This window comes from Myotis myotis, unplaced genomic scaffold, assembly GCF_014108235.1.
Source record: "Myotis myotis isolate mMyoMyo1 unplaced genomic scaffold, mMyoMyo1.p scaffold_m19_p_3, whole genome shotgun sequence".
Lineage (NCBI taxonomy): Eukaryota > Metazoa > Chordata > Mammalia > Chiroptera > Vespertilionidae > Myotis > Myotis myotis.
In genome coordinates, this window is record NW_023416335.1 from 9,075,168 (window position 1) to 9,363,525 (window position 288,358).

Genomic DNA, 288,358 nt, shown 5'->3' on the forward strand with positions numbered 1-288,358 from the left:
ACATAGTAAGGTCGTCAGAAAATATCAGGGCCAATAGCTAGATATTTTGGAAGTTCAAAGAGCAAAGACATGTAACCAAAGACCAGGTTTTATTTTTATTATTACATTTTTATTGTCTAAAGTTTTACATATGTCTCCTTTTCCCCCAACTGACCCCCCCACCCTCGAGCCATTCCCACCCTGGGCAAGCCCCCACCACCCCAGTGTCTGTATCCATTGGCTATGCTAATATGCATGCATACAAGTCCTTTGGTTGCTCTCTAATGCCTCCCCCACCTACCCTGCCATTTGTCTCTAGATCAATCTGTTCTTGTTCATCAAATTATGTTGATCATTATACCCCACATATGAGTGAGATCATGTGATGTTTATCTTTCTCTAACTGGCTTATTTCAAAGTCCAGGTTTTAAGAGTGAGAATCACTGAAGTATATTTAAGAAAGAGATTTTTAAAAGTTCCTCTGGAAATTTTTGCTGACTACCTCTAGTTGTAGGGGCTATCAATAAGCTTCAAGAGGTTTTTGTGCACCTCCTTAATGGGCATGTAAAATTGTGCGTGTGTGTGTGTGTGTGTGTGTGTGTGTGTGTGTGTGTGAGAGAGAGAGAGAGAGAGAGAGAGAGAGAGAGAGAGAGAGAGAGAGAGAGGCAGAGGCAGAGAGATGAGAGCGCACATTATTTTTTCCAGAGAAAACATTTCATAGCTTCAGTAGATTTTCAAAGGAGTCTCCCAAACAACTAAAACCACAAAGTTTTCAAGGATCTCCTGGAAGCTAAGGGTATGAGTGACCTTTAAATCATGGTATCTGAAGGAGAAATCTGTGTAAGAAAAGAAGTTTACTACCTCGCATTGGTGAAGACCAATAGCAACCTCAGATGAGGGAAATTTAACTGCCAGTCAAGCTAATGTGTGACACTGAAGTGTTGTTTGTGGTGAAAATGTATATTTTGCTCACATTTAATCTACATTTCTGAACTTATCTGCATTCTATTGAAGGCGATTAAATTAGAGAAAATTACCTAAATGTTGAAAGAGAGATTGGGCACCATAAAATACTGTTGTGTGCTAAACAAATACATCTATAAAAAAGACAAGAAAGTATTTCAGTAAGCTTAGTTAGCAATAAAGAAGTAGACAAAACTCGAATGCAATCAGCTGCCATTAGGTGATGAGATGTCTTATAGTGGGGAATATGGTTAAATTTACAAATTCCCATTATAAAATGACATTGAATATTTCTATTTTATAGATTCAATTTACATAACAGCACTGCAAAATGTCCATCTCTCTTAAAACTTCAGCTAAATTTTCCTCCAATGTAATATATCTGAATGGAGATTTCAACAAAATCAATGTATATGACATAAATTAATTCTCAGATCTCATCATATTACTAAATTGTTTTTTCATCATGAAACTGGCCCAATATATATGTAAATTGTTTCCAACATACGTATTATACATTTTAAAGCATTGAATATTGTGCCGAGTTCCTGAAGTAGTTACTGATATAAGAAAAAGATTTTATAGATTAAGTTAATTAAATATGTATTTTCAGAAAAGTAAAAGAAAAAAATGTGCACATGACATAATTAATTGTATCAATTGAACCATTAATTTACAATAAACACTCATATTTGTGTATGCCACACTGTAAATGCATAACTGGCTTATATTATTACTAGTGGCCCCAGTGCACGGATTCGTGCACTGGTGGGGTCTCTCAGCCTGGCTTGCAGGGATCAGGCTGAAACCGGCTCTCCAACAACCCTGAGGGGCCCCAAATTGCGAGGGGGCAGTTCTTGGGTGATGCAACCTGGAATCAGGCTCCCTCCTCTCTGGTTCCAGGTGCATCACCCAAGAATCGCAACTGCCAAGTCACTGCAGCTCAGCAGCTCCTGTGTTGAGCATCTGCCCCTTGGTAGTCAGTGTGCTTCATAGCTACTGGTTGGAGCATCTGCCCCCTGGTGGTCATTGTGTGTCATAGCTACTCGTCAGACGGTTGAACGGTTGGACAATCACTTAGGCTTTTATATATATAGGTGATGGTACTCTAAAGGTTTAAAAGAGAGAATATTTTTAAAAAGTGTACTTCACATCTGTGACATAACTGGCCTGAATTGAAATTACACAGGAAATTTGGAAAAATACAAAACAGTTGAGACTAATTTCTCAATTATTTTGAAGGCCCATGTGGTTAGATAAAAATAAACATTTCCAACTAGAGCACACTGATGATTTAAGTTTGTTTATCCCTTATTTTTCCCTATTGTGTCTCACTAAGGTGTATTCCTTCCCACTATTTAGAAATAAATGGAAATAATGCTAAATAGATTTTTATTTAAAAACCAGCAAAATTATTTTATTATTATTTTATTCTGGTTTTATCACACTGAAATTTAAATGAAGGGAAAATTGAAAAAGAAATAAAGATAATTGATATAAATAGCAGAGAAGAGTAGAAAACAAGAAGACTGCTTTAGGCTACTAATTAAAAGAGACAAGATAATTTGCAATCGGTGTGGATTCAAGAATAAAGTGAAAAGAATACAATGAATTATCCTTGATGAAAATTAAGACTGCTCTTAGTGGTAATTTTTATATTAGAATGTAAGTATGACTCTAATTAAAACAATACCCACAGTTGTCAAGTAGAAATATGCCTGTGAAATTAGCATATTAACAAGACTCATATTTTTTCCAAAATGTTCTTGTGTCATTATTCTCGAACACACTTAATAGTATTTGGACACTATTAGAAATAGTGTAGGAATTTCATTGCAAAGGCTATTTAAAGTCTTTTGTAAAAGCACACAATTTCCATAAGACTAGATAAAACTTCTTTTCATATTTTACTAATGCTCAATTTTAAACACATGTAATTTACTAGCCCATGCAATGTGGTTGGTGTTTTTCTTTCGAACTTAACCCAAGAGGCTGTAATGCAGACAGCTCCAATGAGTAATACGATGGTGGTTTGTGCTATCAGATGTCAGAGAGAGATTCTTGGGGGATAAGAACTAACAGTGTAAAGTACTGGCTCTCAATATTATTTTTGGTATCTGCTCTAATAACTCACAAAATCCCTGTGAAATAACAGCTGTTGTTATTATTATTACCATTTTACGCATAGTAAGCTGAGGCTAAGAGAGGCTACACACATATATAACATTTCCAAGTTGGCAAAATTGGTACATAGCCATAATGGCAAGTGGTATTTAAACAGCAAAACTGGCAAACTAAAGAAACAATAGAGTCTTTTGGTTTTCTCTCAGGTAGCACAATAACTGGTTGAGCAAAACATTAACTAGCTAAATATCTAACTCATTGATCACTTAAAGACACTACAGTAATTAGAGCAGAACGTTTAATAATATTTTAAAAATTATATCTTCCCATTATGTATGCTATAAATTATTAGAACAAATTTGGAAACAAAGAAAAAAGGATAAAGACACACACACAATCTTAAAATAATCCAAAGAAAGCTTCTCAATATTTTAATGCCATTCCTTTCAGCATGTTCTGTATTTCTTTTCATTCTCTCTCTCTTTTTTTTTTTCTGTTTTTAGTTAGTTTTTTGTTTTGTGTTCTTATTTTACATATTTGTGATCACGATATATGGTCAATTTTTACTTAATTACATATTTCATCCTGTTTCCAACTTATTTTAAGCCCTTTATAAGCATACATTTAATACATTATAAAAGTTATTGAGTAAATATGCAATAATTTATTTAACAGTTGAGGCAAATTTCATTTTTAATGGCTTCTAAAGTTTTGCTAATATAAACAACAGCATCTTGAGCTGAACATCTTGAGCTATGATTTTTTTTTACATTATACTGCTTTTTTAGGATACATTTTTCAGATATTAAATCACTGGATTAAAACATACCTTTAGTGTTTTTGATAGACTTAGTTAAATGGCTTTTTAAAAAGCATAGCCAACTTACATTAAATAGATATAAATTAAAATGCCTATATTACCTTAGCCTGGGAGCAATGTTCACATTAAAGTACTATTTCATTTCTTTGGTCACTAGTGATACTGGGTATTTGTTTCACATGTTCATTTTTCTGTTTCACTTCAACTTTTCAATTATCTTATGTGCTTTTTTATTGATATTCCCTAACCACATATTTGACAAATTATCCAGGTGGTTAATTGCTTGGTACACAATCTGAAGATGTTTGTGTTCATCAAGTTCTTAGGTGTGACCACGTCTTATTCAACATTCAGTTGACTATTTTTCTCCCCTACATTATACAATTAGATTGTCAAGACCGGCCTATTTTGTGTGTGGTCCTATACAAGGTGTAAGGGTTTAAAGGTGAATAAATTTAATTCTCAGCAAACATCTTAAAGCGATAACTGCTATCATTGGACATAAATGCCTCCTCTGAGTGCTGGTGTGAAATAGTTAATCAGGGAATCAGCATAGAAGCTTATTCTATATTGTTTCTCTTTTTCTCCCATCAATACTGTCAGGAGAGGATATTGAAGAAAAACACAGGAGATAACAGAGTTCAGGATTCTCAGCCAGTGATAAGATGTTTTGCATGATATTCAGTACAGGGAAACAAGTACTCCACCTAGGTCAGTGGGAAGCATTCACAGAACTTGCACAGTTACTGTTGAAAACAAAAATAGCCAGGGCAGTTTTATATTTAAAACAATAATTTATTTCTCCTATGTCTGAACTTCAACTACAAAGAAAATGAGAGGTCTGTGGCTGTGTATCATCTCTCAGGCTTGAAGACCAGTGCTTTCTACCTCAACAGGTTGGCTTTAGAGTACAGACCCATCTGGCACAGGATGGGAATAAAGATCACCACTAGAGACTAGAAGCAGTGGTTCTCAACCTTCTGGCCCTTTAAATACAGTTCCTCATGTTGTGACCCAACCATAAAATTATTTTCGTTGCTACTTCATAACTGTAATGTTGCTACTGTTATGAATCATAATGTAAATATCTGATATGCAGGATGATCTTAGGCGACTCCTGTGAAAGGGTTGTTCGACTGCCAAAGGGGTCGTGACCCATAGGTTGAGAACCGCTGGACTAGAGTGATGTTGGAAGATGAAGATTTAGAATAAACTCTGACAAATAGATATGTGAAGTAGCTAATTCTTGCTAAGGAGTGGATGGTGTTTAATATCACAACAGAAAAAATGGTTTACATAATTTCTCTCTCTAACTTTCATATATATGTACTAGAGGCCCGGTGCACAAAAATTTGTGCACTCTTGGGGGAGGGGGGCCCCTCAGCCAAGCCTGTGCCCTCTCGCAGTCTGGGACCCTTCAGGAGATAACGACCTGCTGGCTTAGGCCTGCTCCCGGATGGCAGAGGGCAGGCTCAATCCCTAGGTGCAGCCCCTGGTCGGGCTCAGAGCAGGGCCGATTGGGGAGTTGGGGCGCCGCCCCCTGTCATGCACAGAGCAGGGTGATTGGGAGGTTGTGATGCCACCCTCAGTCACTCTCAGGGTAGGGCCGATTTGGGGGTTGGGGCACCGTCCCCTGTCACACTCAAGGCAGGGTCGATGGGGAGGTTGTGGCGCCACCCCCTGTCACGCACAGAGCAGGGCCAATCAGGGGGTTGGGGCACTGCCCCCTGTCACTCACAGAGCAGGGCCCATCAGGGGGTTGGGGCGCCGCCATTGTCACACTCAGGGCAGGGCCGATGGGGAGGTTATGGCTCTACCCTGTCACACACAGAGCAGGGCCTGTGGGGGGGGGAGGGGTTGGGGCTCCGCACCTTGTAGCACACACCCAGCCGCAGGGCAATCAGGGGGTTGGGGAGCTCCCCCCTATCAGGCACAGAGCAGGGCTGATCAGGGGGTTGGGGCGCCTTCCCCTGTCATGAACAGAGCAGGGTGGATAGGGAGGTTGTGGCCTAGCCCCCTGTCACACACAGAGCCACAGGGCAATCAGGGGGTTTGGGCGCTGCCCCCTGTCACGCTGATCCCGGTGCCGGGAGGCCTTGCGGCTCCGCTGATCTCGGTGCTGGGAGGCATATTACCCTTTTACTATATAGGGTAGAGGCCTGGTGCATGGGTGGGTGCCGGCTGGTTTTCCCTGAAGGGTGTCCTGGATCAGGGTGGGGGTCCCCACTGGGGTGCCTGGCTAGCCTGGGTGAGGGGATGATGGCTGTTTGCAGCTGGTCACACATCCTTCAGGGTGGGGGTCCCCACTGGGATGCCTGGCCAATCTGGGTGAGAGGCTGAGGGCTGTTTTCAGGCTGGGGGTGACTGAAGCTCCCAACTGCTCCTTTTTTTCTTTTTTTTCTTTTTTATTCTGGGCCAGCTTTAGCTTTGAGGCTTGGCTCCAGCTCTTAGGCCTCCGCTGCTAAAAGTAGGTTTCTGGCCTTTGCTTACAATGTTGTGATCCTGCTGGCTGAAGCCCGGCGACTAAAGCAGGTTTCTGGGGTTTTGTTTAGCTTCTATATTTGTTACATAGTTGCTTAGAGTTGCAGCTCAGAGGCCTGCAGTGGCAGGCGGGGAACGTTGGAGTCCTCCGTCACTGAAGCAAGCAAGCCTCATGTTAGTTTCAAGCTGCCTGGCTGCTGGCCGCCATCTTGGCTGGCAGTTAATTTGCATATTGCCCTGATTAGCCAATGGGAAGGGTAGCGGCCGTATGCCAATTACCATGTTTCTCTTTTATTAGATAGGATATATATATATATATATATATATATATATATATATATATATATATATACTAGAGGACCGATGCACAAAATTCATCCAAGGAATTTGGCCCTTGCAGCCGCAGTGGCTGCCTTGGCCCTCACAGTCCCGGCTTCATCTGGAAGGTCATCCGGAAGGATGTCCGGAAGGTCGTTTGGCTGTCTGGTCTAATTAGCATATTACGCTTTTATTATTATAGATCTATGAAAAAAACATAGCATCAGAAAAGTGCTTTAGAAAAGATATATTCAGCAATGAAGGAAAGTTCTGAATTGGTGAAAAACTTTGAGAAGGCAGTTAATAGCATCAAAGCAAAGAAAATGTTTTTAGCAACTAGTTTCTAACTCTCTGACTCAGATTATAAGATATATTGATCTCAGTTTATCTTGTAAGAGTATTTTAAAGAAAGAAGCAGTAACATTTTGAAACAAACAATGAAAACAGATTAAAAATTTTAAAATTATACGTCTCCTTTCATCCCATCCTTTGTGAGAATGAGAATTCAAAGTACAGAGAGAAAAGTTCAGGGTCAGAATTGAGACTAAGGATGCACTAGATGGCCAGTATAAGGTATTAGCTGTATCTTCTATTAGAAAAAGAATTTACAGCGGCCCATGGCTTCCTAACCGGAGATTATGTTCCTCTCTGTACCTTGCAGCTAGCAGAGACCATGCAGAGAAGTTCACTCAATGAATAGATGTAAGTAAGGGTGCCGGGTCCACGCTTCCTGCAGGGAAACCCTGGCGGCCAGGTAAACCTAGGGTCTGTTTAAGTCGGTGGTGCTGCTCTGAGTAGCTCGGGTCCCTAGTTGCCTTCAGAGGGTAGAGCTGCTCTATCAGCCTGAACTGGTTAGACCAAAGGCCAGCAAACTTGTCTTGTGAAGGTTATTGCTGTTTCCCAACAGCCCTGTAGATCCTGATGTTTTGTCTTTGCTCCTACTTTCTCCCTGGAAAACCTCTCCACTCTCTCTCAGTCTATCTCTCCCTCTCTTCTTTCCTGTTTATTCCACCCATCTCAAATGTATCTTGTTTCTAAAGAGTACCTTGATACGCTTTATTGAGTATGCCCTCCTCAATATCCCATAGGCCCTTATTTATTGTTATTTTTTAAAATATATTTTTCTTGATTTCAGAGAGGAAGCAAGAGGGAGAGGGAGATAGAAACATCAATGATGAGAGAGAATCAATGATTGGCTGTCTCCTGCATGCCCCCTACTGGGGATCAAGTCCACAACCTGGGCATGTGCCCTTGACTGGAATTGAACCCAGGACCCTTCAATTCGTAGGCCGATGCTCTATCCCCTAGCCAAACCAGCTAGGGACTATAGGCCATTTTTTAGACCTCTGCTGAGGTTTATCCTGTTTGGTATATATTATATTTACTGTGATATTTTCTTATCTGTACCCTACATGGTAAGTTCCTCATATGTAATCATTATTTCTTATTCACTTTAATCTCTATCTTCTCATATTACTATAGTGAACATAGTCTATGCCAAATCAACACATTAAAAAAAAAAGGAACAATAACTCTTAAGCTGCTACCGTGCTTTCAGTTTAAAAAAATCTGCATTTGCTCCATGAAAGAATGCTTTGGGGAAAAGAAAAGACATGCATGAATTTGCATGTGATTAATCACATGTCACTCTTTGCTTTTAAATTTTCTTCTAAGTAAGAAAAAAAAGGAGCAGTGTATAAGTCTGAGAGCTCTATAGGGCCCCCCAAGGGCACAGAAAAGGAGGGAAAGTGATTAAAGAGGAAGTCTTTAGGGATAGAATGGGCCCAGGCGAGGAGTAGTTACCGCGGATGACTAACACTGTGGGAACAGGAGAAAGAGCTTGTTGTAGGGCGGAGGGAGGAAGACAGAATTTAGAAGGTGAACATCTCAAGGTCATATGTGAACATGTGAAATATGGAAGGAGAAAATGATACATCTTAAAAATACTGTGTGAACATACAGTATGTAAAGTTGGTAAAAGTATGCAATTAGCTTCCTGACTAAAGGAAGCTGCTATTGAACACTGTGATGTACTGGAAATATGGTGGAAATATATGCTACAGCTTTCTGGGCTTTAGATGTAAAGCAGATTGCTGTGCAAAATTCTGTCCAATCTGCTTTACAACCAACCCCCAGAATGTAGGCCTGTTGTCAGGTTTATATATGCCTAATGATTTCTCATTTCCTCACCTATGGGAAAGCTCATCAGTGAGTAAATCGGTAGAAGAAATGAACACTATTTGAATATCGCATTTTGGGAAATTGAAGGAGCTGCTGTAAACATGACACAGGCCCACAGAAATCACCATGACTAGGGATACCACGATCAGAGGGCCATTTCTTGTGCCAAAAGAGAGCCAGGATCGTAGGCAATTCTTACAAGTAGGACAACTCTCAAGAGTGGAATTGAGCCTCTTCAAAGATATCCTTCATGTGAAAACTGCAAGGCCATCAGTGAAGAGAGCCATCCATCCCTCCTTTCCCTTTGAAATGAATTCTCACTCCCCACACTCCCGAAGCCCCTTTTTATTCTGGGAAGTGAGGATAACCCCTAAGTTTTTCCACTAGGTTCTTCCTGGATATTCCATATTTATTTTAAGAGGGAATTAGATAATACCCGAGAATGTTCTTTGCAAAGTGTCAATTAAAATTTTAAAGGCAAGTTTTAAAAAATACCAATTTTCAGGCTCCTGGGGTCTAGAATATGTTCACCAAGAGGATCAATAATCATCTTTTCATCTTTTCTTGAAAATAGTTGGGACAATTGGGATAATTTTCTTTATCAAACATTCATTTAGCATGGACCTCCTCATTTCAACTACCCATTGCCTCTTTTCAACTGTGGGCCTTGTTTTCATTGCACACTCTCCCATTTTTAAATCACTAATGAGTCATTTTTCTCTCTGACCTAATTTTCAGTTTTTCCTCCAACTACTTTTACTGTTGTTGTAATTCAGTTTTACTATGAGCTCTACTCTATTTAATATGCATTTTATCCCAAATAATGAACCCTCTCCTTTAAGAAACAAAATACTATTGGGTTCAGGAAAGAAGGAATAATTACTGATAGAGAAGATTGTGAGTTATTTGCTTCAATCATTGCAGAAGATGTATTTCATTTATTTTTATATCAACGCCCTCACACTCATTCTATAACACTTCCTTTCTCTGATGTAACAGACATCCTAATTGTTCCCTTATGACTTCTTTGGTGTCCTGTCTAGATCTCCGAAATAGAAGTTCTTTTTTCATATGATTCCTTGATAATGCCTCTCAACTCTTACTGTGAAGGTCTCCCTATCCTGACAGATGACTTCCTTGAGTGGGATTGTATTAGTCAGGTGGTCAAGAGAAACAGAACCATTAGGAAAGCTAATAGAAGAGATAGATAGATGATAGATGATAGATGATAGATAGATAGTAGATAGGTAAGGGATTGACTTACGTGGTTATGGAGATAGAGAAGTCCCTGTCTACAGTTGGGTTCAGAAAAACCAGTGATGTAGTTTAGCCTGAGTTTGAAGGCCTCAGAACCAGGGGACTTAATGATGTAATTCCCAGTCCAAGAGCAGAAGACTGATGTTCCAGCTCAACCATTCAGGCATAGACAGTAACCTCTCTTCCTTTGCTTTTTGTCTTATTCAGGACTTCACAGATTGGATGATGTCCACCCACACCGGGGATAGCCATCTGCTTTACTCAGTCTACTAATTCAAATTCCAATCTCATCTGTAAACACCCTCACAGATATACCCAGAAATAATGGTTAGTTAAATATCTGGACACCCTGTGATCTAGGCCAGTTGATACATAAACGTAACCATCACAGAGATTTTTCCAGGATGAGTCAAGCCTAGCTGCACAATATCTAGTTGACTCACAGAAGCAGTCCAGCTTGCTCTTATTCCTACTAGATCTTCCCCACCTTCAGTACTTTGTCAGTATTCGGTCACTAGTTATAGCTTCATATAAGCTTTGAAACTATGGGGGATGCAGGCAAAGCTCTCTAGTGCTCTCTACTTATTATGTGGAGTGATCCCACAAGTTTTGGTAGTTTAGCACCCATGGTCCGGAGTGAGATTGAAATTTCTCCTCATGCAGACAAGCCCAGTCTCCACCAGGGACATATATTTAACTTGACTTTTTGGGGGGTATTTTTAAGGAGTAAATGAAATATACATATTCACTCATTCATTCACTAAAACGAATAACCACTTACTACTCAGGTTCTGAGATTATGGAGACGAAAGAAGAGTTGATTTACTCCAAGTATTTACAGTGGCATGGATGAAATAGACAAAAAATTATAATAAAATGTAATATATTAAAGACATACAATATAAACAAACAAACAAAACAGAAACGAAGTCATAGATACAGAGAACAAACTGATGGTTGCCAGAGGGGAGGGGGTTTGAGAAGCTAGGTAAAAATAGTGAGGGAGGGGGTTTGAGAAGCTAGGTAAAAATACTACAAATTGGTAGTTACAGAATAGACACAGGGGTACAGCACAGGTAATAAAGTCAATAAAATTGTAATAACTATGTATGGTACCAGATGGATACTTGAAATATCAGGGGACAACTTTGTAAAGTATATGATTGTCTAACCACTGTGCTGAAACTAATATAAAATTATATTGAATGTAACCACAATTTAAAAAATAAAATTATAAATATAAAAAAGACACAGGTATGTATATGTGAGATAACCTTTTTTTGGATACCTATTGCATACCAGGGCCTATGCACACATATAATATTTTATTTTCCATAACTACTTCTGAGTTATACCTTATTATTCCCTTTTTTCCCCAATGAGAAAACTGAGGCTCTGTGACATTAAACCTCTTGCAAAATTAATACATTGTTCAGGCTTAAGTTTATCTGGTTACACAGCAAACACCCTTTACTTTATGGTATATTACAAAGAACCACAGCCTTCCCTCTCTGTGGTGGAGAGCACCCCTAAACTGATTAAGGCCCATAAGTGAGAACCAAACAGTAATAATAATAACTTTACCTACTATTTTTGGCACACCAATGTTGTACCAATCATTATGCTGGCTTTTTACAAAAATAACTCATTTTATTTTGAAAATATCTCTGAGATATTAGCATTATCATTTCTATTTTTCATAATGGGACAATACTTCTCAAGTTCAAGTTACTTGCTCAAGTCTTATAAATAAGAGGCAGAGTTAGGGTTTGATATTAGTTCTGATGATTACAATTTATGCTTATAACAGTTTTTTAAAAAATGGTTCTTCAGGGATCTGTTTTGGCATTAAGATGGACCGGATGAATAGAATCTGTGTGATGACAAGTAGACAATAGCTTGTAGAAATTTTAAACCATACTGCATTTCAACGCTAAAGTCTGGAAACTTTTTTTTTCCTGGATCCATATGGATTCCTGGGCTTTCAGTGTCCCTAAAGATATGTTTTATATCCTATACATTGTCAGAATAATCCAGACAATATTCACCACTAATCAACTGGTGTGGAAAATCCAACTGCTCCCCATGGGGAAGTATGCAGCACTGGTTCAGATGAATATTATCAACAAGGACCTCTAAGGTCCCTCATGTTCCTGTTTCTTCAACCAAAATTCATTCATCCATGGAACAATCTGTTCCTAAATTTGCAAACAGCTGTCCAGTAATAAACTCACTAAAATGAATAATATTCTGAAACAATTGCATGCAGTTTCACAAATGCTCCTATTGTCATTCTTCTCATCTCAGTGGTATTTAGGAGCTGTTAAGGCAGTGAAAGGGGAAAATCACATTTTAAAAATAAATGTGAACATGGTGACTTACATTTCAAGGGTCTAATCACCCTTTGAGCTCTTAAAACATCTATTTGTCTTTCTAATTTAGATTGTGTGTCTCTTGAGCTCCGAGCACATATTCTTTATGCCTGGTACAGAGCCAGGCCCATCAGTGTTAAGCAAACAATTAATCTTCATAATGATAGCTTGCAGAGGTGGTCCTGAAATCATTGAAGGGCACCTTGACGTCCTAGAGAAGTCTGCTTTGAAAGTAATATATGTGTATGGCAGATGACAACTATAGATTAAGGAAAATAATTTCACCTTTTAGATCCACAGATTCCTGATCTAGAAAATAAAGGTTGTTGTACTAAATGGTCAGATATTGGACTAGATATTCATGAAGGTAACCCATATGTAATCTTTTAAATCTGAACATTCTGTTAAGTTTTATACAATCACTCTATTTTTCTGGGTTCTATTCACTTTCCATTCAGGTGTGTGCTATACACTGGAATCTCATTAGATCCAAATCCTAATATATAAAAACCCAAGGTCCGTAAGATCCAAAATGAACAAAGGCTCGACTGACTGCCACCGCTGCAGGCGTCATGACCCAGCACTGACTGCCTTAGGGGCACTGCGGATCAGGCCTGAAGAGAGGCCTGGAGAGAAAAGCAGGGTCTGATTCATAGCCTCCGTGGCAGCTGTTGATTGGCACTTGCCTCTCCCTTTCCCTCCGGCCTAGCCAGCAGCTGTACCTCTTTCTCTCGGCCTCCCCTGGGGCTGCTGGTCAGCCCCGCCCCTCTGATCAGGCCCATTGATAGGGCCAGAGATGCTGACTGGCATAGAAACTGACCAATCAGAACCAAATCTGGGTGAAGTGTGAGGAGCCAATGGCTGCCTAGGAGGTAGACCTTTTGATGCTGACTGGCATAGAAACCGACCAATCAGAACCTAATCTGCATGAACTGTGAAGGCAGAACCTAAGGTGGGGGCTGAGGAGGAGTTTTAAGGGCAACAGCTGTTTGGTGTAAGGTGTAAGAAAGCAGTTCAATTTTTTAATGACCGGTTTGGCAGTATAGTGCATATGGCTGGCTATCAGTCCAGATATAGGGATTATGTATTTTTGCCTGCCAAGAGCATCTCCTCCTGATAAAAAAGGCTTACCCCCCCCCCATTTAAATAATCCTAATCTGTCTATACTACTAAAAGGGTAATATGCTAATTAGACCGGGTCAACTGGCCATCTTCCGGACGTCCTACTTCCTTCCAGACAAAGCCATGGTGGGGGGGGGGGGGGGCTGAGGCAGAGGCTGTTAGAGGCAATCAGGCCAGTAGGGAAGGGCTCTTGGGGGTGAGATCAGGCCAGCAGGGGAGGGCAGTTGGGACAAGATCAGGTAGGTAGGGGAGGGCAGTTGGGAGCGAGAGCAGACTGGCAGGGGAGGGCAGTTGGGGGTGAGATCAGGCCGGCAGGGGAGGGCAGTTAGGGGAAATCAGGCAGGCAGGCAAAGGCAGTTAGGGGTAATCAGGCAGGCAGGCAGAGAGGTTAGGGGAGATCAGACAGGCAGACAGAGGCAGTTAGGGGTAATCAGGCAGGCAGGTAGGTGAGTGGTTAGGAGCCAGCAATCCCAGATTGCTAGAGGGATGTCTGACTGCTGGTTCAGGTGGGATCAGGCCTGAACCAGTGGTCAGACATCCCCGAAGGGGCCCCTGATTGGAGAGGATGCAGGCTGGGCTGAGGGTATCCTCCATCCCCCACCCCCCATGCATGAATTTCGTGCACTGGGCCACTAGTGTCTTTATTTGGTGTGCCTTTATTGTTCATTTCATTTTACTAGATTAGATACTGAAGAGCAAATATACTTTCCTACAAAATGGTACCACCGTCCTAGTTTGCATGCGTCACTCACAGTTTGGTCCCTATTTACTAATAGCACACAAAGCACAATTTATATATTTGGGAGGGTATAGTAGAAGGAAGAGGGGCTTGGGGTTCAAGCCTGGCCATCCTCATTTATAATATACATATAGTGCACCTGTGTTACCGAACTTGTTAAAATGTAGTGTGAAAGTATAAAGTATACACATAAATGTACCATTTAATGAGCATGGGGAGAAATATTTGAGCTCTCTAAGCTCAATTCTTTTACCTACACAATAAGGATACTAATAACGACCTCTAGGATTTTATGAGAATTAATGTATATAAATTGCCTGACATGGAGGAAGTACATAATAAAAGTTAATTTCCTTTGTTCCCTCTTCCATTTTCTTTGTATTCTTTCAGATAGCAGTCTTTTTTAGTCTGTGCAAATCTTCATATCATTTACAACACCCCCCCCCCGCCCCCCGCCCAAGACTAGACCTGATCCAGTGGTTCTGTTGTCATACATTTGGAAGTGGGATTAACATGGTTATGCCTATAGAGAACCCATATTTGCAGAATTATTTACACCCACACTCATACCCTGCAATTAGCCTCCGTTCTGCCTGAAATCACCTTTGAACGAAGACATTAAGTACCCCTACTGAAATGCAAGGATGATACCAAGGGTGAGTGAACCAATGAGTCTGAAGAGGTGATAGAGCCATTCTCCTTGGAGAAATATCTGGTTGGGGGAAGAACATTGTTTCAAGCTTCTGATATAATCCTGGTGAGAGATACTGTCAGAGTGAGTCATCATCAATTAAAGTGTGAAGAGCAACATTATAGTAGCCATAATTAAAGCAGTGCGTATTTATGTATATAATTTTTGTATGAAATAATAGTATGTTCCAAGGCAATGGGTTAACTCAAGTCCCTTCAACCCATACCTAAGCTTGCCTACTATGTCTAAGGCACGAGGATTGGTGTTACAAGACTAATTCAGTCTGAATAGTACTGACTGAGACAACATTAAGAGGAGAAATTCTGGGGATGGGGTAGAGAGGATAGGAATAGCCTTGCAATGGACAATCTGTTCAGACAGGCCAACATGAGGGCAGAATTCCAGGAGGTAGGTAGCATCTGAAAGTGAGAAGCAGTCTACACATAAAGAATACAGGTGATCTAAAGGTAAACATTACTAAATCCATAGTATTCGTTAGTCCAACCTTGGTCCAGATTCATGGCTCATGTGCTTTTTCAGAGGTAGGGAACATAATATAGTGGAAGGATGACAGGATCAGGAGTAAAGAATCTCTTTGATAAATCCTAACTCAAACATTTGCAAGATATGTGGCCTTGTGCAACTCCCTTAACCTGTCTGAGCATTAGTTTCTTAGCTGCAAAATGGCGTTAATAATTCTTATTCTGTTTCACAGAACGGAGTTGTGAGAACAAAAGAAAACCACCCATAAATTAGAATGCTTTGAAAATGATAGGCTGTTTAAATAGCACCCATTGTTGTAGATGTTCTTAATGTTAACATCGAAGAGCTCTCTCTGGAATCCTACAGACAGTTAAAGGCTGCCACCATTTTCCTCCTTACCCTCAGAAACAAGAGAAATGCAAAGGCAGGGGAAATGCTGGTGATAACTTAGGTCTTATTTTCTGTATCACTGAATGCTAGAAATAATTAGTGATTCTCTCTAATAAAAAATATTACTTGAACACCCAATGAAGGAGATTAACAGAAAATGCCTTTGACTTTTTCACCAGTAAAACACGTGTCCGTTATGACTGGACCTTAATATTTTGCTCATTCATTAAAGAGAACATAGACCTTCAAATATAACATTTATTGAATATTCATTGTAAAAATACGGCACTGACTTAGACACTGTGTGGGATGGGAGTGGGGTGAGGGGGCAGAGGGGTCTGGTAGGTAAAAAGGATGCCTATGAACTTTCTAGTGTTTCAGTTAAGCTTGTTATAATTCCAAGCCAGACATTTGTTATGTGGCACAGATGCTCTTAGGTCCTGGAAGTAGTTTCCCCCCATAAAGATCGCTGCCATCCTGACTGGGTTAAGAAATCATTGAAAGAGCGTCTACCAGGATCATTTCTGCCAGTAACTCAAGTGAGAAATGAAGGACTCTGAGAGGCAAGATGTCAAGGAAGCTGAAGCATCTTTTTTACTAGTAGAGTAAGTGAATTTATACCTCTGCATACCCAGGGATAAATATTCTCCCTTTTTTTCTGTTTTCCTGTCAATAATAGAATGCTGTGCTGTTTCCTTCCATTTCCTCTTTTGTCTACACCAGACAGAAGAAGGGAATGGAAGGAAATGTACATCAAAGTGGTTACAGGGAAGATGAAAAAAAGATACTTATTGAGTTTGAGCTTGCTTAAACACCAATGAGCTGCATTAGGGAATGTGTAGAGGGAACAGGAGGACAGACAGTAAGAAGGACATCTGAAGATACAGGTAGTAGAGAGGACACAGGGAAAGAGAAGACTCATCAAATAAGATCAAAAGACTAGGAACCAAAATGATCAGGACCAAACACGAGTCATTTTGTTGGACAATTCAGAGCTCATTCGTGTCTGGAGTGAAATAATTTTATTATTTCCCTGTGAATGGTACAGATCTCTGATTAGGTTTTCTCTGAAAGAAATGGAAGTGATGAGACTGTAATTCATAGAAAAGTCTGTACAGACAAGGTCTGTACAGATAAGGCAAAATGGTGAAGTATTTAGTGTGTGTCCTTTGTGACCAGTCCTCTTTTTTTTTTTTGCAATCTTTTATGTACTTCGACAACATCTCAGATTTTTCATGCTCTTTCTCTCTCTTTCATAGAATCTATTGTAAAGAAATTGTTTTTTGTTTTTTTTTTCTCCTGAGGCCAGGGGTGGGGCAGAAGACAGATGAATAAATCTCATGTTAGATTTCCGTGTAGCAGTACCATTGGTGAAATAAAACATTATCTTCTAAAGGAATATCTGATTGAGAGGGAAAATTGTGTAGTAAAGATAAGAATTTTGAATTTGCCTTTGAGCAATGTGATTTCCTTGAGGCTTTTTTTTTTAATTGCAGAAAATGGAAGTAAAATCACTTTCTCATAGACATATTTTAAGAATTACATCAAAGAAAATTTTATACTAGAAATTATTTACTATATTATCATCATTATTACTCCCCAGCTCATTTTGGCTATAAGCACTCAACTATAACGTGCATATTCATAGTTCCTCACTCAGTTTCTGAGTGAATTTGGACTTTCAGACCTAACAGTGCAGAATGTGGAATTGTTAAAAGATTGATCTCCATTGTGTCTGAAAGGAGCCCCATTAAAATACAGCCACCTCTTAATATGCACCTGATTTTACCATTTAGGGGTATCCTCTGATATGTGCCTGATTTTACCATTTAGAGAAGAGATAGGGGTAGGAGTGTCCCTAAATCTTGCTGGTTACCTCCCCCCTCCCCCCAAGTGAGGTTTTCTATCAAGGGAATTGTACATACAAAGACTTATACAACTCAATGAGATAACAAGTACCAATTTATTTCTGGCTGAACAAATATTCAATAGACACTTTGGAAGACTTTCAGCATTTGAGAACCCGGCTTTGGCCAGGAGGCCTAAGTGAGGATTCTAGATTCATGTCACTCCTTAAATCTAAAATGCTGGACTGAGGAGGTCAATTCTAGCTTGATCTCCAGTCTTAGTCAGAGAAGCTGGAAAACAATGAAGTAGGGGAAGCATTCCCAGGTCATTAAAGAGCAGCTCCTACTTGACAATTCATCCTTGAGAGGCAGTGTCAGAGTCTGGTAGGGTCTAATATCCCACGGACTCATGAACTAGGAAGACATCAGGGGAGACCTGTCTCTTTAATGCCCAGTTATGCATCTATCAGCAAAAGTGGCCCAATGAATGATCACACTGAAAGTGAATTTTTTCTAGAGGCAGAAGGTATAGATGGAATGTATGGAAGGACAGACAGTGGCAGAAACATGTGACAGGAATTGTCTCTTTTATAAAAGCAGTAGAAAATTTGAAATAGTCTGTCTCAAAATCTAAGTGGATCATTAAAAAAAAAAAAAAAAAAGAGTCAGGCTCTACACCAAAATTACTGTATAATGAAAGTTCTATCACTTTGACCCCATAACCCAGACAAGAATTTCCCTGAGTTCCCACCAATTCTAAAAAAATAAAATTATACATTTAATAAAAATAGATCTGAACAAAATAAAGAAAATTATGAATAGAAACCACATGTGTGAGGAGTTATTAGTAATGGGAAATGAATAACAATGCATTTTTTTCTGTGCTAGATGGCATCAAGTCACAAAAAACCAATAACAATATAATATAAAATAAACAGATGCAACAAATTAAAGCAACAGAGAGAATCCCATTAGATTGTCATTTGATGTATGGAAGGCAGTGTTGTTTATAAAAATATAAGAGATTACATTCTGGTATATATTATACATTTTAAATTATTATAATTATTATTGCATTGGTAAATAGTATTCACAGTAATCTCTAATTTTGGAGTCACCAACATATCCTTTTATTTGTATCTCTTACTTTAACAAAATATGATCAACCTATCAATTTACTCAAAGAAATATTCGTGCAATTAGCATTTTGGAATTGACTTTGAATCTTTATAAGGTTATATTCTCACTTTCCAAAAGAAAAAGTATTTCTACTATATATTCTACTAAATAGAGAGATGTCTGTTGAGAAAATAAATCTCCCATAGGCATGGTTTAATTTCGAATGTCAAATACCCAGACCAAATCCTAGCTGGTATTAGGAAAAATCACATCATACAAGGAATCAGCACTAACAACGGAATAAGGGTTCTGAAGGCCATTCTCAAGGCAAGAGCAGCATTGTTGAGGGGCAGTCTCAAAGGATGGCTGATTTCAAAAAGCAGTGAAGTCTCTGCTTCAAGTGCAAGACAGAGCACAGGGCAAGGCTGATTGTCACGTTCTAAGTGTAATCAGGGGGAGGGAAAAGTGAAAGAGCTTTTTAAGAGTTGAAGAAAAAGACCTTAAGACAGAATCAATGGAGATTAGAGCTTTTGCTTCATGGCTGTATCTGCTTTCATTCACACACATTCATGACGGAAATGAATGACGGTTACTTAGTGAGATGAAAGTGGCTAATTTTCCCATTAGTAGGAAATACTGCTCAGTGTGCAAATATGAAAATATCCACTGCTTGACTCTTTCAATTCACTCTGCTAACATGTCAGGTTTCTGTTTTGATCTTTTAAGATTTTGTTATCAATGTGAGCCACTAGCATCTAGGCATCTAGGTCAGTTCTGTTGAATTATTATTCCAATGGATTCATTCAACAAATATGCAGTGAGTACTCCTCATACATTTTACAAATATTTGTAATGACACAGCAGGGAATCAGCAGATAAAGTCCATGTCCTCCTGATGTTTATATACTAGCAGATAGGAGGGAAAAACTCAACTAATGAAGTGAACATCCATTTGTTATTGAACTTATAGGTGAGGGTTCCCAATGGCTGTGGAATCAGATGGGTCTTTCTGAGATTGAAGTATGGATCAGAGAATAAGAACAGAGAGAAAGAGGTTTTTTAAATTACTCGGTACAAGACACTGAATTAAACACTGTAGTAGATACAGTTATAAATATTTCTGTAGTTAACGAAGCTTACACTTTAAGTACACTTTATTACGTTTTAAGTAATAACGATAACTTACTGAATATTCATTATGTGCTAGGTATTACCTTAAGAACCTTGCTTATATTAAATCCTTTAAATCTTAACTACTTTATGAGGTAGTTACTTTTATTAACCCTTTACAGGTGAGGAAGCAAAGGAACAGAGGTGTCAAGTATCTTCCACAGATCTCTAAACTAGCAAGCAGCAGGCCTAGGTTATGAACATAAGCTGTCTGACTCTAAATCCTGCTCTCTTAATAAGAACTGTAATCTAAGAAAAAGCAACACATGTGAGTGCAAATATGCACATGACTTTATTGCAAAGAGTGATAAGTATTATAAGAGATTTCTATATGGGAGCTCAGCAGAACCACTAGGGTGTGTCACAGATCAAAAACCATTACCTTGCCCAGCAAGCATGGCTCAATGGTTGAGCATTGACCTATGAGCTGGGAGGTCAAAGTTGGTTTCCTGGTCAGGCCATATGCCCGGGTTGCGGGCTTGATCCCCAGTTGGGGGTGTACAGGAGGCATCTGACCAATGATTCTCTCTCATCATTGATGTTTCTATCTCTCTCTCTCCCTCTCTGAAATCAATAAATATACATATAACCCAACCCCCCCCCCCCCAAAAAAAAAGAACAACAACACAAAACAAAAAAAACAGATTGCCTTAGTCTATCCTTTCTAGGCTTTCTCTCTAATGTACTCTCTATAGGTAGACAATGCTAGTCTTCCCTTGAAATGAGGTGTTTCTCTTTGTTTAAAAAAAGACCCATGGCCTCTTGGCACCCACCATGGAGTCTTAAAAAGAACGGTTAAAAGCTCATGTTTCTCCTAGGAGAAGGCCATCCCTCTTTCTACACAAGATTAGGCTGCAAGAAGTCCTGCTGGTTGGACCAACGCTATTGTTAAAATCAGCTCTGATCTATGGACAAGGGGAACATTACTGCTTGGCATCTCGAAGTGATGCTGCAATGGATTCTGTATCGCTAAAATTTAGGCAGGCTTGCATCATCATGACTCAAAAGTTTAACTTTGACTGCAAAGGGCAATGAGAAGATCTTCTAATACAATTTTCAATTATAGTAAAATGTTTGACCAATCACTATCTTCAAACACTTTATGCCTCTAGAAACAGGTTATTTGGTGAAATCTAATCTCACTGGAAAGTTCTTATGCTCTATACCAAATTGAAACTAATTTAACTAAACCATCTATGCCACACATTAATATTAAGCAATTACATTAAATGGAAGCACTGTGAATATGTTAATTGCTTTCATTAAAAAACTGATTTCCTTAATTACTTTCTAAGCAAATATTCTTTACTCAGCTATTTAAGTATTTGCAATTCTCAAATTCAATAGGTAATGGGGGTGTTGATTTATATTAAATACACATTTTTAAACATCCATTTTGCATTGCAAGTTGAAAAATGTATTTACAAATCCAGAATTGAATATAATTTTAGGAGACTAGACTATTTTGATTTGAATAATGTTATAAATTTTACTGGATAAAAGTAATGTCTCTCATTTTTCATTCTTGAATACCTCAGGCTTCTGATACCCACTTTTCCTATTCCAAAGGAAAGGTCTCTCTCTTCTCATCATTGATGTAAACTATTGTTCAGATTTCCATGGCTTCCATCTTGCTAAGCACTAAGGTAGCCCTTTAAGTTCCTGGAGAAGGAAGGCTTAGAATATATATAGATTTTCCCCCTTATCTCCACAGTTTTTCAGTGTATGTGACTCTGATTTCACAAAATGTATTGATTTTCTTCAAAAGGGGATTCAGTGGGTTCATGAAATATAACACAAAACGTTTTCATGAATGCTCTTAGGCTTAAACATGAAAGTGTTAATTGTTCAGGATTTTTAATACAAAGCTATTTTTAGGTTCACTGCTGAACACTGTTTAACACCTAAGTGTGCAAAACATGGCTTTGGAGTCACATGGAAGAATAGAAGGGGGAGAATAAGAATCATTTAAAATAAACAATGAGGTCCAATATTACACACAAACATAGTGTTCCCCCCTTCTCTATAAAGGTCAATTCAGAAAAAAATGTTGGTAGATTGTATTCTTAAGTTTTATTTCTTCAAATTTTTCTTAACTGTTGTTGCCTGGGACTAGTTTTATTTTAAACAGATTTATTAGCCCAGCCAGTGTGGCTCAGTGGTTGACTGTCCACCTATGAACCAGGAGGTCATGGTTGGGGCACATGCACAGGTTGTGGGCTTGATCCCCTGTAGGGGATGTACAGAAGGCAGCCAGACAATGATTCTCTCTCTGTTGATCAATGTTTCTATCTTCCTCTCCCTCTCCCTTCCTCTCTGAAATCAATAAAATATATTTTAGAAAAAAACACACAGCTTTATTGATGTATAATTGACACCCCCTAAATCAAACTCATGAAGCCATCACTACAATCAAGATAATGAACCTACCCACTAACCCAAAAGTATCCTTTTGTCTCTGGTATTCTCTCACACTTGATCTTTCCTGCCACCTCCCTTTACATGCATAGTATGTACTAATTTTGTCTCACTTCCCTCATTCAGAATAAATATTTTGAGATTTATTCATACTATAGATAATTTAAAAAATTGTTTTGTGGTATTTCATTGATTGATATATCACAGTTTTTATCCATTCACTGATGGATGAATATTTGGGTTGTTTCCAGTTTTTGGTTATTACAAATAAAGCTGCTTTGAACATTCATATATAAGTCTTTCTGTAGACATGAATTTTAATTTCCCTTGAGCAATACTTAGGAATGGAACAGCTGGACCATATGGTAGGAACACATCAAACTTTCTAAGAAACTGACAAAAGGTTTTCCGAAGTAGCAGTGCCTTCTACGTTCCCACTGACAGTGTCTGAGAATTGCAGTTGTTCCATATCCTCTCCAACACTTGCAGTCCTTTTTTAAAATTAGCCATGCTAATAAGAGTGTAATGGTAGCTCATTGTGAGTTTAATAGGCCTTTCTCTAGTAACCAAATATATTTATCAATTTTCATGCATTTTTTGGTCATTCTTACATATTCTTTGATAAAGTGCATATCAAAACTTTTGATTAGGATTTCAATTATTTTATTATTATTGAAATTTGGGAGTTCTTCATAGATTCTGAGTACAAATACTTCATAAAATATGTCATTTTCAAAATATTTCCAGTCTGCGGTTTATAGTTTAATTTTCTTAAGTGTCTTTTGAAGAGCAGGGATTTATAATTTTGAGGTATACCTATTTTGAGTTAATATATGTATATTGTATAAGTTATGAATCTAAGGTCATTTTTGGCATGTAATTATTTAATAGTTCTAGCATCATTTGTTTTAAAAATTCCTTTAGTCACTGAATTAGCCTTACAACTTTGTAAAAAGTAGGGTGTCTACATATGTGTGGGCCTATTCCTGGACTATATTTTTATTCTGTTTATTTGTCTATTTTAATATTAATATTACACTGTCTTCAATACTGTAGTTTTATAATAAATTTTGAAATAACTAAGTATGAATCATCTGGCTTTATTCTAATTTTTCAAATATATTTTGGGTATTCTCATTTTTTATATTTTCAAATAAATTTTAGAATGCATTTGTCAATTTCTTAAAAAATACCTATGTCATTTTGACTAGAATAATGCTAAATCTATAAATATATCTGGTGAGTTTGATATCTTACTAATGTTGAGCCTTCTGAACCTTAAACAAAAGCATATTTCTTTCTTTATTTAGTTTGTTCTGTGACTATGTAATTTTGTTCTTGTTTCAAGCCAGTGGTCAGGTTCTGCTGTTTTCCTTTACTTAAGAAAATATTTATATCTGGCTAGGGATGGTGCCATTTGGGGTCCTGAAAATATCAAGGGGAACACTGTCTGACCACTAGGCTATGCACCTAAAATCGGTACAAAATAAAGTTTAAAGAAAACAAAAGATTTATGTCTCAGAGTAGAAGCAAAGTTGGTTGTGCCTGTCTGTTTCAGAAGTTTAAGACTGATTAAGGTTTCAGCTTCGTGTCCTGCAAGAGGACAGAGAGAGATCATTGAAAAACAGTGCTAGAAGTCATATTTAACAGAGGCTTCAAAGGAGAGGTATAGTGGGGTTATGGAGAAGGCAGGGACCTGTTTTCAAAATGGTCATCATCAGTACTCCTTGTATCCAAGAAGTGCACTTTTGACCACTTGGTGCTGTTAGGGACACTACTTTAAAGGCCTGGGCATTCTCACTTCCCAAAGATGTATAGAAATGGCAGAGCTGGCAGCCTTTGGGAATTGCGAAGGCTGAGACAATAAACACCTCAGTCTTAATTAGTGTGAACTGATGTGTGAGAATGAGAAGGGACTCCCTAATGCTCAGAACATTCCTCTTAAGAATGAACTAGAATTTCCCACCAGCTTTTCAGTATGGAGACTTAAAGCTAGATCAAATTAATTTAAAGAAAACAAAGAAATGAAATTTCTTTTGTACTTCTGAGTTTCAATACTGAAACTGATATACAATATATTATAAGAATTGATACTACATTGTATGGTTTCTCTATGTGTTCTTCTGGAAATCGTGTTATACAATGTAGGCCTGTAATATGTGCTGGCTTGGGGCAGTGGGCTGGAGAGCTGGCATGAAATACTGTAGATGTGCAGCTTTTATGCATATCTCCAAACTGAATATGTTGTCTCAGAACATTTTCTCTTCAATTTGTTAAAGATATGTCAACCCACAGCCTTCAGTGTTTGCCCCTCTCTTAGGCAAGGGGTGAGCTAGGTTCACTGTGACCATGATTTTGCTTTGTTTTTTGGTGTGTGTGTGTGTGTGTATGTACTACCAAGGACTCAATTTTACTTGAAAACAGATATTTTTACACCCCCCACCAACACCGAATTTCCTTTCCTGGGAGCAGCCAAAGCCATATACTAGTATATAGTAAAAGTTTAAATGTAATTTATAAAACTCCACCCCTCTCATTTCTCATACTATGGTTTTTGTTCTCATATCTGGTTATTTGTTCCAGGTGTTCTTTCTTCTTCTAAGCCTGAATTAATATCAGTTAGAAATGCTTGGCCAACACTCTTAATTGGTTTTCTACTATATTTGAGCTCTGCCTTACAGATGAGCAAAGTCCTCTCTCATTTCCCTCATTTACAAAGTAACAATTGAATGGTGAATGAGTTTAATGAGGTTGATTTACATTTCTATGCATCTTAATTTTGCTATCTACAAAATAGAAAAGCAGAGAGGTTTCTGAAAAGGGACTAACAACTACATCTCCAAGCTATCAGAACTGCTTGTCCCTGAGGCAGACTTTGCTTAATTAATTTCACCAAGATTAACAGTGTCAAATTTGAACCCAGGCCTTTCTTATTCGTGTACATTACATTATATTCATTACCTAGTATTTCCTTTTGTTATTATCATAGGATGCCAAGGACTATATCAATTGAGATTTACTTCTGAGGTGTAACTACGGATAGAATAATGATGTTACTGCTTTTCAATCATTGTATTAACTTGATACAAGATTGATATATCCTTCCAAGTTGACCATTTTCTGAACAGAAATTATAAAGAACTATCTTCCAAGAAATTCTATCCAAAACTTTGATTAAAACAAGCATGATGACAAGATGAATTTTATACAAATAAAACTGAGGACTCAAAAAGGATGACACACAACAAAACGATGTATGAAATACTGTAGATGTGCAGCTTTTATGCATATCTCCAAATTTCTACTCTCTAAAACCCCACCTTCTTTCCCCCTAATTAACATCCAGGTGGCAAATAAAGCTAAGCAGAGACAACTTAAAGGTTCCCTACTGTGATTGCTCCTGCTTGAATGAAGGATAAAATCAAGTACAAAATTCAGTCTCTTTCACTTTCTTCCCCAATTTTTTAATGACAGGTGTGTGGGAAAGTCCACATAGACAGGCCTTTGAGTAACTTGAAAGTTCTGTTATCAATTTTTTATCAAGAGGGAACAATATTTTCTTGTAGCCAATAAATTGATCTGGGATTCTAATCATCTCACTTGAAACAGTGGATACTTACAATAATAAATACTTTTTTTTGGTCTAAGTGTAAAGACTTAAAAACACACACACACATGACTTTATTAAACACATTTTTGGAGGGACTTGTGTTTTATAGAACAGGAATAAAAAAGCAATCAACCCTGTGTTTCGAACCAGTTGCCTTGAATACCAATCTATGGTTTTGAAAGCTTTGAACGATGAAAGCTGTGATGCATACCTGTAACTGATGGATGGTTTGCATTAACTACAGCTCTTTCAAATGATGCTCCTAAATAACCTTCTAGTTATAACAGAGGCACCTGCAAAAAAAGCAGGAATTTCACATTCAATCAGAGCACAGGAGGAGAAAATTCTTCTGTATAATGGAAATAATAACCTTGACAGGCCCGATCTTATAATATGATGAGCTCGTGAAACCCACAATCATAGAGTACCTTTAATTTCATAACATCTGGCAGAAGAATGGTCACTCCAATCTCTAAGTGGCCTGTTAATCATCTCATTTTGTATTTACATTCATATAGTAGGCATCGTTACATGAGTGAACCTTAATTTTAGGTAATTTGTAGGTGCAGTTCTTTACAAAGTATTATAACAAAATTTCTAAAATTGTTATTCAAAGTTCTATCCTATTGCTCAGTTAGATTCCATTTAGTTGCAAAATACATGTCAAGTTGAAAGCTGTGAAATTAGTTTTTTAGTCAGTATTATAAATTATATGCCAGAAATATAGGGTCACTTTCCCTAGTCATAGCCGTGTTCAAGTGCCAAGTTAACTTTTTGAAAGCACATTTTTTAGAGGATATATAGAAATCAATACACTGCAGCAGGGCCCAAGAAACCTACAATATTGATGCATTCCTGGTATACTCAGTGATTTCCATACAGGGTGGGCCACACAGAAGACAGACTTCACAAGGAGTCAAAACCAGATCTGAGTCCTAGCTTTGCTATTTTCATTTAAAAAATCTTGGGTGATATTTAGTGTACTAGAACCTTATTTTTTATGTACAAAATAATGATAATGCATAACATAAAAGGCTATAAGGAGAATACACCGATATAATGTACAACAAACAACTGCAGGGTATACAAGACTCACTTCTCTGCTTTACTTCATTCCAGAAAAGAACACTCAGCATCTGAGGACACAGACTGGATCGCGATTGGTAGTGAGGAACTCCTGTGTTACAATGCTCAGCCACCTGATGGTTTTACCCAGCGAGGAAGCAGGAGTGGCTTTGCTAGGGCTCGGGCCAGTTTTCACCATCATGGGCTCAAACGCGCTCCTTTTAGCTAGGTAATCAGTTCTCCTCCAGGATGGAGTATGTGTACATTTGAATTGCTCTGTTTTAATTACAATTAATTTAGACCTCAGGCATTTAAGATAAAGGTTTAATGACCAGCCCAGCTGATGAAAGTTCTCTGCAATGGAGTTTGCCAGCCAATGCTCAGATAACAATAACTTCTGTTCCTTGGTTCCATTGGGCTCTTTTCTTTTCTTTTCTTTTTTTTCTTTCTTTCTCTTTTCTTTTCTTTTCTTTTCTTTTCTTCTTCCTCTTCTTTCTCTTCCTCTTCCTCTTCCTCTTCCTCTTCCTCTTCCTCTTCTTCTTTTTTTTTTTTTACATAAATATGCTTTAGGGACTTGTGGAGAGAGGTGATTCCTGGATCCCCTAATACTATATTATTACTTTGAAAAAAGTCTCAACCCTGCTGGCCATCCTGAGGCTTTATCAGCCCTTCTTTGGATAGGCCTGCTCCACACTTCTTGCCCTGACCGGTGGCAGAGTTCTTAAGCTTGTGTGCCTGCTTTCTATCCTGCAGAGCCTGGTCCTTCTGCTTTCCCAAGGCTGGGCTCTCCCAGGCCCCGGTGCAGGCCAGCTTTGTGCGCATGCTCACTAACCCTTGCACTTGATCTTGCTGCCAGTGGGAGGCGCCCTCAGACAGGCGGGCACGTGGTGGCGGGGCTGTGTGGGTGAGGCCTGTGGGCCAGCGGAGGGGGCCTGCAGGCCAGGTGTCCCCAGTGGCTCATGAGGATCCACGACCTCTGGCTCCATCCGTTCCAGCCCAGGCTGCTGCTCTCGCAGCGCGCAGTCCGCCCTGTCCCGTTGCATACCTCACCTCTCAGCACCTGGGTGAGGTCACAGCGAAATGGGCCTCTAGCGTCCGTCCGTCCGTCACAGCCAGGGAGCTGGGCGCTCACTCAAATGCTCTCACCTGTCTCTACAGGAGAAATCATGGCCCGAGAAGAGCTCCGGACCCTCATACCTTGGGATAGAGATGATGCGGAAATCAAATTGGTCCTCCTACCTCTCCAGTGGGTCCAACTTGGATTATTATTATTTTTTTTTTTCTGCCAGCTGTGTTGGAACTTGTCCTTTGGACTCTTGGCTGTCCACGGAGCTCGCCGGGCAGTGGGCGATTGTCTCATTCGGTGTCTCCCAGGGCTCTTGGCCTGCAGCTGGTTCACAGGCCACGCCAGAGTCCACAGCTGGAACCAAGGTCTGTATGCCTGTTGCCTGGAGCATGGTGGTGGCACTCCTCCAGGGTCCCTTGGTTTTGGGTGTTAATGACAGAACCAAAGCCAAATGGATACAGAGTCGGTTCCAAATCTGCAGTTGGGATGGTGTTCATGGAGTCAGCTGCCTGGGTGTGAGCCCGCCTTCCCCTAAGGCAGCGGTTCTCAACCTGTGGGTCGCGACCCCTTTGGCGGTCGAATGACCCTTTCACAGGGGTCGCCTAAGACCATCCTGCATATCAGATATTTACATTATGATTCATAACAGTAGCAACATTACAGTTATGAAGTAGCAACGAAAATAATTTTATGGTTGGATCACAACATGAGGAACTGTATTTAAAGGGCCAGAAGGTTGAGAACCACTGCCTAAGAGTTCTCCTAGTTCTTGGACAACACCCAGTTATCACAATGTCCTACCGGGGTGTCCCAGCTCCCACAAAGAAAAACACTTCTGTCTGTGCATGCATGCCAGGCTGCTGTTAAGGGGAACATCTGTTTCAGTGATCTTGCTGAGTCACTCCCCCACTACTTCATTTTTATGTACTGGTTTGTAAAACGATTCCTTAGTAAGTATCACTGTTATAGGAATGGGTAGCCATGTCATCAAATAGTGTCCCTATAAAACAGTAGTGTATACAAATAATGTAATGTAGCCTCAAAATCAGAGATTTTTAAACTCTAAATTTCCATAATTTCCATGATTAAGAGTTTGTATGTTTGCTGTTTTACTGTAGTAAAATATCGCTGAGTAACATTTAATAGATTAAAAGGAGGAAGCCAAAATTTATTGTGGTGTAAATTTGTGCCCTTATATACTCTTTTTCGAAACTGTTTAATAACACATTGAAATAGAAAGTCTTCAGTGACTCTCTATATATAAAGAAAATGTACATAAATGTATGAATAAAAAAATAAATGGATGAATGAATTCTTAGGATCTATCTTGTGAGGTAAAAGACTAAGGGTAACTAAGCTGAATTCTCTTATTTTGGAGGCTATCTAAGCAACTAGTGTGCTGTCTGAAAGTGATTTAAACTATGTTCCTGTTTCAAAAGGCATCTGTTTTTACTTTATTATTATTTTTTGTGTCTGTTTTTAAATAACAAAAATATTTTGTTCAGATGGTCAAGTGGGATCTCTTCAATTCCGAACTGACCAGTCTTTGGTGAAATACTTCTCATTAATCTAATTGATTAATTAAATCCATGCTCAGGGAGCATTTTTCAACTAACACCTCCTAATTGTTTATCAATGTGTGTGATTTGCATTCTGCTTTATCTGTGAGCTGCTCTTGAGCTCTTTAAAGATAGCAAAAGAGAAGGGGGACATATTTTAGAAATGCTTGCCTCATATTGAAAAACGCTAGCCTTTTAGTCAAGGCTAGAATAGCAGCTGGCGAGTCACAGACTGAAATAGAATGCATGTCACCGCGTTTTGTTGTTTTTTGTTTGTTTGTTTTTGCCAGGGAACGCAGTGCCTCATTCATATATATTAACAAAGGCCTCTTGGTCATTCCAGCTGTTCCTGGAGCCCGCTTAAGTGTTTGCCCCTCCCTCTTGCTATTCATCTCATGCACTGTCTTTCACATCCTCAATAATACCTTCTCCTCTCGTTCTGTTCTCATCACAGCTTTTTCAAATTAACAATTTATAGTGTTTAAATTGAAAATGACAAATAATAGAAAAATTACATATCACCCCAGAACTATTGCAATCAAATATACCACTGGACTGTGGGTACTAATGTTCTCTTTGCAATTGGAAATCAAATTGGCTTTACATATGAATATTCTTGATATATCATTCTAAGAAATCATTCCATTGCTTACAAATAGCCCAACATTGACGTCAGCTCTTTGAATGTAACATAGCCTACGGTTCTGTCAGTACCCAGTTTGTGAATCAAAGTACCGCAGGGCCTTGCTTCTTGGACCAGTGGAGAGGCAGGTGGGAATGGCTTTCTAATTTCATGGGCTTATCAGCATTGCCAGTCACTGGAATGCAGTACTTTGTTTTTATTATTATTATTATTATTATTTACCAGTTTTCTTTCTTTTTTTTTTAATTTATTGCTTAAAGTATTACAAAGGGTATTACATATGTGTCCATTTTATCCCCCCGCCCTAGACAGTCCCCTAGCCTCCCCTATCCCCCAGTGTCTTATGTCCATTGGTTATGCTTATATGCATTGGAATGCAGTACTTTGTATTATAAAGTGGACATTTAATTCGTTAGGATATTTACCTCACCTGAATTTGAATCACTGTATTTGCTTTACTTAATTGGTGAAAAAATCATCTAGGTTTGTTCTTAAAACAATATTAAAAAAAGCATGTATTAGCATAACTGGCATTGTGTGAGGAGTTATGGAAGACACTGAAGAAATTCTTTTTTTTTTTTAGTATATTTTATTGATTTTTTACAGAGAGGAAGGGAGAGGGATAGAGAATTAGAAAGATCGATGAGAGAGAAACATCGATCAGCTGCCTGCTGCACACCCCCTTCTGGGGATGTGCCCACAACCAAGGTACATACCCTTGACCAGAGTCGAACCCGGGACCCCTCAGTCCGCAGGTCGACGCTCTGTCCACTGAGTCAAACCAGTCAGGGCAGAAATTATTTCTTTGTCTTGATGGAGATTATAATCTAGTTGGGAAGAAAAGATATGTAGCTGGAAAAATTGGAAATACATGCCAAAATGTACATTCACCTCATGATTTACCTTTCAGGAGTCACAATTTCAATCAAGATCTCTAAACCATGATGCAGGCCCTAAGTCCTGCTGACTATAGAGTATTACTTCCATGCTCTATCAGCATCACACAGTTGACATTCCAAAACTGAATGAATGACCTCCTCCTCTCAGAAACGTTCTTTTCCATTAAGAATAACAGCAATTTTTTTCAGGTGATCAGACATTCAAGTTTACTTTAACTCTTGTCTTCTTCCTTGTCAGGAAGCCTGACATTTCTTACTGTGCACTAAAGACATCTCTTGTCAATCTTGTGACCTCAACTATACCTCCTGTAGTAATTACATCCCGTTTCACACCTACTGAACTCAGTCACATGTCCTTAGTTAACACATGTAAGGCATTTAGTACGTGGCTTGGCACATGATAAGCACCATAAAGTTTGGCCTATTTTTTTATTATTATTATTATTATTATTATTATTATTATTATTACTACTACTATTGTTGCTGTCATATCATCACTAGTATCACTAGTATTATTGTTATATTTCTACTAGGTTGTCTCAGAGCAAAACAGATGCATGTAATTCAATCTTTTCATTCTCCTGTGTATTTTAATGTAGATTATTAGCTTTAATCCCAGAATTTATCAGACTTCTTTGTCTTATTTTCTATATGGAATCACTGTTGTTTACCAACATCTGTCAAATCTCTTGCATCCATTTCTTCTCTCCGTGTACAGTAAGTCCTCACTTGATGTCATTAATAGGGTCTGAGACTTTAAATGAAAAGTATAATGTAACCAGTTTACCATAGGCTAATTAATAGAAACAAGAGTTAAGTTCCTACAGCATCTCCTTAGCGTTATAACCAAGCAACGTTGAATGAAACATCATTATTTGAGGACTTGTCATGTACCATTTTTATCTCAGTTTATTTTATTTTATTTACATGTATTTTTATTGATTTCAGAGAGGAAGGGAGGGGGAGGGATGCCGGGGTCCAACCCCAGCAGGTCCAGGGGTCCCCAAAGGTGTGGATGGAGTCGGCGAAGAAGGAAGGACACGGAGACAGCGTTCAGTTGATCAGCAGCCTAGCCAGGATCTCTAGCCAGGATCTCCAGCCAAGTTCTGGTCTGGATCTCCAGGGAAGTTCTGCTCTTTATTGTCTTGTTACATCCGTATTTATCCCAGTTGATTTTAATCCTGTCAATTTCTATTACAAAGGTTAGGGTGTTTCTTATCTCCATTCCAGGGAGTAAAGATTATGTAGCTTAAGCATGATTGTTTGTAGTGATTAACTACCCGCCTGGCACTTAGTTAAGGAGTTTCATCCCCTCCCTGACTTCAGGAAAAAATTCCTACCTGGGGAAACAACCTTTCTAGGAGAGGCATCCCCTCCCTGACTTCAGGGAAAAATTCCTACCTGGGGAAACAACCTTTCTCGGAGAGGTGACCTTGGTTAAAACACACAGCACTAAGGGGAGCAAACATATTAAGAACAGTATGCTATATACGCCAGGTCCCTTGAAACATATGCTGTGCAGATGTTTCTTTCCTGCAGCGACTGTGTCAACCAGCAAGGATGGACCGGCTTCTGGCAGAGGGAGAGATAGGAACATCAATGATGAGAGAAAATAATTAATCTGTGGCCTCCTGCATGCCCCCTACTCAGAATTGAGCCTGCAACCTGGGCATCTGCCCTGACCGGGAATCCAATGGAGACCTCCTGGTTTATGGGTTGACTCTCAACCACTGAGCCCCACTGGCCATGCTTATCTCAGTTTATATACTCATTTCATTTTTATTGGATTCTGCGGTAGACCCTCAGCTTTCTCTGTGTCCTTTAATTCATCTTATGTATGGTAACCAAATAATGTTTTAAACCGTCATTCCATTTATGTTTCTTCCATTCTCAAAAACTTTCAACAATTTCTCATTGTCTATTGAATAAAGTTCACAATCCAGAATCTGACATTGAAGTCATTAATGTTCAATTTACAGATGGTATTTCTGGTCTTATCTACCATTTTCTCCTATAGTGCAACTAATCTGAATAGCATTTAATGCTCGTTCATTCAACAAGGGTATAGTGAAATCTTGCTATACAGCAGGTTTCATTTTAAGTGTCTTAGCACAGTGTGAATAAGACAGACCTGATCAGTGCTCTATAACACACATCACTACCTCTACTTCCACCTCAGAGATATTTCATTTATTCACCTGGGATAGATTCTATTTATCCAGATGTCATTGATCTGATATGAAACAGATATGCCTTCTTATTTATAGAGCATCCTGGTCATTCCGACTGAAAGCTCTCTTTTTCTTCTTCCTGACCACTGTATCTATTATATTTTTTCCATTGCATTCAGCATTTTCACTCTTGGTCTGCCTTCTGTTCAGTACTTAGGAAACAATGAAGGTTCCCTGAACCATGGACAAGCAATGTTGAAACTTTGAATAGCCTTTCTAAATCTGGCGGCTATTTTTTTCAACCACATGTGCCTTTCACACTTTTCCAACTCCCACGTGGAACCAGCTACTACTGACTCTACTGTTACAAAAACTTATTGTAAAAAATAATGCAGAAATGGACTTAAACTGGAGGCCACAGCAGACATGGGCTAGTGTAAGTGGATATACTATACCATTAAATTTTTTAGTTTTAAAATTTTCCTTACTTATATTTCTTCAAATAGAAGACTGGAAGAGATCTGTAAAAAGGTAAAGTTCAGCAATTGCCCCAAATTTTAAGCTAAGAAGGTGTATTATTGGAAATATCCATATAATTTGAAGGAAAAGTGGTATTTTCACTTGGATTATCTGTGGAATAGATTCTACTGTCCACTTTATGAAATATGTGCAGACACAGCTTATGTTGCAACCTTATTTTAACCACTCATCCTTTTAAAAAGTAATGTTTAGCATCACAAATATACTTTTTCTTTATTTCCACTCATATCCTATTACCACATACTTACGAATGTGCTGAAGAAGTACTTTCTAAAGAATACTGATTTGCAGAGCACAGGTTTTCTTTGTTCAAGGTTGTATGTGGTCTGAAGTAAAAATAGAATCCTTTTCAATGATTGAACTCAGTGGAGCTGAGCTTACTGTTCAGGGAATGTTTTAGTAGCCATTTCTCAATGGACATACACCACTTCCTTCTGATTAAAGTTATATATGAATTGGAAAGAAGGAGAGAAGCCCATGCCTCATCCTCATCCAAAGTGAGTTAAAACAAAAACAAATTTAAAAAGCCATGGGTATTGCTGTTGAAAAATTCTGTCTGTAAATATTATTTTTGAAATTATAGAGAATTCATTACTAATGAGCTATTCCAATATTTTCTTTTTAGCCAAATTTATCCTATATAATAAAAGGGTAATATGCAAATTGACCCTAACAGCAGAATGACTGGGAATGACTGGTCACTATGACACACACTGACCACCAGGGGGCAGATGCTCAATGCAGGAGATGCCCCCTGGTGGTCAGTGTGCTCCCACAGGAGGAGCTCCGCTCAGCCACAAGCCAGGCTGCCAGCTGCCAGCACAGCAGTGGTGGCGGGAGCCTCTCCTGCCTCCTCAGCAGCGCTAAAGATATCTGACTACATCTTAGGCCTGTTCCCCGCTGGCAAGTGGACATCCCCTGAGGGCTCCCAGGCTAACAGAGGGATGCCTGACTGCCAGCTTAGGCCCGATCCCCCCGGGGAGTGGGCCTAAGCCAGCAGGTGGACATCCCCTGAGGGGTCTCAGACTGTGAGAGGGCACAGGCCGGGCTGAGGGACCCCCCCCACCCCAGTGCACAGATTTTTGTGCACCAGGCCTCTAGTCTATTATAAGGTGAGCACTTATAATAGCCAATAATTTAAAATTGATTGCTGATTCCCTTTTCAATTGGTGGGTTTTGTGAAAGGTAGCAACATATTTGTAGTGCTTAAGGATCAGGTACTGCAGACAGACAATGGACTTGAGTCTCTAAGATTCCCCATTTGTATGGCCTTGGGTGGTTCCTTTACTTAGCCTTTTTCTTTCTTTCAAATATTTTTTATATTGATTTCAGAGAGAGGAAGGGAAAGGGAGAGAGAGATAGAAACATCAATGATGAGAGAGAATCATCGATTGGCTGCCTCCTGCATGCCTCCTACTGAGGATCGAACCTGTAACCCAGGCATGTGCCTTGACTGGGAATAGAACCGTAACCTCTTAGTTCATGAGTTGATGCTCAACCACTGAGCCACACCAGCTGGATGGTTCCTTTATTTATCCTTTTTCTAAGCCTGGAGTTCCTCCTTAGGAAAATAAGGATAATAATTCTAGTTATGTCAGAGTAAGTACTTTTTTAAATTTTAGCTGTTATTACTCATTAAGAAGGTATTTTCTCTTTGAAGGAAATCATATCTTTCAACAATCATTGTGAACGTCTCTATGTATGCTGATTTAATGCATCTTTTTCAATCAAAATATGTAACATATTTTTACCTTATTAATCTGACAGCTTTACTTAAATACACAACTATTGCTTCTACTCCCAGGCAACCAGTGAACAATGATGGTCATCCAACAATTAGAGAACATTTAAAAAAAAATACATTTTATTGATTTTTTACAGAGAGGAAGGGAGAAGGATAGAAAGTTAGAAACATCGATGAGAGAGAAACATCAATCAGCTGCCTCCTGCATACCCCCTCCTGGGAATGTGCCCACAACCAAGGTACATGCCCTTGACCGGAATCGAACCCTTTAATCCACAGGCCGACACCCTATCCACTGAGCCAAACAGGTCAGGGCTAGAGGACATTTTTTGTGTGTGTGTGTGTGAAAGAGAGAGAAGGAAAGATCGATTTGTTGTTTCACTCATTTATGCCTTCATTGGTGGATTCTTGTATGTGCCTAACCCAGGATTGAACCTGCAACCTTGCCGTATTGAGATGATGCTCTAACCAAGTGACCAGGCCAAGGTCTCTTAAATATATATTTTAATTGAGGTTATTTTTTTTAGAGCAACTTTAGGTTCACTGCAAAATTGAGTAGAAAGTACAGAGAGATCCCATAAACCCTCTCCCCACAAACACACAATTTTCCCCATTAATGGCTTATTATCGAAAGTGTAATGATATAGGGTTTCTTGCTGTTTTGTAATCCACTACCTAGTTCTTATTTTAATGTTTTTTTTCTAAGTTAATAGATGTTATTATATATGTCCTAGTTAAAAATATAAAAATAATTATATTATTAAATCTGTGAATAGATTCTGGAGTATTTGTTCTTCAGAGCAGTAACAGATATTCATCAAATCTAAAGAAAATCTGGATCATTAAAAAAAGTTTTAATTTCTGTATATATTGATCATACATTGGTATCTATGAACATAACTGGAAGTTTTGTATCAGATCATATTTCTATAATCTATGGCTTCTGGGATAAGTTAGAATATGAAATGTGGCTGATTATACAACAATGTTCATTTTTCATGGAAAAAGTGAATCTATAACTATGGTAGAATATATTTGATTAAGCAGAAAACACACTACAAATGAGAAAACAAAAACATCAACTGGCTCTGCAAATATATTTACATTTCAGCACACACAGAAATTCTCAACACACAAAGGCAGCTCTTATGGCCTACCACACATTCCTCCCGAGACAGGCTCTTGCCTCTTAGACCATCAGTTATTGCTACAGCTTTAGTGAGATCAAAAGGGCGAAGACTTAAACCCAGCCATCTCCTCTCACTTCTAAAAACACAGCTCAACTTCCAGTTCTCTGCTCTGTAACAAATGCCACCCACCTATTCTCTTGGGTCATACTTCTCTGACTAGTAGGGCCATCTCTCCACCGCTCCACCTTCCACCATAACTTCCACCTAACAATTTTACTCTCAGCAGCATAAGCCTTAGCGCCAATGTGTTGTGAACTTCAGCGCCCATCCCTCATAAAATTTGGCCTGAATCTGTCAGTGGATATAAAGATAGATTTCACATTTAAAACCAGCACAACCATTGGTTACAAAAATTTTCCAGAGTGAGGCTTTTTCAAAAGAATGTTTGAGAATTCCAACAAGAGTTCTTTAATTCTTTTCTTTCCCTTTTATGGTTTTTGGCAAGGGGTCCAGGTAGTTTTAAATATATATGTATTGAAATATCAAATATATATATTTTTAATTTTATTGTTTTGAGTTTCTTGAATATGACCTGTATTATTCTAGTGTTTGTGTATTAATTGTGATTTTTCTTGTGGCGTTAACACATGGTGTGTGTGTTATGTGTGTGTGTGCGTGTGTGTGTGCATAATGTTGTCCCAGAAAAGAAAAAACAAATTATTTTCACATAAAATATTCACATGTGTGTGCACATAAACACACATATAGTTGTATGATCATTATGGTGAATAAGCATGACTATAGTGTAGAGTGAAGGCGGAAAGCAAATTTATTCTTTCATCCCATTCCATTATTTCTTTTACTCTCTTCAATCAGCCGTTTCTCTTCTGTCCCTTGGATTTTTATTCACATGACTTTTCTGATTATTCATAGTTACCAAAAATTCCCCAGTCACTTTGAGACAGAGTCCCACTTCAATAACAATGGGATTCATTCCAGTGTAAAAACCAGTGCTGTGAGTTCCTCCCAAATGAAAGCTTTTCCTCTGTAACAGTTTGTTCTGCTTCAGGCCCTATAAGCCCATGGTAGGATGAAGAGGGCAAATCCCGTCCTTAATTTTCCCAATAAGCCCTTCTACTTTCTTACTCATGAAGCAGAGTTAGACTGGATGAGGAGGATAGGAGAGAGGTAAGATGTAGGAGAGGTCTTACAGCTCGTCATTTATCTGACCTGCTGTGAGTTTACTTTGTGCGCAGGTGTAACGCTTTCTCCCGTGGTTATGCTCATGGGTTTCCTGCATAGTCCCCTGCTTGGCCTGCTCAACAGCTCCCTCCACTCAGACCTTGCCTCTCATTCCACTGCTGTCTATGGCTGCCTTGTACTTCGGCAACAGAGGGTGCAGCTCCAGCTTCCGTCTGCCGAGAACATCTCACTCTTACAGAACCTTTTTGGGGCAGAATTTCTTTCAACTGGACAAGCTAGTTTACCAACACAATTTACACATCTAGGTGCTGGCGGATAGACAACTTTAACTGAACTCATGAAGCGTATGGTTTCTCCTTAAGTTCTTCCTCCAGAGGCCACATAGTCTCTCACTTGTAGACTGTCCTTTAAATATAGGGTGTCCCCCCAAAATGTATATATGCACTTTGAATAATTATAAAGACAGTGTTTATTAAAATATATTTCATTTCCCAAATTGAGCTATCAGCTGTTAAAGTGTGTTTACATTTTTGGGGGACACCCTGTATAAGGCACCAGGGGTCTTATTGAAACCCTTTTATTAAGCTAAGGGTGATGGAAAACAACCCTGCCCTTACAACTTTTCCAAAGAAATAGCTAATATCAAACTCATGGCCCCTTCAACTTGAATGTATTTTTTTAAATGTATTTTTATTGATTTCAGAGAGGAAAGGAGAGGGAGAGAGACAGAAACATCAATGATAAGAGAGAATCATTGATTGGCTGCCTCCTGCATGCTCTACACTGGGGATTGCCCTGACAGGGAATTGAACTGTGACCTCCTGGTTCATAGGTCAATGCTCAACCACTGAGCCATGCTGGCTGGCTTGAATGTATTTTCAAATTTAAGAAAGAGCTAAGTAAGAGGCAGCTAACAAGCCCTTCTTCCAGCCTCTATAGGCAGTCTAGCTCCTTACTTTGGATTGTGGGGAATAATTTATTGCTATTGTCTCAGAGCTTTAGTGGAAAATTAGACATAAAGTGTCCCATTTAAAGATCCTTTTACAATGCTGTCATTCACTTCCTTTACTGTTTTTTTTTTAAATCCATCTGTTAATTTCTGAGAATCTTTGACTTTGCTTATAATTTTGTCTTTTTTGTTATTTCTATTAGTTGTGCTTTATATATTTTCAAATCATACTGTTGAGTACATATGAGTTTATAATATTTTTAGGTACATGGCATATTGTAATTTTTTAAAAAAATCACTCTAAAATATTCCTTTGGACACTTTAAGTTTTCTCTCTTTCATGATTTTTCCAGCTCTATTGAGGTATTACTAACCAATAAAAAATTGTATATACTAGTATTTAAAGTGTACAATATGATGTCTACATAATTAAATTAGTACCTCAATCAAGATAATTTACATATTCATCATCTCACATAGTAACTATTTGTATGTGTGCATGTGTGATGAGAATACTTAATATCTACTCTCTTAGCAAATTTTAAGTATACAACACATTATTACTTACTATACCATGCTGTAATAGCTATAGGTACTCTAGATCTCTAGAACTTATTCAAATTATAACTGAAAGTTTCTACCCTTTGGCCAATCTTTCCACATCCCCCTCCCGCCATCACTCAGCCACTGTCAATCACTGTTCTACTCTCTGTTTCTCGAAGTTAGACTTTCTTAGTTTCGATGTATAAGGGTATTATATAGTATTTATTTTTCTCTGTCTTGCTTATTTTACTTCCATATTCATCCACATTATTATAATTGTCAGGATTAATTTTTAAAAAATATATTTTATTGATTTTTTACAGAGAGGAAAGGAGAGGGATAGAGAGTTAGAAACATTGATGAGAGAGAAACATCGATCAGCTGCCTCCTGCACACTCCCTACTGGGTAAGTGCCCACAACCAAGGTACATGCCCTTGACCGGAATCAAACCTGACACTCTATCCACTGAGCCAAACCAGTTAGGGCAGGATTAATTTTTAAAGCTGAATTATATATCTACATGTGTCTGTCTATCTACATCTATACCTGTGGATATGTCTACCACTTTCTTTATCCATTCCTTTGTTAATGAACACTTAGGTCACTTCTATATCTTGGCTATGTGAATAATGCTGCAATAAACATTGAAATGCAGATATCTCTTTGAGATACTGATTTCATTTTTTTTGAATATACATATATCCAGACATGGAATTCCTGAATCATATGGTAATTCGATTTTTTAATTTTTTTGAGGAGTAGCCACACTGTTTTTCATAGCAGCCATACCAATTTACATCCCCACCAAGAGTGTACAAGAGTTTCCTTTTCTCTATATTCTCACTGACCCTTGTTATCTCTTGTCTGTTTGATAATAGCCATCCTAACAAGAGTGAGGTGATATCTGATTGTAGTTATGATTTGTATTTCCCTGATGATCGTTGACATTGAATAACTTTTTATATATCTATTTACCATTTGTATGATTTCATTGGAGAAATAGTGATTAAAATCTGAATTGCATGGGTTCCTTCTATAGTTTGGATATGAACCCTTTATTAGGTAGGTGGTTTGTAAGCATTTCTCCCATTCCATAGACGTCTTTTCATTTTGGTGATTGTTTCTTTGCTGTGAGGGAGCTTTCTAGTTTGGTGTTGTACCACTTGCCTATTTTTGCTTTTGTTAACCTGTAATTTTGGTGTCATATCTCAAAAGTCATTGACAAAACCAATGCCAAGGAGCTTTTCCCCTATCTTTTATTCTAGGAGTTTTACAGCTTCAGATTTTTAAGTCTTAAATCTATTTTGAGTTAGTTTTTGTGTATGGTAAGGGTTCAATCCCATTCTTTTGTATGTGAAAATGTAGTTTTCCCAGCACCATTTATTGAAGAAACTATCCTTTTTCCATGTATTTTTGTTAAAGATTAATTGATTGTATATGCTTTGGTGAACATAGATGCTAAAATTCTCAACAAAATATTAGCAAGTTGGATCCAGCGATATATTAAAAAGGTCCTACACCATGACCAAGTGGGATTTATTCCAGGGATGTAAAGCTGGTACAAGACCCACAAATCAATAAATGTGATATATCACATAAACAAATTAAAAAACAAAAATCACACGATCATATTAGTAGATGCAGAAAAAGCATTCGACAAAATTCAACACCTATTTTTGATAAAAATTCTCAGCAAAGTGGGAATAGAGGGATCATACATCAACATAATAAAGGCCATATAAGACAAACCTACAGCCAATATCATACTCAATGGGCAAAAACTAAAACCATTTCCCCTACAAACAGGAACAGGACAGGGGTGTCCGCTTTCACCACTCTCATTCAATACTAGTGGCCCGGTGCATGAAATTCATGCACATTAAAAGGGAATTAATTAGAAGAAATATTTTAATATTGCTATTTGCCCTTTCTCTATAATATAAGTGTCAGAGATAAAAGAAAATTAGTAAAATGTATCTGAAAATCTCCCTCCTGTCAGAGTCTGGGGCACACTGTGGGACCCAGAGTCAAGTCCCCACCCACCCATGCGCACCTTGTAATGGCGTGAGACCCAGACCCGGCAGGTCCCACCCCCATCAAGCCCCTCCAGGCGGGGGGCATGGCCTCAGGCCCCCCAGCACAGCCTCAGGTACCCTGGGCCCAGCATGAGGGCTCAAGGGCATGATGACCATTTGCATATTAGCTCTTTATTATATAGGATAGTACAGGAAATGATTTATGTGATTTAAAAAAGAAGTAATCATCTAGGAAGTGTCACCAAACCATACAGTGGTATACTAGTACTTGAAAGAGGTCTCAACAAACTGATGATATAAATGCACCCTAATAGCAAGCAACATAAGAAAAAAAATGTGCTTTACTTGCATTATATAATTGTGGTAGTAATACTATTGTGGCACTGGAATGAGACAGTGCATGTTCTTAGAGAAAGTTTTGACTTTCATACTAGGATATTTGTTGTCATAGCCTACAAAAATAAGATATTTTATTTCTTTCTGCATGATCATTCTCATTACTATTGATATAATATGACCTTCTATTTCCTCTCTATTTCAAATATGAAAAATATTAATCATATCACCTACATATTAAAATTTATGAACATAATCACAATCTATTATTTTATTAGTTGTTTCAGTAAATGTGTCTTATCTTTTTAATTAAACCTCAGCTCTTTGAAGCAGAAACCCTATCTTGTATGATAGTTTATAAAAATTTTGGAGAGAAGATTGAGTGAATCATTCTTTCATAAAGCTATTCTAATATAAAAAAATTATAGCTTAATGAAAACAACATTAACTTGAAGTTTCTACACTAGAGTTCATCTGCCAAGTAGTGCTGTCTGGTCAACTTCAATTAGATCCGTGGGCTTAGGCAAAGCACCTACTTCTCTAGACTTTAGTTTACTCATTTTTAAATGGAGTGATTTGATCAGATTCTTTCTAAAGTTTTCTCACTTTTAAACTTATATTACTTAAAAAAAAGTCTATTTCAAAAAAGAGAATAGATCAAAATTCAAATTTGCTCAAATAAAAAGAGGATGAAGATAAGCATCACTTCAAGTCGGATTTATATAAAGCTCTAATAAATCTTTCTCTTTTTTTGAGTGTTTTATCCATATGTTTAAATTTACTGTGTACATATTAGATTATAAAATGATTCATTTCTAGGACAATTCAGTGCCTTAGGATATTTTCTTGGTAATATGACCATTGAAATTTGATTCTTAATAATGTATGTCATGTAAATACTTTTATAATATGATTTTAAAATTTCAGATAATTAATATTAGATGAATATAACAAGGCACTGAGAAATAAATCACATTTTGACCACTTTTTAACAAATACTTTTAAATCAGCTTTAGATATGGTTCCTTATAGCTTAGCCACCAAAATAATAAACACTGTATCAAATCTTTGTCTTCATAATGTGCACTCTTTTAAGAATTATCATTTTCTAGCAGCATTCTCAAAGAGCTACCAGACAGGCTATTAAAATTCAAACTATGGCAAATATACTCAGAATATAAAACAAACACAAATTATCACTGTTAATTTACATCTGTATGCACAACGAATTTATTTATTTTTCAAATAACTGATAGATTAGTGGAAACAATATTTAGCCTCTCATGATTCGAAGCAAAGGAAAATGTAATTTCAATCTCAGAAGAAAATATTTCCCAGATAGTCTTACTATCTAACATTTTGTGATGTCAAAAGACCTGTAATCTTATTTTGCTTCCTATTTGACATTATTTGGGGTTTATTTGAGGATTCTTTTATTGAAAAACTGCGGGTGGATGAGAAGAGCTTAACCAAAGAACATATATGCATAGCCCATGGACATAGACAATAGTGTGGTGAAGGTGGTGAGAGGTATTTAGGGTCTTGTTTAGATAGAGTTGGAGTCATGGAAGGTCTTCCTTAGGGAAAGACATGTGAACAGAAACTCAAATGAAGTAAAAGACCATTCATGTGGACATCCAGGTGACGTGCATTGTTGACCTCTGCAGGAAAAAGACTGTGAAAAGACTCCGAAGTGGGTCTAGGCATGTTGAATTCAAGTAACACAAAGAGGACAGTACAGCAGGCGCAGAGAAACAAGGGCATTTGGAGAGGTAGCCAGAGGCCATATTTTAAAAATTTTAGGTCCATGATTAGATTTGGTTCTAAGAGCAATGAGAGACCACTGGAGAGCTTTAAGGAAAGGAGTGACATAGTACTTTAAAAGACCCCTCTTATTGCTATAGGGGATCAAGGGTAGGAATGGGGAGAAATATTAGGATCAGATACCCATGAAACATATTTATGTATGTCTGGTTTTCTGGGATGCAAATGCCAAGCAGGACTAGGTGTTGTAATATCCATTTAAACAACTGAAGATAAAGGGCCAGGAGCAGAAGTGGGCAGGGAGAGTCTTCAGACTGCAGTGCTAATATGATACCTGTGAATGGAGAGGGAAGGCGTGACAGCCTCAGACCACAGCATGGGTCTGAGAAGGTATTGGCTAGCACAGTGGGAGTTTCCTAGTAGAAGTTGCTTTTAGAGGAATCCCATGTCAGCAGGAATTTCCCTGTTCTAGTCCCTTTCCCTTCCTACTGAGCCAGTTATTAGGAGAGCCTCGGGGAAAGGTGGTTTCATAGAGAGAAAAAGGTGGCAGCTGGATGCTGTCAATCACCCTGCTTCTTGAAGGGAGATCTAAGTGCATTTCCGTGGTATCCCAGTGTGGCTGCCTTGGACTAGGGTTGCAGTAGTGGGTGTGGGGAGATTTGATTAGAGTTCTAATATATTCTGAGGAGAGAAAGACCAATGGCTACTAAAGGATAGGATGTGAGGTATAAGAAATCATTAGCTTGAGATCCTGGATGAATGGTTATGATAATCCCTGAAATGGAAAAGATTTGGGGAACATGGGTTTCAAAGTCAGGGAAGGAGCAGGAGGTTGGACACATTAACATGTTTTGGACACGTTAAATTTGAGATGAGTATTATGCATCCAAGTGGAAGCATCCAAGTTACAATAGGCAGTTGAATACATTTCATTGGGTAAATGTTGGGCTGTGGTCATTAATTTAAGGGCATAGGTAGACAGATGGTTTATAGGATATAAAGGTTATCTGGGAGGTGAGAACAGTTGGAGATGAAAAGAGGGTAATACATGAGTCCTAGGTACTTTACAACATCTATAAACTGCATCTGACCTGTAAAATCTGCTTAACATAGATGAACTCCCTGGTCTCACTTGTACTTGAGAACCCATTGCCTTCATCTATTCAAGCATTTTGCTCAGGCAGTGTGCTCTTTCTCTCCTGGACCATAATTTTCTCTCTCTCTCTCTCTCTCTCTCTCTCTCTCTCTCTCTCTCTCTCTCTCTCAGTAGATGATTCCTGTAAGTATATAAACATGCGTAATATCACCCATCTTAAAACAAAAGAAAAAAGATAAGAAAAAAAGATTTAGCAATACATTAGATGTAGCCAGATTGGAGTACTAAGTGGTATATATTCAAATTGAGGACCTGACTCAGAGATCAAGCCATGCAGATAAAAAGGAGGAGGCAGATTGGAGAAATATCTTTGTAGAATTAGACGGGAAAGAAAGGACTTCCAGAAGGAGGGGCTGGGCCATTGTTTCGAATACTGATGAGAGTTTAAAAGGTTGACCTCAAATAAATCATTGAATTTAGCAGCATGGAGGTCAGTGGTGACAGTGACAAAAGTGGTTTCAGTGAAATGTTGGGAAAAATAAAACCTTATTGGTGAGAATAAAAGAGATCACGAGAAGAAAGGAGTGGGTATAGTGAGCATAGAAATGATTTTGAGGAAATCTGCTATAACAAGAAATGGGAATTGTGATTGTACTGCTAAGAGAGGTTTTTGTTTTAAGACGGGTGATATTACGCATGTTTATATATTTACAGGAATCATCTATTAGAGAGAGAGAGAGAAAATTATGGTCCAGGAGAGAAAGAGCACACTGCCTGAGCAAAATTCTTGAGTAGATGAAAGGGAATGGGTTCTCAAATACAAGTGAGACCAGGGAGTTCATCTATGTTAAGCAGATTTTACAGGTCAGATGCAGTTAAATTGGTTTACTTGGTAATGGGAATTTTTTGAAGTTCTTTTCTGATTACTTTAACATTTCTTAGTGAAATAAGGATCAAGGTCATTATTAGAGAATGAACTGTAAAGTAGGCATGTTGGAGGTTTAAGAAGAGAAGTTATGAAAAGCATTTAGGAAGGAGAGACAGTAAGTTGAATAAATAAATGTAATACTATCGTTGAATAATCCTGAGTGCCCACTTGAAGTTTATTTCCTTGCATTTAATCTGAGACCAGTCAGCTTGTTTAGTGCTTTTCTCTATTCATTTCCATTTCCTTGGGTGTTGATAAGGACTTGGCATAGGTTGTTTTTAATAACTGGTGTGGTTTTGCTAGGCAGTTTTGACATAGGAAAAGGGCAAGGGAATTGAGAACAGATGTGAAGGAGTGATTAAAATGATAGATATGAGATTTAAGCTGGGTTGTAAAAGAATTGAGAGCATGAAGGGTAGGATAAATGAAAAATGCTTCTGTGGGTTCAAAAAATTTAGAATAGGGGACAAAAATAGTGAGATAGATAGCAAGAGGATGTTGTTCATGGAGTCATATTCTTTATAGTAAGATTGCATAGGAGATGGATTGAGTTTGGAGTATGCAAAAAAGTCTAGGTTATGATCATAGGAGATCAAGAAGAGGGCTAGATTAGTGGGATTGGGAAGGATAAAGTCATTTTGGGGAGGGACAGTAAATTGAATAAATAAATCTAATAATATTGTTGAGAGTCATGGATATTGGTAAAATTATCTCCATGGATAGAGAGATCACTAAGAGTAGTTATGGTGAGAAAAACAAGCCAGAGACTGACTGATGAAGTGGATGATAAATGACTAAGAATTGTGACAGACTTTCTGTCTCATGTCCTAAACTTTGAAGAAATTGGAACTTTTTTTGGCAGGAACCAGGGAAATGGTCTTGAGGTACCCAGTAGTATATAGGATATGAGAGGAGAAAACAACCATCAACTGAGAATGTGTTGGTTTCCTAGGACTATGGTAGCAAATGATCACAAACTTGGTGGCTTAATACAACAGAGGTTTGTTCTCTCATAATTCTTGAGGACAGAAATCAAATTAGTATCACTGGCCCCAAATCAGGGTGTCTGTAGGGCCATCTTCTCTCCAGTGGCTCAGGGGAGAATCTTTTTCTTGCCTCTTTCATCATTTGGTGACTTCCAGCATTCCTTGGCTTGTGGCCACATCACTCCCAACTTTAAAGCCTTCAAATCTCACTCTGCCCATTTTTATATTGTTCTATTCTATGTATAGTAAAACCTCCCTCTGTCTCCCTCTTAAAAGCATACATGTGATTGCATTTAGCCACTTTTGGATACTACAGATAATTTCCTCACCTCAAAATCTTTAATATAACATCTGCAAATACTTTTTTCTTCTCTCCCCACCCCCCCATAGGTCGCGGTCACCTTCAAAAACAGATGAACAGCTACCTAAAGTTTGGCTTGAATTTTGAGACTGAGGCTGATGATGCCACACACAAAGTAAGAGGGCATGAAAACATTTACTACTTACAGAATTGAAGTTTGGGAAGACCAGGTATGAAATGGTCAGATATAAGGAAAGGAGACTGGCCCGCGTTTTTGCCATGGTTGAAGGTTAGGGTGAGGGTTGAGTGAAAGTTCCTGTGTGCAAGGGGATTGTGTGGTTTGACTCTCTCGCTAGCACCAAAGGAGGAGCATTCAGAGCTTTATCACCTTATCCAGGTATTGGCACAAATAGAAGAATGAGGGATGAGGTTTAAGAGCTGTCAGCGGTCAAACATCTGAAAATGAAATTGAGTCCTCAGAATACTGTGTGAGGTAATATTCACAGGTTCCAGGGTTTAGAATGTGGATAATTCAGGGGAGTGGTATGATTTTTCAGCCAACCACAGGGAATTCTGCAACATGTGCTCTGGGGCAGTCTACATTCAGGTACAATCAGAAATTGAAGGAAATGCTAAAGAAGTTAATGCTAGAGAGGATTTTTAACTAGTTGTCAAATGAGCCGAAGCCTATTTGCCTATTTTGTTGGTTTTGTTCACTGCTTTGTTCCCAATTTCTATAACAGTTTCTGTAACATAGTTGGCATTCAATAAGTGTTTTAAGAATGAATGAATGAAAAATAGACATCATTGCTAATAAACAGAACTCCTTGAAAAATAACAGTGCTTTTGCTATTATTTGGACTTCAAATTTAGGCATCTTCACAAAGTGCAGAAACATCACTAGTTTTAAATGCTGCATAGTGGAGGAAAGAAGGAAGGAGAAAATTTGGAGCTGGCAGATCACTTTGTGGAATTGGCTTAATATGCACACCTGTATATTGACCTGAATGAATGACCAGTGCTGAATCCACTCTATTGGCCAGATCTGGAATTCTGAAACAACACCCTGACCCCTACCTGACACAGCTGTGTCTCTCTCACCATCATCTGGCCCCATGTCTCCACCCACATGGTCTTCTGATCACTGCTCTGACTTCCTAAAGACTCTCAACAATTATTAGTATAATAAATATGTCCAACCAAAAGAAAAAAATATCCCCAGGGGTAGTGTGGAAAGAAAAAATATTTTAAAAAGCTATTTATAAGACATTAACTTGAGAGAGAGAGAAAGAGAGAGGGAGAGAGAGAGAGAGAGAGAGAGAGAGAGAGAGAGAGAGAGAGAGAGACTATAGCTACAGGGTACTGGACCCCTGAATAGTAAGGAGGAGAGAACGAGAGATGGGTAATCATAACAATCAGTCAAAATCAGAGATGTTTCTTGCAAATTCTCTTTTATCCTCTTGAGATTAATTAGCACAAAACATAGTCCCTATCTCTCCACATTTCCTCCCACTGGGCACTGATTTACCAAATGACTCATTTTTAAGCTGTTCCACTCGATTTCTTTCCTTTTCAGAAATATAAAGGAAATGCGAGCTCAATCGTCCTTAGCCAATCTTTTTAAACCACTCCTATACCTTGTAAGATGGCCCATCTTGATTCTTTTTTGTTCAATGAATGTAACAAACAACCACCTAGCAAACAAACACATCCTCTCAGATCTCCTTCCCCAAGCACTAAGGGAAAGGAAGAATTTCTTTCATTAGAAAGGATGGTTGCCTTGTCAGTGAGAAGGTAAGGTGTTCACCACATCTGTCTTGTTCTCCTGCCCTGCGTTTCATGACGCCACAGTTTGACTGTAAATCTGATGAAAGGGAGAAGACTCTAAAGTCAGAGAGACTTGCAGAGAGGTTTCAGTCACGTGGTCTGACATGAAGGTTCTGATCATTCTGGTTTTGTCCTGCCAGTGAGCAACCATCTTTCTCAGGTGAGTGCTTTAGTCCGTAGGGCAGGCCCTGCACCAGCCAGAGTAACCACAGAGACATCTCCTCTAGGGAATGCTTGCTCTTGGGGTCAGAGATTCTGGCACATCCTCCAGTTTCATAGCTCTGAGGCCATATCAACCTTCCCTCTCTATCAACCCCCATGATTCTGGGTCTTTCTCCTGGTTTGCATTGTTGCCTTTCCCTTTTCATGTTGGTCCGCACTCTGTTTGTGATTGGTTGGGGTTATCCAGTGCGGGGTCTTTGGCGTTGGGAGTGCCTGAGGTGATTCTGGGGCAACACTTTTCTGACACTTTGGATTCCAGGAGAGAAGGCTTGAGGTAAATGATGCCCCAGGGCTCCTGCAGAGAGGGAGTAGGATCGATCCCCTGCAGGCATCCGAGAAGGGTGATAGTCCTTGCGAGGTGACACTTTGTAGGCAGTGCTTACAAATATCTGCTCTTATATTATTGTGCAGTGAAACAGAGTCTCTACAGATGGTCATGTCACAGTATAAAATGATCTGCTTTTCCTGGTCTTCTATAGTGTACTTTGACCACTGGTTATGGACAAGGATTTTAGCTACTCTATTTCTAAACAACACTAGTCTTCTAGATCTAACTAACAATTTAATGGCGCCAATGACCATCAAAACAGAGAAAATTACACAGTAAGTCTGTCTGTCTTTTGTAAAGGGAATCATTTCCATTTCCTTGTGGTACTGAGCATAGACTTTTTCCCAGCACTTCTGTAACCATCTTTCACACAAGAGGGCGAACCAAGAATGCAAACAGCGTTTTGCTTTCAATGTCTTTGCTTTAACTGGGGGAACCCTTTTCATAGCATCGCTTTTTTGTTTGGAATGTTTATAGTACAGAGTGAACCGAGTAGGAAATACTAGCTTTCTAGAAAGAGGAGGAGTAAGCCTCATGATGGTGATGGGTGATTTGCACATTGAAAAGAAGTAGACACACAAGTACGCAGGAGAGGGGAAACTTTTATTATGCCTTGGGCCTCCATGAAGTGTTCATTTGGTGTATGCTAAAGTGTTTTCAAATAATACATTTCTGAAATAAAGATAAAGGTGGTATTAAAGAAAAATACATTCATTAAAAAGTAAAGAAATAAAATGTCACTTGATTCAACTGGATGCTTTAGGGGGAAATTGTATGATTAAATTGTACCAATGGAAGTTTGATTTAAAATTCTATTACCTACAATGAATGAACACTTCTAGGGCCCCAAGCTATATGATAGGAAAAAAACAACAAATGACAAAAGAAAGAAAACAACTAATTGTACCAAAATAAGTAAATGCATATATTATTGTCATTAGTTGTTGGGTGCCTTTTAACCTAGAAAGGAAGTAAACTTGATTGAAAAAGAATAGCTTTACAATAAGGTGTTAAGAGACTATAAATTTGAAGTTTGAATAGGTAGAATTAAACTGCTTAACTAAACCATCTTAATAACTTGGTATAAATGTCTATAAGTTCCTAAAATTCAAATTCTTACATAATAATTTGAATTTTATTTGTTCTTACTATAGTTTGTGGCTTGGTTGTTTGCCATGTATCTGTCTCTCTATCTATATCTGTATCTATATCTGTGTCCATATCTCTATCTATTATCTATCTATCTATCTATCTATCTATCTATCTATCTATCATCTATCTATCTATCATCTATCACTGAGGATCACAAAAGATAGCCCATATACATTTTTATTTTAATTTTTAAAAATATGTTATTATTGATTTCAGGAAGGTAGAGGGAGAGAGAAATAGAAACATCAATGATGAGAGAGATTCATTGATTGGATGCCTCCTGCATGCCCCCTACTAGAGATGGACCTGAAACCCGGGCTTGTGCCCTGACCAGGAATCAAACCTGGGATTTTTCAATCTGAAGGCCGATGCTCTATCCACTGAGCCAAACTGGCTAGGGCCATTTTTAAATTGCTTTCCTCTCCACTTTAAAATGTTTGCTTTCTTTGACAAGGCTCTCTTTTTACCCATCTTAGAGGAAGAGTTGTTTACCTTATAGTTCAAGAGTAATTCTTCCACCTATGGCTTCTGATCCTTCCCTCTTCACCACTGTGGAAACCTTGTGTAATTAATTATCTTCTCCTCTTCTTGCATCTTATCTTCACCCCCTTTACTGGTTGCTTTCTCTTTGTTGTTAAGTTTATTCAGGCCTCCAGATCCTAAAACTGTTTTGACCATCTCTCTCTTTTCTGCTTCACCACAAACTTCCTGATAAGCACTTTGCACTGTGTCCACTCTCTCACTGAGTCCCACAGGCGCCACATGTGGTCTGGCTTGCAACATCTATTGTCCCAAAACCAAGGTCATGGGCTCTATCCTCACCCCAAGTCAGTGACTTAGAACATGGTCCCTAGAGCCTCATGGACTAGATCGTGATCCTGGCTCCTACATTTATAATCTAGATGTACTGGGGCAATTTATTTGATCTTTCTTGCTTCTGTTATTTACACCTATGCACATAACTCCTATAACACAGTGGCCAGTAGGACCTCAATCCTGTGATCTAGCCTTACACTTCAAGTTGCCTTTGGGACATTGTTTTTCCTGAATATTTGAACCAATAGTAATTTACTTTCAACATGACTTTAACTGATCCCATCCTTTTTCCCTAAGGCTTTAGTCTCTATTCAAAAATCTGTTAGAGTTATTTCACCTTAAACACCATCAGCCCAAATTTTATCCTTGATTATAGTTGCCTCTAGACATTTTTGAATGTATGTCCATTTTAGTAAAAGTTTTTTGTACAGTCACCTCTAATGTATCTGCATGCATTTATACATTTCGTACATATTCTGTTGTCTCTCTGTGTTTGGACATTAGTAATTAATTTCATTTTGTAGGACAGCTTACACATATCTAAAGTTTCTCATGCTTTCTTCTACATCCCAATGGCCTCTTCACCCTCTTGAAGGATAATTAGGTTCTAAAGGGAAAAGGGAGGTAACCAGGTTGGCCTTTTTAATCACTCATTCTGTCCACAGCGTGGAGGATAATAGGGTTGGTGGAAAGAAGACTAATAACTAAGGTATTGCAATGGACCAAGCAAGAGAAAGTGAGGAGCTGACGCAGAGCAGCCATGGAGATGAAACGGAGAAGGTATATTTGAGAACTATTTAGCAGGTTGAATTGGCAAGACCTGCCCATTGGATGGGGGTGGTGAGAGGTGAGGGGAAAGAGGAGGAGACATAAACTGGTGCAAATTTTGTTTGAGTGACTCTAACAGTGGTAGTGTTTAATGAGACTGAGTCTTCAGGGGCTAAGCCAATTGGGGAGATAAGAAATTGAACTCATCTTTATATAGATTTGTTTTCTTTCAATTTACCCATAATCTTCCAAAATTTGTTGGTGTTTTTCTCTGCTATCCAACCTGTATTATTTTTCTTTCTTTCTTTTTTAAAAAATATATTTCATTGATTTTAGAGAGGAAGGGAGAGGAAGAGAGAGAAACATCAATGATGAGAGAGAATCATTGACTGGCTGCCTCCTGCATGCCCCCTACTGGGGATAGAGCCCGAAACCCAGGCATGTGCCCTTGACCGGAATTGAACCCGGGACCCTTGAATCCATAGGCCGACGCTCTATCCATTGAGCTAAACCAGTTAGGGCTTATTTTTCTTTCTTTCCCAAATCCCCATGTTTTGTCCCAATCTGTGCTACTTGGTAAATATTTTGTCCTGAGACTGAAATACAAAAGCCTCTTTTCCAATAAACTTCTTCGTTATTTATAATATATCTTTCCTTCTAATTTTATGGATGACTTCTTTTTTCTAATATATTTTAGGCAGTCCAGGCTGTTACTCTTTAGGAACAAATGATCTCATAGTTTCATAGAGGCTTACTATAAATAAAGTTTATTTCTTGCTCATGTAATTTGACTTCATTTCATGTACTTTTATCCCAATGTACATTTCAATTTGGGACTCAGACCAAAACTACCATTCAAGTGCAAGTGGTTTATTTTATTGCTGAGCCCAAGAGCATAAAAAAAAGTGAGACGGAAGAAAATAAAGGCCCAAAGGCTTCATTTTCAAGCAAGTTGTCACTATTGACAACCGGGATTTAATCTCCCTGTGGAACTCTAGGAGCCAGGGTAAACTATGCCCCTAAGTAGTCCCACCTAAGGCTCAAGGGAGTTGTGATATTTACATACCGATTTCTATCAGCTCTTGGCTGAGGCTGTATGTATGACTGTTTACTCTCCAGTATTTTAAGTCTGGAGTGAAGATGACCAAGATGGCTCAGAGTGAGAAAAATCCCTCATGTAAAAACATGTGTGTGCTGGCTCTTGCAAGTCAGAGATGTGGTAAGAATAAAGGCATAAGGCCCAGCCTGTGTGACTTATGAACCAGGAGGCCACGGTTCGATTCTCGGTCAGGGCACATGCCTGGGTTGTGGGCTCAATCCACAGCAGGGGGTGTTCAGGAGGCAGCTGATCAATGATTCTCTCTCATCAATGATGTTTTTTTCTCTCTCTCCCTCCCCCTTCCTCTCTGAAATCAATAAAAATATTTTTAAAAAGGATAAAGAGATATGGAGAAAAACCTGTTAAATCCATTAAGGAATAAACAAATAAATAGAACAAAACACTATTGAAATAAAATTTAATATTTTTACCACTATTTACTTCAAAATTTAGCTAACTCCTTCTCCCGTCATCTACTTGTAATAGTTAATATCAAAATTGCATAGCATACATTCATTTCAATTATATAGTTATAGTCATTAGAACACACCTTTATTTACTTATATATCTATACTACCCCCTACATCTATCCTTGATTTCCCTGAATGTGAAATCTGACTTACTCAAATGATATATTTTTTTACTTAAGATTTTTCTAAACTTCAATCAGAATCAATCACTCCCTGCTAGATAGAATTTTGCCCATACTTTCATTCTGTCATCTTATCATCTGATATTATAATTTATCATATGTTTCTTTTTCCTTTTTTTAAAATATATTTTATTGATTTTTTTACAGAGAGGAAGGGAGAGTGATAGAGAGTTAGAAACATCGATGAGAGAGCAACATTGATCAGCTACCTCCTGCACACCCCCTACTGGGGATGCGCCTGCAACCCAGGTACATGCCCTTGACCGGAATTGAACCTGGGACCCTTGAATCCACAGGCCAACGCTCTATCCACTGAGCCAAACTGGTTAGGGCTATCATCTGTTTCTTAAAACAACTGTGAATATCCTCAACATAGAAATTGTATCTTACTCATTTTTACTTATCCTACAATTGTTACTCAAAAAAGGTTTGCATACATAACGAGCAAATACTTAAATAGGCACAACTCTGATTCCCTTGCAATTATAAAGTTAATCTTGCTTTGTGAAAAGTAATAAATGCGTCACATTTAAATGTACTTTTAGAGGTATAGAGCATTACTATTATATATGTTAAGGAATGTGTAATTTTTATTGTATGAGAATTATTTTGAAATGATCCTTTAGGAGAAAATGAATTTTGGATTTCTAATAAATATTATAGCCATCCTTGGGCATATAGCATGGGTGCAATGAAAGGAATCATTTATTACTTTAAAGATTAAGAAGGTCTCATAAAGAAAAGTAAGGAGTAGCTCCTAACTTAAGAGCGTGCACTTCAAATTCTGGAACAGAGTTAACCATGTTATCACTTAACCTTTTATATGAATAACAAAATGACATACAGGAGAAGCTTGGACTATTTGTGCATAAAATACAAAAAAATAGTTCCTGTTTGCTATCTGCATTCTGTTAAAAGTTGTGTCTCTGCTCAATATATCGTGTGACAATATTCTTCTAAATTCTGAATAATGTAAAAAGCAAATTAAATGTATGTGCGGCAGCATTTTCCTTTGAAACAATTTGTCATAAAAGGAATTCCCCTGCCAAGTCTCAGGCCACCCGTAGGTTACACAGGGCATCTGAAACGTTAGTTTTTAATGCAGTCATTGGGGCTACATTGTCATAATTAAAGTTCTTAGGCAGTTTTGCCAACATCCAACACCACCTTCCATTTTTCCTCTTATAGCAAGTATTTATCATTTATAAAAAGGCATTTCAACCTTTCTTTTCTATGATACAGTTGGTCAAGGCCCATGGCTGAAACAGATTGCTTCCGGAATGTCCCGCAGTGGTCTTCGGGCAGCAGCCGAGCTATGCTGTTGACTTATTATTATTTTTTATTACTTCCTCGCTAGCTTTGCCCATCCTCAAGCAGAACAGCAGGTGCTGGTCTCAGTTTTGATGAATGAGGTGTGGTGCACAGACAGAGGAAAGGTGAATACCTTCCAAAGCCAGGCCTCTGAGAGTCCTACATTATTTATAAGGTTCTCTAGCGTGCTGCTGCAGTGGTCAGGGCCAGGTAGTAATATGGAGGCAAGAGCTCTTCAATCACACCCTCCCCCTCAACAGAAAACAGTTGGTGCTAACCCAGCACGATAATCCAAAAACAGGGTAGGAGGGTGAGGAAGAGTCTCCTTGTAGAATGGGAGTCTCTTATCCTTTACAGACCTTGAGAGTTGACTGCCAATTTCACAAACCTACACAGTAATAGCAATGCCATCTTAAATTCATCTAGTATTTTCTTTATAATATCCTAAAAATATCACCGGCACTTTGTAGATCTTTATAACAATAAGCAGAAAGTGGGCACACACTATCTGTATCTTCCAGATCCAAAAACCATCACCATTTTCTTGGGTCAAAAATATAAACTGAAAAATTTCAGTATGTAGGCAGTAGTCAAAATTTACCGATAGCATTAAAAAAAAAATACAGTCAGTGAGTATACCATTGGCTAAAAAATTGAAATTTAAAGGCTTCTCTAGTATCTAGAAGTTTTCTGATCCAAATATGCAAATAAATTTAAATAATCAAATTATTATTTAAATTTCCTAATATTTACAAATGTAATTCCTGTGTAAAACAAGTTAAATTATCAGTGTGCCCATGACATAATTTATATGGTATTTAGACTTTCCACTTGAGCAAGTGCAGGAAACAAATAAAATAATCATATGTTGATATAGATTTAAGGCAATTTTAAAATTGCTGGTAGCAGAGTTCAGTTTTAGGCATTGTATTGCTTTATGTTTAGACTCTACTTTAGAATGTTCATTTGACTGAAAGCGCATGTGGAAAATTAATCAATAAACATATAGTTTATTGCTTAATGGTTCCAATAACCATTAGGATTTAGGTTTTATTAGTTGTACAATATGTGTGCACAGGAAAGCTTAAACTTTTCTGCTAAAACAACTACAAGGAGTAGGAGTCCCTAGACGTCAGTGGCACACAAGCAGTTGTGTACACCCTAGTTACGCTGGAGATTGGGAGAGGGACCGAAGAGTCAAAGTTGTCTCTTCTTTATGGACCTCTCTCTGAAGTTCAAGTACTGGTGTGATCCAAGGGGCCTGAGACTGCCTCCTTCCTGGAGGAAAATCCTTCTGCAAACAGGAGTCTCAGCGACAGTTATGGCTCAAGGGTTGCCTGGGGCGCAATGCAGCCTCTGGCTTATTTGGGTGATAAAAGATAATTACATCAGTTTCTTGAGGGCAACGACCTTGTATTTGTCATTTGGAGAGGACACTGTCCTGGCATTTTTGTGGCTCTGAATAAATATTTGTTGAACAGCTAAATAAGCAAATGAATGCTTATCTACATGTTGCTTCTTTTTGAATATGCCCATATGTTGATTTTCTAGTTAATTCTCATAGATATTCTTGAACTTGCACATAAGTTGGTATTCTAAGCTTTAAAAATTCATATTTGTGATGTTATGGTCTTTTTAAATGGGGTTTAATAAAGTACTCTATTTTTTTTTTTTTTAGTTTAAAAAAATTAGGCCCTAAACATTTGATTTTTTTGATATTGGTCTATTTGCCTAAAAATTTAGCCTAGTGCAGTGATGGTCAACAAGGGGTTATGTTGCCACCGAGGGGACATTTAGCAATGTCTGGACACAGTTTTGGTTGACACAACTTGTGGAGAGGGTGCTTGCCACTGGCATCCAGTGGAGAGAGGCCAGGGATGCTGCTACACGCCCTACAGTGCACAGGACCGCCCTCCCCCTACAAGGACGTATCTGGCACCAAGAGTCTAGTGCTTTGGACTAGCAGCACCAGGATGCAGTCCAGGGAGTTAGGTGTGTTTGCTTCCTAGGGATGCTGTGACCACCACACACTTTGTGGCTTAAAACAACAGATGTCTATTTTCTCTCACTTCTTCAGACCACAGGTCTGAATCAGGTGTTGGCAGGGCCACATTCCTGTAGGGGAGAATCCTCCCTTGCCTCACTCAGCTTCCGTGGCTCCAGGTGTTTCTGGGCTCCCTAGGCTTGTGACTGCAGTAACTAAATCTTCTAGTTTGTTTTTGATGCTGTGACATCAGGGGCCTTGCTGACATGGGATAGGGACATTTGCATGTCCTTGAACTCGAAGGTTTTTCTAAGACTATGTAGTCCAGCCGACATGACCCATCCCTGCCTCAGGTACAGTTCCTCCATTGCCTGGAGCGCATGCACAGCCTGTCTTGGCTTTTTGCATGAAGTTAGTCTGCATGGTCTAGTCTAGAATGCCCCACTGATACTCAGCAGAAACCAGGCCTTCCTGTTGTCCTGTTTCCCAGTATTCCCAGACATATATTTTTATGTACAATATTGAAGAACAGATGCCTTAAAGAAAAAAGATTAGTGCTGAATATTGGGTTCTGATCTGGGAACTAGATCATATTCTACTGAAAGGTTGCATCTTCTGATACTTAGGACCCTAAGTGACATCTACAAATCCCAGTAGAGAGTGAAATAAACTTGAAGATGATCTTTTCCCAGATGGGCCATCATGATCATCAGGGCATCTAGAGAAGTCAAAGAGCAACGTGGAAGCAATTAGTTAGAAGGGTGTGCGTGTGTGTGCATGAGGGCTTGTCTGTGGCTAATTGAGCATTACATATGTCATTTCTTTTTTTTTTTTTTTTTTTTTTTTTTTTTTTGCTTAAAGTATTACAAAGGGTATTACATATGTGTCCATTTTATCCCCCCGCCCTAGACAGTCCCCTAGCCTCCCCTACCCCCCAATGTCTTATGTCCACTGGTTATGCTTATATGCATGCATACAAGTCCTTTAGTTGATCTCTTACCCCCCTACCTTCTGCCCCGCAACCCTCCCCGGCCTTCCTGCTGCAGTTTGACAATCTGTTTGAGGCAGCTCTGCCTCTGTATCTATTATTGTTCAAAAGTTTATAATGGTCTCTATTATCCATGAATGAGTGAGATCATGTGGTATTTTTCCTTCATTGACTGGCTTATTTCACTTAGCATAATGCTCTCCAGTTCCATCCATGACATTGCAAATGGTAAGAGTTCCTTCCTTTTTAGAGCAGCATAGTATTCCATCGTGTAGATGTACCACAGTTTTCTAATCCATTCATCTACTGATGGGCACTTAGGCTGTTTCCAGATCTTAGCTATGGTGAATTGTGCTGCTATGAACATAGGGGTGCATATATCCTTTCTGATTGGTGTTTCTGGTTTCTTGGGATATATTCCTAGAAGTGGGATCACAGGGTCAAATGGGAGTTCCATTTTCAGTTTTTTAAGGAAACTCCATACTGTCTTCCATAGTGGCTGCACCAGTCTGCATTCCCACCAGCAGTGCACAAGTGTTCCTTTTTCTCCACATCCTCTCCAGCACTTGTCGTTTGTTGATTTGTTGATGATAGCCAGTCTGACAGGTGTGAGATGGTACCTCATTGTTGTTTTGATTTGCATCTCTCGGATGATTAGTGACTTTGAGCATGTTTTCATATGTCTCTTGGCTTTCTGAATGTCCTCCTTTGAAAGGTGTCTATTTAGGTCCTTTGCCCATTTTTTGATTGGATTGTTTATCTTCCTTTTGTTAAGTTGTATGAGTTCCCTATAAATTTTGGAGATTAGGCCCTTATCAGATATGACATTGGCAAATATGTTTTCCCACACAGTGGGTTTTCTCGTTGTTTTGTTGATGGTTTCTTTTGCTGTGCAGAAGCTTTTTATTTTGATGTAGTCCCATTTGTTCATTTTCTCTTTAGTTTCAAGTGCCCTAGGAGCTGTATCAGTGAAGAAATTGCTTCGGCATATGTCTGAGATTTTGTTGCCTTTGTATTCTTCTAGAATTTTTATGGTTTCCTGTCGTACATTTAAGTCCTTTATCCATTTTGCATTTATTTTTGTGTATGGTGTAAGTTGGTGGTCTAGTTTCATTTTATTGCATATATCTGTCCAATTTTCCCAACACCATTTATTGAAGAGACTATCTTGGCTCCATTGTATGTTCTTGCCTCCTTTGTCAAATATTAATTGAGCATATTGGTTCGGGCCGATTTCTGGGCTCTCTATTCTATTCCATTGATCTATATGCCTATTCTTGTGCCAGTACCAGGCAGTTTTGAGAACAGTGGCTTTGTAATACATCTTGATATCTGGTATTGAGATCCCACCTACTTTGGTCTTTTTCAGGATTGCTGCAGCTATTCGGGGTCTTTTTTTATTCCAGATGAATTTTTGGAGAGTTCGTTCTAGATCTCTGAAGTATGCCGTTGGTATTTTAATGGCATATGTCATTTCTTAAAAAAGATTCCCATCTCTGTAAAAATTTCCCTGCTTCAGGATTGAAAGAGGTTTAAATCATTTCCTTTTAGGACATAGCCTGTACGAGGCATTTTTAAATAGAAATCCCATTTTTAAAACAACTCTTTATTTTTAGCTTCTCAAAGAAAATTCTGCTCTTTGTAATCTGATTAACTGATACTATTTTTGTTGTTGTTAAATCCTTATATTCATCTTTTCCATATCTATGTTTTTTTACTATATTTAAAATTTGAAAATATATTTACTTCAGATAACTAGATTTTCCTTACCAAGATGAATAGTTGCTGTGTTCCATGATCTGATTCAATGATTTTTGTTGATTTCTTTTAGGAGTCTTGGATATTTTCTATAGTTACCTATACCTAGTGTACACAGACCTGCTGAACTTGTCTGCTCAGTTATATATAGTTATATTTTTTCACAGTTGTTTGGTCACTGTGCCACATGTTTACCTCCCTGTCTTCTTTTAAGAGCTGGCTAGATGTTGGCTCTAGTATAAGATCTATTTTCTTTGAACTGCCACTGCTTCTCAGCTGCTCACACTTATCAGCCGGCCTGACTTATTGATCCCAGTGTTATCTGGAACTGTGTGCTTAGATCAGGTAAGTTGTAGTTAGAGTCCATCCATTATATTTCCAGGCCTTAACTTCTCAGTACAATCCCAGGTTAATCACGGTGGCAGATATCTGGATAGCACTTAGCCCTGAGGGCTTCTATAAGGGAAAATTCCAAACGGGCTTAGATTTGATGGCCAATAATTCAGAGCCAAATTTGTAAAAGGTTTAGATGTCATTTACAACCTCTCTAGGCACTGCAGTACTGGGATTGTAAATGGAGAAAGACTGCTCTCTGATGATACTCTTAAATAGTGGAGAGCTAAACAATGAACACCCAAATTCAGTGTCTCTTTGCCCTGGATAAAGGGTCAGACCTGCATAGTTGCAATTTACCTGATTCACCTGAGGTTCATTGATTCTGACATCTAATTAAGTTGATCGGCCACAAAAATCACTAAAGCAATTGTTTGCCAAACATCACTGGCAAAATGAACTTAGTTTATACGTGTGCTTTCCTTTATTCTTTACCATCCAGAAGCAGAAACAAATAAGGAAATAGGAAATGGAATATACTTTGAATTAGGAAACTGAACACAATTGTACGTCATAATTTGTATGTGTATAATAACCACTGTGCATTTGATTGTTGCTTACTTTGTGAGTATCCCTAATATTACTTTCCGGAGGCTTGCCATTTTATAGTTAATTCAATTTTGCCGATGTTTTCTTTCAACAAAACTTGCTATTCAATTTAATTACCTTTAAGAAAAGAAACGAAAAGTATCCCCTTTCAAATCACATAATGCTCATGTTAAAATCAATCTTTGTTAAAGCAAAATGTCATTTGAAAATTCAAGCAACATATAACTTGCAACCATTTGAGTAAAATAGCTTGAACAATGGATTTTTAGCTTGAGTATTTCAAGACTCATGCTTGTTCATGGTGGACTCTATGGGCAGACAGTCTTCTTGAGAGGAAAAGCCATGTTTTGTCCTATCTTCTGTACTCAAATTTTTTGTGTGTGATTGGCCTTGGTAAGTTTTTTTTTTCCCTTTGAAGGATTATATTCTTTCAAAACTGGCCTGTGTAACAGAGGTACACACACACACACACACGTGAACATGTAAATACATTGAACTCTTCTTTCCAAATTAGGTAATTTTAAAGTAGTTAATTCTGAAGAAACAAGTCAAAATGTATTAAATTAAAACGGTGTTCTGTAGTTTAAATATTATTTCTGTAGACTCACCCATCCTGACTCTCAAGCTTTTCTGTCTACCCTTCCTCCAGTTCTAACTCACACGCATGTTTACAGTAGGTTCCAGTCGGCCCGACTGCTGTCAGTTCCTAAACCACACCATGCCATCTCTCATCTCAGGAGGATGTGCTCCTCAGGGTTCCAGCATCACCTGAGGTAGGCCACATCGTTGAGGGAGGGGCTCTGTGGCTGGACAGGGAGTGTCTACTTTACCCTCCAAGCCTTCATAATGGAAACATGTAGACTCTGCTTTAAGTGCTTTCGATGTAAATCCTCATTCGGTCTTCACAACAGTATTGTGAACTTGGGAAATACATATTTTTTAACCGCGGAAACCTGTCCTAGGTCACACTACGAAGTGGAGGAATAGGGATTCTACCCAAGGACATTTGGATCTAGAATCTGTGCATTTAATTACTATGCTCTATGGATGGATACTAAACTGTTATCTCAGAACCTTAACATACAGACCCTCTAAATGATTGGATCTCATATCAGTTTCAACCAGATTAGGCATTTATTTTTTTCTATGCTGTTTTATGGATGTGGCCTTATGGAAGGATGAAGGAATTATAAAATGATAAAAAGGAATTCATTTCCTCTCAAATATATTTTCAGTATATAAACATATATAAATATAAGCATATATTTATAAACATATATTTATAAATATAAATATAAACATATATTTATATACTGAAAATATATTTGAGAGGAAATGAATTCCTTTTCAAAGGAATGGAGGGCAAAGGGAGATTTACATTTGTATGTGAAACACAGGTTATTCTTTTATTATTATTTATTAATCATTGTATTACTTATTACTATAAACTTCCTTTTGCCCATCCTTGTGTATGTACATATATATATATGCTTATTATGCAGAAAACATTTATAGAGGGAATTTATATGTATCTGTGTACACACACGCACATACACACTGAATTTCCCTTACCCACTAGAATACCTGTTTGTGTATTTGTTTGGGAAGAGGATAGTGAACAAGACTCCTAGAAGAAGACAGTTGTTAGCCTGGGCACCTGAGTCACCAAGTGTAACTCTATCCAATCAAAATTAAACTTCAGAGTGAATGTGAGTTCCCTGTTTTGTGTATAACATCTGGCAGGGTTCAACAATGCAATTTATTCCAAAAATATTTATTGAGCATCTATCATAGAATGGCATCCCCTTGGATATATAAGTAACATGTATTCTAATGTAGGGAAAACAGACAATAAACACAATATAAGATAAATTATGGAGAATTTCAGAAGGTGCTGAGTATTATTGGCAGAATATAGAAAAAGGTAAAGAGGATAGAAGTTATGGAGTTTGGGGTTGCAATTTCGAATAGGGTATCACTTTAAAAAATGTTTAGAGTGTTGCAAATGTATTCAATGATAGTACAGAATCTTGGATAATAACATAAATCTAGAATTAAAATAAATAGAAATAAATAAAGAAAGTGAAAATTTAAAATTAATATATTGGGCCAGGTTTGCTCAGTGGATAGAACATCAGACTGCGGACTGAAGGGTCCCAGGTTCGATTCAGGCCAAGGGCACATGCTTGGGTTGCAGGCTCAATCCCCAATGGGGGGCATGTAGGAGGCAGCTGATCGATGATTCTCTCTCATCATTGATGTTTCTATCTCTCTCTCCCTCTTCCTTCCTCTCTGAAATCAATAAAGAAATATATTTAAAAATTTTAACATATTGGGACTGTTTTGTGACTTTTAAGTTATAGCCAGGTCACTAGAATACCTTATTTTCATAAAGGGTCCTACTTTATTTTGTTTTCAAGGCTAAAGGATGTTTCAATCTTCAAAAGTACAGCTTAGCTCAGCAGGGATGAGAAAGCGATGCATCCAACTCTTGACAAACAGGATGGAGTGTTGAACAAACAGGCACCCGAGCCAGGGCTTTGGTTAAGGCGTGTCGTAGATTGATGGCAGCCATGGCTCAATCGTTCATGCCTCCCTGTACCCACACACTTGGTTGTGCCCGCTCATGCACATTAGAGGTCTGGGTATCTGATTGCTTTGAAAACTGTGACATTAGCAAATATGATTCACATGCAGACTTACGTGCTTGTGCATTCAGGTTTGTTTATTGCTGTGCTTAGAGCCTGGAGACCACTCAGCAAATAAGACAGTCAGCCCTCTGGAGGATGACAGACATTTACCCCCAACTCCCCAGATAACAGTGATTATCCACCAGGTATCTGAGAGGCCAGACTTTCTCAGCTGCCCACAAGCTAACCAAGGTTACCACAGATGCTCAGCTGAGTCTACCTGAGTCAAGAATGCCCAGCAAAGCCCAGCCCGAATTGTCTACTTGGAGAATAAAGAACTAAACAAATGGCTGTTGTGTTGTATTAAGCCAGTCAGGTTGAGCTTGTTTGTTACACAGTGTATTTAACCTTTTTAAGGCTGTCAGCCCATCATACGATACTTTATTCAAGATATTTAATCTTATTCATAGGAGTTTATCTTTTCCTCTATGGAAATGGTCTATAGAGGCCAATTAGTTGTTGTGTAAATAATATTATACATCATTATGAATACATTATTTGGTTACATTGTAGGTGATGGGCAAATACAATTGTTTTGAAGGCCTAGGAATATTTGTAAATTCTAAGTAGACATTTATCACATTTTCATTATTGTGTGTACGCACATTCGTCCGCATCACCTCCCAAATAGTCATCTGCTAAGTTCACGTCTATGGGATGCATATGTCAACTGAAAGAAACAAGGCCAGCCGTTACGCTTGATTATCCAGAAGCAAGACATAGTATGGAAACTGAAATTAGACACGCTTATTATAAAATGTGATGATTATTTCTGTTCCAGGACCAAATTGAATAAAATGCCTTCCTGGTCTGAATTGAATTTCAATTTGCTAAGGTTGGTGAGAGCCAACTCCTGCCCAGCAACGTTTGAATAGAAAGGCTTGCAAGGCCAACAGCCTATTCATTGCAGGTGATTAAAAAAATGTCAATAAATTACCTTTTACGACAGGAGACATTTCTGCTTTATATGCCAACAAAGAGTTGAAATGCCAGAAGCAGTTGAGGACTAAATTACTAAATACTTATTTTATCACATCAGAACGTTAATGCCAGTGCTTGATTACAGCAAGCAATCCAATTGCATGAATTTGGACTGCAAGGCAACCAGGCTTTTATAGTCATTAGCAAATGTTATTGATTCTGGAAAGTTACCACTAATAAAACTACACTCTTTTCTCAGTCCTTTTATATGGACACAGACAGATTATTTGATCAATGATATTGAGCAAAGGAAAAGCACTCATTGCCTCTAATTTCCTTTTCTTCCCTTCTGAATTGTACACTGGTCCTGGCAATAGTGAGTATATGTGGACCCCAGGTAAGCCCAAAGTGGGCTCCTCTGTGTACAACAGAAATTTCTTTATATATATATACATATATATATATATATATAATTTCTTTATATATATATAATTTTTATAATAAAATTACATATTATTGATAAAATATCAAGCAGAATCTAAAGTAAAAAATGACAATGAAATTAAGTTAATAAAAATTTTTAAATTTAGACAAAAGTATAATTTCTTGTGATTTGGCATTAACAAAATTGTCCATAAGTTACACAATTGTCAGTTATCAGCTACTTCAACTTCCATAAAAGTTAGTATTTCATCTGTAAAAGATCATAGCTCCATAATTTCCATAAAACAGTTTCAATAATAATTAATTTTAATCAAAGAATATTGTTCCACAGTTTACTGAATAAAATTTTCATAAAAATTAATGAGGAAATATTAGTTACTTTTTGTATTTTTTAGAAATTTGCTGTTAGCTATTTCATAATTCATAATTTGATGTTAGGTTATTCATAATTCCATTTAAACATTAGACTTACCTTGGTAATTTCCACAAAAATCCTCCTGGTATTTTGATTGAAATTGCCTTAAATATATAGATCAATTTGAGGGAAATTAGAACTTTAATTTCCCTCAGCAAAGTTTGTAGTTTCCAATGTGAGCATTTTTCACAGCTTTGGTTGAATTTATCTACAAATGTTATAATTTTATATGTCTTATCTGAGGTATAGTTAAAATCCGATTATTTGTTGCTAGTATTTATAAACATAATTGATTTTTTGTATATTGCTATTGTATCCTGTTAAATGAATCTTGTTAAATTCTCCTATTAGTTATAGTATGCTTTTTCTAGATTCCATAGTGCAAAGAAACATTTAAAATATATACTCTTTAGAAAATCAGTTAAGAAAATGAAAAGTCAAACCACCAACTGAAAGACAATATTTGCAATACATATATCTTACAAAAGACTCGTATCCCAAAGGCACAGAGCATTTTAAAACTAAATAATAATAATAATAATAATAATAATAATAATAATAATAGTGATAGTGATAGTAATAATAATTAGAAAAAGAACAATTTCAACGAGGCAAAAGATTGAGATACATCACAATATAAGATACACAAGCAGATGAAAAGCTCTTGATATTATTACTTATCAGAGAAATCAAATTAAAATCACAATGAGACATCAATACATACACTAAGTTGACTAAAATTAAAAATGCTAAGATAGCCCTAGTGGGTTTGGCTCAGTGGATAGAGCATCGGCCTGCGGACTGAAAGGTCCCAGGTTTGATTCCGGTTAAGGGCCCATGCCCGTGTTGTGGGCTCGATCCCCAGTGGGGGGGGGGTACGCAGGAGGCAGCCGATCAATGATTCTCTCTCATCATTGTTGTTTCTATCCCTCTCCCTCTCCCTTCCTCTCTGAAATCAATAAAAATATATTTAAAAGAAGTATTTAGGAAGAATCATCATGTCCAAGATATGAAAGAAGTTCACTTGTTTAAAAAAAAAAAAAAAGCTAAGGCAAGGATGTGCAGCAACCAGAGTTCTTATACATTGCTGATGGATTTGTAAAATAGTACAAGCACTTTGGAGACCTGTTCAGCAGTCTCTTACTCTTAAATATATACCCAAACAATATGAAAAGAAAAGTCTTAAAAAAATACTTATAGAGATTATCCCTGACTTACAATGTTTTGACTTATAATTTTTCAGTTTTCCTATGATGCAAAAGTGATCTGCATTCAGTAGAAACTCTACTTTGAATTTTCAATTTTGATTTTTCCCCAGCTAGCAACATGGGGTACCATGTTCTCTTGTCATTCTAGGCAGCGAGCCCAGGTCCCAGTGAGCACCAGATCATGAGGGTAAACACCAGTACTCTACAGTGTATTATTAAATGCAGTTTTGACTTATAATATTTTCAATTTATGATGAGTTTATCAGGAAATAATCCCGTCATAAGTCTAGGAGCATCTGTCTAGAAATGTTCGCAGCAGCATTATTTATAAAAGCCCCCAGTGGGAGATACCCTGATGTCCATCAAATCATGGACCTGACAAAACAAATACTGGTACATGCATACAATGAACACAGTAGTCCCCCCTTATCAGCAGGGAATATGTTGTGAGACCCCCTCCCCACCATGGATGCCTAAAACCATGGCTAGCACCAAAACCTCATATGCTGTACATTTGTCCTATAAATGCACACCTCTTCACTTAAAGGCAGCACTTTTCGGCTTCTCGTTGGCATCTCTGAGTTGCCAACATCACTACTCTTGTGTTCAGGAGCTATTATTAAGTAAAGTGAGGGTTCTTGAGCACGGGCACTGTGATGGCATGACAGCGGATCTCTTCATCTACATGGCTATTAAGTGACTCATGAGTGGGAGGCATCTACAGTGTGAAGACGCTGGAAAAAGGAATGAGTCGTGTCCTGGGTGGGGTGGCAGGAGATTTCATCCCACTACTCAGCACAGCACATAGTTGAAAACTTAAGAATTGTATTTTTTTTTCTGGAATATTCTAATTAATGATTTTGGACTGTGGTTGACTGTGGGTAACTGAAACTGGATAAGGGGTTGACTACTGTATTTAGCAATAAAAAGGGACTATTGATAGTTGCAACAACATGTATCTTATGTGGTTTTAGATAAGTCTATTCTAAGTAGATGGGCATTTTTATGTGTGTGTTTTTAAAAAATGATTTCCTATACAGTAAGACAGTCTTTGCTAGAATACTGGAAAATTGTCATTATGCTTATTTAAGTTTTCGATATAATTATATTTATTTTTAAATTACATGTTGGTGGTTTTAAAAGCAATGACTCTTGAGAAAGACTGGGTTTAAGTCTTGCCTCCTCTCTGAGACAACCATTTAATCTCTTTCTGCATAAGATTTGTATTTATAAAATCGAATGACAGTTTCTTGTTCAATGAATTGGTATCTATATATATAAAAGCTCAGTGACCAGAACAGCAGAACGACCAGAGCGACCAGCATGACCGGTGGCTATGATACGCACTGTGGCAGCCAACAGGCCTGATCTGGGCCCTGATTGGCCCTCACTTTCCCGATCTGGGGCGGGGCCAGCCAGCCAACTTCCCACAGCTCCCCCCCCCCCCCCGCCAGCCTGGCCCAATGGGGCCCCATCGAGGCAGGCCGGCTGGACCCCACCTGTGCATGAATTCGTGCACCGAGCCTCTATATTTAAATATCTTTCAAACATTGACAAGTACAAAATACTATATAAGGTGTGGCTACTAATATTATTGACCCTTCTGTATATCTCTTGCTTTTCCTATATTTCTTGTCTTCCTACCCTATCCCTTCTGGCTTCACAGGAAGTGATTAAAGTTTTTAATTTTCTTCTCCTTTACTGTTTGGAAGTTATGTCTTATATTATTTTAATAGTTGCCCTTACAATTTGAACATGTATACATAACTCCTAAAGTTAATAAAATCTTTGCTTTCTTCTCCCCAAATGCAAGGACCTTAAAATGCTTTACTTCTTAGATCCCCTCCCAGAGCACATTGCAATGGCTCTGTTTTTCAAATTTCTAGTTCATTCTCATAACCCAGAAATTAAACATTATATGTTTTATCGAGTCAAAGTATATTTAGGTGTGTCCTTATATTCCTTCTTCTCCCTTCCTTCATAGCTTTCAGACCTTCCTTCTGGGACCATTTCCCATCTTTTTGAAACAGAAGTCATTTTACTGAAGGCCATTTTAAGGTAAACTCTTCCAGTTTCTCTTCATTTGTCTTTATTGTGTTTTCAGTTTTGAAAAATACATTAGCTGTGCAAAAAAAAGCCTTGCTATTAGTTTGTGTCATTTATTTCACTTGTCTCGGCTGTCACCCTCAGCTTTTTTCTGTCTTACCCTTTTTCGCCTTCCTTTCTCCACTTGCATCTCTTTTCTTCAGTGCTCTCCCAGTTCCTGGTTTTTTCCCAATTCAATTACATATTACATGCACAACTAGTTAACCAACACATGTATATATTTTTTTCAGGAAGTCAAGGAACTCACATTGCACTAGGTGAGGTGTTTACTTTTTTTCTATTTCCATTGCTTCTTACTACAGAGTGGCACGGGATGCTTCTGTAATGTTGGAAACCTTAATAGAAAAATCCCTAGGGATAGCACTGCGTGATGCTTGAGACTGAAGGAAATTTATGTCATATTTGGGATGTAGAATTAGATTTCATTTAGATTTGATATAGTTGGGGTATTTTACTAACATCAAAAAAAAGATCATATTAAAATCAACAATCGTAATTTAATTGCTTTGTTAAAAGACAGAAAAATTATAATGTGTCACTGTCTAGTCATGTAAACTTGACAATTATAACCATTCTTTATTTTCTATTTAGCTTGCTCGGCCTCATGTTTACAAATACAAGCATATGTCTGAGAATCACCCTAGATTCCATTCTCCTCTTCACATGCAATGACTAGCCAACCCCTGAAGCAGTCGACTTTTATGATCGACCCTAAGGGCGAGAAATGGATTTGACTATCGGGGACTATATGACTAGCAGCTACAGAGAAAAACTTTTAACCATCTACATTTTACAAAGGCTCAAGTTCTCTTTGGGAGAAAAATGGTTTTCACTAGCAGATGCTAAGTAGGAAAATAGTGGGGATAGCATAGAGAGTGTGCTGACCTCAAATGGTTGGCTGAAGAACACCTGCCAAACACGGGCACACCTACTTCCTCAGTCAGCATCCTGGCTGCAGCATCTTTCACGGGCGCCTTGAGCGCTCTCCCGGCATGTTCTGTACCTTGTTCACCTTTGAATCCTTAAGCTGGCACCGTCCTTCAGGAGGAGAAGGTGCCCAGAGAAATATTTTTGAAAAGACTGAATACATTTTTAGACATTTTTATTGATTTGTTAATTAGAGGAGATTTCGAATCCATTGATTTACCTTGACTAAATGTGACTAATAGTAATGTTTATACAGCTTTTTAATGGAATCTGATTTGCAGATTAATGTACCACTGAGAAATGATGGTCATATTACTTTTCTAAGGAGGAAAATCTTTATTTTCATAAATGAGACCTTCAGTTTGTAATGCAATTAATGTATGATTGAAGCTTATGTATTTTTAAAACAAGGATTCATTTGAAACTTATCTTAATTTTGCTACAGTTTGTAACTGGAGCAATCATCAACGGATATAGTATGAATGACCTTACAAAATATAATTCCATGAAATAAAAATTCTTTTATTAAAATAAAATGAAGTCATAGATATATGATATTCTTATTTTAAAAAGGAAAAAAAAAACACCTATTAAAATCCACGGACCTAAAATGTAGTCTCTTAAATCATTTTAAAAAGCCTATTTTAATATGCTTTTGAAATATTTTATCTACCCACTATTTATTATTTTATGAAGATAACTTTGGAGAGAGTTTTCTTTTATGAAAATAACTCTGCAAAGAGTCATCTTTTTCTTCCTCTCAACATTTAAATTAGAAGCCACATCTTTATTGTGTTACATTCATTAGGTTGTGTTTATGAAATTAATCTATGAATAATATATGAATAGTATTTAAAAGCTATTACTAACAAAAATTGATAGATTTTTAGAGACTATCAGCATATAACAATGCTAATTAGTTTTTGTACTTTACATATTATCAGTTTGTAATTAGTTAAGTAGTAAATCTGCTAATACCTTTCCCAGAAATTCATTATTGCATAAGCATAGTTTAGATGTATTATTAAGATGTTGGACATGACAATTCCCAGTAGCTATTTAATTTATATTAATAATTACTTATATTCTAAGTGTGTTAAATCATTAGGGCTCCCAGTATATAATTTAATTATCTCATTCAACAAGTATTTATTGAATATTTATTATATGGCAGGCTCTGTTCTGAATATTGGGGGGAAAAACAGCAAAAAATGTTCAAATCCATATTCTCAAGGAGCTTATATTGTGAGGAAGGAAGCTTATATTGTAATATATATATTACAATGTTAGATTGTGATCACTTTTAAAAGAACAATAAAATAATATATGGGGATAGATGGTGAAAGTATAAAAATATGAGAGTGTTAAAGGAAAACCTTTCTAGGAAGATGGTGTTTGAGTAGACAATGAGAGTGAAGGCAAGAACCCCGCAGATATCTGGAGAGAGGTAGGCAGCATGTGGTAGGCAAGTCACAGTGGTTGGAGATGAGGGAGAAGCCAGGAAAGTTGCAGGGAGATGAGGTCAAAGAGGAGGCCAGACAGAGAAACACATGATAAGGCTTTCCTGGTTGTGGTCAGCTTGTTGGGTTTCATTTTAAATGTGATGAGAAGATCTTGAAGGATTATGAGCAGGGCAGCAACACACTCTGATTTACATTTTAAAAAAATCTTTATTGTTGAAAGTATTACATATGCTCCCCTTTCCCCCCCATTGACCTCTTCTAAACCCCTCCCCACTGCCCCAGGCCTTCACCAACCCTATTGTCTGTGTCCATGGGTGATGCATATATTCATCCAAGTTCTTTGGCTGATCTCTTCTCACCCAACCACCCTCTCCCACCTTCCCTCTGAGATTCCATAGTCTGTTCCATGCTTCTGTGTCTCTGGATCTATTTTGTTCATCAGTTTATTTTGTTCATTAGATTCCACATATGAGTGAGATTTACATTTTAAAAGGATCATTTTGGCTGCTTTATGGGGCAAAAAGTAGAAGCATGAAACCCAGATAAGAAGCTGTTAGAGTAGCCAGGCAAGAAATGGTGGTGTTATGGGAGGTGAAAAGTGCAGAGGTAGGATGTACATTGCAGAATAAAATATGTGAGAGAAGCACAGGCTATTGGAGAGACTGCAGAAATTCAATGTGGTTGTATATAGTGAGGGGGCACGGCAGAGTAACATGAGAGGAGATTACAGAAGTGGGCAAGGTCAGACTATAAGAGACCTTTTAGGACTTGGGACACAGTTTTGTTTTATTTTAAATACTTCCCATTAGCCATCGCTGAAGGATTCTAACTGCAGAATAACATAATCTGACTCACATTGCATAAAGCTTATTCTGCCTGGTGTGTGGGGAATAGGTCATACTGGGGGGAGTGTGGCCACCTGGGACCAATTTAGGAAGCTAGCGCCAGAGGCTAGACAAGAGCTGATGGCAGCGCGGGCCAGGATGGAGAGGAGGCAGTGGAGCTGGGAAGAGTGAGTCAGACAAGGGGTGCTTCTGAGTCAGAGCAGACAGGATAATTGGATATGAGAGGAGAGCAAATGGAAGAGGAAAGGAGTTCTGGTTCGGGTATGGTTATAGTAGTTCAGTAAATAATGAAACTATGGATATAAACTAATAGGTACATATATGCACTTTTAATACTCCTTCCTGTTCTGATTTGGGGCTTGGATTTAGGGGGTTGTGTTATACACATTACACTAAGCATGATTTTATCACTTAGTCTTTTAAGGCCTTGATGCAAAGCAGGCTTACATAATATTTTATTGAACCAAACTGGAGTGTTTTCTAGATATTGCTCTTACTTCTATGATATCTTATTTCCAATCCATTCTTCAGATAGCACTTCCACAATTTTTAAAGGAATTAAATCGTGCTTTTCTTCGAAACCCAAAAGTAGATCTTCACTGCTTTTAGCATAAGACCCCAAGACCACAGCAGAGCACACAAGGCCCTTCATCTCAGTTGCTTTATTTTACAGCTTTCTGACTCAACTTCCCCCCTTTCCTGCCACTCAGTATTGATGTACTGAGCTAATCATAGCTCCTCAACGTGACGCTTTTCTGGTTCGAAATGCCCTACTGTCCCTCTTATTACTTTCACATACTGTTGATTATGATAAGCTTCCTCTGAGAAGTTGCTCTAATTTCCCACCCTCCTCTGTGTACACGACACCATGAATGCTCCCCTGTCACAGCAGCTCTCATTGTCCTGTAATTGCGTATTAACTTTTATATTTCCCCTCTAAGAGAATGCATTTCTTAAAGCCAGAGATTTTGTTTTCCATAATTTTATTGTCAGGACATAGTTGAGTACATGATGCCTATCCCAGGACCTTGATAAGTACAACATTAAATGAATAAATGAAAATTATCGCACAGCAGAGAATAAAGTTCCTACAGAAAGTGTGTAGGATAAAAGGAGCACAAGGCCCGGGGAAGACCACTATTTAAGGGATGTGTAGGAACAAAAACATTAAGAAAAAGACAAAAAGAATGTTCATAAAGATACAAGAATAATTTGTAGCATATTGCATTACAGTGGTCCAGGAAAAATAGAATTTCAAGAAATGCATGATCAATAATATCAAGCCATATGAAAGTAAAGAATAATGACTATGACATGTTCAATAGACAGGGTGATTGGAAAGATATTGATGATTTTCTGAGGGCAGTTTCAGTGCAGTGGCGGATACAGAAACCAGATGACAGGGTGCTGCATAAAAGATAAAACAGAAGGGTTGATGACAGCACAGCTCTGCTGTGACGTGGCAAGAAACAGTCTGTGTTCTGCACTGTCTTCCTACTCACTACTCTATGGATGCTGAGTCCTGGGAACTAGTGTGTGTTTAGTGTCCTGAGTGCAAACAATGTTGTTTCTTTTAATATACAGGAAAATAGTGATGGATGATGCCAATTTGGATAAGCCTGCAGAAGACACAAGAGAAGGGAAGAGAGGTGGAAAAGCTCCGAAGCTGGGCGTTTCTCAAGCGAGGAAGTTTGAAAGACTGGATCCAAGTGAGGTGGGACGTGGGTGGGATGTTGCAGCGGATACCACAGCAGAGAGATGGGGAAGAGATACCGCAGTGGCCATGAGACTATGCCTCACAGATCTCCAACTACAGGGAGGGTTATTGACCTAGAGCTTGGCTGGTGAGCTCTGAGTTCTGTCTCAGATTGTGCTGTGGCCTCACCTCCCATGGGCTGCTCCCCACCAATGATTGAGGGGAGCAGGGATACTAAGGTAGCCTCTTCCTGGTGGAGACGAGCTCCCCAGGCCCACTTTGACCCAGGGACTTCCCAGTGGCCTTGCTGAACCTTTCTGAGATGAGACAGCAGTCTAGGATGATTCCTCTCAGCCTGTTCTGACTCCGTTTCTGTAGCTTGTGACTTACCTGTTTCCCACATATATTTCTACAAGAGATATTCAGTAAAATGTCTATTTCTCACTAATGCTCATGGAAGTAAGTTCTGTTTGTGGGGAGGGATAAAGTGAAAGGATGGGAACATCACAGGTTAAGGATAGAAGCTGCCCATAGAGTTGTATGTACTGGTCAGTCATGCAGCGATAGTAAGTTCCTCACGTGAATAAAACCATGACTATCAGGGTGAGGATTATTAGTACTGACGCTGTGATTATGGCATTCAGGAGTCTTACTTTATACCTCAAAAGAGATGAGTTTTTCTTGATGGTAAACCATCTTGAAAGGTAGAAGGCAGATAATAATTACATAGAAGTAAAACAAAATAGCTGTCTGAGATTCAGCTCAAAGTTCACAGGATATTAAAGCTATAAGGCTCCTTTGTGACCACTTACTGCCATCTCTTAATTATAAAGGTGAGAAATGAACAAAGTATTCTGACTTGCTCAAGGTGATGCAGACTCTAGGAACTGGGCCGTGGTGACCCCGTATCTGGCAGGCATCTGATGTTTAGTGCTCTTTTGAACATCCCAGTGAGAGAAACTGCATCCCAGTGAGATTCCACAGGACAAAGTGTGCAAAAAGAATAGATGTGGATGCAGGCACATAGAACTACATTCATACGTGTTCCCTTCGCTGATGATAACACCTGCTATCAATTCAGGGATAGCTGTGCCTTGTCCTTACTTTACACGGGCTTGGAAATTTCTCCCAAGATTCATAAGAGCTAAATAATACAATTCTATTTTTACAGATGATGAAAATGAAGCAAATAGAGAGTAAAATACCCAAGATTACATAGCTGCACCCACTTCTTCCAAACTCCAACCCTGACTATTAAATCTTAGGTCTCTTTTGAATCTTCATTTTGTATCTGAAGGCCCACCTAAACTGGCTTGAGATGCTTACTTGCATCTGCTTATTTTGTATATAATTTGTGTATCACAGATAAAAAAGTAACAGATGCATTTAATGGTGTTGAAAACATTTAAACAGGTGGGCCTCAAAATATGTGAAGTGAGCATATTGCTGTTGTTTATGATAGTTTCCTTCTTTCTATTTTTGCTGAAAATATCCAAGGCCTTTGGACACTCAAAAAATGAGCATTTGTTTTATTACATTTCTTAGTATAGTTTTTTAAGTGTCGTTTTCTGCAGTGACCAAAATACTAATTCTAAACAATGAAGGCAGGTGTTGTAAATCCTTGGGAAGATCTGGAATCTTGTTATATTGTCTTGCAAATAAGCTTTTTTTTTGTTCAAAACAAATATGAAAATTAGTTTTAAAACTTCATTTTAATATACACTTTTGATTTAAGTGTTATCAATGAATATTGGTACCCTTTTCTGACTGTCTTAATTTTCTTTCCTCTTCTTCATTTGCTGATATATTTTACTGAAGGCTTTACTGCTATCAAGAGAAAAAAGAGTGCAGTTATCCATGTGTGCAGAAATGTAGGGCCCTAGGCCAAGAAGCTAAGTAAACAAAACCTGTTTATTTTTTCTTCCTTCTTTGTTCCCTGGACTTCTTTAATTTTAAAATTCAATTTTTATTTTTCCCATTTTATGGTATAGTAAACTACATGTACATTCTGTAGCATGGTAGGTGAGAATTTCCTTATCCCACCCCTCCTCGTCTACCAGGACCTGTGTGTGTGTGTGTGTGTGTGTGTGTGTGTGTGTGTGTGTGTGTGTGTGTCCTCAGCCATAGATATCTAAGGTAATAAATACAATGTTTGAAAAATGAGGAAAGAACCAGAGAGATAATAATGGCTTGAGATTGTGTCATACATTATGGTCAATATGAACAAAAGGAAGTTCATTTGCTTGATGGGTCAGTACTTACACGTTTTGAAAGGAAAGGCAAATTGCTGTCATATTCTCATGACATTATGAAACTGAAAGACAGGCCTTCTGAGATGGAGAAAAAGAGAAACAAGTGAAACACTGTGATGAGAGCCAAGGGGCAAAAGGTACAGAGGAACGGTGAGGTATGAGAGAAAGGACGTGGGAGCCAGCCCAGTCGACTTGCTGTGGAATGACTGACAGCTTACTGCAGTACGGTGTCTTAGCCAGGTCAGGATGCTCTGACAGACTGCCACAGCCTAGGTGGCTTATAAACAGCAGACACTTATTTCTCACTGTCCTGGAGGCTGGAACGTCCAAGGTCAATGTGCCAGCATATTTGGTATCTGGGGAGAACGGGCCTCCTGGTTCATAGGTGGCTGTCTCCTCAACGGAACCTCATCTGGTGGAAGGGGTGAAGGAGCTCAGGGGGCTCCCGTTTATGAGGCGCTAATGCCTTTCATGCTGCACCCTCATGACCTCATCAGCTACCAAAAGCCCCACCTCCTAATACTATCATCCTGGAGGTGGACACAAGCATTCAGTCTCTTAGCATAAGGTAGATCCTTCTGTGAGAAACCCAGATTAAATGAAAAAAAAATTTACAATTTTTATAATGCTTCACATACTTCTTGGATGATGGAGTAAAAGAAGATATGGCAAGGAGCCATTGGGCCCTTCAGTTGCTTTAGAGTGGTTGACGTAGTCGGTGAACAGGAGTGGGAATCCAAGTGGCATGTGAGCATTCAGGGATAGAGAACAGTATCACAAGGAGAGAGAATGGGAGAGAGAGAGAGAGAGAGAGAGAGAGAGAGAGAGAGAGAGAGAGAGAGAGAGAGAGGCAATGACCACAAACATCGGAAAGCTCTAGCAGGTGGTATGAGGAGGAATCTTTGGGGAAGGGATATATGTGTCATCAGGCTTCTTATAGAGCTTTCCACTTATAGAACTTTCTATACAAAACACCTGGACAGATGTTTGTCTGCTGATGCTCTGCCCCAGCCCTTCCTTTCTAAGCTCTTGTCCGTATCACGGGGGCTGGATATCTGCAAACTACATTTTCAGGACTCTCCTTGCAGCAAATTTCTAGTAAGTCGCTCCCAATGGGAGGCACTGGAAAGAGATGGGGAATTGGAGGAAGGGCAGCCAATATTTGTAGCTGATGTTTTAACCTGGCAGTGACTTTGACCAGTGGCGAGCACGTGCAAGCCTGGGCTCCTGCTGAGGCAGCACAGCTCCCACAGCACCAGCAGCAGGGGCTGCCCCAGCAGCAGCATCGGACTTGTGGGCCAACCCCTGCTGTGTCAGGAGTGAGGCTCCTGGCTTTCTGTAGCAACAGACCTGGGAGGAACTCCAGCATCCAAAGAATAGCCATTTGGGACCGAGGTCACCCCATTTCCCTTTCATTTCTTTGGCCCCATGAATGGTCCTCACATCCTGAAATTGCTGACAGCAGTAAGTTTTGCAGTTGCCAATCTCTGGACGCCTCATCCCTTTCTGTTGTTGTTGTCCTCCTTTTTTGCTACTTTTTTGGTTACTTTTATATCTATTTTTTCTAATCCAATCTGTTGGAAATAGCTAGAGTTGCTTTTGTTTTCCTAATGGACATGAGTAGACATGGCAATGCATGGTACTCCTATGTTCTCATCTCAAAAATATTGCAGAAAAGTTGTATGCTATCCATTAAATGTTCAGCTGTTTCTACGAAAGTGGCAGTATGCAAAGACTAGTGCATGTGGGGGTCCTAGAATCTGTCAGCTTATATTTTTATTTTTCCAGTTTCCTTAGAGTCTATGAATAGTGAACATAAATAGTATTCGTTGATTAAGTAGTGATGCATTTTTATCTTGAAACTCGTTGTATTGCTTTCTTAGCGCAGGTTGCCTCTGTGGTAGAATGTACACATACAGAAAAGGCAGGTTGCTCTCGATGCCAAGTGATTTAAAGGTGTGAAACTATCTGCTCCAAGACATCGCTTAGGTTTAATAGCTGTGTATTCTGCAGTGAACAAAATATCTATAAACTATTACCATATTAAGTTATATCTACATATTACTAGCTTAAAGAACTATTATAAAATTTTTATTAAACCATACAACCAAAATAATTATGTGCCATCAGATAGCATTATCCTTTTTTTATTTATTAATGCTCACCCGAAGATATTTTTCCATTGATTTTTTTTTTAGAGAGAGTGGAAGAGAGAGGGAAAGACACAGAGAGAGAAACACATTGATTGGTTGCCTCCTGCAAGTGCCCTGACCAGGGCCCGAGACAGGGAGGAACCTGCAACCAAGGTACGTGCCTTTTGCCAGAATCGAGCCCTGGACCCTTTGGTCTGCAGTCTTGCGCTCTATCCACTGAGCAATCCGGCTAGGGCACATAGCATTATCTTTAATAAATATTATGATGGTGAGAGAAGGAGAGACAAGTCTCATCAGTGAAGAAAAGGGCTAAGAAAGTCTCAGTGAAGGGGAACTCTGTAGGCAAAGCTCCATGGAGTAACTGTCAGATGGGGCATGGGACGATCAGATCCCCAGCCTCACTGGAGAGGGGAGTGATGCCAGTTAAAGAGATGCCTAATATGGAGATATAGAACAGACTGTGGAATCTCAGAGGGAAGGCTGACGTGGGTGGGAAGAGATCAACCAAAGAACTTATATGCATATATGCATAAGCCATGAGCACAGACAATAGTGTGATGAAGGCCTGGGGCAGGGGGTGCAGGAGGGCTAGAAGAGGTCAGTGGGGGAGGAAGGGGGACCTATGTAATACTTTCAACAATAAAGATTTAATTAAAAAATAAGTGATACCTAAGATGCCCATTAACAACACTTCTTCATGTTAAAAATTTTTTATTTTTTATTTTATTTCAAAAAAGTTCTTGGCTCAATGGTTGAGCATCAACCTATGAACCTGGAGGTCACGGTTCAATTCCCAGTCAGGGCACATGCTCAGGTTGTGGGCTCAATCCCCAGTGTGGAATGTGTAGGAGGCAGCCAATCAATGACTCTCTCATCATGTTTCTATCTCTCTCTCCTTTTCCCTTCCTCTCTGAAATCAATAAAAATATATTTTAAAAAAAGAAAGTTCATGTTAAAATAACTATTTTATTTGGAGGAATAACATTGTTTTTATCAATTTATACATAAGAACTTTTCAGGTACAATAGTATTGAGCAGATTGCAGCTAGGAATCGGGCCAGCTGAGTCTTGAACAGGGAACTCAGAAAAGAAGAGGAGGGAAGAGAGGGGAAGAGGAAGCAGGGGAGGGAAACAGAGAGGGTCTGTCACTTGACTATCAGGGATGCTGCTAGATCACAAAATTGTGACTTGATTTCTGGGAGTGTACATGTCCATATGTAATCGATCTGTCCAATCTTCATAATGTGTCTGTTACCACTAATTAGAAATTTTCCTAGAGACTAGAATTAAGTGTGATTGTAAGGTGTGTGAGCATGTGCACATATGGGGAGGGTGCACTATATATGTATCCAGCTAGCAGATCATTTCCAGGTGGTCTGGCAGCAGTATACCCTGTGAACATAAGGAGGATCCTGGAACCATTTGCTTGGGCCATATGTGGGCTGCAATTGAACAAGGTTGTACATTTATTACAATGCAGGGTGCACAGAGTGGTTTAGCTTTATCTGTTCAGGGATGCACAGAGGTGGTAAAGGGCACATAGAAGTCATTCGGGGAGCCAGGAGGCAGCGTTGGGGACAGTGGGGACCCAGAAAAGATGAGGGGAGACTTTTGAAAGAGAGGACACTGGGAAAATGAAGGGAGATGATGGGGAAAACCAGGCCCCATCAGTTCATCTGTGTGACTCAGCACAGATGTGCATGCACGGAAAAGCAGGATAAAAGTTATTTTTCGGTGTTGATTCTGATGATGCTGATGATGATTTTGAATACAAACATACCATGATTATAATGATCTATCCTAAGATTATGTGGGGGGAAAAATCTCTGATGCTCTTCACCAATTGGAAGTTAAGAAAACTCAGTATATCCTCAGCCTATCTTTTTGTTGATTGAATGATTGGAAGGAAATCAGTATAAAATCTGTTTTTTTAAATCTTTCACAGCCTTGATAATATTTTAAATCTTACTTGAAGAAATTTTCATCCTAAATTGTATTCTAGTCTTCATGTACTCAAAGGGTTTCAAATATTAATGAAAATAAGACGCATAACTTGAAACATATGCATGGCATTTATTGTCTTATTTCTGAAAACAAACAAAAGGTCCTGAAAGAAAAGTAAACTTGAGAGTACATGTTGAGCTGCTCCATTGTTCCAGAGCCCTGTAGGAGGCCAGGCAGAGGGAAGGTGGAGGGAAGTGCTATGGCATGGGAAAGGGAGGAACATTCCCGAAGCCCAGAGAACCCTGACTGTCCACACATGCTGCTTTCTGCTAAGTTTGCTTTCTCCTGCCAAGTCCCTTCTCCCAGATCTGCATCTCTCTAATTAAAAGGGTAGGAGAGCATTCAGGTTGGTACCAGTCCATGCAGGGGGCAGGGATAACTAGCTTGCTTTGTTCCTAAACGTTCCAGGCCTTCCTACATCCTCACAGATGAATGGGGAAAAGCAGGGGCCACAGAGCATATCCCCTGTGTCTTCCCCTCCCTACCATCCCAGCTCACACCCAACACCTTTCTTAGTGGGTGCTGGCATGCACTCCTCTTGCCATTATCATTTTTATGCAAGTGCTGGGAGACATAAATGAGGAATTTCAGTGACACAACCCAGGAAGCAGGATTGCGTGAGGGGTGGAAAGCAGAGATAAGCAGTGTGAGTTATTTTGCCCTGAAAGACGGGCAGAGATTTCACCGGAGGGGGTCTTTTCTGTCATCGAGCCAACTTCCTCTCTCCATTGGCCGTGATCTCAGCTTTTCTCTGGGCACCATGTTCTACGGCATCTTGTGTTCTTAGAGAATAATCACCGTATTTGCCCACTTGAAAAACATTTCTGTCTCCACCTTGCTAAAAGTGAGGTTCAAGGTCAAGGACATTGGGACCCTTCGCTCCAGGGTGACTGCATTGTCCTCTCGACTGTGGATGAGCATGTCCATCCTCTACTGTCAGCACTTTTCCTTCTGCATTTCATGTGCCGAATATTTCTAGGAAGAGCAGAAAGGTCTTAGTCACCCTGACTCTGTGTGACCTGTGAGATGAAGGGCAACGGCCTGTGTAAAATATTAACATGCATTTCCTGTTTTATTTTTTGGTGTCTAAGCCCCAATCTTTTTCTCAGAATCAGTAGTACAACATCTCAAAAAGGCCTCGGAACTGCATTTGCCTGCCAAGGTACCTCGCAGAATATGTCTCCCATTTGTTATTCAGATCGTCCGTTCTATTTGCAATTGCTATTTACTGATTCCCATCTGTTAGAGGTTTTCCTCGTACCCAGTGGCGGTGGAAGCAGATTGTGAATGTAACCGAAAATGTTTCCTTGGCACACAGATGGAGTATTTGTTTTCATCGACAAGGTGTAACATTTATGAGATAAAAATGAATTTTTTGCCATCTCATTTATTTTCCTTCCATCTATTCAGGATATTTATTGGTGTCTAGGTGTCTATACAGTAACCTCAGGGAATTAAAGATGGAAAAACAACTCTTGGAAAGTCCATTGAAGCATGCTGACTAAAACTTTTAGGGAAATAGTAGATTTGGAGGGTGGAGATTTGGAGAATCAGATGGCAGTGGAAATTCATAGTGTGTTGTGTGCTGCTATAATGATCTATTTTTAGAAAATAAAGGAGTATTACTTTTAAAAAGCAATTTCCCTGTTCAGCAATGATAAATACATCATTTTCTTACAAATGAGGCCGAAGTCAATGCTTTCAAATGAGAAAAAAAAAATCAATCCCTTTTTTTCTTAACAATGATCATATATTTGATGAGCATTTATCATGATAATGATTCTTAAAATGTTATTTCTTAGTGCCTTCATGAGTCGTAGAATACATTGAACATAAAATGCTAGATAATTTTTGAGATTAGCTGCTGTTTCTATAAACTTCCCATGTTTGATAAGCACACTGAGGGTACCAAATTTACTAGCTTATAGTGATATTGGGAAGATGCCCCCAAAATTGGCAAAAAAAGTGAAGTTGAAAAGTAGTAAACAGGAAGTAAGGTTGAAACAAACTCTCTGATCAGTGGGAAGACACTGTATTTCCCCAAAGGAAATGAACATGAGAGCAACATTCTCAGGAGACCATCTTTGTAACCGGAGAGAAAAGGGGAATACAAGGAATGTGTTCTATCCCATTTGTAACCCAGAGCACCTCATTAATTCATTATATGGGGCTAAAAAGAGAAAGGCATTTCTATGGGATGCATCCCACTTTGCAATTTGGAAGATAATAGGTGCGATTTGAAACAACCCAAGGCTAAAGGAACTATGGTATATGGTCAAGATGAATTTAAGTGATACTATTAGTGTCTCTTCAGGGGCGCAGTATAGGAAAGCACCTGCTATATAGTCTATCTTCTTATAACCGTGTTATTCAGTCATTTCTCTTCCTCTTGGAAACCTTTGCCTTCACCTGAGAGACCATTTGCCCAGAGCTAGTTTCCCATCTGATTAATTGGTTTAGGAATAAGGGTGAGACAAGGGCCAGGAGAAAGTGGGGCTCTGAGAAAGCCTCTATAAGAAATTTTTCCTTGCTGACCATATTTTCTAACCAACCAGGACAATAAATGTGTGCTTTCAAATTTTCAAAAGCAAAACTTCTCATACTAAAATAAATATTTATAGACAGTACATAGAAATTCAGGATTTTTTTTCCCCTGTCAGTTTGATTAATGCCATTGGACTTTTGTAAGCCACCTCATAATTGACTGGGGTCAGAGTGTCTGCAGGGACAGCCCTGCACATTCCTAACCCGGCTTCATGGGGCCCTGATATTTGGAGAGCACTCTGAGGTCTGTTTTCCACTGACCTTTTTATTTATTTGTTTTTATTATTATTATTATTTTTATTGGGGTAACATTAATCAACATGTACATATAGATTTCATAAGATCCTGTTAATTGCTTGTACATTAAGCACTAAAAGTTGAGCCTGGAAAAATCGAGGGCACTGAAGGGAACAGATGAAATTTACACTCACAAGAGCACAGCCAGGATGAAACAAATAGCAGGAACCATGTCAAATTCAGACCAGGTGGAGACCCGGGAACACTTGTTAGGAGACTTCAGTGGAAAGGAAGTGGACTCATGCCCTTTGACCCCAAGGCTAACTGCAGGACAGTAGTCATCTCCAGGAGCCCTTTTCTGAAATTACTGGGACTCTTGATACTTCAAGTGTCCCAAAACAGGATCAACAATCAATTCATTGGACATTTCTAATGTCAAGGTTCTGAAACTTACACTGTTTAAAATTCTGTTTACAAAAATCTGAGATGAGGTCAGATTTCGATATATAAGGGAGAAAAATGAAGGAGTGACTTCCTTAAAAAGTTATAGAGCCCAACCCCTGATGTTTGCCACATAACATTCAAAACTTCCTTTCTGTAAGTCGACCTTCAATATTTTCTGTCATTAAAGGAAGGATTAGTGATTTTGCTACTAAATGATTTGGGGCTTAAAGTCTGTTCTGCCAAATTGGAAAACTCAGAAAAAATTAACTTTGGCAATAGAAAGTAGACAGCTATTGATAGTGAGCTGTTGAGAAGAAATGGAAAATTTACCGAGCAGAAAAGTCTTTCATCTTTTTCTTAATAGCTCTTTCACAAGATTGACTTGGGGCCACCATCTCCTTTCTATGGGGCAGGAAAGAAAGGTTTTTCATGATTAGTAAGGCTTCTGCATTTGTTATCTGACCCTTCAACTGAGCAGAAGAGCTTTGGGGATAAGATCCTTAAGTTGAAAAATAATTAGTAATATATATAGGCTCAAAGTATTAATGGGGATTTCTCATCTGTATGTAGGGAACAAATAAATCAGATAAGGGAAGCTAGATCATACTCTTAAGAGGAAATGGGGCAAATTGGGAAAATATCCATATCTCTTTCTGTTCACACCACACTACATTACGTATGCAGGCTGAGCACACATTTGCAGAATATAGCATTACAATCAAATAAGTGTACTGTTCCTCTGATATATATGTAAGGACACACATTTCTGTTACAACATGATTAAGTAAACAGACTCCAACAGCACTGCAGTTCATATAGACGCTGCCATTATGTTGCCATTCAACACCCAGGCCATAATTTCCAGTTTGGTCCTCTTGCCTTGCTATAGTGATTGAGCTATAAAATGCAAATCTGCTCTTGTCATTCTCCTTGAGGACACAGACCAGATTCATTGTAGAACTGCTGCCCTTTACCATTTTGGTCCTACCCACTGGTTTGGTCTTATCACTCTTCCTATTTTCTGCTCCAACCATAAGGAAATTCTACTGATTTCTCACACTGTCCCTTGTCTCAAGGATTTCACATATACTGCAGTTCTCTCCTCTGACCTTCCCTGTCCTGGAGCTAACACAGTTATTTATCCCTCAAGTTTCACCTTGAACATCACCTTTTGGAGGAGGTGTTTCCTCCCAGAGCAGGCCAGTCAGGTCGCCTATGAGTGTTCTTGTGTCAGTCATTTATTTTTTTGTAGCACAAATTATATTTATTTAGTATATGGCTTTCCTATCTTTAAACCTCTGAGCTGCATGAAGGCAGGTATTCAATATGTACTTACTGGATACATAGATGCATGCGAATTTATTCTATTTATAATCATTGGTCCACTCAGTCTCAGAATCAACCAAGATACTAAGTTCAAGTTAATTTATTTCTCTTCAGGCCTTGGCTGCATCAGATCTCAATGAGTCAGGCTACACAAGGCAGCTGATGAGAGATGGTAGTTCCTTAATGCAGCCAGTGTTTTTATTTTTTTATTAAATATATTTTTATTGATTTCAGAGAGGAATGGAGATGGGGTGGGGGAGAGAGAGAGAGAGAGAGAGAGAGAGAGAGAGAGAGAGAGAGAGAGAGAGAGAGATGATGAGAGTAATTGATCGGCTGCCTCTTGCACGACCCCTACTGGGGATCGAGCCTGCAACCCCAGGCATGTGCCCTGACAGGGAATTGAACTGTGACCTCCTGGTTCATAGATAGATGCTCAACCACACTGGCTCGACTTTGATGCACCCAATATTTAGGGTGTTCCCCCCATGTGGAAAGCACCATGATAGACACTGAAACAACAGAGAGGAAGAGGGATACAAAAACCTCTCTCTCTGCAATGAGTTTCCAGTTAGGTGGAGGAGAGAGCAATGTAAGGCAGAAGCACAAGAAAGAAAGATTGAAATGCATGCTATGATGCTGGCACAGCAGTGCACCCTGGGAGATTGAAGGAAGGAGGTTAATACTGACAGAGGCGGATGGCAGAAACTGCAGAGAACATGTCACCTGAGATGGATCTTGCTAGGTGATGTAGAAGAAAAAAAAGATAAAGATAGAGCAAGCGACAGCTGAGTTGTGAATTGTCTTAACATTGTACGAAAATAAGTTCAGGGAATAAAAGTACTCTCTTGAGTCTGGAGCACAGGATGTCTGAGCAGAAGGATTCGGAAAGAAACTAAGACAGGTGGATTGGGGCCAGATTGTGCAAAACTACAGGACCTTGAAAAAAAGACTAGAACTTTTAATGTTATATATACTGCAGGCAAAACAAAGCTACTTACTGTAGGTTTTGTGTATATTGAATATTTAGCTAAGCTACTCCCTGGTATTGCTGCCTCAGCATGCATTTTGTTTGTCCAAGTGACCTGCAGTGACCTGAAACTGATAGTCACAAGCAAATGTGAGTTCTGATATGAATCCCTCAGTCACCCTTGTGAAAACCAGTGTCCGTTGTCCCTCAGCCCCTGCATGCCTTATGCGCCCCTTTGATAAGATCCCCTGGTAACTTACCAAAACGTTGCTCTTTTGGCTTGAATTGATCAAGATGGCCTTAGCCACTCATCCTAACAAAGGTATGTCCCCCAAGTCCTGCCTTTCTCTCTGTACTGTGCCTTGTCCTCCTTCTGTTACCCCTGGAAGCATGCTAGATACTTCCTCCACGACCTACCAGAAATACATTTCTCTATTGCAATTTCTCCTGTGGTCTTCGTTGAGCTATGCTCACCATCCTGCACCTTGTGCTCCACTTAAGAAGGAATAATTTGAAAAATTCATAGCAGTGCGTGTGTGTGTGTGTGTGTGTGTGTGTGTGTGTGTGTGTTTAGGAAGACAGAGCATGTTTATTTCTTTCTCCAGATTATCTAATTCATTTATTCCACCACTATTTTTTTGATGAGTAATTATGGATCAGGCACTATTCTAAGGCGATAGATATATTTTCTTCTTTCCTTCTGTGGGAGGGGACAATAAATACATAAAATGAGCACAATAATTATAGTGGTTATAGGAGTGATTGGGGCATAGTTATAGGCAACTTTAGACACAGTGGCCAGAAAAGGGCCTTTGGGTGCTAGCAGGAGTTTAGTTTCCTAAATTCATGGGTCCATGAGAAGATATCCACTATAGTAATTCTCCTGGCTCAAGAAGAATCAAGAATGACTTAAATCATTGATTAGATAGAAAAATAGCATCTTGTCTTAATCTCTTCCGGTTTTTCTCTTTTGACCCAAGCTGTCTGATGTCTATGTTATCTTCTCTCTTTTCCTGCTTCCTCCATGAACTAAGCTGCTCAGGCATCCTCTGCCCTTATGAGGTTGTATCTGAGGGAAGGCCTTAAATTTGGGGTAAGTTTAATTTAGGTTGGAAAAAAATAGGATAGCTGATTCTAATCCTTAAACAAGCTGAGATTTTCAAAAAATAAAGATAAAATTTTTATTACTATCTCTTGGACCTGAAACCTAGATCTACTTTGAGTCAGCAGGTTTTCTATATTTTGAGAAGTTAAAAATCTAGATTTTATGCAAAACCCTTGATTTTTAATTGTTGGCAATTAATTTGAACACGTAAATATACTGTGCCTCCCCGAAGAACAGAAACAAGACAAATCAATCAAGACAAGCAATGAGGGCCAGAGAGAGCCCACATGAAGGGTTGAAGAATGGATTAGAGACAGGAGCCAAAGTAAGGTCCCCTGCTAAGACCTGTAATACGCCAAGCAGGGGCCACTGAGGACAAAGGCAGCGTGAATACCAACATGGAAGTCCATGTTAGATAAATCCTATTGGAGCCCTAGAGAGAAGTGATACTGAACTAGAGTTTGGTGAATGGGAGAAGGGCAGTGCCAACAACTGCCCCACTGAACCCAAAGAAAGAGCAGGACCAACGAGGAAGGTGATCTCTGAACGGGCCACTTCCCTCTCCTGCTCCAGCAGCATGTTTAACTTGTGTGTAACTACATGCTCCGGGATTGGCAGAGCACCCCCAGGTCATGGGCACTGGTGCCCTCTGTTGGTACAAAGAAACACAGTGACATGGGGCCTGAATACTATGGTATATTCTATAAATCTCAAAGAATTAGAGAGAAATGTTTTTAAATATTAAAAAGGAAAATCATTTGACTAATAAAAAAGGTAAAAAAATTGACCTTAGAGTGACTTACACTGTTTTAAAAAAAAGAGGCTGCAATTTTTTTGGTTACTGAAGAACATTTTAAATGAGCCAATATTAAAAAGAGTAGGTCTCCTCAAAGCAAACAAGGAAACACTAATCTCCCTCCTAATTAAATGAGTGTATAATTTTATGAACGAATAAAAAAAGCAGAAAAAATTTCTACTTTTAAATAGAATTGCTGGTAATATGAGTATGATCCAAATATGGAAGACTTGATATTGAAAATGTTCACATTCCCAATTCTATAAATTTTTCCCATTAATTGTAGATAATATTTTATGTATCTTTAAAAAAGAGATTCTTACTACAGGTAACAACTGTTGTCAAATTAGCCGAATTTGCACTCTTGGTTTTCAATGTTCAGGTCCCTCCAGAGACAATTATTCTTCGCAGTGAGGAACATGAGTCTCACAGGATCCACGCAAGTCTTCACTTTGATTTACAAGCTTCCGTGTTAATTAAACTATTGCCAGCTACACTAACAGTCTGGAAACCCTTTGACAAATACCAACGGAAATGACAGACTTGGCACATGCTCAAATAGATGGAGGCTTGCCTGGTTTTTAAAAGGTGTTTTGCAGACTTGGCTATATAATACTTAGTCTATAACTGCTCATTTTATCCTGGAAAACATTGTCTATAACAGCCTCAAGAGCAGTTGCCCTGGAGTACAAATGGGCTTTACACAGCAATAAATCAGTTATTGCTGAAAAAAGTGCTATTGAGGATGGAGCCCCAAAATGGCAGAGGCGAGATTATTTCCACCCACCCCCCGCATCTCCCCACTTTAGTCTTCCTTTAAAAGCGGCATTTCTCTGAACTCCTTTCTAACTTGTGGTTCCATCCCTCCTCTTCCCAGGGACCTATATATCAAGGAAGTTTGATAATTGCCAGTGCCACAGCTATCTCTTAAGCACAATCATTCACTAAATTTTGATTTTACTTTTTAAACAGCCTACATCTTACCATGCCAGCAGCTAATATTCAATGTTATGTTGTACATTCTAAAAATGGGCTTAGAAAACTGTTATACTACATATTGGGTGACGGAATAGTTTTTAAGTAAGAAAAACCTTGCATTCATTCATGGGTGTGCCACTTGCTAGAGATGTGATTATGTCTACTCAACCAATCTATATTTTGTTTCATCATATTGATGCATTTTTAAAATAATAGAAGCACAAAATAATAAAGTTAATGCAATTATTAGTGAACCCTTGAAACCACTAGTTGTTTCTGTGTAAAGATCAACAAAAATGAGAAAACAGTTAGCTATACTGATTTAAAAAAAAGAGAGGACTCAAATAACTAAAATCAGAATTACAAGAGAAGCTTAATAATACTTTTCAAAAAATAAAAAGGATAAGAGTACTATGAACAATTGTATGTCAACAAATTGGCCAACTTAGATGTAATGGACAAATCCACCAAGACTGAATCATGAAGAAATAGAAAATCTAAATAGACCTATAACTAATAAAGAAATTAAATCTGAAATATAAAACTTCCCAAAATAGTAAAACCCAGGACCAGATGATTTTACTCTTGAATTCTTGAAACATTCAAGAAGAATTAACAACAATCCTTCTCAAAGTATTTTAAAAAATTTAAAGAGGAATGAATACTCCAAACTCATTCTATTAGGTCCACATCCCTTTGATATCAAAGTCAAAGACACTACAAGAAAAGAAAGCTATAGACCAATATCCCTGATAAATATTAATGTAAAAATTCTCAAAATATACTGTCAAACAGAATTCTACAGCACATTAATTTATACACCAGCTCGGCCAGTGCGCCTCAGTGGTTGAACATCGTCCCATACACCAAGAGGTCACCGGTTCCATTCCTGGTCAGGGCACACGCCCACTTTGCAGACTCAATCGACAGTTGGGGATGTGCAAAAAGCAGCCAATTGATGTTTCTCCCTTACTGTTGTTTCTGTCTCTCTCTCCCTTCTTTTCTCTCTAAAAATCAGTAAAAAACATTAAAAAAAGATTCATACACCAAAAACAAAGTGGCTTTTATTTCTGTAATGCGAGAAAGATTTAGCATATGAAAATCAATCAAGGTAATACATCACATTAACAGAATGAAGGAACAAAAAACAAAACACTTGATCATCTTAATCGATATAAACAAAAGATTTGACAAAATTCAACATCCTTTCAGAATAAAAACAATTTACAAAGTAGGAATAGAAGGAAACTATCTCAACATAATAAAAAGCCATCTATGAAAAACCCATAGCTACTATAACATCATACTCAAAGGTAAAAGACTGAAACTTTCACTCAAATATCAGGAACAAAATAAAGATGCCTATTTTGCTACTTCTAGTCAATACAGTATTGAAAGTCTTAGACAGAACAATTAATTCACAAAAAAGAAAAAAAAAGTCATCCTAATTAAAAAGAAGCCGTAAAATTATTTCTGTTCAGAGATGACATAATTTTATATGTAGAAAACTCTATAGTTCAACAGTGACAACAAAAACCCATTAAGAACTAATAAAATTAAATACTGTAATTATGAATATCACTATGCCAAATACATACAAAATGATTAAGATGTTCACTTTTATAAATTTTATGTTATGCATATTTGCCACATTTTTAACTTTTTAAAAATTATAAACTTTAAGGAATTTAGCCAATACAAATTGATGAGAGTATGGTGTTATGAAAAGAACCAGCCCTTTAAGCTAGAAAGACCTAATGCATGTATTTGCATAGTGATATCCATAATTACTCACAGTATTTAATTTTGTTGCAATGAGTTTATACATTATATGTATTATTAATTTTTTAAATTTTAATTTCTTTATTGTCTAAAGTTTTACATATGTCTCCTTTTTCCCCAATTGACCCCCTCCCCACAGCCATTCCCACCCTGGGCAAGCCCCCACAGCCCCAGTGTCTGTGTCTTATATTACAATTTTTAAAAGTAAGTCTATTTGCAAGAATATCTTTAGGTTTTACTAGCAATAAAATATTTATAACCAAATTGTTAAACAAAGGCACTGTTTCAATTTGCATTCCTATATGGTGACATGATTAGGATAATACCAAGGTGCTCATTTTACTACAACACTGTCATATATCAAAATTCTGACTCTGCTAATCACAACTTTAAAATCAACATATTTCATATGAATGGGAATCTTCATCTCTTTATATGCTATTTCCATTTATGTCTTGCCTGATTATGTCCTTTGGTCAGGCTTATAAGGGATTATTTATTTTTTTCTTATTGATTTTCATGAAATCTTTATATATCAAGAAATTAGTCTTATTGTGTATTTGTGTTGTACATCTTTTCTCCAATTTATCCCTTTTAAAAACATTTTAATGCTTTTTACTATGCAGATATTTTAGTGGGAAGTCAATGTAACTTAGGGTATGTTTTCTTAAATCACTTCTCATGACAGAATTTTGTGCTTGAGCAGGTCACTCTCTATGAAGCTCTTTGTCTTGTTTTTCTTTTTTAATTTAATTTTTCAATGACAGTTTATATTCAATACTATGTTGTATAAATGTCAGGTGACTATCATAGTGGTTAGACAATCATATGCTTTACAAAATGGTTTCTCTGATATTTCAAGCACTCTCCTGGCCCCATACATAGTTGTCACAATATTATTGACTATATTCCCTATTCTGTATTTTGCATTCCTGTGACTATTTTGTAAATACCAATTTGTACTTCTTAATCCCTTCACCTTTTCACCTAACCCTAACTCCCCTCCTCTCTGGCAACCATCAGTCTGTTCTCTGTATCTATGAGTCTGATTATATTTTGTTTGTTTTTTTATTTAGATTCCACACATAAATAATATTATACAGGATTTGTCTTTCTCTGTCTGATTTATTCCACTTAGCGTAATATATTCTTAGTCCATCCAAACTGTTTCAGATGGTAAGATTTCATTATTTTTTGTGGCCAATCAATATTCTATTTTATATATACTAGAGGCCCAGTGCATGAAATTTGTGCACCCTGAGGGGGGGGGGCATGCTCCCTCAGCCTGGCCTGCACCCTCTCTCAGTTGGGAGCCCTCAGGGGATGTCCGACATGCTTAGCGCTGCAGCGGAGGTGGGAGAGGCTCCCGCCACCACTGCTGTGCTCACCAGCTGTGAGCCTGGCTTCTGGCTGAGCAGCGCTCCCCTTGTGGGAGCACACTGACAACCAGGGGGCAGCTCCTGCATTGAGCATCTGCCTCCTGGTGGTCAGTGGGCGTCATCGTGACCAGTCGTTTTGCAGTTTGGTCGATTTGCATGTTAGCATTTTATCATATAGGATACCATCACTTTTTAAAAATTTCTCAGCTCAATTATTTTTGGTCAATGGTCAGTGGAAAGATGTTTGCAGTTTTTTTTCTTCTTTTATCTGTGTTTTACTTAGGCAATTTTCCTTCTCTGTGTTTGACTTCTAGGGTTAGACTCCGTGTTGAAGTAAATAGTGCTACTTAGTGACACTGATCTTTGGAATCTCTCCTTAAATCCTCTCTTTCTTTCTCTCTCTCTTTCTCATCTGAGTTTTCTGAGTTTTCAGAAGGGATGTTCTCCACTTCTAACATGATATTTTGACACCATATAGACCTCAATCTACCAATTAGAATATTTTTCTTTAGGCCCATAGGACACCCTAAGTGTCAGGGAAATTGGTACTATGTTCAAGGTATGGAAGATGATGTTTTTGCTCTTTGCACGTCTTCATTTTGGTGAAGATATCTCTGTATTTGGAAGATATTCTTCATAGTTTCTTAAGTTTTTTTTTTTTAAAGTTTTTGTTCCTTTTGCTTACATAGTAGATATTAGAGAGGGAATATAAATAACAACATCCTATTCTTACAGGGTACTATACATACTTAGGTCGTTTAATACTTGTGCAGATTTCTAGAAGAAAATAATCACATGGTTTATGAGTACTTATAATCATAACTGAATAGTTGATTTCATTTCTAACATTGCCATTAGGAATTTACTTATTTAGTTATTGCAGTCTTAGCCTTTTTGTGATTAGATAATACAGGAGAGGAAAAGGCATAACTAGTCAAGCATGCGACCATAGCAGGACACATACATAATATGCGCTGGGTAATTGGTTATACTCACTTCACGTATTATGACATGGCTTCTCCTTGTAAATGCCTTACATGCCAACTTCTCCATAATCAAAGAAGAAAACAGGTGCTGGTTCAATATGCCGACCCGAGCAATGCCCACTCTTCTGCTTTTCCAGCTGAAGCCATCATAAAAATTCTTACCCTTCTCTTTGAATGGCAAAACGTCCATGGATCTCTAAAACATGAATAAAGTTCAAAGATAGTCCAATTCCTGAGGGCAAAGCATTTTTCTTCCTCCCACCCCTGTTGCCTTGGGCCACATATGCTTATACCAACTTGTGCAGCAGAGAAAGGCTGCAATCTTCATTATGGTCACTAACTCCTCTGAAGTGCATTTAGAGGGCTCTTCCAGAATCATGGGTTAAGCAGAACAACAGGAGGCAGCATGTCAAAAGGCCATACGCAGGCCCCAGGCTCTATCTGCTGTACCAGTTCTGCATAATGTTTCCAGGTGTATGCAACCATGCATGAATTTAAACTTAAAAGAACAAAAACCTAGAATTTTTTTACTCTACTCAAAATCATGCCTGTAGTTTCAACATACTTATGGCTTTAAAATAGCATTTTAAGAACCCCAAATGTGTACAATGTCCTGTGTTTTCAATACTCATAAATAAACCTTATGAATATAAATGCAAGACGCATTGCTGATCTGTATTCATACCTACCACAGATTATGGAAATACTGTAGCCTGTCAGAACAACACCTACACTTCAGATGTCATTCCTAATGCCACATACACTCAATTGTTTTGATTTTTTTTTTTTAAAAAAAACAAACTGTGACAATTATTGGAAAAGAAAATGTATTTCCCAGTAAATACAGATTCCTTAACATTTGGCCTCTTCCTACAGCTTCAGAAGACACCAGCACCAGAAGGTTACATGATTTATCGGAGGCTTTGTGTGGGAGCAGGGAGGGACCCTGAGAATCTTTATGAAATGGGCAGCGACATTACCTGCTGAGGGTACAGAATGCTGACAAAAGGTAAGAGACTGGAGGGAGAGGGGCTTTGATATGACATCTGAAGGTTATCAGAGGTTTCTAATCAAATACACATCTTTTTACGCGCAATGTCAAGAATGGCCCCTGACTGACAGCGATGCATTCGCAGTAGCAATGCTCGCCATGGCCTGTGTGCTTTGCTCCCCTTGTGTTTAGCATCCTGGAAATTAAAAAGGGGACCAACAACAAAATAATAAGTAAGTAAAATAAAATAAAATAAGATAAAATTGTCATTTTCAAGTTAGCCTAACTGGTTGGTCCACAACCCAATTAAAAAGTTAGGATGCCATATCAGCCACTTTTTGGGCAATTTCTCCTGTGATTTTCTCTGAACATATGCATATTTTTCACTTAATGCAAACAAATTTCAACATAAAATTGCATATTTTAATATAAATCTTTAATTTCCAGTGTTCTACTTTGGATGTAATTTTGTGTAAAAGCATGCATACAATATTTCTGGCTTAAGCCACTATTTTGCTTCATCTCTGGGCAGTGTGTTTAAGGAAGTCAATTTATGAAATCTTGTGGGAATACTTTTCTCAGGTGAACTGTGTATCAGTAGCTTTGTGGATTTTGAAGGAACATTTTGGCATTCAGGGCCATTCCTAGTGCTGTGCAAAGCAGTCCTGAGTTCTTTCTGGGGAGCAGACTACTTCATATGCATGTGGACATATTATATGAATACTAGAGGCCCAGTGCATGATTCGTGCTCTGGATGGGAGGGTGGGTGCGCCTCAGCCTGGCCTGTGCCCTCTTGCAGTTCAGGATCCTTCTTGCAGTCTGGGACCCCTTGCTCCTTACTGCCCACCGGCTTGCTTCCCCTTACCGCTTGACTCACTGCTCCTTAGCACTGCCGTGAGGTGGGAGAGGCTCCTGCCACTGCCGCTGCACTCTCCAGACTTGAGCCTGGCTTCTGGCTGAGCAGTGCTCCCCCGTGGAAGCGCACTGACTACTAGGGAGCAGCTCCTGCATTGAGCATCTGCTCCCTGGTGGTCAGTGCACATCATAGTGACCTGTCATTCTCATCGTTCTGCTGTAACAGTCGCTTAGGCTTTTATAATATAGACTAGTGGCCTGGTGCATGAAATTCGTGCACAGTGGGGGGTTGTCCCTCAGCCCAGTCTGTACCCTCTCCAATCTGGGACCCCTCAGGAGATGTCTGGCTGCCGGTCATTCCACAGGGATCAGGCCTAAACTGGCAGTTGAACATCCCTCTCGCAATCTGGAACCGCTGGCTCCTAACCGCTCACCTGACTGCCTGCCCGATCACCCCTAACCACTGTACCTACTGGCCTGCTCATCCCCAACTGCCCCCCCTTGCTGGCCTGCTTACCTCCAACTGCCCTCCCCTGCTGGCCTCGTTGCCCCCCACTCTCCCCCCTTTTCCAGCCTGATCACCCCCAACTGCCACCCCTGCCATCCTGCTTGCCCCCAACTATCCTCCTTGCTGGCCTGTTCCCTCCAACTGGCTCCCTCTGCCGGCCTGATCACCCCCAACTTCCCTCCCCTCCTGGCCTGATCACCCCTAGCTGCCTTTGCCTCGGCCCCGCCACCATGGCTTTGTTCGGAAGGATGTCCAGAAGATCTCCTGGTCTAACTAGCATATTACTCTTTTATTAGTACAGACTAGAGGCCCGGTACACAAAAATTTGTGCACTTAGGTGGCTCCCTCAGCCTGGCCTGTGCCCTCTCACAGTCTGGGAGCCCTCAGGGGATGTCCTACTGATGGCTTAGGCCGGCACCCTGTGGGGAGCGGGACTAAGCCACAGTCTGGCCTCCATCTGCAGGAAGGAACCAGGTGGGCCAATCAGGGGACAGTGCCACCCCCATCACCTCGCTGTTGCCACTGCCACTGGCCTCCCTCTGTGGGAGGCAACTGGGCAGCTGATCAGGGATGGCACCAGCTGGCGCAGCCCCGCCCTCTCCCCATTGCCCCTACGACTCCATTGGTCACTGCTTCTACCCCCCCACATAGCCATCACCTCCCTCTGCTTGCTGGCACTCGCCTTGGCTGTCCTGGTGCTGCCTGCTCACCGGCCCTGCCTACCACTGGCTGGTTGTTCTGCCGTTTGGTCTATTTGCATTTTATGCTTTTATTATATAGGACTAGAGGCCCGGTGCATGAAATTCGTGCACTTGGGGGGTGTCCCTCAGCCCAGCCTGCACCCTCTCCAATCTCGGATCCCTCTCACAATCTGGACTGCTCGCCTGCCTGCCTGCCTGATTTCCCCTAACCGCTTCTACCTGCCAGCCTGATCACACCCTAACCACTCCCCTGCCAGCCTGATCGACTCCTAACTGCTCCCCTGCCAGCCCAATCACCCCAAACTACCCTCCCCTGCTAGCCCAGTCGCCCTCAACTGCCCTCCCCTGCTGGCCTAATTGCCCACAACTTCCCTTTCCTGCCGGCCATCTTATGGCGGCCATCTTGTGCCCACATGGGGATGGCCATCTTGTGCGAGGGCATGATGGTCAATTTGCATATTACCTCTTTATTATATAGGATGTACTAGAGGCCTGGTGCATGAAATTCATGCATGGGAAGTGTCCCTAGGCCTGGACAGCAATCAGGGCCGATCTGTGGGGCAACTGGTGGGGCAATCGGGGGGGCCCCCACTAGCACCCACCTTGGCCGGCCTAGCGTCCCCCACTTGTTGGCCCCACCCCCTGCCGCCACCTCCAGTAGCTTCCCTGTGTGGGGTGACCAGCGGGGTAACTGGGGGGCCCCCCACTGGCACCTGCCTTGGCTGGCTTGGGGCCTGCCGGCTGGGGGAAGCTCCTGCATTGAGTGTCTGCCCCCTGGCGGTCAGTGTGCATCATAGCGACCAGTCGTTCCACTGGTTGTTCTGCAGTTTGGTCAATTAGCATATTAGGCTTTTATTATACAGGACTAGAGGCCTGGTGCACAAAAATTTGTGCACTCTGGAGGGGGGTGTCCCTCAGCCTGGTCTGTGCCCTCTCGCAGTCTGGGAGCCCTCAGGGATATCCGACTGATGGCCTCTGTGGGAGGCGACCAGGCAGGCCGATCAGGGGACAGTACTGGATGGCAAGCAGCTGGCCCCACCCCCCGATCACCCCTCTGCTGCTTCTGGTCACTGCAGCCCCCCCTCCCCACCATTGACATCCCTTCCCTCTGCCCACTGGCATGCACCTTGGCTGGCTTGGCACCGCCTGCTCGCTGGCCCTGCCCCCTGCCGACCAGTTGTTCTGCTGTTCAGTCTTTTTGCATATTATGCTTTTATTATATAGGATATTTGGAATAACCATTGAAACATTTCCCTATTCTATGCTAATTCACAGGGTGGAGATTTTCAGCTATTTTTAACTTACCAGTTATTTCTTTGTGGGGGTGTGGTAAATGTTTTCAGTTTCTTAATGCAGCTCTTTTCCCTTCTTCCAGCTCTATGTTAGTGACAGGGAGAGCAAAAGATGCCAGCTATCTTAATGCAAACCTGGCAAGCGGTGATGCTCAATTCAGTGATTGCTGAAAGGTGATCATCGCACCCACTGAATTATTTCTGGTGTCATACACAGCACATGCCTTTGAACAGACAGGAAATCAAGGCATTGCTGACATTCTAGTCAAGATTCTAAAAATGCAGGGTTGCATCTCTGTGACTAAGCAATGTCTCCTCTCTCAGCTCCTAGGACTCTGCAGATTCCCCCAATTTTTCTATGTCACCTAGTCTTTCCAGTTAGTCTTCCTGGACAGGATTTAAGATGAGCCCCAGACTGACACGCTATCTTTCTGCCCTTCTGGCACGTCAGGGCTCAAGATGAGCAGGACTCAAACACATGTCAAAGGGCATGGGCTCTAGGCACAGGTGTCAGCAAGTCACAACAAAGGGTTAAATATAATCAAACAACATCCTCCAGAGTAGAGATACCTGCTGTTGACTGAATGCTTGTTTCCCACAAAATTCATATGTGGCCTCAATCCCCAATGTTGATGGTATTTGGAGTTGGAGACTTTAGGAGATAATTAGGTTTGAATAAGGGCATTAGAGTGGGGCCCCATGACGGGAATGGTGCCTTTATAAGGGGATGAAGACACCCAAGTGTTCTCTCTCCCACCCCTCCCCCGCCCCACCTCTCATGTTCCTACACAGCACAGCAAAGGATTAAGTGATACCAATGCAGCAACTCCGGAGTGACCTCCTCCCCTCAACCAAAGGCACTGTGTGTATTTCAAGACCCACTCATTTCCTGCCACAGATGAAGAGTCCTCCTCATAGACACAGCCAATACCTTGGGGGAAATGAGACCATGAGAGGGAAATGAAATATTAGGTATTTTATCTAAAAACCCCTCAGTTATCCTAAAGCAGTCGTTTAAAATCTAAGAGGAAGTTATATTTTAAATAGACCCAATATTTAAACTGAAGGAATCTCAAAGGAATAGTATATGATTGGGACCCATACCCTAAATGAACAACCCATAAGGTAAAGGCTAAATCCTTTTTGATAAAGTAAGGCTGCTTCCATGGCATGTTTCACAGGAGCAGTGAGCTAAGTGAAGTGTTTTCTGGAACACACGCTAGAGAGGGGGCTCCATTAAGTCAGAAGAAGCTTCTTAGAATCTAACTGCTGGCCAATGTTTTCCCACCAATACTGAAATACCCGCTTGGGGATTTTTCAGACTTGTTACTATGGATGCTGTTTGCTAACATTGACTGTTTTCCCTAACTGCTTATAGAAACTCCATGCTGTCACCCACCTGTTCTCTCGTCGAAGTCGTTTTGGGGCAGCAGTTATGTTAGACATCTTTATGATTGTAGATGTCTCTGCATATAACTGTACATTGTACATGAGAATGTGGTGCACAGAGCTGCAGAGCAGGTAGGAAAGTACAGCCCCAACTTTCCTTCTTTTGGCAACAATGTGAGATAAAGTTATTATATCTGAAGTAGTTTAAAAATTAGGTCGTAAGCCTGATTTCTCACACTTTACTTTTGTAACACTCATCACACTAAACACTTACTATTCAAAAATTTTATTCCTCATTATTAATTTCTTGTTAATTTTGTAGGTGACTTTTTAAAAATTATGTTTTTAATGATTTCAGGGAGCAAGGGAGAGGGAGAGTGAGATAGAAGCATCAATGATGAGAGAGACTCAATGATCAACTGCCTCCTGCACGCCCCTTCCTGGGGATTGAACTCACAACCCGGGCATGTACCCTGACTGGGAATTGAACCGTGATCAATGCTCAACCACTGAGACATGCTGGCCAGGCTGTAGGTGACATTTTTTTGTTTGTTGTTTATAATTTTTTATTGTTGAAAGTATTACATATGTCTCCTTTTTCCTCCCATTGATCCCCTCTAGCCTGTTCCCACTCCCTGCCCCTGTAGGTGACTTTTTAATTGCTATTTCCAAGTGGTTGGCACAATGTTTAGTACATGGTAGATACTCAGTGAATGTTATTTGAATGAATGAATAAGTAAATATTTTAATGATATGCCTGTCATTACTGTCACTTATTTTAGGTTTAAGATCAATAAAACATTCATTCTCTTACTCTGTATTCTAAATAGTTAATCCTTGGCCTGTAAAGCTTCCATTCCCCTACCCATCATTGTCAAATTATTCCTCCAGCCTGAGAGGGAGTGCCATTCTCCTCCTCATTCTTGGGTCAACCCCAACTCCTGAATCTGGTTATGTCATCCTGCCTCCTTGGGATACTTGCCTCATTCATTGTATTGTCTTTCTTCCAAATCTGTAATTTCTTGTCTACTCAATATAAACACAAGATACTTTTTAAGTTATAAACATTTTCTCTCACAGCCTTTTTACTTTACCATATAGTCAAGCCAATCTAAAGAATAGCATATAATTCCTCCTTTCCTCATTTCCCATTTAATCTTACTTCCACTCCGAGTACTTTTATAGAAAATTTCCTCTCCAAAATCACCAATATAATTTCCATGTATTCCGATGAACATGTGGCAGTTTGCATGCCACTCACATATGATGCTAATTATCACTTTCCTTTGAACACTCTCATCTCATTTGACTTCTCAGACCCTTTTTTATGCTCCCTTTTCTTTGCCCATACTTCCAGAGTTTGACGCCCATGTGTGGAATTTCTCCTCTGCTTATTTTATGTAATTCATCTTTATGATTTCATCCATGGTTCTGGTTTTAACTATTGCTAATGTGTTTATTACTCCCAATTCTCTTTCTGTAGCTTCAGTTAATTAACTGCTATTTGGGGAACTGCCATCAGGCATCCCAAAGACAGTTTTGTCTCAACATATGCAAAATTGAATGTACTTTCCTTACTTATTTTATGATGCCTACTTCTTCTTCATTTTTTAAATCAGTATATGATGCCATCTCCTATTCTATTGTCATAGGCAGTATTGTAAGAGATAACTTCTTTCTCATGCCTCCATTTAAAAACCATCATCTCTCATTCACCAGTCGCCAATCCACATCCAAATTATTGCATCATTTTCTATATTCTTCCTGCCAGTACCCATATGGTTACTCTCCAATCTTGCTCATTGAGTATGAAAGGATTAGCTGGAGATCACATAGATCTACAAGTCATTCAAAAGACAATGGCTATGGGGCAAAGCCAAGACTGGGAACCAAGTACAGACAAGTATCAATTCAACGATTTTAGGAGTAATGTAGAAACTACATAGGAAGAACATAAAGAGACATATCAAGTGGGTTTTGAATGTAGGGCAGAAGCACACAACCTGTATCTCTGGAGAACCTACATGAGCTGTATTCAGGATGTCTGCAGCCTGGCTATTAAAAACATTGAGGGAATGTGGACACTTAGATCACCCTCAGCCCAGCTTCTGGATACATGATGGTGTTTACGTTTCCAGCCTTCTCAACTGGTCTCCGTCTTTTGACAGATACTCTCTCACTGCTGTCAGAGTAATGGTTGATCTAAATTTCACTAAAACCTGATCATACAATTAGACTTTTAAAAAGCCTTCAATAGTTTCCTAATTAAGTAGAGGTCAAGGCTCAGATCCATTGCATGTCTTGCAATGGAATGTAAGGTTTGACCCCTGCTTTCATTTCCAGAAGGCTTTGCTTTTCTAAAATTTATGGAAATATTTTGAGCAATACCAAATGTCTTTTGGCGCCTCTAGTGTATGTATTTTCTCTGTTTTTGTATTTCCACCCTCCTTCTGCAATGCTCTTATCACCCTGCTAACCTTGCCAGAAGCGACCCAGAAAAGCTTTTCTAAAGAAAACCACAACCATACCCCATGCCCACCCTACCCCCCAACTCAGTTTGAGTTAGGTTCACCCCCAGGAGTTCTCATCCCTCACCGCGTAGACTGATCTACTCTCCAGCCATATTGTACATTATCTGAGGACTGCGATTATATCTATCTATCTATCTATCTATCTATCTATCTATCTATCTATCTATCCTATCTATCATCTATCTATCTATCTATCTATCTATCTATCTATCTATCTATCTATCTATCATCTATCTATCTATCTATCTATCTATCTATCTATCATCTATCTATCATCTGCCTGTCTATCTATCATCTTATCTATCTCATTTCATTGTGATTTTTTCATCACTTGTCTTGTCCTTTTTCTTCCTACTTATCTATTTTGTATTTCTACTACCCTGCACAGTGCCTGGTGCACAAAAGGCACTCAAGTGTTTGCAAAGTGATCTTCACATATCCTTAAATTTTGTATAGAGTTCAGTCTGCAGGGAATAGCAGGCTGAGCTCTTGGAAGACAAGAATAGGTCCTAATTAATTTTTGTCTTCTCATAGTTCATAGCAGTATTTCACACATAAAACTTACTAAATAAACAAACTAAAAATTAAACATAAATGCAGAACACTACAGCTAATAGAGCATAGGCTTCCGCAATAGAAATATGAGTGCAAAGCCTTGTTTCTGTCATTGGAAGATGAATTGGAACCATTAATCCTCCACATAATTATCTCCATCCCTTCCTTTCATACAGGCTTTGTTTTTCTTCCTTTTTTACTTCTACTTTGCTGATTACTCTTTTCCATTTCATTGTGTTTTTTTCATCACTTGTCCTTCTTTTACTTCCTCTGAGTATATGTGTAGACACGTATGTGTACCATACATGTGTGGGTATATGTAAGTGTGGGTGGTTTGCCAACCACAAGGTCTTCTGAGTACAGTAACTAAGAAAAGCTAGAAGCAGAAGCTGAGAGTGAAATTAAATGTGGGCCAACAATACATACGTAAATAGCATAATGCAAAACATAAGAACAGTTAAACAGACATTAGTAAAAAAGCTGTTATAATTTGATTTCTTCTTAAGTGTTGTATATTCTTATTGTTTTGTTCTTCCCCAATCTTCCCTGATTCCTTCTGCTTTTTTTTTTTTTTTTTACCCTTTTTCTTTTTTACAAATCACCCTTTCAATGCTACTTTAGTATATTGTTAAAGCTACATTTCTTTCAGCCTTTGAATGTTGGGGCAAATGAAGATTTTTTTTTTTTTTTGGAATGGAAATTAGAACATGTGCAAACATTTCACACAAAAAATGCTAGGTCAGCTGTGGGGGCTGCAGTACTGTGTATGCACTGAATTCCTTGTGATCTTCTTCATATGCATGGGGTGGGGGAAAGGCAACGAGGGGGCATTGGGGAGAAATCTGACTGAGTTTTTCTCACTGTGTCTGGATTTTTATTTTCCTGTCATGTCATTACCCCTGTATTCCCTTAAATCTGTTGACTACTCTTAAAGGCACAGCAATCTCATTGTGCATTTAATTTTCACTTCTCTTGCTACCTGATGCCATCAGACAGAAGAACCCTGCCTTTGCTGGCTCCATAGATTAAATAAATTCAGTGCCGTCAAGGAGCTTTGAGAAATCATAGGTTTCCATGTGATAAGTAACCGGTTAGTTGATGATAGGTAACACATTGGTTCCGCAGAAAAACAAAGGGAACATGCTCTACTCTTTTCATTTAATTACACTCCTCACAGTGTGAGTCCCAATACATAGCACCTTAGGGTATCCTTCTGAACATCAGAACTCCTCCTTGGCTTTCTCTGGGATGGTTTCATTCTTTTATAATAATTGGTGCCACTTAACGTTGCTTTAGATTTAACTAATAGGATAGGATCAGCAACTTATGTCACTTCTTTCTTAACAAGGGCCAGTACAATGTGTATCAGTTACTGAGGCCCACTTTGTTTTTTAATGATCATTGAAACTTCAAAAAAAATTCTTAGGAAGGTCATTTTCCCTTGCAAATAATTTGGAGGAGCTAACGAATGTATTGAACTTATGATGTATATGAAAGGATGCTGCTTGGAAGCCCCCGAGTGGTAATGATGTGACATCCCCTTCATGGTGAAACTTTACTGATGAAAAATGTAAAATGATTGACTGAAAAGGGAAACAGCTTTAAAATCCATCCACTGGTTGATAGCAGAGCAGGACTTCAAAATAAAATTTGGAATATGTCTCATTCCACTTGCCATTGAATAGCATGTGGGATCTCATCAAGCATTCATTCTCAGTAGAGCACGGACAGTCATGACACCCTGTGCTCTCAGACTTCTTTCACTTCCTAAAGGGTGTTTACATTTTACATGTGAATTAAGAAAGAAACTGATTCACTGGATAGTATCCCCACAGGGAAACATGTTTTTAGATGCATTTGATAGTTTATAAAAAAAAACCCCCAAAACCCACAGTGGTATCACCTTTGAGAAGAACAGCCAATCTCTAACAATACAATAAAAAAATAAATAAAACCAAACACCTGTAGTGAGTGGAGTGGTCACTAATGTCCTACATGTCTAGCTACTCCACTACATGGGAGTGCAGAGAGCAATTGGGTTCTGAATGTTTAAGCTGAAGACCTAACTGAACTCTTTCAGAAAGATAACTCTGTGAAGATTTAAGTGCACGCAGAGGACTGTCATTCTTGCCAAATAAAATTTCCATTCTTTTTTCTATTGATTGCAAATTGTTTAAACCTCTTTCCTAATTTAATTTCAAGTGGAGAAGTAGGTTTTGTGGTTATAGATGAGTTTAGGTTTTATATTTTAGGACATACCACCATTTATTTACACTAACAGAAATAAAAATTACTATTTCCTTAAATCTGGTGTAGTAACTCACTATAAAAATTAACATTCAGTGCCATAGCTCTTTATCCCTGTGGCTTCATTGTTTTTCTTTATGTAACGTGTAAAAGACTCTTGGTGTTTCTCTTCTCTTTATTTTATTTTATTATTTTTAAATTCTTTATTTCTAAAGTATTATGTAAGGTATTACATATGTCCCCCTGACCTCTCCCTGGCCACCCCCACCCTCCAGCACATGCCCTCCCCCCCTCCAGTATTTGTGTCCATTGGTTATGCTAATACACATGCATACCAGTCCTTTGGTGATCTCTTACCCCCACCTTCCTCCCCTGCCTTCCCTCTGAAATGTGATAATCTGTTTGATGCTTCTCTGTCTCTGGACCTATTTTTTAAAAAAATATATTTTATTGATTTTTTTACAGAGAGGAAGGGAGTGGGATAAAGAGTTAGAAACATCAATGAGAGAGAAACATCGATCAGCTGCCTCCTGCACACTCCCTACTGGGGATGTGCCCACAACCAAGGTACATGCCCTTGACCGGGACCCTTCAGACTGCGGGCCGACACTATATCCACTGAGCTAAACCGGTAAGGGCTGGAACTATTTTTGTTCATAAGTTTATGTTGTTCATTATATTCCACAAATGAGTGAGATCATGTCATATGTATCTTTTTCCGACTGGCTTATTTCGCTTAGCATAATGCTCTCCATGCCCATCCATGCTGTTGTGAATGGTAAGAGTTCTTTCTTCTTTACAGCAGCATAGTATTCCATTGTGTAGATGTACCACTGTTTTTTTAATCCACTCATCTACTGATGGGCACTTAGGCTCTTTCCAAATCTTAGCTATTGTAAATTGTGCTGCTATGACCATAGGGGCATATATGTCTTTTCTGATTGGTGTTTCTGATTTCTTGGGATATATAGTATTCCTAGAAGTGGGATTACTGGGTCAAACGGGAGTTCCATTTTTAATTTTTTGAGGAAACTCCATACTGTTTTCCACAGTGGCTGCATCAGTCTGCATTCCCACCAGCAGTACACAATGGTTCCTTTTTTTCTGCATCCTGTGGATTTGTTGATGATAACCATTCTGATAGGTGTGAGATGGTATCTCATTGTCGTTTTGATTTGCATCTCTCAGATGATTAGTGACTTTGAGCATTTTTTCATGTCTCTTGGCCTTCTGTATGTCCACTTTTGAAAACTGTCTATTTAAGTCGTTTGCCCATTTTTTGATTAGATTTTTTATCTTCCTTTTGTTAACATGTGTGTTCCTTATAAACTTTTTGGAGGTTAGACCCTCATCAGATATAACATTGGCAAATATGTTTTCCCACGCAGTGGGCTTTCTTGTTGTTTTGTTGATGGTTTCTTTTGCTGTGCAGGAGCTTTTTTATTTTGGTGTAGTCCCATTTGTTTATTTTCTCCTTAGTTTCCATTGCCCTAGGAGCTGTATTGGTAAAGATATTGCTATGACATATGTCTGATATTTTGCTGCCTATGGATTCTTCTAAAATTCTTATGGTTTCCCATCTTACATTTAAGTTCCTTTATCCATTTTGAGTTTATTTTTGTGTAAGGTGTAAGTTGGTGGTCTAGTTTCATTTTTTTGCAGGGATCTGTCCAATTTTCCCAACCTTAGTGTTTCTTTTTTAAGTGATTAAGCTTGAAATGTGTGAGAAGAAAGAAAATCTGCAAGTAAACTTATAATTACATATTCTGAAAAGTTACTGCAAAAATAAACAGAGTGATAATTAGGAGTTATTAAGGGAAGAGGTTTAATGTAGACAAGTGGCCAGGAAAGACTTAGATAATGAGATACTTGTAAATTGAGATACACATGGTGAGAAAGAGCCAAAGAACTGGGAAATGTTCAACCATGGACAGGCTCTGAAGTAGGAAAGACTTTACCACAGCCTAGTACCCACTAAAGGCTCACTGTGTGGAAGGAGTAAGTGACAAGGAGAGAGAGGCATGAGATTAGACGGAGAGGCTGGCAGTGGCCATTCTTTGGGTAAGATTTTAGGTTGTTTCTAACCTCAATGGAAAACTTATGATAAGCTTTGAAGCAGGTGTTTAAAATTCGTGGAAAGTTAAAGAATAGAGAGAGGAAATAACTATTATTTGCAATAGCAACTGAATTATAAAATACAAATAAATCCCATAAGAAGTATGCAAAACTTATATAAAGAAAACTGCCAAGAAAGAGAGAGAGAAAGGGTGAGAGAGAGAGAGGGAGAGAGGGAGAGAGAGAGATATCAGGTTTCCTTCTTCATATCACACACTAAGCTGATATAATATCTGAATGGCTACACAGTTAAATATTTTAAATAAATTAAAATACTTGATAATATTCAACTTATTAAAGGTTAGTCTTTATTAAACACAAAAGCAAGGATAGATTTGACTAAACAAACATTACCATAAACTAAATCAAGAGTGTCAATATTCATAAGCCCTAAAGAGCTCTTATAAATTAATATAAAAAGACAATAGCACTATTAATAAAAGGGAATGTAACTGCCAGTTCATAAATTGCATGTAAGTGCTCTATGCATGTGGGAAAAAATCAACTACATAAATAATGTTAAAAAGTCTGATAAAGCGGTATTATTTATCTTTACAGATATAACTGGAAAGAACCAAAGCAAAAATAGTGTATGAGAGAGAATGAAGAAAGAGGGAGCCCAGTATCCTGCTAGTGAGAGCGAATAAAATTAGTCAATATGTATTAAATAATTTCAGAATGTTCACCCACTTCTAGGAAATAATTATAGACAGACAACCCTTTCTATATAAAAATGGTCATTACAAAGTTATATATGATAAAATTGGAAATAATTAAGTGTTGACTAATAGATACATGACCAAGTAAATTTTATTAGCTGCATTTAATAGAATGCCATACATATATTAGAACCTGTCTTTAAAAAAATCCAGTTCATGACATGTGGATATATTGATAATTTGTAAAACAACGTAATTACAATTTACAAGAAGAAATGACAGAACAGGCTGGAACTGATTCAGAATGGTACCTGCTCCATTGGCCCTCACCCCAGTGCTGAGTCCGGAGAACTGTGCTCTAAGTAAAGCAGATCCCTGGCGTGACCAAAGTCTCTCAGCTTCGAGAGAAAACCGTAGCAGAGCTTCTGTAATGCTGAGCCTCTTCCAAAGCCAAGGAAGGAGAAGATGAAGAACAACCTTCTTCTAAGAGGAAGAACACGCAAGCCTTTTACCTCAGAGGAAAATCCTCCCTAAATTAGAAACCACGTGGAATTCAGCCTCCTGGCTGCCTGATTCTTACCTAGTCCCCTTGTAGGCAAGACCCCGTGATTACCCCGGCTCCCTTCAGAGAGCTGGCGCCAAGGCCCTTACTCTAGCCACGTCCTGTGAGCAAGTCAATCTACACAGTTGCCATGGAAACCTATACCAGTTACATATACTACACATTTTAATTGCTTGGTAGTACAGTATATGTGACCAACCAGCCAGGAAACGCCACAGGCTTACAGAAAACCAGCAGCAGGAAAGAAGCAGCAAAACAAACAAACAAAAAGTATAGAAGGATATAGTACACCCTCACCTAGGCTATTTTGTTCCTACCTTGAGTTGAAGCTGAGTAGTTTGCTCTAAAAGCAGACTTCATAATCTGGGGGAAGACTATAGTAACAACAAGTCAGTGAACCCCTTTGTCTCTTAAGAGTCCTCTGTTTATGCTGATTACCACTTTAATTCCATTCCAGCCCCCAAAGTAGGTGCCAGCTTCCAGCGACAATTAATTAGATTCATAGGAGCTTACATCCAGGAGGAATTTTCAGTCTAATGCCAAGTCATTGACAGCTATTTTTTTTCTTTTTTTGGTTTCCATCCAAATATTTATTCTTAACATGGCAAAAATTTAGGATTTGTCGTATTTACATAGCTTCCCACTGTCTCCATTGCTGCAAGACATAGACCCCTCTATAAATCTCACCAACATTTATCTTTGTTCTTGTCATCTGGTATCTCCATCAATGTCACAATAAGCGTCTTGAAAAATGAAGCTCTGCGAATTTACTGGCCGGGCAACAGAGGTTTCGCCGGCTACACACTGGCTCTGCGTGACAGAGAATGCACAGCAGAGGCCTCGGGCAGGTGTTGCATGATGGAGTAGGATAAAGGTCACTTCCTGCAAATGTGAAGGTTTCTAAGCGTCCCACAGGCATTGGGGGGATAATGGCACTCAACAAGCAGTCAATCATATTTGAAGCATGTGAAGTGTACCTAAGGACCAAAGGTCAGCATTCAAAGTCCAAATTCACCCAATTGTTCAGGTGGTCTGGAAATAAAAATAGTGAATTTCAGAGAAGCTTGTGTACTTTCCTTGGAATTCAATATAAATTAAATAATTTATTCTCTCTTCCTTTCTTGAGAGATAAACACTAATGTGATAAATTAGAAGCTAAAAGATGCCCCCGGAATTTGATGCCTTATTATCCAAGTAATTAATCTATATTAAAGTTTTTTAAAATATATTTTATTGATTTTTTTACAGAGAGGAAGGGAGAGGGATACAGAGTTAGACACATCGATGAGAGAGAAACATCGATCAGCTGCCTCCTGCACACCTCCTACTGGGGATGTGCCCGCAACCAAGGTACATGCCCTTGATCGGATTCGAACCTGGGACCCTTCAGTCCATAGGTCAATGCTCTATCCACTGAGCCAAACCAGTTAGGGCTATATTAAAGTTTTTAACTAATTTTTTCCCTAAAAAGGATTACTTCTTTAAGAAATTAAAAAATTAATAACATATTGGCTTTAGTCAATGTTCATAATTTTAGAAACTAAATTTAAGAAGTAATATAAAAAGTGATAATATGATAATTACTATTTAGCATCCTGCTAAGATATTTAGTTGGAAATTTAATTTTAAATTGCCTGGTTTTCCTCTAGATTCACATATTATTAAGTGTAATTTTGCTTAAACTACTGTACTAAGTGTTAGGGAAATATGAAAATAAAAAAGTAGGGCCTTATTCTTTAAGACACTTAAAATCCTTTCCCGAGGGTGGCAGACTTCTCATTATCTCTAAATATCCATTGTCCTTTTCTTATTTTCTTATTGTAACTTTTTATTTTGAAATATGTCTTTCTGATGAAGAACACGAGAAGGTATCTCATTATAATTTTGACTTTCATCTTCTAGTGACTAGTGATATTGAGCATCTCTTCATGTACTTGTTGAACATTTGTATATCTCTTTTTTTAAATAAAAAATATCTGTTTGAGCCCTTAGCCCATTTTCAGTTGGATTATAATTTTAAATTATTTTTTTATTGTTGAGAGTATTACAGATATCCCCTTTTTTCTCCTACTGCCCCCTTTCACTCAGTTTAATATTAAAGTTTAATACTTAGCATACGTTAGTTTGAATAAGTGGTTCTCTTAAGACTTTAAAATTTGTCCTCATAGATCTGAACTCCTCTACAAAGTGAAGCATAAATGTTAACACTTTTCAAAATATTCTTTGAGTAGTTTCCAGAATAGCTAAAGGCTCAGAAATGGTCCCTTAGCAGCTGGCTCTGCTCCAGGTTATTTGATGCTCGCTCTTTGTCAGATTTCTGGATTGGATATGAGTTATTTAAGTACTAGTTGGTGTTGACTTCATTGCTGTCTTGCTAAAACCAAGAGCGTACTTTTAAATTTGCCAATAGTGTAAAAAAGCAGATAACCAAGTTTTGGAATGGGTGGTTTTCCTACATTAACTTAAATAGATTTTGTTCTTTCAAATGCTAATAAATATTATTTTGGAGTAGAATAATAAAATGAAAATCTATAAATATATTTAGTTGAAAATATCATAAAGATCTCTAATTCAATGGAAGATATAAAGATAGGTCTCAGAAATTCAGACTTAAGGTTCAGAGTTCCTCTGATTATGTGATTACTTTAGTTTACTAATATGATTATGATTCTGCCTTGACTATATAAATGACTTATGGAAAAGTTATAAAATTAACATACATTTTTGAAATATTTTTCTTTGCTCACTTTGAAGAGATTTCAAGTTAGCTTCTAAATGAATATTAAATTTGAAAGCCCAAATAATTTAAGGCAGGTATATTATTACTTTCCCATAGTGTTTGCTCAAGCAGGTAAAAAGTACTCAAGAATCTAAATGTTCTTTGCAACAACAGTAGCTTCAGTTTTTATCAGTCAAGGCCTAATTTGTGTCAGAGGGTAAAACTTGCCTGATTAGATCTTTATAACAAAGCCATTAGACAACGTTCAGTGTTCTTGCTGTCTTACACTTGAGGACACGAAACTTGTACAGAGACAGACTGTGTGAAGGCTTTCTAATTATTTCCATTATTTTCCAAGAAGACCCAGGGAGGCTCAGCCACTATTGTAATTCTCTAAGTTCTCAGGGCAAATTACATGGCAACCTAAAATGCCTTTCTCTGGCTTTATGACCTGATTATTATTTAGAGTCTTTCCAGCAGTGAACTTGAAGATCATGCCAATATGTTGTGTATTTTTTGAAAAGTCACCATATAGCTGAATAATTTGTTTTGTACAAAGCCAGCTCAAATTTATCATCGCTCATGAAAATTCCTTATCAATGATTTTCTATAAAGTAGGCCTATTATCAGACTCGCTCCACTTTAGCTCTGAGACAAAGCTTGATTGGGAATGCTATTATTAAGCCGTAAATACCTATTTTAAAATGTGTTGTCTTATTGTTATTATACTATGCTATATTATTAATTCATATAATATTACTTTTGGTTTTAGTATCATCTGTGTCATAATCAAATTGAAATAACTCTGGGAATATAAAGTATAGTATATAACTAAATTTGAGAACCAGAATAAACCTGCAACTTAATTTGTGTAAATAGATGCAAATTTCACTGGACAGAAGTGACCTTCTACACTCACTATATGCAACATCTACAATGCTGAACAATAACTGTACTTGCCAAGATATTCACAGTTTATAACACAGTGAGATAAAATGTAACTGAAGACATTCATTCATTAATTTGGTACCTATTAAGTACAGTTTTTAGATTATAAGATATATGAGAGAACAAATATGAACTGTGTACACATATAGAGCCTATAGCTAAGTGGGGACAAAGTTAAGCAAGTTATTCCAATTAGTGAAACAAACTATCAGATAGGGACTTTTCCAGGATGCTACTGGCACACCTTACCCAGCTGTATTTTTTCAGGGAAGGTGATGAATGTCAAGTGATGTCCAAATAGGAGCTAACTAAGGATAAGGTCTTGGAAGAGAGAGGTGATCCAGTCAGAAGGAGCAGTAGGTTGAGGATGGCTGCAATATAGTTTTAAAGTGATATCATATCAGAATTAATATGGAGTTTGGCCTTCATCTGATGTTGAGATGTGTCACTGGAAGGTGAGTGATATCACACTTCTGGACTATATAAAAAATGTTTTAGAGGGAAGTAATAATGTACCAGTTCTGATAAGAACTGGTACAGTCCCACATTGTGGTAGTCCCGGAAGAGAAAATACACACACATTTGCATCTCAACATATTCAGTTATGACTACTGTTTTAAATAGAGTTTACAGATGTTACTTTTAAAATAGTCTGTGATTATGAGGAACCATTTACTTATAGGTCTCCTTGTATTATTAGAAGCATATCATATTTATCTCTTAAGCACAAATTCTCTGCCTATCATCTCAAGTTCCTGGGTTGTTTGATTTGATAAAAAATTGTCTTTATCTTCCAAAATGTGACTGACTACTACCCACTATCAAAGTCACATAATATTCAATACTTTTTCAAGCATTTATATCATTGTGCTGAAAGATAAAGAAAAGCAAACACTTAAATAAAGCAAAGGGAGAAGAAAGCAAATAAACTGTAAAACATATATATTGTTTAAATAGACATGTCTGAAAAATGGCTTGTTTAAGGGATATGTAGTATAAGAAACATACAAGAGAGGCGATTAAGTAAAAATCTAAACTATTTTAACTATTGCTTAGTCTTAACAATGCCATCATTTTTTTTTTTTTTTTTTTTTTTTTTAAGTTTTTATTTTTATTTTATTTTTTTTTTTTTTTTATTGCTTAAAGTATTACAAAGGGTATTACATATGTGTCCATTTTATCCCCCCGCCCTAGACAGTCCCCTAGCCTCCCCTATCCCCCAATGTCTTATGTCCACTGGTTATGCTTCTATGCATGCATACAAGTCCTTTAGTTGATCTCTTACCCCCCTACCTCCTGCCCCGCAACCCTCCCCGGCCTTCCTGCTGCAGTTTGACAATCTGTTTGAGGCAGCTCTGCCTCTGTATCTATTATTGTTCAAAAGTTTATAATGGTCTCTATTATCCATGAATGAGTGAGATCATGTGGTATTTTTCCTTCATTGACTGGCTTATTTCACTTAGCATAATGCTCTCCAGTTCCATCCATGACGTTGCAAATGGTAAGAGTTCCTTCCTTTTTAGAGCAGCATAGTATTCCATCGTGTAGATGTACCACAGTTTTCTAATCCATTCATCTACTGATGGGCACTTAGGCTGTTTCCAGATCTTAGCTATGGTGAATTGTGCTGCTATGAACATAGGGGTGCATATATCCTTTCTGATTGGTGTTTCTGGTTTCTTGGGATATATTCCTAGAAGTGGGATCACAGGGTCAAATGGGAGTTCCATTTTCAGTTTTTTAAGGAAACTCCATACTGTCTTCCATAGTGGCTGCACCAGTCTGCATTCCCACCAGCAGTGCACAAGTGTTCCTTTTTCTCCACATCCTCTCCAGCACTTGTCGTTTGTTGATTTGTTGATGATAGCCAGTCTGACAGGTGTGAGATGGTACCTCATTGTTGTTTTGATTTGCATCTCTCGGATGATTAGTGACTTTGAGCATGTTTTCATATGTCTCTTGGCTTTCTGAATGTCCTCTTTTGAAAGGTGTCTATTTAGGTCCTTTGCCCATTTTTTGATTGGATTGTTTATCTTCCTTTTGTTAAGTTGTATGAGTTCCCTATAAATTTTGGAGATTAGGCCCTTATCGGATATGACATTGGCAAATATGTTTTCCCACACAGTGGGTTTTCTCGTTGTTTTGTTGATGGTTTCTTTTGCTGTGCAGAAGCTTTTTATTTTGATGTAGTCCCATTTGTTCATTTTCTCTTTAGTTTCAAGTGCCCTAGGAGCTGTATCAGTGAAGAAATTGCTTCGGCATATGTCTGAGATTTTGTTGCCTTTGGATTCTTCTAGAATTTTTATAGTTTCCTGTCGTACATTTAAGTCCTTTATCCATTTTGAGTTTATTTTTGTGTATGGTGTAAGTTGGTGGTCTAGTTTCATTTTCTTGCATATATCTGTCCAATTTTCCCAGCACCATTTATTGAAGAGACTATCTTAACAATGCCATCATTTGAATATATATTCCCAAGCTGAAATGTGATCATATCATATCATATATGGTGAGATTGTTATTCCAGAAAGCAATATAACCTTGTAGAAAATTTATTCACTTAGAAAAGAGAAAATGAGACTCTAATACTGATTTTAGTGTTTCGGGGAAGACACATAACCTCTTTGGCTGTCAATTCCCACATCTATAAAATGGTAAAGCATACCCTACTACGTATCTCGTTTGTAAATGTATAAAAATGAGATAATAGTTTTGAAAGTGGTTTTAAAAATTGTGCAAGGGGTTCTATAATGCTTCATTGCAAGAAGTGACCCATTTTTAGGAGTCACAGAATGGCAGGGAGAACAAAATTCGTTCCAACTAAGTGGAGAAAAATATTACTGGAATAGTGGCTTTTATGATTACAGAAGAAACAAATTTTATATGAATACTTTTTATCTGAACCTATGAAGCTTCTATAGAATACAGGAATCCATAAAGTTATATATTGGAAAGTTTTGTGGTCAGAATCACTCCATTAATATTTCTCATGCACTTTCCACACACATATGCTTCACACATGCTCCCTAGCCTTCAGACAAGGTCAGTGTTTTCACAATATACATTTGCATTATTATTGTAACTGTTTTCTAGGCCTGTCAATAAAATTTGGCCTCACACATTGGGAAAACACTTCTTGTAATGGCATTGCGGTCTTCACTGCTAATTCTAGCTTTTTTCAATATACACAGCACCTACATTTATTATATCACTAGGGGCCTGGTGTATGAAATTGTTCATTTGCTGGGGTGGGGGGTCCCTCAGCCCAGCCTGCACCCTCTCGCAGCCTGGGAGCCCTTGGGGGATGTTTGACTCCCGGCTTAGGGGAGCAGGCCTAAGCCGGCAGTCAGACATCCTTAGCACTGCCACAGAGGCGAGAGAGGCTCCCGCCACCACCGCTGGGCTAGCCAACTGTGAGCCCGGCTTCTGGTGCACTGATGACCAGGAGGCAGCTCCTGCACTGAGCATCTTCCCCCTGGTGGTCAGTGCACATCATAGCGACTGGTCTTTCCTCCCTTCGGTCAATTTGCACATTAGCCTTTTAGTATATAGGATTGCTTTAATACCTCCTATACATCTTGGGACCATTTGGACCACAAAAGATTAACTTTAATATTCTAACAGCCAAATGTAAATAATTCTGAATTATTTATCCAAATGGAAGGCTCAGATAGCTTATATGGTTTAAAAATACAAGTAATCAAAATATATAGGTCTCTTTCTCTGCCCGCCTGCTACCGAGTGTTCTGTGAGCTTCCATCAGAAGCAGTGTTTACAGTGCCGTGCTTTGGTTACTGTCTGTCCCTTGTCAGGATGCTAATTAAAGTCAAAATAATAAAAACTCAGTGAGAACTTGGGGTGATAAAATGCCAGCATAATTCAGACATTGGAAAGCATGTCCTTGAAAATATATTAGTAGGCTTAGCATGGAATGCGTAACATCTAATTGGTTTTTTCTACTCACTGCTGGGTTAAGACACTGACAGAAGGGAGAGCCAGTGGGACCAGACACATATCCTCAGTTGGGGTCAGTAGAGAGAGCGTGGGAAGGCTTTGCGGAGCCTGGTGGATATTGGATGTCAGTCCCCACTGGCTGAAACTCTCTGCTGTCACACTGCCTGAGATTTCACCCAGCACTCCATTCACTTAGGCCAGTGGTTCTCAACTTTCCTAATGCCGCGACCCTTTAATACAGTTCCTCATGTTGTGGTGACCCCCAATTTCATTGTTACAAATTGAACATAATTAAAGCATAGTGATTAATCACAAAACAATATGTAATTATATATGTGTTTTCCGATGGTCTTAGGCAACCCCTGTGAAAGTCATTCGACCCCCAAAGGGGTCGCGACCCAGAGGTTGAAAATCACTGGCTTAGGCTGTTGAGTGCCAGTGGTTCTAGGAAGCCTATGCTAGATGTGGTACCCATTTCCACATCAATAATGTTTCCTTCTTAGCTGTGATTAGTCAAAGAGAAGTAAGTGGTGTTTTGGGTAGAAAGCAAGGTTGAATTTGGAGCCCTGGGCATTCTTCAGAGAGTGAGGCCGCGTAGGTTCTGGTAACCTGAGGGAAACATGAAGCATAGATGTCAGAGAAGAATCAAAAGGTGACACCAGGGACTACTTGGACATCTTCTTTTAAAGTTGGCCCAATTTCACCATATTCTTCACAGAGAGAGTAGCTATAGACAATTGTGCATGGGGTAGGAAAAGATCAACCAAAGAACTTGTGTGCATATATGCATAACCCATGGACACAGACAATAGGGTGGTGAAGGCCTAGGGTGAGGGGTGGGGTCGGCTAGAAGACATCAGTGGGAGGAAAAAGGAGGGACTTATGTAATACTTTCAACAATAAATATTTTTTTAAAAAGTTGCCCAATTTGTAAGATCAGTGCTCCCGCTGTGTAGTACCATGATCTTGCCTGGCCCCTGACCTGAAATACTGGAAGAATCCTGAAATCCATGCCATTTAGGCAGGAATTTGTAGTGGTACATCAGATATGCACATTTTCCAAGCCCAGGACCTAGGAGTGGTTCTAGAGCACTTAACTCCTTTGCTTCCACATCTGTCCAATTATCCAATTCTATCAGTACTGTTAGCAGAATATACGCAGAGAATCAAACTGTCATTGATTCTCTACCAGGAAGGTAGGTGAATGTGACACAGAAACGGAGGTGGCCGTCCTAGTGGACCGCATGTCTATTCCTAGCTTGATGCTTTGTCTCTCACAACACACACTGCGGACTATTGGGGACATCAAAGTTACTGAAGGATTATGATGGGAAGAGAGAATTACACTGTTGGAGATAAGAGCACTTAAAACTACACACTTTTGCACATTTCCTGCATGCCACGGGAAAGTTGGCCATGGCTCAGCCCTTAGTCCTCAGAGGAACCATGTAGTGGCGCATGTAGCCTGAGCCTCTGGCAGTGGTCACAGCCCTAGGCAGCACTTCCTCTTTCCCTAATGTGTCCCACAGAAGTGCTTATTTTGAGGGAGTGTCATAGCACTAACAAAAGAAGATTTTGTTTTTATTTTTTTCACTTTCTCACATTGTTTAGAAAAGGTAAGAAAAAAAACTGGTTACATAAATTATAGTACATCCATATTATACCATAGAACATGAACAGGCCCAGCTGGTGTGACTCAGTAGTTGAGCATCGACCTATGAACCATGAGGTGGTGGTTCAATACCTATTCAGGGCACCTGTAGGTTGCAGGCTTGATTCCCAGTAGGGGGTGTGCAAGAGGCAGCCTATCAATGATGCTCTCTCATCATTGGTGTTTCTCCAATGGTGTTTCATCCTTTCCCTTCCTCCCTGAAATCAATAAAAATATATTTAAAAAATAAAAGATTATGAACAGGAATGGAAACATTGAGGCAGATCTCTCCAGAAGGATATAGAAAGCATGCCAAGATATATGTTTAGATAACTTTAATGAATGTGCATAAAATGCTGCCATATCTGTAAAAATAGGCAAACATATAAAAACACCAAAACTAATTTATGAAATAAAACAAAACTATACAACACATGACTTTTTCCAAAGTCCAGGGGTAAAGCCCCTCAAAATTCATACCTTCCAGATTCTTCCAGCAAGCGCACTCAGTTCCGATCCTCAATCCCCTGCCTTCGGGTGTGCCTTTTGCTAACTTCTGCCTCAGAATCTACAGCCACTATCAAGATAATCCCCTGCCTACTGTCAAAGCTGCGTGTGCCCTGATACAGATCCTCCCTTCTTCAGCATGTGTCACTCAGACGGAGTTATCAGTCAAGGCCCCTTGGTGATGACTGGGGAAGCCTTCCAAGAGGTCATTTTGAGGGTTACCTTACCTTCTTCATGTCCCTCCAAATACTCCTAGTGCTGGGAGATGACCTGACAGTTCTAATGTCACAGAGGCATCTAGGTTAGGCTTTAAAGGCAACTAAAACCTGCTTCTCTTTGAGTATAAGAGTAAGTGGAAGAGGGAGAGATATCTCAATATGTTGAGATTCTGCATCCCAGCAATTATTGACAGTTTGACTCAAATAAACTCACAAAAATTCTTAAAAAAAAGAGTAAGTTGAAGATATTTTTATCTTCTTAACTATTGAATCATATATATATACACACACACACACACACACATATATATACACACATATATATACATATATATTCCCCCATTTATATACATATATAATACATTATATACATGTATAATACATATATGTATATGTATATGTATATGTATATGTATATGTATATGTATATGTATATGTATATAACTACATATCCCCAAAATGAACATTAATCCTTGTCTTATCCAGGCGTCCCCAAGCTCATGTGTTTACCAAGGTTAGACAGATGAAAGAAAAAGAAATCTTACCTAAGTGGCCATGTATACGGAAGCTGTGTGGTGGGCCATGAGGAACTGGAGGCTAAAACTTCAAGAATGAGCAGCCATCTTCCTCTCCATTGCTTGCTCCATGGGGGAATGAGAACCAGGGTTTCCAGAGAAGCCAGGAATCCTCATATGAAATGTCTTATATGTTGACGCAAAAAAGTTAGGTCTTGTGCAGACCAGTACAGGATAAGTTTTCCTGCCTTTGAACATCATCACTTATCTCCTCCCCAGGTATCATTCTCCCCAAACGAAATTCACTCATCAGAAAAATACTACCAATCATGGAAAGTGAATATTGAAAATTTGCAAGTATTCCCCAACAATAATGTGCTGGAATAATCATATTTAATCGGTTCTCAAACCTATTATTTGTTCTGTCTACCAAAAGAGAGTTCCAGTGTAGCTATTTCAATTCTGAACTTGCTTCTACTCAAAGTTCTATTATTCTGAGAAAATGCTTGAAAATTTCAGGAGTGATGGTGAGGTAGGAAGGGCTTGATAATATCCTCTAAAATTTTAAAAATAATATAGCTTATGTTAAAGCTGTTCTAATAGACATTGCGAGATCACTTAGATATAATTTTATTTTAACTACTTTTGCATGCAAGTCGAGTTCCCCTTAAGCCAGGTAATGTAATCACACATCTGCCTTTATTCCTTAAGACAACTGTGCCCTGAATTAGCTCCCCTGAAAGTCTGACACAGTTAGAAGAGCCATAAAATGTCTTGTTAAGGGATTTAATATCATCATCATTACTATGTAAATATGCATTTCCTCTGGGTATAGAAATTAACCTATTATGCTCTTCCTAATACAGAGGGGTTAGTCTAGAGTGTTTTGAAAGAAATACAAAGTCACAATTAATTTATTAGCAGAGTTCTTGGGAGAGATGCAGAGAGAGAAGCAGGTACAGTTAAGCTTTCATCTGATGCCAAGCTAGCATGAGGACATCTGTGCCTCAAGGCAGAAGTAAGGAGATAGGAAAATCTGTAATAATTTTGCTGATGATTTAACCTAAATACATGCTTTATTAGGTTTTCTTCTGAAAAAATTCACATCTCATGATAATAATTTGCATTTGTATTTTTTTTAGATTACAAAGCAATTTTACATATATGATGTCATTAAACTTCTTCCTACTATATTGTATGTTAGAACAAGTTTTGGCTATTTAGCAATGAAGAAATGGAGCTTAAGTGACCTACAATAGTAACACATGTAATAAGTTGAAGAATGGGGTCATGTACCCTACATCTTGTGTTTTTCTGAGTTATTTAGGTATCATGCTATTGGGTTAGAAAAAATCTGCTTTGTGATCCTATGAAAACATTTTGATACTTGATATATAGATTCATTGGTATGGGCATGCTTCAAATTTTCTTTTAATGTAAACCAAAATAGATTTAGAAGAGTAAGAATAACATAATTTAATTTTTAAATCCTTATCTGAGGATATTTTCCCATTGGTTTTTAGAGAGTGGGAGAGAGGGGAAGAGACACAGAGAAACATTGGTGAGAGAGAGACACATCGTACTGTTGCTGGGAATTGAAGCTGGGATCCTTCAGTCCTCAGGCCAACGCTCTATTCACTGGGCCAAAGTAGCTAGGGCAATTCAAATTCTTAAAGGCAACATTTAGTACATATCAAAAAAACTTAGAGATACTATTAAAGTTAATATAAACACACACACACACACACACACACACACACACACACACGCACACTTCATTCCACATTTGCACAGAAAGAGCTACCTTATCCATTTTAATGGCTGGTGGAATGCTATAATTGATTTAACTAGTTAGACATTTATTTCTAAACTAGAGACCCAGTGCATGAACTCGTGTACGGGTAGGGTCCCTCAGACTGGCCAGGATCGTGGCTGATCGGGGCATCTTGCCCAGTCCCAATCGGGCTGCTGGAGGTTGGCTGGCCGGCAGGAAGGGAGGGGCCATGGGAGGTTCCCATTCAGGTGATCAGGCCAGGGGAAGGGGCTGTGGGAAGTTGGCCAGCCACAGGAGATTGGCTGTGGGAGCTCACTGACCACCAGGGGGCAACTCCTGCATTGAGCATCTGTCCCCTGGTGGTCAGTGTGCGTCATAGCAACTGGTTGACCAGTTGTTCCAGTCATCTGATTGTAATGATTGCTTAGGCTTTTATATATATAGATTAATCTTATTGCACAGACATTATTTACATAGTGTATGTCCATTGGATAAATTCTTAGAAGTGGAATTATTAAGCAAAATAAATTATGAATTTCCAATTTTGAGGATTATTGTCAAACTGCCTCATGGTGGTTATATAAATCTGCATTTCCACCGACAATGCATTAGAATGCATGTTCTCCTCACAATTCCACCAATACATTGTGTCATTAATTTTTTAAAGTCTAATGTGATAGTTAAAATATGTTATATAACTGAGTTTTAATTTGTATAACTGATGTTGAGAATTTTTCCATACACATCCAGTCTTCCCAGTTGATCATTAGACTATTGTAACCTCCCCCCAACTCACTCATATGAATGCTAAACATGTTAAGAATACAAATTTCTTTTTTTTTCTTTTTTTTAAAATATATTTTATTGATTTTTTACAGAAAGGAAGGGAGAGAGATAGTTAGAAACATCGATGAGAGAGAAACATCGATCAGCTGCCTCCTGCACATCTCCTACTGGGGATATGCCCGCAACCCAGGTACATGCCCTTGACCGGGATCGAACCTGGGACCTTTCAGTCCACAGGCCGACGCTCTATCCACTGAGCCAAACCGGTTTCGGCGAATACAAATTTCTTAATTGTTAAAGGTGGTTTCTATCTGAGGTCTCAAAGCCTACTAATTAAATGATACATGGTTTTAAAAAGTCTTATAAATGTTCTTGATGACTTTAAATTGTAGATGTGAGTGATTTGTAAGGAAATATCTGCACTAAAAATCTACATGCTCTTTTTATATCAAATTTATGTAAATATTATATAAAAAGTGTTATGAAAGCCCAGCCAGTGTTGCTCAGTGGTTGAACTTCGACCCATGAATCAAGAGGTCATCACATGGATTCCTGGTCCAGGCACATGCCAGGGTTGAGGGCTCCATCCCCAATAGGGGGCAGACAGGAGGCAGTCGATTCATGTTTCTCTCTCATTGATGTTTCTATTTCTCTATTCTTCTCCCTTCCTTTCTCTCTAAAATCAATAAAAACATATTAAAAATAAATAAAAAGTATTATGAGAAAGATCCAACAGTAGTACTCTGAAGAATTATTCCACAGATTCATGGCTTTGTTATTTTGTGACAACAGCTTTTCCATTTTTTTAAAATATATTTTATTGATTTTTAACAGAGAGGAAGGGAGTGGGATAGAGAGTTAGAAACATTGATGAGAGAGAAACATCGATCAGCTGCTTCCTGCACACCCCCTACTGGGGATGTGCCCGCAGCCAAGGTACATGCCCTTGACGGGAATCGAACCTGGGACCTTTCAGTCCGCAGGCCAATGCTCTATCCACTGAGCCAAACCGGTTAGGGCAGCTTTTCCATTTTCAAAAGAACAGTAAACTGTACTCACATTTCCCTCTAAGGCAGTGGTTCCCAACATGGGCCACACATCCCACAGGGGGCAATTTGATTTTTAAGGGGTGCAATTTGATTTTTAAAGGGGCAATTTGAGAATGGGTTACTAATAGTGAATTTTTTACATTTCTTATGATTCTAGGGGCCTCATATATAGTATATAAATATATATTGTGACATATTTATGCATTTCAGTTCTCTATTATATGTTTTGAAACTTTATTTGCTATTTTTTCATATAACTTCATATTATTATTTTTTAAACAATTTCTTAGTGATTTCTTCCTCAGCACTTCAACTGTCCTTTTGTTCTTTTTTCTTTTTTTCTTTCATGGATGTCATGTTCATTGGAAGCTTATTTAGACCAAGTTAATAACCTTTTAGGCTTCCTCCACATGAATAGGAGTTCACTTTTTGAATAATAAGAATTATCAGGATTTTAGAGATGCTTAGGTAGGACATGGCCCATAAAAGGTTGGGAACCACTGCTCTAAGGGAACTCTGTATCTGTGCAGTTAAATCAGAGGAAGAACATTGGTAAAGCTTGAGAACTCTTTTTGAGATAGACCCCAACCTATTCCTGCAGTGTGGATCTCTTGGAAGATGGTTTTGTAATAATGAAATAATTATTTAAAGTTCTAGGACTTAATTGATTCCCTAGAGCAAGTCAAACCATACCCATAATTATTAACATAGAATAAGTGACAGGAGTGGGATTATATATGAATAAAATAATCAGATTTTAAAATTTCAATTTATTTGTCTAAATTGACTGCCTCTTTCAATTGTATTCAGTTACTTACATTATGTAATTCTACCCAAAAGATAATTATCCCGTATAATTTACTTAAATGATATACTTTCAATCAAGGTTTTAATTTCTCTTGATGTCCCGAATTAATGTGGAAATAAAATGGAAACTTTGAAACACTTACTCCACATGGAGTAATATAGAAGACACTGAAAACATTTCAAAGGCCCCTTTATATCATTAATTTCTCTTAATAAAGCAAATTCCAAATGTTAGACATATACATGGAGATGTAGAGAAAATATTTATTTTCATTTCTATTTTTATTATTACAAATAAACTTTTAAACAACTAAAGAAATAAAATCAGATGTTTTAGAAAAATAAGTAGTGTCCTTAGAAGCAATTGCAAATGGCATCGCTCATCAATGAGAGTTAATCTTTTTTGTTGTTGTTGTTAAGCCTCACTGGAGGGTATTTTTCCTTTGATTTTTAAAGAGCAGAAAGGAGGGGAGAGTCAGAGAGAAACATTGATGTGAGAGAGACACGTTGATTGTTTGCCTACCGCATGTGCCCCTACCAGGGCTGGAGATCAAGCCTGCAAACAGTATGAGCCCTTGACTGGAATCGAACCCAGGACTTTGCAATCCACAGGCCAACTTTCTATCCACTGAGCCAAACCAGCCAGGGCAATGAGAGTTATTCTTAAGGCTTTCCCTCTGAAGTAGGGAAACCAAGAGAATGGAGGCGGGGGAGAGAGGAAGGGGGAGGGGTTGGCATCTTTAATTTCAGTGCATGTGTCACTGCAGGATTAAATACTGTAAACATCATGGAGGGTCACATCAACATTACAATCTGTAGTGTAGCCTTGATTTATAGTTACTCTATCTCAGATACACATTAAGGGGGTTAATTACTAGTCAAAAAGAGCCTTAATGGGTAATATTTTCTTAGTCTTTGACCATGGATTAGTTTACATGCTTCTTAGCCATAGGCATTTTGTAAACACAAAGGAATCTCAACTCTAAAGGTGTGGTTGGTAGCCTTGGCTTGCTTCTAAGCAAGACCATCACTTCTACTCAATTTCCCAGTTAAATCTGATCTTTATTTGGGATCAGATAAGTAAGCCTTTGATAATAAATAAAAAATACTGACTAGACAATGGTATATAAAGTACAGCATAGGGATTATGGTCAATATTATTATAATGCTATGTACGGTGCCATTTGGGTACTAGACTTATGGGGAAGATCACTTCATAGGATAAATGTTTAACCACTATGCTGTATACTTGAAACTAATATAATATTGAAGGTCAACTATTGTTGAAAAAATGAAAATTAAAGTTGGAAAAAAGAACAGAAGTAAGTATAGTTTGAAAACAGTAGGTATAGCTTGGCAGGACACATACACAGTGTATCAGCAAGAATATAAGTTTAGTTTCTCTAACACACACCCAAAATAAGCTTAAATAAAATGCAAGTGTATAATAATCTGGCAATTATATATATATAATATATATATATATTTATTATATATATATATAATTGGTGAATAGCCAGTGAGGAGAAGAAGTTACCTGAAAGAACTAGAAATAAAATAAAAAAGTAGATCTTTAAGAAGTGAATTATACCTTGAATACAAATATAACTACTTTTTAAAAAGTTGGACTCTGTTTAAAATAAGAGAGATGTTTGTCTGTGTGACTTTGGGATAAATTATTTTTTTATACATCACAATCCACTTTATATGTCCCCAGAACATGTACTTTGGTAATTAGAAGTGCTAGTAGGGCTATTTGAATGGAAAATATGTTCACAGCTAATGTGTTTATAAAATTAATAGAGGTAAAAACAAAACAATACAGCCCATAGAAGTAAATCTGCGGAATGAGCTTGGCTCATGGGCTGCCCGTTTATGACTTCTGATCGAATGTTTGAAATTATCTTTGAGAGACGGGGGAAGGGAAGGTTCAGTCTGCAAGGAGCCACAGGTAGTTCTGTAAGAGAATGAGGAGACTTCCGAGTGACTGAGCCGGAGTATGCAATCAGCACCTGCCCAAGGAGGAGGAAAACCAAAAATAAAACACATGAAGGTTAATGCTGACAGGAAGGAAAAGTCGCTCTTTGCTGTCCATGTGTGTGCACACACACATGCATACACACGTGAGCGACAGCACGCACACAAACGATTGTGGGCTATAAAACCAAATTAGCCCGTAAGACTAAATCAGAAAGAGTAAATAAAAATAATAGAAAGAAGCAAAGATAAAAGAAATTCAGCAGTCTTGTGATGAGAAAAAAAAGATAAAATATATATTAAAAAAATAAAACTTCCATTTACATCATATAGCAACTTGGATATTAATCACAATTTCAGATCACATGGCAGATTTTGTTGAAGTATTTGCTGCAATAAAATTTGCATAGTCTTAGCACTGGCTGTAATTTATGTTTTGTTTAGGTGAATTCCTGAGCTCTCTCTGCCTACATTTCTTAATTAATGAAAATAGGAGAAATAGTGTGGCTTAGGTGTTTGCTTTGAGAAATAAGACAAATTAAATGTAATATTACCACATTAGGCATGATAAGTATTTAAAATTTACCGGTGATTTTATTTCTGGAGAACATGGCAGGTGCCACATGAAGAATGCAAATATAGTTAGTGACCTACTGTGTCAGTGACAGGGAAGATTAGTCTTTTCTCTAGGAGGGTGGAATTAGCCTTGCTGAGAATATTCATTGCATACCAGATTAGGTTACCCATTGTATTTCTGTCACTAAAGGTTTTTCTTGGTTGTTGTCTGAGTAAAACAAATTGGATGTAGGTTCAAAGTATATCATTTAGGCACCTTCTTTCAAAAGTAATCAGGGCTTTACTAGCTTGAAACCAGATAATTCCAATTAATGTGCCCTTAGAGAGGCCCCCAGGACTGCCCTCCATTGGTAAGTACATGAGAGGTAGGACAAATTGACTTTCATGATCACTGAAGTTTAGGAGAGCCAGGACAGAAAGTGGTGATGAATTTAAAATTTAGTCTGAAAAGACCGATAAAGGTGAAGTATAATGTTTTCCATTTATTCCTACACCAGGGATTTTTGTCCAGTGAAAGCAGTTCCTGGAACTTGAAAGGATACTCCATAAATATCCACCTATAGATGTATGTGCTGGTCTCTAGCCCCGTTGACTTATTCTGAGACCAGCTCAGCCTGTCTCTACACTAGAACTCCAACTAAATGAGAGGTAGGCAACTCTCTTCCCCTTGGCTTGAATTTATTCAGAAAAAAGTATATCTTTGGGTATCCCATGGTGCTCAATGCTAGGACATCAGGAGAAATGCGACATTACTCCCAACTCAAAATACAGTTGGAGACTCAGTAATGTCTTACCTAAACCAGGACAACTATTAGGAAAATAAATTTACTACCAAACCAGACACTATATTAGTAGATATAAAAAGATTTTAGGAGTAACATCATAAAAATAGAACAGAGCAGGTCTTAAAGGGGAATAAATGAACTTGGGAATTTTAAATGGGAAGATAATGGTAACAATGATCATGAAGAAAAAAAATCCAGTAATTTTTGGAAGTGAGCAACCTTTCCCCTCTTTCAAATATTTCTAGAAATTGTATCTAGATAAAGTTTTGAACAAGCTTTATACCACAAAACATAAAAGGCCTATATTTAATTTTTTCTTATGATTTCTCTATTGTTTAGTGTAAGAAAATCCATGTTAATTATTTTAAATTTCACTTTGCCAATTTATAAAATGTATTCAGAAATTTACATAACACTTATTTCAATGCCCTCTATGGCTTAAATGTACTTGACTTAAAAAAAAAGTTTATTTTATCTTAAATTTGTATTATTTTAATTAACATGTAAAGCTATTGATCTTTGCAGATACCTAAATATGCCAGTGCTAATGTTTCTTTCCTTTAGGTAGGGATTTGAAACACATTTCATGTGCTGAAATGAACTTTTAAGGTTCGAACACATAGACTCTATTAAATGGTGCTTTCAAAACTTGGCATTGTGCACAGACCTTCTTAGCAGAACATTTTTCACACAGTAAGCCTGTCCCCCATCACACAGGTGCTGGGACGCCCCAGGGATAAAATCACAGCGCTCTGCGTCTTCCTGACAGCTTTCCCTTCTCTCCCGAGGGGTCTCTAATGGGGTCACTCCTCTCTGGTGCCCTACATGATTTTTTCTCACTTTGCACCATGTTCTGACTCTGCTGGTTTTTTAAAAAAAATCCATCTAGAATTTGCCTTACAATAATGTAAGGTTTTTTTTAAAGTAGCAGAAGTGCCTTCATTTCTGGATGTCTAGTTTTTGATTAAAGAAAGTTTGATTTTATTTACTTTTTTCCAGAAGACTTTCTTACTCCCATTAATCTGTTCTGGCTCATCATTGTTTTTTGTTTGTTTGTTTTTTTATAGGCATAGGGAGTTCTTCCATCTATAAGTATGATTGAAAATATAGCACCTAACTAGCAGTGTGCATGAAATAGGAAATACCCTTTTCCTGTAATTATGTAGCTGGTTCCTAGTATCTTTTAATTTGAATGAACTTTTGTTTTAAAGAAAAAATGTACACATTTATCTGTATATTCACACAGATTATAGTTTCAAGTCCATGAAGATATTTTCTTATGTTTCCTCCCAGACTTTTTATCATTTCAGATGTTGATCTGTAGTCCAGGTAAAATTATTTTTTGGGTGATATGCAGGTCAAGAATCCTTTTTTTTAATACCCAATTGAACTGACACCACTTATTACAGGACTGTTCTTTTCAACTAAAGTGCTACCTGTGTCTTAACCAAGTGACTGAATGGTATTGGTCTGTCTTGGACTCTGTGTTCACTTCTACTGCAGTTTCTTTATATGCAAGCATCTGAACCGAGTGATCTGAGAATGACAAAGGATAAAGGGATGGTTGATCCCTGTACTTCGGAAAAACTTTGTAACCACCTTCGGGGAATAATTATCTTCTGAGAAGGTGTGTTTTATGACTGAGATACAGAAAATACACAGGATTCTCTTAATTGCTTAATAATAAAAGTCAAACAGAAGTCTTCTTGTTACTGATTTGACCCATTTGTCTCTACGGAACAAAACTCTTTTTCCCAATGCTTTGAGAGAAAATAGAACTGAGCAAATTTTTGTATTGATTTAATATATAAATAGATCCTGGAATGATTTGGCTACAGAAAACTCAAGTATGAGGAATATTTCCATTCCTCTTTTAAAGAAAGATGTCTTGACAGTGGTTTTAAGTATGTCTATTAAGAAAACTCTACCAAAACCCCACTACCTTTCGGTTAATATAAAAAGTGAAAAATTGCTACATAAATAAAGTTAGGCACATAGGTTTCTATTTTCTTGTGAGAATATATCCCAGGATAGAAAATGGGGTTTTAGTAATATTGCAGCTCTACCTATCTACCTATCTACCTATCTACCTACCTACCTACCTACCTATTTGTAAGTTTTAAAAATTTATTTCAATGAAAAGTCTCAAATTTATCACCCTCATCATTCTAATACAAATAAATAAAACAAACATCTTAGAGAACTGACTGTAACATCCATTGTATAGCCACTAGACAGAACAGCGAATAACACGATAGAATCAATAATGCTTAACTAGTATTTTATGTTACCCTAAAGGCATTCATTTAAAATAAAATTAAATGGTTCAATTAGCATGAAAATGTCCCCAAAGTAGAGTAGAAAAATGTGAAGAGTCCGATTCATTAGAGCTGGTTTGGGTCTTCAGAGTTCAACTCCAGAGCCACTGCCCACGCCCCTTGGTTTTACAGGACATCTCCAGCGTGCAGTGCTCACTCACTGATCTTCACCTTCTCTCTGAACCGTTTATGCAACAGGAGTCAGTAGCCATGAAATTGCAGGAGGTCCCCTAATAAATTCTACAATTATTGAAGGAAAACAGCTGCACACACTTGTACAGATTTGTATAACATCTTGTGTACAACAAGGCATTACACTAGACCTGCTAAGATTCTTTTTTATTTTTTTAATGGAAATTTCCTTATCTGGGTGGGCAAAAGGTGGATGCGATTTCTTAAATGAAAAGCTAGTGTTTGTGTGGAGCCTTTCATCTGTAGAACTGCTCAAAAAAATTAACACACACAAAACACACCCGTTTTCTTCTTCTTTTTTTTTTGTCAAAATTAGTTATAAGTTAACTTATGGAAGAAAGGCACATGCATGTAGTACATATCTACACATGTATTTGCATAGTTAATTACTTAACTGAAATTTGTTATCTTTCTAAATTTAAATATGCCCTAGAATACAGACTCCATTTTGTGAGTTAGGATGAAATACTCTTTGCATGTTAATTTCTTTTTAATGAAAGAAGAATTCAGATTAAAATAAGGGGAATGATGAGTTCTTGAGGACCTTGGGTTATTTATTTTTTAAAGTTTTAATTCTTTTTCATCTTCAACAAAAAGAAAAATATACATTATTCTCTAGGTTTCCAGTAGCACATATATCACGATACAAGTGAGTTCTAGCAAATTATTTGAGGAAAATAAGACAATCAAAATAAAATAAAATAATAATGTATAATTGCATTTTATTTTAGTGAAGGTTAGAATAACCGCAAGCATCCTAAGGGCTTTAAAATGTGTGGCTAGGGGATTTTCCAGCTGCCACAAAATCCTGACAGGCGCTTCAGCTTTTTGGTCTACTCCACAGTTTAGGCATGAAGTAACTTACTCTGCCAAATGCTGCCCCTGCATTCTGATGGTTTTCTCCAGCTGTGGCTTTGTGCGCAGCTCCTGGCCATGGGGTCTCTGCGGATCAAAACCCTGGCTTGAGTTTGAAAAAGCTGATCATAGTAACAAAATCTGAAAAGGCTTCTTTTAGTTCCATGAGTTTAGAGTTGAATAGCTCTGATTTTATTTTGTATTTTAGTTACATGAATTTAGAGTTGAATAGCTCTACTTTTAAAGTGTGAGACACAGTAATGAAATTAACAAGGTTAAAAGTTAAAGGCTAGAATGATATTTAAATAAGCTGTGAAACGTACAGCATAATAAAGTTGCAGACTAATTTGCAAAAGTCACTACAGAAATCTGATCTCTTCCGCTTATAGTGAGTGCTATACCTATAAAGATCTGTGTGCATACTAAAAGCTTAGAGAGCTCTGTCACAAACATTTGTAGTACAAATAACCTTTTCAGCAAGTGTGTGCACAGGGGATATTTTGAAACTCACAACACTTGTCAAGAGAAAATTAATTTCCACTTGAACTAAGCTAATGTGAATGTCAAAAATGCCCTTTGGAAATTTAATCACAAAATAAAAGATCACGCGTAAGGAGTAAATTTGCATATATAAAAACAACCTATACCATGGCCTAACTGTTGTCTTATTAGAAGCCAGTTCAGTAAGTAATCTAGCCATGTGACCTGGAGTAAGTAATTTAATTCCAGTGTCTCATATAAATAACTGATTTGAGAGAGTATAGTGAGGCATGTATTCAATACTAATAAAAGTAAATCAAGCTCACGATACAATATTTTAAGCATTATAAAAAATGCTTTAAAAATGTATATGTGTATAGATATAAATTATTTGTATAACTAATGATTTGATAATGTTTTATAATTTTAACAAGTATTCCCCAAGTCAAAGAAAGAAAAATCCCATGAAATCTTTCCTTCCAGGAAGAATCACAAGAGAAATTGTCCAAAACTTAAAAATGACTGTTGAAAAATATTGAAAAGTAATAAGAGGATCTTCACCATAAACAAAATAAAGTGAAATGCATGGCTAGAGCTTTGAGATATATAAGTAAAATAATACAAACTTTTACATTTGGACATCAAGCAGGCAACATTCAATAATTATTTCTTTTTTAGATTTCCAGAAATTCATGGGTTTGGATCTGTAAGATATACAGTAAAAATGGGTTTTCACATGTACACACTTACCTTTGGGCACAGACCAAGCAAACAAATATAAAAAGCTAAGTAAAGTAGAAGTTTGTTAAGATTTGGTAAACTGTAAAATAGGATACAGTCCCATTATAAGGGCAGGAGAGAATTTTTATTTTATTTCAATGTGCCAAACCATTCTTTGCAGAACCTCATCACAGCAACAGTCTTGCAGCAAAATCAGCATGCTGTTCACATCCATAGAGGGGGAACCAGAAACAAATCCTTGACTTATTCCAGTTTCAGGGATCACAGAAAGAAAATATGAACTTTGAAGTGCAAACACTCAAGACTAAACTAATGCAACATAAAATTTTAAAAGTTAAAACAATTCTAAATTTTATGGGCATAAAAATATAATTGACTAATCTCAACTCTAGTTTTCATAGTATGATAAAGTGGTATTATCCATGAGATTAATGCAAGCTGTCACTGAAAATAACACCGATTGAGCAATTAATGGTTTATTTTCAGTCTTCCTCTTTTTCATTGTTGCCGATATGCTTAGTACTTGGCAATGAATGAATGTGTAGCTCACATGTAACTCTTTTCTAACAAAATCATGTATTTCTTGGCTTCTTCACACCATCACTTTAATATATTCTGATTATGTATTTTATTTCTCTGTGATTTTTCTGGAGTTTAAAGACCATATTCTCTGTCTTTTCATTCTCAACACAAAGTATGGTGTTTGGCACACTACAGGTGTTTAATAATAGTTTGACCCAAGAATTAATGAGTGACACAATAAGTGAAAAAAATTCATGGTAACACTCAGCTCAGGTGTTGACAGAATCAATTACATAAATACAACCTAAACGTATTATTTCCTTCATTCACAAATATTGATAGAGTGCTTAATATAAATAAAATAAATGAATCTATAGCCGCCTACCAGTCCCTGATTTAAGCTAGTGTCCCTGAGAATAATGATGAGCAATGAAGGAAACAGTGCACAAAGCCCCAGGCTAAAGGTCTTCACAGGAGATTTGAGGTTATTATGAACTCTGTAAAAACTAGTTATGGTGTCTCTGGCTGCTTAACCTTTATGCTTATCAGTTTCTCCTTTTGTAATATGAAGGGATCACCTTAATGATCTTTAAATTCCTTGTGTCTACTATTTTATTATAATGATTCATAGTTATATTGTTCAGGCACAAACTCTATAAGCTCCTCATCGTACGTGGCTTGAGGCTCAGGCATAAAGTTATTATAAAGGAAACCATAGTTCTAAAATTATTCTACGTGCCAGACAGGAGACAATGAGAGGTCAAGTGGTGGCAGTGGCGTGTGGTGGGGAAAGGAAGTTTGAATGTTCAGGAGCAGTGTTCCCAAAAGGATACTGACACTAACATTAGGTTTTTATTTTGCAAGGGGCACAGCAGGAGATGTAATGGGATGAGTCATTCCAAGTGTCAGAAACAGCACATGCAAAGAATAGAGGCTTGAAACAGCAGGAACATAAAGGAAATGGAAGTAGTTTAGAAAATGAATTTCTGTGACAGGATGGAGATTGGAACTGTAGGTAAGAGGCAGACCTAGAGGACCTTGAATTCTATGCCTAAGGGTGTAGACTTTTCTATTTGTGCAGTGGTGAACTGTTAGGAGGCTTTAACAGAGGAGGGATATGACACATCATTACTTACAAAGGTCCTACCTCCAGGGACTAAAAGTAGAGGCAGTGAGTTTTTAAGGAGGAAAATGAGATGAAATTCCAGTGAAAAATGGTGAGGTGGTATACTGGAATGGTGGCAGTGACATGGAAAGGAGTACATGATAAGAGATATTATGAGGAAGAATCAATAAAACTTGGTAAGTGACTAAATTTGGAAGTCAGGGAAAAATTACAGGGCACAGTAGGAGTTTCTTTAGTTTGGGTACCTGAGAAATAGATGATTTCATTCAATGGAATGGACTATCAACATGCTGTGGAAGACAGATGATTAATTTGGTTTTAAATGTGCTAAATTTGAAGTGCCTTTGGAACATTCAGGAAGGAAGCGCCAGTTGCAATTAGATTAATGTCCATAAGCTTTACTGTTCTTGCCTTAAAAGTCTAACCCGGTGCTGTCACTCACCCCTCATTTCCTACTGTCCTCTTTTATTGTACTCTAGCTACACACCACCATTTTTACACTCCTTGACCATGTAAAATGTTCCCCCCTCCCTGAGTTTTTGTGGGTACTGTTTATTCTGTTTAAAATAATTTCTCCCCAAACATTTATAGAGATGATTTATGTTTATTAGGCCTTAGTTATTATGTCTCAGAATATCATCTTAGAATCACTTTCTAAGACTATCAAGTTGACCATACATAGGGGTGCATATATCTTTTCAAATTGGTGTTTTCGTTTCTTTGGATAAATACCCAGAAGCGGATTTACTGGGTCATATATTTATATTTTTAATTTTTTGAGGAAACATCATATGGTTTTCCATAGTTCTGCACCAATTTATAATCACACTAGACCATGAAGATTCCTTTTTCTCCACATCCTTGTTTACAGTTGTTATTTGGTGACATTTTGAGTATATAGCCATTCTGATAGGTTTAAGGTGATACTGTGGTTTTTATTTGCATTTCCCTGATAATTAGTGATATTGAGAATCTTTTCATATGCTTGTTGGACTCTCTGGAGAAATGTCTATTGAAGTCCTCTGCCCCCCCCCCCTTTTTTTTTTAAAAATCAGATTGGTTTTGAATGTTGACTTATATAAGTTCTTTATATATATTTTGGATATTAATTCCTTATCAGATATATTCTTTGCAAGTATCTTCTCACATTAAGTAGGTTGGCTTTTTGTTTTGTTGATGGTTTCCTTTGCTGTACACAAGCTTTTTAGTTTGATGTAGTGCCATTTGTTTATTTTCGCTTTTGTTCCCTTGTCTGGAGAGAAATATCCAAAAACTACTACTAACACCAATGTCAAAGTGTTTACTTTCTAGTTTTTTTCTAGGAGTTTATTAGTTTCAGGTCTTTTATTTAAGTCTTTAATCCATTTTAACTTTACTTTTTGTATATGGTATAAGAAAGGGACTTAGTTTCATTTTTTTGGCATGTATATATATTCAGTTTTCCCAACACCACATATTGAAGAGACTGTCATTTCCCCCTGCATATTCTTGCTTTCTTTGTCATAGATTAATTCTCCATATAATGGGTATATTTATGGGCTCTCTAGTCTGTTCTGTTAATCTATGTGTTGGTTTTTGTGTCAGCACCATACTGTTTTGATTACTATAGCTTTGTAGTATAGTTTGAAATCAGGGAGCATGATACCTCCAACTTTGTTCTTTTTTCTCAAGATTGCTTTGGCTATTTTTGATCTTTTGGGGTTCCATCTTTGGGATAATTTGTTCTAGTTCTGTGAAATATGCCATTGTTGTTTTGATAGGGATTGAATTAATTTGTAGAATTTTGGGGGTAGTGTGGACATTTTAAAAATGTTAACCTTTTCAATTTATGAGCATACTATGTCCTTTTATTTATTTGTGTCTTCTTCAGTTCATTCATCAATGTCTTTAGTTTTCAGAGTACAGGTCTTTTACCAACTTGGTGAAATTTGTTCCTAGGTATTTTATTCCTTAAGATGAAATTTTAAATAGGATTGTTTTCTTAATTTATCTTCCTGATACAGAAATTTATTGTCCCACGATTCTGAAAACTAGAGGTCAAGATCAAGATGTCAGTAGTTTTGGTTCCTTTTAGTCTTATGATGGAAAGATCAATTCCAGGCCTTTCTTTTTGGTTTATAGACAACTGCCTTCTCCTGGATCTCTTAACATTATCCTTTTCTATGAGTATCTGTCTCTGTCTAAATTTCCCTTTTTCATAAGAACACAAAATATTTGATTCAGGCCCTCCTAAATGACCTCTTTCTAAGTTGATTGTTATTTCTGTAAAGAGCCCAACCTAAATAATAAGACTCTAATATGCAAATCAACTCAATGGCAGAATGACTGGTCACTATGACATGCACTGACCACCAGGTGGCAGACGCTCAACGCAAGAGCTGCCCTCGGTGGTCAGTGCGCTCCCACTGGGAGTGCCGCTCAGCTAGAAGCCAGATTCAAGGCTGGCAAGCGCAGCAGCAGTGGTGGGAGCCTCTCCCGCCTCCACAGCAGCGCTAAGGGAAGCGGGCCTAAGCCAGCAGGCAGACATCCTCTGACAGGTCCTGGACTGTGAGAGGGCACAGGTGGGGCTAAGGGAACCCCCCAATGCATGAATGTTGTGCAGTAGGCCTCTTGCCTCTAAATAAGGTTACGTTCTGAAGCATTAGGGGTTAGGCTCCAACTTATCTTTTTGAGGGGAACAAAATTCATCTATACCTATCAAATTTAACATTCTATTTAGTGTTATCATTAAGTAATGAGTGAAATAATACAATAGTAAGAGAATTTGTCATGATGAACCCAAATACTTTGTTCTCCATTTCCACTGATAGAGGAAATACAAGTCATTGGAGAAGTGGATAATTTTAAATAAATATTCATCCAAAATAAAACATTCAGAATACATCCTATCTAATAACAGACAAACATGGTAATTGACCATACCTTCGCTATGCCTCCCACTGGCTAATTAGCACAATATGCAAATTAACTGCCAACAAAGATGGCAGTTAATTTGCATATACCGGCTGGGAGCGAAGACTGAAGACAACTGGAAGTGAAGCGCTACAGAAGGGAGCAGAGTAGAGGTGGCGGAGACAGGAACGGAGCCAAGGCTGCAGAGGTGGGAGGCGGGAGGGGAAACCCAGCCGCAGCGGCTGGGAGCGAGAGAAAAAAACCCAGCTGCAGTGGCTGGGAGTGGGAGAAAAAAACCCAGCTGCAGTGGCTGGGAGCGGGAGGGCAAACCCAGCCGGAGCGGCTGGGAGTGAAGGCCTGGGTCCCGGGTGCTGGAGGAAAACCGGCGCCGACAGCCAGGAGAAGGGAAGGCCTACTACATGAATCTCTTCGTGCAATGGGCCTCTAGTAAATTATAAAATACATACATGTAATATAAGCATAAGATATATATTTATAAAATATTGTTCTATTTTCAAGGAAATGTAATTTTTTGAGTACTTACTACTTTTCTTTTTTTTCTTATCTTTGTTCCAAGGCAGTATCTAAAAGATAGAAATTTGTCCAAACGGGAAAATCCTACCTATGTTAATTATTGCTTATCTCAGTGGCAATAAATGATCATGGTATGAGAGTATGTTTATTCGTAAGGAAGCACCCACAGATATATATTTATGAATATGTATACATATATATATATATATACACATATATAAACATTGATATGTATGTGAGTGTATATGTAGATGATTCTCTAAAATGTAAAATGCAGGAGAAATTAACTTTGTGTAAAATAAAATGTATCAATGAATAAAACAATATAAATCATAACAATATAAATCACAACCCTAATAGACACATAACTGATAAATAATGTAATATCGATGTATATAGCATATATATTATTTATTATAGGTAAATAAAAGAGTATAAACATTTATGTTAATAAGTATTTATTAAAATTAATTATATGATTCAAGTTAGAAAAAGCAAAATTACTTAATTGTAATCTTTCAACTAGGTATTACTAGGGACTAAATAATTTTATAATGGTGCATATTTACGGCAATTTTACTTTGCCTTTCAGTGTATTTGCTCTACATTGCAGCTATTTTCCTGGCAGATTTTTTTCTAAGGTTATAATCCTGTCACAGGGGAAGATTTCACTAAAAACAAACAGAAAGGGTCACCACCCTCTGTCTAACCTTTACTATTTAGACTTAAGTCCCAAGCCTTTTGAAAATGTAAATTGACCTGGCCTGTTCAATTAGAAGACAAGTGCATAGATTAGAAGGCTTATTTTTTTGTAAAACCTAAATGTTTTTCTTTTCCCTAAGCACTTTTCAACTGTTACATTGACAGACAGCTAATTATCATCTATTCTTTGGGGCCGAGAAAAACAATTTAGTACTCAGTGAAATGAGCATGCAATCTACCTTATTGGTTTTGTCCTTTTGAAAGGTGAGCGTGAAAGATGTGCACATTCATGCAACAGAGGCAATGCCAGTGTTCCCTTGAGGAGGCAGAACTATAAGAAGGGTGGAGGTTGGTACTTGTGAAGCCCAGTCACAAAAAGCAGTTGGTAGAAATTTCTGATCTCCCTGAAGGATGAAAGTACTGCATTTCTAAGTGGCAGAGAACATAAAGGAACAACAACCAACAACCAAAAACTAGCACCAGGCACAACGTTAATTTCTAAATGATACATTGGATTTTTACTTTATTCGTGTCAATCCAAATACTCTCAATAAATCCATTTTTATAGAAATAGAAAAAATATCAGTGGTGTGGAAAGTCATAGCTGCCGACCTCTGTCTAATCATCTCTTCCACATATTTCATTCAAGCCCCAGGATGTAGCTGTGGATGCTTCATGGATGGTGTGAAGTCCCACAAAATAAATTGCTAGGGGGTAGGAAATTGTGAATTGTAAAGCCCACTATTATCTTTTGTGTGTCTCTGCCTTTTAAAAAATATATTTTTATTGATTTCAGAGAGGAAGAGAGAAGGAGAGAGATAGAAACATCAGTGATGAGAGAGGATCATTGACTAGCTGACTCCTGCATGCCCCTACAGGGGATCGAGGCCACAACCTAGGCATGTGCCCTGACCACTAATCGAATCATGACCTCCTGGTTCATAGGTCGATGCTCAACCACTGAGCAATGCTGGCCAGGCTGTCTCTGCTTTTTAAAAATAGAGTTTATTTTTTTTAGAGCTGATGTTATTCAACACTGAATAATATGCCACTATCTGGATGTGCCACAGTTCATTTATTTACCTACTGAAGAACATCTTGGTTGCTACCAATTTTGGTGATTATGAATAAAGTTGCTCTAAATACCCATGAGCAGGTTTTTGTGTGGACATTAGTTTTCAACTCTTTTGGGTAAATACCAAGGAACACATTTATGAGATTGAAAGCTAAGAGTTTTGTATGAAACTGCCAAACTGTCTTTCAAAGTGGCTGTACTGTTTTTTTAGTTTTTTTATTGATTTTTTACAGAGAGGAAAGGAGAGGGATAGAGAGTTAGAAACATTGATGAGAGAGAAACACCGATCAGCTGCCTCCTACATACCCCCTACTGGGGATGTGCCTGTACCTTGGTTACAGGCACATCCCCAGTAGGGGGTATGTGCCTGTAACCAAGGTACATGCCCTTGACCAGAATTGAACCTGAGACCCTTCAGTCCGCAGGCTGATGCTCTATCCACTGAGCCAAACCGGTTAGGGCATGGCTGTACTGTTTTGCATTTCCACCTGCAATGAATGAGCGTTCCTATTGCTCCACATCCTTGCCAGCATTTGGTGTTGTCAGTGTTCCAGATTTGGGTTCTAATAAGTATTTAGCAGGATCACATTGTTGTTTTAATTTGCATTTCCCAAAGACATATGATGTGAAGCATCTTTTTCACATGCTTATTTGCTATCATCTCTTTATCTTCTTTGGTGACCCGTCTGTTAAAGCCCTTGGCTTATTTGTTAATTGGATTTTTTTCTTACGATTGAGTTTTAAAAGTTTTTTTTGGGTATATTTTGGATAACTGTCTTTTATCAGACGTGTCTTCCAGTTTGTGGTTTGTCTCTAATTCTTTTGATCCATTTAGAGTTAATTTTTGTGGTGTTAAAGTTCTAGGTCTACATTCATCTTGTGCATATGGATGTTCAGTGGTCCAACTATTTGTTGAAAAACAGTATTTTTACTCCATTGTATTATCTTCTTTCCTTTATCAAATATCAGTTGACTGTAATTATATGGGTTTATATCTGGCCTCTCTATTCCGCTCCATTGATCTGGTTGTCTGTTCTTTAGCAATGCCTCACTGTCTTGATAAAGTTGAGTTTTATTTTTTGATCCATTCTGATAATCTGGTTTCTTATTGGCTCATCTAGACTGTTGATGTTCCAAATGATAATTTAAATAGTTGAATTAATGTCTGTCATATTTTTTACCTCATTTGGTTGCCCTTGTTTTTTGTTCCTATTTTGGTCATCCACTCCCCTTTCTTTTGTGGTTTATTTTTGTTTTTCATTACACAGAATGAATAAGGAATTGATGGTTTTCTTAAAAATCAACTTTAATTTTGTTTGCAACTAGTGGAGTCCTCTGAAAATGACTTTAATATTGCATGTTTATTGTTTGACAAAATATTTTATCAGCAATGGATTTCCCACCTATTTACTTCTTATTTTCTACCTTTGGCTTTTATAAATTTTTAAAACATTGTAGTCATTATTGATATTTTCAATACTCAATGTGAAAAAAATGAGGCCAATATAACTAGACCATGCTGATAATGAAGTATTTTTTTTTTTAAAGATTTCTAGGCAGTGTTCTAAAATAAAGGAATTTTCTTCTTTCATTTTCTATGGTGTGAACATTTTTTATGGTTTGATTTTTTTATATTGGAAAAACATCTGATACATTTGAGATCTGAGATATATTCTGTCATCTAAACTTTCATTGAATTTGTCTGTACCGTGTCATCGTGTCAAGAGGTTTTACTGTGCTATGTGGAGGCCACACACATCGAAGTGCAGCCGTGTGTGTGTGTGTGTGTGTGTGTGTGTGTGTGTGTGTTGATTGTGACTGGGTTTTTCTGCCTACCAGCTGTGTATATTTATACACATTAACTAAATTCTTGCCTTTTAGGTTCTTCATCAGTAAATGAGGACATATGATGCAATCCATAGTATTCTGACGGTTTGTAGCTGAAATATTTGTTTTTAAAATACAATTTTTATTGATTTCAGAGAGGAAGATAGAGGGGAAGAGAGATAAAAATATCAATGATAAGAATCATTGATCAGCTGCCTTCTGTACTCCCCAAACCTGGGATGGAGCCACAACTGAGGCATGTGCCCTGTCTAGAAATTGAACCACGACCTCCTGGTTCATAGGTCAATGTTCAACCCCTGAGACACACCAGCCAGGCAGTTTTAGCTGAAATATTTTAATAAATATAAAATATAAATTAAATAATAATATTAAATTTTAATAATATAAAATATAAATTAAAATTTTCCAAAATATAAAAAGGCTCCTTAAATGCTACCTCACCTATCATTATTATTTTCTGTTTGTATTGTAGTCTTTTGTTATTCTTTCTTCCATAAAACAGTCCAGAATGAGAATTTTTGAATTCTTTAGCATTTTACCTGGCTTTTTTTATGAGCTCAATAAATATCTGTCAAAAGAAAGATGAGTACCCTTGATTTTAAATACTTGTGCAAACATATATTTGACCACTAAGGAAAATTAATAATTATCCATTTATGATTGAAAATTTGAGAGTACACATGAGAATTCCTTAAAATGTGGGTGATCAAACTAAGTGAACTGGCCTCTAGAGTTATTCCTATTAACTTCTTTTTGTACATTGTCCTTGCAAGAGTTTTCTTTCCAGTAAATTACTTTTAAAGGTTGATGCTATGGTAGCATGAAGTGTGAACCCTTGCTGCATACTTAGAGTGTCTTTGTTGCAGCAAAGCCTGCTGAGAGTTTATTATTTTAGAAGGGTTCAGTTAGGGCCTCTAAATGCTTTGCACACAGTTAAAGGTGTTGCTGTAATTTATCATTATTTGGGAAAGGAAAAGCACAGATCTTTCCCTGGCACAGAAGAGGTCCTACAAAGCATGTTCTGGTATAAAAGAAGATACCCTATATGTACTTTGGTCTTAGCTTTCACTTTTAATATAAAACATCAATAATGATCTCAATTATTATATGTGTACATATGATGTGTTTGTTGTATGTATATATGAAATAAAATGTACCCATACCATCTATTCCAGTGGCCATTCACAACAGCAAATGGTCCCAACCACTTTCTTAGACTTGATTTCCAGTTTATACAGTAGTTAGTAAAGGCCTTTGTTTGGTTTGTAGTGTCTCAGATACTAACTTTCAAATATAAAAATGTGTGATTTACTTTTCTTTGTGACTTAAGACATGGCACGGTGCTAAGAATGTTAGTATTTATTTCTGGGAAAACAAATCATAACATAAACAAGTAAAAATATCAACTATACCTTGGCCTCAACTTTAATCTCAGGTATCTCTTAATTGATTTTAGGTCCGCACCTTCACTGTCTCCACATTTATATAGTCCCAAATCCGTACGTGCAAGTGAAACTACTTACCTACTGTTTATGTCATTGTCACTTAGTGTGAATTCGTCCATTGACACTGGGATCATATACACTCTCATGCCATTCCCTGCGCCACATTGTCCATCCAGGTTTTCGTGCCAATTGACTTTAAATCTGGTTTCCACTGTGAAGTGGGGAAGAAGGAAGCAGCCTAGGTCTCCCCTCTCTCCTCTTTCCTCAAAGAGAGGCTCAGATAGTGGCTACGTTTTCCGGTGGCTCCCTCTACAAAGATCTTCTGCGGTTTCAGTTTCCAACTGATGATCCTTGTCCCAAGACTTTGGAAAAAACCTCCTTTTTAGAGACTCCAGCTTGGGGAAAAGAATGCCTTGATGTTGCTCCTCAGCTCTGCGTCTCCTTACGCTCCCAGCTCTTCCATAAGATTCCTCGTATCCAGTTCCAGGGTTAAATTCTCCTTCTTTCAAAAACAGTAAAGGGTTTCTATTATTTATTTATTTATTTATTTATTTATTTATTTATTTATTTTTACCAGATTGTGACACTTATACTCTGTAGGATGATATTCTAAGAGTTTCATTCCCTGGATATATTTCTTTTGCAATTTCTAGGAATTGTGGAATATGACTCTGTTTTAGGTTAAAAATACTAAACTTTACAGCTTGCATGGTTAATTAAGAAGTAAATGATTCTTTTTTTCTAAAAATAATATATTTTATTATAAAAATATAAAGCTGCATGACTTTGAATTACTCCTAATATATATTGGGAACAAGTATATAAGGGGATGAAAGTCTTAATTCATGGAATATTACCATGTGATATATGATTTCCATATGTATCTCATTTATTTTGGTAATAACCCAACAGGGATATTAACTTGCTATCATAAAGTTTGTAAAATAGCTCTAAACCAAATCCAGGCTATGTACAAAGCCTAGAACACTCCTAATCAATAAAAATTGTCCTTTATCAATGAAAATATCTATACAACAGTGACAGAATATGAATATTCAATATGGATAATATGAAAATTTATACTTTTTATTTTCTTTGCTACATTAGAAAAACTCCTTGCAGTGTTTTAAGATTAATGTCTTCCTTCTCTCAAGGATAAAGAATAGAGCAAAACAAGTTTTGTTTTTAATGACTTGAACTCTGGATTTAATAAGTTTCAAGCATGTAATATAAAATTAAAAGAGGAAGAAGGAAATATATTTGGGGTGAAGATGAGTTTAGAGTTAGAAAATCATGAAGATGGCAAAAATAAGTGAAGGAATTTTCTTAGGGGGGAAGCAGAAGATTGGAAAGTGAAGGAGTAATTCACATCAACAAAGAAGGCCAAAGTAAAATAGTCTCTAATGACAAGGACAGTAGTATAAATTCACTGTCTTGCTTTGGGACTTTGTTAATTATTTTGTCCTCTGCCAAATATAAACTCTAGAGACCTTGGTTATCTGGATATTAATCAGGGCATCATGCTGGTTCACTAAATGATGACATAATTTTAATTAGATTTGATAAAATGAAGGAAAATAATCAAAATGCCCTAGTAAGATACATGCATCATAGAAAACAGCTGGTAACTTCACAGAGAGTCACTGATTTTACTGACTTTATAATATTCTCAGGGTTTAAACAGTTTAAGGTGCTAGCAGCCACCAAATATATTTACACCTTCATAGATTGCTTCCAACTACGGAAACCTGTTCGAAGCACAAGATAAATTTCTAATGGCAGAACTTAGACACTTGTAACTGACAGATAGGTTCCAGTTGGAGAACATTGTGTCCACATGTCTGTGTGTCTAATCTTGTCTATCATATTTTTCTCTTATCATCCATTTATTTACCACCCATTTTACATAGATATGATATTAATTTCAGAGGAGAAACAATGTCATAGTTTGCTGAGTAAAGTAATGAGAAAAAATGGAGTAGAAGTCTCATCATTGGTTAAGAAAAAAAATAGACTATTACTGTGCAGAAAGTATAATAGACTAGAGGTAATTTGGCTGGTAAATATTTTTTGTTTATCACCTTATTATTTTAACTACATGGAAGCCAGTTTCCTATCCCCCTTTTACTTTGCAAAGCTTATCCAGTTTCTGTTAGAAGACAGAATAAAATTTTTAAAAATGAATTTTTGAGAGCAATCTGAAGGTGGACAGTTTAGTTATTTGCATTCCCTACTTCACTAGCCCAGAACTGCAAGTTCTGGAAGCGGATAAAGGTAATGCATTCTATGTGGCCTAGTTCTGAACCTACATGAAACACTGTAGATTTGTTGGAAGTTACAGTTTGAACAAGTGAAAAAAATCAACAAAATTAAGGAGAACCAGATAGCATGATTTGAAATAAGCTGAAAAGCTTGGGGGAAAAAAGAAGTAAAATGTTTATTTTTTTTCTTCAATTGACATTTTCAACAACATTTTCCCCTTTTATTACAAAGTGATTATGGCAAGATGAGTAAAAAGCTAAATAAATGGAGCTAAATGCATGTTATTTACTACCCCCCCCCCCCCACCCGCCTCCCCCATAGCAGTTACTCAAAGGCTGCCACCTTCACTTTATTTCTGTTTCTGGTATTTACCAACATCCGAATATATAAAAAGCCAGGGGCCATCATGACTGAAATAACCGGACGGACGCCTAAACAGCAGGCTGCGTGGGGCAACAAGGCCGGCAGGGGGGTTAGTGAGGGACGACCAAATGACTGAACAGCAGGCTGCATGGGGTGACCAGGCCATCAGGGCGGTTAGTGAGGGATAGCCATATGACTGAACCGCAGGCTGCATGGGGTGACCAGGCCAGCAGGGGGGCAGTTGGGTGTGACCAGGTTGGCAGGGGGAGCAGTAGGGGGCAACCAGGATGGCAGGGGGGCAGTTGAGGGAGACCAGGCTAGCAGGGTGGGCAGTGAGGGATGACCAGGCTGGCGGGGGCCACTTAGGGGAGGCAGTTAGGGGCAATCAGGCCAGCAGGCAGAGGTGGTTAGGGGTGAACAGGCTGGCAGGCAGGTGAGAAATTAGGAGCCAGTGGTCCTGGATTGTGAGAGAGATGTCTGACTGCCAGTTTAGGCCCGATCCCTGGGATTGGGCCTAAACCGGCAGTCGGACATCCCCCGAGGGGTCCCAGATTGGAGAGGGTGTAAGCTGGGCGAGGGGATCCCCCACCTGTGCATGGATTTTGTGCACCGGGCCTCTAGTATTTCCTAATAATAAAGGTATAATGCAATTTTCTGATTTAGCAAGTCAGAGATGTATCCAGTACAGACCTTTCGATACACTATAAAAATGAATACTTGTTAGGCTCTCTTTACTGGAATTTCAAAGAGAAGAAAGACAAATCTACCCATGAAGTAGATGGTTACACTGTACAATTTCAGTGGTAGATGGGATTTTACATTTTATCGAGGTCAGCACTGCATAATGCCTGATTTCTGACCACTCCTCAGAGGACATCAGCTTCTGCATAAATTTTCCCAGTTTCTGTGAAATTATGCCTCTCAAGCTTGTCCATTTCATAATTCCACAGCTCAGAATTCCCCCCAGCCCTCTGTCTCAAATTAAAATCAATTCTCCTGAGACTTCCTCCTCTTGGTCTAGAATTTCCGTTGGAATTATTGCTATTTTACCTGTCAGGTCTACAAAATGTTTTAGGACAATACTCATTTTATTCTTCAGTCGCTTCTCTTCAAAGTTAAATACTATAAATTCCTTAGTATATAATTTCTAAATAAGTGGTATACGAGTAGACGTCCTCACCTTTTTTCCTCACTCGCAGTATTTTAGGAAAGCCACATGGCAATATTCACTCCTATTGAGCCTATATGTAACCAAAATACTGTGTAAAGTGCTTTTTGCTGAGTCTGGATTCCTTTATGCTGAACTCTTGAGCTTGAAATTTTGGACCCAAGAACAGTGCCAAGTATTCTATCCCTGTTATGTTTTCTTTCTAGTGAGATCTGACATGTTGTTAAGTCTGTGAATCTTTTGAATACTGATTCTATCACCTGTGATATTTATCAACACTTCTATATTTCTGTCAACTGCAAATGTCCCCAGCCTGCCATTTCCATCTTTACCTGAGCCATTAATTAAGACATTCAACCAGAAAGGGTCAAGGATAGGCCCTCTGGGCATCTCAGGGCCAGGTTGACATTGATCCTTTGATAAATATTTCTGATACTTATAATGTCTAACCAGTTATAGTAAGTTTAATATTTTGTAGAAAGAGATTAAGAAAGCCCAAGAAGAAGAAGAAAAAAAGCACTAATGACTTTTTAATATGTTAGGATAGAATAGAATTGTTAGCTCATTTTCTAAACAATGTATTAAAAATAGTTGTGATTTCATTACATGACTAGCAGTTGTCTATACGGTTTGGGCAAAGTGAGTCAAAGCAGAACACATACTTAACATTTATTTGGATATTCCAACTTAGCTGTAAACCATTGGAGGATGACAATCTTGCCTTGCTGATGCTGCTGGTGTGTGTGTGTGTGTGTGTGTGTGTGTGTGTGTGTGTGTGTGTGACAGGGACTTCTGCATAAAAGGCTAAAAGACACCAAACGTGTTCTTATTTTCAACCAGAGTTATGGATGCATGATCAATAAACAACCAGCAGATGATTGCATTTTGAAGTATGTGAGCAGATGCTCTGGTGATGGGAATTATTGTTGAATGAGTATAAAATATGACCTTCAGAAAACTTGTCATCTAGCTGATATCTGATTTTATTGGCAAACAGACTCTCTGTCCCTGTGAAATCATTACTGCATTGTTAAAAGTTCAGTGTTTCAATAAATGCATTAAAACATTTCTTATTTTTTTATATTTTAGGTGCTATTTCCATCTCTTCTTGAAAATGAAAGTTGGCCAGACCATCTGGAATTAGAAATAGAGAGCAAAAATTTCCTTTAAGCTGGGATAGTACAGGTAATGCCTCTCTCTCTCTCTCTCTCTCTCTCTCTCTCTCTCTCTCTCTCTCTTATATTCCCCTGGTGATTGGTTTATTCATAAACACATCCTACGAAGCTTGACTTTCCATTTCGTTCAAACGAAGACTAAAGATTGAATTTAGAATAGATTTGTGCTTACTTGTTTATTACAAAATGAATAGCTTTCAGATATTATTTCTTACTAATTAATTTTGTTCTTTAGTTTTTTAAAAAGTTACCTAACAAGTAAATACTTATGGATAGTAAAAATGTAAACTACCATTTCTTTTAATATTTCTCTTTAATCAACGTTCAGAAATAAAAAAATGTGCTATTTTATTTAAATTTTGAGACACATGATTATATCAGCATTGCTCTGGTTTATGACAGAAAACAACAACAACAACAACAACAACAACACATCCAAATCTCTCAATCTCTAAAATTCTGATTTCTTAAAGAGAGTTCCAAAGCAAAAACAACATTTTGAATTTGACATATGGTTACTCAGAAGGAAACTTCTCTTAGGCATCTTAATATAGACCTGAGTGTGAGCAGACTATTTTATTGACAAAGCAAATGGAAAGAGAATTTCAGATATCAAAGAAATAGGTTGATAAATCCATAGAAAAACTATAAGGAGCACATATTGCCTTACACAGAAGCCATATTGAGGAGGCAAGCAAGAAACAAACCAGTTAGAGAAGGAGTCATAGAAACATTTCAGAGACACTAAGTGTACAACACTAACAAGAAAATAAAAAGGTTTAATCAAATCAGACAGAACACAACAGCAAGACATTATTATGATGACAATATATTCCCAAAATGCAGAACCAATAAAGAATATTATTAATATGCCTGACTTCAAAGAAATATGAATTGTTTTATAAAATATAGACCTTGGGCAACGTAGCATTGCAGGTTGAGAGAAAATATTCTTATTCCCTATAAGGTGACGATCTCAAAATAAGACACGGTGTCCATAATACTTTAGAACTGGTGGGCACCTCTTGTGCTATCAGTAAGCTTACTTCCAGCTGACCTGCCTCCCCAACTTTCACCTAAAGACGTTAGAGACAGTTACTGGGAATCAGTCTTGGAAGCTCCTTTCATTTGAAGTGACCACTCTGGATGAAAGGGCTCTATCGATAGCCTGACTGTCACAGAGGCAGTTTACCCAAAGCTTTGTTCGCTTGGTGCTTGCGGGATTGCCTTTGCCTATCTGTGATGCTTACGGAGAAAATGCTTCTTCAGGCTTAATGAAAGGAAGTGGAAATGATAGCCAAACTCCATAATTTCTATAGCACCCATACTAGGTAGAATATAATTCTATTGGGAAAAACAGAAACAACAGTAGATCAGGCCAGAACATTAATATTGATGAGCTGTAAGTGTTGACTCTGAACAGCTGAATTCTATCTTGAATATAACTGGTAGGGTTTGTAAACTATATATATGTATAGATTCTCTTGATAATGATTAATTATTTTATAATGACCACAAATTTGAGATGTATTCCAATATGAACATTGTTTTTCCCTGCTACTTTAATCCTATGGTACTATATTTACTATGTTTTTATTTCCCTTAGAAACCTTTCTGTAAACGCTAATTACTGTTAAGTCAGCTGTTTAATTTCTAATATTATTGGAAACCTTAAGAAGGCTTAAAGTCAAGTATTTGTGTTTACAGTACAATCAATGCTTTTTCCTTTATACTATATAAGATGTATAAAAGCTTTTAATTATGGTTTTCTCTGTATATAAAGAATTCTATTATCATAAAAGAAACTACTTAACTTTATCACCTCTGAAGAAAATTCACAGGCTTTGCACAGTTTCCAGCTTATTTTTTAAGAAAACAAAAACAATAAGCTAGTCTACGAAATGAAATGTAATATTCTTGAAAACCCTGGAGTTCTGAAAAGCGGTTACTCATTTGAGAATATGACTACATTTCCTGGCAGCACAGCTTCAAGCACTGGGAAGAAGTTAAGCCAACTCAGTGACCAGATAAACACTTTGGAGGAACCTGAAACCACAAAATTCAGGGCTTGCCATCGTTTACTGCTCCCTTGCAATCAAGCCAACATCAAAAGTGGGGTTTTCACCAACTAATAATTCTACATCATGGGTGAATACTAAGTCATTTATTCCTTTCTTTCTTTTTTTAAAATTCTCACCCAAGAATATTTTCCATTGATTTTTAAAGAGAGTGGAAGAGAGAGGAAAGACAGAGAGAAATATCAATGTGAGAGAAACACATCGATTGATTGCTTCCTGCAGGAGCCCTGACCAGGGCCCAGACCAGGGAGGAGCCTACAACGGAGGCACTTGCCCTTGACTGGAATGGAACCAGGGACTCTTCGGTCTGCAGGCTGATGCTCTATCCAGCGAGCCAAACTGGCTAGGGCTAAATCATTCATTTCTGATGCCTGTTAGAAATCAGATAATAAGATAAAGAAACATAAAATCTTCTTCAATACCCTTCAACTCTGAAACAGAGAAGAGGACTGTGCACACACCGGGACTTGCTGAATGGTAGCTCGCTGCATACACAGAGAGCAAGAAAGGTGACTAGCATTGGGATTCCATTGCCTTCCTCAGCTGGAGAAAACCTGGAACCAAGTGTCAAATGACTGGAAGACTACAACGTATTGGCGGTGTGACTCAGAAGGAACTATCCAGGGCTAACAAACATCCAACGGCCCAGTCAGATGTGTAATGCTCCATGTACCAGAAAGCTTCATAGACTCCAGGAAAATTCAAAGAACTGAATGTGAATTCTCCTGCCAGTCCAAGTCAATCTGGACTAATTAATGCAGAAATACCAATTTCTACCATGTAGCACTTTATCACCTACAAATTATGTTCCTGCTCATTGTCCTTTAAAATCCTCAAAACAGTCCTGAAACTATAATCTTTGCAGATTGAGAAAAGTTTAAGTCACCTGACAAATTCAAAGGGAAGATGGTAGAGAAATATTGCTAACCTGCTGTGTGACTCGCTTGAGGAATTTCCTCATTGTAAAAAGAGTGTCTATAATATTGTCCGCTCTATCTCACAATCATTATGCTCATAAAATATGCACAGATGTTTCCAGATTTATCGAGCCCCATAAAATCTCAGGATCAAGCAGTAGCTAGGAAAGGTAAGAAAACCCCTGAGGACTTGCAGCTTCTTGAGAAGAGAGGAGGATTGGCATGAACAACTTTGGGTAATCAATTTCAACTTGGGAATTTGGGCAGAGTCTTATAAAAAGTCTATCACACTCTTGAAGGCAGACTTCCACTTTTTTCCAGGCATGGCGTTGTCTGGACTGAGTCATCTAGACCTCCTTCTAGTGCATCTCCCAGTCTGCTGTGGACCTCAGACCTCCAGAACCAGCGCTGGCATACTCAGGCAATGTTGTATTGTTTCATTGCAGAACTCGAGGCTGCAACTCCCCCCACTGGAAAGAAAAGGAAAAAGTCGAAGGAACTTCCTGTTCCTGGCATCACTTTGTTTCTACAAGCATGGGTGGTTTGCTTCTACTGGTCCCTGTAGACACATCTGGGTTTTTGGGTCTGCACAAGAACAACAGAAGTAAAAGGTAAGTGTGTTTTGGCCTGGAAATACCTGTGCTGTGTGTGTGTTGGGAAGTAGGGAGGTAGGAGAAGAAGATGGAAGTTGAGAGAAAGATAGTGTGTTCAAAAATATTACTTCACACAAACAAATGTTTGTCATTAGGTATTATGTATAATTTAAAAACCAAGTCTTTCCCCTACTAGCTTAGAGTTCAATAGAAAATATAGGGTGCAAAATAAAACCATAGTTCAATGATGGATAGAATAATGATTCTTATGCTGGGAGAAGAAGAGGGGGGATATGGAGTGACTACTCATAGCTACCAAGTTTCTTTTTGGAATAATACAAATATTTTAAAATTAGATTATGGTGATGGGCACATAATTCTGTATATATGCTAGAAACCATTGAACTGCACACTTTAAGTGGGTGAACTTTAAGGTATGTGAATTATATCTCAATAAAAGTGTTTAAAAAAGAAAGGTGAAGAAAAGCTAAGAACCATATATAGAAAACTGAAACTCATAGACATAGGCAAGAGTCTAGTGGTTACCAGAGGGAAGAGGGTGGGGTTGGTGTAAAGGGTAAAAAGGGCCAAATATATTGAAGGGAGATGATTTGACTTTGTGTGGTGGGCACACAACATAATATAAAGATCATGTATCATAGAAATGTATACCTGAAACCTATGAACCAATGTCACCCCAATAAATTTAATAATAAATAAATAAATAAATAAATAAATAAATAAATAAATAAATAAGATGAAGCAAGGTGATAGGAACTCTTATTTTTGCTAAAGCAAGGTAGACTAAGGTACTTATGAGTTCATTGTTCTTTCCTCTATCTCTGCAATGTCTTTCAAATCTGTTCCATTTTTTTCTATTCATTTGTTTCTGTCTTAGTTCAAACCTCATTTAGCTCTTTGTCCAGTACTTCTTTGTTGACTCTGGTTAATTAGTTGTAAGCTGTCTTATGCAGACTGCTGCATTTGATTTTGAAATGTTTTTTTGACCTCTATTCTCTCATAAGTTTTCCTAAAGCACACATCTGATTATGGCATATTCTTACTAAACATTTTACATGGTTCAGCATGGCCTATAGAATGAAATGCAAACTTTTAGCTTGATCCATGGTAATCTTTTTCTTATTTTTACAACATGATTCTGCCAAATCACGATTCATTTTGGCATACAAAACAACTCATCTTTGTCTTAAAAGGTATTTCATTTTTTTCCACTTTTCTGGCTGTTGCCCTTCTCTTAAATTTAAACTGTCAAAATTTCACCCATTCAGCTCAAATGCTTCCTCCTACATAAAATCTTCAATTGCACACATCAGAATTTCAGCCTTTAACAAATTACACCCTTACTTGTATTTTAATTAGTTGCCTTTCTACTGTAACTATGTATTCAATAAGTTATGGTTAAGTTGACTTTTATATTATAAACCCCTTTATTTGTAATAATAGGGAAAATAGATTCCTGTAAAATGATGCAGAGCCAAATTCCACCAGAGCCAATATGGACCTTTGGCTCATCCAACAATAGTGTGAATCTTTAGGCTCCTGCACCTTTCACTACGTCCCCCACCCTCACCCCAAGCATTTCCAATCTACCCAACCCTCTTCTGCAGGATTCCATCCCTGAGAAAGCTCCAGTCTGTCACCTACGCTGGTCAGTGCCAGCCTCCATCTATTGAAATGCACTTTTTATTAACTTATACTATTCAGGAACAAATCGCAATCTGAGACTAAACTGTACAAATGGAATGTAGGAGGGTAAAATGTCCCTTTGCCAGAATCCGTACAATATTGAAACATTCTAGGGTATTGATTTATGGAAATTTGACTCCAATATACTTCCTATGTGCATTTTCATTGAGCTCATCTAGGGACCAGGGCTTTGCTTCTGTTGTACAATGAGAAATGAGAACAGTGAATATTTCTGAGATGTCAGCCTGGGAAGTGACTATCAGGAAGCAAGTGAGAATGATTGGGGGCGTGAAATGATGAACAGCAGTTTGGTGATTTTTTTTTTTTAATTCCTACTTTTATTGCAACTGATTCCTGTCGAGTTAGGAAATATAACCTGGATTCTAAACCTCAGCAGTACACAGGAAGCATCCTGTATGCTTTGAAAAATACAGATTCTTGGGTCGTATACTGGTTATATTCAGAATATGAGGCCCATGAACTAGTGTTTTTAAAGCTTCTCTTTAATTTGGAAGTAACCAGATCTTAGATTGTCATTTGGGAACTACTGGGTCTTTGGCAATTTCTTGGGAGTAAAACCATCATGTAGAAAGGGTTATGGATCTCATTCTGTGAGTCTCAGAGCAGCAAAGATGGTGTTGTGGATATTCTCAGTGAACTTTAATTCACTGGGTATTTTAAATCTAGCATGATAAATCTTCAAAGTTGTTCATGTCCTTACACACAAATATAGGAATTGACCCTGCAATTTCAAAATGTTATAATTAGAACAAATAAGAACATATTTCCTAATACTTTATAATGAGCACTTTCTTAAGAAAACTCAATTTTTAGCACATCTGAAAATATTGACAATTTAATGTTCTGTTGCTTTGTAAATGATGGAAGTATAATGCTATTTCTAACTTGCCTTACCTTACAGTGTTCACTGATTTAAAGACAGAACTAATTTATAAAAAAAGAAACCACAAATAAACAATGGCATTCATCAGTTAAAGTGGAGAGTTGAAATTATGATGCCACAGAACATTCTTTATGCCTTAAACAAGTCACATCTCTTGCATTTCACTGGAAAAATAGATATTCAAAGAAGTATATTTACAACTTTATCAAAGGAAAACATATCTACGTCTTCTAATGGAAGCTTAACTTGAGTTTACACAATGTTTAGGAAACATTGCCGTAAGATCTAGCATATCCAACTTTTAATACTTGAAAGTTGACTGTGAATTGATTTCTCTAGCTTAGTTTATTCAATAAATGTCTAGTCATGCCTACTATATTCCAGCCAGGGACTAGAAATACCATAATCAACAAGGCCAAGTTCTTGCTCTTGGAAATCTCATAGACCGGATTTTCTCCTCCAAGATCAAGCTAAACCCTATAAAAGAGCTATTTTAAGATACTGCAGTTTTCATGAAGTTAGGCACTTTACAGAACAGCCTTTAAAACTGTTGACTCTATCCCATTATTTCTTATACTCGTTGTAGTTATTAAGTACCTCATTTAAAAAATACCAAGAGGTTAAGCACAAGGAATATTCCTCCTAAATGTGCAGCATTGGACCCATGAACATTACCTGTCACACTTCTAGCATTATGGAGAGTTCTGGTTAGGTGCAGGGTCCCCTTCAAGAACACTTGATGCTAATATTTCCTTCTCAGCAATAAAACAGCACTTCATGTGTTACTTGTACAGGAAGATTTATTACCTTCATATCCTCTTAATAATTTATTTGTTCCTTTCATCCGATGTAATCTCACACCACAGCCCTTTGGCCATAAAGAGTAATTTCCTCTATTAGCCCAGCAAACCTTTTCAGTTAACCCTTGACTCTGAGTCGAAGTAGATAGTTTCATTGAGTGTGCTGTACTTGAAGGTCAGCTTCAGTTCATCACATACCTGCAGGACTGTGCAGGTAGAAACCAAATATTTTGGCTTCCAATCTCCTTGTGAATTGACTTCCTTGAAATCAGAAGGAAGACAAAAGGAATGAATGAGGCCCACACCAGGGCTTGAAGCTCAGGAGATATGTGTAGTCTTTTACAATTGGTAACTACACTCGTCTTGGGACATAACACATAGTAAGGGTATGTGGATTCACTTTATCCACGAGCTGAATAAGGAGGTCTATTGCTCTGTGGCTAACAGAGGATCTTTCTTTCTTCACACTTGTAGTTTCCCAAGGAAGAAAATGAAAATGTTATCTACCTTTTTCTGTATATATTTATTATTTTTTATTGAGTTATACTACAGAGTTTCTCTTGAATAAAAGGAAAATATCTGAAAAAGTTACATAACAAAGAGGAAAACAGAAATGCAGCTTCCTAAATTTTTTATGAAAGCTCACCTAGAAGCCCTTACCAGTTTTGCTGAGTGGATAGAGCATCAGCCTGTGGACTGAAGGGTTCCCAGTTCGATTCTGGTCAAGGACACATGCCCAGGTTGTGGGCTCCATCCCCAGTTGGCGGTGTGCAAGAGACAGTCAATCAATGATTCTCTCTCATCATTGATGTTTCTATCTCTCTCTCCATCTCCTTTCCCCTCTGAAATCAATAAAGATATATTAAAAAAAACCTCACATAGAAGGCACTCTATATTTTGGAATTAAATAGTATGGGTGCCTTAGGACATATAAGCAATGTAACTGAATCAAAGAAACTTCAGAAGTCTTAGAGCCTTACAAATATTTCTCTTTGGAAAAGAAGCAAATACAAGTCTAAATTATGCACAAATTAAAAAATGTAATGGGATTGGAGCATTTTTTAAAATTTCAGCTTAATTGAGGTATAACAAATGAAATTATAAAATATTTAAGGAACTGGAGAGCATTATGCTAAGTGAAATAAGCCAGCCAATGAAAGAAAAATACCACATGATCTCACTCATTTATGGATAATTAAGACCATTATTAACTGATGAACAAAAATAGATACAATGGCAGAGCAACATCAAACAGACTGTAAAACTATAGTGGGAAGGCCGGGGAGGGTTGTGGGGGTGGGTAAGAGATCAACCGAAGGACTTGTATGCATGCATATAAGCATAACCAATGGACACAAGACACTGGGGGTATGGGAGGCTAGGGGGAAGGTCAAGGGGAGAAAAAAAAAAGGAGACATATATAATACTCTTTGTAATACTTTAAGCAATAAAACAATTTAAAACATATTTAAAGAGTACATTGTGGTACTTTGATGTACATTATGAAAGGATTCCCCCCATGTACTTAATTAACACAAACATCACCTCATGTATTTATGTTTTTTGTTTGTTTTTGATGAGATCATTATTGTTGCTAAGAACTACCCAATAAGGTGAAATAGAGGAGCCTTTGAATATACTATATAAAAGGTCATTCAAAACAATTTTCAAAAACTTGAACTATTTTCTTTATTATTCATCCAGTTCTTTCAAGCTAAATATGTGTACATATAGGGACAAAACACTGATTATGTTTGTGTTTTAGGAGTTACAGGGGATACAGTAATAAAGAGGCAAGGTTTCTACACTCAAAGATCTTAAAATATAGTAGTCAAGACTATAAAACAAGCATCTTTAGAAGGCAGAATATTACAGAAAATCTAACCTAGATGTTTACAGAAAGAAGAGATAACTTTTCAATAACAACAAAACAATCTAATTAAAATATGGGCAGAGGTACCAAGTAGACATCTTTTCTTCCAGAGAAGACATCCAAATGGTCAACATTTACACAAAAAGATGCTCTATCACTAATTATCAGGGAAATGCAAATCAAAACCCCAATGGAATATCATCTCACACCAGTTAGAATGGCTATCATAAAAAAGACAAGCAGTAAGTAGCCTTGGTGAGGATGTGATGAAAAGGGAACCTTTGAGTGCTGTTGGTGAGAATGTAAATTCAGCCAGTATGGAAAACTGATTGAGGTTCCTCAAAAATTAAAAATAGAACTACCATTTGATCCAGCAATTGTAATTCTGAATTTACATCTAAAGAAAATGAAAACAGGATATTAAAAAGACTCCCATATTTATCACAACATTATTCATACTAGCCAATTTATGGAAACAACATATGTGTCCATCAGTGAATGTAAGGATAAGAAGAATGTTATATAGACACAATGGAATATCATTCAGCCATGAGAAAGAAGGAAATCTTGTCACTTGTGGCAACATGAGTGGGCCTTGAGAGCATTATCGTAAGTGAAATAAGTAAGACAGAGAAAGACAAATATGGTATTATTTCACTTATATATGGAATCCAAAAAACCCTGAACTCATAGAAATAGAGAGTACAGTAGTAGCTACCAGGGGCCAGAGAGTGAGGGAATAGGAGAAATGTTGTTTAAAGGTACAAACTTGAAACTGGCAGATAAATAAGTGTTGGAGATCTAATGCCCAGCATAGTAACTATAGTCAACGATACTGTATTCTAATCTTCAAAGTTGCCAAGAGACTAGATCATAGTTGTTCTTAACACAAAAAAGAAATAATTATGGGACATGATAGAGGTGTTAGCTAATGCTATAATGGTAATCATATTGCAGTATATACTAGTAAATGCATTAAATAAGCACATTGTACAGCTTAAACTTATACAATGTTATATGTCAATTATATCTCAATTTAAAAAATAAAAAGAACTTTTGGGTGAGGTTAAGTATCATTGAAAGGCTAGTGTATAAAATTATTTTGAAGGATGTGTAGGATTTTGAATGATAGATGTTTTAGAGGAAGGCATTTCAGGCAGAAGAAAAAAAATGGCACAAAAAACAGGGACACAAAAGTGTATGGGGTATGTTCAAAGAAAATAACTAACAATTAGGCTATTGGTTTAAAGTATATTTTAGACAAGTAACAGGAAATTAAGGTGAATGGTATATTTCTTCCAGATTTTAAGAAAATTAAACATGTCTTCAAAATAGTTTGCTCTCTATAGGGAATCCATAGAAGAACTTTTAAGTTATACATAAAGAATAGCTGAATGCAGGGATATCAGTTAGAAAGTTTGGCCACAATCCAAGTAAAAGAATATGAAAACTAAGTCTAACAAAATGGTAGTGGGAATGGGGGAATGGGAAAGGGGAAAGCTTAAAAGGAAGCCTCCCCCCCCCCCCCCCAGAAAGAAAGAAACAAAGAATTTGAAACCCAGTTTTGGAAAGTAGGAAAAGAGCATGATCAAGGATTACTCTTAGATTTTAAGTTGTGTGCACATAAAGAATGATCATACTATAAATAAAAACGAAAAACAGAACTCAGAGGAAGAAACTCATTTGGAGACAAGGGCCATAGAAATAATAATGTTTGCTTTGGTTATGCTGGTCATTTTAGAATGTTTAAGTAAAGGTAATGAGCAAGTCATAGCTAAATATGTAATTTTGGAGTTAGAAATAGGCTCTTAGGATTATGAAGAAATAAGATCTATTTACCTAGTGGCAGCTCCCAATAGTCAAGAGGGAGGAGGTAAGCACAAGCTCTTGGTGAATGGTTACTATTGGGAACCAAATTAGAGCACATTAAAATATCTAAACGCAAATAGCTTGTAAGCTTAGTAAATTGAGTTTTATTTACTCTAGTTCTCATTGTCTTTGCAGAAACAATTAATTGATAGGATGATGAAAGAGCTAAAATATGATGCAGAAGCAAGGACAAGTAGGTTTCAAGAAACAAGGGATGGTTACTGTGGTCAAGTATTAGAGAGAAGTCAATGAGTGTAAAGAATGGGAAAAGACTTATCGGTTGGTATCAAATATTTGTAGTGAAAGTTACTCTGTGAGAAGGTTAAACATGATGCAGTTATGGAGAAAGTGCTGCAGCTGCTCTTTCAAAAACTTTGGTAGCAAGAGGATACAGCAAAGTGATACCTTGAGAGAATGTCGGGATGAAGATAGGTTTTGCAGAAGTAAAAATTTAAGCACATGAGTAGACAGGGCAAATGTAAGAAAAAAAGGGAGAACACAGAAAATGGTGATTACTTAATGGAGTGAGTTTTCAAGAAAGAAAGAAAGAAAGGATTAATGTCAAAGTCAAGATAGATGGGTTAGCACTAAAAAAAATGGAGGAATTGTGGGTGTTTTCTTCCTTTCTTTGGGACAGGAATGAAGAGTAAGATGCCAGATAGAGATGTGAGGTCTTTATGTAGAGGGCAGTCTACACAGATCATTTGAGACAGCATTGATAAACATAGCTAGGTGGGAGATGAGGGTTTTAATATGGGGAGAAGGGAATACATGAAAGTATCTCTTCTTAGGGCAATGCATTATTGAATCAGGAAACAATTATCATTTCTGAGCAGTATTGAGAAGTAAGCAGAATTGGGAAGTACGTATCTGTAGTGACAGCAGCACCATTTATCTACTTTCTCCAGCAATGCTAAATTGTCTAAAAGTAGTTGAAAGGGGATTAGAAGGACTAATCAGACTTGAATTTAGTGGAGTACAGATAGCAAAAGTCAAACAGGTGAGGTATTTTTCAGTATTAATGAGAAGACCACTAAGGAGGTTGTATATGGTCTTGCAATCAAAGTTAAGAAAAAAATTGAAGCCAGACAGAGGTGAACGAACCAGAAATATAAGGACAGCTCAAGGGATTAGACCTCACAATGAGACCAAACTTCAAGGTGGTTGTTAATGAAGGTATAGAAAGGATGGAAAATAAGATAGTTCTGTCAGAGAGGAAAATTTCAGAGTTTAGAATCAATAGTATTGATCGAGGACACCTAATGAGCAAAAGTGTAAGCTCATATTGATCCAGAATGTTTGAGGAATGAGATATCTAAGTAAATGTGCTGACCTAAATATATATGTAAAAAAATCGATGTAATATTTCTACAAATAATTAAATACATGGGATTTTGCCAAATGAATTATTATTTTATTCCCAATAGTCATGGAAATATCTGAAATGTTAGGCATCCCAAGTGCTAAGTCAATATTTTGATACATTAAAGTAACATAAAACAGTGTGTATCTATTTCTATGCCTATATTCCTTTATCTGTTTATCTACCTATATATGTACTAGAGGCCTGGTGCACAAAATTTGTGCACAGGTGAGGCCTGGCCAGCAATCAGGGCTGATCAGGTTCCACATCTCCCTGCCTCCTCCTTCCCTCACTGCCCACAAACCACCACCATGCGATTCCCCACCTCCCTACCTCTGCCCCTCCTCCCTCCCTCACCACCCATGTCCACCTCCACCCACTCTTGGTTCCCCATCCCAGCCCAGGCCTGGCCCTGATCGGGCAACCGGGCCTTGCCAGCCAGGTGGAAGGGCCAACCGCCACCATGGAGGGCAGGTGGCAGGCCAATTAGGGCCTGCAGGCCAGGGGGGAGGAACAAGGGCAGGGACCAGGAAGTTGGCCTGCAGGCCCCATTGGCAATTGGGGCCTGCAGGCTGGGGGCAACTCCCGTGTTGAGTGTCTGCCTTCTGGTGGTCAGTGAGCCTCATAGCAACTGGTTCTTCTGGTCATTCCATTGTAATGGTCGCTTAGGCTTTTATATGGTATACTAGAGGCCTGGTGCATGAAATTCATGCACTCGGGGGGGGGGGTCCCTCAGCCCGACCTGTGCCCTCTCACAGTCCAGGAGCCCTTGAAGGATTTCCGACTGACAACTTAGGCCTGCTCCCTGGCAGTTGGATGTTGATAGTGCTGCCGTGGAGGCGAGAGAGGCTCCCACCACTACTGCTGTGCTTGCCAGCCATGAGCACAGCTTCTGACTGAGTGATGCTCCCCCTGGTGGTCAGTATGCATCATAGCAACCAATCGGTCCACCATTCAGTCTATTTGCATATTAGTCTTTTATTATATAGGAGGTAGATAGATAGATAGATAGATATTTTAAACTATATCTGTAAAACCTTCTGGATATATTGCATAGACCTAGGAGTGCAGAGGCTATTTTTATGCATGGCAATCTTCCCTAACAGGTATGTTAGACTTTGATGTGAGGTTGAAAGAGGGAGGGATGAATTGCTTCTATATTCACTTATTGTATATACTATACAAATCAATGCAAACCAAAATGTACCTTTGGAAAACCACGAGGCAGAAAGGTCTTGAAGGGTAACATTAATTGGGAGAAAAATAGGAAAGGTTTTCTTTGCATGGAGAGGGCTGAATTGGATATGCATGAAAAGTCAGCTAAGTGCAAAGTTCAGTACTCTCTTTTCTTCCAATTATTACTATGGTGTTTTGTACATAGCAGTTTTGATACACAAAGAGATATATTGCATGGGGCTGTCAATTTTCACAAAGTAAATAATACATCTAATTCAAAGTTTACTGAATAAAAATACTCTATCTTAAATGATTCAGAAAAGCCTTCATGAGGAAGGTTACTTGTTGAAGACAGATTGCTTCTCAGAGGAATTAAAGTTAGTCTATCTTAATCCATGCTGATCAACCTATATGGTGTCATTCAATTCAGTACTTAACACCAGGCATAAAAGAGACATGCTGTTAGCTGTGTTGAACAAGAAAAGAAGTGGCATTAACAACCCATCCTCTATTTTAATGGTTTCAGATACTCTTATTTCCCATACTGAACAAGGTACCAAAAGATACAATATTATTTATTCCTACTGGATCACAGCATGAGTGAATTGCCTACACTACCCTCAAAACTAAAATATTTTGTTTCAAGGTAAGAGAGTAAATGGGTTTGTTTTTTAGGAGTCACATTGGTTATAGGAGGCTAAATTGCAGTGAGGAAGAGAGCCAAAAAATGAAGGGAAATGCATTTCCCTCTAATGGAACAATTCAGAGAGGAGCAGTCCAGGGCTGGCAGGTGCTTCTGCCATCCTCCACACATGGCTTTCAAGATTTCTCCAGTCACCATGCAGGATTTTAGGCATCATGAAATATAGGAGATGGAAAGATTGGTAATGTTAAAACAGGTGATTTTATTATTATACTTGTGGCCTGGTGCATGGATTCGTGCACATTGAAAAGAAATTACTTAGAAGAAACATTTGTTCAATAATTACATTACTGCAAAAAATTACATGCCAAAATAGTATATATAATATAGTATTATAAAATTAAAACACATGTGTGATTGGCGCCAGCAAGAGCTTTACATGTATCATGCATGCGTGAGTCGACGTTTATTTTTAAATTGCCAGTATGCATCATAGGTACTGGCCAGTAGGTTGGATGGTTGATGAATAAATTGCGATGTGGTTCATGGTGAATGTCAACTAAAACAACCAAATTCATGATCGACAATGGCAGATCGAAACACACATGTGCGATTGGCGCCAGTGAGAGCTTTACATGTATTACGCATGCATGAGTCAATGTTTATTTTTAAATTGCCAGTGCACATCATATGTACCGGCCGGTCAATCGGTTGGGTGGTCAGATGGATGGTCGGTCACTTGGCCTTTTATATATATAGATTACTTACAATCAATAAATCTATATAAATTTTACTCAAATTATGTCATAAGCTAATGGTATCTTAGCAGTTGAGTGTGTGCAAATAAAGTAGTTTCTAGATTCAAAGAGTGTAAAAGGAAAGCATTACCATAAATAGAGAGAATCATATAGTCATATAATATTTCTACACTGCTTATAATTACAAAGCATTTCCCCACGTTTTTCTCTACTGAAGATGATCTTGTGAGCTAAGCAGGGCAGGTATAATTATTTCTATTTTACAGATCTTCCCTGGATCAGAAGGTTTTCATGGCAGATGTTCAATCTTAAAACATGCATTGAGAAACCACTATGTGTCAGGTGTGATTCCAGGTGCACTGAGGATGGAAAGTTAAAAAATAAGCTGTTTGTTTCTCAGGGGCGTCCAGAGTAGCAGAGAAAAAAAGGAAACATAAACCAGCACTGTGATACTGTGGTAACTCTGATGCCAGTAGAACATAAAGTAAGGGCAGGTTGGAATGGTTTCAGCACTCAGTAGTGAACAAATACCCAGGTTATCTGAATTTGATTCCAGTGCACTTTTATAAGAAATTGAATAATTGAGATTCTGATGAATAATGTTATTGAAACTCAGAAAAGAAAACACCTTAAGATGTGTTAGAACTGTTAGAGTAAGGGAGGGGGGCACCATCTTGACTTTACTGAATGGGTTAATGGGTGCATAGGTACAGGGGAGGACAAGAACCATCTGAGAAAGGTGATTAACTTGTAAAGGTACTTGGCAAGGAGCAGAGTGTATTGGGATGGGAGTGAGTTGACTCGTCCAACAGAAACAGAGCTTGTGGACTGTGAGAGGAAATAAAGCCTCACTAGTAGAATGGCACAAAATTATGAGTGACCTTTAATGCCATGGAGGAGAATTTGGTCTTCATGCAGGAGCCAATGGGGTATAGGAGTTTCCTGAGCAGAAGAGTGACATAGCAATAGCGGTATTTCAGAAAGATTATTACAGTGAAAGGGTGAATTAGAGAAGAAATGAATAGGGGCAGGCAAATTAGCTAAAGAGCTGTTGCAATATTTCAAACATGGAGTGAGGAAAGTCTAGACTTCAGTCTTAGTAGCCAGAATTGAGAAGAAAAGGAATATCAGAGAGACATTTTAGAAGAAAAATGACTGAACACCATGACAGATTGCCTCGATGGAATTTCAAAATGGAAAGCATCAAAAATTCATTTTCCCTTTATGCTCATTATACTTTTCAGCTCACTGTACTTCCCATTATTTCTTGATGACCTGCCATTTAAGCAACAAGAATAAATTAAGAAGAAATGTGACTATCATTTTCTGAAAAGTATAATGAAATAAAAGATGATAAAAGTATATTGGATATAGTAAGTGCTCAATAAATGTTCATTAAAAATTTAATTTTGAAATCATCAAATATATAAAGTAAATTCCTCTTTCAGAAATTAGCTTTTGGTTCTAGGGTTGTCACAGTTGAGCTATATGAACCATGATGTCAGGAACAAAATAAATGGAGGTTTTAAGTGCTTTAAGCAGTGAAATGTCACCAGAGACTGCTTCAGAAATGTAAGAAAAGAAATTGACACAGTCAACTTAAAAGATGACATGTTGAAATATAAATGAGAAGTTTCCCACCTAATTTTTATAACAGAGGCAAAATACTAAATCATCAAAAGTTTCTAAATATAGATGGGTAGTATTAGAGTTCATTTAGGAAAGTCCAAAAATGAATCAATATGTGTTTAGTGACAAGAAAATAGAAATGAAATCTTATCTTTGTCCACTTTTTGTGTATGGTAGTAGTTGAATTATTATTATGAATAGAACACGGGTAAAAATAATGACACTCAAGTCATTTCAAGGAATTAAAATTTTGAATGACAAATTAATTATGATTACCAATCTTTCAGTATTTTTCAATCCAGATAATTCTTATAAGAATATACAGGCAACAACAAAAAATATATAAAAAACAAAATAATAAAAAAAGAATATACAGGCAAATTTGTTGGAAAATGGCTTCAATTAGCATAATGAGTGAAATTATAAAATCATTGCTTAAATGTTACATATATCATTTTGCTACTGAGGACAATACATAACTCAGTATAATTTGGTATTTATAAAGGTATTTGTGGATAATTAAAAAAACAACCAGGAAAGCCAAACCAATCAATAATATAAAAATGTATTAACTTTACAAATAAGGAAATTGCCACCTCTTTCATAAAAATTAATTAGCTAAAATTTTATTTATGTTATATTCTAATCAAAAAGTTGAAATAGTTTTGAAACATGAAATTGCTTTGAAATGAATCTCTAGTAAGCTAGGTGATTTGGAAAATTTTAATTATATTATTCATATAGTTCCTGCATAAGCAACAACTTTAACAAAGTATCTCTATTCTTAGGAACTCATTCATTTTCCTCATTTACATGCTCAATTGAGAAAGATTTTGTTAAGTCACCCAGGTATTTGAGGTGAATGCATTCATGTCACTCTCTTGAGATTTATACTTGGAATTAATCTGATATGATTTTCTTACAGAAGTAATTTGTTTGTGTCTCTTTTACAACACTTACATAGACATTCTGCTATGGATTACTCTTCCCTAGAATGTATGAGAAACACATTTAGTATTTGTTGAATAAGTACATTAAATTTTGAATTGCCCTCTTCCTTTGCTATCATGTTACTAGAAAGTGGTGAAAAAATTAATTTGAGTCTCTTCATATTTTTTCAGTCCCTTCACCAATGTTAAGTGACATGCCTTAAATTAGACACATGATTTATACTTTAAACTTCTTTTTTATGTGGATGAAAAATATTTAATTTTAAAATCATTTAATTTGTCTTTGTTTTACGAAATACAATGTTATTAGGTTGAAAGTGAAAATATTTTACCTGGGATAATAGTAACAAAACAACATATTAAAATTTTTAATGTTATATAGTTTCTGATACTAAATAAGAAAGTTAACCTAATCTATTTTTTTCTGTTATTTTCTTGGATGACTATTTAACCTAATGAACATACCTTTGTTAATTTGGGTATGTTTTTTATTTCTGTTTAAATTATACTTTTATATTTTAAAATACTTTTCTTAACTAAAAATATGCAAAAGTCTGCTCATGTCAAATGCATATTTTTATTTAAGAAATAAAGGTTGAAATTAGATGCATCCTTCAGTGATTATTAACATAATCACCTTATTTTAAGATCAGCTAAATTATGTTTGGGTGTTTTCTTCTTAAATTTAAATTTTTTTAAAGTTACAGTTTGCATTCAATATTATTTTGAATAGGTTTTAGGTAAATAGCATAGTGGTTAGACAATCCCATACTTTACAAAGTGCTCCCCCAATATTTCCAGTATGGATGTTCTGTCTCTGTGAGGATTCAACAGTTGGATAATGTCAGAACAAGCACTTAATTTTTTTCTAGGCCTCATTTTTTCCTTTCCATTAAAAACTTAAACACTAGTATGGTCCTCAATATATACATACATGTATTGTGTATGAAGAAGAAATTGAACATTTAATCTCTCTCCTTAAATATAAATAAAGATTTGTTCAATAAACTAAAAACACAAAAAATGCAATAAAATAATAAAACAGTTGCCCTAAATGCATTGCCTGTAGTAGGATCTATTTAAGATGACTTAAGGTCCTTCCTTCCTTCCTTCCTTTCTTTCTTCCTTCCTTCCTTCCTTCCTTCATTCCTTCCTTCCTTTTCCTGCATTGTCTTTTAGATCTTAAGCGTTGATTTTTCCTATAGTTTCATTATCTTCCCTGGCCAGTACAAAGAAGTGCTATCTAATTTGGTTTTTAAGACACACTCTTTTCTCATTTTGGTTTCCTTATCTCTATTCTCACATCCCAATTAATGAAACCTAATAAGGAACTACAGAGAAATCTGCTGATGATGAAGTAACATTTCAAGAGCCCTGGGCGTGAATCCAGAGACATGTCATTTTAGATATGCGCATGCCAATGAACTTGGAGCTTTGTAAATTTTTTTTTAATTAGAGATAGATTTCTACCAGACACATTTCACTACCCAGGTCAGTAAAATTTGTGAACATTTCCTATTTTTATAGAGCTAAACAATTTATGTTCATTTTTACTTTTAATCTTTATTATAATTATGTCAGAATTGCCTTATTATATATCATACACAAAAAACTAATTCTCAAAGGGGTTAAATCATGTACACAAGGTGGGAAAATTAGTCTGTCTTCATTGAAATTTAAACCCAAATTTTCTGATTAAAATCATGTTATAGTAGCAATACTCTGTGATCTCACCTGTTATGGGAAAGAATTTGTAACTTTTCTAAATACTTTTCTCAAGGAGAAACATTTCACTTTCTAGATGATTAAGAGGTTATATCTTAATAACCTTCAAAACATATCACTACTCCTTTAAAATAAGCCTGCAATTGTCAGACTCCTGTTGGTTAATTTCTTTTGCTGGTAAGACTTGATCTCATTTTCATTGCTTTCCTGCTGGCAAAAGTCTGCTCATGTCAAATCACATATATTATAGCACTTTTGATTTTTTTATAATGCATCTATTTTTTTTTTATGTAGCAGTATGTTGCCGTGATAAAACTGTAACTTGCAGAATAGGAAATCGATTTAAGAGCAATACAAGATGACTCCTTTTCTATAATTAGAGCAGACAAACAGTGAAATCGGCTTTCTCTTAAATAAGTATCACTCTATTGTGCCTGGTATTGTATGACCACATGTCAGAATGGCAGAGAAAAAATAGCACCCACTGGGGATGGGTTTACATTGGTGTTTCTCAAACATTCCTAATCAAAAGAATGATCTAGGGAGTTTATTTGAAGTTTTTTTCTTCCCTTTGATCCTTGGTATCTATATATTAATTAGATCCCTAGGTAATTTTTATAATCTGGAAACACTGTCTTAGATGGTCACAGATAAAACTTTCAACTCAGAGAAAGTGGTGGTTTTAGGGCTAGGAATGTGTCAATGAGGAGAGAAAATGGTGTTTAAGCTACAGATCCTAGCTTGAGGGTTGACAATGTTGAATGAAGTGCTAGAATTTATGTGAAAACAAGCAAGAAGGGAAGAAAAAAAAAAGGAAAGAAAGGCAGAAAGGAAAGGAGAAAGGAAGAGAGGAAGAAAAGCTGGATGCCAATGAAATGGGTATTTTATATATGTGAGTTTATATAGTAAATGTCAGAGATATCTTTCTATGGCAGTCTAAGGAAAACATTAATTATCATTAACATCTATAGAAAAATACAGATTGGATTTCTGGGCAATTTTTTTCTTGTTGTCCACTCTCAGAAAATGTTTTTGTAATCATAATGAGAAAAGAATATGGAAGCTTGATTTTGACAAATTTCCTAGAAAACTCAAGAGATAGTGGGAAGGTGAACTAGGAAACCAAATACCAAATATCCCAATGTTTACCATGTCCTGGCTGGATCTCATTATGGTGTCTTTTTCCTTTTTCTGTTTTTTAATTAAAAGGTATGCTGATATATATGTATACTTCTATTTGATCATAACATTTTTGATAAAATTAGATTTTAACAATTTAAATTATCAGAGTAGTTTTTATTTTTAGAGATGCCGAACACACTTTAAGGATTTAAGGATAACTATGCCGCTAATAAAAAGAAGGAACTTTTTCCATTTGCAACAGCATGGATGGAATTGGAGAGCATTATGCTAAGCAAAATAAGCCAGTCAGAGAAAGATAAATATCACATGATCTCACTCATATGTGGGATATAATGATCAACATAATTTGATGAGCAAGAATAGATTGATCTAAAGACAAATGGTAGGGGAGGGGGGTTAGAGAGCAACCAAAGGACTTCTATGCATGCATATTAGCATAACCAATGGACACAGACACTGGGGCGGTGGGGTCTTGCCTGGGCTGGTTAGGGATGGGGGAGGGGGTCAATTGGGGAAAAAGGAGACATCTGTAAAACTTTAGACAATAATAAAAAAAAGAATAGGTTTGGATAAAGGGAAAAAAAAGAAAAAGGGATATTCATTTGTGAGATATTTTCTTGGAAGAATAAAACCCATTTTCCCATTAAAAAAAAAAAGGGATAACTATATGTTCTAAGAGTGACATGATTCCCAATCCAAAAGTAGAACTAGCTTCTCTGAATAGCTCTTAGATAACAGCCATATCAAATAATCAACAAGACACTTGTCTCTTTATCTATAGCAAAGTATACTTTACTAGTAGACAACATTTCTATAAGACAAAAAATTGAAGTTGTTTTATTCCACTTTATTGTTTATGAACAATACATCACATCACAACACAATTGGTGTTTTTTTTTTATAGTGAATTTCCCTCCTGTGATGACTATTTCACTGAGAGATCAGCTATCCATATAAATATATTATCAACATAATGCAATTTTCTGTGCATCGATATGAACATGTTATAATGATTAATTTTGCTTAATGAACTCAAAATGCAGCTAAATATATTATGGTACACAATTACAAGAGTTAGTTTTCAGGGTTTGCATGAGAAAACTTTAGATTAATATAATTTAATACATATATTTTATTATACATTTTGACAGTATGTTTACTTAAGGTACTTAATCTGTAGCACTAAGTAACAAAAGGAATTCCTTAGGAAATAGCATCTTATTACATATTTTATAAGTTAAAATATTTGAGTAGTTCTTTACAGGAAAATTCTGTCTTCCTCTGGGTTTATGGTATTTTCAAAGTGTATTCTGACTCTCCTGGAAAATAATCATGTTGGCTTAAGCTAGCATCTGGAATCTTTTCAGATGTAGGTAGAGATGCTAGAGGAATCGCAATGACCATCCTGATTTGTAGGTCACCGGCTTCAGTCTCACCAGGGTAGAACAGAGACTTGGTAGAAATTTTTGGTGAAATCTGAGCTGTGACCACATTTCTACTAGTAAGTCACTCTGTTATATATATATATATATATATATATATATATATATATATATATATATATATATGTAATCTGCAGGCAATTCCAAAGACAACCTTTTGCATGATTTCTTTTATGCTTTTATTCTTTTATGTACTAAAAATAAATTATTGAGCAGCTATTAGGTGCTTATTTTTTTAGTGTTTTATTTTGTGCAAGATAGTAGGAATAAAGGAAATGATCGTGGCATGATTACTGTCAATCCTCCCGCCCCAAGTTTTTCCCTCTGTAAGTAGCTCTAAAACTGTCTAGATATATTTACAATGAAGATGGGCACCTACAAAGGTTACTGTCCACATCCCGGCCTAACTTCCATTATGTAGGGTGGGTGATTGGACAGCAAAACACAGGGAGGGAAATGTTGCCAACCTCACTTTTATTCTGTTCATAGCACACAGCTGCTCCCAGATGTTACAACTTTCAGTGTCCTCGCTCACTTGGCTCAGAGATTCGTGTTAACCTTGGCACATGTCTGGCTGGTCAGAATGTGCCCAGGCTAGCAATTCCCTCTGCCCCAAGTGTAGGGCTGGCTCGCTGGCTTGGCTTTGTTCAATTCAATCTATGTGATGAATCATGTCTCATGGGCCTTCTTTCATTGAATAACCACACAGAGATGAATTCTATTCTCTAATACATGACAAAGAAAGGCACTTGGAAAACATATGAAATAACTGAATTTCCTTTCAGCCTTTTTCTTCTATCCCCAGGTACCCAAACCATTTGTTTTCCCTTTGCCCTTTAAAATGCTAATTAGACCACTCTTTGTTTTTATAGAGCACTTGGAGCTCTTTGCATTTTATGAAGTTTAATCCATATGTTCTCTCATCCAGTAAGAAAGGGACAGTTTTCTGTGTATTAGTTTAAGGCTTCATCTTCACTAGAGACAGGGTATGGATACAGCAAGTCAAAACGATGAATATTTTATGATACTAATGATTACACAATTTTTTAAAGCATTTACTGTTGACCAGTTATAGTCATAAGTAGGTTGTGTGTATTTCATCCACCTATTTATTTATTTTTGTTAATCCTCACTGGAGGATATTTTTTTCCAATGATTTTTAGAGAATGTGGAAGGGAGGGGGAGAGACAGAGTGAGAGAGACACTTCGGATTGGTTGCTCTGCGTGCACCCAATCTGGGCCAGGGATCGAGCTTGCAACTGGAGTACGTGCCCTTGACTGGAATCAAACCTGTGACCCTTCAGTCCTAGGGCTGATGCTCTAACCACTGAGAAAACTGGCTAGGACTATTTCATTTAATCTTTAGCTCTAAGGAATAAGTATCATCATTCTCCTTTACATATGAGAAAGATGAGGCAAGAAGTAAACTATGAGACTCAGAGTATAATCCATGCACTAATGCCAGAGCCTGGATGCTGATACCTCTTTTTCTTCTAGGGGCACATACCTCCCCTGGTAAAGTTTCAGGTATCCAGTATTGGTGTGAGGGCAATCATGTGTGCAGAGAAATGGCTCCAAAACACATCATCTGAGTGACTGCTTAAATCTAAAATGAATCCTTTGTATGGAATTCAGATCTATAACAGACTAAGTAAATAAAGCTGACGTATTGAGAAGAGTCCATTGTAATCTACCTAAAACCACAAGAGACAGAAAAATAATGCCTTCACATCACTTCAAGGTATAGTAACCAACTAATAAAAACTTGTAGTCATTACAATCACTTCTCTCTACAAAGATTAGAAAATAGTTAAGGGGCATACCATATACATTTGATACCTGAAAATATAAGGTTGTAATGTTTTCCTCCTACAAAATTAAGTATGTATTATCAATGTTCCCTTGTTAGGAAAGGGTTTTCTCATTATTATCCTCATAGCTTCTTCTAAAACAATTAGATCCCTAATGATATTGAAAGGAGGAACTAGCTTCTCAAGCATAGGAAGTTGCCAACTAACTAATTACAATCTGGGTCAGTGGGTCTTTCTCTACATGTTTATCATTCATAATAATGTTCCTCATGGGGAAATGTGTTGCAATATTCCACTGATTTATTATTTTTTCTACATACTGTTAATGCAAGGACTCTGGTATTTTCAAGGAAATTATGACACATCAGGGTACATAGAGTATTCTGCTTGCCAGAAAGAAGGTCAAGAGAAAAAGAAAAAAAGAGAGTATAAATATAACAGCTTCAAATAAATGTTAAATCCATATGTATTTTCTTGGTTTTCATCACAATGAATTAATACTAAGCAATTGCAATTAGTCATAAGAAAGCTAAACCTTAGAATGCTGAACAGATGGAGAAAATAGAAAAGAATTGAAGTTGTCTTCAATGAGAAGACAAACAAAACCACATAACCATTTTCTTCTCATTGATTTTCCTCCTCATTAAGATGTGTTCATTTATTTTCTTTCATTTTGAATATTTTTGCTAGAATCTTGAAACTAGAATTGTCTTCAATGAAGTATATTGATCACTATTCTTCTTTTTTCATTTTTGACAGTATTATAGATGTCCCGCAATTTTCTTTCTCTTTGTCCTCTCTCTCCTAGCTTCTGCCCCACACCAGGCCTTCATCACACTATATTCTGTCTTCTTCTTACACAGAGATGAATTCCAAATTGACTTGGGACAATACTTGCCCATGCTTTAATTAACCATCTCCAAATATAACTAGCTCATACACCTCTTTAGCCCATTCTAGTATTAGACATACTAAGTTCTTCAGCAAATATTCACTCTCATGACACTATGGAGTATAAGGAGGGGAAAAACACAGGTTTCCCAAGAAAGAGAATAAGAGAACATTAAAGCAGAGTTTTGGAGGCTAAAATGAGAACAGTGTATTTGTGGGAAAACAAAGACCTTATCAAGCAACCAGATAACTGAAGTTATAGTAAATAGAGGACAGTATATACACTATATATAATGTTTTTATTAAGCTTTTAAGTCCTTAATCATAAAGATGGTATGCCTTTTGCATAGGAGATACCCAGTTAAAAAAATGACTGAACAGATGAATGATTACACACATATAATTTGAAAAGCCAAATAGATCTAACATTTGGAGGCCCAAGCCAGGCAAAGAAACTAGAATTTTATCTTAAAACAATAGGGAACATTTGAAAGTTCATCTTAAAGTTCAACTGAAATCTCTCCATTTTATAGCAATTTAGACATGAAAATAATCATTCATCTATTCAACCAATATTTCCTGGGCTCTCCAGAAGGCATGCATTCTTTACACTCAGCCAGGCCTAAATAAAAATGTATTTATAACATAATTAATAAGAGAAAAACTAAAGATATGCATAGATAGAAAAAAGAGCTGCACTGAATTTTATCTGTGTTGGGGGTTGATAAAGATGAAGTATGATGAGTATTATTTAGCCAGATATAAGATGGATAGAAAGTTCACAAAGAAAGCACAACATAGAGTTATAGAGGCAAAAATTGATGTCTTTGAAACTACAGAGTTGAGTATTATTTGACATCAAGTAGATGGGATGAAGAGTGAGATATACCTATAGAAGTAAACACAAAGCAGATTATGGAAACCTTTATACACCAGTTCAGTTTAACTGCTTCTCATGGTCTGTGTAGAGTCATTGAAAAGTTTAAAGGGGAGAATCATAGTAATTTAAGTAGCAGAGAAGTAACTTCCAGGACAGGTAAAAGACAGAGTAGAGAGGGACATGACTGGAAAGGGAATATTTAGAAGTAATAGTATGATCTTGACTAAGGAGGTGATCTCCAGGCTCACTAGTCTTGCTACTCTTCCAACCATCACACACACCCTGACTTGGTCATTACCATCCTCCACACACTTCTCCCATATTTGCATAACTAACTTATATAGATTCTTTAAATCTTTGCTCTACTTTTACTTTATCAATAAAGTCTACTCTGACCAGCCCACAAAGTTTTAATCCTCTCTATATTTCTGATCCTCACTATCATATGCTAAATATGTTAGTCCCATGGTCAGCAAACTGTGGCTCGCGAGCCACATGCGGCTCTTTGGCCCCTTGAGTGTGGCTCTTCCTAAGCCTTAGGAGTACCCTAATTAAGTTAATAACAATGTACCTACCTATATAGTTTAAGTTTAAAAAACTTGGCTCTCAAAAGAAATTTCAGTCGTTGTACTGTTGATATTTGGCTCTATTGACTGAGTTTGCCGACCACGGTGTTAGTCTGTTGAACACATCAGCTTCTTATAATTAATGTATTGTATTTATTGTTTATTTTCTGTCTCCTACAATGAGAATGAAAGCTCCACAAGGGCAGGGATTTTTTTAACGTTCAAAGTAAACTCAACTTTAGAAGAGTGCCTTGCGTGTGGTAGGCACTTATTACACACTTGCTGAATAAATGAAAGAGATGAAGATGAAAGGCCAAACTAAAAAATATTGAGACCTGCTGAATTATTTATGAAGGCTAAGAGGAAGAGCCAAGAATCCCTCCATTCTCTCCATTGACTGAGTAGATTGTTATTTCACTAAAATAAAAAGGGAATGCTGATGGAAGAAGGGGATTTGAAAGAAGACAGTGAGTTCTGGTTTGAACATAGTGAATTTGAGATGCCTGTGGATTGTGCTGGTGAGATGTCTACCTGGAAGTTCAGGGGTGAGATCTAGGCTAGTGAAGAAAACTTAGAAGTCACCTGCATGTAAGTGATGCTAAGACAGTAGAATGGATGAAATTGCCCTCACAGAGCAGTGCACAAGGAAAGCAGTGGATCAATAACAGACTTTAATAAATATCATAATTAATAAAATGAATGCTATCATAAATAATAAATGGTGAATTATCTTTCTATATTATGATCCGAGGGGTCATTAGAGGTGGTGAGGTGATATAGGGCAATACCAAGAGGGTTGGCAATTGTTCAATTATCACAGTGATTACATAACTTGTCAAAGCTTAAATTAGCTGGTTACCTATTAACCTGGTGGATCTAAAAGATAACCCTTGCCCCTGCCCACCTATACTTAGAGTGAGCTTTATAGTTCGTCCTGTTTTTCCAAGGCAAGCTTGCAAATCCTCAGATTCTTTATACTTGTCAGAAAGAATGAGATCCAAATTCCTAGATTGCATTTCTTATCAAATTATTTTTATTCTCAAGTTAACTGGTATTCAATTGGTGGATATCCCTAAAATGACTGGCACTCTTGGGCCCCATAGCAACATTCTGGAACATTACATGCAAAGCTTCGTTGTCTTTAAAATTGGTTGGATTAACTTTATAAGTCTGAAGAGGTTATTTATGGTTCAAGATAAAGGGGCACATGTATTTTTAATTTTACAAAATATTTTTAAAATAATTTATACTTTATGACTAATACATTGTGATTGATACATGCCATATATATTTGTATGTAGTATGAATATTTCCTGAAAATTAAGAAAGATTATGAAATAATTTTTTTCTTCTGGTTTCTTCTCCACTTTCAAAATATTATTATGACATTCTACTAGATGTGGTTTTGAGAGGGCGAATTTTTGGATTTACAAAATAAAAGATATTTGTGAAATATTAGATTTGTGCTATTTCCAAAATAAGAACAAAGGCCACTCTGGACTGGAAGAGTACCATTTGAAATGATTAGATCCTGGCAGACTGGCAAGAACAGATGCATTTTAATTAAATTATTTTTCAATTTAATCTTCCCCAGCAGGCAGGCTCTTTCTTCTACCTTTTCATGAAGGTGAAGAAATTATGAGAAAAGGGTAAGTTTGATACCAATATTTTCTTATTTTAAAAAACGTTGACAACTTTTTTGGCCCTTGGCTTGCATCAGGTGGTGTCTCTCCACTAAAGGTCTCTTTGGATCACCCAGAGTTGTACTTGTAGCTGGAACAGTGAGCAGAATCAATACCTCATAGGATCAGAATGGCTCCAGTAATTAATAGAGAGCCCCTTTTGAGGTATTGTGATGCACAGAGGAACTTGGAGCTTGCTATTGGTGGAGTTCTGTGGGCTGAGCAGCAAATTAAAGGTAATTTGTGGGAGATCAAAACACAGATACATAAGCCATCACTCAGAATGCCTTTGAAGCCATGAGGTGTGATTATATGAATAGGTGGATCTCATCTATCAATGTAAAGAGGAGACACTTCAGCAGGCCTAATAGCTCTAGTGGTTTCTGGGCACGTTCCATTATCTTATTCATCAACTGGATGAAGAGCTAGCCAATCAAGTCTCTGTGTGTCTGGAGGGACTTGGCAGTTTGACCCTCAAACCTAAAGATTTGACTGTCCTCCTTTTTGAAGCAGACACAACTGCTCTGTGCCAGACCATCACCACATTGGGGTCCCCCAAACCATCTGAATTCCTGAGCACTTGATGGCTCATGCTAATTCATCAAATATTGGGCCCTCCATGGAGAAAAGATGCTTGCCAGAGCAGACATCAGCACCACAGTTGTCTCTCTCAGTGAATGGCTCCTTGGAAGCAAACCTGTCAATGGTTATCAGGCTTCTCACACACCAAGCACCAATCTCCAGAGGTTACTCACCCAAAAGCAGACCTTGAAGAATAGTCAGACTTCTGCCAGAGTCTGCAATTTCTTGAATAAGGTCTGGGGCAACCTAAAGGGCTTGGAAAACTGGCTCCACAAGAATTAGCAACAAGAAGTTCCTGAAAACTCGTTACCAAAAGAGTAACAGTTATTCTACCACCAGTTCTTACTTCACTGATACTGAAAAATTTGAAGATCTAAAGCTTCTGGATCAAGATGACATGAATCTTCCTGATTGGCTATTGGCTCCCTTAGAATCCTAAAATCTGGAGAAGCCTGGGAATGGCAGCTGTGAGATGAGGGAGAAGTTTAAGTCCTTGTTGCAGGTGTTTCAGGAGTCCTACAGTGGGAATGATTGGCTTGTCAAGCCCGTTTCCTGTACCATTGTTAGGGCCAGCAGCCCAAGGGCGTGGAGGTTGAAAACCTGAGTAATCTGAAGTGTCTGAATGATCACACAGAGGCCACAAAACCCTTGTCCACTCCCAGCATGATTATTGAAGATTGGCTTGTCCAGAACCTTCAGGACCCATATATAAAGTCGAGGAGGTCTACAAAGCCAATGAACCCTGTACAAGCTTTGCAGAGTGTGTGTGGTGAAAATTGCGAGAGGGAAGTTGTGTGTAAATAGCTGCTGGAGAAAGAAGAGAAGGATAAAAATGGTAGGCCCGTGGACTCAGAATCTGAGAAGTATATAGATTCCCTGAATATGTGACTCTGTCCTTCCAAAAAGAGCCAACAGAACAAGCTAAGACACCAAACACACTGGCTCCTTCTAGAATTGCTGGTTCCTTCCACGTGATAAGGAACAATCCCTTCTCAGAGTGGCTCATCCCACCCTCATGTAAAGAAGGATATCCCAAGGGAGTGCCTAGTACCAAGGACAGAGCTGGCAAAGAAACGATTGTGAGTCCTGTGACCACTTCCAGGCGTTCCTTCAACACAACTTACTGGGTCTTGCCAGGAAAGAAGACAGGAAACCTCAGCCAGTTATCCTCAGGAGATACTTCAAAAGGAGGCCAAGGAAGTACCATTTAATTCACCCCTACAAGAGGAAAACAACTTTCCCCAGACTGTTATGGCCCCCAGTAGTTTCTGATCTCTTTGCCTGTATGAAGCTCAAAGCTGATGAAGAAAAGAGGTTGTATCGAATTCCTCTATAGCTGTGAAGGAATGGAGTACTAGTGTCAAGCAACTGTTCTGGAAATTATCACACTTCCATGAACAGAGTGACTGCAGCTTGCCAAATCATTGTGTTTCTGGGTGTGACCAGTCAGCTTAGTTCTTTCCTGCTGAATTTTGAATTAGTGAAGAGAAATAATTCATCAAATTAGGAAGTTACTGTGTAAAAGAAAATAGCTGCTTGTTGATGCTGAGGTGATTCAGTTCCTTCTTACAAAGTATTAAGTTAATCCACCCCTACACTAGCAATACAGCATCTTAGTGGATATTTCTTTCATAAGCCTCCACGGCTCCTCAGCTTGGGTTGTTACTAGTACATTAAAATGCTGCAGGTTTAAAAATGTTATCAAGCTGTTGATTAAAGCTAATAACCTTTTGAGAAGGATTTCTCTAGAGAAGGATTTCTCTAGACATTTCCCTTGCTGTGGATTTTCTTCTGTTAGTGATGGAAATCATTATTTCTTGTGCTTGATTAATATATAGTACTAGAGGCCCGGTGCACAAAATTCATGCCCTTGGGGGAGGGGGGGTCGCTCATTCTAGCCTGTGCCCTCTCACAGTCTGGGATCCCTTAAGGGATGTCTGACTGACGGCTTAGGCCCACTCCTCACAGGGAGCGGGCCTAAGCCAGCCATGGGCAAACTACGGCCCACGGGCCGGCCCTGGCCCGTTCGGCTGTTCTATCCGGCCTGCGGAGCCGAAAGAGCGGAGGGTTCTTTTGCTCTCCCCTCCGCTCCTTCACCAGCAGCAGTGTTAACATGTATTAGTTTACACAAACACTCCATCCATGTTTTTGTTCCGGCCCTCCGGTCCAGTTTAAGAACCCATTGTGGCCCTCGAGTCAAAAAGTTTGCCCACCCCTCACCTAAGCCCTCAGTCAGACAACCTTAGCGCTGCCATGGAGGCAGGAGAGGCTCCCACCACTATTGCTGGGCTCGCCAGCTGTGAGCCCAGCTTCTGGCTGAACAGTGCTCCCCCTGTGGGAGCACACTGACCACCAGGGGGCAGCTCCTGCATTGAGCGTCTTCCCCCTAGTGGTCAGTGCGCATCATAGCAACCAGTCATTTCTCTGTTCAGTTGATTTGCATATTAGCCTTTTATTATATAGAATGTTTCACACAAATAGCTAACCTTGAGAATATAGTGACCTCTTTTAAGCCAAAATGTGTACCAAACACCTTGGGCAAATTTTGACATTAATTACACAGCATTTTAGCCCATGTTATTTTCTATATTATTTTCTTTTGGAATAAATTTAACTGCTACAAATATTGTCTTTATTTCATTCTCTAAATAATTTTAAAGAATCTAGTGAGCTCTTTTAGAAGGGCTCTGAATTGCTTCAAGACGATATCCTAGGTAATCCTAACCTGTTCGAAAATATTCTGAAGAAATGCAGGCAAAGGATCCCCAATGCCGACTAATCAAAGAGCAAAAGGCAAAACATGTTGGAAATATAGTATTTGAACTATTCATTATCCTAAGGGCTGGTTATTGGTGCATTCCGTGTAAATAGAAGTTGAGCTTGACACCTGGTGCTTTTAACTAGGGATAAATGTAATGTCCTCTTACTGCAAGCCTTACCTCTAGAAGTATAATGCGGTGACATTTTAGCAAACAGGCCATTTGAACACTTGTGCCTCAGGGTGTTTATTGAAGCTTTATGAAAGCTGATGTTTTCTTAATATACTTAAAGTCATGTCCATGCTTTAAAAAGTTTCTCTGTAGGAGAGAAATGGGATTTATAATGTTTTTAAATTCTCTGTTATAGCTGCTTTCCAGACCTTTAAGCTATTAAGCCACTCAACTTGCTTTGGTATATGGTATTGGGATTATTTTTAAAGTTTGTGATGTTGTCATCTAGAAAGTGCTTTGGGGGAAATTTCACAGTCCGGCAGTGCTGTTCACCATACAGCTTCACTGGCATGATTGAACCACAGCTGAAAAAAAAAAACCTTCTATTATTTTTAGGCCCAGCCCCCACCCCAGACACTCTTTAGAACTTTAATAAAGGTAGTGAGTAAAACACTAAGAATCCTTCCCAATATCTGAGGTTGCAGGAAACATTGAAGTTTTGAGGTTTAGCAGACTGTGTATTCCTAATTTTACATTAATCACTATGCTAATGAATATATAAGACAGCCTTATGCATTGATGCATTTTATATCTCCTTCCATTAAAAGCACAGCAGAAATAATAAATAAATACATACATACATACATACATAAGACACACAGAGAAAATTTAAGCCTAGTCCTAGACCTATTTGTGTATTAAAGGATGTAAATTAGCCAGAGCTACTCTTAGATCTAATAAACTACTGATCCCTTTCAGAACCTCTTAAGAGTAGACCGCACTTGGTGATGAATACTAAATCACGTTGTAAAATGCCATCCTGAGAAATTTAATAATTTCACACTGGGAGACGGGGTTCAGACTCTGTGGGTACGAAGCTGCAGAAAAATTGAAATGTTGGGGACAGATGGATATGAATGGCCCATAGCTGTAAAAGGTTGAAAGTCCACTTGGTCAAGAGTAAACATTCTGTTCTATCTAAACACAGTTCTCTATTAGCCCACTGATGGTCACACCTGGAAAAGGAGTGTTGGGGAAGATTGGATAGAACAAAATGAGAGGGGCAGGGAGAGAGAGGGTAGGAAGGACTTGGTCCCCCAGGACTAACAACTCACTGTGATTTAATGTCCTATCTAAACGTCAAAATTAGGCCTGAGCTCAATGTTACATTTTCATGGGCATTGATGGAACCACCTGTGGGACCAAAAGGATCATGAAAACTTTTGGGAGGCGGGGGAAACTTCTCCCTAGCCACTTCCCGAGAGCATTACCTCATTCAAACTTCTGCAAATTTACTCTCAGCTGTCAGAATAAAGGAGGGCAGTCCTTTCATCATATGCATTGAGGCTCACATAAGACTTTCCATTGTGCCCATTATTACCGCTAACAAACACCCCTGATCACAAAGGAAATGATTAAACTGCTGAAAGTTGTACATAAAAGGATCGCAGCCAGATATTGCTTTAGTTGTGGTTAAGTAGGGAATGAGTAGACTAAAAGGGGACAAATAGCAGATTTCCATCAAGTCTCTCTCCGGAATGTATTTTCTGAGACTATGTTATTGGACAATGGATAGTCTGTAAAAGTAGTAATTAAAAGTCAGAAAAGACAATGATGGGAAGGTGGTTTAATGGAGCCCTCAAGCTCTGCTTGGATGAAGAGAGAAGACAGAAGATGTATTGGTTACGTTTTTCTTGCTGAGTCAGTGAGAGGAGAAAGGCAAATCCATGGTACAGAAAAGGCGGCAAAAGCATCTCATAAAAGTGTCTCTCAAATTCCCCACCAGACTGTTGTGTTTTTTAAACTGAGGAATGTTGACAAGCCAGAGCAAGGTTAGAATTCTGCTGAGACACATTCCAGTGGCTGAAGTCTGGCTTTTTGGGGTTTCACAAATTCTTGTGCTTAAGAACTTTTAACTTAAGAATGTTTATAGATAATGACAGTCACTCGCCAGAGCAGAAGCTTGTCGGGCCTGCCTACCATCAACAGATGCTTTCACCATCGCACTGTTATTTTGGTCGCCGCCATTGTGCTGTCTCAGGCAGTGGCTTTCAGATTGTTTGATCACAACCTACATTTTACATCCTGACACACAAAAACAGGCATATATAGTTTAAGTGACTTACAAGACAATATCACATGGGAGGTCCTTTGATGTTTCCTTTATATTTTTTTTTTTTGCCATTCTATTCTATTTAATTTTATTCGTGGCCACAATTCAGTGTTGACTCCCAGTATCATAGGTTGTGTGTGATATGCAGTGTGAAACATGCTTGTCTAAGGCAGAGATTTTCAACCTCTCTCATCTCATGGCACTCATAAATGAGTTCCTAAAATTCTGCGGCACACCAAAAAATAGACTTTTTGCTGATCTGAAAAAACAGTAGGTATACTTTTGATTCATTCACACCGGATGACTATTGTTGTGTTGGCTGTTGTCATTTTTTTTTTAATTTGACAATCTAAGGGAAAAGAGGTCAGTGCCCTGACCTAGTACTCAGGTATTGCATGTTTTAAAAATTCTTACAGCAAGCCGGTTGAAATTTGCTGGTCTAAGGTGTTCTTTCTTTTTAGCTGAAGAGGGGTGTTTATTAACATACAAAATTTAAAAATTGAACACAATTATTTTTATGTATCCTATTTTAGGAGACAAATTGTATTTGCAAATAAACAAGTTCACTTCTAAGTACATAAATATTACCAGAGGTTTAATCACAAATAAAAATTCTGGACATTACTATAGCTTTTATCTTTAATCCTGGAAACACCTTTTTATGAAATTTTTCAGAGAATTTTTATTCATTTCAATTTTTCTTATAAAAGATTTTTTTAAATGTGAGATTCATGTGACTAAGAGAGCATAATCCAGAAAATATACTCAGTCAATAATGTCAACGAAAAAAATTGTGATTTGAATCAAGTGTTTTATAAGTTTGTTGTTCCTTTTCACTGGGCAGAAACAGCCTTAATGATTTGGTCAAGTTGCTTGAATTTGATTTATGCTGAAATAAAAGTCGGTGTCAAAATAAGAGTTTAATCCAAGTTCCATAGAATGGGGAAATCCCCTAAGTGTAACCAAATTTACAATTTACTCTCACATACAAAATAACCATTATGTCTTAGGAGACATAGAAATTATAGGCTAATGAAGATACCAACCTGTGGCAATTTACACTGAAGTAGCCAAAGGTACTTTAATTTCTTTTTAAAACTTATTAAGAATGAATCAAGATAAATTGTTTTAAATTATTTCATTCACATGATAAAAGTGAGCTAGAATTTAGATAAAGGGAATAAATTAGTAAAATAAAATAACTAATTTTAGATAAATTAAGGCAGAGAGTTTTAAGGGAAAACATGGACAGGCAATAATAAAATTAGGATGGAAGAGAAGAAAGGAAAATCAGAGAATGCCTAACTTTAGTATATGACTACTAGGGCATACGCCTCAAGGTGAATAATTCCATAGGTCTGCCCTGGTTCAGTTTTACAATTGAAGAAAGATAATTCTAGGGGATTTGTATATTATTATTGAGATCAATTCACAAGTTTCCACCAAATGTGATATATTAGCTGAGGAAAATCTCATTTTTAGACACTTATGATTTGAGTGGTTTCTGAGTCACTGGTTGTCTCTGTTTTCTGTGCACTTAAAAGGATGCCCGAATCAAAAAAGAGAAGACTGGGTAAGAATCTTCATCTTAAAAGTGACTGCCTTGCTTGGATCACATTCCTCAAACTTTTGACCTAAGGCTGAAATCAAATGCTTGACCTACATTGACTCAAGTAAAATATATAACTTTGGTATATAGGTATATATATTTTCAATAGCAAATTAAAGTATATAAAATAGAAAATAGCCAAAGGTAAAGAGAAGGAGAAGGAGGAGAAAAGGAGGAGGAGGAAGAGGAGGAGGAAGAGGAAGTAGAGGAGGAAGAGGAAGTATCTGGACATTTTCAGTGAACTTCACCAAAATTCAAAAATTTTAAATAATATGTAAAGTTTTGTCTTTAAAAGAAATAAAAAGTCTTAAGTTATCTTAACAGGTAAACTAAAAAGAAGTGAATTGACTGGATGAACTATGAACAGAATACAACATATATGTATGACTATGGACTTCTAAGGCAGCATATAATAGAATTAAAGTAACTTCCCCCTTAAACAACCTTCTCCCACCAGAGTGGTGCACTTGTTAAAATTGATGACCCTACATTGAAACATTATTATCACCCCGAATGTATAGTTTACATTAGAGCTCACTTCTGGTGCTGTATCCTATTACTTTTCATCTATATGTGTCTTTGTATTTAAAGTGGGATTCTTATAGACAACATAGAGTTGGGCCTTGTTTTGTTTTGTTTTTTAATACACTGACATATCTGTCTTTTCATTGGTATATTTAGATTATTAATATTCAATGTGATTACTGATATAAGTAGATTCATATCTACCATATGTGTTACTGTTTTCTATTTGTTGCCTTTGTTCCTATTTTTGTTTGCCATTCTTTTTCTGTCTTTTATGGTTTCAACTGAGCATTTATTTAATTTATTCATTTTAAACTAGAGGCCCGGTGCACGAATTCGTGCACGGGCGGGGTCCTTCTGAGTGGCCTGCAGGGATCAAGCCAAAACCCGCAGTCCAACGCCGCCTACAGCTCCTACCTGCCTCTCCCGCTCATTTTGGCCCCAGTGCACCTGCCGCGGGCTCGTGCCCCATCAGTCCCGAGAGAGGCTTGGTCTGCAGCAGCAGCGCTCGCCAGCCATGAGCCCTGCATCTGGTGCCCTCCCGAGGGGAGTTGCCTGCGGGATTGGGCTGAAACTGGCTCTCTGACATCCCCCTGAGGGGGTCCCAGATTGCAAGAGGGCACAGGCCAGGCCAAGGGACCCCACTGGCTGGGGAGGGGCTCCAGGAGGGCTCCAGGGCATGTCCAGCCCCGTCTTGCCTAGCTCCCGATTGGCCGGACCTCAGCAGCAAGCTAACCTATCGGTCGGAGCACCTGCCCCATAGTGGTCAGTGCACGTCATAGCGAGTGGTTGAGTGGCCTTAGCATATCATTAGCATATTATGCTTTGATTGGTTGAACAGTCTACTGGTCACTGGATGACCAGACACTTAGCATATTAGGCTTTTATTATATAGGATATTTATTGATATTTTTAGAGAGAGTGGGAAGGAAATGGTGAGAAACATCCATCAGATGCCTCTTGCACTGCCCCTCTCCCTGCTTAACAGGTGAGGGCATTTTCCTCCAATTTTTATTGTCAGAACCTGGTACAGCTCCTAGAGATAAAACTCACAAAAATGTCCAGGCCCCGTTATCATTGCCCCTATCCCCTGAGATTTTAACTTCCAGACAAGTCCGCATGGAGCCCCCCTCCAGTTATACTTCAGCTACAGTTTAGGTCTCCCTACCCTTGTGAGGTTTTGCTCAGTAAGTTGGCATTCATTCTTTCTATCCGCTTGGCTGTCTCCCTAATTTGGGGGCCCTTAGTTTGTCCAGTAGCCTCAGTTCTCTGCCAGAGCTGAGATTTCTTGACTTTCAGTTGCTTCAGTTTTTCACTTGTTAGAATGGAGTGATGACTTCTAAGCTCCTCACCTGCTGAGCCAAAAATGGGAATTTATATATGTTGTTTTAAGCTGCTAAATTTGTGGTAATATTATTATGCAGCAATTGATAATACACAAAAATCAGCAAATTAAAACAAAAACATGGGACTATCTTAATAGTTACAGAAAAAGAAATGACAAAATTAAACATTATTTTTGTGCAAACTAGTAATAGGACTTTGTGAATGTGATAAAGGGATCTTAAAAAATATGTTTGCTCTTATGGCTATTGAAAGTTCTAGCCATTTTATTAAAGGGAAAAAGAAAATGAAATGCTTATAGATCAGAAAGGAAAAGATAAAAGTCACTTTTATTTGTAGACTATGTGATCAAATTTGTTTTAAAAAATCTTAAGAAATCTTGAAAAAAAGGCTACCCAGAACTAATAAATGAGTTTAGCAAGTTATATGATGCATAGTTACTTTAAAAAAAACAATTATATTTTTAGAAACTAGTAAAAACTTTAAAATAGTATATAAAACTCTTATGAAATGGTATGAAATAATTAGGGATACATTTAAAGATTCCCTAAATAATTTTAATAATTTTATAAGGAAGGATCCACCATCTTATAAAAGAAAAAAAAAGTCATTTATTTTAACCTTTGTAAATTTCTAAGTAAATAGGTAAAAGTTTTTTATTTTCAATATCGGCAGAGGCATACATAGATATATCTCAATTATTCCCAGAATAATTGCTGGAAAAACCAGCAATGAGAGCTCTTAGCCCAGCAAACGGCACCAAGTCACCAGTATGTGGACTTATTGGTGATAGGAAAAATAGGCCAACCTAAGACAAGAACAAAGATTCGACTCACTTCCTGAAGACCCAGGGAAGATTCATAGAAAGAAAAATGACTTTAAATATGTGAACACATGTAAGCCCCCTTCCCTCACCTCCCTCATAAAAAGCAAACAGAAAACAACAAAACCAATTGAGAAAGTCAATGTAGACTCCAGCACATCATGCTTTTGTATTCAAAATCAACACAGGAAAAGCTCATTTTACAAAACAAGTCAAGTATGATATGGAATTATATGCACATGATGAATTAGAATTTCTTCCCCCTTTCTTCCATCTTCTCACGATACAGAAGGAATATAAGAATGTAAACATGGACGTGAACAAACATTTTCTCCTGTACATGACAGCATCCTGGGACTGCTAAGCCACTTTAGAAGGAAGGGAAGAAAGGAAAAAATGGTGCCTTTTACTGGGTCTTTATAAAAGCAACAGGAAGGAGATTGGCATCACAGAAGATAAGTTTGGACTTAACAAACTGAAGCTCACCGCTATAATTACCTCCCGTGTCTATTTTTGATCCTGCCTACTTTGTGATACTTGATATCATAATGAATTGTTGATTGTGTTTATGAAAATTTGCAAGTGCTCATTTTCTGCTTTTCAGTTGGAAATGCTATTTTGTGTACTGAAAATGGCTTGACCAGCTGAATATAATTCCATATCATTTTAATTTAATACAGATAGACTTTGCCTAAACTCGGTTCTATAGAGGTTTGTTGCAACTTGCAAAAATTGCATCCTGGCAAAGAGGAGAAAAATTGTATTATGTGTACACTTCCCTTCAAGCACATATTGTATGCTGACATATTTGTTACTAGAAACAATGATTGGCAACTACATTTTGAAAGTAAAATGACTATGATTGGCAATTGCATTTTGAAAGTAAAATGATTATTTTATCCCCCCCAAAAAATTACCAATTTTTATTCTGATGACCATAAAATCTTTTCAAACAATATATGAAACACTGTAATATCTTCTTAATCCGCATGTATAGAAAAGCTAAAAATAAATGTGTACTCAAGAAGTTTTTTGTTATATTCTCTTTGAGGATGCCCAGAATGGAATAGAATAGGCAAAGTCCCATGACTAACTATTACTAAGCAACTATTACCCTATAGGGACCTCTCAATCAACAACTTTTCTGAAGCAACATTTAGTTTGTGCAAGTTGGAGAATTGTTAATAGTTGTTTAATATTTACCCAGGATGAAGATGAATGGAATTAGCAATGATTAATCAATCAATCATGTGCTAGGTGCTTGGTCATTATAAATATCATATTAATAATTTTATTTCCCCCTCAAATTTTGAGGAGAGGCTGTTATCTTTTACAGGTGCAGGAAACAACTTCAGGGAGATTAAAGGATTTGCTCAAGGTCACAAAAGTAGTAAATGGCCAAAATAGGACTTGAACAATGGTTTTTCTGATAATATGACTGATAGCTCTTCTTGTTTATTGTATTTCCTCACCCTCCCCCCCCCAAAAAAATACAGCAAATAGGCAGATTCAAATTTGTCAGCTTGAATTGGTCATTTCCATTACTAAGAAGATTCTGGAATGTTTGCCATTACATGTATTTGTTGTGCTGAAAAAACTCCAGAGGGACAGCCAGAGCCCTGTGTTCCAGGTTCAGCTCATTCACTAATAAGCCCTATGCCACTGATGGTAACATCACTTTTGGGCTTTGGTTGGTTTTTCTTTAAAAGTAAAAATTACATCAAATCCTTCCAGAAGCTTCTGTTTTTGTCTATAAATCAACTAAAAGATATATGAAACAAATAGCAGTATTATTATCATTTAAACCTCACCCATGGATATTTTTTCCATTGATTTTTAGAGAGAGTGAAGGGAGGGAGGAGTGGGAGAATGAGAGAGAAACATTGATGTGAGAGAGACGTATCAGTTGGTTGCTCCCACATGTGCTCCAACTGGGGCTGGGGATGGAACCTGCAACCAAGGTACATGCCCTTGACCAGAAATCAAACCCAAGACCCCTCTGTCACTCTTTCTCAAAGAATGTAAGAATCTTGCAATACTTTAACTTCATTTATAGTCAATATTCTTTTGAGGTTACCTACATATTTATCTTTCCTGATGCTCTTTATTCTGTTCAAGAATTCTATATCTCCATCTGGGATCATTTTCCTTTAGCATGCATACTTTCTATAGTATTTATTGGATATATAGATCTAATGCTAAAAATATGTCAACTTTTAATTTCTAAAAGATGTCATTCCTTAGACTTCATTTTAAGTGAGTATTTTAAGAGGATATAAACGTCTAATTTGTAGATAGATATAATAATATAGATGTTGAAATAGCTAGAATCTAATATATATATATATATATATATATATATATATATATATATATATCCTATCTAATAAAAGAGAAACATGGTAATTAGCCATACGTCTGCTACCCTTCCCATTGGCTAATCAGGGCGATATGCAAATTAACTGCCAGCCAAGATGGCAGCCAGCAGCCAGGCAGCTTGAAGCGAACATGAGGCTTGCTTGCTTCAGTGACAGAGGACTCCAACGTTCCCCGCCTGCCGCTGCCGGCCTCTGAGCTTGCAGTTTGAAACACTGTTACAAATATAGAAGCTAAACAAAACCCCAGAAACCTGCTTTCAGCCAGCCGAGATCTCAGAGCTGGAGTTGAAACAGTGTTTCGATTATAGAACCCAAACAAACCAGATACCTGCTTTCAGCAGCCAAAGCCTAAAAGCTGCAACCAAGCCTCAGAGCTAAAGCTGGCCCAGAATTAAAAAAAAAGAAAATAAGGAGCAGTTGGGAACTTCAGTCACCCCCAGCCTGAAAACAGCCCTCAGCCCCTCACCCAGACTGGCCAGGCTCCCCAGTGGGGACCCCTACCCTGAAGGGTGTGTGACCAGCTGCAAACAGCCATCATCCCCTCACCCAGGCTGGCCAGGCACCCCAGTGGGGACCCCCACCCTGATCCAGGACACCCTTCAAGGCAAACCAGCCAGCCCTCACCTGTGCACCAGGCCTCTACCCTATATAGTAAAAGGGTAATATGCCTCCCGGCACTGGGATCAGCGTGACAGGGGGCAGCGCCCAAACCCCCTGATCGCCCTGAGGCTCTGTGTGTGACAGGGGGCGGGGCCACAGCCTCCGTATCTGCCCTGCTCTGTTCGTGACAGGGGAAGGGGCCCCAACCCCCTGATCAGCCCTGCTCTGTGCCTGATAGGGGGGAGCTCCCCAACCCCCTGATTGTCCTGCGGCTCTGTGTGTGACAGGGTGCAGCGCCCCAACCCCCCTCTCCCCCCATGGGCCCTGCTCTGTGTGTGACGGGGTAGAGCCATAACCTCCCCATTGGCCCTGCCCTGAGTGTGACAGGGTGCGGCGCCCCAACCCCCAGATCCACCTGCCCTGAGTGTGACAGGGGGCGGTGCCCCAACTCCCCTATCGGCCCTACTCTGTGAGTGACAGGGGGGAGCTCCTCAACCCCCTGATGGGCCCAGCTCTGTGCGTGACAGGGGGGATCTCCCCAACCCCCTGATCGACCCTTCTCTGTGAGTGACATGGGGTGGCGCCACAACCTCCTTATTGACCCTGCCTTGAGTGTGACAGGGGGCGGTGCCCCAACCCCCCAATCGGCCCTACCCTGAGCGTGACTGAGGGTGGCATCGCAACCTCCCAATCCGCCTAGCTCTGTGCATGACAGGGGGCGGCACCCCAAATCCCCAATCAGCCCTGCTCTGAGCCCGGACAGTGGCTGCGGGGCAGGCACCTAGGGATTGGGCCTGCCCTCTGCCACCCGGGAGCAGGCCTAAGCCAGCAGGTCATTATCTCCTGAGGGGTCCCAGGCTGCGACAGGGCACAGGCCAGGCTGAGGGTCCCCCTTCCCCCCCAAATGCACGCTCAGGGTAGGGCCTCTAGTATATATATATATATATATATATATATATATATATATATTCCCCAGCATATTTCATTGCTTTCTGGCTTATATGCTTTGTTCATAGTCAGCTCTCAATCTTATTGTTTCTCTTTTAAAGATAACATTCATTTTTAGGTGAATATCTTTAAGATATTTGTCTTTATTCTTGAATTACTGCAATTTTACTATGATGTCCCCATCTGTTGTATTTGTATTTATCTTGCTTGAGAGTTGCTGCATTTCATAAATTTGGGCATTTTATCACTTTCAAGGCCTTTTTTTCTATAAATATTGCTATTTTCTTTCTTCTTCATTCTTATAACTCCCATTACACATATATAAGAATTTCAACCATTATTTCTCCCTCACTAGCAATGATTCCCTACCTACATGTTACATTTGGTAACTGAATAGAGGTCTCTTTAAGTAATTAATGTCATTTTTTTTGCTTGACACAGATTTTAATAGAACATTTTATTAATTAGCTTGTTAATGAAAGAAAGATCTTTTTTGTTGTTGGTAATTCAATTAAAAGAGCGGATTTTCCCATCAATTTCTCATTTGTTCTTGTAATAACTGTTTTTTTGCTGTCCATTTCATCTTAAGATTCAAGATGCTAATAAAATTTTGAGAGATAAAAGATTAATTAGTCACCTGTCTGAATGCTGAGGGGATTTTCTTGGACTATGTTGATTTTTTTAGTAAGTTCATGATAAACCTAATTAGACATTAAAGAAAGAAAATAAATTACTCAGATTCTTGTTAACGATAGTAAAGAAGATTTCATTCAAAGGGATTACTACAATGGGGTTTTGCACTAGGAGAGAGAGATTGGGCTCAACTCCAAATACAGCAAGGAAAAGTAAGGGTTTATAGCCAAGGAGAGGAAGGGAGAGTGTTATTGGTAGATGGAAAATTACTCAGAGTGTAGACTAAGAAAGTAGGCTAATTCTTGCTAAACTTAGGTAACAGGATTCTAACTGGAGACAGTCCAGGGTGCTTAGACATCACCTGGGGGATGGTGTGGAAAGAGGAATTTAGTCAGGTATTCTGGGTGATCACATATCAAAGGTAGAATTCTCTTTAAATAGACTTATCAGGATTCTTACTAAAACTGGACTTAACAAGGTCAGAGACGGAAGCCTGAAATTGGGCCTTGTGGAGTGAACAGACGAGAGCAACTTCACTGAAATTAGATCACGGGAGAGGATTTCTCTCAGTGTAATAGTTTTATTTGCATAGAGATTGAGGGCTAAACCAGCATCCACTGGGGGTTCCAAAGCATAGTATAAGTAGTATAAATCAAGATACAGGAGAAACAATTAGATTAAGTCAAATAAAAAGCCATATAAATGGAAGGAGGGTATTTTTAGTTAGATTCTGCTTTATATATGTACCAGAGGCCCCATCCATGAAATTCATGCGGGGGGTAAGGGGAGAGTCCCTCAGCCCAGCCTGCACCCTCTCACAATCTGAGATCCCTCGGGGGATGTACGACTGCCAGTTTAGGCCCTATCTCACAGGGTTTGCTTGCCTGCCTGCCTGCTTGATCACCCCTAACTACTCTGCCTGCCTACCTCATCACCCCTAACCATTTGCCCACCTGCCTAACCATCCCTTACCGATCACCTGCCTGCCTGATTGCCCCTAACTGCTCGCCTGCATGCCTGATGCCCCTAACCACTCCCCTGCTTGTCTAATTGCCCCTAACTGCTCCCCTGCCTGCCTGATCGCCCCTAACCACCTCCGCCTCAGACCCTGCTACCATGGCTTAGTCCAGAAGGATGTCCGGAATGATGTCCGGAAGGTTGTTCAACTGTCTGGTCTAATTAGCATATTATGCTTTTATTATTATAGATAGTCTAAAATTCTGAGATGGTCCTAAAGATAATGTCAGGATTCATAAACTTGTTCTTTGCAGTTAAAGAAAAAAAGACAGGGATAGACTTTTACTCAGTTGCATAGGCCGTTGCTCTTTACAAAACAGCTGGATAATCTATTTTCAGTCTAATGTATTCATGTAAGGCATGTAACCTTCAAAATATTGGGACTTGTCTATTAGCCACTCTTTTACCTTGACAGACAATAATAATCACAGATGTAAAATTTAGTGTTGCAAATTTTTGAAAAAATACTTTGGGGAATAATTTTAATTAACAGACATTAGAGTCAGACAGATCTACCTCAAGTGCTCGAACTATGATTATTAGCTTAAATGCGTGATATCATTTTTGAGTGTTATTTTCTTGAGTCTCATTTAGGGATAATAATATGAACCCATCTTTCAAGTTTATTGTGAAGACTGCCTGACATTTTATATATAATTTCAGGAAACAAGGTCTAACACATTGTAAGTATTTTATAAATTATTTTTAATATTATCTATTTCAGCAACAATAAGAGAGTCACATTCTTTGTGAGGACTATGAAATAGCCATTTTTAGAGTATGTCCTTTTATTATAAAACTAGAGGCCCAGTACATGAAATTTGCACACTGGTAGGGTCCCTAACAGCTGCCAACTGCCGGCTGCCCCCTGGGTACTTTCTCCCTTCCCCCGGCTGGCCCCGGCCCCTGGTTAAACTCCCGGACAACTCCCAGTCGAGGGGACAATTTGCATACTATGATTTTACTATACAGGATGAGAAGGCTCCCACTTTTTAGAACTAACATAAAATAGTTAAATAGCCATCTATTGTTACTGCCACTTATTCCAATTCCCCTCTATTATTTCCATAGTCACCCCCCTTTGGGAAAAGACTAACCCATAATAAATGTATTTCCTACACCTGTGTGGCCACACAGGTATTCACATTTTACAGGGAGTAATATTTTCTTTTGCAGTTTCTCCCTGGAGTACTTTATATCCTTCTAGTCTATAGCAGAAATACTCAATAAAAGAAATCTAAAAATTTGAGCACTGTGCAGATAGAACTATAAATACACATTATTATACTATTTAAAAATAGTTTGGATCATTAAATGCTATTATAACATGCCTTTACCTGCATATATTCATATATACTATGAATAAAGTCATATGCATAAAAATATACAGTATGTTAAACATACTATTTGTTTTTATAAAACCAAGTTAGTATAATATTATGTTTTTCTAGGAAACAAGACAAAAGAGTTTTTAAACATCAGTTTATAGATGATAATGCATTTTTACATTGTATATTGCCTAATTGAACTTTATAAATTGTATTCTAAATGAAATATGTTTCCAGTAAACAAATTTCATAGGCAATTATTTGCCTTAAGTGATTCTTTTCTTGTCCAAACATTGACTATTTGCTGAAACACAGTGTAGCTATAGTCTTTTGTTTTTAATTTTTTTAGACCCCCGGGCATTTTGTTATATCCGTCATATAAAGTGATTTATTTGCTGAAATAATATGAAAGTATAGTTATAGTAAATATTTATAAAACATTTATTTCAAAAATAAATCTTACTATCCCCTACAGAGTTATGTGTAAAGAGTAGTTTCAGATGAGAAATACGCTATTCAGAGGTTTCCTCCTGTTACTATTACAAAACATTGATCACTGGAGGCCGTGTTACTAGAGCTTTTATATGTGGCCCATAAATTTGAATTTTAAACAAATTCCCAAAGCTAGTCCTCAAATAACACTTCCAGAAAAATTGATTTAGAGGACTGACATTTAATTCTGAATTTTCTATTTACAAAGAGTAAAAATACACTTCTTAAAAGTGAACTTACAGGTAGATGGAGGCCAGGTCTTTTGAAGCTTTGTTCCAGAGGGCTGCATGTATTTGACTTTGGAGAAGTGTAGCCCAAAGCACTGAAGGGAATAATCGACAAAGTATATGAGTGATGGTCCCAACCTCCCCGGAAAGGGGCTTACTAGGCTTTATGTCACACTGTATATTGAAGACTTTGGTCTAATTTCATGCCCCTGAAAGAATACTTGCAAAGAAAATATAGTTTGTTCTGTACCTCTTGTAAAAATGATGTCTTCTCACATGGGTTACTGGGAACCTACATTTTAATAAAATTATAACCGAATTAGAGGAGGAGATTCCTAGAAAAATAGCAGAATCGATAAATTATTTTAAAAATATGTTTATATTGATTTCAGAAAGAGGAAGAGAGAAAGATCAAAGATGAGAAACAGATCGGCTGCCTCTTGCACGCCCCCTATTGGGGGATTAAGCCCCAAACCCGGATTGAGCCCACAACCCTGGCATGTGGCCTGAACAGAATCGAACCATGACCTCCTGGTTCATGGGTTGATGCTCAACCACTGAGTTATACCAGACAGGTCCGAATTGACAATTATTATTCAATGTGTAATGGTTTTTGAATTTTAAGATAAGACAAATTTCAAAGTTTGGAGATAAAAAGAGATGTTATAAGTTTTTATAAAAACAGAAAAATTATTTTTAGAGTGAATTCAGGTTTATGTACTAAATTCTACCCATGTTGTAAAAATTAAATATTACCTAAAAATTGAGTAGTTGACTCTTTTCACAAGCTAAAACTCTAAATAAAATAAAATAAATAATTTATTAATGTCAGGTTTAAAGTGGCATGTTCAGGGAAAGTGAGACATCCATTCCTTTATTCAACAAATATTTATTTTTTATATAATAGGTCTCAGGGTATGGGCTAACAGATATATTTTAAAAGACAATATTTAAATGCTTTTCATAGAATTTGAGATTCTTGAGAAACTATAGATAAAATATGAACTTTAAAAATATTAATGTTTGTGATATGATGAGTACAGGACTCTATGGAAATAAATACTAGAAAAAAGATAATTCAAATAGAAGTATCTCAAAAAAAGTTCAAAAAGAAGAACTTTTTTTCTACAGAGTCATTATCAGATGAAGACCTTAAGCATTGGTGGGAACTAGGTAGATGAAGGAGAGTATGCAAAGAAATATGTTTCTAACAGAAAACCACAGGTGAGAACAATTTATGATTAGGCTGTGGAAGAAGTTTGGCTTGTCAGGGGCCCAGTGAGAGATGACTACATGGAGAGGTAAGAAAGGACTGAGTCATGGGGGGTGGGAGTGTTGTAAGGCAGACTAAAGACTGTAAAATTTAAATTAATGGGCGACCACTTGAGATTTTTAATCTACCGTGGTCATATTTTCTTTTTAGAAATATCAATCTAGCTATAGAATCGAGACTGGAATATAGAAAGAGGCAAAGAGTATGGAGGTTACTCAAAAAAATTAAGACTAGAGTTATTATATGACCCCTCTCTTCTGAGTATATACTAGAAAATTTGAAAACATTTGTTGGCGCCCTTATGTTCAAGGCAGCATTATTCACGGTGCCTGAGACATGGAAACAACTGGAGTGTCCTTCCATGGATTTCATGTTTTTGATCCTCACCACCTTTGAGGAGGCAGGTTTCACTCATCCTAGTTAGGTATTTTCTCCATAAGCACTGAAGGATGCTAAGAAAAGTTTGCTCTTGGACTACATTTTCATACATTTAAAGAATTAGCCCTGCGGGCATGGCTCAGGTTGACCGTCAACCTATGAATCAGGAGGTCATGGTTCAATTCCTAGTCAGGGCACATGCCCGGGTTGCAGGCTTGATCCCCAGTGTGGGGCATGCAGGAGGCAGCCAATCAATGATTCTCTCTCATCACTGATGTTTCTTTCTCTCGCTCCTTTCATCTCTGAAATCAATAAAAATATTTTTAAAAGAATTAAGAGACTTTTTAAAAAAGCTTTTTTTTCTGACTTGCTTTAGTTACAGAAATTGTATTAAACATTTCTTATTTTCATAGTTCATTCTTTACAGAGAAGAGGAGATTTCAGAAGTCTGTTGTGGGTTGTTTAGGAATTCACTCTAAGCTACTTTTTAGTTGAGAGAAGGGTTTCTTCTGTTTTGCTTATATTCTTTGAGGAGCAAATGGGTGTTGGCTGTCTAGACGTAGGTGTCCTGAAAATCAATGCTTGGCGCTTGCCTTTGGAACCTGATGTACCTTGATTTAGGTTTAAAAAACTGAGTCTTGAGTCTTCTTGCAGGAGTGGGAGGGTTGCTCTTCAATGCTGGTAGAGAGCTTCCTCTTTGACCAGTATGTTGAACTATTCTGTTAAATGTTTCACAAATAATTAACAATATGTTTTGGGGGTCTTATTAGTTTTGCACAATTTTTTACTTCCATAAAATTGAGTGTGTGATTTTTTTGCTTCTCTATTAAGAAGTTTCTGTACTTGGGTGTCAGTTTGGGCTTGGGTTTGAGGTGCACTTGACAGTTATCCAAAACCAACAATTGAAAATAGTATGAACGTGTTTCTTGAAGAGTGCTGTTATCTTAGGAGGAACTGCAGTCCCAGAGGCATCGCAGGCCTGGCTCAGGCAGCTATGCCATGTCCCTATGGCAGCCACGGGGAGAGGGGGGAGAGGGTGCCCTCTCTTTGAGTCCCTTCTACACTGCTGAGACCTCCTGAGAAAGGAAGACTCTTCCTGAAGCTGGCTTCCCAGTGTGGCCCATTCCATGTTTCTTGCTTGCTGAGCAGCACTGGTCCAGTTTCTTAAGTTCCTTATGCCTCAAATGCTTTATCTGTAAAACTGGGCTAATAATACGCACCTCCCATGGATGTTGTGAAAATTAATTGATCTGGAGAGCATTATGCTAAGTGAAATAAGCCAGTCAGAGAAGGATAAATACCACATGGTCTCCCTCATTTGTGGAATATAGTGAACAACATAAACTGATGAACAAGGACAGATCCAGAGACGGAGAGGCATTGATTGGACTGTTGGGCCTTAGAGGGAAGGTAAGGGAGGGTGAGGGTAAGGGGGAGAGATCAACCAAAGGACTTATATGCAAGCATATAGGCCTAACCAATGGACACGGACAACAGGGGGGTGGGGGCATGAGCGGGGGGATAGGGGGTAATGTGGGGATAAGGACACATATGTAATACCTTAAACAATAATATATATATATTAAAGATTTATAATGGTGCCTAGGCAAACAACAGAAACAAATTATAGCTAATATAGTTCAAAATCATATTGAATCTCCAGAGCAACCCTTCAATTTCTGTATTCTTATCCACATGTTGGCAGAAGAGGAGAGCACAACAGCATACTAGTCAGTAGCCTGAAGCCTGGCAGCTGATAGTGACAGAAACAAGAGCTAATCGATTCACAAGCACTTTCTGCTAGATCTCCCCAGCTCCTCACAGGTGATTAATGTGCCCCAGCCTCTCCTGCCTCATTCTGCAGTCCTGATTTATGTCGTTGTGTTTTATTGTGAGTAGCGTGTTTACAGCAGTCAGAAAATGGTCACACTGAGGAGAAAGAATCCAGAAGTGAGGTGGTCAGGTGTGCAAGCATTTCAGCAAGACTTTTTGGGCAAGAGTTTCAGCAAGACTTATGTCAATCTAGATAAACATTTCCAGTATACTCTGCCATCTACCCAGAATGAAATCTCTCTTTGTTAAAGCAAACATCCAAAGGACTTACAATTCATTCCGGTTTTCCAACAGATTTTATTGGGCTCACGCAAACATAAATATGTCAACATATGTTGTTACATAAATAAGTACATTAAACGGAAGACCTAGCACAGATTTTTAAAAAAATCTTCTGAGGAAAACAAAATTCTCATCAAAAATGTTTTTGCATTTTGAAATTGAAATTGCACCTTGGGCTTGGATTGCTAATATTTTTCATGCTGTGGCTTTCCAACGTGACAGCGCCTTCCATTCATTTACAGATAGGAAGTGACTATCAGCTTTAGAAAGCTCAATGCAGGTGCAAAGCTGTTGATCCCAGCCTAGAAGGCACACTTCATTCATCCACGAAGGCTGTCCAAACAACCCTGACTGTGACACCACGTTGTTAGAAAAGTTTAAGAAAGATTAAGTCAAAGAAAGGAAGTTTCATTTTTGTGTGCTGCCAAAGCTTAAGGTGTTTTTAGTTGAACACAACTAAGAGAATAAACTGCAAAGTAATTAAGAAGAGGTCTGAACCTGGATTTGTTCAGCTTGCTTCTTAGAATGGTTATTAGCTGACTTTGACATTCCGGTTCACTTAATTTGGCAAATTCCATGAAAGCTAAGTCACATCAGCTTTCCTAGACTAACAGTCTTCCTAGGATTGGGAAAGTGACTTATCCTGAGAAATATTTGTATAATTTTGAGATGTTTTACAAGGAGTCAGGCTATTAAAAAAAAAACCTTAACTTTATAAGCACGAGCCAAACATTTTGTTTGTCTCAGAAAATAATAATTTCAAGAAGTAATCAATTATTATAATAATTAAATCAGTAGCCATAATTACTCCTTTAAGCATATCTCCTGAAGTGAAGGGGCAGTGACTATTTTTAAGGATGCTTTCATTGTCTTTGTTATAATATCTGACAGTTTAAGAAATGTTAAAAGATATTGTTTCAAACACTCAAGTTCAACTTAACATTATATTATCTACCTCATGGTCCCCAGGTTTCTTGTGGCTCTGTTCTAAGATAAATCGATGAGGAACTGTTTAATCAGAAATGGATGGTGATAATTTCATGTTTCTGTTACAGAGTAAATGAAATGGTTTCAAATGTTCTTTATTGTGTAGATTGAAATGTACAGAGAAAGTGGATTAAACATGGGAGTTTTCTTCCTACCTCTCCCACATCATTTTGACATGATTCCCCCAGAAAATTAGAAGTATAAAGGAGTTTTCTCTTCTTCCTGGTGATTATGTAGCAGAGTGGATTTTCCACATCTTCTTGTGTAACCTGGACAAGCATGAATAGTCAACAGAGCCAAATATCAACAGTACAATGATTGAAATTTCTTTTGAGAGCCAAATTTTTTAAACTTAAACTATATAGGTAGGTACATTGTTATTAACTTAATTAGGGTACTCCTAAGGCTTAGGAAGAGCCACACTCAAGGGGCCAAAGAGCCACATGGTGGCTCATGAGCCGCAGTTTGCCGACCATGGGTCTAGGGTTATTCAGGGCAAATTAGCTGTCATTCTCTGGTGCCCATGATGAGCTAGGTGTTTCATATTATCAGTGATCCTCGTGCCAGTTATTACATGAGCCTCATTTTTCACAGATGGGTTAACTAACTTGCCCAGATTCACACAGCTAACATGCTCAAAGTGTTTGATTTGAAAACTTACATGTTGAAACCTAGACATGATGATGCCTCTCAATATTCTAAAAGCCCAGTTTTGTAATTTGGAAAAGAGCCTATTTCAAAATGTTTCTAATTCTCAACTCAACTTTATTAACAACTATTGTTATCTACTTTCCCACAATGTGTGTGTGTGTGTGTCTATGTGTATTTTTCTTCTTCATTATCTCAGGCCTTTATGTGCTTTTAAAAAAATGGGCGGTTATCTCCTTTTCCCCCTGTTAAATATCCAGTCCATCATCATTCCATTTGAAGTGGTAGATTGTTAGTTTTGCCTGCTCACTCCTAGAGTCACAAACCTTTCTCTTTAAACCTATGGCTTTGCATTCTTTTTCCATCTGTATAAAATCTTTCTTGTGCAGGAGTCAGGGTAAAAAGAATATTTAAGAGGAAGATGGTGAATAGGAGAATGAGAGTTCATGTTTAATGCATTTAATTCTTAAAAAATTGAAATATTTTTTTATATTTTATTTTAAAGAGTTACATAGGTATTATAAAATGCTACCCTAAGATTTCATAATAAAAATTGAAAAATGTGAATGCAAAATTAATACTTTTCAACTGCTTAAATAAAAGAAAACATAAAAAAGATGTACATAAGTGGGGGTTAATGGGGGGGAGATAAGGACGCCTTTGTAATACCTTAACTAATAAAGAATTTTAAAAAAGATGTACATTAAACATTTTAAAAAGTAGTTTTTCAATGGTCTTAGGTTTTAGAAAAGATAATTCATAACAGTTCAATGGATTTACCTCTTCCCCTTCCTTAAACCTATGCAACAAATTAATTTACTTTTGGACCAGGAAGAAATAAACAAATGAAATGCATGACATCCAGATGGTGTCAGATAATTAATGTCAGAATGTAGCATCCTAATAGAAAATTTGGCTGTAAAATACAAGTATTTACATAAACATTTAATCTTTCACTCATGACTTAATAACTTTAGGTTCCATCGCTACTATAATGTATTAAATATGGTCCTTATTTTTGGAAAGAAATGTTTTAATATATTACAATGCATGCGGTAAGGTCTGTGCACAGGAGCTTCTGTCCCTGTGGAAGGTCTTTATGGAAGATATCAACAGAGCACATTTTCAGATGGCCCTACATTGCATAAATTAATGCAAGGTCAGTCTCTCTATATAAAAGCTTAAGCGGCCGTTACAACCAAACAACCAAAACGACTGGAACGACTGGTTGACCAGTCGCTATTATGTGCACTGACCACCAGGGGGCAGATGCTCAACGCAGGAGCTGCCCCTGGTGGTCAGTGTGCTCCCACAGCCAACCTCCCGCGGCCCCTCCCCCCAGTCGGCCAACCTCCCAGGGCTCCTGCCCTTGGCTGGCAGGCCCCCCTGATAGGCCTCAATTGCCAGCCAGGCTGAGGGACCCCACCCATGCATGAATTCATGCACCGAGCCTCTGATTAAGAAATAAAGAATTAGAGCAATAGAACTATAGTTATGGAAGTCAGAGAGTATTTACATTATGTAATGACTGATCTTTTATGACTAAGAGACAGAGAATGCTTCCCAATTAGTGTATCTCCTCTGATATGACATAGACTAGAAGGCCAATTAGGGATGGATCAAAGAAGAATGCAACCTGATAGATGTGTTCAGGCTGATTCATTAATCTTTCACTCTTTCAAACATGTTTATGAGTGCCTGTCATTCTAGAATAATTCCCGGTACAATTCTAGGCAATGAGGATGTAATGATTAAGATAGGAGACAAAGTCTCTGACTTTATGACATCTACAGAAGTCATATGGGAAACAAAGAATGCAAAATGCAGTGTTAGGTAGTAATAAATGCTATGAAGAACAAAAAAAGCACAATAAAGGGATAAAGAAAAATGGGGGGAGACAGTAATTTAGAAAAAGTTGCTGATGAGGTGATGTTTGCAAGAGCCTTGAGTACAATGAAGGAGTAAGTCGTACAACCTTCTAACAGAAAAGCATCTGGGCAGAAAGAACAGAAAGTGCAGAGCTTAAGGAATCAATGAACTCAGAATATTTAAGGGACAACAGACATTTGTGGCTAAAATCTAGTAAGTGAGGTGGAGAACAATGGGCGATACAGTTTGAGAAACAGCTAAGGGCCAGTTCATATAAGACCAATAGACCAAAATAACCCTGAAAAAAAAGAAAATAAAGAAAAACCAAGCTCTTGTGTATAATTACCCCAAATTGATTCATTTTATTTTTACTTTTACACAATTTTAATAAATATTATGTACAAAGAAGAGGTACTACATCAAACAGAATTAGGCAATACTGCTTTAAAAAACATTAAGCATATATATTTATTTACTGTAGAACTTAGAGCATTTCATAATCTAATTTATTTTAAATCTAAGACAGAGGTGTTTTGTGTTTCTTTTTTTCAAATTTATTGTCCTTGATAATTTTTTCTCATTGATTTTCTACCAGGACTAGAGTTCTTAGCCAAATGCCATAAAAAAAGATCTGCATGGATAGAAATGGGTAGCCAAACCCTAAACGAGATCTATAGTTAATCTGTATGTTATTTGTCACTTTCCAAAGGAATATACAGAGATAAGAGCATTTAAACAAATAAATTAGAGTGTGTGGAGAGAAGTTTTGTAAGGGGATTCAGCCTTTGGATGGACTGGCTTGTCAAGCAAAGTTCAACGGGTATTTAGTTTTCCAAACCCTTCTTGTGCTCTCTTCTCCCTTCCCCGCTGCTTTCAATTACACCTGTTAGACTGGTGTTTTCCACAGCTCTTTAAATTTTGGTAATTTCTATAGATTTTCAAGTTCATTAATATTTTCTGTAGCTGTATGGAGCTTACTAGCAATCTCCTAAAAGTCCATTTTCATCTCTGTTATTACGATTTTCATTTTCAGTATTTCCATTGGACTTTTACTTAAAGTTTTTCTCTCTCTGCTAGCCTTATATCTGGTCTTACATGCTACTTTCTTCTATTAGAGTCTTTAACATATTTATCATGGTTATTAACTCCCTGTCAGATATTTCAAGATGTGGGGCATGTCTGAGTCTTGTTTGGATTATTGCTTACTTCCTTGCAAGAGTGTTGTTTTATCTTGCCTATTTGTATACTTTCTCATTTTTGTTGTTGAAAGCCAGACATCTCCTTTACAACTACAGAAACCTAGGTAGCTCTTTTTCACATGTGGCAATGAGTATGCTTTTTCTTCTGGTTGGCTGTTAGTGTGGAGACATGAGTTAGTCTAAGGTCAATGGGGAGTAAAAGGGGACAGATGTAATACTTTCAACAAAAAAGATTTAAAAAATAAAATAAAGTAATTCAACACACACACACACACACACACACACACACGAGTTACTAGTCAGCTGATTTTGAAGTGTGTTGTGCTGTGGTCACCCCAGGGCCCCACAGGCTTAAACTTCTTATAGAAATATATTGTTTGTAGGGTGGGAGTTGCTTTGCCAAAAGGCTTTTTTTTTTTTTCTCAATGTCTTTTGCATCTTTTTGCTTTTGGTCTTCCCTGTGAGCTATGTCCAAGAGAGGGTCTGTCTCTTGCCTGTAAGTTATATGCTTCTGCTTGCTAACCTGCCAATGAGTGTGTGTGTGTGTGTATTTGTGTGTGTGCGCGCTCACGCTGTATGGGTGCAATCTCTGTTGTTCTGAATAAGGCTCAGTCTAAAGCAGGCATAATACCTCTGGGTCCTGGAGATGTGGCCTGCTCCTCTCATAGCTACATACCTGGCTGCTCATGTATCCTGCCTGTCTCCCACTCCCAACCCCCTCCCATACCCAGTTAAGGGTTTTGTTCCACAAGGGAGACAGATGAGAAGGATCTCAGTGAAGGTGCTCACGTTTCTTGCCATGGCTGCTACTCCCCTCCTTCAGTTCTGCATGAGGGAGAATTTCTCAGGATTTTCCCAATATCTTTCTTTAGTGCCCAGTAGGATTCATGCAGAGAAATTCTATATGAGGAGGTGGACTCCCCCAGGGTCCTCACCCTGTTTGGGCGATCTCCGTCACTTTGCCCACCACCTTAGCTGAGGGTTCTTACTGGCTGCATCTTACCTTCTTAAGGTAGTGCTGGCCTTCTATCTCCTTCTGCTGGGCAGACATTTCCTTTAAGACTGATTCATCTTCTTTTGGCATCTGGATTCTCCTTAGATTTTGAGCCAATTGGTGCCTCTTCTCAGTTCTATGGTGGGTTCCAGAAAAGTTATTAAATTGCTGTTTAGCTAGTGTTTTTTTTTTCTTCTTTGCATGTTGTAAGGTTGGAAGCTATATTTGTTTCAGCTCTCTATATGCTAATATGGAAACTAAGCAAATGGTTAAACAGAACCTGCCAAGGTTATTGAAACTGCAGCTTGTTTATTTGTGGTGAAAAAACAGTAGTTTTTGTACATTATTATCATATCTGCAAGTCTCATATTATAATCTGCTAGAGGCCCAGTGCATGAAATTCATGCAAGGATAAGGTCCCTGTGGCTGCCGGCTGCCAGCCAGGGCTTCCCTTCCCCGGCTGCCTTCCTTCCTTTGTTCTGTGCCACCCCCTGGTGGTCAGCACACATCATAGCGAGCAATCGAACTCCTAGTAGGTCAAACTCCCAAGGGGACACTTTGTATATTAGGCTTTTATATATAGAAGATTGCAGAAGTTGGAGATGAAGCCATTTCCTCATATGGTGAGTAATTTGTAGAAATGATGGTTTAAGGCTGCATTGACTTTGTGAATTAGACAGGGAGACTGAATTTGGTTTTTGCTTATCTTAGGGTGCACAGTAGGTTTCTGCTGTGCCAGCTGCAGGATCTGATGTGCCCACTTACCTGCAACCGAGACAGGTGGAGGTGTCATATTTGCTTTTATACCCTTCTTGCCTTTTGTAAAGCCTAAGCTTATCCTTGAGATGATTTTAAAAAATTGAATGGCCCTATTTCATTGCAAAGTTTGGGTTCACTTCTATACAACCTAGCTTTTCTTTTGGTTTCTAATGTTGCAAAAAAAAGATTTCATCTAGGACTTAAGGGAAGACACCGATTCCTCACCAACAATCTTGGTACGTAAAAGTTGCGAGGAAAAATAAACTGCATCAGCCCATTTACAAAGGCTCTGTCTCAGCCTATTCATCTGTGAGATAGAACATTCCAGCTATAATTCTACACTGGTCTATGTCCCATTCATTACTGATATTCTTGTGTTCAGAACACTTTTCAGTGACCAGATCCATGCTCATCAAGCTGTAAGCACTGCAACTCTCCTTCAATGACCAGATTGCAGGGGCAACATCTACTTTTCTGTCCCAGGAGTCCCTGGGGCATCCCAGGGTCCTCACTGTCTCCTCTGTGAAAATGCCCACCTCCTGAATGGATTGTGTGCTCTTTCATTTCTTTCAGATCTTTTCTCTCCTTCATGTGCCCTTGCTGGCCCACCTCCTCGTTTTTTACCAGGTGTAAAATCTGAACACCCCCTCTCCTGACCTGCCACGGCACTTATTTCCTCTAGTACATTCGGTGACACTTGATTATATCCTGTCTTACATCTTTGCCCAACATTTCATGGATCATGTCATTCCAAAATTACTCGGGTCCCCCAGGAAGGAAGCGTGTCAGTCTTATTTTGCATTGTCATGCTCCCTTGCTCGTTGGCAGGCATATAGCAAGTGTGTGACAAACACTGAGTTGAAATAAATTTAAATTTCTTTACTGAAGAGAGAGAGTGGGAGAACTTTGGCGATCGGTACCCATTACCGAAAGTAGAACGGGAGAAAGAATCTGCTGATCATCGTGCTCTAGAGCTTAGCAAATGGGCTGAAATTCCTATGAAAGTCCCACCTCCGATTTCTGCACCCCTCCAATTTCTGTACCCCAGGCTGCTGTCTGGGCTTCTGTATCCCAGAAGCCGAGGCTGTCACTGCACATTCCTGAGGCTGTTGTGTCTTCCCCATTTCTCCCCTATTGTCACGGATGCACCGCTGTGGATTCTCTTCTGTTTCCCGTCTTTTGTCAGCTTCCTATGACAGGTGTCTTTTCTCAACTGGCATGCAGAGCTGAGCAGGATCAATTTCACCAGCACAGTTCCATCTCGGGGACGTAGCAGGCTTCCAGAAGCGCTTTGTGGAGGACTGTGTTCTGTCGTGGATGCTAAGGGGGACTCAGAAGTGATACGATGGGATCACTCCAAGTGACAAGTGGGACATCTGTGGCAGAGCTCACCACACCGCAGTCCGTGTCATGCGGGGCTGGGACATGACTGTGGCCACACTGGCCCCCGATTCTGCCCGTCTCCTGTACAGCATACTGCCTGGATCTGGTCTGTTGCCTCGTGTTTCCATCAGTGAATTAGGAGACAGTGTGTCCCTCTGATGACAGAGGCTGATGACAGCTTTTGCCACTCTTCTGCCAGGGAACATCTGCTGGAGTAATGGAGGATCGTGTACTGGAAATTGCTACATGACCTCAGGCTCCTGCAGGTGTATGGTGGTTCCTAGCCTGACAGTCTCTGCAAAGTGGTTCAAAATTGCATTCTGAGTACACTGAGCACACAGTGCGTGTCCAGCGTGGCTTCCTGGGTGGCCACGGGAATACCTGTCTATTTCACAGCTGGAACACTGAGTCCCCTGAGTAAAAAGCATTATTCGCCACCCGTTTATTTATTTATTTTTTCTTTTTGTCAGTGCCTTTTAGTTGCTTGTAAGAAGAAAATAAAAGTAGATCTACTGTATGTGTGGCTTCTATTTACTGGCCAGGACTTTATCATTATGTTTTGACCAATAATATCACCGAGTCTTTTCAGAACTTCCCTGGGGAGAAAACAAAATAAGACAAAACCACCTACGTGTCGCTGCCAGATTCTAGGCCAGCTGCTCGTTTATTGAAAGATGAGTAACTTGGCTCAGGGAAACTAGATTGCCTTCATATGTGGAGAAAAGAGTAAAATGAGTATTTTTGGTAAGAACTTGGGATATGATTAATTTTCAATCGAATCCCAATTGCAATATGGCCACTCAAATCGAATTTAGAAGAACCCTTGCGTTATGCTATTTCAAATAAAACTCCAAACAAACAGTCATGTTTAAAAAGAAGGTATACATTTAAATATAGTTTTTCCCCTGAAGTAAATGTCAGCAAGCCAATTCCCAGAGATTCATAACATATGGTGCTTTTGAGTCAGTCTATTAGTCAGCATGTAAAAGTAATTTATGATTTTCAATAAAGAAACTTGAAATTTACTTACTTGACATTAATACCTACATCCAGGAAATTTCAAACCTAGGGAGTAAATGATTGTTATTCTAGAAACCTTGCACTGTTGACAACCCTCCTCTATTGCAGTTGCTGCTGCTGTTCTTGGGAGCAGCACTTCTATTCACTCTTGGGAGCTTGTACCTTCTTTGGTTATTTCCCCATGAAGGATTCTTTCTCATTTTCTCTGTCTCCCTCTCTCTCTCTCTTTCCTTTCTCCCTTTCTACCCCTCCTTTTATCTGTATGTACGTTTATTTGCATAAATTTATTTTTACAAAGTTTCATTTATTTTATATGCACCATTGGCCATCTTACTTCATTGACTCCTAATAGTATATTAAGGTTATCCTTGTATTCATGCTGCGTTATTTCATTCCATTTATCTCCATGATGCAGGACAGTGTTCCATTGAATGGGTGTACATTATTTTAAAAAGAAATAGGATAAACATGTTTGCATTTTTAAAGTAATGATGCACATGGTAAAAGGGATATGAGGCTGTACAAAAGAGATTAAAATGGGAAGCAATAATCTTTTACTGCCAATTGCACTCTTCAGAAACCACATTGATACTAGTCTTCAGATTTTATGGTCGTTACTGCTGTAATGGAAACAATTATATCTCTTATCTGTTCCCTAATTTTATCACATTTATATAGTATCTCTTATCCTTCAACCTCTCTCCCATTATGATGATGAGAACTTAATACATTAACAAACTTCCAAGTCCTCCTCTTCTTGCCTTTGGATTTTCTTTGCCATCATCATCATCATCACCACTATTATTAGTAGTAATAATATTTGAAAACTTAATGCCTGCTTTTATTAACTTAGTAACCTGCTTAAATCTCCATTCCTTGACTTAACAAATTTAATTTATTTTTATGTCAATATAACACAACCTATTAATAGAGACAAATCCCAAATCTCAGTGGCTTAGCAGAATAAAAATTAATTCCTCACTCACATCATTATCAAGTCTTTGAATTAAACAATTCTCCTGGAGAGCTTTGTCTCCTGAAACATTTATGCTTTTCTGTTTCATTGCGGAGAATTACAGTTCATAGTTATTTCCCAGGAATAATTTTTAAAAATATATTTTTATTGATTTCAGAGTGGAAGGGAGAGGGAGAGAGAGAAATAGAAACATCAATGATGAGAGAGTCACTAATCAGCTGCCTCCTGTAGGCCCCTACTGGGGGCCAACCCTGCAACCTGGGCAAGTGTCCTGTCCTGGAATCGAACCATGATTTTCTGGTTCATGAGGTCAATGCTCACCTGCAGAGTCACACTGGGCAGGAATCATTTTGAAAGGCTTTTCTTTTCCTAGTAAAACTTATAATTTCCTTCAGCTTGGGAAAATTTTTGTCTATATATTTTTATTATTTGTCTCTTTTATTGTTTCTGTTTTCTCTTTGGCAACTTCTTTTACTTCCACAACTGTTCATATTTCTGTTTTCCAACCCTTTGTGGTCTTATTTTCTAGGCATGATTTCTCAAGTTTCCTTTTTAAAATTCAGTCTTTAAAATTAGAATTTCTTTTATAGCTTCAGAAATCATGTTTCACATTTTAAGAAATCATTTTATCACTTTTGTTTATAATATTCTTATTGATATGTGGAATACCATTTTCAAGCTCTGAATGATATACTTTGAAAAATTGCATCTGAATCTAATTTACCTGTTTCTTCTGGACTCCATGTTCTGGTGCTTTCTCACCACTATGTTTCATGGATACTTTTTCTCAAATATCTGTTGTCTTTCATAGTTGTGCATGAGCATTTATGAATGAAAATGTTTGACTAGTGTGATGTGGCTCATGTTGCTTTTCTCCACTGTTGAGAAGTCTTAGTTCTCCAATAGGGTTCTCTCTTGAATGCAAAAGTAACCAGGAATCCCAGGTAAATTCACACGGATAGAAATATCTCCTGATTGGTGTAGGTTGGGTTTCTCAGAAAGCTGGCTTAACATAACCCAGCACAACAAAGTGTACTTGGGGATTTCTCTCAGGACCCGTTCCTTTGGTAAAGGAAAGGAAAGAGGTTGGGACAGAGGGAAAACTGGAGTGTGGTGCTTTCAACACAAAGCTTCTGCCAGTCCCACAAGGAGTTCTAACACTGGACAAGGCCTTCATGGTTGCCCGAGTTGGCCAAATAGGTTGAGTCTTCATATTTCCATACACTACTCATCAGAGGAGACAAGCTGCTGGAGGAAGGGAACGTGACTTTGGGGAACAGCTCTAAGGTGATTAGCCTAAGATGATCCCCCTAACGTGCAGACAACTGAAGCCTGTTCTTGAGTAACACTCTCAGCACAGGGGGACGAGTCCTTCACACCATGGCCCATCACAGGAATGTGCAGGCAATATGGGGACTTCCGTATTGCAAAGTAAGGGGGGCTTTGTTCTGCACTTTTGCTTTTTCTCTCTTTCTTCTGGTGAGAACCAGTGTTCTCTCAGAGTCTGCTTCTTTCTTGGGTCCCACTACAGGCCTCCCTGGACAGAGAAAGTCCCAGTCTTTTTGAGGTCAAAAGCAATGGCTACCGCCCAATCCTCTTTCAGAGTGAAGGAAGACAATGGTCTTGGAAAACTCTTCATTAAATGGTCCTGTGATTACGTCCTTGTCCCTATGACAAACCCTTTGTTTATTTACTGCATGGGAGGGGAGACCCACATTTTCCTCTGATCTTGTGCTATGGCTTCACCTTTTTCAATGTCAATCTTGTCTCATCTGCTGATTTTCTAGAACTTTAAAACATCTAGTCTATTCCAAGACACTTTCTTGTGCTTCTGCACTGTCATATCTCCTTTCTTCTTACATCTACATGGTCTTTCATTCCCTTCATGGGGGGGAGGGGGCGGGAAGCCTATGTATTAAGCTCTCACCTTGATTGCGAGTGCCAAGCCAGCTCAGTAGAAATGGTCACAGACATCCCACCCAGCTCTGCCACTTATGACCTACATGACTTAAGACCAATAATAATACACCCTTTCAGACACTCAGGTTCTTTTTAAAGTGGAAATAATAATATGAACTACCGGAAGTAGATATAAAGATAAAATAAAAATGTTTATCACAATGCTTGGCACATAACTTTCATGGAAGAAATGACTGTGCTTCCCCTCTATATTTCTCATAATGACCATCAACGTGCCTGCATTCTTATGAAAAAGTAAAACTTTGATTCTTTAATAAAATCCAAAATCTATGTGAAAGCCAGAGTGCAAAAATCCTTACAGATTCAGTGAGGCCTGGTATATTTGTAAAATGGCTTAACAGAGTGACAGCTTAGGCAATGGTGCATATCGTATTTTCACAGCCGAGGACTACCTTGAGATTTCACAAAATGTCATATGTAATGGTGAGAGCACTTTACATTATAGCTTTCCTGCTTAGCACCTCTGCTTTTAATAATGTTTTATTTCCTATTCTCTATAAAGTAGATTGATTAAAATAGAGATATAGTGCCTAGAAGCAGAAGGCCAATCGCAGAATACTGTAAGACATATTACATTCAGTTGGAGTTTCTCAGTTGTGAGAGTTGCTGGACATGAAAGCAATATCACAGAACATAGCCTTCTCCTGACAGATCTGTGACTTGGCCTTAAACCGGTCACTTAAACTTTTAGCCACGATATTCTCAGCTCTAAACCCAGAATGATATTGACTCCTATAGTCATTTCCATCACAGATTGGGTGACTTAAACCACAGAAATATAAACTCTCACAGTTTGGAGGCTCGATGTCCAAAATCAAGGTGTCGTTGCTGTTGGTTTCTTGTGGAGGCTCTGAGAGGTCTCCACAAGGTGGGCGGTGCTTGACATTGTAGCTTGTAGACGTATCACTGCAGCCTCTGCTTCGGTCTTCTCATTGCTGTCTTCCCTCTGACACTCTTTTCCTACGTCCTCACATGGCATTCTCTTCTGTGTGTGTATGTCTTAATTTCCCTCATTTTATACTGACACCAGCCATTGGATTAGGGTCCAACCTCACCATAGCATTCTCAAAGGCCCCATTTCCTGATAGATCATATTCACAGGTACTTGGCATTAGGACTTGATTATATCTTTTTGAGCAACAATATTTAACTCACACCATCTCCTAAACTTAGACATTTTAAAAATAGTGGCTATGCCCTAACCGGTTTGGCTTAGTGGATAGAGCATCGGCCTGCGGACTAAAAGGTCCCAGGTTCAATTCCGGTCAAGGGCATGTACCTTGGTTGCAGGCACATCCTCAGTAGGAAGTGTGCAGGAGGCAGCTGATCGATGTTTCTCTCTCATCGATGTTTCTAACTCTCTATCCCTCTCCCTTCCTCTCTGTGAAAAATCAATAAAATATATTAAAAAAATAGTGTCTATGTTGTTTAAGACATTGTTGTCATGCACCAGAAAGCCAAGAAAGCAAAGGATGAAATATTTAGGGAAAGATTCTAGACTATCCCACATTTGAACTGGACATTATGAACAAAAGCCAGCCAAGGGCAGCAGGGTTGGAGGGAACTGGGAAACTCTTTTATTCTCATCTCTGCTCATCTATCTACTCTGCTCTATTCACCTCCCTAGTGGTAAACCAACTTCCTCTGCCTTTTGTGTTATAGGAAATGGCCATCAACCGCTTCCCAGGGCTGAAGAGACATCTCAGACAGAAAGATGCTGATACAGAATCTCTCTGCAGATATAGGGTGGGGATAGGAAGTCGATTAACCCCAAGAAGCTGAGTGGGGGAGGGTCTTACCCGTTAACCTTATTTTTCTTAGTGGAGAAGGAAATGATTGCAGGCTTATTTTCTGAGAGAAGAGAGATTTCAATGGTATAAAAAAGAAGTCAGTATTAAAGTTTTATGAAAGCTGTTGAGAGGAAGGAGAGTCTGTGGTGAAGAGCCATAGAATTGAGAGTGTATTAGTGCCCAGACTGTGGCTGGACACCATGAGTGTTTAGTGGGCCCATCTCCTTTTTTATATATGTTTATTGATTTCAGAGAGGAAGAGAGTGGGGAAGAGAAATAGAAACATCAATGATGAGAGAGAATCATTGATTGGCTGCCTCCTGCACAGTGTGGACTGGGGATTGAGCCTGCAAACCTGGGCATGTGCCCTGACCTGGAATCAAAGTGTGATTTCCTGATTCATAGGTCAACGCTCAACCACTGAGCCTCACCAGCCTGACAGTGGACCCATTGATTACTCCTAGTAAGTGTGTCATCAGTAATGGTCAGGAACTCCAGGGTATCAGAAGATTATTAGATGACTCCAGCATCCTTGTGCAAATGACACATGAAGACATTTCCAGTTCATTTAAACCTGATTAGAGTATCTTCATGGTAAAACCGTCCATCACAAAATTGATAACATACACAATTTTAGTCATTTTTTTTCACATTTCTTTTATAAAAATCTTTAACCCTTAGCTTCAAAGAAAAAAACATTATTTTATCCTAAGTCAAGATTTCTGAGTCGTGGGGTTTTGAGTTACTGTTTTTATAATGAACTCACAAAATAGTACAGTTTCATTTCTAAATACATAGAGGTGTGCTTCGTTCATCCCTGGAGAAGCTTAGGTAACAGCCTCTTGCTCTTTTATAAATGCAATGACTCTTTGCAGAGTCACAGAGAGCAGGAGGCAACCAAACCCTGGCCTTACTGGTTTATTACTTTTTAATGAAAAAATTATACACAAAAGCACTTCTTTCCAAACCTTTAGGGGTTTTCTTCCTTTTTTTATTCGCAATGAATAGTCTAGAGCAGCGGTTCTCAACCTGTGGGTCGCGACCCCTTTGGAGGTCGAATGACCCTTTCACAGGGGTCGCCTAAGACCATCTGAAAACACATATATAATTACATATCGTTTTTGTGATTAATCACTATGCTTTAATTATGTTCAGTTTGTAACAATGAAAATACATCCTGCGTATCAGATATTTACATTACAATTCATAACAGTAGCAACATTACAGTGATGAAGTAGCAAAGAAAATAAGTTTATGGTTGGGGGTCACCACAACATGAGGAACTGTATTAAAGGGTCGTGGCATTAGGAAGGTTGAGAACCACTGGTCTAGAGAGTATATGACTTAAAATCAATTCAATAGCCCGGATCGTGCCACTCAGTTGGTTGAACATCATCTCATGCACCAGGAGGTTCAATTCCAGGTCCCAGGTTTCCAGCTCAGTCCCCAGTAGGGGGTGTAGGAGTCAGCTGATCAAAGTTTCTCTCTTTCTCCCTCTCCCTCCTTCTCTCTGAAATCAATAAAAACATATTTTTTTCAAAATCAATTCAACAAAATCAGAGGCATAGTAAATTCTTTTCTTATGACCTGTCGTTCTTCTTTTCCTTTTTTCTTCCCCTCAGATAAACTCTTTTCCTCTCGATATTTTTTTAACCTACCTACTCTATTCCATCTCCCTTTCTCGAATATTCCCTTTCGTTCCTTCCCCAAATGGTCCTCGTCTAGGAAAGATCTTTGTAAAGCTCTTCCACAGGTGTGTGAGTAAAATCTGAGTGTTACTTCTTTCTTCTCGGTGGGCACTGGTGTGATCACTGACAGAGAACACGCTGCCCGTTCAGTGTTCACCATCATTTTGCTGAAACAGGAGCAGTAGAGTAATGGTGTCTCTGTGATGAATAGTTTTCATTGTTTTTTATTTATGTGCCCTAAAGCATTGCTCTCCAGGCGGAATATTTGATTGCAAAAACAGAAGACTTGTATTCTCCTCCTAGCTTTACATTGATTTTCTGTTCTACTTTGAGGCCTTTGTATTTATGAATGTGAAAAATGTTTTAAGAAAATCTGCCTTATTTTATGTGGTTATTTTGGGTCTGCCTCCTGATTGGGGTGACAGTTTGCTTTTCTCAGAGGAAAGTGTGGGGATGTGGACTTCACATATAATTGTATGTAATAAGCTTCCTAAGAAGTTAGAAGCTTGTGGGTATTAAATGGCATTGCAGTCATGACAATTAATGGACCTTAGTCCCCCGAGGTCACAGTTTTGGGAGTCTCAGTGGATACTTCAGGCAACTGTGGCCAGCTGTCATGTGAGTGATCACATGATACATAGGATTTCTTCTCCTTTAAGCCATTCCTTGGGCATCAGACCCACCCCCCTTCTCTTTACAGCCCTATTGTTCTCTGGCTCAATCATGACTCACGCTGCTTAAGCTGCATGGTGTCCTTGTGTTTAGAGAGGACAGAGAACACTGTAGATCTTCCCTGTGTGCCTCTGTCAAAGGGGTTCAGAGAAGGATGGCTAGGGGGCCAGGGGCCATCACCCAGTTAGACTTCTAGCATCAGATACTGTGCTATACTCAGAATATCTGCATATTTTTACTTGCTAAGATTTTGTATTCTCTCCTGCAAGGTTTTCACGCCCTTAGGATGTATTATCTCCTGACTATATTTGTCTAACCTAAAACAAGCATGGCTATAGTGACCATAATCTGTACAACACTGATTCTGTATTGAGGAAAAAAAATGTAAATACAGAGTTAAACATGTGTAAGTGTGTATGTGTGTGTGTGTGTGTGTGTCATGTATTGCTGTAGACCAATTCCAGCATGTCATAATTTCAAGAGTTTCATCAAAAGGTTGATGAGACTTGGGGACTCAACAGGGTTGAGTCACAGATGTAGTCACCTGCATCTGGGAATGGCTAAAGGCATTTCCCCAAACCTGAATAAGATACATTAAATTGATTGCTACTGCCAGACAGTTAAAGGGCATCTTAATCTACATGTTATTGCCTCCTACTGGCCAAACACCTGAACAGCCATAGGCTAATTCCCCCATTCTGACAATGGACTCTGTACCAAACCCTGACCCTTTGAAGTGTATATCCCCACCTTGCCTCAGGACAAGTGGTGTTCATAAAAAGCATGGGGTCCTGGGGACAAAGAGAGAACCTAAGGCCTTAGACTTAAGACCTTAGATCTTAGCTCCTTTAGCTAAGCTCCTCCAATGTCTTTCAAAATTATGTCTTGTCTCCGGACTCTTTATTAGTCCCTGGACTCTTTAATTTACGCACAGCCCCTTTTCCAGATTCCTGAACCCTTCTTGATGCTGGGACAAGAACCCCCCCTGCCCCCTGGCAGTGTATGTGTGGTATTTTAGCCAATGATAACATTTGACTTGAAAATTATCTCAAACTTATTGAAAAGTTAAGAAATAAGGAAAAAGATATGTATGGCTTTTACTCACAATGATCTATTTTAGCATTTTTATTCATTAGTGTTTTCCATTTGGTTTATCTTTCTCTCTAAATACATCCATTTCTATTCCATAAGAATCAAGGTATTCTGTAACAGAAGAATGACACTTAGCAACTTCAGGAAAATTAACATTCATAAAAATTTTTAATTGAATCTACCATCTGTATTCTAATTTTTTCAAATAAACTATTAATGTACTGTGTAATGTTTTCCCCCTCTAACTCAGAACCTTGTCTAAGATCAGGTGTTACACTTAGTTTTAATGTCTCATTACTCTTCTTTCATCTAAACTAATCTAGAATACTTCCACAGGATTCTTTGTCTTTTACATTTTTTAAAAGTAGATTATTTCTCTTGGGATTGTCCAGTGTTTTCTGATAATTACATTCAGGTTACGAATTCCTGGCTACATCACATCTGGAGGTGCATGATGTTTCCTATTCCTCATTCGTGATTTTAATTCTTGTCACTTTGTCAAGACGTCATCAAGTTTCTCCACTGTATAGTTATAATATTTTACAGGCAACTAACAAGTGGTTCATGTGGAGACTCTTTAGGTCCATGCAAATGTCCTACTTTTCATCAAAATACTGCCCTGGACTTAACATTCATTGATGATTATTGCCTGAACTAACCGTAACTGTGATGGTTGTAAAATGATTTTCCAATTCCAGTACTCCTTACACACTTACTAGTTGGCATTCAACATTCTTCTATAAATAAGGTAAGTACAGGTCTTGATTCATATAATCAATGATGAGACCTTTCTTTTTACAATGTTGGTTTAAAACCTTCTTTGTTCTCACGTTGTTGCTGGTTTGAAAATATCAGGCCGTTCTTCCCAGGAGCTTGACCTTAATTGCAGCAAAGATCCAATTCTGAAAGCTTTAGTAAGGTTCATATTCTTAAAATGTGATTCATTTTTTAAATGCATTAGAAAACATTTAGTTGTGGTTATAAATTGTGAGTAGAGAAAATTGGAACTGAAACTCATTTGTCACCAGAACAAATTTTATCTCTGCTCTACATCCATAAGGGAAGTAAATGTGATTAATGTTTAGATCATTTACATAAAAATATAGCTCTTGAATTTGTAAAAAAAAAAATAGCCAATACTTCTTTTTTTTTCTTATCACTTATTACCTAATTTACTTATTACCTATAGCTATTCAAACACTGATTTTAGAGTTAGATGTGAACCAGGAGAAGAAAAAATACATTAAGTTAAAAGAAACATTTCAGCACTTGGAAGTGTATTAATCCTTCCGCTTTTGGTACAAGATGACATGTAGATTTGCTCATCTTTCTTTTACCTTGTTCTTCTTTCTGTTTCTTTAGTCATTACGTGAAAATAAAAAAGGAGGTGCTGAATTTTACTTAATTCTATTGAATGCTCTGTTCTCGGACAGCCTAATGTCTCATTAGCTTTAGGTTCTTGGCTTCCCCTCCCTTGACTCTGAGATGCCTTATAGTCTCCTGCCTCTGCATCTGAGGAGTATGAAAAAGACTGACAAAGAGAAGCCTTAAGAAAGTAAAACCTTTCCTCTGGACAAAGCACTTGAATCTATTAATTGCAAAGTGTCTGATAGCATAACTAAGGTCAAAGAGAAAGACCACAGTAACCAGCTATTGAAATTACCTTTGTGACCAGTTAGCTACCTGTCTTAGCTGAATCTTTGAGAGTCCCATATGAATGCACAGAAGTGCATACTCTACAAAAGCTTGGGCTTGAGCAAAAGCTCATCCATTTCCCCTAAAGCCAGAACATGGAGTTGAGCTTATTAAATGAACCAAGTGTCATGGGAATGGGAGAGCTGAGGCCAGAGAGTAGTGACGAGTGCCAGCTCCCAAGAACAAGCTACTGCACTCACTGTTTTGCCTCCAAAGAGTATTAACGTGTTGTTAGAGCTGCCAGGAAACATGCAGCAGCCAGAGAAAGCTGGTAGAAGGAGAAAGGGGTGCTGAGGTTGTTTTTGGATGTGAAGAAGGAAAGGGATTGCATATTCTCTCAATGTTTTCACATTGACAAAACTGATTCTATCCTCAGCTCTCATCAGCAAAAGCTATGGTCCACAATGTGTCTTTCATAGCTGCTGGGAAGTGAGTCCCCTTAATGCAATGCATTGCACTGTTATCTCCAAACTCAGTGTCCCTTCTAGACAGGTTGTATCCTCCTTACAGATGTTGCCAAAAAGCAAAAGAAGTTCACTCCCAGTTCCATGAACTTGAGTCCTGATGGACACTTATGTCTTTTAATTGAATTAAACAAGGAGGCTATTAGACCAATGTGGCTCTCAGGACTAAGTAAGCAAACTAAAATATGAGCTTGTAAATGCCTCAAGATTATGAAATCCAAACACTAAGGATAACCAATTACAAACAGCCAACCAAACTTCAAACTACAGCCAATCAATGATTTCCTTACTTTGCTTCTGCCTTGTCTCTATAAAAGCCTCTCCCAGAGCTCCCATCAGTGGAGTCCTAACTGTTTCTGATTTGGCACTTCCCAATTTGAACTGATTTTTGCTCAAATAAATTTTTTAAATGTTTACTGTTTAAAATGCTTCAGTTTATCTTTTAATAGTCTTAACATATTTGAAACATTGATCTAGAAGCAGGAAAATGTAAGAGAATGGAAAGCAGGGTAATCCAGTTGGGCACTTCATGTCACCCCAGAGCATCATTGTTAGAAATAGGATGTTTGCCTGGTTGGGGGAGGGCCAAGGATAGGGACGGAGCTGTACCAAGTATAAATACCATTTATTTGGTCTCTTGTCAGTCTGGAATTTATATTCACTATTCATTTTTGAGAACATTTCACAAATTTTACCTAAAAACAAAAAGTGAAACTATGGTTGCCAATCCATTGTAAACCTTGTAATATTTCAAAGTTAAAACTTAGCCCCAACTTGAAGGCCTCCAGAGAACCGGTCCAGCTAAAGGGTGGGGTGGAAAGTGATGGTGATGCTGATGGCAGTTGAGGTGAAGTTGATGGGCTATTCAAAAGGGATCGCCTTGCTAGATCAAATTCTTGCCAGCCATAATATAAAGGGACAGAAGCCATTAGTTTTCAGTGTTACTCTCTTTCTACCAATAAAACTTGAATTTGCCTTTCTTTGCAAGCCTCATTGCTCTGTAACTCAATGTCAGCCAGTGAGTGAGACCTGTCTTAGCAACAGTGACAACAGCGAATTTCAGCAGCATAAATGTTGTTCACGTGCATCTGGTCTCCTGAAGGTTATCAAGCTGAATTGTTTTCCAAGCTCTACCTTTATTCTCAGTTCTGGCTAAGAAGGGCAAAATACTGATAATCTTCTGTGGTCCAGACAGTTTATAACATTTGTTTTCTAAGAAAAGCAATTATAAATTTCACTCAAAAAGGGAATTGAAGTTATAGCCTCTTATTTAACTGAATCAATTGTTTGAGATTTGATCAGCAATCCATCAGGCGGAGTCTTCCTCTGCTTTGTTTGGATGTAATCCAGAAGACAGCTGCTAAGTCCCTGCCTTTTGGAGAAGAGGTAAATATAGCTTAAACACCCCGTTCCACAGCTTGTGTGAACCCCAGCCCTCATGCTGATTTATGTGAATTATCATGAACGTACATTCTCATGGTCCATTTCGCTGAACTCCTGTGTCTGTGGGTAGCTGCATCTGCTATATGAGAATTGTTTATGTTAACTGATTTAAAAAACAACCACTTTCAACAAGCATCCAGTGTAATTAGTGTACTTTTCCAAAAGTACTATTTGGTGGTTATAGAAGGCATTGTGTTATATATTATTGTCATCCATGTTCCTGATTTCTCTTCTCTTTTCTCCCACTCTATACCTGCTGTCTCTTTTTTCCTCTCTTTTCTTTTCCTCTCTTATTCCCATAGAGAAAAAATAAACCCCTTTCTTAAGAATAATACAGGAGTATAGCAATCGCCTTATATAAATTTAAGGTATAAAACATGTTTATTTGATTCATTTATGTATTTGCAATATCATTACCACCATAGGGTTGTGCTAACAATCCTATCATGTCACATAATTGTAATTTCTTTTTTTTTGTCATAAGAACAATTGAGATCTAGTCTCTTAATAAATTTTAAATTTATAATACAGTATTATTCACTGTGCATTAGATCTCCAGGACTTATTTATCTGCCAAACTTTGCAAGTTTGGACCCTTAAAAACCCTCTCCTGTTCCCTTCTCCCCCTGGTAACCATGGTTCTACTCTCTGTTATTATAAATTCAGCTTCTTTAGATTCCAAATATACATGAGATCATACAGTATTTGTCTTAGTCTAACTTATCTCACTCAGCATAATGCACTCAAGTTTCATCCATGTTGTTGCAAGTGGCAGGTTTTTCTTCTTATATATATATAGTGATATATGTATATATGTACATACATATATCAAAATGTGATGTGTATATATATACATATATAAATTATGTATCACATTTTCATTAATTCATCTATTGACAGACTTGGGATATAATTTAGACAGAGTTAGGATTTCAGTTGCATTACAAGAAATTGCCCATTATTATAAAAATTATTTTTGTTAATTTTTTAGTGGACCTTATAGAGTCATTTTATTGGTTGGAATAACACATTTCAAAAAATAAAACTAATTAAAAAAGCAAAATGAAAAATTTACTTTCTAACAAGCTCAAGTTTTTATAATTGATTGCTTCCCTTGTGACCTTGAAGTTGGTTAGACTTGAGTTCGAATTATGACTTTTCCACTCATTAGCTTTGTGACCTTAGCAGCTTGATTAACCTCTCTGAGGCTTGATTTCATCAAGTCACAAGTGGTTGGCAGAGTGCCTGTCAGATAGAAATATTTATTTTTTATAAATTTCTCACTTACCTCTTAAAGAAAATAGAAAAGTGCTAAAACTCAGTGGCCAGGATCACAATATAGAAAATATATTCTCCCTGACTGTAGACAACTTTTTAAATTAATTCTTTTGTATGTTTTCAAAGTAACAAAGTATACTATCTGAAAATAATATTAAATATGGAGGTCATACCTTCTATTTTCTAATTGTTTTACTTCTTTCCTACTTTTTTACTATTTCATAACATTGCTTATAATGCAAGTCTTTAAAGTGACTTAGGTATAATGATGAAAAGAGCTTAGTACCAGAAACAGTTAGGAAAGGATAATTTGAATTTTAAAAAAAGTAGAATCAGAGATAATGGCAGTATTATAGGAGAGGAGATACAGTGTGATAATGACAAAAACTAGAAACATATCTAAGGATATCAAAAGACAAGTTTTAAAAAAAATATCCGTAAGGCCCTCCCAAATGGCTCTGTAATATGTCCTGGGCTATGGCGTTGTCATTCAGTGGTTCTCAAACACAATCCCCAGCCCAATGCAACTGGCAAACAACAACAGCCTCAGAGATGCCCAAGCTCTATCCACAGATATTCTGATTGACTGGTCTGGATGACCTTAGAAATTTATGTGTTAAAAAGCTTCACAGATAATTATTGTTTAGCCTCATTGGAAACCAATGATATAATTGGCAGTGGCCAAGCAATGGACCATATTTTTAAAGTAGACATTAAAATGTATTTTAATTTATTTATGTAAAGAAAAAACTCACGTATAATTCTCAACATAAAAACAAAAACAGTTCCAATAATATGGATTGAAGAAAAATTATTACATGGTTCTTTTTTTGTATTTCTCTCTGGTTTGAAACAATCTATGTGCAAAGTATTTTAGGGTAATTGTTTTTACAAAACATTTTAGGTTTACAAAGTGACTCTAGGTTCTTTCATCTGTTCATCACAATAGCCCTTAGAAATGGGTGAGAATACAAATGTATAACGTCTCTGTATTTAATACTCATTTTGTCATTTAATCTCTTGCAATTCAAATTTCATTGCTTCTAGCTATTTATTTATTTATTTATTTATTTATTTTAAAAATATATTTTATTGATTTCAGAGAGGAAGGGAGAGAAAGAAATGAAGCATCAATGATGAGAGTGAACCATTGATTGGCTGCGTCCTGCACGCCTCACACCGGGGATCAAGCCCACAAACCAGACATGTGTCCTGACCGGGAATCGAACCATGACCTCCTGGTTCATAGGTCGATGCTCAACCATTGAGCCACGCTGGCTGGGCGCTTCTAGTTCTTTTAGTACATGATGTTGAATTACCCTTTCGGACTTTTTCATATGTGGGTCCTTCTTGTGAGAATGGTACTCCTGACCTTGTTCTCCTAGTGACAGACAGACTCCCCTCTGTTAGCTTTCCCGGCCTGATCAGCAGGCCAAGAGGGAGCCACACACTCAATTCTGCCAGTTATCTGGGAAGTCCCCGGGTGCACTCTGAAACTATACTCATAGCCCCCTCTCCCTGTTAAAGGAGCTCCTTTTGTCACCCGCAAGAACATACAACAAAGGGAAAAAACCAACTTAAACTTTGCTTTGAAGCCAAACTGAAGAGTTATGGAACTTAGTTTCTTTTGGATTAGCAGTTCTCAAACATTTTGTTATTGTTGTTGTTGTTAATCCTCACCCAAGGATATTTTTCCATTGATTTTTTTAGAGAGAGTGAAAGGGAAGGGGAGAGACAGAGAGAGAAACGTCGATGTGAGAGAGACACTCCAGGACCAGGGCCCAGGATTGAGCCTGCAATCTAGGCATGTGCCTTTAACTGGAATCAAACCTGAGATGCTTCGGTGTACGGGCCAATGTTCTATCCACTGAGCAAACTGGCTGGGGCTCAAACATTTGTTTTTACCTTATCATACATAAAATATGGCATTAGCATGCGGGAGACGCATTGTTCATTATTTAATAACTAACTAGAGGCCTGATGTACAAAATTGGTACAAGGGCCTTGGCCCCGGCCCCCACCCACCGCCGCCATGACCGGGGTCTCTGCCACAGCCCCCGCCCGCTGTGGCTTTGTCCGAAAGGAAGGATGTCCGGTCTAATTAACATGTTACACTTTTATTATTATAGATTTTGCAAAACATTCTCAGATGTTGGCACTTTAAATATTATCAGTGACAAATTATTTGTCACTCCCTATTATTGCACACAATTAGTCAGGACACCAGGTGTGCTGTGTCAACCTCCGCCCCTCTGCGGTCCTCTGTTCCAGATGGAGCAGGAACACAGCAGCCTGGTCACACCGCAGGCTTCAGCTGGGGTGTTAGTTCAGTGACTCCCGAGCAAGTCTCTCATGCATTCTGTAGCAGTTAGACCATGATTAGTGATGAGTGTGACAAATCCTTGCTTTCTGCCCTTCACTGAGGCAGGGACACTGATAGTGCCATTGAGTGAGACAACAAGAGAACATTCCCATATGTTCCTTTTACTCTCACACAACTAACACCTTCACAGCTCTCCTGACACCAGATGTGGGGTTTTCCACGCATCAAGCAATTCTGTGACACCAGCTCTACATGTCCTGCAATCCAATCATTGCTGACACTATCAACTTGTAGTTAGCATCACACCCCACGGTCTGAGGGATCAGGCTACAAGACTGCCCCCACTCCAGCTACCAACCAGAAGTCCCAGATTGTTACCTGTATTCCTGACTGATTGACTATACTTGGGGTGCTTATGACCTGCACATTGAAGTTCAATAATTTGCTAGAATGGCTCACAATGAAGCCATTCTTTATTCTAACGTAACAAAGGATGTGGTAAAGGATTCAGATGAAGAGAAACACAGGGCAAGAGTTACGAGGGTAAGAACTTCTGTCCCCATAACTGTGGGTGCTTCTCCCTCCAGGTAGGTGGATGTGGTCATCAGAATGTACAGGGTGACATCTAAAGTAAAGAGGAGAGCCTTCTTGTTCAATGATAGTTTCTTAAAATGTTGTGGCACTGTACTTTGTTGGATGCAATGTTTTTAAATTTTTTTTTTTTTATTGATTTCAGAGAGGAAGGGAGAGGGAGAGATAGAATCATCAATGGTGAGAGAGAATCATGGATTGGCTGCCTCCTGCATGCCCCCTACTGGGGACCATGCCCACAACCTGGGCATGTGCCCTGACCAGGAATCAAACAACACAAACCATGACCTCTTGGTTCATAGGTTGATGCTCAACCACTGAGCCACAGTGACCAGGCTGTTGGATGCAATTTTTAAAAAATCTTTCCTTGGTGTATATGTCCGCCAAGAAAATAGACAAATGAATAGAGATCAACAGTTTCTTAGTTTTTCTATCAAGATTCCTGTGTCTTAGTTTTTCCATTTAGATTTCCCCTGTTTTGTTATGTCTCACCCAAGCCTCATATATTGGATAGAAAAAAATTGCATGAAGAAATACCCAGAATGTATTTGTAAATTTAGAAACTGCCACGTTTTTAGCTTTTATCGCTGTCCACATTCACCCATTGTTTCTCAGAAGTTATGAGGCTAGAAATTCTGAAAATTTATCTGAAAATTCTGCATTTTTTTGTAAACTAGATTTTAGCAAAAAGGAATTGTAGAATTATTAATAGCATATTATTAGTAGTGTACCATGAATAAAGATGAGGAAATCATGGCTTAAAATTTATGAAAATAAATTGAGATTGTCCAAAATAAGACCCTAAAACTGGAGTAAAGGGTAAAAACTTTTCTAAATGGTTTGTCCTTTTTTTCTTAAATTTAAAATCTAGAAATATTTTTCATAATATTATTTAACAGGGAAATTCAGATCTTATATGCTGTTTTCTCCAATCCTCCAATCCCTTGTTGTTTTTTTCCTCTTTTCCTCTAAAGCCTAGAGCTAAAGCTTGTCACTTGACTGCATTCTTGGAGATAAACTGTATTAAATGTATCCTAGGACACTGAAAAGGAAAATCAAATCAATTTTGCAGCTAACCCCAAGGCCAAATGGCAGTGAAGAGGCCATATATACAGTTGGGAACACTTGACCCTTTAAACATTGTCCATTTTGTGCTTGCAGAACCGTTGACGTGTATAAAGATAGTTTTGGAGACCATTTGATAGAGGACATGTGAGAAGGCCATACAATTCAGAAATCATTTTTTATTCCAGGCAACAAACTCTACCTCAACAATTCTGAAGGTATACAGTATCGTGAAAGAGATTAAAGTTCAGGGGTATGAGGCTGCTCTGAAGACCTCTGACATACATAATAATTCCGTGACACCTATGCATTTCTAGAGAAATACACTCTTAAAACTGTAACAGTTATTCAGCTCAAGTTTTTAATTCATAATCCTTGATTGGTGACTGATTAGAGTAGTATACATTTATGGAAAAAGACACTCTTTGAATCAATTTGGGGAAAAGGAAAAAGAAATCACTTCATCTATGAAGACTGTCTGACTTTTTATCTAGCATCTGTTTACTATTCCAGGTAACTGTTTCTGCTTTTGACAAACGCTCTATCTTTCTGCTGGAACGTTGATTATTTAATGTGACTAAAGCATGTAGAACCTAGTAGCTTCTCAATCAATATTTATTGAGTGAGTAAATGAACAGACTGTCTCATCATTTCATTAAATGAGCTGAGACGTGCAAGTCAGATTAACTTGCTAGGTGCTTGGCTTCATAGACCAAATCACACTGAAGGGAAGGCTGGGAGAGGAGAGCTGTACTGAGCATTAGACACTCAGTGAGCACCTATTGAGAAGTCACTCCTGCATTGCAGCCCAGGTTGCTATTTGGGGCTTTCAGAGATCAGAGTCCCCTAACTACTCAATTTTAGATACCACAGCAGCTATTTTTAGAGTATCCTCTTCATGTATTCCTCTCTCACTCAGAATGTATGCCATTTTTTTGCAGTTGAATATCCCAGACTTTACATTTGTATAAAGTTGAAGAATTTTCTTTATTTTTAAAATATTCAACTAATATTTTTTATTACATAGGATATGTTAGATAGTGAGGAAAGAAATATCCTATATAATAAAAGGGTAATATGCAAATTGACCCTAACAGCAGAAAGACTGGGAATGACTGGTCACTATGACACACACTGACCACCAGGGGGCAGACGCTCAATGCAGGACCTGCCCCCTGGCGGTCAGTGCACTCCCACAGGGGGAGCTCTGCTCAGCCACAAGCCAGGCTGATGGCTGCCAGCACAGCAGTGGTGGTGGGAGCCTCTCCTGCCTCCTCAGCAGTGCTAAGGATGTCTGACTGCAGCTTAGGCCTGCTCCCCGCTGGCAAGTGGACATCCCCTGAGGGCTTCCGGGCTGCTAGAGGGATGTCTGACTGCCAGCTTAGGCCAGATCCCCCAGGGAGCGGGCCTAAGCCAGCAGTTGGACATCGCCCGAGGGGTCCCAGACTGCGAGAGGGCACAGGCCGGACTGAGGGACCCGCCCAAGTGCACAAATTTTTGTGCACTGGGCCTCTAGTTTAAGGAGTTTTATTTACATTGTTAACCTGCCTTTAAATTGTCATTTTGTATATTGTGCATTTTAAAACTTTGGGTATTGAAACATTTTTAAAAAGTTCAAGTAAGACATTAGAAATATCATTGATCACAGCAGAGCTGAATAAGCTCCTTGTAGAAATAATAACAGTTTGCAATCTCTCTTTTTCAAAAAGTCACTGAAGAACAGATGAATACTAAATTTAAAAAATGTTTTTTGTGATGCTACTGTTTTTAAAAGTAATCACATTTAATAATGCAATATTTGAAATATGTCATGAAATGTAGTTTTTAGAGTATGGTTAGTCTTATCTTTTATAGGTTTAGTTAATTTAGCCATTTTTTGCAAAGCTTAAAAACACCTGTACAAAAACTTACCTATCAATTATAAGTCCTATATCTTAATCTCTCTTATCCACCTGGTTGTTGAAGACCCCACAGCCATCAATTTCAAACAATTTATGGCCAGATCTTACTGTGCTGGATTTGACAACTATTAGCTCAGTATGTTTCCCAAAGGCATAGAATAACTACAGGAATCCCTGACAAGACAAGGCTGATGGTCTTATGAACTTGTCCACTTAACATTTCACTCCTTAAGTAAGATATTTATTGAGCCCAATTCATACGTAAACTTTGTGATTAAGACAACCAATATTAATCAGATAGGTTATATATAATCATCTTTCCACTTTACATTATGAATTTGGTTTCTTACTGACAAGTCCTTTTCCAAAGGCCATAGGATAATTTATTAACAAATCTAGTGATAATTCTAAGACATATACCCATCTCTGTGAAGACATGACATTTCACAGAAGTTTGTGTCATTGAGGGTAGAAAGAGAAGTCCAAAGGATGAAAACAGAAAGAAAAAGGCTGATGTAAACTAAGTGGAAAACCAACGACATATCCCAAAATATTTTAACTAAGAATAAGTTAATATAAAAATATTGAAGGACATTTTTTCTAAATATTCTCAAAGTTACTTAGATAAATATTCTAGAATTGACTCTTGAGAATGTGCTTGATTAACAGATATAGAGACTGATACACAAAAGGTTAAATGACTTGCCCAATGTGCTTCACTGGTTAAAATCAAAATAAGGCAGAAGGCAACTTCCTCTACCAGCATAGCCTCAGATATATGCTGGCTTACAGCTGAGGTTAGCAAATTAAACAATACATCCTGTGAGATAGCACAGCCGTGACTTAACTTCAATAAAAGAATAGACTCTAGAATGATTGTTTTCACACTCCATTTCTTCATGTTGCTTATTATGTCATATAGCTTACAAAAGTCTAACTTTCTAAGGTTACATTTATTTTTATTTGTAATTAAATTTAATATAGTAATTACTCTGATGAGTAACTATGGGTTAATCTGAATTATGCATAATATAAATTAATCACTCACTGCATTTCCTGAAATGCATCCCATTCTTAGAGTTAATTGTATCCTATCTAATAAGAGTAATATGCAAATTGACCAACACTCCAACACACAAGATGGCCGCCCCCATGTGGTCAAAGATGGCCACCACAAGATGGCCAGCAAGGGAGGGCAGTTGTGGAGGATCCAGGCCTATAGGGGAGGGCAGTTGGGGGTGACCAGGCCTTAAGGGGAGGGCAGTTAGGGGTGACCAGGAAGGCAGGGGAGGGCAGTTAGGGGCAATCGAGCTGGCAGGGGATCAGTTAGGCGTCGATCAGGCTGGCAGGGGAGCGGTTAGGATCCAGCAGTCCTGGATTGTGAGAGGGATCCCAGATTGGAGAGGGTGCAGGCTGGGCTGAGGGACACTGCCCCACCGTGCACAAATTTCGTGCACCAGGCCTCTAGTTTAAAATAAGAGGAAAACTCTTCAATACTTTAATTCTTATTTTTTAGGGATAATAATATTATGCATCCTCAAAGTTTTATAACTACAAAATTATAACATTTTTTACATGTCAATACTGAACTAAGTATTTATTGAATCTATAATTGAAGTATTTGCGTGTGATAATAAACACCTGTAATTAGCTTACATAAAATGAGGTTTTTCTTGGTGAAATAATAAGCAAACTAGCAGCAGTAACAAAGTATAGGAAGGGTACTGTGGTACATCAGGAACCAATGGAACTAAGGGCTCTCTGGCTTTCTTCTTGTCTCTTTTATAAATATATATATTCATTGATTTCTGAGAGGAAAGGAGAAGAAGAGAGATAGAAACATCAATGATGAGAAAGAATTAGTGATTGGCTGCCTCCTGAATATCCTACACTGAGGATTGATCATGAGTTGCATATGCCCTGATCGAGAATTGAACTGTGACCTCGTGGATCATAGGTTGATGCTCAACCACTGAGCCATGCTGGTTGGGCTGGCTCTTATCTCTTTCTTTGGATTAACTTTATGCACATAGCCAAAATATCAGTGCCCACAGGAAATATTGGATTTTATGGTTTTGAGAGATATTATGAGATCAGTATAAGACACTGGGCATCAAGTTCAAGCATGTCAGAGGTTGCTTTGGGGTAAGACAAGCCAACAAGCATCATGTTCAGGGAGCTGAATATAGAAAAAGGTTATGATTTGAGATGTATTTTTTATCTACATCAGATCCAAAAGGTAAAATAGTTTTCTACTAGTTTGGGTTATATTAGTAGAATGACTTTAGTGAAATTAAAAAATATATATTGTTAGGTATAAATTTCCAACTAAAGAAAGCAATTAATATCAACATCATAAGTAAGAATCAGAATAAAAATTTTAATTTTGGAATTGGTAGCTTGACTTGAGAAAAAAAGACATGAACTTGATTAAAATTGATTTTTTGAACAAAACCTCAAAGCTCAAATCCCATTTGTTAGAATTACCTTATGTTCTTTTTTTATCTTTCATATTTTAATTCCACCTTCTTGGATCTACTTGTTTCTTTTGGTATAAATAGAATTCTAGTGCTTAGCTTTGAAAATTGCTGCTGATGAAAAGAATCTCAGAGAGATAAGAAGGGGAAAACTTTCCTGTTCCTCAATGGATGGTGAAAAAATAAAATAAAGAGGCACACTTCTCTTTGAAATAAAACTTATTCCAATAAAGTGGTGAGCTGAGAACATTCACAAAATCATCAGTCTTACTCTTATCTGATGTGGAAATTTCTGTGAAATGGATGTTTCATTTGTTGATGCTGTTTTTGTTGTTAAAAAACTGTTTTGGGAGTTGTTATCCTCACAAAGGAGTCTTTTAAAACCCTTATTTCAGATAACGTAATAATATTTTTTTATTACTTTTAAACTGAGGAATAATATGTAAGTTGACATTTTATTGTGGGACCTCCTTGTTAACACTTCTTCTTTGCTACATGCATTAGGAACAATGCACTCCTAAACATAGCCTCTCAGACTCATATTTTTGTCAATTTCTACAGAGCCGTAATCACTACTGACCTCTTCATCAACTATTCTCCCTTGAGATCTTACAAATCTAGCAACTTCACTACTACTACATATATATATTAGCTTTCTTCTTAGAGAATTATCACTAGTCCCTCTTCTGTAAATGCTCAGATGAGTGGCCATCCAGGAATGTTATAAATTTTTTCTGTTTTTTGATAGCTGGGTCTAGAGAATAGAGTTTTGCTTTGGTTTAAATATACAGTGATAGATTTTACTGAAATGGGTCAACAGTAGCAAAAATTATTTGTGTGTTAAATAAAAATGTAATTTTTGATTTAGAAAAGTAAACATTAAGAAAAATATTAACAATCAGGTGCAGTTTTAAAAATTATTATTTTACTGTTCAAATTACCAATACAACATTATTTATTATTAACTCTTTTTGAGTTTTTCTTTATAAAGTAATACTTGTTATTATAAAAGGAATTCCTTTAGACTTAAAAAGAAAAATCTATCATTATCTTTGAAAACATTAACTTGAAATCTTAAACATAAGAAAAAGCACATTGAAGTTCAATATGTTTAAAATGTTTCCTTTTAGTCCTGAGGGATGATAGTGTCATAATCAGTCCCTTACATAAGTACTAGCTTTGAAAACAAATTATTTGTTCATACTTGTAGCTCAGATGACATCTAATCTTCATTGTTTTTTAGTTTGCAGAATCATATTGAAATTTAGTTCAGGAAGTTTAGTAGTTTGCAAGACCCCAAGGACACATTTACATTATACTATGTGCAGGTATGGTCCCTAGGCCTGGCCTGCGATCAGGGCCATCTTCCCCAGCTGCCCGCAGCTGGCCCCGCCACATACCACCACACACCATTCGCCATCCGGTGATCAGGGGAAGGGACCGAGAGGTCTGCTGTTTCCGCCCGCTTGCCAGCCCTGCCCCCACTGCAGGTCGCCCTCTGTGTGTGGGGTGACTGGTGGGGCAGGGGCCTTGGCCTGGTGCCGCCCACATCCCCCACCACAACCCCTGGTTCCCCGCTCACCATAGGTGTTTGGAGCCTGCTGGCCTGGGAAAGGGACTGAGAGGTTGTCAGTGCACCTCATAGTGACTGGCCCAGCAGTCGTTCTGGTCATTCCATTGTTAGGGTCAATTTGCATTTTACCCATTTATTATATAGGATTAGTTTTAAATGAAAAATTTCATTTGAAAAATTTTTCTTTGACTTGCCTAAACTTGAACACATGTAGGAAAATAACTAGAAGTTTAATAGTAGAATAAATGTACAAAAAGTAACTCATCATAGGGTTTTGGGATAGATGCATTATTTTCAACCATATAAGAAGTTATATAGTGCTTTAAAATATACCTATGTCTATAATATCTATAACTAAAAAATTTCCAAAACCTTTTAGGTAATTACTTACCTTCTCTGTGTCACTAATTCTTTACTTCTAAAATGGTAATAATAATAATAATAATACTCATACTTTAGACTGATAATGAATTCAGTTAACATATCTAAAACATTTAGAGTAGTTCCTGGCATATAATAAGCACTCAATAAAGATTTGCTCTTATAATTATTATTTATCAGATGATCAATAGTGAGGATCATTCCTCAAATCAGCATTATAATTAATTATGTATCAACATTTCAGCCTTCTTCAAATTGTGTTTTGCATGTGGAAAGAAATAGGATTTTCTTCATCACATTCGGTGACTTTCAATAGCAAAGGAAACAGCGTGGACTATCATCACACAGGAAAAGGCAGCACAACCCGATGATTTAGCAAGCCTTGTTGCGTTTTCTCAAGTGAACTTAATGAAGGAGAATATGATAATGTGAAAGACATTTCATGCCTTGTAAACATCTGAAAGTGGATTTTACAGGGAAGCCTGTATGTTAAATCAAATATAGTCATTTGAATCAGTAACCATTCAGTGAGCCATTCTATGCTGAAAAATGATTTTTGAAGAAGGCTGTGCCATGACTAATGTAGAGTACTAATGGGAGGATGAAGTGTTCTGTTAAATTATATGTTTTTAAAAAAGGTGGTAACGTCCTATTGATGCTTTGGATAGATGTTCCCATTCACCTAATCTCTTCAATGCACTTTTAAATTTCATTTTCTTCCTGTTCAACTCCAGTGATTTTACCCTTAAATGTATCATCTACATCTTCTATCGATTTTTCTGTTAGCACACTTGAATTTACCGGGTAGGGCGAAAGTAGGTTTATAGTTGTTGCTGTGGAAAATATTACAATAATTAATAAATACTAATACAAAAATAATCTCTGTGTTTTGTGTGAACACAGAGTTTTGGCCCACCCTGTATATGAAATATACAACTAATTGTAAAAATTCTTTTTTTAAATAAAATGTAAATCCTATTTTAGCTTCATGGCACAACTTTTTTTTTTCTTTTCATTATCTCTGAGTGGATAATTTATTTATTTTTAAGTTTTTATTTCTCTCCTTGAAATATCACAATTTTCACGGAGCACTTTCTGTTTGTTAGTTTGTTTTGTTTTGGTCTCTGTCCTTCATATTTGAAACAGTCCTCAAAGTCTGGCACTTTTCGGTTTTCACTTTATTTAGGAATGAGGTAAAAAAAAGGAAATGTGAATTTCCGGGTCTATCAGAAGGAGAATCTCAGAGAATGATGGCCTTCCCTAAAGAGTACTTGGGCAAAGCTTAAACCTTTACTTTGGGGGAATCACAGCTGGCAGAATCTCTTTGTATTGTCTCTTGGACAGATTAATTTACCAAAAAGAAATTCTTCATCTCCAGTAAGGGGCTGAAGTCTTGATTCTGATAGCCAATGACCACAGAGAGAATTTAACTAAATCCTCCCCTAGTCTCAAATCTCTGGTTTAAACCCTTCAGAGAATAATTATCTAGTCTTCTGTAAACGTGGTTCAATGCCAGTTGTCTGAGTGTGAGGATGCCTTAGCAATCTAGAGATCTAACTTCTGGAAACTTTCAATGTATTCAGCATTCCTCTATCAACCATTCTGTGTCCAAGATGCTGATTCTCCTGTTTTCTGAGACATACTTGGGACTGGAATGGGCATTGACAGGCCTCCTAGTTTTCCATCTACTTTTTCCCTCTTGATTGTATGCAGGATATTAGCTTATAGCTTTTTCTGGCACACTGAATAAGTTACTGTTTACAAATGTTACTTTTAACTTTTGCATATTATTTTCTGTTTTCTCATTCTCTTTTTAGCAAGATTTCTTTGAGTGGTCAAAGGTAATGTGTGAGATCAATCTACTATCTTTACCTCAGATTCCTCATTGGAGTAGCCATTTTTTTTAAAGTGTATTTACTACTATGTTTTGATACTATATCCATAGTATCTGTAGATACTATGATGATTATGACATATGTAGAGTCAGCAGAGCCTAGGGGGAATACATACATGTAACTAAGTAACTACATACTTAGAATATATATATATATTCTATTTCATAAGCTGGCCAGATAATATAGTAGATAATATCCAATTGTCACTAACTAAAATGTGTCTATGGTGAAGTTTCTTAATTCCTTTATACTTCAGTTTCCTCATCTGTAAGTTACAATTAATAATATTTTCTACATTATATGGTTATTATAGTGATTACAAAAGTTAATACATTTAAGGTATTTAGAACAATGCTTAACACGGTGTAAGCATGTAATAAATGCTCAGCAAAACAAAACAAAGTAAGTGCTGCTGTATGATAAGCCCTTCAATCATAGGTGAGAACACCTGAGTCTGGAAATCTGTTTCACAGCATCACATAGGTCACAGCACTCATGCTATTTCCTAGTGGAAGAAATACTTGTCACTATTTATCCCAATCATGAAGTTGATGTTTTAAAAGACTATAACTTGACCTTTTTCTTGCTCATTTCATTTATTAGGTGTTTATCTCCATGTTTACTTAAGTATCTATACTAATAAAAACCAAGGTGACCATCACACCCTCACGTCATCACAAGATGGCCAGCAGGGGAGAGCAGTTAGGAGCCATCGGGCTCACAGGGGAGGGAAGTTGGGGGAGACTAGGCCAGCAGGTGAGGACAGTTGGGGGCGATTGAGCCTGCAGGGGAGGGCAGTTGGGGAAGACCAGGCCTGTAGGGGAGGGCAATTAGGGGCAGCTAGGCTGGCAGGAGAGGGCAGTTGGGGACAATCAGGCCAGCAGGGGAGCAGTTAGGTGTCAATCAGGCCAGCAGGGGAGTGGTTAGAGGGTGATCAGGCTGGCAGACAGAAGCGGTTAAGGGCAATCAGGCAGGCAGGCAGGTGAGCGGTTAGGAGACAGCAGTCCTAGATTCTGAGAGGGATGTCCAACTGCCGGTTTAGGCCTGATCCTGCAGGAATCGGGCCTAAACCGGCAGTCGGACATCCCCTAAGTGGTCCCAGATTGCAGAGGTGCAGCCTGAGCTGAGGGGCGCCCCTCCAGTGCATGAATTTCATGCACTGGGTCTCTAGTATTCATTATATCCCTTATTATTGATAGACTAGAGGCCCGGTGCAAGAAATTTGTGCACTTGGAAGGTCCCTCAGCCTGGCCTGCCCCTTCTCACAGTCTGAGAGCCCTCATGGGATGCCCTCATTGCCTGAGCCCCAGGCCCTCATAGCAGGAGCGGCCATCAGCAGCTTGCCGGAGCCCTGGGCCAGCCCTGGGAAAAGTGGCAGCAGCCATCAGGAGCGCTCACAGCCACCACTGCCATGTGGGGAGTACATGCCGCCCTCTGTTAGGCCCTGCCTCCCCCGCCCCCATCCCCAATGCTGAAAAACCCCACCCACACCTGCTGTGCATGCAGCCTGCTGTTCAGTCATTATGTGATGGCATCCTGATCAACTTGCATATTACCCTATTATTAGATAGATAGGTGTTATATTCATTTTAACAGTGAGAAACTGAAGCCCAGATGCTGGGGTCCAACCCCAGCAGGTCCAGGGGTCCCCAAAGGTGTGGACGGAGTTGGCAAAGAAGGAATGACACGTAGGCAGTGTTCAGTTGATCAGCAGCCTAGCCAGGATCTCTAGCCAGGATCTCCAGCCAAGTTCTGGTCTAGATCTCCAACGAAGTTCTGGTATTTATTGTCTTGTTACATCAGTATTTATACCAGTTGATTTTAATCCTGTCAATTTCTGTTGCAAAGGTTAGGGCGTTTCTTATCTCCATTCCAGGGAGTAAAGATTATGTAGCTTAAGCGTGATTGTTTGTAGTTAAAGTGATTAACTACCCGCCTGGCACTTAGTTAAGGAGTTTTATCCCCTCCCTGACTTCAGGGAAAAATCCCTACCTGGGGAAACAACCTTTCTCGGAGAGGTGACCTTGGTTAAAACACACAGCGTTAAGGGGAGCAAACATATTAAGAACAGTATGCTATATACGCCAGGTCCCTTGAAACATATGCTGTGCAGATGTTTCTTTCCTGCAGCGACTGTGTCAAGCAGCAAGGATGGATCAGCTTCCGGCACCCAGAGAAATTAAGCTGCTGAATCGACATCACGAAGAGTAGAGAAGGTATGCATTATTGATACTGACAGAATCAATCAAAGAAGCTCTCAGAATAAAAACATGCATTCACTCTCATAAAGGTGCTTTGCTTAGTCTGACGACATATTTATCATTTATGCACTTAATAATTAAGATAACAACACCTATAATCATCAACATTAGGGAAAACCTAACATTGTAAAAAATAAAAAGGCACCAAACTCAACAAAAACAAAGACTCCAAAGTAAAAGATGTTAGAAAACATAAATTAAACTGTTAATGTAAGTATTATAATTAGAATCCATACCGAGATTCCAGGAAACCTATTTTTTAAAATTAGATTCAAATTGCTATTAAAAAGAAAGAATAAAGACTTCTTGGATAATAAAACCATTACTTATGAAATTAAAACCAAAATTAACAGGGCAGAATAGGAGATTAAACACAGTTGAAAATCAAATTAATAAACTATGAAATTGAGTTGAAGCATTCTCCTAGAATGCAATATAGTGAAAATTATGAGAGGGATATTAAAAGATATTGAGGGATTGTATTTAACTTGATAAAGTTTATCTACCAGAAACCTACAGATTATCACACACGATGATGCAATATTAAAAACATTTTTATTAAAGTCTGGAATAGACAAAGATGCTACTATTAGTACTATATCACTGAACTAGATGATTAAGACAATACTATCAGACAAATAAAAAGTAAAGCAAGAGAAGAGACAAAACTATATTTGTTTGTGTTAAAATTGTCAATCTACAATTTTAAAGATAGTTAACTGAAAAGCTTTTAAGATTTCAGTTTAGGAAAATGGTCAGATATTAGACCAACATATGCAAATTTAAAACTTCTGCTGATAGAGTAAATCTTATTGGATAATGGGATAAAACATAACCTCATTCACTACAGCAATTAAGATTTAAAATAAACAAGGGTGTACTAAACCTAACATAAAATATGCCAGATAACTTGAAGAAAAGTATAAATGCCATTAAAACTATAAAAATTATAAAAATCTACCAAATACATTGCCAAATACTTGGTGAAATGGAGAAATTGACCATTTTCTGGTTGAGAAGAATCTGTCAGATATCTGCAGATTAAAATATTAATTCAGTGCAAAGCCAAAAGACAGTCCCAACAGGATTTTTTATGGAACTTGACAAGCTGATTCTAACATATATTCAGAAAAGAAAATGTTCAACATGAAGCAATAATTTTTAAAGCAGTCCAGTGAGTGTGTGATGACCCTACGTGTTATTAGTTCACACCCTAGAAATTGAAGCAGTCAGCTTAGATGCAGTACTATACAAATAGATTAAGGCAAGAGAATTAAAAAGTAAAGAAATAGATAAAACATGCATTAGCGTTTTGTAGTTAAAACTTTATGGGAAAAATTTTTGAAGCCTCTGAAATTCCTATGCATTCTTAATTCAAAAGTCAAGTAGATGAAATTGCTTATTATTGGACCATCATAGAACTATAACTTAAAGAAAATAGTTTCTAGTCTTTCTCCTGAAAAAATACTAGTGACCTTGGATAAACCATGTAACTTGTTAGTCTACTAGTGTTATTGAAAAATAAGAATAATTTAAAAGTGTTTTTCCCCAATTTTTAATATGTTAGGGAGGAGCAAATAAGATCATTGTGTAATAGTCTTCCCCAATTTATAAAATAATATATAGAATCAATATTGTTTGTTTGTTGGACTACACTTTTTTTTTCTCTCTCTCTGTTTTATAAACAGAGGAAAACTAAGGATTACAATACAAAGTGGTAATTTTGGGTAGAATAGATCATTGGCATTTATAAAGTAAAGTCATCAAGTCTTTACAAATTTCCAAGTCCATGAATAGCACTCTGAGATATTCCCCAACAAAATACAAGTTACTGATATATACAAATAGGAGAAAACAAAGGGAGGAGAGTCAAGAGTTAAGATTTAGACATATTAAGGTTTTGTTTGGAAATCCAGTTTAATTATTGAGTACATGTAAAACTATGGAATTCATGGAAGATCCAATTTAAAGATATAAAATTTGGGATTCATCAATACAGAAGTCACAGTACAGATCATCTAGAAAGTTAATGCCAATATAGAAGGGAAGATGTTGACAGACAGAAGTATAATAGAATTTAGGGGAGAAAAGATGAACCAGCAAAGTAGACTAAAAATAGTCTATGAATCAGGAGGAAACCCAATACGTTTAGATTCTATAAATGCAAAAACAAACAAACAAACAAACAAAACAGAAGAAAGCAATCAACTGTATCAAATACTACTGACAGGAAGAGTAAGATGAAGATTAAAAATGTATCACTGACTTTATTTTTTTAATTTCTTTATTGATTAAGGTATTACATATGTGTCCTTATCCCCCCATTACCCCCCCAAAACCCCCAATCATACCCTCACCCCCCTGTTGTCTGTGTCCATTGGTTAGGCTTATATGCATGCTTACAAGTACTTTGGTTGATCTCTGCCCCTTTATCCATTTTGAGTTTGTTTTGTGTATTTTGTAATTTGGTGGTCTAATTTAATTTTTTTGCATGTATCTGTCCAATTTTTCCAACACCATTTATTGAAGAGACTCTCTTAACTCCATTGTATGTTCATGCCTCTTTTGTCAAATATTAATTGAGCATAGTGGTTTGGGTTGATTTCTGGACTCTATTCTATTCCATTGTTCTATACGTCTGTTCTTGTGCCAGTACCAGGCTGTTGTGAGAACAGTGGCTTTGTAATAAAGCTTGATATCTGGTGTTGAGATCCCACCTACTTTGTTCTTTCTCAGGATTGCTGCAGCTATTCGAGGTCTTTTTTTTATTCCAGATGAATTTTTGGGAAGTTCGTTCTAGGTCTGTTAAATATGCCGTTGGTATTTTAATGGGGAGTGCATTGAATCTATAGATTGCTTTGGGTAGTATGGACATTTTGATGATGTTGATTCTACCAATCTATGAACATGGTATGTTCTTCTATCTGTTTATGTCTTCCTATATCTCTTTTTCAGTGTCCTGTAGTTTTCCACATATAGGTCTTTTACTTCCTTGGTTAAGTTTATTCCTAGGTATCTTAATTATTTTGGTGTGATGGTAAATGGGATTGCTTTTTTAGTGTCTGTTTCTGTAAGTTCACTATTGGTGTATAGTAATGCCATAGATTTCTTGGCATTAATTTTGTATCCTGATACATTGCTGAATTCATTTATTAAGTCTAGTAATTTTTTGACGGAGTCTTTAGGGTTTTCTATGTACAGTATCATGTCATCTGCCAATAAGGACAAGTTTTACTTCTTCTTTTCCAATTTGGATGCCTTTTATTCCTTCTTCTTGTCTGTTCACAATGGCTAGCACTTCCAGTACTATGTTGAACAGGCATAGCGAGAGTGGGCATCTTGTCTTGTTCCTGGTCTTAGGGGAAATGGTTTTAGTTTTTGCCCATTGAGTGTGATGTTGGCTGTGGGTTCGTCATATATGGCTTTTATTATGATGAGGTATGATCCTTCTATTCCCACCTTGCTGAGAGTTTTTATCAAGAAAGGGTGTTGGATTTTGTCAAATGCTTTTTCTGCGTCAATTGATATGACTATGTGATTTTTATCTCTCAATTTGTTTATGTGATGTATCATGTTTATTTATTTATTTTTTTAAATATATTTTATTGATTTTTTACAGAGAGGAAGGGAGAGGGATAGAGAGTTAGAAACATCGATGAGAGAGAAACATCGATCAGCTGCCTCCTACATGCCCCCTACTGGGGATATGCCCGCAACCAAGGTACATGACCTTGACCGGAATCGAACCTGGGACCCTTGAGTCCGCAGGCCGACGCTCTATCCACTGAGTCAAACTGGTTAGGGCTGTATCACTTTTATTGATTTGCAGATATTGTACCATCCTTGCATCCCCGGGTTAGATGTTATTTGTTTCAGCTGCTCATTCTATTTGCTCCAGGACAAGGCTTGGGACACATCTGTCTATCCCGCCACCATTTTGTCTCCTCCTGATCACTGACTTTAGCAATGTGAAGGTCATTGTTGAATAGATGATAGTTCAATGTAGTGGAGAACATACTCAGCTGATTGCAGAGTCTTCAAAGAGAATAAGACTAGAGGAGTTTGAAGCAGAGAGGGTTGTTTAAAAGGGAGTAGCCAGGTGAAGACATGGCATGAAGAGAGACTTAATTTTTGTAATGCAAGAATTTTTCTTATATTTTATGCTACTTTGAATGATTCAGGAGAGAAGGGAAAGATTAAATTTCAGGTGAAGAGACAATTGCTGGAACAAGTCATTTGAGTAAGTGATAATTATGAATCTAATAGGTAATTGGAACAGTTGTTTGGATAGGGTCATAATTACTGTTCATCTAAATGCATTTGCTTTAAATTGAACTCCTAGCTGGTATATGCACTGCTTGGCTATCCCAATGGTCTACAAAGTTTATCAATAGGCATAAAAGATGATCAGGCTGTCAGATTGCATTTATTTATAAGTACATCAGTTGCCAGGCAGTAACTCTGAATATATGACGAGGTGACTCAATTACATTTCAAGGTGACTTGCCTAATTTATGAATACTGAAAAGTTCCAATTTTTGACAAAAACCTCTTAAATCTCAGTTTTATCAACTCTACACAATTGATAAATATTACAATTAAAATATTTATAACTATAACATTTCAGTTAATACTTTATTCATTTCACATAGAATATTCAATTATCCTCTCTGTACTGTCTTTGTTCAAAGAGCCTTTGTCAATGGTGATTACATATAATTCTTTCTTCATTTTCTATATTCTGATCTACAGAAACTTTAAGAGTATCACAGGCCACAGCATGAAGGATGATTTCAATCTGAAGAATGCTTCGTGTTTCATAAGGACTGCCTTCTGAGCATTCCTTATCAGACACATAGGTTATGTCAAGCTTCCCAAGTAAGTTTTTCCCTTCATCATTGTCTCCCCATCTTCATAATCCCAATGGCTTTCAAAATGAAAAGTGAAAGTGTGTATCTCCTTTGTGGAACAGGAAGGGGGGAGCATTATGCTTGATAAGAATACTTACACCTTCTTATCAATTTCAAAGGCAAGGAAAATATGTCAAAATCTTAACAATTTTCTGATTTGTTCCCAGACAACTTAGCTTCTTATGCAGCTGCTCCATCAATAATAGCCATATATATAAACTTATAGTGGGGTAGTATTGCTAGGAAAAACGAAAATAGGAAGATAAAGGTGGACTTATTTCTGCTTTCCTTGTACAGATGTTTTCAGGAATCTTCAAAGAATAAGTACTTCCTAAAGATACTTTTAAAACATAATTTATTTTAAGAATATAAGTTATTGGGTTAAGTTATTAAGGTTAATCTAAGCTATATATCTGTCCAAAAACTATAATGATAAATGAATATAAATTTTATTCTTTTTAAATAGTAAGGAATAAAATAATAAGTATTCTATTATGTAATAGATGTCTAAAAACTATGAAGACAAATGGATATAAAGCTTCCTCTTTTAAAGTATAAAGAAATACAAAAATACATGCCATTTCTTTAATAATTATATATGGCCACCTGGTACTGTGCTTTATATCATAATTCCCCCTATTATTTAATTTAGTTTTCAAAACAACCTTACGAGTAAACTACAATTATTTTATAGATTAACTCACTGAGACACAGAGAGGGTACCATGCTTGATCAAGGGTACATAGCTAAGAAGTATTACCTTTACAACATAAAATCAGTTTTATTCTGAAGTCATGTTCTTAACCAATTTCTCTACTACCTCCTTTTATATCTTAATGTCTGAAAATAGTTGTGTAAGTCCATGGTCAATGGTCTGTTATTTAATAACAGTTGTTACCTGATGAATACTGCATTTACATAATAATATTTTTCATTTCCAAGATATGAAAATTACTTAAATACCTCTCAATGATTCATCTACAATAACACTACCAGCTACAATATAATTGAACTGCATGAAATCATAATTTCTCCCAAATTATTGAAAAATAAAAATACCATATTTTATACTAAAAAGTGAATGATGTCAAATTCAAATGTCCACTAATGTGACACAATTACTATGATTTTCAAGAGAGGCTTGACAGACAGACTAAATTGAACTTTCCCTCTCTCTTTTCCCCCAGCAACTATCCTACATTAGGCATATAGGTAAAATAAAAATCTTTACATAAGGTAAAAGTTTCACTGATATTAGACAGACACATTTTTTTTTTCGTCTGACACGCTATCACAGCATCATTAAAGACACCACTTTGAATAAAATGTTTGGAAATGCTGAAACAGACCTCTGAGTCTTAAGGGTAGGTCCCTGGCCACCTGAGAAGACATTTTTAGTATGAGATTTGCGGTTGGGCTCTAGATAATCTGTGTTCATGAAAGAAGCCTCCCTCAGCTACTAATCAATGTTATTGTTAATGCTTTCAAACATTTACCAGGAAAACAATGCACTCAAATGGTAATGAATACAGAATGAGAATCATGCCATTTATCTCACATGCACATTAAAAAGCTAAGTTAAAAATTTGCCAAGAGTAGTGACTTGCATGATTAATACCTTGGTTTCCATTTTTTTTCCTTCATATATTACTTGATGTGAACACAAAATGAGAAGATATTTGCAGTACACAATGCATGATGTCCTCCAAAATGCCAAAGTGTTATTTCATACACTAGAGTCCCAGTGCATGAAAATTCATGCGCTGGAGGGGGGTCCCTCAGTCCGGCCTGCCCCCTCTCACAGTCCAGGAGCCCTCAGGGGTGGGAGGTGACCCGGTGATCAGGGGAAGGTGACACCCCCATCACACCTCTGCTGCTGCTACTGCCGGCAGAGCAAGCCTCAGGCGGCCCTGGTTAACTGAGCCTCAGGCTGGCCCTAGGCGGCTGGGCAACTGCCATCCAAGGCTTGCCTGCACCTTGGGCCGCCTGGGCTGCTGGGGGGCTGAGGGGACTGGGGGACTCCAAAGGCAGGTGTGCAGAGCGGCTGGGCCGTGCCCCAGGTGTGCCTGCCACCCCGGTGGGGCTGATGTGACTGGGCGCCGCCATCTTGTGGCTGTGGGTGCTGCCATCTTTGAGGGCATGGCAGTAATTAGCATATTCCCTCCTCATTGGCTGTGGGTGCTGCCATCTTTGCAACAGCATAGGGGTCAATTCGCATATTCCCTCTGTATTAGATAGTATTGGTACTACTTCATGGTAAAGTGTGAGAAAACAAACAAAATTCTCAGACAAAATTATTCACTGGAAATATCAGTTTCTAACAAGATGAACTATTCTGGATTAAAAGATGAGAATAGTTGCTCAAACTGCAATTTCAATGTAAATAGGGCACATACTGCAGTCCTGGGCAGGAATACAGAACTTAGGAAAAAAAGTCACTTTATTTCAAGAAAACACACCAGGTCTGGCAATGCTGAACTCATCCAAACATTTGACTGTGGGCTTTTTATAATTAATTTTGAATGCTCTGTAGTAGGAGAAAATGGGTAGTAATATCAGTATTAAAGCTAAAGAAAATTTTCTGTAAAGGTGGAAAAATAAATTGCTTCACATTAAATACCTTACTATTAAAAAAGATTGTATTAGGCCAATACATTATTTTCCCTTTCATTAATAATTTCAAATTTTCTTACATACAATTTTCTGTCTGATCCAAAAAAAAAATATACATGAATGGTTTTGCCTGGTCAAAAACAGAAAATGAAGAAATCAATCCAGAAATCTTGTGATACATAGATGCACTTTAACTTGAAATATTTTTTAAATTGTAATTTATTTCATTGTAATGGTGTAGGCCCATATTATTGATAGTACTGTGTAAACACAAAGGCATTTCTGTAGTCAGTATATATTAAAAGCATATTTAAGTCTCAACTTATACTTCATATTATTTATGAAATATCAAAATTCAGGTATGTGGAAGGTGGTGGTTAGATACATATTATGTTTATAGTTAATCTTAAAATAGTGACAACAGGTTAAGTGGTCAAAGACACAAAAATATGTCTAGATTAATTTAATAGAATCTTACAATGAATCTTTAAAAATCATAAACATTTTAAAAATATATTTGTATTGATTTCAGAGAGGAAGGGGCAAGGAGGGAGAGCTAGAAACATCAATGATGAGAGAGAATCATTGATCAGCTCCCTCCTGCACACCCCCTACTTGGGATTGAGCCTGCAAGCCAGGCATGTGCCCTTCACCTGAATTCAACTGGGGACTCTTCAGTCTGCAGGCCAATGCTCTATCCACTGAGCAAAACCAGCTAGGCCTAAAAATCATAAACATTTTAAAACATAATTGTAAATATGTAAATTAAACATTTTTTCTAGTATTAATTCTGTTACCTGAATATTAACTATAGTTTGTAGTTATAAATTATACAACTTTTTGGGGAAAACATAAGACACAAAGTATATGTAGGATATTTTTGTTGTTGTTAATCCTCACTTGAGGATATATTTCCATTGTTTTTTAGAGAGAGTAGAGGGGGAGAGAGCGAGAAACATTAATGTGAGAGAGACACATCAATTGGTTGCCTTCCGCACAGGGATCAAGCCTACAACCGAGGTAAGTGCCCTTGACCAGAATTGAACCGGGACCCTTCAGTCTGTGGGTGGACATGCTATCCACCAAGCAAAACCAGCTAAGGATGTAGGAATTTTATTTGGCATAAATATTATAGTGAAATTTTAGGTATCCAGAAATACTTGTCAGACCTAAGCATAAACTCTGGCTTAATTCCAATTTTATGTTATATAGTTAAATGAAAAAAGACCATTGAAAATACTTGAAACAAAGTCAATAATTTTGCTTCACACTTTTAGTAGTATTCATTCTAACCTATATATCTGAAGCATATTTTTGAGTTGAATTGATATATATATATATATATATATATATATATATATATATATATATATATATAAAATCCCATTAACTAGTGACTGCTTCAAATTGCTTCAGATACAAATATAGCTTATAAATTCATTTCAGAAATCTGGGAACCAAATCTGAAAAATCTAGAGTACAGTGCCTCATCAAATATTGTGGTTGAAAGCAAATTTATCTTTTGGGAAAATACTCATATTCTATAAGCATCGGAAAGATAAGATTACACATTGTGATTCTGTATTGGGTAACTGTAATTCTCCCTCAATTGCAAGGAAGACAAGCATTTATAAGAAAAAAAATATGTTTGGCTCAACAAGATTGAGGAACTAAAATATCTTATTGAAAAGGTTCAATTGAAGAACTGATTGCTTTTATGATATTTCTGTTAGTGAGAAAGAATAAAAAATGTTTATTTCAAGACATTTTTTTTTTCTTTGAAGCCATGTAGGTCTCCTTAAGGACAAGCGATGCAGAGAATCTCAAAGGATGACACTATGTTAAAAGGTCAGTGAGTCCAGCTTCCATCACAAGGCAGGAAGTTTCACAATCTACCAGACAATGCTCTCTTCTTCTGTTGCATTTGACAATGCTATAATTTTCTCCCCATGCCTCTCATTCTTCATGCTCACCATCATCATTTCCCTCAGCGGTTTGGAGGTTTTAGTTACCATTTTCCAGATGATCTTTAATTTCCCAGAATTCCCCACAAAACTGAGAACAAACTTCCAAATGCATAGGACAGTATTGCCACCCTAAATAAGAGCATCATTTTTTTGGGCATAGAATCATAAGTGGATTAATTTTAACAGGTATGCCTTTGGCATCACAGTGAGCTTATCTTTTGTTATCCTTCTGTACCCTATACTTTTGTAGTTAAATTTAAGTGGAAATGCAAGGTTTTTTTAAAATTTATTCTAATTCTAGGTCGTCTTGTTTGTATATCAAATAAAAATTTTATAACCATGCTGCCCTGACCGGTTTGGCTCAGTGGATAGAGCGTCGGCCTGCGGACTCAAGGGTCCCAGGTTCAATTCCGGTCAAGGGCATGTACCTTGGTTGCGGGCACATCCCCAGGGGGAGGTGTGCAGGAGGTGGCTGATCGGTGTTTCTCTCTCATCGATGTTTCTAACTCTCTATCTCTCTCCCTTCCTCTCTATGAAAAATCAACAAAATATATTAAAAAAATTTTTATAACCATGCTGTATTTTTCTCATCCAGGTTGTACCAGAGCATATCAAATTTCAGATGTACAAGAAATAAATCTTTGTTTGCTTTAATATGAGATCCATTGAAAGAAGGCATTTAAAGGCAGTTTTACTTTTAGAGAAGATGTTACATTATTGCCCACATTTTCAGGGCACCTAGTAATTTGTAGTTGGGCTGACATTCGTGCCTTACAGGGTTTAACTCCCTCCCAGTCTGACTTGGTCTGGCAATTGCAACTCAGACAATTAATGTTTTAGTCCACAAAAACCTCATAGGTTCTACTGCAGTTTCAGAGCAGGGTTTCATCAGCCAAGTGATTTGTGAACGGCGATCTCTCATAGTTACTGGTGAAAAGATGAACTGTTTCATACGTTAGAAATTCCAGGCTCAACGTAATCAGTTGATACCTGGGAGGGCTGATACACTGAACTGGGTGCACAGCTGGCATAACAAAGCTCACCCTCTCGCTGTGTGTGGCCTTTCAGGCATCAAGAGCTTTGCCTTTGCAGTTTCTGCATTTCACTCATTACAGTAACAACTGTGTATCTTGGACTGACTTTACCCAACACACTTTATTCTGCCTCAATGCTTACCCAGCAATTAGACACTCTCAAGGTGACTTCCCTGACATCATTCCCGCCCTCAGCCACATTTTACACTGGTTTTTATTCAAGGGCCTCTGAGACAGTCATCAAGGTGTCCTGGAGAGATTAGCTATGTGCTCTAGTTTAAATAAAATAATCCCAAGTAACCAAATGTCCCCAGGTGGTTTATGAATAAAAATTATCATAGATATTCCTGATAAGTTTTTTTTTAAAATCCTCCAATATAAAGGTGTTTTTAAACTTTCATGTTTTAGAGGATTTCGTTTAACTATCAAAAAATATGTCTGAAATTAAAGCATCCACAACAAATATGTGTCTTATGCTTATGTTTTTAAAAGAGAAGTTTTTATACTGCATATATTCTGTGGCTTTCTCCTAAATGTAAACTAGTATTCTCTTTAAAGAAAATAAAGGAGTAGAATTACAAAACTGTTCCTTAAGTTGCAAAAATGAAGCACTTTCAATCTGATAAAAGCCACACACATATAAAAGTTGGACCCTTACCTAAAGAGCCTGGACTTGTTTTTATGACATCAGCAAAAAGACCGAGTTCCTTCTCCCCTGAAGGCTTATTAAATATTGGAAACATATAGCCATGAATGTTTGTTGTTATTGTTGAAACAGTGTTACTGATATTTCAGCTTTTGATTGCATTTGGTTGGTTTTACAAGAAAGCGAAAATCCTAAAGGAAAATATACTGCCTAATTCATTGCTAGGTTTATGTTTCGTGAAATCATTTTTAGAGCATTAAGAAATAGAACAAGTAGCAGAAATTAGAAACTTCAAATTATTTAGACTTCTTAATTAGTGAAATGATCTCTTTTGTTACAAATATTGAATATCTTGGTTCAGAGCTACTCTTTTTCTTGCCCACCTGAAACTTTTCCCTTAAAACTTTTAAGAGACCTAAGCTCAAATAAACTTTTAAATAAAATCCAGTGAGTTTTTCCCTCTGCAAGAAAGTAAACACGTAACAGACGTTCAGTGTACTTGTTGGCTGCTTAAAGGAACATTGAATCAGTTGGTCTGAGACTCATTTTTCACCACATTTAGAGTTAATTCTTATCCCATAATAGAATATTTTAAAGTAATTGGAAAACAAATGCATAATTGTGAAAAGAAATATCACATCATCTTCTCAGCTTGAAACAGATGTAAAAATGCAAATTAATCACATAAGCTAATCTGCAAATATTGCCATTTGCAGTAATCATATAGATTAAGATCATTGAAACATTCATGATAACTATATGTGAGAACCAAACCCACTGTTATAATAAAAGTGATGTACACTGCATTTCAATACTGATAAAACCGGATTTCACTTTTCAGTGTTATGGATTTGAAGAAACACTAACTGAGGCAACCCTAATCAATGGGACTAAATGGCACAAATGAACATAAAATCTTTGGAGCGTTTTTTCATAATCAGTGAATATCACACTGAACTATTTCGGGAGCCATAGTATGAAGATGGTAGGATGGTTTGTGAAAAGCTTCACAAGATATTTACATCGTGTAATTATGACTTAAGTGAATTCATATTCATTAAGTAGGAAAAGTTCATGTTGATGCTTCTCCCATTGATTAGTGCAGCCATTCAGAGATTAAGCAGAAAATAGCTTCTCTTCATGGTAACTTGCCATCATCTAACACAGTTGCAGTGACCATAACAAGTCAAGCAAATAGATTGTGGCCAATTTTTATAAAATTCAGCCTATGTTTTGATCACCCTGAATAGCACTGGGAAGAAAATAGTCAAAGTGGGAAGCTTGAAACTGAGTAAATTCTTTATTGTTTATGCATAAGTGCATAAGAGACCAGAGAAGGGCAAGCACTAGTTACCTACGTCGTCTTTATCACAAATAAAATTGCACATGGAGAATACTAGCAGAGAACACTTGTAGGAAACTCCTTGGTGATGTGGTTTAGCATATAAATGCTTTGTCCTTCAAGGTTTTTGGCTTTAAGAATGCTGGTTTGGACACATAGTTTAGGAGGTGCCACAAGAGAAATGGTATTCACTGAGAGGCTTTAAAAAAAATAAAATAAAACATATCTATGGAGTAAAGGGGTTGAAGGACACTAAGCACTGAAGGTCAATTTCAAGGAGAAGTAGTTTATAAAGCTAAGAGTCTCTGGGAGTCTCTGCAGAGAAATAAAGGATAGGAGGGTGGGTTTCCTAGTCAGGTTTCCCAGGTTTGCTTAATTTGTCTGGCTCATAATTGCCACATCTGTCTGAAATAAAGAGCTGTGAAGATGTTTAACTGGAAAGAGGTATCCTGAGGAGGTATCTCTGGGTCTCTTTCAATTTGAGGATGCAACACCACAAGGTCCTAGAAGATAAAATAAAATGATGCTTTGATAAGAGGTGGAAAACTTCTGGTAAATTAAGTGATTATTCCTGATAAAATGGCAACTAAGATGAGAAAGAACAGGAATTTAGGGAGGCAGCATCTTTAATTAGTTAAATCAAAGGAGAGTTTATTTCTATCAGCCTATTGGAGGGGCCGGCATCCAAGATAAAAGTGAGGACTGTTGAAATCAATGCTGCTGAGAAGCCCTTCGGGCGTGACTACTGAAGTCTGAGTTGCAAATCCAAAATTGCACCAGCGAGAACATGAAGTGACTGTGTGTTTGTTCCATTAAGATTCATGCAGTTAAAGCTTTGATGGCAATGTGTATCAGTACACGCAACACAAAACAGAGACAACTGAAATGTGAGCAGTGAGCACTCAGTCATTCCATCTGTGTTCAGCGGGGTCTATGACTGTGTTGTATTGGCCTAGGTGCCAGGGTCCTCAGCCTAGGGAACTCAGAGTCTAGTCAGGGAGACAGATATTTTCTTTGATAATTTAAAGACATATGTACATATAAATTGTGATAATTATTTAAAGAAGAAATGCAGAAACAGATTTAACAGAAGGGCCTGGCTTAGTGTAAGCTCCATTAAGATATCACTTACATTGAAATATAGACTAAGAGTTTGGGGGGAAGATGGGATTCGTTCCATGGTCAAGGACTAGCCCATAACACAGGAGAGAAAGGATGTTTTTGAAGAATCTAAAAGAAGAAGAGTTTATGAGATACAGAGTGAAGAATGAATGTTAATAGATATTAAGAATATTTTAGAAGAATTATATTGAAAATTCTGTAAAAACTTGATGTATCCTCAAGTGAACAGTTTATACATGTTATGTTCACAGACTATATGTTATGCATTTAAGCACACAAAGAATGGAAGAGCATATGATGAAATGAAGAGCTGTATACGGATTGAGATTTTGAAGTGCACTCCCTTTCTCTTAGTGATTTCGCTTTGGTGACAAGTTCATATACTGAACTAGAACAAAACAGAAAAAATTGGCATGGCCCATCACAGGAAGGACCCAAATCCCTGAAGTGTTTCATTTTTTTGGATTGATCATTTTAGAAAACACCATTTCACAGCCATCATAATAAAAGTTGATTCATGCCAGAGTCACCAAAGATGCTGAAATGAACAGGTGCAAGTGTAAGGAATAATAGGATACTAACACAGCTTCAGAGCATCTCCTCACAGGATGCTCACTAATAGCAAAGAGGGGAAGGGTAACTATGGTGATGGGACCAGGTCAGGGGTTCAGTCAGCATCAAGGTGATTTTCCTACTCACCTGCTCTGGCTTCGGAAATGTAATTTCTCTGCAATTGTGGTCACATTGTATCCCATTTCTTCTTTTGAAAGTGCTTTTGAAACTCATTTTCTCGGACGTACAAGATTGGTGCATTTACTCCAATTCTCCTCTTATTTCAGATCTCTTTTCAGAATTCACTAACCTCATAGTCTTATCTCGTATTTCATATCAAGGTCCTTCCTTCTGCCTCCTCCATCTGTTTATCCAGAGACTGGTATGCCTGCTCCTGAACCCTTGCTCTTTTACAATTTTAATGAAACTGTCTGCCAAGCTTGCTGACAAATTTTCCAGGGTCTGAATCGCTGATGTAGACACTTTGGCAATGGCCAGTCTTGTTGATATCCACTAATGTGCCATCACTTGAATAGGCACTGCATCGTGGAATTAGACAATTTGTGCTAATGATGCAGAGCCCATCACTGGCTTTCCCGCTCACAACATTATCTCTTCACTTCGCACATATTTATAGTTTTTTTCCTTATGTGCCACATTTTTTTAAATAAACCACAGTTATAACTTAAATCTGAAGTTCTCCTTATAAAATGTGTTTTCTCAACAAATCAATGTTGTGAAGAAATAGTCCCCTGAAAAGATAGCATTTAGAGTTTTGAATATGATTATTTTTCATTATTTTAAATTATAATAGTAATTAGACCTGCCCATCCACCTTTTAATACAAAAAAAAAAATACAGATGGCATCAAGCCCTATGGGTGCCTTGAAATAAAAGTATGATAGGTAGGCTTTAAAATAGTTAATTATTAATTTGAGTCATTAAGGAAACAATCTTCAGTAATTAGTTCATATCAGTTTATTTGACTACTTGATCAAATCTCAGTGGATTACAGTAATAAAGATCAAATGAGAATATTATTTGAGGAGGTACCAAAAATCTTCTCTGGGTTTGGGTCTGATGAATGAGAAATGACAAGCATATTCTAACATATATTAAAGACCACCTACAATATTCAATGGTAGAAGAGTCAAACTTAGGGATTGGTGTTGTATACATAGGATACTTTCCAACCTGGTATAATGAGCAGATGATAGAGCATGCTATGTTTATTGAATGCTTAGGAATGATATAAATAAAATACTTTAAAAGTCCAATATCTCTATACAGTATTGAGAGAAATTTTACATAATTCCTATATAGTTTGGAAGACACAATAGTATAAAATGTCAGTGTTCTCTTAATTATTCCATATCTATAATAATAAAAGAGTGTTTTGGTTCCATTGTGTAATGGTTAGCACTCTGGACTCTGAATAATAAAAGAGTAATATGCTAATTAGACCGGATGGCCAAACAGCAAAACAACCGTCCGGACCACCTTCCAAATGACCTTCCTGATGAAGCCGAGGCTGCGAAGGCCGAGGCAGCCGGGGCTGTAAGGGCCAAGCCCCTTGCACGAATTTTGTGCATTGGACCTCTAGTATTTAAATAATTTCAAATAAAATTAAAATTTTGTGGGAATTAACAAGATGATGTAAAATCTATATGAAGTAAAGAGTCAATAAGACCTTTAAAAAGATCAAAATTTGGGGAAATAACCTAACTATACCAACTCAAAAAACACAGTATTGAACGCAGTATTATATTAATGGAAGAAAAATTATATCAATGGAAAAAAAAAATTAAAGAAACAGAGCCACATAGGAGTGGTCATCTGATTGATGACAAATGTAACATTATAATAAAGAGAGGATATATGATTTTAAAAATAGTTGCAATAAATTGCTGGGTATTTCAACAGGAGGGAAATGAACCTTCACTCCTTCTTGACACCATACACAACAATCAATTGTAGATGGACCAAAGATGGCTTAAAGTATCAAAGACAATAACACTTCTGAAAGATGAAATAGAAGAATAATTTTATAAACCTGGAGTGAGAAAGTTCTAATTAGCACCTTACATGTGCACAAAAGACAAGATTGAAAAATTAGACTTTGTTAAAATCAAGAACATCTTTTTACCACAAGACATCCTGAAGAGTATAAAAAGCAAACCACAGAATGGGAAAAGATATTTGTAGTTCATATTGCCGACAAAGAGCTTATATCCGTGATAGATAAAGAACTCATAAATTGATTTGAAGAAAAGGCAATACAATAGAAACACGAAAAAAGACTTAAATGGGAGCTTCACAAAAATATTCTCTAAAAGCCAGTAAAAATATGAAAAGCTGCACAACAATTGCAGTAGTCAGGTATATGCAACCAAATCCAAAGTTAAGCTATGACAGGCCTCACTCAGAATAGGGGCAAAATCAGCCCGGTATTAATATTCAGAAATATTGACAAGTATTTGAACCAGTAAGGACTTTTCATCCATTACTAGAAGGGACTTGTACTGGTGACATCACTTTGACACTTTAGAAAATTGCAGAATGTACCAAAATTTATGTAGCCTTTGATCAAAAAGGTTTTTCTCCCATTCATATATTCTACTGATATGCATATAAATGTGCATCAAAGACATGTACAAGAATGCTAGTTGCAGCTTTATTTATAATAGTTTCCAACAGAAATGCATACTATTAAGTATAGAATGAATAAACTAGTGATATCTATAATAATAAAAGGGTAATATGCTAATTAGATCAGACATCCTTCCTGACGAATTCAGGGCAGAGGGAAGCCAGCCTGGTCCTGGGTGCCTGCTGGAGGCTGGAGGAGGGAAGCCTGGGTCCCAGGTGCCAGAGGGAAGCTGGTGCCGGCAGCCAGGGGAAGGAAGGCCTACTCTTGCACAAATTTTCATGCACCAAGCCTCTAGTATTACTATAATTAAATATAACTTAGCAATTGAAAAACAATGACTTAAATTGGTTCTTCACCCTGTTTTATGAATCTTCACCAATAATCCCAATAAACTTGGGTACCTAGATCTCCCAGTCTGATTTATTTTACCCAAACCTCTGCCAATCAAGATTATCTGCCATTGTTTTGCTGGTTAGAAATAAGTCTGAACTTGAACTTGAAGTATGTGAGGAGAAAATTGATGCTGGGATTAATGTTAAATATATATAGGTTATTTCGCAAAATTTAATAACACATGTTGAATATGCTGATCAATGCTGTCAACCATTACTTTATGATGGAACATATATAACTCAGTAATGTTTTAATTAAAATTTTACTATACTATTTGTTTATCAATGACACTAGTTCTCCTGTCTTTTAAGAGACTCATTCAATGCCTACATTTTCCCACTTCAGTTTATACTCAGTGATTCTCAACTAAGATGATTTTGCTAAAATGTCTTGTGAACCACATCGCTTATATGTTCAAAATTCTTCTAAGTGTTCTTATCATACTCAGAGAAGGCTGAGTCGTGATATTGTCCTTCATAGCCCTACCCGTTCTGGCTTGCTCCTTCTCTATCTCCTGCTGCTCTTCCCCTAATTAACTTTGCACCAGGCAAACAAGACTTTCTTCTCTCCTTAAACACAGGCAGAACGTTAGGCATCTGCTGTTTCCTCTACGTGGTATGTGCTTTCCTCTCCTCTTTCAGGCGTTTGCAACAATAAAACCTTGTCAGGGGAGGACTTTGCCTGAATACACTATTTGAATTTTCAATCTACTTCCGACATGCACTCGCCCTACTATTCTCTGCTTTATTTTTCTTTGTAGGGGGCATTACTTTTCAAGAGTAAATATGGTTCTGTTTATTCATTTGCTGCTTATTGGTTTGTTAGCTATACTTCTCAACTGGAATGAGAGTTTTTGGTGGAGAAGGATTTTTTTTTTTTTTTGCATTGTTCCATGTTTTATTCTCAGTGCTTCTAAGAGTATCTGGGAAAAATAGGTTTTAATAAAATATTTGTTGAATGTATGGGAATAAAATTTACACAGCAAAGAAGGGAACATTTAGACACATAGGGGATTACTATACTCACGGTGTCTTATAGAACATGAGGGGATGGGAACAAGAAGAGAGAAACTAGTTTCTGATGCCAACAACTTTTTATTACATAAAAGGAAAGGCAGGAGATATGATTCCAAATGTAGGGAGGTCTGTCGATTTGAATAGAAAGACTAGGAAGTATTTCTCTATTGCCATTTCTTAGGAAGTCCATGGCAAGATGATTCAGCTGAAGTGTTGTTTATAAAGTTTTTGAAATCATACCTTGCTATTTTAGAACCAAGAGACATGTAATAAGAAATTAAAATCAGGGGAAAAGTTATTTCAAGTGATGAGGCGAAATCATGTAATGACGGCAGGAAGGAGAGAAAAGTAGTTCAGATTGCAGTGAAGTGAATTTATAACTACATTGCACCGAAACTTGCCTTGGCCGACCGCAGTAGAAGTTACAGAAGATTAGGAAGAAAATAAAACTTTTCTAGAGTTATATTATATATAAAGAACTTATTTTGTGATTAATTTTACTTGTTGGCATGTTATATATTTCTTTACAAGTCTTGGGGTAATGTGTACACATTGAAATACTGTAAACAGAGTAATTAGGAAAACAAAACAACAAAAAAGCAAGGCAAAATGAGTTAGAAAAAGGAGGAGAAGGGAGAAACATATGAATTCATTTATAAAAATAAATATTTTATACTGCCTTTGAATCCAAAGAGGAATTATAGTAAAGAAGGGATATACTTTTGAGGTATCAGGAAACAATAAGCAATCTGGACAAGTTGTGGTTATAAAAAGAAATGGTGCAAAGAGTATTTCAAGTGGCCATTTGCACTAATATTTGTGTGTTTGGTATTAAAATCATAACTCAGTGAAGGTATTATTTTTTGAGCACCTGAGAGAATATGGCCCACGTATTTTAGTTCATGATGTCTTAATACAAGAATAGGCCTCAGGGAATTTGAAGAAAAGTTTAATTAAAATGTTTATTTGACAGATTCAAAAATATCATGTTTCAAATGGTCTTTGGCAGAATTTCTCATTATGTTGTAAGAATTTCAGATCTAGACTTGTGAAATTGCCTGGGTCAATCCACTTCTTCGTAGATATAGCCAAAACATATCAAAGGTATCCTTACAAGGAAATACAAAAACACTAGAGACCTAATGCACAAAATTCGTGCAAGGAGCTCAGCCCTCATAGCCCTGGCTGTCTCAGCCGGTCCTTGCAGCCCTGGCCAGCCCTCACAGCCCTTCGCTGCCTCAGCTTCATCCAGAAGGCCATCCAGAAGGTCATCTGGAAGGATGTCTGGATGGTTGTTCTGCTGTTCAGTCTTATTAGCATATTAGCTCTTTATTATATAGGATGGTCAAGTTATTGAGGCAAGAATTTTCTTGAAACTATGGAGAACACTGCCATTTAACATAAAATTGACAGATTTAGTTTAAAATATCTAAAAATTTAACCAAAAAGATTTAATCACATAGGTTTCATAATTTTTACTTAAGATGAACTTTCTATCAGGTCATCTGTAAATTAAATGAAAATAGGGACTATTATTTGAATTTTCCTACATACCAAAATCTTCCTCAATACCATTTCATTTTATAATTGTAGTCACATAATACAAATATGCCTTTTACCACTTGCACTTCATAGTTGAGGAACTGAGGAAAATAAAAAGAAGTACTAAGTAAAGTCACATTGTTATTGAAAAGACCAGATATGGAACACAGGCCTGATTTTAATACTATGATATGGCCTCAATATGTTGAATACAAAAATTTTTGAGTAGAGTTACTTAGTATTATATACATTACTGTGCGAATACATTTTCAAAATGTAATTATTTAATTTTAGTGACTATAAATTGTTTTAGACAGTAATTGCTCAAGTAGTTCAAAGATTTTTTTTCCATTTATAAAACAATGTCAACCACATGGAAAAAGTTGTTTTCTTCTTGTTTGGTATATCTGGGGACATGCATTTAATTAGTAGCTGTTTTAAGTTTTTTCAAATGTAGTTTCTGAAATGCTTGGCTAGAACATAGTCCTTTTAGGTACATCACTTAAAGTATGAGCTAATAGTTTTAGTCAACTTGGATTTAGAAGGCCAGGGTTGAAGAAGTATTAATATCATAGGACTTGTATCTAGAATCTAAATTTCTACCATTAGACAACTGATAATGGAAAATAAATGCTGTGAAATTCTTCTTTTGATCTGATGAAAGAATGGTCTTATGTGAGTATTTATCTGAAAATTAGTTCATCTTTAAAAAAAAATTAACTTCTGAAAGAAACTCTTCCTGGGGACTATTGAATCAATTAAGATAAGGAATCAAGATTGAGTGAAAAGTAGTCCGTTCCCAATGAGCCACAGAAATTCAGTTATAAGAGATTAGATATTCTTGAAGAAATAAATGACTAGATCTTAAAGTACACAGGATCCTAGAAGTCAGAAGATATCTTTTTTTTTTGTTATTAATCTTCACCAGAGGATATTTTTCCATTGATTGTTTTTAGAGAGAGTGGAAGGCAGGGGAGGAAGCAGAGAGCGAGAGAGAAACATCGATGTGAAAGAGACACATAGAATGGTTGCCTCCCATTTGCGCCTAGACCAGGGTCAGGGAGTGAGCCTGCAAATCAGGTATGTGTGTCATTGACTAGAATTGAAACTGGGACGCTTTAGTCCACAGGCCAATGCTTTATCGGCTAGGGTAGAAGATATCTTTTTAGAGCTGCATTTTTGGGTGAAATATTTTCTTTAGTTTTCAACTTAATATCAATTGCCATCTGATTCCTCATCCAAAATTAACATTTTAGCAGAAAAAAATCTTGGATAGCTAAACATAAATTCCCCTACAGAGATTTATTGTAATCATAATCATGTCCTTGTTTTTAAACTCAGTATGCATTATTTAATTTTATTAACTTTTCAGTTGCCTGCAAGAAAGCTTTATTTGAGGTGTGGCCTCAATCCCTTTGCCAGGAATTTAGTGTCACGGTCATATTCATTATACCAAGTCATGCAATGTTAAGTCTTCTGGGAATAGTTAATGCTGATTCCACATTGTCTAAAATCTATCCAGAGAAAGTTAAAGTAATTTTTTTTTTCTCTGCAGGGAAAATTAATAATATTGTACATTCTTTTGTTCTCAGGAAGTTAATATTGAAACTGGTCAATTATTTTCTCCATATAAATATATTTTCCTTCTAATTTAGTTATTATAGTTAGACATATTATGTATAAACACTTAGAAATAATAATTTGAGGTTCAGAATGAGATTTGAATTTATGTGAGATTTTTAAATGAAATATTTAAAGCAGAAAATTTGAGAGAATAGGATACATGTACCAAGAAATTTTAATAGATGTGAACATTTACATATGTGCTTCACTTATTACATAATAAACAACACAGATGTGGTTCAAACCCTCTTTTCATTCCTCCCTGATCACATTTCTCCCTTTTATCAGATTTTTAAACCTCTCTTTCAAATTGCTTTAATAATATGGTTTCTTATGTGGCTTTTTATTTTTAAATTGTGGTTTAAAATCCTCTGGATGTTTTATATTGTGGCTTTTACATGTGTCTAGGTTGTCACATTTTTGTACATTGATGTTTTTCCTTTTTCAGGAGGCATTGTGAGCTCTAAAAGATGGATTATTTTGATTCATTTGGGTCACCTCTTCATTTCTTTTATTTTATTTCCCCTGTAACATCCTTAGATAGTGGGCAAAATTTTTGTTGCTTTCCAAATTCATTGGGCAACATTTTTCTTCAATCTCCATGGGTTGTGAAGTTGTTTAAGGACTTCTGAAATGGTAGCATGAGGAGCTTCCCAGATCTGCTCTGCAGCAAAACAACCATAACTTTGGAAAATTATCAGAGGAAAATGTCAAGAACTTACAGCCTTTGAAAATCATACTGAAGACTTAAAAATGTAAAAACATTTATTCAAAAAAATCTACTAAATCTCAGTAAGAACAGCCAGTTTGATATAATTGAGCAATGTGATCTGTTCCTTCCTTCTTCCCCTTAACTCTCATCCTCAAGTCAGGACGATGGAAGATCCACTCTGGGAAGATGTGGCCAAGAAGGTGGGGCTCCCTCTCCCCTGAGCTCTCAGTCTGTGATTTTGGTGTCTTCCCAGGAGAAGTAGGCCACCTGAATTTCTACCTCCACCTCCCACCCAGTTCTGTGCAGCAGAAGCTAAATTCCCATTGAGTGCAGCCAAAATATCAGTGAGTCCCTCCGTCCTCTTGGCCTCCATTCATAGGTTGTAGAGTCTACACCAAGATTGGCAGGCCAAGAATTTTAAGCTCCAACTGCTCAAGTCCTTGATCCTTTCTAGGGCAGAATTTTAATTTTAAGAGGCAAGCTTAAGAGAACAGAGGATACTCAAAAAGCAGGAGTGTTTCTGGTAGAGAAAGTGATCACTAACCTGACCCCAGCTCAGAACAGTGACTCAGCGATTTTGCCCAGGAAATGAGGCAGCACGAAGAAAAGAGAGCTCTGGAGATGTTCTTTAGGAAGCGAAGTTTAATTGAAACAGAGCACGGGTAAATTAAAGTCTAAGGATGCTGCAGAAAACAATGGAGATTTTAGCAGTAAGCAATTAAAAGAAGGCTGGGAGCTCCATGAAAGCAAAATGCTAAACCACAGGCCAACTGGAGAGTGCCATGGAAAAAGACTGCTAAAAAGAACACTTCTGGGGTCAGAACTAACCTCCAAAGTTAGCTTAGCCCAGCTAGTGTGGCTCTGTGGTTGAGCATCGACCCATGAACCAGGAGATCATGGTTCAATTCCTGGTCAGGGCACATGCCTGGATTGCAGGCTCAATCCCCAGTGGGGGGCTTGTGTCTCTCTCATTGATGTTTCTATCTCCCTATCCCTCTCCCTTCTCCTCTCTTCTAAAATAAATAAAAAAAAAATATTTCTTTAAAGTTGACCTTAAAAGGTACCCTAGCAGAGAGGTTCAAATACATTTGAATCAGATTGTGAAACAACTGATGCTCCAAGGAACCATTGAAAACAACAGGGCAATCAGCTATAAACTAGTGGAAGTGAAGGGCCGGGTGTGATACACAGGCAGAATGCTAAGCAGAGAGACCAGGAGGAGTCCGTCAAAAGAGCCCAGTTAAAATCACTACAATCCTAGGATGACTGTGCCCTTGACTGACCAAGGCTGTTCTCTCTAGGGGTAAACATCAGAGAGTCACTCTGCCTGTGAATGGACGTCACTAAAATAGTCTAGCCAAGCGGCTAAACAAATAAACAAGCAAAATTAGCAGCAAAGAGGCCTCACTGGTGGGGATCAGGATCCAGAGCTTACAGTCAGGGAGGCATGCTGCTCACATCTCCTTCTAGCTAGCACCTGCTGGAGGGCGCACAGCTGGCTGAGGGCCCCAGGCTTCCTGTCTGGGCCATTCCTGCCTTCCCGCAGAGACCTTGCTTCCCCAGGTTGCTCAGGTCAGCAACCGGAACAGGGAGGGTGCTGCTGAGGACCAGTCTGAAACCCCTCTCCAACGGGTCACTTTTCTGCGGGGGGACTTGTAGGTTTGACTGTTACTTTTTAATTTTTAAATTTCTATTGATTTCAGAGAGGAAGGGAGAGGGAGAGACAGATAGAAACATAATGATGAGAGAGAATCATTGATCGGCTGCCTCCTGCACGCCCCCACACTGGGGACTGAGCCCACAACATGGGTATGTGCTCCGACCAGGAAGCGAACCATGATCTCCTGGTTCATAGTTGAGACTCAACCACTGAGCCACACCGGCTGGGCTACTTTTTTTTTAAGAAATTGCTCTGCAGTTGAGTCTATTTCTAACCAGGCATTCCTTCTCTATCCCCTTTCATCAGTACCAGACCTACCTCTTGGTCCTACCCTCACTCTGCCTGCTCTAGCTTTCTCTTCCTTTATCTTTCTCAGCTTCCCCACAATAAATTACTACAGGGCTCATCCTGCCTGGTATTTGTTTCTGATAAGAGTGAACTAATACACCACATTCTTATGTCCCTATAACATGTTTAAAACTAAGGGGGTGTGAGGGGTGGCTGGTATGCTCAGTGGTTAAGAATCAACCTAGGAACCAGGAGGTCACTGTTTGATGCCCAGTTAGGGCACATGCCCGGGTTGTAGGCTCAATCCCCAGTAGGGGGCATGCAGGAGGTAGGTGATCAATCAATGATTCTCTCTTATCATTGATATTTCTCTCTCTCTCTCCCTCTCCATTCCTCTCTGAAATTAATAAAAATATACTTACAAAAAAATAACTAAAGGTGGAAAATCCTCATCAAGATAACTGTCAGATAAAGGATCATTAATAAAATAAGAACCCATTCTGACATTTAAGTCTCTTAATATGGTTAATAAACATTTTAAAAATACATGGATTGGTGAATTGTAAAGTATCCAGGACATCTGAAAAATCAATATGCCTGTTTTCATGCAAATATGGTTATTTGCAAAGGCTGATTAGATTTGTGTAACTTAAAATTTCACCATTTCAGTGAGACTTGCTGAAGAAAAAAAGTAGCCTTAATGGTAAAGTAGCTTTCAATGCTGCTCAGTCAAGAAAGACTTGAAGATTTCATTATGTCGAAAAGTGTTTTCTAAAAACACAGATTATTTCTCTCCGCCTCAAAGTTGCATGGGGATCAAATGAAACAAATGTGAGGCTGAGATCAGGTGAAGGAGTTAGGAGCTTGCTGTCTTGGCAACAGTGTCCTTCGGTGCTTTTAATAGTATAAATAGCATAGTGTAGACTTATCGAGGGTGGCAGTTGCGAAGCCATCATCATTACCTTAGCATTTCCATATATTAGGAACCAATGTGTGTCTCCTCATATCATGTGACTATTCCGGCCCATATGTGCCAGGCAAACCTATAATATACAACAATAAAGGAGATTAATTTAAGAACAAATTTTAAAAAGAAGAGATATCATCAAATTTTGTTCTATGAATGTGGACAATTTTGCTATTTAGCAAACTCTTCCTTTCTTTGACCACATACGTATGTACAATAGGGAGTGCATTATTTGTTATATAATGTCACTTCACATTGCTATTGCTTGTTCCTAAGTCATTCATTAGTGGTAATTGTGTCTTTGAAAGATATTATGTACTTCCCTGCACATCCAAATTACTACTACTTAGACACTAAGCAGAATTGTCTGGATGTTCTTTTCAAAGGGCAACTTTACATAGAATCAATTTAATTAAATTGATTGAATAGGGCTACAAATGAGCATGTAAAATAAAGTCTTGAATAACATGCCCTGCAAATGTGAATGCTCTGGCAGCTTCTTCAAATATCATAGCAACTGAATTGTGAAAGGAAAATAGTTTTTAAAATATATCAAGTTGCACATTTGTCATCTAAATTAAATATGCTGCAAAAGATTTCATGCAACTTTCTAAGTTTATTCTGTAAGTATAAACTCATTTTGGATGACAGACATCTAGTTGCTTTGATATATTACTATAATTATAAAAGCACAAGAGTTAACTTTAAAGTGTATGGCAATAAATTTTTAAAAGCACAAATAAAAATATTATATTACGGAGAGAGCTAATGAGAATCCCGGGTTGATATCTTAATCTCTTAGGGGACATTCATTTTAATATCATTAAGACTCATGTAAAAGTAACATACAGGAAACACATTTTTGCTTACTCAAATATTAATTATAATAATAGATAACATTTTAATTGCCTGCTTTTCATTGAAATGCCAATATTTGTGAAAAATGAACTACTTTGTAAATAAATTTTAGTTTAATAAATATTTAAAAAATGAATTATTTACACAAGTAATTTTTTGTCTTTAAATATGGCCTAAACATTTTGTAACTGAAAAATAAGATTAAAATCTCCATGTTCATATAATTTTATATGTATATATGTAATTAACATAAATGCAGAACTATTGTATGCAAACATCTATAATGATGAGAAATAATTCTGGGAAACAGTATCTTATATCAAAATTTTATTAGTAATATTAACATAAAAATTCTTTCTGTTTTTCCTTAGGCTCAACATTTTTTAAAAAACTCAATTAACTGCTAAATTCCTGTAATTACAAAGGACAAAATGAATTTCTTAAAAAGCTATTTATCTCTCCAGAGTCAATGGTAAAAGTCCAAGTGAGCTAATAAGATTACATATAATATTTTTCTAAAAACACACATGTTCTTCTAAACCTTATATTTTTATTTTATTTTTCAATTAGAGTTGACATACAATACTATATTAGTTTCAGGGGTACAACATAGTGATTAGACATTTATATATCTTATGGAGTAATTATCTCAATAAGTCTAGTACCCGTCTGACATGATAGTTTTGTTTTAAAGAACCTTTATCCATGTGGTTTCAAACTTTACAATTTATTTTTCATTCATCTACCAAAAATATAACTGTAAAAAAATAAGCATCTCAAATCAATTCATAATGAATGATTTGGCTTTTGAAAAAGAACAACAACAAAAAATGTGAACTAAACAGACCAATATTATTTGAACTAAATAAAAATTTAGTTCAACTAATATTGATAAATGTTATTTATAAATGTACCTCTGAAATAAATGTACCTCTTTTGAGTTCTCTAGGATACATTCAGGGTTTTATTTGCTGTACTTTTTAAACAAATGGATATCACTCTCTCCTATTAATGTCAGCATGTTACGAAGTTTCATTTTGCTGGGGATAGAGTCTTATTTTGCTTGAGGCTTATTTGGCCACTTTGCTCAGCAGCAGTTGTTGCATTACCTGGGATTAGGTTTCACCTGCACCAATTCATCTCTCTCACCATCCTCAATTCCCGGGAAGGTAAATAAACTTAAAACCAGTGGAGGAGACAACATAGGGCATAGAGGGCAAAATAAATACAGCATCTAACTATGTATTAACCAGCAGCCACTAAAACACAACTTGTTATTTCAGCGCATTCAATAGAAAATATAAGAAAATACGCAACTGTGTATTTTGGATAAAACTAGCAGATTAGAAACTTAACAGAAAGTAAAGCAAACAGGCTATTTATAGGGAGTAATTAGCATAATGAAAAGAGAACATGACCTTTAGAAAGAATTATAAACCTAGGGTCTCCCTCGCTCCATTCTATGTTGAATGTTTTCAATTCCTTTAGAAGTAATGCCATAAATGATGGCTTGATGTGTCTGTCAACCCAGAGAAGCCTATTTATTTATTTATTTATTTATTTATTTATTTATTTATAAAATATATTTTTATTATTTCAGAGAGGAAGGGAGAGGGAGAGAGAGAGATTGAAACATCATTGATGAGAGAGAATCAGAGATTGGCTGCCTCCTGCACACCCCACACTGGGGATTGAGAATGCAACTCGGTACGTGCCTTGACCTGGAATCAAACCATAACCTCCTGGTTCATAGGGCAATGCTCAACCACTGAGCCATGCCTGCTGGGCCAGAGAAGCCAATTTAATCTACAATGTGACTTTTAGGATCCTATTGGGCTAGAGCATCATATATCTGGACAATGCTCATCATAAAGATGCTCCTTTCAGATAAGTTCATTAAAAATGAAAATATTCCATGAATAATTGATATCCTATGACAGTTAGATGGCAAAAAGACAAAACAAAGAAGCAACTAAAACAGAACAATAAAAACAACAAACAAATAGAAACAGAACATATCTAAGAACATGAGGTAATATCAATCCTATATAATAAAAGCCTAAGATGTTAAGTGTCATTTGATCATTTGACCTGTCGCTATGATGTGCACTGACCAACAGGGGGCAGACACTCTGTCCAGTAGGTTAGCTTGTTGCTGAGGTCCTACAGATCAGGACTGGGCAAGATGGGTTGGACATTCCCTGGAGCCCTCCCACGCTCCCTTCCCAGCCTCTAAAATATTTCTTCTAATTAATTTCCATTTAATGTGCAAGAATCCATACACTAGACCTCTAGTCTGAAATAAATGATAACAAAGGTGGTTACTTTCTGAGTCACCTCAGTTGAGGAAGCTTTTCCTCCCTTGTTTGCCATTCTACTAACAATAAACAGAGCTCTAAATGGTATTCATTAGGCTCACACTTTCATATCTTACTATGCAAAATTCTATCATCAAATTAATGTTGCTTTACTTGTGTATTTCTCCCATTATTTTATGACCGAATTAAAATCAGGGACCTGATCTTTCTAATTTCTAACACAGCAATTGCTCAAAACATCCTCAACAATGGAGCTTTCTTATGTTTTAAAATAGCATGTTTATGGATATTTACAATTCCCAAGATTCCTGGTTTCATATTTTATATTTAACAATTTGCTAAGGTTATTTTAGGACCAAATTTATTAACATGTGTGTGTCTGATGCCTCTGCTCTCATCTCCCCTACTCCCATGCTCCTAAAACACAGACACACAGGACACACACAGACATACACACAGATACACACACACACACACACACGGACATACATACACACACAGACACACACAAGGACACACACATGCACATGTACACACACACACAAAGGAATTTTTTTTTTATCAATCTGGTTCCTTAGCCAGGGCACCTAACTCAATCCACATTATAAAGGAACTGGAAAGTGAAGAGTAGGAAGTTCAAGCTGGGAAAGAATAAATAAAAGAAAAAAGTACTTTGAGAATTATTGTTGTGGGTTTTGACTTAGTCTTACTGACCTTTTCCCAGAAGCACAATTTAAGTATTGGAATGCCTCTTCAATCACATTTTTGCTGACGGGGCTGTGCACCTTTATGAACTCTGCAAAGTTTGGTCCATGTGAGCTACTGGTTTTATAAGATTACATTAAGGGGCAAGTATCTAGGATTTGAGACTTAAGCTGCAGCATTCAGCTGCTCCTCAGATTAAAAGCTTTGCCTTAGACCAAGCCAAGAACATGCCTCAACCATGACAGTCTCATCCTTGGAAATATGCTAGAAATATCAAAATTTGAACAGATAGGGGCTATTGCAAGTCTGAGAATATAATCACAAAATCAATGCTAAAATCAGAATCTCAATTTATTTTCTGGATGCATGGTTTGGGTGTGAGCATGCACTCAAATAAAGATCCTTAAATGAAATTACATGGGTTTGTGAAATGAAAGTCACTTTACCCTTAATAATAATTAATAATAATAATAATCCTATATAATAAAAGCTTAGTATGCAAATTGTCCCCTCCGCCGGAGTTCTTCCTGGAGTTAGACCAGGGGGCTGGCCAGCTGGGGGAAGGGAGGGGGATCCCAGCCCACAGCCAGCAGCTGCTAGGGACCCTACCAATGCACAAATTTCATGCACTGGGCCTCTGGTAACATTATAAACAGCATCAGTAGCATCTAACATTTATTGAGCGCTTTCTCTGTGCCAAGTACTGCTTTGAGCATCTTCTATAACTAATGCCATCAATATTTCTTTGACTTAGACAACAATGTTAGCTCCATTTCACAGATAAAAAACAACTAAGGCACAGAGAGGTTAAGTAATGGGCCCATAATTAAACATGAATGAAGTATATAAAGGACTCAAATCTGGGCATCTGGTTCCATAATCTCTACTCTTACTCACCATATTGTATTCTAATATTTCCTAAGAAACTGGCATCGGTCCTAGCAGCTAGGTCAAAGTCAGACTTGATGGGATTAGTTGCACGCTTCTTGCTGCACCTTCAGTAAATCAACAGATCCTCCAAGGGTATGAATGTTACTGGGGACTTGCAAATAATCAGTCTTTGGAGCCACTGGTAGACACTCCTTCCCACTGGGAACCAAAGATGTATCAGCAGCATGTGCTATGGACAGGAGTCGTGTCATTAAGTTGTGTTTGTCCATGTTGGTGGCTACGATACACTGGGGTGGGAGTCCTCAGGCTGCATATAGTTGTAGTATATACCTCATCCATGACTTCCATGGTGTGGAAGATGCTGCACTGCTCCTGAGAGGGTGACCTGCAATGTACGATGATGCCCAAAATGGATGTCAAACGCTGTGATAACATGTCAGCAAAAAAGGATAATGAACCCACTTTTAACTTCCAAATGACATAGCTACAAGAGAAGGTCATTTTCCAAAAGACATTAAACTCAGCCTTGGAGAAGTAGGAACTGCTCTACCAGATTTATTCAGTGGAGAATTATGGTCAACGTCACTGAAACCTGGATTTCTCAAGCTTTACTGGTGAAATTAATCAGGACACAGTAAAAGTTGGAGTCCCCATGCTACGAAGATCCTCATAAGATATAAATCTTCACAAATATAAAATTTAAAAGAACAAGTTGAATTATGCCATTGCTTATTTTCTTTAAAAATGGCAATTAGCATCTTCTTTGTCTAACAAGAATAATCACATAAGGAAAAATAGACCTCAGGTATCAATGAGTAAGCCTTTTAGTATTCACTTAGACTCGCCATTATACAGTTTAGTAGTTAAAACAAATTTCTTGAATGAGTTAGATGTGCATGTACTCTGAGAAAATTTAGTCAGCTAGCTTGTCAGCCCTCATATCTGGTCATACACAGAGATATTTATCCCTAAGTCAAGTATGTGTCTGATTAATGTTATGTTAGATGATAGGTAGCCTTGTGAATAAAGGAAGAAAAGATGAAAGAAAATTCTATAGCAGCACAAGCCAGTCTTGCATACGGAAAGTAAATAGCTGATTTTAAAAGGATTGTTATTCTGAAAGTCAGGAGCAATTTTAAAGTAGCATTTGCTATGACAACTCAATAATGAGCAGCACTGGCCCCTTCATCATTTCTGAGGCTTACACAAGCTCAGTAGGGAGTGTATTGGCCGAACTAGGAGACTAATTGAGGTAGAACAATTCTTCCATCTTACAAGAATGGATTAAAAGATACACATTTTGGAAAACTAAAACCAATAATAATATCTTGGCCCAAGTATGCCTGTGCTGGAAACACAGAGTGAAGAAAGATGAGTTAATGAATGGGAACTAGAAATACAAGTTCTGCAATACCTGTGACATGCATACCAGTGCTTGGTTAATTGAGTGCAACGTGCACCCCCTGGGGAATGCGAACAAACGCAGAATCCTAGCTGTGCCGTTATCCTGCACGTCTTGCCCTCAGGAGAGACACATCTTTACTTATTTAGAGCCCAACCAGCGCTTTTTACTGCAGACCACAAATTGCTTTACAAACTTTCATGTTGATTTTAACTGAATTGCCAGATTTGCCTCACAGCTTGAACCAAATCACAGCCTATAATATCTGATCAACAGAGACGTCTTTTGAAACGGTACATGTTTCAGTTAAGAGAAAAGCATCCCTAGCTTCACACCCTGTCTGGTGCATCTGTAAACCGGGGGGACCCTTTCACGTGGAATGTAAAACCGGCTCTAAAATGTTGGTGGAAAATAGTTCTTTAGGAGGGGGCATACTAGCTTGACTTATGCAACTTCAATAGTAAAGACATTGCACCAATTTTTAAAGGCAAATTTTACATTTGAGGTCAACTGGGTGCATGTTTTTATTTCAAAAGTTCTATTTATTCAGGATAAAGATGAGACTCTATTAAATCTACGATGCATTGCCCTCGCCGGTTTGACTCAGTGGGGTCTGGCCTGTGGATTGAAAGGTCCTGTGTTCAATTCCGGGCAAGGGCACATGCCCGGTTGTGGGCTCTATCCCCAGTAGGGGGCACGCAGGAAGCAGCTAATCAATGATTCTCTCATCATTGATGTTTCTATCTCTCTCTCCCTCTCCTTTCCTCTCTGAAATCAATTAAAATATATTTAAAAAAAGAAAATAAATCTATGATGCGTTTATCACTATAGTAGTGAAAACATCATATATTTTTTGTAATTTGTAAAAACACCTCTGTTCACATACCCATGGCACCTTTGTCTAAAATAAGTTTTGAAAGAAAATGCTCATGTCTGGTTTATAGCTCCCTGCAAAATAAATGTATGAAGAATAAATGTGTTAATTCTGCTGAACACCAGGTATGACCATCCAGGAGATCACAGCACTGTGGTCACCCAAGAGGCAAAGATGATGTCTACTACCGTATGCTTCTTTACGCTACAAAACAGATGGCTATGTTTCCGGCTCTTCAGTTAGAGGTTTTGGCCTCTCCAGAGGAGGCATCACTTCTATAAGTGAATCGGCTGCCACAGCTGATCAATAAGAGCTGTGCGTCAGCTCCTGACTCCAAGGCAAGGGCCAGCCTGGGAAGTCATTTGTCGCAATAAGAACCTTGACCTCCTTTTCAAACTGTTCTCTCCGGCCTTTGTCTCCCTTCCTGCCCCCTCCTCAGACATGTCCCAACCACGGCAGAAAATCAAAGTAACTGAATATCTACCACAGGCTTCAAACCATGCGAGGCATTTCGCTTACACTATTTTTAAACCTGTTTCAACATTTCATGCCTAACAAAGCAGTAAGTGATGTTTAAAAAGAAAATGAAAAAAAATAGCCCATAAGCTTCTTGTGCCACACAAAGTTTTTGTTTTGAATATGTCTCTTCTTAATTGTTTGGAATGACAGCATATAATCTCCCAGTCCTGAAGTGGGTTGTTCTCTGTTGTGTTTGCTCTGATTGCCTGGAAGAAAAAATATATATGTATTTTAAATGTCTTTCTTCAATGAAATACACTCTATAAAGGATAATTTCCTATTAAGGCATATTTGGACTTATGTCAAGTGGATTATTGATCCCACCCTGGGGATTGAGTCCACAACTGGGCATGTGCCCTGACTGGGAATTGAACCGTGACCTCCTGGTTCATAGGACAATGCTCAACCACTGAGCAACACCGGCCGGGCTGATCTCTTCATCTTTTATATGTTTTCCACAAGCCCAGAAAAGGGAGCTGCTGAAACCACGGTCGGCTCACCATTTTCAAACAGAGTGAATGGACTCACTGCCAGGTCCTCATCCAGCTCCTGTGGTGCCTCTGCCTGGAGGGGAGGGCCCTTCTCCCTCTGTCTTCCTTTGATTTTTATCTCTTAGGGGAGGAAGCCCAAGGCAGGGTCTGCATCATACTCTCCTATGCAGCTCCCTCATGTATTCTGGACAGTGTCTAACCAGCCGTGGGCAAACTACGGCCCTCGGGCCAGATCCGCCCGTTTGAAATGAATAAAACTAAAAAAAAAAAAAAGACCGTACCCTTTTATGTAATGATGTTTACTTTGCATTTATATTAGTTCACACAAACACTCCATCCATGCCTTTGTTCCGGCCTCCGGTCCAGTTTAAGAACCCATTGTGGCCCTCGCGTCAGAAAGTTTGCCCACCCGACTCTAAACTCAAGCCTTTCTTGGTCGTTTAGTCTGGTTATACAGGTTGTAAATTCCCCCACTTCCTGGGGGGCTCACAGAGGGCTAAAAGAATTATAACAAATCCTCAAACTAGATCTCTAACTGTGTTTTTGTAAAAATAAAACATCTTCTAAATGTTAAAGACTCTTCATTCCGAAGGGAGGTGGAGAATGGCTGTGATTCAGAGCAGCTTCACTTTTTCTCTCTTAAAGGGAGTCAGTGGTAAGTACAAAGCACTTCATTTTAAAGCGCCGTCCTGATGAAAAATACACCCGGTTTTTCTATTCATAATCTGGGTCACAATGAGTGATAGTGGCCCCAGCAATGATTCCTTTTGGTGCTTTACTGAAACTAGTTGTTGTTAAATTAAACATCACACGATTTTTAACTAAAATTATGCCCTAGAATGAGCTATATTTGGGACTCTTCCTGGTATAACTTTTTATGCATCTCTTTTTTAACTTCGTGTTGGACTTTTTGTAAAGTAAAATATAAACCAGATACCATGATTTTTAAAATCTTGGATGCTGTCTTGCTGTGGACTGAATTGTATTAGCCCAAAATGAATTGTTTAAGCCCAAATTCCCAATACAACAATATTGAAGATGTGGCCTATGGGAGATAATTGGGGTTAGAAGAGGTCACGAGGGTGGGGTCCACATGATGGAATCAGTACCCTTATATAAAGAGACACCAGAAAGCTTGCTTACTTTCCTTCTGCCATGTGAGGATACAGTAAAACGTCGGCCATTGACAAGCCAGGAAGTGAGCTCTTACCAGGGACTGACTATAACAAGACCTTGATCTTGGACTTGCCAGCCTCCAGAACTGTGAGAAATAAATGCCTGCTGCTCAAACCACCCAGTCTATGGTATCTTGCTATATAGAGCAGGCTGAGCTGAATAAGACACTTCCCAATTGGTATGAGATTGCAAATGGTTCATGAGCTAAATTCGAAGCTGAGTTTGTCATATAGGTTAAGTTTTAGCTTCACAGCACATAACATTATCAATATCTGTCTTCAAATTTTATATAGCCACTCCTCCTCCATAGATAGTGCCTTCTACTTATTTATTTTTAATTTGTTTTTATTTATTTGAGAGAGAAAGGGAAGGAGAGGGAGAGAGATATAGGAATATCAATGAGAGCAACATTGATCATCTGCTTCCTGCATGTCCCGCACTGGGGATGGAGCCTGGAAGCCAGGCATGTGTCCTTACTAGGAATCAAACCTGTGACATCTTGGTGCATGGGTCCACGCTCACCCAACTGAGCCACTCAGGCTGGGCAACAGTGCCTTTCAATTAGATTAACGGAGTTAATTCTACTTATGGATCTACTTTGATGACCATCTCAAGGTAAAAATTGGTCACTCCTCCTTCAATTGACAACTTCCCATTATTACCAGAGTTAAGATTCAAAATCTAAGTTTGAAAAGCTTGTGTTAGGGCCCAGCTAATGCCCCAGACTCTGGGATACACTGTGGCACTAAAATAAGATTTTCTGACAATCTCAGAGGGCAACTCTTCAGGAAGTTTAGTCGAAGTCAAGGCTTGGTCTCAGTTTAGCATCCACAGACCCCTGTCTTTCAGTTCACATTTTAGAATTGTTCCCCTGGGATGGAGATGGGGCAAACAGTCAGGCAGCTCCAGAAAAATTCAAACCCATGCAAATGACTGGAAATTTATTTCCTTTGAATCCCAGGAATGGGGCTTGAGAAATCATCATCCCTTTGCATATTTGTATAACAAAAAAACACTGAAGAAAAAGTTGTTCAACTTAAAGTTGCAGAAGTAAAACAAAAAATATATTCTCCATTTGGTCAGAAACCACACAGGCCTGCCAACAACATTAACATCATTTTTAGATCAAATCCCTCAGATAAATTAGCAGCTTTCATATGTCTAGTTTAAATGGGCTCAATTGTAGGTATGGTGGAATTGGGGTCAAAGAAAATGGCATAGGTTCAGACCTGGTTATGATTACCAAGGTTTATAGAATACGTTTTTGCATTTAACCCTTATTGTAATTTTGCCAATGAGTGTTTGCCTAACCTCTGCCTCCTGCACATCAAGTTTCAATTCCCTAACATCCTTCTATGCTTTTAATTTGTATCCTCCCGCTCTCTGCCAGAGTCCTGCTGTTTCTTCACACACTCCCTAGGGCGGCAAGCCTGCAGGACTGGCTTGCATATGGACGCTTCAGTCACATCCTGCATCCAGGCAAGAACCCCTTGGATCTTCCCAATTAGACCACCATCTCAAGCATTTAATGTATAAACTATCTTAAAAGTAACGGTGACTCATAATTAGCAACAGACTTCAAGATAACGTTGTGAGCAGCATTAGCCCTCCTATTAATTTTCCAGTCTATAATTACTTTACAATGGCATTCAGTTAAATACTACATATAAGAAGTTTTATCTGTCAGCATCAGAATTATTATCTTCACAAATAGATTCTTTTCTCTAGAAGAGAACTCTTCACCAGAAGTACATTTTAAAGCTAGTATTTTGTGCATCTGAAACTAGATTAAATAATTTCCTGTTGAGTGAATGATGTATTAAGAATACAACTCTAATTGTTTATTGTGACTTTCTATATTCAGACATGTCCTACTGCAGAATATTTAAAAATATAAGTATTGAAAATAGATAAAACATGAGTGAAGAAAATTGCTAGTTTTTGGTGCTGGAAGATACAAAGACATAAAACTCAACCAAATGACAGCTTCATAAAGAATACATTTTAGGGGAAATTTTCAATAACATAAAAATGTTTTTGAAAAGATAATATAAGCCTAGGGCTTCTTAAAGAAACAATAAGACATTCACCTCCGTGAGGGATGCAGAGTTCATTAGCATTGTCCTGGGGAATGAATGCCATTGTAATCAGGCAGCTCAGCAACACGGCTCTGTTTTCACTCAAGTTGTCCCTTTGCAAAGGTAACAGCACATCATCGCTGTAAAAAAGAATGCACCCTTCTTTAAACTTGAAGATATACTTTATATATACGAGTTTAAGAGATTTTTCCAGCAATGTTTTCAAGAAGCAAAAGTGGGGAGTCTGGTTCTCTCTGCCTCTCCCTGCAAACCCTTGGGGCCATGGTCCCACCGTGTCACCCTCACAGAGACTAACTCTCCTCATTCAAGACACCAAAGCAGACCCTTGATTAATGCACCAGGAGAACCAAGGCCAATGGATTAATGTGTAGTGAGGGCTGTAATTCTCTCACCAAGTACCTACATCCATCTTAGCTTTAGCTTTGTCATTAGCAAATGAAATAATTTGAAATTCAGAAGCCAGAACATTCACTGTCAGGCCAATACTTGGATAATTATTGCCGATGTTAGCGTATGTTAAACTCAAACCATGTGGAGCCTCACTCTCTCCCACTTAAGATCATATTTTGTTAGTCACGGTTCAGGACAGGGGATGCTGTCGGAGAGACGAGCTGGGAGGTGTCCAGTCAACATGACCTGAATCCGCAGGTGGAAGCAACTGGGGTAGGATCTAGAGTCAGTGGTTTCTTGCAATAACCCATCAAAATATTAATATGGAAAGAATGTCAGAATACATCCCGTTAAATAGATTATTGAAACTCAGACCATTTCTTCTACTCCCACTCAGGTTGGAATGTTTTCCTTGCTCTCTCTTCCTTGTCCGCTCCTGTCACTGGCTCAGACCTGAGGACCCCTGGCTTTCTCTCTTTGTTGACATTTTAAGTTACACTGACAAGTCATTTTTAGGGGCTTAAAACCCATAATTTCCATGGATATATTGAGTGTATGATAGGGGAGGGAACAAGGGAGGAAATAAGAAAGTTAGATTCTTTAGTAATTTATACATAAGTAGTGTTTGAGCATCTATTTTATTTAATTAGGATAGGAGTATTTGTGAAATGCAAAGGGCTTTGAAGCGCAAAGCCTCCAGAGATGGAAGGTTATTGGGGCTTTGAGGGAAATATACTGCACAATTACCACACAGTAATTTATATGACAAACTCTTTAGACATAACTTACTTAATAGTACTTGGCAGACTTTTTTGGTCATTTGCTCTTTTTAAGATTCATTTAATTAAAAAGCGACCTCACACTTTTAAAATGGCATAATTATATTGAGACTTTCGGTAGAATTATAATTACACATTATTAAACAATAAAATGGAAAGTTTTTCAAACTTAAGGACAGTAACTTAAAAATAAAATGTGTATTATTGAAAGTGACATAGAGATACTATAAATCTTACTGTGTTTGTGGAGTCAGTATAACAACAGGGAGGTGATGACAAAGAGGAAAAGGGTGGCTTAATCAGGGAGTTTGGTGTGTGGGTGGCATTTCAGCCAATGGATGCTCAGCCTCTGATCATGAATAGCACAGGGATGGGGGGGGGGGCGGTTGGGAGGCTGGGGCAGACCACAGGGTCCTTCTCAGTGTTGTTCTTTTTATGTTTTCATAGAATAATAAAGTAATCATTCAAATTGTTTATTACAACATCCTAAGGAATTGATAGAGCTAGTATTCTGTCTAATGCAATGCTTTGAACTTTGCCATAAGTTCAACAACCATTTCTTTCTGTCATACTTTAAATGAATTCCTTCCAATATGCCTTAAAATGGGAAATAAAGGGGCCTCTGGAAACATATACCCATCTTTTAAATCCTTATTTAGAAAGCACAACTTAAACATTTTTATGCATCAACTGTTACTTAACCTGCTGTGATTTAATGAGACATTTCTCCCAGAACTATCATCGATGTAATCAGGATTTTTTCAGGAGTCCCATAATAGCAAATCTGTTTTTCTTTTCTTTCAGCCGGGTTTTTTTTAAGAGGATTAGTAGGCAGCACAAATATGATAGCTTAGGATAAAGAGGCAAATTTATGCTTGAATTTCTCAGTGTAAGTACTCAAAAATTATTATTGATCTTAAACATAAATTGTTAAAATTTGTGAGGTGTTTTCTTTACTTGGCATGTTAAACATTAACATCTCACAAATATCTTGCTAATGGACTCTATTACAAACCTATAACTATATTATTATTTTAATCCAATTTGAGTTAGTAAGTTTCATAAGAGCAAAAACCATGTCTTACACATCAATTCCTACCCCCCCAAAAGAATTAGTACTTGATATAAAGTACCTGTTGGCTACAAGTTTCCTGAATAAATAAAATGTAACCAGAAAAAACAAACAAACTTGTACGTTTAGAGAAATAGTATAGCTATGTAACTAGAAATGAATGAATTTTATAAGTCATAAAAGGCTAATTTTATCACTCTAATGCTCAAACATTTATGTAGGCATATAAAAATAATAAATAGAAATAGAAGAACATTTATGATTGAGACTCTAACTTGCGAAGATACATGGTCTGAATCCAGCACAATAACTTGAAATTTTACTGACACAGTGAATGACTGAATTTTCCTGCGTCTACAATTGACATAGTGAAAATGGGGAGGATAGAGACACATCTATTCAAAGTTCAAGAAGTAGTTGGGAATATCTTAATACAAATATTCAAGGGATTATGCATAAAACTGCAAATTTACACTGATTCTCAACTGGAACTACTTTGCCCCCCCTTCCTCACTTGGGGTACATTTGTCTGAGTCTATAGACATTTCTGGTTGTCACACTCGGGAGAGATATCAGTGGAATCTAGTGGGTGGAGGGTAAGAATAATGTAGAATACCCTACTAGGCACAGGACAGCCCCTCATAACAAATGTGAGTATTTATTGATAATTTCTTGACCTGATAGATAAAACATTTTTATTACATTATTTTTTTTTGGGGGGGGGGAATATATGTGTAATTCTCTTTTAGGAATTGAAAATGTAGAAGTCTCATAGGGCAAAAGATCTCTCCAAACTATATTTTATTTCACATTTAGTTTCTGGATTCTGGTTCAATATACCTGCTGAGTTTTAGCACATTTCTAGTGAATTTGCCTTTGCTTAAAGCAACTAATTGAAATTATATATAGGCAATTATTCATGCATTACATTTACCTGTAGAGAGAACTGAACACTGTTTTAAAATAAGAATAACATGAGTTGCAAACTGCAACAACCCGCAGAGCACTCCAATATCCAATAGGCACTTCATTAAATCTTTTCACAATTACTTAGAACTTATTGGATGAACCATTTGCTACAAATCATTTCTAATGTAGCATCTTAAATAACTTCAAAAATGAGCTGGTACATTTTTATTAAGCAGTCTTAATGAACAATTTAAGAAGCAAACACTCCAGCATGCTATATTGCTTTTTTTCTCTCTTCAAATTTTATGCTATTGATTATTTTTTTAAACACTTTTTTTTTTTTTACAAATTAGGGAATTTCTGATAATGGGATAATTTTTCAGGAGAATGTTGGTCACCCTGACATTCCACAGGCCACTTCTTGGAGAGGGTAGCCGTTCTAATGCTGGATTTTTACAAATGGATTCCTATCATACACTTTTCTCTCCTATTCCAAATCGCTTCAGACCTTTGTTTGGTCTCCTAGTGATGTTGCAATATATTACAGATTTTCTTCCATTCACAGTGCCCATTCACCCAAAGAAAGTTAGAAAAATAAATGAAAAACATCTCTTTTAATTTTTAAAAAGTTGGAGTACTTACTTTCTTGAATTTTGCATACATATGTAAAATATGTGTCCCCAGGACCGAGTCATCAGTCTTCCTATAGAACAAATGAAATTTTGTTCATTTGGTTTCATCTATTGGTTTCCAGGTAATCCAGTCTTGCATGAGGAGCACCAGAACATAACGGTTTTGGGGTTTTGTTGGTGTTTGTTGGTTTGCTTTCACATTGTATCTGAAATGAAATGTTCCTTGTAGTTATACAAAACTGAAGACAAAATACTCTAGTGGGAGGGTGTTAACAGCATTTTTTCAAGAGTTTGGCAACAGCATATCTAATTAGTTATCCAGAGTTCCTGGGGACAGGTAAGCCAGTTGGCATAAGGAATCCAGGAAACTTCCCGTGGAGCCCCGCCCTGTTTGCCTGGGGCAGAAATAAGAGACCATTATTGGGAATTGACCAAGGTGGTCCTATCCTATCACTGTAAAAGCAAAAGGCCAAGAAAGCCCTCAAATTAACCGCTGACGTATATGATGCTGCAGTCCAAATACAGTGTCTAGTGCACCGTACACACTCTTTAAGTGTTGTTTAAAGGATAGATGAACTACCAGCACTGTGTTTTATTCTACATAAATATTATAGTAAAGTTATTATTCAAGAACTACAATGGGTGGAACTCACGGGTCAAAAACAGTACATAGCTCAAATAGATATTCATTCATTAAATTCATTGAGGACCTGCTAGATTGAGCACGCCTTTCCTTTGTTGCTTACATAAAACGCACTCACTGTTTTTGGATATTAAGGGTACTCAGATCACCTACAGTGGTCGGCAAACTGCGGCTTGGCAAACCGCAGCTCGCGAGCCACATGTGGCTCTTTGGCCCCTTGAGTGTGGCTCTTCCACAAAATACCGACTTCTACGCATGGGCCAGGAAGTTTCAATAGCACTGTCCGTGCGCGCCCACACATGATATTTTGTGTAAGAGCCACACTCAAGGGGTCAAAGAGCCGCATGTGGCTTGCGAGCTGCGGTTTGCCAACCATGCACCTAGGAACATGATTCTTCCCCTGAAATACTCTTTCATGGTTGTTGTCTCTGGTTAGGAGACACACAGAACTCACACACTAAAATATATTTTGAATACATTAAGAGGGCCATCATACTATCACAATAACCTGCTCCCGTAGAAAATGAGAATTATTCCAGGAAAGTCACTTTTTATTCTTGCCTTCACTTTTTCACTTGGGAAATGAAGAAAGATTTAAGAGAAAAAATGTTTGCCTAACACTTTGGAAGAGCTTTGAGGATAGTGGGTAATGAAATAATGATTTCTAAAACACTAGCAGATTTCCACATAAAAGTTGCTGTGAGATGCAAAGATGATAAGAATTTTAGGAAAACACTCCATTTAATAGCCATTTGAAAGAGAGGTTGAATTCTAAGAAGTGCTTCAATTTAGATCTTAAAGTCCAAATGATTATTTTAGGACTTTAAAAAAAAATGCCAACTTGGGTAGAAAACAAATAAGTAAGTCATAAACATGTCACCTTTGCTAAAAATCAACTTCTGCTTCCTAAAGTTAAAATGTAGTAGTAAGATCGGTTACTCTGTAAGGAAGTAAACAAAACTGCCAAAGAAAGCAGAAATAAGCATGTTTCATAAAAACACAAAATGTAGTTATAGAATCATAAAAATTAGATGATAAAACACATTACATTTCCCAAACATTTCAGGATAGTTTTTAGATACTAAATAACAAAGGAGATACTGATTTTATAGTAAACATTGAGAAAGAATATAATAATCATAATGGTGGGTAAAATACTATTTTATGTTTTTATCATGCTAGTAAAAATATTGCTTTGACCTATATTTCTCTTCTGAATTAACTTGGATTGCTTTTTCAAGACTAACAGATTTTCAGAGACTCCTTTAAAAAGTCAGTTATCTAGTTTAAATGATGATATATTTACATCTATAGACTTTTACTCAAAAAACGTAACTTTTAAACTAAATTCTCCTCAATTATGACATATTTTCTAAGTGAGTAATCTTTTTTAATACTTTTTATTGATTTTAAAAAGAGAGGGAAGTTCGAGGAAGAGAGAGAGAGACTGAAAATAAGAGAGAGAGAGTTAGGTCAATGCAAAAGAAACATGGATTGGTTGCCTTCAACATGCACCCTGACCAGGAATCCAACCCACAACCCAGATATGTGCCCTGATCAGAAATCGAACCAGTGACCTTTTGGTGCATGGGACAATGCTTAACCAACTGAACCACACTGGCCAGGGCCAAGTGAATAATCTTTATGCTTATTCTCTTTCCAATATATTTTGGCTACCTAAATCAATACTCAAGAAAAAAGCAAACTTAAAAAAAAGTAAGCATAACTTATTTTCTAGTAGTTTAAGTTGCAGAAATATAGCAAGTTCCCATGTATCTTTTATGCAGCTTCCCCCACTTAAAAGATCTTTCATACCATACTCCATTGTCCAACACGGGCATTAAAAAGGGTGTAATCCCATTAACTCAGGGAAAAGGAAAGTCAAACTTTTAATTCAGAGATGATAGATGGATGGATAGATAGTTGTGGTTTCATTCTTTGAAGATGGAGAATAGATATAAATGGCTTCATTCTACATGAAAATGAGGCAAACATGATTTTTATTTTGCTACATAAGTCCCTTAACCTCCCACTATCTATTCTTATTACCTCTAGACATCTCATTTTTATCATGATTATTTATGGAATATATGGCCATAACCCAGACATCCCCCTTATCTTCAAGTCCTTGAGGAATGTCCACATCCTCCTCCCTGATGAACCCTAGCCCGTCTTACTTCAATAACTGGCTCAGGGTCCTCAACCTCAAGACAAACTTCTAATTGCCCTCTTGCTGCACTTGTTTTTGTGTTTTATAGCATTCATGTGTGGATTAAAATTTTTTTGTTACTGGACATTTTTTCAGTTATTTTTTCCATATGTTTCTGACTTTTTTGCAATAGATTACAAATTGAAAAAGTATAGAGACCATTTTCTCCATCACTTTCAAATTCCCTTAAGTCTACAACCAATTACACCTATGGTTATATGGTTAAGCTTAAAAATGCTTAACCATAAAAAGTATTCAATAAAAAGTATTGAATGCAAACAGAGCAATTACAAAAGGGCATATCTGCTTAAACATGTTTCATGAAATACATCTGTAAATGAAAATTTCGGGAGCATTCCACACTTATTTAGAAAACATTTCTCTTTGGCATATACCGTGTGGGGCAAAAGGAGGTTTTCAGTTGTCTGCAGGGAAAATACTACAACCAATAGATAATAATACAAGAATAAACTGCATTTTGCATACTCACAACTGTAAACCTCCTTTTGCTTCACCTTGTATTTGAAAATAAGAGGTAGAAAGTCAAGAAAAACTATAATTGAAATGATCTGGAAAAATTAAATCTAAGGCTTAAGACCAGATGCAAAGAAAATTAAAATTAAAAATACATATATTATAAAAGTAATAGAAAATTGCACAATTCATCGCTAAAACAAAAACAAAACAAAACTTAAAGGCTTTTCCTGGGATCCCTGAACTTCCATGTAATAAGTCTGGAATGCCACTAGGACAGGTCACCTGTTTATGCTCTGGCTAGTAGTCTTGTTGAGCCCAGTCTTCCAACTCCCCAGTCGGGATTTCTGACAGTGAACAAAGCTGTATTGGACTCTCGGGAAGCCATATGCACCAGCCAATTCCCCCTGGCAACCTTGTGACAACGAAGATTTCTTTGCCAAGTTCTGCCCAAATTCCCATCTCCAAAATTATGAGAATAACTGCTGTTATCTTAAACCACTTAAATATGCAGGAGTAGTAGCCATCTATTTTAGCATGAGATAGCAATGCAATCCTTACATTAACAAAGCAATTTAAAACCAATTTCAGGATGATTGCCACATTATAGTGAAGATTGGGATATGAGTGTGTGTGTGTGTGTGTGTGTGTGTGTACATATATGAACACTTAGCTCTCCAGCTTTCTGTGCATGTACTAGAAAAGGAGAAATTATAATAAATTAGATGCCTTCTTGCCCCCATTCTATCCTGCCCATTCACACACAAGGAAAAGAATAAAGAAAGAGAAACAATATTGATTTTCCAGGTCAATATTCTACTCACAACATCCTACTGCTTATATCTCATCTTGAAATTGTTACTGATTTTTATTTTTGTAAATGGTTAATAGTAATTTTACTTCTCCAAGGAATTTCATCTCTTAGCACATCTGATTCTCTCCCCATGCACTTGGGAAATAGTTAGGGCACATACTACTCTTTGTATTTTATGGACGAGGGAAGCAGAGATATGTTAAATGTTTGCCTGAGATGTCAAAGTGAGTCAAAGAGAACTGGGCCAACCTCTGACTGCCACCGTGTGTGTGTCCTGGTGCGCCTTGCTGCGTAAGACACAGGTAACAATTCAATGCTAGCATACGAGCACAATATAAAGAGAAAGACATTTTGAAGCATAGTTAGAAACCTAAGTTTTAAGAAATCTAAGGCTATAAATACATGAGCATCAGCAGAGTTGCAAACTTATCTAGAAAATCTAAATAATATTTTCAGATGCTCATAAAGTACCAATTGATTCTTTACCTTTAAATTTCACATTAACTCTTTCCAAAATGCTTTCATGTTATAATTTTCTTTAATTATCTTAAAAACTCTACAAGGCATATATTTTATTATTAACCCATTTACCAATGAATGAGAAAGTGAAATTGCTGAGAATTCACACTTAAGCCAATAGTCCTCAATCTTTGCTACACATCAAAACTATCTGGAGAGCTTCTAAAATTCTCAAGGCCTGGGTCACACTCTATACCAAAAATATCAGAATGTCTGGGAGTAGGTTATAAGCATCATTTGCAGGGCCCGTGTGATTTCAGCGTGCAGCAAAGTTTGAGAGCCACTAGCCAAAGCAGTAGCTACATTGCAGTTATTTGGTGCTCCATCCTGTATAGCATGAAAGTGCACTCACAGATCATCTTGCTATTTTTCCTTGGAACATCAACCGCCAGCAGTGTTATGAATCTATTTGTCCTTGATTTTGATTTTTCATTCCATGTGTGATGAGAAACAGATCTTTATATAATACTAGAGGCCCGGTGCACAGATTTTGTGCACGAGTGGGGTCCCTCAGCCTAACCTGCGGGGATCAGACAGAAACCAGCTTTCAGACATCCCCCGAGGAGTCCCGGATTGCGAGAGGGTAGCTCTTGGGTGATGCATCCCGGAATCTGGCTTCCTCCTCTCTGTTTCCAGGTGCATCACCTGAGAACTGCAGCTGCCAAGTCACCACAGCTCGGCAGTTCCTGCATTGAGCGTCTGCCCCCTGGTGTTCAATGTGCATCATAGCTACCAGTTGGATGGCCGAATGATTGGACAGTTGCTTAGGCTTTTATGTATAGAGATGCAGTTACCACAAAGTGTTCAACCCTACATCAAGCTGCAGCTGAAGTGGTAGGTTAGACCTCTAAGACACCAACCTTTAAAAACCTTGATTCTGATTTTAGCTCACCTTATCTATGGGCTATCAGGTTATTCTTGCTACAACAATGAAAAGAAAGTTCTCTGTTTTTAATTTGGATCTTAAATCAAATGAAGCAACTTTGAATACTTTCTGTGCATTAAAGATTGAAACAGAAAAGATGTAAATCAATATAATAAAACTTGATTTATGTACAAGCTTCACATACAAACAGAGTCTTAGATGAATTCAAGGAAACAAGGTTCTGTCCACTTTAATGATGTTGAGTGGGAGATGGTGGTGTATCTCCCAGTACCCACATCTTGATTGCTTGTTGTCAGTTTTCCAAGACAACTCAGACCATATTTCTCCCTCCCAATCTTAGATCCTGAAGAGTAACTGGGAATCACATAACACAATGTTCAAGAACACAGATCATTATTATCACCCTATAAATATTTATGTGTTAGAAATTTTCTAACTGGATCTCAGAAATGAACACACACCATGTTCCCTTAATCTTGAACAAGAAAGAATGGTTAGAAAGTTCTATGATCTGTTCCTTCACCTCCTTGGAGAATATGGGGCCATAAATGAGAAGGCAAGAACCCTCATTAGTGTTACTGTTTGTCTACCATTACTCAAGGTCTCTAGTAATAAACATAGAGGTTATGAAGCTACCTCTCAACAAGCTTCCTAGAATTGTAGTGGCCTCATAAAGAATAGACATTGTACCAATGTAAATAAAGGACTCATTTCATTAGAAGCAGTTCCAGTATAATTGGCTCCATTTTGCTTTTGGCTACCGTTGGGCTTACCTTTTTTTCATAGTGCAAAAAATCATCCTTAAAACCAACACACATTCACCGAATTTCTTATCTCTACACGAGAGAAGTCAATCTTTAGCTATAACTAGTATTGAGTTAATTTACTACTTGGATTAACAATTAAGTTATTGAAAGGTATTTTAAATGATTTAACAATACAAACTAAAGGATCCTTTTCTTCTTTACATGGTGAATCTTACAAATCTTAATCAATGCAACATTTTCATTGCATTGAAGAAAATTTTAAATGGCATTTAGTAAAGTTAGTGTTATCTAATGAAACTGTTTGCAACGTCCTCCTTTAGAAAAGCCCACTTCTTAAAAGACTAGTTCACAGACAAATGATTGTGCATGAATAATGAAATACATTTAAAATAAAAGCAAAGTTTCTGAATTGTATTTAATGGACAAATTCTTTTCTATGGGGCCTATTTTGGGATCGGTTTTCAAATGTCAAGTATTAAATAATCTGCACAATTCTCAAAGAGCTTTGATTTTCTCTTTCATGGTTTCCATTGTACTAAATAATCGATAAGAAACATTTATCATAAAACTTTGTCAGACAGTTGCTATACTAATCTGTGACATTAATAATATCATCTTGATGAGCAAATTCATAAACTAGAGAATACATTGAATTAAGACAGGTTATATATCCCCACGCCCCAAATTTCAGGATCTGATGGAAAATGTAATTTGAAATAGTATGAATTCAATGCAGAGTGGGAAAAAGACATAGTGTCATTAAAGGAAGAAATATGTAGGATTCTTGAAAGGGATCTAATCTATGGAGAAATAAATGCTTAAAACAAGTGTGAGAAAGGCTGTTTTTATAGATAGGAATGATTTGTGGAGATGAGGTCCAGAGTCAATGGAAGAAAGAGGTGGTATGTGCCCTGGGAAATTCATCATGACTAAATGGAGGCTAAATCAAGAGTAGCTAGGACATTTGACAAACATGAGAAACTATACAAGGAAGGCACCTATAAGAACACTAAGCAGCAAAGAGTGATGCGATTATCTTCCAGGTATAACCCAAATGCAGGACCAGAGAGTCAGGAGAGTTTCCAGGTAATTGCTGATCCTAGAAAGGGGAGGGATCTCACACAGGAGCTCAATTCCATCTTTCAGTTGCCAATTCATAATTCAGTAAATGTAATAGGAAGATGAATAAGAATTCTCAAGTACAAACATGAGCATTCAACCCCAAGTCACCAATAATGGAAGAAAATCAATACCGTAAATAAACTCATTGATAGAGAGCAGGCAAAAAAGGTGTCCAGGCCCCTTGGGGGGTGAGGGGGGCAAGCATTGGGAGGGAGTTGAGCAAAAAAGAAAAAAAGGGAAAAAACTCACTGAGGCTAATAAAAGTGTGGTGATCGCTGGGGGCAGGGAGGGTTGGGGGGGGTGAAAGAGGGTATTGGGGGGATAGTATGATGGATGGAGACTTAACTCGGGTGGTGAGCATGCAATACAGTATACAGATGATATGTTGTACACCTGAAACCTGTATAATTTTGCTAACATATCACCCCAATAAATTCAATAATAAAAAAAGATGCCGATGTCAACAGAACTAATACCCAATGAAATAAATAGAGCCAATAGAGACTTAAGAAAAAACATAAAGATGTTGCATATTTTCAGAGCTGTGCAGCAGGGTATTTGCCCCCATAATGAAGAATCTACAAAGCCACATTCTGGCAATGAAAATTTTCATGTGTTTTTTAAAGCTCATCAGATAGAAGTGGAGTAAATAGCAGAATAAATAACCCCAAGCCTAAAGAGAAAATTAATTAAGTAAAATGATGAAATTTAGAAATTTTTAAAGAATATCAGGCAAAAGGTGAAGGAAAGGGAGCAAACACGTGATGAGTTAAGGGACTTGGAAGTTATATCCAGAAGTTCAACAATCTCTCTGAAGTCTGGGAAGAGAAAATAGGAAGGATGGGGAGGAATTATCTAAAACAAATAAGAAGGGGATAAATAATCCAAGTTCTTTGTCCTCCCTGTTAGTCTACTCTAAACCTTACCTCCTTCATAAGAACATCTTTATCATAGTTTGAAAAGATCAAATGATGTTTATTTATATTCTCTATCTTTAAATTATCTTGTAAAATGTAATAATGAACAAAGCGTTAAAGCTGATATCTAATTCAAGTTCAATGTTATTGTTTGCCTTCAGTTAACACTGTTTTTCTGGTCAAGGAGCTCAGGTATAAAAGAGTGCACTCCAATTAGACAACATAGAGATTTTCATTACTTTTCTCCAAATATGATCACAAACTTAAAATTCCAGGTGAAACAAATAGTGACAGAAGGAATAGAATGTCTGAGACCCCACCAATCGAATGTAACCAATATGCTGACCACTCTAATGTTCTGAATACAGAAGTTTTAGAAGATATATGGGGTGATGACTTTCATATCTTCACAACTTCTCCTCTTTCTCTATCGCGTAACTTCAAATCTTCATAACATTAACAAATTCATTTCCCCCCGATGGTAAGAAACCTTCTTTCTTACACTTTTTAAAAATCTTTATTGTTGAAAATATTACATAGGTCCTCCTTTTTCCCCCATAAACCTTCTTCTTTATCACTCTTAAGCTGGTTTTAAATAGATGTAAATAGGGAGCACCTGATTTGTTTTCCCTATGGCAATGATACATAATTTGTAGTGCTTTTGCTCCTTACTGAAATTACGTCTAATCTTTTATGAACTCTATGGCAAATACTCCATATGGCAGGGAAGACCTAATTCTGCATTTGTGTTGGTTAGGACTAAAAATGCCGTTTCAAGTAGGTGCGCCAATGTTTACAGCAGAATCAAGATTTATTAAGACTATTCCACAGAGCAACATTGTGCAGAATTTATGAACTATATAACTGCCATAAAGGTCACTGGATATGCAAACGTTTAATTTGGAGAATCATGTTATGGTATAGAACTGCTATACTCAATGCTTGTTAAAATAAATGGTTTAAGAATATCTGTCTCAGTCTGTGTAGTTTATGAATTTCAACCAAAATAGCTCCCTATTATCCAATAGTTTAAGTTTGGTTTTCTTTTTTAATCCTCACCTGAGAATATTTTTCTATTGATTTTAGAAAAAGTGGAAGAGAGAGGGAAATACAGAGAAATATCCATGTGAGAGAAACACACCGATTGGTTGCCTCCTGCACCCTGAACCTGCAACCAAGTTACGAACCTTTGCATGGAATCGAATCCAGAACCCTTCAGTCCGCAGGCTGATGCTCTATCCACCAAGCCAAACCAGTGAGGGGCTGTTTTCTTTATTTTTTGTTCACAAATCCACAATTCATATCACGTGTAAAATAGTGAAGAAAATAGATACAAATTTAACCTCACTTTTAAAATCCACTGTTATTTATAGAGCACACTACATATGATTACTTACCCAACTTTCAACATTTATTATTGTACTAGAGGCCCAATGCACGAATTTGTGCAAGAGTAGGCCTTCCTTCCCCCGGCTGCCGAAACTGGCTATCCTCTGGCACCCAGGACCCAGACCTCCCTCGCAGCCCCGGCTTCCTCCAGAAGATTGTCCCGAAGGACGACCAGTCTAATTAGCATATTATGCTTTAATTATTATAGATACCTTTATTAATTCCTCTTTTGATACTAAGATCTGTGAGAATGGATACCTTATTAAGAGATATAACTCAAGTATTTGTAATGGAAACATTTGAAAAGGCATTGATAAATTAGATTAAGGATTATAAAAGTGTTTTAATTTGTGACATTATATTTGGATATATCATTTTGCATATCTCTGTATATATCCAAACAAGTAAAATGTAAAGAAAAATATCAATTTTAGATTCATAATTCTTTAGTATGATAAGCGTAATACAATAAAAGTGTAATAAAATAAAAAGATGATATAAACAATAGTGTGCATTTTAAAAATATTTTCTATACCAGCTACTCAATGGTAAATATAGTATAAAATATTTTTCTATAACTTTATTATACAGTATTTTCAATGTTTATTACTACAGATCCAAAATATGGAATCAGAATATAACTTAATGTATATTAAATTTCTGGATAGTACAGTAACAGAGTGTAGCTTTGTCATAGTGTTTACATTGTAAATATTAGACTATAAAATACTGCACTTATTTAAATTTAAAAATCATAGTTTCATTAAAGTTTAAACACAAAAGATTATCATGATATCATATGATTAATTTTTCCCTTCTGATGCAAAGATGATATGTTCCCACAATATCCAGGATTGAAACTTTCTTCCCACCATGAAAAAATATGGTTAAATTATTTTTTTTTTTGGCATACCTATAAGTTACTAAGAATTTTGCTAAGATTTTCTTTGGAATTGTTTTTCATTTTTAAAAAATTTTATTTTATTGCTTAAAGCATTACAAAGAATAGTACATATGTTTTCTTTTTTTCCCATTGACCTTCCCCTGGTCTCCCCTACCCGCCAGTCTCTTGTGTCCATTGGTTATGCTTATATGCATGCATACAAGTCCTTCGGTTTGGAATTGTTTTTCTTTTAATAAACCCTGTGTCAGAGATACTATTATTATCTTCAAACAGGGAAAACTAAAACTCTGAGAGTTTAAATAATGTGTCTAAGGTCAGTCATAGAAACACATAGCAGAGCTAACATTTGAATCCGTGGTTTAAGTTTATTTTCCTAAAAATGCACTGCACCCTGTGGTACTACATTTTAGTTAAGGCCAGGGCATGACAAAACAGTCAGCCAAAAGAATCAGTTTGTTGTGGAAAGTATAAGCATCCCTTACTGAAGGGTTCTCTGTTCTCAAATATCTAGGGAATGTCTTTCCCTGAACTTGTAGGGACTGCATCATACGTGTGGAATAATTTAGTTCATTTATCCACGTCTGATGTCCACTGCACACTTCTCTCCCTCTCATGTGGTCTCTCCATCTATTGTAAATCTAAACATCTATTAGTACTTTCTTGGGCTTCCCATATCAGTGTCATGCTTTTCCATCAGATCCACACCCGTCTCTTTGGTTTGAGAACTTTGGAATGAAATGCATTTTTTTTTTCTTGGGTAATAGTTCCATAGCACACACCATAAATCCATCAGGATCAACTGTGCCTTTAGAATTTGCTCAGTGGGATCTTTAATAAATAATGATGGATATGAGTCTGTCCACACCCATCTCTCAATTTACCATTACTTTGAGGTATGATCTTATGCAATATTATTCTTACTGGTCTTTGGAAGATATTCTTTATTCCTCTTTAAATCATAGAGTTTTATTAAATTTATCTCTAAAGCGTAAACACTCTTCACAGACATTTGCAAGTGAGAGTATACTCACCTTAAGATTACATAATAGACAGTAGTAGAGAAATGATAGAAAAACAGTCACATATGTTGGAAAGCACACAGAATTGTGTGTTAGGAAATCTGTATACAATAATTAATTTTCTACTCAGGGTATCAGCTTAGTATAAAATAATGTGGTATAAAATTATAGCAATTACTAAATTTCTCTCTACCTCTTTTTTTAAAAAAATATATTTGTTATTGATTTCAAAGAAGAAGGGAGAGGGAGAGAGAGATAGAAACATTAACAATGAGAGAGAATCATTCATAGGCTGCCTCCTGCATGCCCTCTAGTGGGGATCCAGCCCACAACCTGGGCATGTGCCCTGACTTGGAATCAAACCATGACCTCCTGGTTCATATGTTGATGCTCAACCATTGAACCACACCAGCCGGGTAGGGAAAGGCATTTTTAAAGTAAAATCTCATATCCATCATACTACCTATTGTTTAAATGTGATGATAGAGTAAAAATATTTTCAAATATCTTAGGGCTAAAATACATATAACTCTATGCTATCATAGACTGTGCTTCAGAATGATTAAGGGAATTAGACCAAGGAAATAAAAAATCCAACAGAGAAAAAATGCCTAAAAACTAGGATAATAAATTAGTCTAGATTGGAGCTGAGGGTGCAGGAAGTAGGTCTCCAAGAAATAAAAAATAGATGGATAGATTTGTGATATGGAAATTGAAACTTCAGAGTAGTTTGATGTGACAGTAGTTCTGAGGTGAATAGTGATAAGTACATAGAAATCTAAACCAATGAACAAATTAAAAAGTTAATAATTTCCAAGGAAAACTGAAATGGTGATCTACATAAATAAAATTACAGGTCATATTTATTCATTTAACCAAAAAATATGATTAGACAATATTGAGGTGTGGGAATAAGTTAGGAGACAGAATTAAATAGAGACAAATTCTCAAAAAGTAGTTAAGAGATGATGTTTAAATTGATAGTGCCATCAACACATAATTTAGAAATATGGAGTTACCATGCCATTAATATTCAAAACTATTTAAATTACTTTTATAGAATTCATGACTTGCATTAAAGCTCAGAGTGGTGAATGGTTTTGCAAAAAGGAATAGATTCAGACTCATTTTTCCATTTATATGAGAGTCAATGTATTTTCTTTTTACTCTTCATCAGGGCTCAGTGATACAGCCGACTTTCACAACAAAGCATTTCGTGAAAATTTTTATCTGGTCAACTCTTTTATTAATAATGATAGAACATAAGGTCACAAACCAGATGCCTAAGTTCATGCTTCGCCAAAACACTTTGCTCCATCATGTAGGTCCTCATTATCAAGGGCTTAAAAATAAACTCCTTCTATCTATTACAGAGTAACAATTTCATCCAACTGATTCGTCTCTACTCTTAATAATTAAAGAAGATATTTTCAGGCTGACAACAGGAAGACAACAGTTACCCACTGAGAGGACTAATAAATAAATATTTATTTTTTTCCTGAAAGTTTGGATAATGAATGTAACTGTGATAGGATTTTCCTTAATTATAATAATTTTATATTATATGTATGAGAATAATTGATATAAGTAAAACATTAATTTAGCAATATCTAAAGTGTATTTTGATACAAATAAGCTTATATCTATCTACCTATACCTAACCAGAAAACAAATTGTTCTAAAATTATCATTTGGTATGTTTCACCAATGCTTCCTAATTTGAAAGATTAGAATTTGAAAATATATGATTTACTTTAAACAATAAAATAAAATTTAAAAAGAAAATATATGATTTAAATATACTGGCTTGAGCTTCTTTTTAGTACTGATGTAATTTAATTTTAGTTTTTATTTTGACCATTGGTGTTAAGAAGAATTTATACATTTTGTACTCTTTTCCTATATTATTTACTATTAATTTACTTTTAAATATATGTAATAAAAAAAATAACATGCTCCTCTGTCCCTTTTTCTTTTTTAAAAAATATAATTTTATTGATTTCAGAAGGAAGGGAGAGGGAGAGCGAGACAGAAACATCAATGATGAGAGAGAATGATTGATCAGATGCCTCCTATACACCCCCCACTGGGGATCAAGCCAGCAACCCTGGTGTGTGCCCTGACTGGGAATCAGACCATGACCTCCTGGTTCATAGGTTGAAGTTCAACCACTGAACCATGCCAGTCAGGCTGTCCCTTGTTCTTTTATATGGAGGCAGATTTTAAAGAAAAAAATATGGTTTTATCTTACCTTGACTTTATTTTCATCTAGACACATTTATGATGCATTCCTTCCATCCTGAAGAGCATTAGAATCCCCTTTGGACAGCTTTTCCTTCATGTGGTAAAAATATCTCTAGAAAGGTTAAGGCCTCACAAAGACATAGCTGAGTTGAAATGGATAGGTGCATTGCTGGGGGGCAGGGGGAGGGGACAGGAAAGACAAAACAATTATCAATAAATTCATTCTTCATTTAAATTGCTTTGTGGCAATGAAATGGTTTCACCTTGTTTTATGCATTGGTTAGAGTTTTCCCCCTTGAAAATGACCTATTCTGCCAATAAACATAAAATAATTTGTTAAATATGACATATTGTGAAAAGTTAATATAGCTTTATTTATATACTAGAGGCCCGATGCATGAAGATTCGTGCAAGAATAGGCCTTCCTTCCCCTGGCTGCCAGCACCACCTTCGCTCTGGCCTGGAGCTGCCTTTCCGCCTTTGCTCTGGCCTGGAGCCACCTTCCACCTCTCACCTTATTGCATCAATTTGCATATTCCCTCTTTATTGGCTGTGGGTGCTGCCATCTTTGTCGTGAAGTTATGGTCAGTTTGCATATTCTGTCTTTATTAGATAGGATGATCACTAGTGATTTATGTAGGGGCTAAAAAAGTTTTTCTAGACCCTACCCTTTTAGGATCCCTAGTGGGTCTGAAAATTAAACCAATGAAGACAAATTAACAGGAGAAAAGCATACATATTTTATTAAATTTTTACATGTAAATTGGAGCTTTCACACACAAAAAAATGAAAACCCAAAAAAGTGACAAAGTGACCAGAGCAGGAAACTTTTATACCTTGTAGACAAAGAAACAATAAATTAGTGAAGAAATAACAAGACAAATAGGTTTACGCTAATGGTAGTAAATAGTAAAGAAGTAACTAAGAAGATAGGTTTGGTTTAATGTCCCAAATTCAACAACTCTGGTGATAAAAATGCATTCCTTCCTCCTGGTGCAGAGAGGGCACCTTTTGCATGGGAAGTTTATCTCCTGCTTTCCGGGAAGAAGAGTGAGGTGGGGGTCAGACTGACCTTCTTGTTTCTGCCATTTTCTCAAATATCTTCAGTTTATGATTATAAATATGTCAAGCTACTGCATTTTGGGGAAACATGTCCTGAATCCCATCACTTATAACAAATGTGAAATTGCGTATTTAAAGAAATAAGCACCATGCATGTAGGATATGAGTCATTTTGTGCTTATATATTTCATAAAAATCTGTTTTACATGTTTTATTAGGATTCTGGATAATGTATTGAGAATGAATTGTAAGACACAAGGATCTTAGAAAACTACTATTTGGAGCAGTGGTGTTTGAGAGCTCCTAGCTGCATATTGATACTGAATGTATGAAATGGGACAAGTCTGAATTGAAATGGACTCTAAGCGTAAAATACACACCAGATTTCAAACCCTTAATATAAAAAAAATAGTAAGTACATCCTTAATACATTAAAAAATTGATTACATGTTGAAATAATATTTTGGATACTTTGAGTTAAATTAAATATATTATAAAAATTAATTTCTCCTCTTTATTTTTCCTTATTAGTGAGGCTACTATAAAATTTTAAATTATATATTTGGTTTGCTTTCTATTTTCAGTTTATATATAACTCCTCAATAAATCAAACTACTTTGGTCTATTGAGGAGTTATCAGACTCAGTATATTTAGAATGTACATCCAAAAGGATGGATTGGATATAGAGTTTGAAAGTCAAGGATGACTATCATGCTCTTTTGTCTGAATGACTTAGAAGCTGGATGTTTACATCAAGATGGGAAGAGTAGAAGAAGCAGGTGTGGAAAGAAGGTAAATTAGTTTTGGATGTCTGAAGCCCAGAACATCATGAATGGAAAATCAGAAAAGACATGTTACGCTTGCCTCTAGTTCCATTAGAAGCTGCCATTCGAAAAGGGCAACTTGAATGTCTTTAATCTTTACCAGTGTAGGTATAAGTGAGACCATATTAAGACAATTTTTCTTGGTGCTTACTTTTGTGATGTAGAAACTTTACATTAGCTTAAATGTCTCCAATTATCTGTGGCTGCTCATGCTTCTCTGTAAAGATAGCATGTCATCCATCAGGTAACAGTGCTGTCCTGCTGCCTGAGCTAAAGATGGCACCAGTGCCTAGGGCATCATGGTTGGTGGTTCAGCGAGACAAATGTGCAGCAATGTATGTGTCAGGTTCTCCAAATGGCTCTTATGAAAATTGTTCTGTAAGATACAGCCCTAATTCTTCTCTTTACTGGAGCTCAGAGTTAGTATATTAGGACAGGCTGGACATCAGATCTATCACCATTGCAATATTAACTTTATTCTTGCCCTCACGAGTCCCTGAACAAAATTTATACCTATTCTCCAATTCTAATCCATCCCCCCTCCGCATGTAAACCAACACAAGGAAGTACACATTGCATGGGTTATGGGCGACCAGCTCAGAAAGCAGCCAGACTTTAAATGCTTATTTAAAACTCCACAAAATCACTTTGTGATGATGGTTAAAGGAATTTTTCCTAGTTCCTCATCCTCAGCTGTACGAAATGTTGTCTTCAGTAAAGGCCTTTCCTCCTCTATTGCTCTGTGTTCCAGTTGCTCTGAGCATGAACTGCACATTAAACAGAACTGAGTGTGTAGAGACCAAGAGTTTGGTAAGCTACCTGAGTTGCCTCAGACAACAAATCCATGCAACAAATATGTAGACTTTCTCCATAAAGAAAAATTGATAACTCTCTATGAGGGTTTTTAATATATTATTTTAATTATTATTTTTGTTGACAAGATCAAAAATGTTTTGACTGTTAAGACTTCTCTTATAATATTTTAGCATCCAAAGATATATCTGAGCTATTTTTTTATTCATGCGAGTCAGACTTTAGAGTAAAACGAGTTATAAGTGGAGCTCTGATTTTGCTTCCTTGTCAACTGTGATTTAACAGTCAGGGGGGCCTGCCAACTTCAGGTTAGCATGAAAATTAACTTACCTCGCAGCTATTTTCCAGTGAAAGATTTAGAATGCAAATAGCAGGCTAAACATTTAGTTAATCAGGAGCAATATTGTTTGAAATATTCACTCTGGTTTTCATGATGTTATGACTTATTTAAATATATAGTTTAAGTGAAATTGGCAAAAACATTTTAATATTTTCAGATCACTAAATTAATATTAACTTCATAACAAAACTTGATTACTGAAGCCCTTATTTGTTCATTAAAAAAAACCCAAAATATTTAACAATAAGAAAAAAAAAACAACCTCATAAAACAAAACCATTTAATATATTTTAGTAAACATTGAAAGTGCCCAAACCATATATAATTAACTAGAGGCCCGGAGCACAAAAATTTGTGCACTCGGGGGTGTCCCTCAGCCCAGCCTATGGCCTCTTGCAGTCTGGGACCCCTCGGAGGATGTCCACCTTCTGGCTTAGGCGCGCTCCATGGGGGATCGGGCCCAAGCTGGCAGTAAGACATCCTTCTGGCAGCCTGGCAGCCCTCGGGGGATGTCCACTTGCCAGCGGGGAGCAGACCTAAGCTGAAGTCAGATATCCTTAGCGCTGCTGAGGAGGCAGGAGAGGCTCCCACCGCCACCACTGTACTGGCAGCCGCAGCCTGGCTTGTGGCTGAGCAGAGCTCCTGCTGTGGGAGTGCACTGACCACCAGGGAGAAGCTCCTGCATTGAGTGTCTGCCCCCTGGTGGTCAGTGTGTGTCATAGTGACCAGTCATTCCCAGTTGTTCTGCTGTTAGGGTCAATTTGCATATTACCCTTGTATTATATAGAATATATGCTTGGTGCACAGGTGGGAGCTGACTGGTTTGCCCTGAAGGGTGTCCTGGGTCAGGGTGGGGGTCCTGTTGGGGTGCCTGACCAGCCTGGGTGAGGGGCTTATGGCTGTTTGCAGGCTGGTCACACTCCCTTCAGGATGGGTGTCCCCACTGGGGTGCCTGGCCAGCCTGGGTGAGGGGCTGATGGCTGTTTTCAGACTGACCAAGCCCCCTGGTGACTGAAGCTCCCAGCCTTTCCTTTTTTTGTGTGTGTGTTGTTGTTTTTTATTTGCTCCAGCTCCATGAAAATGGCGACTGGAAGCAGGTATCTGGGGTTTATTTACCTTCTATAATTGAAACTTTGTAGCCTTGAGAGGAGCTTAGAGTTGGGCCATAGCAGGTGGGGAACCTTGGCTTCCTCCATCACTGGAGCAAGCAAGCCT

The 288,358-nt window shown here is 37.7% G+C and overlaps 1 pseudogene; it reads left to right on the forward strand.

The window, feature by feature from the left end:
- The first annotated feature begins 52,106 nt into the window (after positions 1-52,106).
- Positions 52,107-174,243, forward strand: LOC118649758 (annotated as a pseudogene).
- The last annotated feature ends 114,115 nt before the right edge of the window (positions 174,244-288,358 follow it).